The 288,358-nt window shown below is 32.8% G+C and overlaps 16 protein-coding genes across 55 annotated transcripts; 6 read left to right on the top strand and 10 right to left on the bottom strand.

Moving 5' to 3' along the window:
* Positions 1–10,199: 10,199 nt before the first annotated feature.
* On the top strand, positions 10,200–12,913 carry LOC143913653 (uncharacterized). The gene has a single exon (XM_077433556.1). It carries the CDS (start codon positions 10,254–10,256, stop codon positions 12,753–12,755), a length of 2,502 nt encoding a protein of 833 aa, XP_077289682.1. The 5' UTR covers positions 10,200–10,253; the 3' UTR covers positions 12,756–12,913.
* A 42,917-nt stretch (positions 12,914–55,830) lies between these two features.
* On the bottom strand, positions 55,831–60,084 carry LOC143913884 (uncharacterized). The gene has a single exon (XM_077433926.1). The coding sequence runs from the start codon at positions 59,936–59,938 to the stop codon at positions 59,321–59,323; it is 618 nt and encodes a 205-aa protein (XP_077290052.1). The 5' UTR covers positions 59,939–60,084; the 3' UTR covers positions 55,831–59,320.
* Positions 60,085–63,877: 3,793 nt separating this feature from the next.
* LOC143912813 (epidermal growth factor receptor kinase substrate 8-like) lies at positions 63,878–92,800 on the top strand. 18 transcript variants are annotated; one of them, XM_077432206.1, is made up of 20 exons: positions 76,484–76,598; positions 76,836–76,954; positions 81,474–81,756; positions 81,845–81,915; positions 83,770–83,963; positions 84,045–84,186; positions 85,476–85,603; positions 85,690–85,770; positions 85,853–86,046; positions 86,126–86,291; positions 86,364–86,459; positions 86,621–86,731; positions 86,868–87,004; positions 87,081–87,205; positions 88,373–88,513; positions 88,648–88,705; positions 90,385–90,480; positions 90,563–90,687; positions 91,363–91,554; positions 91,634–92,800. In XM_077432206.1, the coding sequence occupies exons 3-20, from the start codon at positions 81,558–81,560 to the stop codon at positions 91,700–91,702; spliced, it is 2,325 nt and encodes a 774-aa protein (XP_077288332.1). In that variant the 5' UTR covers positions 76,484–76,598; positions 76,836–76,954; positions 81,474–81,557; the 3' UTR covers positions 91,703–92,800. The 18 variants fall into 18 exon arrangements, with proteins under 18 accessions (XP_077288340.1, XP_077288331.1, XP_077288336.1 ...); XM_077432205.1 differs by lacking the exons at positions 76,484–76,598; positions 76,836–76,954 and adding an exon at positions 63,896–64,127; XM_077432210.1 differs by lacking the exons at positions 76,484–76,598; positions 76,836–76,954 and adding an exon at positions 63,901–63,977.
* Positions 92,801–96,329: 3,529 nt separating this feature from the next.
* LOC143912819 (solute carrier family 41 member 2-like) lies at positions 96,330–147,949 on the bottom strand. 3 transcript variants are annotated; one of them, XM_077432241.1, is made up of 12 exons: positions 147,851–147,949; positions 118,871–118,996; positions 104,780–104,898; positions 102,410–102,514; positions 102,141–102,207; positions 101,674–101,786; positions 100,574–100,718; positions 99,484–99,630; positions 98,765–98,912; positions 98,481–98,686; positions 98,253–98,401; positions 96,330–97,573 (listed from the first exon to the last, which is right to left on the bottom strand). In XM_077432241.1, exons 2-12 carry the CDS (start codon positions 118,992–118,994, stop codon positions 97,397–97,399), a joined length of 1,500 nt encoding a protein of 499 aa, XP_077288367.1. In that variant the 5' UTR covers positions 118,995–118,996; positions 147,851–147,949; the 3' UTR covers positions 96,330–97,396. The 3 variants fall into 3 exon arrangements, with proteins under 3 accessions (XP_077288367.1, XP_077288365.1, XP_077288366.1); XM_077432239.1 differs by lacking the exon at positions 147,851–147,949 and adding an exon at positions 126,714–127,294; XM_077432240.1 differs by lacking the exon at positions 147,851–147,949 and adding an exon at positions 126,718–127,051.
* LOC143912816 (uncharacterized) lies at positions 127,083–174,053 on the top strand. Of its 12 annotated transcripts, none has more exons than XM_077432227.1 (10): positions 164,195–164,279; positions 167,551–167,690; positions 169,984–170,166; positions 170,242–170,406; positions 170,939–171,112; positions 171,881–172,179; positions 172,254–172,395; positions 172,493–172,624; positions 172,714–173,406; positions 173,482–174,053. In XM_077432227.1, the coding sequence occupies exons 2-10, from the start codon at positions 167,612–167,614 to the stop codon at positions 173,742–173,744; spliced, it is 2,130 nt and encodes a 709-aa protein (XP_077288353.1). In that variant the 5' UTR covers positions 164,195–164,279; positions 167,551–167,611; the 3' UTR covers positions 173,745–174,053. The 12 variants fall into 12 exon arrangements, with proteins under 12 accessions (XP_077288360.1, XP_077288362.1, XP_077288359.1 ...); XM_077432229.1 differs by having other exon boundaries at positions 164,252–164,313; positions 167,587–167,690; XM_077432226.1 differs by having other exon boundaries at positions 164,252–164,313.
* On the bottom strand, positions 149,548–158,207 carry LOC143912818 (uncharacterized). Its single transcript, XM_077432237.1, has 17 exons — positions 158,141–158,207; positions 153,382–153,544; positions 152,977–153,155; positions 152,787–152,887; positions 152,641–152,712; positions 152,402–152,561; positions 152,211–152,299; positions 151,951–152,129; positions 151,807–151,864; positions 151,421–151,576; positions 151,218–151,327; positions 150,976–151,134; positions 150,736–150,898; positions 150,496–150,665; positions 150,265–150,413; positions 150,102–150,180; positions 149,548–150,018 (listed from the first exon to the last, which is right to left on the bottom strand). The coding sequence occupies exons 2-17, from the start codon at positions 153,529–153,531 to the stop codon at positions 150,016–150,018; spliced, it is 1,977 nt and encodes a 658-aa protein (XP_077288363.1). The 5' UTR covers positions 153,532–153,544; positions 158,141–158,207; the 3' UTR covers positions 149,548–150,015.
* Positions 174,054–175,098: 1,045 nt separating the features above from the next.
* Positions 175,099–178,440, bottom strand: P5cr-2 (Pyrroline-5-carboxylate reductase-like 2). 2 transcript variants are annotated; one of them, XM_077433867.1, is made up of 7 exons: positions 178,198–178,440; positions 177,682–177,771; positions 177,436–177,506; positions 177,178–177,360; positions 175,642–175,851; positions 175,354–175,558; positions 175,099–175,278 (listed from the first exon to the last, which is right to left on the bottom strand). In XM_077433867.1, the coding sequence occupies exons 2-7, from the start codon at positions 177,749–177,751 to the stop codon at positions 175,205–175,207; spliced, it is 813 nt and encodes a 270-aa protein (XP_077289993.1). In that variant the 5' UTR covers positions 177,752–177,771; positions 178,198–178,440; the 3' UTR covers positions 175,099–175,204. The 2 variants fall into 2 exon arrangements, with proteins under 2 accessions (XP_077289993.1, XP_077289994.1); XM_077433868.1 differs by lacking the exon at positions 178,198–178,440 and having other exon boundaries at positions 175,121–175,278; positions 177,682–177,791.
* A 2,063-nt stretch (positions 178,441–180,503) lies between these two features.
* Positions 180,504–185,788, bottom strand: Uch-L5 (ubiquitin carboxy-terminal hydrolase L5). Its single transcript, XM_077433866.1, has 2 exons — positions 184,900–185,788; positions 180,504–182,300 (listed from the first exon to the last, which is right to left on the bottom strand). The coding sequence occupies exons 1-2, from the start codon at positions 185,149–185,151 to the stop codon at positions 181,533–181,535; spliced, it is 1,020 nt and encodes a 339-aa protein (XP_077289992.1). The 5' UTR covers positions 185,152–185,788; the 3' UTR covers positions 180,504–181,532.
* Positions 185,789–188,535: 2,747 nt separating this feature from the next.
* LOC143913258 (fibroblast growth factor receptor-like 1) lies at positions 188,536–195,529 on the bottom strand. 4 transcript variants are annotated; one of them, XM_077432937.1, is made up of 9 exons: positions 195,418–195,529; positions 193,765–193,996; positions 193,368–193,517; positions 191,276–191,428; positions 191,086–191,201; positions 190,793–191,006; positions 190,113–190,180; positions 189,746–190,030; positions 188,536–189,675 (listed from the first exon to the last, which is right to left on the bottom strand). In XM_077432937.1, the coding sequence occupies exons 4-9, from the start codon at positions 191,343–191,345 to the stop codon at positions 189,472–189,474; spliced, it is 957 nt and encodes a 318-aa protein (XP_077289063.1). In that variant the 5' UTR covers positions 191,346–191,428; positions 193,368–193,517; positions 193,765–193,996; positions 195,418–195,529; the 3' UTR covers positions 188,536–189,471. The 4 variants fall into 4 exon arrangements, with proteins under 4 accessions (XP_077289063.1, XP_077289060.1, XP_077289062.1 ...); XM_077432934.1 differs by lacking the exons at positions 193,368–193,517; positions 193,765–193,996; positions 195,418–195,529 and adding an exon at positions 192,412–192,606; XM_077432936.1 differs by lacking the exons at positions 193,368–193,517; positions 193,765–193,996; positions 195,418–195,529 and adding an exon at positions 192,310–192,481.
* On the top strand, positions 195,527–200,184 carry Fancd2 (Fanconi anemia complementation group D2). The gene has a single exon (XM_077432933.1). The coding sequence runs from the start codon at positions 196,007–196,009 to the stop codon at positions 200,114–200,116; it is 4,110 nt and encodes a 1,369-aa protein (XP_077289059.1). The 5' UTR covers positions 195,527–196,006; the 3' UTR covers positions 200,117–200,184.
* Positions 200,185–201,274: 1,090 nt separating this feature from the next.
* RpL10Ab (ribosomal protein L10Ab) lies at positions 201,275–202,822 on the bottom strand. 2 transcript variants are annotated; one of them, XM_077432242.1, is made up of 5 exons: positions 202,702–202,822; positions 202,368–202,523; positions 201,945–202,100; positions 201,609–201,774; positions 201,275–201,517 (listed from the first exon to the last, which is right to left on the bottom strand). In XM_077432242.1, exons 1-5 carry the CDS (start codon positions 202,704–202,706, stop codon positions 201,347–201,349), a joined length of 654 nt encoding a protein of 217 aa, XP_077288368.1. In that variant the 5' UTR covers positions 202,707–202,822; the 3' UTR covers positions 201,275–201,346. The 2 variants fall into 2 exon arrangements, 1 of the variants encoding a protein (XP_077288368.1); XR_013260659.1 differs by having other exon boundaries at positions 201,281–201,517; positions 202,214–202,523.
* A 1,955-nt stretch (positions 202,823–204,777) lies between these two features.
* LOC143913693 (uncharacterized) lies at positions 204,778–208,618 on the top strand. Its single transcript, XM_077433657.1, has 2 exons — positions 204,778–205,061; positions 205,926–208,618. The coding sequence occupies exons 1-2, from the start codon at positions 204,887–204,889 to the stop codon at positions 206,615–206,617; spliced, it is 867 nt and encodes a 288-aa protein (XP_077289783.1). The 5' UTR covers positions 204,778–204,886; the 3' UTR covers positions 206,618–208,618.
* A 1,826-nt stretch (positions 208,619–210,444) lies between these two features.
* On the bottom strand, positions 210,445–223,974 carry Pak (serine/threonine-protein kinase PAK 3-like protein). The gene is made up of 13 exons (XM_077433656.1): positions 223,812–223,974; positions 221,032–221,165; positions 218,587–218,750; positions 215,371–215,545; positions 215,166–215,287; positions 214,979–215,083; positions 214,332–214,501; positions 214,137–214,256; positions 213,074–213,251; positions 212,795–212,996; positions 212,602–212,717; positions 212,256–212,474; positions 210,445–212,176 (listed from the first exon to the last, which is right to left on the bottom strand). The coding sequence occupies exons 2-13, from the start codon at positions 221,141–221,143 to the stop codon at positions 212,093–212,095; spliced, it is 1,767 nt and encodes a 588-aa protein (XP_077289782.1). The 5' UTR covers positions 221,144–221,165; positions 223,812–223,974; the 3' UTR covers positions 210,445–212,092.
* A 1,853-nt stretch (positions 223,975–225,827) lies between these two features.
* On the bottom strand, positions 225,828–232,325 carry LOC143913690 (kinesin-like protein subito). 2 transcript variants are annotated; one of them, XM_077433655.1, is made up of 12 exons: positions 232,225–232,325; positions 231,316–231,973; positions 230,825–230,968; positions 230,613–230,744; positions 230,389–230,542; positions 230,115–230,310; positions 227,979–228,121; positions 227,761–227,899; positions 227,416–227,671; positions 227,214–227,318; positions 226,258–227,084; positions 225,828–226,179 (listed from the first exon to the last, which is right to left on the bottom strand). In XM_077433655.1, the coding sequence occupies exons 2-12, from the start codon at positions 231,943–231,945 to the stop codon at positions 225,960–225,962; spliced, it is 2,946 nt and encodes a 981-aa protein (XP_077289781.1). In that variant the 5' UTR covers positions 231,946–231,973; positions 232,225–232,325; the 3' UTR covers positions 225,828–225,959. The 2 variants fall into 2 exon arrangements, with proteins under 2 accessions (XP_077289781.1, XP_077289780.1); XM_077433654.1 differs by lacking the exon at positions 232,225–232,325 and having other exon boundaries at positions 225,831–226,179; positions 231,316–232,074.
* An 826-nt stretch (positions 232,326–233,151) lies between these two features.
* msn (serine/threonine-protein kinase msn) lies at positions 233,152–251,671 on the top strand. Of its 4 annotated transcripts, none has more exons than XM_077433650.1 (22): positions 233,152–235,020; positions 237,120–237,185; positions 237,265–237,472; positions 237,727–237,903; positions 237,980–238,211; positions 238,295–238,423; positions 238,495–238,593; positions 238,666–238,904; positions 238,992–239,064; positions 239,131–239,287; positions 239,643–239,663; positions 239,767–239,947; positions 240,090–240,222; positions 240,955–241,117; positions 241,714–242,604; positions 245,106–245,228; positions 249,143–249,329; positions 249,411–249,631; positions 249,706–249,899; positions 250,012–250,138; positions 250,216–250,350; positions 250,431–251,671. In XM_077433650.1, exons 1-22 carry the CDS (start codon positions 234,955–234,957, stop codon positions 250,677–250,679), a joined length of 4,071 nt encoding a protein of 1,356 aa, XP_077289776.1. In that variant the 5' UTR covers positions 233,152–234,954; the 3' UTR covers positions 250,680–251,671. The 4 variants fall into 4 exon arrangements, with proteins under 4 accessions (XP_077289776.1, XP_077289779.1, XP_077289778.1 ...); XM_077433653.1 differs by having other exon boundaries at positions 238,986–239,064; positions 249,411–249,635; positions 249,713–249,899; positions 250,431–250,679; XM_077433652.1 differs by lacking the exon at positions 241,714–242,604 and having other exon boundaries at positions 248,990–249,329.
* A 17,374-nt stretch (positions 251,672–269,045) lies between these two features.
* LOC143913744 (uncharacterized) lies at positions 269,046–270,515 on the bottom strand. The gene has a single exon (XM_077433726.1). It carries the CDS (start codon positions 270,513–270,515, stop codon positions 269,046–269,048), a length of 1,470 nt encoding a protein of 489 aa, XP_077289852.1.
* Positions 270,516–288,358: the final 17,843 nt, after the last annotated feature.

Here is a 288,358-nt window from a genome sequence, read left to right as displayed (position 1 = left end):
TCCAATTCAATATATCGGAAAACAGTAAAAATTAAAAATCAAAACAATCTAACAGATAAAAATATACATAGTTGCGATTATACATAGTTACTTCAAGTAAAAATATCCAAATGAAGTATCCTGAGATTTGCCAAAACATGTCACCAGTCGCAGTGATTTTCAGCACAAAATCGAAAAGTACAATATACATACATACATACATGTATATATATATATTTAAACCCATAAAGTAAATATGGCACGTACACATGACTTTTTCGTTTGTTACGTACTGCCTGAACAACAGTATTTCATCTTTACCGAGGCGACTGAAAATGTGTTCCGCTACAGGCCCTTGAATTTTTAGTGCTTCCTTTATGATTCCAGAAAAATGCAGCCCGATAAAACGTGACAAAAGTCGCGCTTTTGATCTGCAGCTGCAAAATTTGTTTGGAGAGTTTATTTCGGAAATATATGTACATAATTATGCGTCGAATGAATTCTCCGAATTTCGATGATGAAAGCTTGTTTACAAGCTTTTTATTATTTTAAATATGTTATTGTTATGATTTTCTCCGGAATCGGTCAGTCGGATGTGTCGACATGAGGCCCCTCGAGTAGTCCGAGCCCTGGAACATTACCCTGGCTCCCCCCCCCCCCCCCCCCTCTCATCAGCCCTGACTATACCCCGATTTAATATGATTTATACAAAATAAAAAATAATGTTGATAAAATTAAAAAAAAAAAAAAAAGCGGCCGACTTAAGTTTGCACACAGGCGGCTGAACTCCTTGCAGAACTTGCGTAACCTTTTACTAATTATTACTAACCTCTTCTTAGTTCGGAAACGATTTTATCGTGTGACGAAGTTTGGGTTCTTATCCGATCGTTTTCAAACTTTGCAATTTTGCTCGGTTTGGTCAGCAATAAAAGTGGAAATGACGTCCGCCATTACGATGGTGATAAATAATCGTAAGAGACACGTTTGAAAATACTGCATCTTCGTTCACGGTGACGTCTATCGTCCACACTGTTCTGATAATTTTTTCCCTTTTCGTCCCCCTCTCTATGGCAGATTAAGCACTTTGCCATACTCATGATCAAAGTTTACGGAGAATATTGGTGATTTCTCAAATAGGTTTTTTTATATACATTTATTTTTTATATATTTTTATTTTTATTTTTATTTTATTTAAAAAGGCTCACCAACAATGTACATACATAACACAATATATTCTAATATATATTGTCTTATGTAAATCGGTGCATAGGATTGAGTTCTGCAAATTCTAGTGTCTTAATTAAATGTTTTAAAAATTAATTATCAAAAAAAAATTCATTATATGTATTTATGTATTTTTTTCGTTGTAAGTCGAGTAGCAAACTTGTAGACTCGCCCTTATAAAATATGAAAATTTGCTTTTTGTTAAATAATTATCTTAATATTTCTCGTGAAGCGGTCATTAATTGTTCCAAATAAATCGCGGCTCCACTCCACTCCACTCCACTTGCCAATTTAAACTTTTCCGTCTCAAGATGTAGTTTAATTGACGAGGTCTCGCTCTTGTAAATATTCCTAATTAAGCTAATGCTTCGCTTCCGGATTCTTGCTTTTTCAAAGACTTCGCACAGCGCGAATCGTATACACTCCCCGTTCTCATTCTATCCAATTTCGATCTACCAAATTACAAAATTTAAACGAATATCATTATATACATTGTAGGTACATATATACTCCATGGCTTTTATTTTCGTCGATGTTTATTACATTATCTGCTAGTAGGTGTAATCAGCGATATGTATGTATAAGCTCTTCACGTGTAAATAAATAAAAGCGCGTTGTACGAAGAATGATTGAGTCGTATAAATGTTCACGAAGGAGCGTGTAACAAGGCGTGATTGATATCATCTGGGAAATGGGACACATGTACTCACCAATGTACGTACATTCACATCTACGTGTCACTTTATTATTATTGTTGTTGTTCTCGATTGTCTCTCGATGCTAAGTTATATTGGTGTACGTTGAGTGTGATCAATTGTATTGAAATTTAACAGCGTTTACACAGTAGGAGTGGTACTAGGTAGTCCAAATTGACTTGCTATTCTGTCAGGGTGTATGTACATAGTGTGTACGTTGTGTATTATGTATAGGTGTAATAAATTCTTCAAAACTTACCTTTACCGGATATTTTTAAAGTTATTTATCTCAATTGAACAATGTTTTCGCTTTTGTGCCATAGAGGTATTTTCTTAGAAGTGCAACAGTTCGTTTACCTGACTCGTAACACAAAAGATCCTACTGCTAATTAAATTCAATAAATACCCTCACTTATTTTTTGCTGTCGTATATTTTGCTCTCAAACATTTTGTGTAATAAAATTTAATGTATTTTTATCTCTAACGTTGAAGGTCTTTGCAAATTCCATAAAGACGTTAAATATAAAACATATTTTAAATTATTTCGTATGCAATTGATCCAATTGGGTATATAGGTAAATAAATATACTTTCGCCCCTTCTATTTTTAACGTACAATTTATATTTAAGTGTCTGAAGCAATCTTATGTCACACTCAACTATTATTAACTTTTTATTTAGTCGTTTTCATCATGTTTCACGTAAGTTTTACAATTTGGAATATTCAATGTAGTATTTTGGGGTGGATGTTTATTTATTTAATGGTTTCCCATTGCCGTCGGGAGGGGATAGAATGAAAATACGGGAATATATGATAAAGAATAATTTATATTGCAATATGAATTATATTTTGATCCCACTCAGCCGTATTTGTTTTTTAACGAGAATATATGAAGATTTTTGATGACTGCCCTTGTTATGCAATCTATTGGGTTCTATTATTTCTAATAATACCTATTCCCACACAAGTATTAAACACTAGAAGATTCCGCACACAGAAAACTAATCGTAAAAAATAAATAAAAATAAAAACACAGGCAACAGTCGTATCGGCAATCCTCTTATGGGAAATAGTTCATTCACCAATCTATGAATACGTCAATTCTACACTTCAATCTTTGGACTAATAAAGTTTCGTGTACGTTTCTAAATCTAGCAAAATTTTGATTGATTTAATAATATTCAATATTTGCAAGAATTGTATTGAAAGTCCAAGCACGAAGCTGAAAACCAATGAGGCCTCAAAATTGAACTGATTTTTTTAATATACTGTACATATGTTACGGTCAAACTGTATTACCAGTTGTATTTTATTTTGACTAGTTTAAAACATATTTCATCAATCCTACGTACTTATTTCGTATGACAACAATGGATTCAAAATCTGACTCGTCAGAATCAGTCAATATGCATTCCGTTTCTATCATTCACTTTGTGAATATGATTCACATAACTTAGACTTTCAATGCGACCTGATTTTGATGTATTTTATTCACAGTGCTGCTTTTCGTTTGAATTTCATTTGACTAGTACATAATTTGAGTCGAAAAGTCACATTTTTGTTTGGACTCATTCTTGAGGTTATAAACATACCCACAAACATCCCGTCCATTTTTTATATATCATTAAATATAATATGTTTTATGTTATCTATATTATGATATAGTTAATTTTTCTCTTAAAAAAATAAAAACTATACAATAAGAAAAAATTGAATTCACTCTATAGATGTAAATTTTATTTTGCTAGTCATTTTGATTGCCTCGATCAAATAAAAAAAAAACCCTTTATAATTATAATATAGGGGCTTACGTGCTTTAACTGTTTTTTTCTCCCATTTCATTTTCACGTAAAACTTTTCCTCCATACATTGTATGTATGTATGTAATATGGTACAATAATATAATTTTACGGTTTCGCTCATGCCGTTATTATTATTTGGTGCGATTTTCCTGATAAAGAAAACCGGGTATTGGGTCAATTCTAAATTTGTGTACTGCTTAAAAAAGGGCGTTCGGTGTGTCAACAGTAAACACGTAGGGCGCGTGTTGTTTTCGCAGCCCCAATTCGAAGGGCTCAGTTGGCGCGTGGCGCTCGTACCACTTGCACGCGTTCCCCCTGTGCGGCTCTGCAAAAATCACTTCATCCCATTTTACATACACGGTGAAAAGTCGCGAATTTTTACGCCAATTCGAAAAAATAAACCAACCGTCGTAAATAAAAATACATATTTATATGTAAATATATTATACGCGCGCGCGTGTGTGTGTGTGTGTGCGCGTGTGACAGTATAAAGTGAAAATATATTATATTTTATATATATATACGTATGTCTTCGAAGTATATTATATATGTCGATGAAATTTGAATACGATTTGCATGAATTTCCGGGCATTGCAAAAATATCGACGGAATGCCTCGCGTTCGGCAGCGCCATGCCAAAATAAACAAACGTGTTATTGTTGCTGTAAATTCGCATTGAAAATATGAACGTTTGAATATTGTATATATTATATCTATAGGGTATTTATTATATGTACACGTAAGGGCGGAAAATGTTGACGCCCTTCGCCCAAGACATTTCCAAGAAGCGAAAATATAACTCTGCAACCAGCGTTAAGGTTCGTTACTATCGTGTTTGTTATATTAATTGATTTACATTGATGATTTTATGTTGATAAATGAAACTATTTTGTTTATTTTTCGATTTGATTTTCCTCGTTTTGTCTTCGAATCGAATTGTTTTTGATAATCGATTCGTTCCGTATACACTTTGAATGTTTGCTATATTGAAAACTTTTTTTTTGGTTTACCATATACACGTTGTATATGTTTACTTTACTTTTTTTTTAATAATTGAGCTTTAATTTTCCTTTATTCATAGTATATTTTTGGCGTCTATCATTCAACTTTTTTTTCCATAGATATTTAAAAAGTTTTGATTAATTTCGTTTGTTTCTAAAATTGTCGGTTGATACTTGTAGTGTTTAAACACGTGCATTTTCAAAAGGTAGAGAATTTGTTAACGATTTGCAGGAAATTCTCGGATTATTTTTCGTAAAGCCATTGAATTTTAAAATAAAATCATATTCTTTTGAGACGCTGAGGCCGACGCATTAAGATTAGGATTAGGTATGTCCCTCAATGCTCTTTTAGCTCTAGGGGCCATCAAGAAATAAAAGTTTTTAAAAGGTTTTTATTTTTTTGTTCACTTTCTATACATCACCTTTTCATTCTTGACCATTTCTTCTGCATAAAATATTTTTAAATTATTATCAACTGCTTATTTGAATCTCTTCTTATAATATTTTATTAATAACTAAAGCCCGGACCCCGAGGGGGCCGTTTATTGTTTAAATGTTGTAAATGCATTGTTAAAGGTTTGCCGAACCTTTTTTACAAAGCATTTACAACAATTGAACAATAAACGGCACGCTTCCGGTCCTACCTCTATTAATAACATGCATCTGTAACCAGTTTGACGTAACTTAACTTAAGTTGGTATAATTGTTATTATTATCAGGGCTGCGAAATCGTTTCAAAATTTACCGACTCCGACTTCGACTATATCTTATAAATATGACTCGACTCCAACTTGAACGATTTTAGTAACATGAACTTTTCTTGCCAACGTATAAAATGGTTAATAATAAAAACAATAGCGATTTTCGAAATATTTAAAATCAAAGTAATTAAAAAGAAGCCAAAGTCAATTTATTGAAATATTGGTAATTGAATAGTTAACGTTAACTATTTAATTGTAATTAAATAATTAAAGCTAAGAAAATCACTAAAAAATGCAACTCAATTTATTGAATTATTAATAATAGGTATAAATAACGTGTGTATGAATTTCATACGCACAAAAATCAAATTAATTTTAGAAAATGAGAATAAAAAAGTATGAGACGAAAGAAGCAATCTGTTTTGGTCACAAAACATCAAAAACGATTTTATTTATAATGTTATTTAAATTCATATTTTTTATAAATAAATTATTAATTTTAAATTTATTATTGGATTTACTTCAATACATCCCTTAATAAAGAACATAATAATAAAATAGGAGTCGGAGTCGGTTGGTTTTCTACGACTGCGTGACTCCGACACCGATTTATTATGGAAAACAATAAAAAGTTTTAGGCGGATGAAGAATTTTATATAATTTAATTTATTGGTTTTGATAAATTATAATGGTTTAAAATTAAAAATTTGCAAAGTAAAAAGTACGTAATTTAAATTTTAATACTACGCTATCTCATAATTTTCTTTTCTTGAAAGAAGATAAATTGGATATTTTTCAGACTTTAATCGTCTGCTCAAAAACCTTTTACCTTCCTTTCTTTTTATAATACGTTTATGTACTCGTACATGCCCGATTTACTTTGAAGCGGATTATCCGCTTCAATTCAAGTCATTCAAAGTGTAAACAGGTTCACAAAATCATCTAGTTTGAGTGCCCTAATTTTGGCTTTGTTGTGTATTTTTCATTGTACATATTTGGATTTATTGGAAATTTACTTTCGGTAATGGACAGGAGTCATAAGTTCAAATCCCGTGTGAAATCGAAAAATACAATCGATTTTCTTAATGGTTTTGACGGTTCCTATATCCAATCACGTGATTTGAATGATGTAATAATTACGGATCAGATCTACTATTTTCTGTGGCGGATATTGAAACGGTTCAATATAAAAATTAACACCAAACTTAAGCCGCAACGAGAAACCACCGGAGAAATACCTTCTATTATATAGCAAACAGTAAAAATGCATTTCAAAAGCAGTGACGTTTCTAGACGAAAATCTAAATGCCCCGTCTTAAATATTTTACAAATAGTTTTGTAGATAAAATTTTAAATTACACTTTATACTGCATGTGTTTTAATAAATGTACACAATTAGGATGCACTCACTCATGTATTATTTAATATGAAACACATAAATGGATTATAATGTAATAATAATTATTTTGGTTTGCCGCCCTAAAAATACGTCGCCTTACTTGCCTACACCCACGGGACGTCCCTGTTCAAAAGTTTATAAAAGTTGAACTCGTTCAACCTTTTGAAACAATCATGCATGTATGTATGTATGTATATGTAGATTGTACTAATTGTACATGAAATCTGAAAGCATTATCCAACTTGATAAACCGTATATTTTTTATCGCTGCACCTTTAAAGTTGAACATTTCTTTACATCGTCAATTGTAACGGTTTATCAGAAACCAGCAACTTGTCCATCAACAGGTGAGAACAATCAGTCGAATAATCGTAGTCGAATCTGTTACTTTTCAAAACTCAAAATATTATAATTACTAGTTCAAAGGTTGTAAATGCATTGTTAAAGGTTTGCCGAACAATGGATAGCACTGTGACTATCCTACCTCTAGTCAGTGGTGTCACCCCAATTTTGGAACAACGGGTTTCCAATTTTCTTTTCAATAAAATTATTTTGAAAATATTCATGTATATACATTTTTTTTTTTCGGCACTATTACATGAGATTTCATTAAATTTTCAAGATTTGTATAATATTTGACAAGAATTATATGAATTTTTAGATTAAATAACGGGTTTCTGGAAACTTTTGATTTTTAACAACGGGTTTCCGGAAACCCATGGAAACCATTAGGGTGACACCACTGATTACAGTGCATATTAAGCGTTACAATTTTCATGAGCTTTTTATTAGCTTCACTCTGTTAGTTCAGTGACATTCCTGCCCGTCAAAATATTGTGATCTGATTTTGAACCGCTTCCAATCTTCAGGTCGCTTCAATATTTTACCGATATATTAGCTAACATTGAAGTAAGCTAATGTCTCCGACATGAAGCTAGACTAGTTTAATTATTAACGAACTCAGTTTAATGAGTTCGTTTAATTTTAATTTTAATTTACATCGGAATTTTGGGTCAGATCGAAGCGATGAGAGCTATCCATACTCGCATTTCTACCAACCCTTTTCAAATCATTAAAACAGTACTTTATTTATTTTGTATAGTATGCAACGATTACGTTTAGTTTTTGACGGAACGATTTTCAAAAATCGTGAGATTTGTTTGTCCTAGAGTCTTTAGCTTCCGACAAATGTCCTACGAACACATCATCTACATATGTATGTATTTTTATTCAATCAATCATGTACGTACATATGTACACTCGTCTAACAGATCGCTCCAATACGAAGAGTGTGATACAGTGATTTATGTAATAAAAATGCTGCATTGTTTGTAATTAATTGTCCAGGAAGGCGCATTGGGGTCTTCCTGTCAAGCCTTCCCGGTATATACATATCTACATATAAGCCAACAGCATAGCTCGTTAAGTTTCTGCCTAACACACAGAGGCGCCGGGTTCGATCCCATGAGCTGACCTCGATTGAAAAGAATTTTTTTGAGTACATCTGTAGTGCCGCTGGTCAGCTGATTGAGCGTTTCCTATCAGAGTTTGCCAATTTCTCTGATTTCATTGTTGAAACGGTTCCCGATTAAAATTGACTAAAAACCTCCCTACCTACTATGTCACCACTATTTGAGTATGATTAATGTACAATAAAATGTATGCACAATTCATAGATGTCTCGCTAATTTGCGAGTTTTTCAGTGTCTCGTAATTCAGCGACTTGTGTAATTAAAATTGCTGCATTTTTTGTAATTGGTCAGAAAGGCGCATTGAGGTTTACCTGTAAGGCCTTCCTGGTATAAAATAAATAAATATATATATATATATATATATATATATATATATATATATATATATATATATATATATATATATATATATATATATATATATATATATATATATATATGTAAAAATAGCTTGTAGGCAAAAGCATTTTGTCCACCGATATCTGCCCCATGACCAATGAATGTATGTGGATGATGCGTTGCAGTAGCAGTAGCAGTAGGTATGCACAATAGTGGTATTAAAGTGTAAATGTGTTGACGTTTCAGATGCTGAGGTGACGTCGCCGTGACGCCACCATGTCCTCGGGGGCCAAGAGGCCGCCCGCGGAGGTGTCGGCCTTCGCCCCCGGCGGCCCCTCCCCCTGCAAGCCAAAGCGGCGCAAACAGTCCACCCCGGTGCGCATTTCTGGGGAGCCTACGGGGACGGAGACGGAGCCACCCTTGCCACCCAACCCCACCACTCCGACTGAGCACCAGATGCACACACCGACACAACACCACACCACACACCCACACCCTCACGACCACGACCACCTCGACAAGTTCCACATCGCCACTGAGGCCTACGTGGACGCGTTCGCACCCCATCACATCTCCGCCAGGTATCCGGTGCACGTGCACCCTGACCACGCCAGCACCAAGGCCTTCGCGGACGACAAGCCCCCCAACCACCACGACCTCGTTGCCTACTCTCAGGACGCCAACTATCACAAGTACGGGGAGCACCACTCGCTCGACGGCGAGATCAAGTGCGACGATACCGGACTGAGCATATCCAGGGTCGGCGAAGTGGGTGCCGGTAGTGTTTGTAGTAAAAGGGACGACGACGGCGCCTTCAGGAGCGATGATATCGACAAATTGAACGCGTACGTGATCAAAAACAATAACGTCAACCAGAGAAGCGACGACATTGAAAATATCAATTTCAGAAGCAAGCTCGAGGAGCGATCCTCGGAAGAATCGAACCGATACGGTAAGCAACACTTGAGCGACAACAAGAGCGGCGTCGACGACAATTTAGACAGATCTCTGCACTTGGGAGAGTCTCCTGATGCGGCCGACGGGTACAGCAGGCCGCAATCCAACGGCCGCCACTCTTGCGCCAAGTGTGGCATCATTTTCTCGACGCTGGAGCAGCTCAAGTTGCATTATGAGAGTGAACACTTTGAAAGAAACGGCCGGGGACCGCAAGGTATCGAATTCAAAACGGAACCTTTCGACCCGGAGGAGAATAGTCCTAGAGGAAGTTTGGGACCGACCCAGGGCCAGGTGCCCGATCCGCGTATGGAAGCATGGAGTGCTGAGTTTCAAGCTAAAATGGCCGATATTTACAAAAACGCTCTGTCTTTCCCTCACGACATGCCTAAAGAATCTGTTCCGCCTAACTTTAACCCACTCTGTCCCCCATTTCCGTTGTTTTCCTCCGCCGTGCCTCCTCAGAGGCCTCTAATGGAACCAATAAGAATATTTAACCCAGAAGCCTACTGTGAACTGTGTAGTAAAGAGTTTTGTAACAAATATTTTCTTAAAACACACAAAGCGAATAAACACGGTATTTACGAAAGCGCTCCGTCGAGCGCTAACCCTGAAGGATTGAATCTAGATTCGACGTTCATACCCGCAGCAGCATTCGCGTCTTCGGCGCTGAAGTTCAAAAACAACATGATGCTGGCGGACTATGCCAAATCGTACGAGGCGGCTTTGTTGGCCAGCCAGCGGCACAAGGCGAAGATTCAGAGAATGATGGAGGAGGCCAGAGACTTGGACAACAAGGCTAGTATTGAAAATCAATCGTCGAGCTTGAGTATGCCGTTAAGTACGAGGCAGATTAATTTAGATGACGTTAGAAGTAGTTCCGATGACAATACCATCCCTGAAAACTTTATATTTAAAAGCGACGCTAGACACGACCAAGAAGAGACATTCATGACACCTACTCCCAGAAAATTGTCGCCGGATTCTTCAAAAAGAGCTAGGGATTCCGGGTTCAATATAGACATGTTGAGAAGACTGGGAGTCATCAATCCCGAAGCATTCTGTAAAATCTGCTGTAAAGAATATTGCAACAAATATTTTCTAAAGACTCATAAAATTAAAAGACACGGTCTTCTACCATCGCCTACGGATAGATATAAAGAAACAAGCAAAGAAGCGACTGCTTTACCATCAGAAACTAGCGAAAGGAAAGGAGGTCAAACTAGTCCTTTGAATCTTATAATGGGAGAAGAAAATCAAGATAAGTTACAACAATCTCCGGAAGTGATCATATCTGCTAAGCAAATTAGCAAATTAACCAACTCAAATCAAACACCCAATTTGAGACCTCTATCGACTCCATCAATTGATTCAACTAACAATGACGAAAAGAAGGAAAATTCTAATGAGGAATCAATTAAAACTGAAAGCATAAAACAATCACCCACCACTATTTTCATCAGTGAGGATTTACAAAAATTGCAAACTATGATATCGCAGTTGAATGATTTGAGTGTTAACAAAATTGTAGAATGCTATGTATGTAAAAAGGAGTTTGAAAATAATTATATTCTTCAATTCCATATGATGTCCGACCATGGAATTTCTGTATCTGGAGCGGTGGATTCGTTTACTTTTCCATCTGTAAGCAATGATGAAACTAATTCAGAAGGATCTCAACATAAAACCATGTGTACAATATGCGAAAAAGAGTTTTCTTCCATTTCACTTCTGAAAAAACACATAGAAGAATTCCATACACCCAAAACTGTTTTCAGTGATTCAAAATCATCCGTAGAGTGTTTACAATCAGAAAAAGAAAGTACTATCCAACGAGAAAGACGAGCATCAATGTCTTTGACTCCAACAAATAGTTACTGTGAAATTTGTAATAAAGAACTATGCAACAAATACTTTATGAAAACTCATATGCAAAGAATGCATGGTATAGAAATTGAAAATGGTACACAAATAGGAGGTGTAATATGCGATATTTGTAACAAAGAACTGTGCAGTAAATATTTTTTGAGAGTGCACAAACACAATACGCATGGAATAGTAGAACCCGGGGCACCTCTTCCGCAGATGAGAAACATACCAACGGAACAAGAAAGTTTTAGTGCCCCACAAGCGTCGAGTCCTTTAAAGCCTCCATCAGAAGCTAGTATTTTGAGTAATAGGTTTATTGCTCATTTCGTAGAAGTGTGTCCGTTCTGTAGTAGACGATTTAGAACAAGCAAATGGTTAAAAGCACATTTATTGAGTGATCATGGTAAAGCAGGTATCGACAAATGGAAAGAGTTAGAAGTTCAATACAAAGCTCAAGCAAAGATGCAATCAAATAAAAATAATAAACCAATTAATAATACATTAACAATTCCTGAAAATAATAGTAACACACCTACTCCGAGTACACCATTAGATATGCAAGATAGGATTCCGTTCTATTCAAAAATCACCGAACCGAAGATTTTAAATTTATTTGGAATGAACAATCCTGAAATCAAAACTTACAATTGTTCCTATTGTCCTTTTTCCACTTCGATCCTTTCGTTTTTGTACGTTCACGAGAAGTCACATTCTCAAGGCTCCGAAATGGACATATTGTGTCCGATGTGCCCAGAGTCGTTTAGCAAGCCTGAAGCTCTTCAAATACATATAATAACGGCTCATTCGTTGCCTGAGTGGAGGGACAGATCGGGTCTAAACTCAAGTCCAACATCAAATCGAGAGTGCCAAAGTAGACAAATGAAGACGCCGCCATTGGAGATTGACGAAGGTAAAAATCAAATACAAACCAGCAATGGCAACAACAAGACAGAATTGTTCGAGTGTTACGAGTGTGATTTCAAGTCTTGTAACTTTGGAGAAATGGAGTTACATTTGAAGAATCGACACTGTGCCGTCAAAGGAGGCACATTCGACGCAATTCCTGACGCTGATGGAGAGAATTTCAACGACGAAATAGGAAGAAAAACGAAAATGCCGGCCATTTATGCAGTTCCTAAAGGCTTGGATGGTGAAAGCGATGGAACGGAGCAAACTTCCATCACCATGCAGCCATTTGTGATTGAAGAAAACACTCCAGAGGTTGGCGGAGGGAAATTTGTACCTTCTGTTGTGTTTTTACCTGTTAGAAGAAGAGCTACAGGAATGATCACTATTTCCTTTAATCTCACCCCTGCTTAGTTGAGATTAAACTCTTTTTTCACTTTTAATTCAAATCAGAGTATCTATACTTAAATTGTAACATTTACATTTATAACCGTTCCACTGAACCTGTATATTTTTTTCTACCAAATGATACATTTATAAAAGTTTCATTCTTAAATGCAACATTCAATCGATAGTACAAAATGAGAAAACAAAAAAATATATAATATTCAATATTAAAATTTATTGATTCAGAGAAATATGTAAAAAAAATAAACTATATTTTTTCTTATTTCGATGATGGCTCTTAATAATTAAAAGAGGGTTCTCTTAATGAAGATAAAAAGAGGGATGGAGATATTTTTAATGGGAGGTTTTCGAGAAAGCACACAAAAAATAGTTCCTATTAATAGTACGTAAGTTTTATATATTTATGAAATGATAAGAAAATTAAAAAGTGTTTTAGGTCGAAAATTAATATCTTAATAGAATATAATTTTACTGAGAGACTATATTCTCAGCCGGGAGGGTCAACAACTAATGCTTATAATTGTTGTGTATCTCTTATGGGGTTTAATGTGGCTCCATTTTTAATTTAACGAATGAATGTTTTTTGTAGCGTTTGTATAAACAACAATTAATTTTAAGTAAGACAATTTTTCGCGAGCGGTAAATTTCGCACGGCTTCTTACACACTCCATCTTTAAAAAAGCATATATGTATGTATGTATGTATATCGTTCAAAATAACGCACTGATCAGCATTTAACTCCATAAATACATGGTTACGGAGGACTCGCACTATCAGACGTGTTTATCGACGACCGATATGAATATATTTTACATTAAATAGTGAGTGTTTATCATTTTTAAGTCAAAATTTGCAAATTGGACGTGTGTAACACCTGCGAAATTTATCCTACTAAAAAATGGGTAAAAATTACAATTAAAATTTAGGAGAATATTACAGACGGGTCATGGTGCTAACCATTTTATTAGTACGTGGAAAAATTTCAATTAATGCATAAGAAGTAACAATGTTCCTTTTTTATATATATATTATATATATATAAATAAATATTAAATAATCAATGCTATTTATATAATAGTAGATTTAATACGTACTAGAGCGTATTTAAAATGTCTGTACTAGTTCACTATTATCATAAATAATAATAATAGTTAATAATATATATATTATATATAAAATAATTGTGTTTGAATATTTTTAAAAATGAGGCGTGTATAAAATATACAGTGGGATCTTTTATAAAATATATGTGAAAAATGGCGGGAGAAGGCTACACCTGTGATTATATTATACATTATTTAATTATTCAACTTGTCTATAATACTTGTACTTTGGTGTTAAGTAATTGAAAAATGTTTCTATGTTTTTTCTTGTGTAATTCTCTCTTCATGGCGGATCCTCTTTATTATAACTACTACATGTTCGCCTGAAAAATAAGCCCCATCATTTTAGTTTCGATTTTATTTTGCAATTATTCGACATCAAAAGTAATCACAATCAACACCTACCGTCAAAGCGTTTATAATATAATACATTCCATATAAATAAGAGATCTACATATGATATAAACTTCCTTGATGGTACTATGTAACCTCGTGTCGAGTAATAAATTTGTATATCTTTCGTTTTATTTTATCAGTTGACTCGTTGATCTCTCATTGTCTAGTCACCAAATATAAAATCTAGTCTTTGTATGTATTTTATTTTTAGTATTGGATATATTTGTGAGCCGTATCTTTATAATGACGTACATCATCGAGCTTAAAAAAAATTGATCATAATTTTTTACATTCCCGATCGCTTCTTACACATTCCTTATGTGAGAAATATAGAATTGTCTCAATTTTGGATGCGATTATGCGCGATTGAGATGTTCGACTTTCTTTGGCGTTTCGCATACAGGGCAAAGTGTCTTAGTCACGACCCAACATCATTTAACAAATGTTATATTTTAAAATGATTCCATTTTATAGTAGTGCTTCTCGATTATATTAAAAAAATAAAATAAATAAAATGAAGGGTATTGCAAAGTATCCTTCGTAGCCAGTTCCTAATAATCAGTTTACATAGTGATCATATTTTAACTGTGTTATTTAGTGACTTTTAATGGATGTATAAAGGTTAATCAATTTAGTTTAGATGGAAAACTTATGGTTTTTAATTCATTATTGAATGTCTCATTTTTCTGAATTCTATATACGTATGTGTGTATTAATATATTTTTTTAACAATGTTGAGTTCGCTAAAATGGCACCATGATTTTTGTACTTCAGTATTATGTTACGATTATTTCAAATGTGTACATATTATTTTGTGTAGCCATTAAATTGTATTTTTTTTAATTTAGAATTTACTTTTATAATCACGGTAATTATTTTTTACATATAATTATGTGTCTACCTATAAATCGTTTCCACACAATTTCTGATGCATGCCAATTTTGAAAATTTGTCATTTTTTCTCAATAAGATAACATAAATATATTTTTGTTTTCATATTTTCTCAAAGGAGTCCTTACTCTTGGAAGATTTGATAGAAAAATGTAGCGTTTCTGAATGGGAAACATAGGCGTTAACTACACACAGAAAGACTGAAAAATTGACATCTTTAAAAAACAACTGTACCAAATATTATGACTCCATTTATTAAGATGTAAAACATTTAAAGAAAATTAGGACTTAAGGGAAAATTTATGAGATTTGAATAGGAGAAAATTATTATACAAAAAAAGGTGAATTTTTGTAAAAAATTTAAGATGTACTCTTTGCACCTGTGACAACCATAATAGTTCCTATTATCTATCTTTCCAGTATAGTGTTCAATTTATTTATATATTTACAAAAATATATTTAAAATAGTGAGAAAAATGGCAGGCTATGCTTAGTATGAACGGTGTAATTTTTATGATTGTATGACGAGTGATTTGCTCAACTTTCCATTATTATAAATTTTGAACTTGATTTATTATACATATATGTATATATATGTATCAATTTACCACATATATATTATCCAAAATCATGTTGTTAACATGTCGGGACAGCGTTTTTTTTTAGTATTGTTGTTTGTGTTTCAGTTTCGTCATTATTTCATAATTTTAAATTTGTTAGAAAACAGCTACTTATAAATAAAATGCTTCAATTTTTGTCTTCTCAACATACATATAAGCATTTTAATGAAAAACAATAACAATTTTAACCTGGAAAAACTACAAATTATGATAGTTAAGTGTGCTACCATTTTTCTTTATATTTAAAATTAGTATTGAACTCGGCTATAAACGAAACGAATGCGAACAAATATAAATGTATTAACAAATTATAATGGATGTAATGTTTATATAATAGATTTGAATGGCATATGTACAATAAACATGTTTGTTTATATTTTATCGTGCACAACTAACTATCTAAATATGTGACAAAATGATACGCATATTATTTAAAAAACATTGAAATCGTGGCACAAATACAAGTTGTACAATGTTGCGAGTACAAAATAAACTAACGTAAAGGTTTCCACACAAAGATATGGTATATATATATATATATATTGTTTCTGTAATATATAGTACAAACAGGTATGTCTTATATTTGGTAATGAAATTGAACCGATAAATACCTCATAAGCTATAAGTCGTAATGTAAAATCAAATTGTATGAAAAAATCCTAAATCAGTACAAATTTACTAGTTCATATGTTTTTTGGATAAAAATACAAATTTGCTCTTTGTGATGTATGGTAGAATTTTTGTGGCATATTAAACAATTGCTGTTTCATTTTTTAATGTCTTATAACAAATATTATATGTATTTGGTTCATTTCACTTTGTTTCGTTACAATTAATTGAGCAGTTTATTTTTGTTTTAATATATATATATATTATACATCATACATATATATGTATATATATATATTAATAATGATGAATAATTAAGGTATGTATTTCTTAATTATATATTCACTGTATAAAATAATCAGTAATTAAATGGTACGGTGTGCTGGCAGGGTCAAAGGGTGTGATTTTACTATAAAGAAATTTTAAATTATTTTACATTTTCGACTTTATGTTGCATTGTTTGATGGATAACTATACTTCCATGTTCAATCAACTGTAAGGTCTGCTTGAATTTAATTAAAAAATTCTATAATAGTTTCGTGTCGTTATTCAAAAGGATTCGTGTAAACGATGGGATTAATGTAAGTGTCGCAAATTATGGTTAGCTGTGTATGTACGAGCCTTTTATGCAATCATAATTTTTCTTTTATCATTCTTTTTTCTAATCACAAAGTGATCTAGTTGAAGTCACATAGTGGCACAATACATAATTACACTTGGTGTATGTATTTTGTTTACGGTTGTTTAGATATTCGTTAAATTTCCTAATTGTGTTAATGAATTAAATGTTGAAAAATATATGACAATGGTGTAGTAAGCATTAAGTTCTTCATTTGAGCCTGAAATGTAAGTTTGTTTGACGGTTTGTTGGGTAATGTTTAAAACAATCACCTGAAAATTTGATGATTCTTAATTGTAGCTGTTCGTTACGACGTGCTTGTATGTACAAAATATTTTTTATATTAATAATAAATTTTCTTATTGAATTATCGTGGGCGCTTTCAAGGTGTATAAATTAGAATTATAAATGGGGGCGCATCACGATTTTTAATCTTTACTTTAGATGTATTGCTTATTGTTGAACTCTTTTAGTGCGGATAGTGGAAATTATTTAAAGCTTATTTTTTCAATTTAAATTTACACTATCGAAACTCAATTTGGCGAATTTTTTTGTAGTAATCACACCTTTTTACGTTGGTTTTTTGGCCAGTGTCGTGGCCTTCCTGCAACATCACACCGACCATAAAATTTATTCGAAATTTTGCTTCGACAAAATACATCAACATACATATGTATATATACATATATATATATATATATATATACATATATATATATATATATATATATATATATATATATATATATATAAATATATATACATATATATATAAATATATATATACATATATATATAAATATATATATACATATATATATAAATATATATACATATATATATAAATATATATACATATATATATAAATATATATACATATATATAAATATATATACATACATATATATGTATATACATATGTATATATACATATATATATATATATATATATATATATATATATATATATATATATATATATATATATACATACATACATATTTAAGTGTTTAATCGATGGTAACGTTGTGTTGTGAATTCCTCTAACCATGCATGTATTACACGTAAGGTCTGACGGACCTGCAGGTTTATGATTTCAAACACATTAGCTTTGCATGTCCATTACAAATACTTAATAAAAAAAATTGTCATTATTATTTTGATTTTGAATCGATGTCTATTTTAATGAATGTTTTTCGTTTGTTTCATTGTAATAGTGTTTAAATAATTAAATAAAATAAGTCAATTTTTGACTACATCGGTAATCGGGAAATTTACAACACGTCTGTTCGTGTTTACAATATTTTTCATCTGCATTCAATATGAAAAAAAATCAAAACCGTTACCGTTTTTGATAGTTGTGTTGTATTGAAATGTATAATACAAAAAAAAAACTATTTCAAAATTTTTCCTACAAAAACAATTGAATTGTTTAAATTCGAACCTAAGTTTATTTAATTCATGTTATTTGTTTGTATGATTTTCAATGACATCAGGATCAAAAAAGAAGTATTGACGTGTAATTTAGGTATGAGAGAATTGTATTCGTAATACACTTAGGAGGGTCTGTGAGCATGCTAAATTCGGTCGATGTAAGTAATTGCTGAATTTATAAAAAAAAATACTACATAATATGCTGTGTGCCTTTTTAGCAATTGCTAAATAAATGTGAAGATTGAAATATAAAAGTTTATTCGTAATTTATGATTTATACAGATGGTTAATATAATTTTACAAAAATTGATAAAAAAATTAAAATAAATAAATAATGAAATTGCATTGGTTATTTACCGTGTTCGTGCTATATTATAATAATAAACATACATATATTTCCTATATTATACAATATGTAATGCATTTAAAATTACTATTTGGAAATTTTGTTCGGCGATTAAAATGTAATGAACAAAATTAAAAAAAATAAAAATAAAAATAAAAAACTATTGACTATTTCATATGAAAAATTATTACGGGTGATATATGAAATGTTATTTGTCAATGTTGAATATTGTAAACATAAGAAAATTATTTGTAAAAAAAGTGAAAACAAATTATGAAAATGTTGGAGTCGATTTGTTTCATGTTTTCCCACACACTACCGACTACAACTTTTATCCTTTTCGTCGCGTTTGTTTCAAAATGTTTTTAATTTGTATATAAATTATACGTATTATAATATAATATACATATTTTTAATGAACTGTACGCTTTTATCGATAACAATTTCGATTATGGCAACACCGAATTAAACAAAAACGGAAATCAATGCGCATTCGTACACTCTAGTCATGTGTAATATCAGCGAGTATTATTATTAAAAATAGTAAAAATTTACTTTTAATCAATATTTTCAATTTTTTTGTACAATTTTATTTTTAACGACGTAAGTTTTTCTACTGTAATGTGTATTTTAATATTATTTCCTTGTATTATGTATTATTTTTAACTAATATTATGTAATTATGTTTTCATCTATCTATGTACGTTACATTTCTTTTATTATGTGAAATAAAGAGGGCATTCTGAAATAAAAAAAAAACTCTTTTCATTCAAATAATTCATCATGAGAACACATTAATTAGACTAATTACTGAAGGTGGCACCATTTTCTACATATCATGTAAGATTTGTAAGTATCCATGTATGCAAGTCATATAAGTCAAGAATCCTATTACTCATTTCCTCTCGATTCGACTCTACCTTTAGTCATAATTAGCACTTCGAAAAGAGTTTCGTAATCGTGTTTCGATAGTGGGCGATAAGGATGGTACGCATTAAATATAATAAATCTCCATGTTTGATGTTTCGTCAACGCTTTGTACTTGTGAAGCATTTAGGCACAAATTTGCGACGTTCGATAAAAGTAAAACTGACACGGCACACTCTAAACAACTTTGAGGTCACCTTTGGAATTGTGCTAATTCTTCGATAACACAAAAGCGAACATTCGAATTGCGTATTCTTTTGCATTTTGTATACGAAATGGAAAAAAAGATGCGAACAATAACCGAAAGTGGCGCAATGGTAAACTACCACTTCCGGTAGATTGAAATCGACAGTTTTTCCTATACATGTTACCATTATAATACAAAATCATAATTTGTAAACTTAATTGTTATGTTTCACACAAATATATGTGAGGTGTGATTGTTGTAAAACTTTTTGACTTCAAAATAGCATATTTTTAATACTAAATCCTCTAATGCGAGTACCATCTGCTTATAAAAATGCTTCTTACAATACTGAACTACATATGTATTGAAAAAAAGTTATTAAATTCGCTCAAATAACGCCTATAATTCAGCATTATATTCAAAGTATGTACGTCGAGGGGTAAACAATACAATGTGAACCCGTGGCAGAATGAATTAAGTCAAAAGCGTGTATAACAAAGTGGCTGCCGACAATTCTTGAATTTCTCATCCCCCAACCCTCGGTGGATGTGTATTTGGAAAAAAAAACGAAATTTTTCTCACCCTAAGCGATGCAAAAACGGCAATAAAAAAAATTTGCCTGCATAATAACGATCGCGATGCAAATTCGCATTCATTGTATTTGCAAGTCCCACCTACCCGTCCCCCCCCCCCCCCCGACGGCAAATAATTGTAACAAAAGTGTTTTAATGCACTTTGATGGCTTTTTTCCCCAAAAATGTAGCACGAGTCGCACACGTCGTTTCACAAAATTTTTGTACAAAACTGTGAGGGTTGGTGGGTCATCGCGATGCAAATTCGAAACGGACGATCAGTGATATTCAAAATGCAACTACTACATATAACATATGTACATTGAAATCAAATGAGTGGTCATTTCAGTCTATAGCACACTACACATGTTGAAAGATTAATGAGAAGAAGAGACGTAATCTAAGATGTGACTGACAGGGCCTCGCTTACCATATGTACAAATGTTTGCAACGCACACAGGCGGCCGAAATTGAATGGCGGCCGAAATAAATAAGAGTTGAAAAAATATATTCCTTAAAAAATACGAAACAAACCTCGTAATTTTTAAAATGCATTTGGTTGTCTTGTTTGTATACTTGTGGATTGCTGTTGCAAGTTACAACTTGTAACACACCCGAACTACACAATTCAGGGAAATAAAGGAATACCAGGTTTAGCTTCGGTCCGTATACATAGAGCTAAGTCTTTAATGTTCTATTATCTTTGCCACTGCCAGATGTATTTCTTCGAGGATGTTATGTAAGTATTGGTTGGTCATCAAACGAACAATTTCCTAGATGTGGAATGGAGGGTAAAATCACCATATTTTCATGAATGAACTTGAAAACCTTCAATCTATCTTGTCATCTGGTAGTGTTCAGAACACTTTCCGTCTGTTTTTCTGGTTAATTTTTATTGTGATTCAAATTTTCAACACTATACCCCGAATTAATATGGTTTATACAAATGCTGATAAAATTAAAGAGCGGCCTCTCTCTTCTCCTCTCTACATACCTAAAGAATAAAATAAAATAATAAATTAATAACTAATTTGAAGCAAGAAAAAAATTATATTTGTACAGTCAATACTTTTAGATAAAATGATCTTGAAATTTAAAGACAGCGGCTGTAGTTCATTCATGAACGTACTAGTTATTTCATAAACGAAACAATCTGGCCAGTTATAGTGTATACAAAAGAACAAATTGATAAAACGAACTAATTTGTCCATGCACAAACTGCATACATACATACTAGGCATAAGTATTCTCAATCCTCTACTTTGTATTATGTATACTTACCCTGGGTTGCAATTTCAAAAATTTTCGGACGAGAAATAACGCTGTAATGTGGTTTCCATAGGATTTCCCTTTTAAATACTTGGCGTTTTGACATCTCAAAGGTTTTGAGAGCTCAAAAGTTTTGACAGCTAAAAGCGACACCTGGTGAGCCTGTTTGAAGATAGCATTTGACATTTGACAGTTCGTGTGGGGTTAGTTGAACAAACCAGAATGTTCGAGAACGAGCGAAATGTACACTTGTACTGTAACATATTATACAAATACATACAAGAATTGTACTAATATTTGGCAGAAATTATTCAAAACGATTTTTCGAACATTCTAGAAAGCCAAATGAATCTACAGACCGTATTAGAAATCGAACAACGAATCTTCAATTTATTAATTCGATGCTCTCATCAGCTCCATTATAGATGATTATCACTAGAATTTCACATCGAAACAAACATTTAATCACACATTTAGAAAAATTATCATCAGTTTCTAGAGCAAAATGAAAGTAGATCTATAAAATTAAAAAAATAAATGGTCATACCAATTTCAATCGAACTGTCTAAAAAAGTTATGCCCTAATTGTCATAACTATGTATGTACATAAGATTCAATAGCATTACTCAAACCATCCAAAAATATAATAAAAATTCGTATTTGACAATCAAACCACAGACCTTCAGCATCAGAATTCAATGATTTACCGATTAAACAATACCGTAGCTGCATTGTTAAAATAAATTGCCGGTACTGCACTTTGCATCGTCTTTATAATTGATGGCCACCGTATATACGTATGTATAATATTACACCTCGAAGTCGCATATTCAGCATTCAATAAGCCTGACAATGATGATGGTGTTGTTAATAATAGCAGTTTAAATATGGCGAAAGGTGCACGAGACAAGCGTTTACGTATGCATAAATTACAATATCAAGAACTCGTTAAACGGCGCGACATTAATCAGTCATAAATTTTAGCGATCTGCGTGAATTCCATAAAAAAATTAAAAATATCAGAATTCAGAACTACATAAACCACATCTGGGATTATTTTGTATTAATAAATTAATAAGATTTGCCGTTTTGTAAAGATTCATTTATTCATTATCTTGTACATTTTTTTGTGAATATTCACACATTCTATATGATATTCATATATTTTTCCCAGAACTTTGATTGTTTATCATTAGGCAATACAATTTATATTGCTACAGTGCGTCATTCTTGTTTAATTCAATCCAATCCAATCCATCCAATCTTATATAAAATCGAAACGGCATCTATAATTCGTTTCTGATTGGTTGGATTGGTCAAAGACTTTTGTGATTGGTCGGTCGTTAAATAATATATTGTAACGTAGAGATTAGGTGAGTGGCGCTCGTGGACCGATGGTTTACTAGCGCAGATCACCTGATCTCTCCTTCCCGCCAAAATGGCATCTACGAATGAATGAGCCGTATGCAACGGCCAATGGGATCGCCTGACTCATCAACCAATAGTTGTGGAGCCCAAACGGGTATAAATATGGGGCACTCTCGGCTTGGAAACCCATTCCGACCTGGAGCGCCGATGAGAGCAGACCAATAAACCGCTACTACAATATTCCTGCGTCTTTCTCTCCGATTCTGGAAGCCCCCACTTTACGTTCACGTAACAATATATTTTTTTTTGGATTCAAATAAATTTAATAAAAAAACAAATGAAGATTTTTTCACGGTTCGACGATATTCTCACTACTAGAATGCATTTCCATTTCAAGTTAATTTTAATTTATCCGTGCTAAAATGGAAGAGATTGTCAAAAGTAGAACCGAGCGAAGCCGGGTAGCACCACTAGTGATATACAATATAATAAATATGCCATCACTAATCGAGAGATAATTTTGGATGTGCAGCAATTATTACTTTACCTTATATATCCTTTACTAATAATAAATGTAATTCTACCCAGGGATTAAAATATCGGTTTTTGGCCAAAATTTAACCTTCGGTCCTACTTGTAGTACAAAAAAAAGTCTATCGGTAGTACCGAAATATAATAAGTCAGTTGAATTGTTTTGCATTTAGAAGAAAACGTTGTATCAACTAGACTAATCTATACAATTAGTCGAAGAATGAGTCATTCATTCAACATTCAACATCCTTTTTGACCTGCTATCCAAAGGAGCCGCTAAGTGTACCATAAACTTAAAATCAAAGATAAAGTATGCTGAAAATTTGGTACTTGCCTATATACCTGACACTATTTCTGAATACATATATTGGTTGATTACTGTCTGTTGAAAATGAGAAGCTTCATCGCCTTCGAATTTTTTTAGAAAATTATTTTTTTCACTTGGCAATTATTTTAATACATTTACGATATTCAAAAGCTAAAACAATCCAATCAAAGTTTGATTTACTTTTTTTTTGACACTCACTGATCGGTAATTCATGTAGAAGGATTTGGCACATTATTTTGTATTTTAATTATGAAAATAATTTATTAAATAAATTGATTAAAATAATCTGAAAATGAATTAGAATTTTATTGATAATTAATTAAATCTTATTGCACTAATTGCTTAAATAAATCAATACTGGAACTACCGGTAGTGGGAAAATTTCGATAGTACCGGTAGTGACAATGTCGGTATTTTTCGAATACCTAGCTTCTACGGTTTTCTATTGAAAATTTTTAGAAGCTGTGGTTTGGCACGTGATCCGTTTATGAGTTGGCGATTGGCCCGATTAGAGACGCCAAGGGACGAGCTCTTTTATTCAAATAATGCCCAATTCAAATTTAGGGAAATTCACTCCACCGGTCATTCATCATGTATCGAATTTCTAAATCGATACGTGTGCTTCAGGGGTACTAAACCATGACTCTTACAGCGAATTTCTCCGAGTGTAAATAAAAAAAAATGTAAAATCAACATTCATTTTATTGTAATTATTGTAAATTCCAACATTTTTCTAAACAATTAAAGCCAAATAAATTCAATTACATGTACACCTTATTAGCAGATAACAGATGAAAGTGTGTAACACGGAATCTCGCTTTAAATATTCATGTATAATTTTAAATATTTTTCAATCAAACGAAGGTATAAGTTTACAGTCGACCGATTTTAACAAAAATTTTATATTAAATGGACGCTCACATTCCATTCAATTATATTCTCGCTTGAAAATAATTTGCGTACATTTTTATCCCTGAATCAGCAATCAATGATTTCTGATTCGAATTTACATATACACGAACGGCTATCCCTCGTTTTTAATGTCTTTTTTTTTCCACATTCAAATAAAGCGACTTTCCCCCAAAAACTGAAATGCATTAGGGATTGCGCCATTTAACTGAATATTTCCGAGTGCAGCGTTAAAATATATGCATTTTTTTTGCACCGGCTGCCGAAATCAGAATAGAGTGAATTTTATTTCACAGAAATAAATGAAAAAAAAATAAACATAAAAGAGGCGAGATTAAATCAACTTTGAAAACGAAACATCTGTCGTACGCGTGCCCGCCAGCGACATTTTCAAAAACGAACGGATTTATTGTCGTTTAGCGCATTTTTTCCCCAAAAACGCATTAAAAAAGCGTAAAAAAATTATGAAAATAATAATAAAAGGCTTAAACTTCATTGTCCGGACGTTCATCCCTTTCGGTACCTGAAATGATTCCCGAAATAAAAAAAAGTGTCACCCTTCTGGAAAGTGTGCCGAATTCGCAACGAAAATAAAGGGTACACGTGTTTAAACTGTACACGTAAAAAAAGTAGGTCAAAAACGTTACACTTGCCATTTCCCCTTTCCCCCTATCATCCATTCGATGTTATAAAAATAAAATAAATTAAAAGAAAATAAAGCAAAGGGTAGATAGTGTTCGATGCACGTTATAAAAAGGGGTTTCCAGCTTTTTATCCGGATTTTTTTTACAAATTTCGGGAAAAAAGTTCAATTGTGATCATTTACTGAAATGTAAAAGGATTATTTTATAGGGACGTTATTTATGGTGCGTTGAAATACTCATTTTAGAAAATGTAATTTAGTAGTTTCTATCTCTGATTTTACAGAACTTCAAATTTTTTTTATAATTGTTACATCTGCTTTTAAAGAAGGCAATGCTTACATACATATATGTATGTATATATACGTATTTACATCATCCAATAAATTAATAAATCCAAATATGTAAAAATTATTGACTAATAAAGAAAAACATGGTTTTTAAGTATGCAGTCAGGTTATTGTATTACTAAGTATAAAGACAGATACGTTTGTATAAAGTGACTAATTTCGTGATAAATGTTGTTAAAATCAATTTCATATATAAATATCCAAGTGTACATTTCGTTCGTTCATGAACATGCCAGTTTATTCGTACTCAAACCAATCTGACCAGTTATATTGTACACACAAGAACAAATTTTAAAACGAACTATTTTCTTCATGCACAAGCTATTGACATTAGTTTAAGTATTCTCAATCGTTTGTCCCGTTTTCTATTATGTATATTCTTACCCTGGGTTGCAATATTTTTAATATTAGCAAAAATGGGAAATAAAGAATGTTGTAATATAGTTTCCATGGATATTCATATTTAAGTAATTGTGTTTTGATATCTCAAAGGATTTGAAAGCTTAATGTTTCATACGAAACCTAGTGAACCTATGTACATATGTATTTGAAGATAGCTTTTGACTGTGTATCAATAAATCGTGTATTAACAAACTAGTATGTATAGTCATGAACGAACCGGAGTGAACACTCGGACTGAAATATATATTTATGTGTTTATGTAATATGTAATAATTTATATCAGCCGCTTTCTTTAGATTTTAAGATCATTTTATGTAACAGTGTTGAAATTAAAAAGTTCATGCGACACCTGGTGAATCTATTTGAAGACAACTATTGACTCTTAGCACTTAAGCTTAAACTAATAGATCGTGTATGAACTAACTAGTATGTTCATGAATGAATCGAAATGAACACTTGAATTGTAACATACAATACACTCGTATGTAGATTATATAGAAATTGTAACTATGTATAAGTTGAATTATTATTCTTGAAGATGTATTTTGATTCTTAAAAGCTTTTTGTTTGTTCAAAAATATGCTCATTGTTCAAAAAACGTCTCAAGTCTATTCTAATAGGTACTAATCCAGTGATCATTACCTTCTTGTTGTTCATATACATATGTATATTATATGTATACTCTTATTTTAATGGTAGTGTAATTTTATATAATATGTATTATATAATTGAAAGATACATACGTATATTAATATACATACTTATGTGCACATAATAATAATATGTTCTTGTTCAATGATTCCTTCTTTCTTATAAACACATTTCTTACAATTACAGAAGACTTACATACTCAATTTTGATAGATAATAAATATTATAGCATGTGTATGTATGTGTGAATTTTTACATTCCATAGTAGAGCATAAAGAAAGGGTGATTTAAAAATGACATCGATCATTTTTTATCAAAGTTTTGGGGAAAATTTATTAGAACGGCACACTTTTTTTCCATAAATCGCTGGGTTGGTGTCCGTGATTCCCGACACATTAAACCGAACACAATGCATCCAACACAATAAACAAACCCTGTAAAAGGGGAGATTACCTTGAAAATTTTACACATTTCACCCCTTTTCGGATAGTGGCGCAGAAGGGGTGGTGACGTTGACGTGTGACGTTCTCCTTTCACAAACAATCCACATTATTATTGTGCAAAAATGAAAATTTCCAATTTTACGCGAATTCTAAACCCACCCCTCCATTGTGACGAGCATAATGTGACCGACATATAATAATTCCATTCGGAAAATCAACAGAAAAAAATTCGAACTGAAATTTAATTTAAACAAACAAAGGAACGCAACCCAAAAATTGCGTTCATTTGATTTCACTCGTGATTACTTTAATTCAACATTTGAACACTTAATCTCCAATAATTACATTTATCAATAGAAAAGATTGCAGATTTATTACACTGTTTGTTAATAAACGAATACAGTCATATCGTAATTGCATCATACGGCTACGTATTTATGGGATACAATAGCGAAATTACAAATAATAATACCCATCTCTAATAGATACTCGTTGATATTTATCAATGGATGATAACTAGAGACGTATGCTAAGCTTTGGTTTTGATTATTTATGAAATTAATTTCCTGAAACAGCCGGTTAAAGGTCCGTTTATATTATCCAGCACTACAATCTCGGCACAACTACTTCTATTTATACTATACAGCACCGCCCCTTTCCGACACATTCATACTTGTTTTGGACAAGTGCAAATCAAAATCGGCTTACATTCACATTACAGAGCGCGACGATACGGCGCAATGTCATGTATCAATATTGTCAAAATATGACGTTTCCAAAAATATTCATATGCGATGTGAAAACACTTTCGTTAGTACGGGTGCACCCTCCACTATGACGTCGCGTCATGTGTGAATATTTCCACAATGGCCAAATAAAATCGGTTTTGCTTGATACGTTTCGGTGACATGTACTGCGGTATAAAATTAATAGATTGAATAAAGCATAAATGTAGAATGAACATTGATGTAGAATGTAAAATGTAAATAATATTTGCCGGATTGAAGTGTACTCGTATAAACAAACCTTTATATATATGTATGTATACATTCCTACCTTTTCGGACAATGTGCATATGTTACAGCCGAAGTGTATTTTCAGTTGTAATATATTCCAACTGACGTTTTAGGTCATTCATATTCGAATACAATACACTTTCAACAATGTGCGCCAGTTGTAATATATAACAGTTGAGTTTTAACAGGTTTGATGTTTTTTGAATGCTTTAAAATTGAATAATCCCTTAATATTTGCTAGATTTTACAAATAAAGGTAATGAGTACAGTATTACGATAACTCTAAGAATGTGTTCAAAACAAAAATGAGACTTTCTAACTGAATTTACTAACATCTCAATTTTACCTGGTACCTTTATTTTCAGTTGTAATATACATATGTTGACCAGTTGGAATGTATTTCGCCATAAGAATCAACTAAAGTGAGTTAGACGGAATATATTTTGCAACTAGTCAAAATACATTACAACTGAAAATACACTTCAGCTATAACGGCAGTCGGTACCAGGTTAGATGGAATATATTCCAATTAGTCAAAATATATTATATTACAATTGGAAGATATACTTCAACTGTAACATATACATTATATAGGTATTGTACATATGTACATAGAATAATGCATAATTATTAATTATAAGGGTATGTCGTGTATTCGAGAGGTTCCCATTCTCACGAGGAACACTTTCATAAATGACAAAAAATACATAATGAAAGAACAATAGATGCATTTTAAACTTTCACTGTATAAATGTGCAAAAAGTTGTGTGTTGGTGTCATAAAGTATTTTCTTTGAGCAAAGAGTGACGATACTGTCGCCGCGAGGACAATGGACGCCATCTATTTATTCCATTTGCGAAACGCTTCAGAAAAAATATAATAATGAAAAAGCGCGTTTTGTTGTAAAAACTCGCGCACGAAACATCTGCCGTTACGTTGTTTACCTAATTCCCCTATTTTTATTCAAACGCGTGCCAAATAAAGGGGAGTTTTAAAGTTAGCAAGTTTAGGTGTGCAGCTTGGTCGAGTGGTAAATTCGTCATTTTTATTTTGAATAAATAATCTAGCGTTGATAATTTTTATTCCAGAGTGGAGAATGCGAGCGGAGAATGAAGTTCACCAAAAAAAGGGGGCTCGATTATTATGATCGAAGATGACGTTGCACTCACGTTGTGTATAATTACGTAGTAGATGAATCCAATGGATGAAGAATGCACTCGGTCTCGACGACCTAGACCTGGTATTTTGAATCACTTCAATAGCTATTTAAATGATCAATAGATATCAAACAGGTATGCCTCACTCCTCTCGACCAGTTCGATTCGGGTACTTGAAGTTCATTCAGACGTAAAATGCATCATCGGAGTTGAATACAATTTCATATCAAGTTTATTTACAGTGATTAATTTTAGTTGTGATTCATTCAGTTGATATCAGATATGCTTCTAGTAATGTTAACATAAATGATTTATAATACATACATATATTGTTTTCAGTCTCAAGAATGACTGGTTTTTCCAGTTGTAGAGGAAAATTTGAGCACATTGAAATGGCAGTAAAAATAATTCACACAATAAGGATATCTTTTGTGAGTATTTGAATATATTATAAGTGATGCGTTTACTAAATAAAAATGTACTAAAAACTTTTAGATAAAAGGACTGGGAAATTTTTTGAAATCTTCAAGGATTAAAAATTAAAAAAAAAACTAATATACATACATATGTAGATGTTATCTTGGACAATACCTTAATATTCTTATAAAACTTTGGTGCGTTTTTATTATATTTACCTCGTTCTTGTTGAGTGTTTTGAAGAAATTTAGTATCGAAATTTAAGACACTGGGCTTTAAAACTCTTACCTTAAAGATATCTCGAGAATCACCAATATTCGTGTTATACATATGTATTTATATGTAGAACAAAAAGTGTGTTCTTTCAGTGTTTGCTTTTGTAATTTTATATAGGGTTGACACGATACGAGTAAGTCCAGAGCATGTGGTTTGGACGTGGTATTGTCCTAATAATATCCGAATAATGTCCGAGTGACCAAATTAACAGAAGTGAACTCGTATCATGTCAACTCGATATTATAAATCAATCAAAGCAATCAAAAAAGTGCTATAAAAATGTTAAAATAGTCATTTTGCAAAACTGTCTCAGTACAATTTGATAATTTGAAGACTATGAAATTGATATTGTATTATAATAACAGCTTTATGGTTAGCTGTGGCTTCCCCAGACTCGTTTACAAACTTTTTTGACCAGGTTTTGACACTATTGTTGCAATATGTATGATGGATCTGTAGACAAAAATAGAAAAATGCTTCACAAGAGAAAAAATATATAGCACAAAAAAAAGTTCCATTGCTCGTTTTGGTTTGAAATTTTACATATTATATTAGAATTTGTTTAGATAATACATGTACACATCATACAGAACACATGTGTTCAATGGACAATGAAATTAAACTAAATTGAATAAAAAGCATGCTCAAAATAAATAGCAATACATATTCCGTCAATGTAAATATTGTTCGACTTGAACGGTGTTCCGCGATAAAAATGATGGTTTATAACAGTATTTTAAACTAAATAACATTGAATACTGATATATATCTAAATTACACTGAGCAACCAAAAAATCCTTTTTTTTCTTACCGGAGCTTAGACTAATCAATCGTTACTAAGTTTGACCCACTAAATTCGAATTTGACAATGATTTTTGATGGCTTTATCTCGTTTATGAGATTTTTGGCTTTTGCAGTCTTTAACTCAAAATTTAATATTGCTGTTCCAAAAGTGAGTATTGGAATGAATAGTCAGATGTTTTTTCTATTGATTGTGATTTTTTATTGCGCTAAAATATGTATAATTACATATCTAGCGAATTTTAAAATTCAAAAATATTTTTTTTTCTAGCTATGATGAATTTATCAAACCAGTTCTATATTTCACCACATTTGCTTTAGTTTTCAGTCTACTATAAATATTTTATTCTTATTTTATCTGAACGTACTAATTTACGCGATAAATACTTTTAAAGGAAAATATGAAATATCCTAGGCAGGACGGGACTGTCGTCGTTCGAAGTTTTGGTATGCAAACTTGAGCGAGTGAGATGGAATGATGCGCTCTTCATTCTTAATCTTGCTCTTGACATACGCACAGTCTTTTAGCTCATTTTAAAACCATTTACCACTCGAATTAGTGCGTTTAGATAATTAAAAAAAATAAGATGAAAATCCTATCCTTATAAAACTGGTTATGTAACAAATAAGCGAAATAAGCTCATAATATTAGGGGAAAATGTGTAAGAAAAAAGAATATTTTTGACTTTAAAATTCGCTAGAAAAATTAATTATAAGTATTTTAAAGCGATAAAAAATCACAATTAATATAAAAAAAAATCTGACTATGGATTCCAATACTCACTTTTGGCACAGCTTTACTAGATTTTGAATTTATGATTGAAGAAGCCAAAAATATGTAAAAATTGCACATATCTATAAATGAGAAGAAACCAACAAAAATCAATGCCATATTCGAATTTAATAATCCAAATTTAATATGTGCAGATTGATTATTTTCCAGTCCGGTAATTTTTTTGTTGCTCAGTGTAATCATACATTATAAACTGTTGATATTATTGATTTTTGCAGGTAAAACTGTGTTTGCGACTCGTCCTGAAGGGAAATCTGAGTCAGTATGAGGTCATTTTCTCTTGGCAACCTCCCATACCCACAGACACATTTCGAAAGGAGTTAATCTAACGCTAGATCGATACACTTACCTGTATATCCGATACACTTCACACCGACCGACCTGATTTTAATCGGCGACATTAAAAAAGAAGAAAAACAGACAAAAAAGTGTGTTTTGACTCGAGCGATAGTTTCTCACAAGTGGTTCACGTGTGACACGTTTATTACGCACAGTTAAGAATTTGTTGCATTACCGGTTTCGTTCATATGATTACACACGGCATGTTAATGCAATTATGTACATACATACATACGATCGATATGAGTACGCAATTATTGCATTCGCCTTATTTTATAAGTGAATGAAGCATATACTTGATTACCTAACAATATGTACATAGTACCAGCTTCAATCTTGGTGGGTTTTTTTCCCATATTGAATACATTTTGAGATGGATTTAGCAGAGTACGGTTTGTTCGTGTTTACACAATGATCAAATGAAGCGTTTGTCTATTTCAATTTACAGTCATCATCATCATCATCGGCGTCACGGTGTTGTGATTCACGCGAATGTGACGTTCAAAACCGCATTTTAGTTGTTTTTTTTTTATTATTTCTATTTCGTGTTCTGTTCTAGGAAATTCCCACGCCGTTCAAAAGCTGACATCACGAGTTGACTATTGTTCGAACACTATTGGCCGCCGCACAATGATCGATGCTTGGGTTGGTCTCGTCTCCATCATCAGGCATACATCATTCATCAACGCTGTTAATTTGGATCGTTCGAAATTACTAATATGACGGATCTAATTCGAAAGAAACGCTGTTATTATTGTTCAAAAAGAGCCGATTTCGCTAATCACATTAAGGCGAAAGTTTTAAGGCGTAGATTTACATACATACATAAATAGCGAAAAATTATATAGGAGAACGAACATATGTAAAATTAAAGCCCTTGAATTCTATTGAAAATCTTTATCGAAGTTGAATTCTTATATTTTAATGTGCTGTGCAATCTTTAAAAGCCTCTATATGAGTCTTCATTGAGTGGATTCAAATTTAATAACAACGTATATAATTTGTTATTATTTTTAAAAATTTAGACCACTATGCATCGTCGGATTTACCTATATATGTATGTATGTACATTAATAAATCTTGAGCTTATGGCCTCAAAATCTAGGAGTCTGCAAACGAGATGTATCATCATTTTTGATTTAAAGTAAATAAATACTCAAAGAATCTTGAGATCTTCAGAAGTATAAACGTATTTGCAAATTCTTAAATTATCAGTTAGTGAAATTAGCTATTTTTAAATTGTAATCAACATTTTAAGTAACTTAAATTTAAAGATATTATTAATATTAAAACAAAATACACCTTCATTTGCGAATTGACCGATTAAACATAATTGGGATTTATGTGGGAATTTTTTAAAAGTATGTTTATTTAAAATAATCATTTGGACAATGATTATTGTAATAATATACATTTCAAACACTTTACAATTCAATTTTAACCATAAGAAAAACATTCTTTAAAATTTTTATGTTATGGCTTTATCTCAATGAAGTTTACGATGATTCCGAATATTATATATGACCTTTAGTATCAAAACACAACAAATCCATGTTCATAATTTTGAACTACTCACGAAAAACGATTGATCATTGAGTATAAAAAATAAAAAATGCAGCCATACTAAAAGTTATCGATTTGTTTGTTTTCCATTTAAAAAAAGTATGTGTGAACCAATTTTTCATTTTTATCTCAAGATATGTATCGTTTTGAGTTTGGGGGGTCTCACTACATTTTAATCCGGCCCTGCTATTATGGCATACAGGAAATTCCTTACAATGATCATTTATGAATATAATCATGTAAGAAAATCCATTTGATAATCCATCCATATATAACGATGACTAAGACACTATTTACTCACTTTGAATGATTATAATATATCTAATATATAATTTCGACTTTTTATGAAACCATGTAAGGTTTGGTTGGGAGCATCGAAAACAAATCAAAGTTACTATGACGATCGTTGAATATATATATTTTTTTGATTCAAATAAATTTAACAAAAAAAATGAATATCTACTATTAGATTAACCATGTTTAAGCGGTTTATATGACAAATACCGAGCAAAGCCGGGCTTTTGCCCTAGTAGTAATATATTTAAATTAATTTTATATATCTAGAGGGTATTTGAATCATGTCATTGTTCCTCTTTTCAATAACGCCGTTTTTATGGTGGCTATTCACGTCTCTTTACATAATCGGTATTGAAAAACTCAAAATTTCTGCAAAAGCAATTAATATTTTCAGTGAAATTTTAATGAAATATTTTTTTCTATACTTTTCTCAATAATATCCATTTAAAAATTGATTAATATCGTTTGCGAATAGACGATAGACGAGCTCCATTCTAAAAGTCACAAATGCGCCTAGTACAAATCTGTATATCGCGAGTCACAAGTTTTGTTCACGTGACCATCTTAAAACGCGACTAAATCAAAATTTATTAACAGTAGCTAAAATTTCGGAATATTTTCAAAATCGATAATGTGTAGGCAGATATAGAAACGGCCACTCTTTGACATTAGTTGATGATTTTATTTATTTTTTTATTTGGTTTGTTATTTTTTTTAAATATTCTTCTATATAAATATAGCATAAAACCTAAAAACCTTTATTTCATAATTTTATATTATATCTATGTATCTGTCGTTGTAACACATTGAAACACATTAACATTTACTTCTTTACTTTATTGTCCTGCAAATGAACATTGGAATTGGAAGCGCCGCCATTTTGATTTTGACATCTCATGTTTGTGTCAAAAGAAAAGCTCAACACTTCACACATGCATACATATTTATACTATAAGAAGTGCCAAAAGATGTTTCAACACTACTTCACGTACAAACCAACGACACTTTAGCCTAAACGCGAACGAATAAAGTCAAGAAAAGCAGTCTGCAGTACAAAGATATGTACACAGTGGCGGACTGGCCATACAAGCGTACATGCCCGATGGCATGTGGGCCCCACTATCCGTTAGAAAATATGGGCCCTCAGTAAAATTAAATAACTTTTTAATTTAACTATTTCACGTGTGTAAAAATTTATAGGATATTGCACTTTGGGACCTAGAGTTTGGGTATTTCAACAAAACAAATTTCTTACGATATACACAAACAACTAATGCCTGCTTTAACAGCCCAAGGATCGGTTAACTTTTTTTATTAGGCTTGAAATGTAAGTTTCAACATTTGCGTGGGCCCTTTTACCGGGCCCATTTCCAACCTCAATATTATGCATATACCAATACCTATGTAACAACTACCTACTGAAATAAAAATGGGAATAAACAAATTTCCCTGAATAATATAAACTGAATTGCTTAAAACAATTTTGATAGGACGATTCATCATCAACCAGCGATTTAAATTTACTTCATACATACTGTTGCGTAGGGGTGGGTGGAGGATCCAAGTAAAAAGCCAACAGTCGTTTCACAGCATTTATTGATGATTAAGGAGTTACACGTATTGCTAGTGTTCAATCCAGAATGTCATGATATCGCCTACGTACCGCCTTATAAGGGGTAGATCTCTCAGGACGTCTAATCTGTTTACCTACAGTATAGTCACGTATTCGGATATGTATTCCCACGGTATGAGAAGTGCAATCATTGTTTAGCTTTCATGCACTTAGCTCGTCGCTAATCCCTAAAACCACTTACACCGGTCTCACGGTCTCTCAGGACGTCTACCCGTCTTAATCCGCTCGCAGTTACTCGGCGGCTCTGTTTAGTATACGTTACATTGCCCCCCACTTAGGTCAAATCGTCCCGATTGACCAACAAATCATAACTGATAAATCTGCAGTAGTTACATTTATCTTCGATATCAGTCACAGTTACATTTACCATTACAGTCGTTATCTTTACAGTTACAATGGAAACAATGACATTTAAAATCTATTACCGTTACATTAACGTTACCTTTACAATTTAAATTCTGTTACAGTTAGATTAACGTCACCTTTACAATTTAAACAATTACATTAAACCTTCGTTAAACTTCAATTTACGACACCTTTACAATGTAAACAAAAACATTTAAAATTTCGTTACACTACGATTTACGTCACCTTTACAATGGAAACAATTACATGAAAACTTTCGTTAAACTTCAATTTACGACACCTTTACAATGGAAACAATTACATAAAACTTTCATTACACTTCACTTTACGTCACCTTTACAATGGAAACAATTACAGTTATATTTCTAATCCCCTAAAATTAGTCATCCGATGTTTTACATTTGGAAATCATTCTTTGTCAGCTCTTCGGTCCAAAATTTTCTCACGTGTTTGGTCCATGTTGCTCGTATCACCAAAGTCCAAATTTGCTATGGCAGCCCCGTATTCCTGTCATGTGGTCCAGCATCCTGCTGCAGACCAACGTTCAACCCAGAACGTGCTCCAAAGCCATGTCCCACAAGAATGGCTCCCATCCTCACAAAAGTGACTTGGTCCATGTCTCTCGTGTCACCATCGTCCAAATTCGCTACGGTGGCCCAGTGTTCCTCTGTCATGTGGCCCAGCATCTTGCTGCAGACCAACGTTCAACCCAGAACGTGCTCCAAAGCCATGTCCCACAAGAATCGCCACCATCCTCACAAAAGTGACGGTTGACCCTGGAAAATGTGCACCCCTCAGTCTGCCACTCTGCTGGTGGTGCTTCTTTTCCGTTCCCTTGACCCTGGAAAATGTGCACACCTCAGTCTGCCACTCTGCTGGTTGTGTTTCTTTTCCGTTCCATTGACCTTGGTAAATATGCACCCAACAGTCTGCCACTCTGTTGAATGTGCTTCTTTTCCGTTCCATTGACCCAACTGAAATCCATTTCTTTCTGATGTATTTTCCCGTTACATCTGCGAGATGATCTAAACACTGCTGCAACTGTCCATGTATTTTTTCAGGTACTCGTGTTTCCACTAGTTTCCAACTAGATTTTTTTCGATGTTGACGTATATCAATTGTTCCGCTCTCTCTCGTTGAAGTCGCGATCTGGCGTTTCTTCGGTTTCAAATGTCCTCACGTGGTTGATCCAAGTCGCTCGTTTCCCCAACGTCCAAATTTGTTGCGGTGGCCCCGTCTTCCTCTCATGTGGCCCAGCATCCTGCTGCAGACCAACGTTCCACCCAGAACGTGCTTCCGTTGCCATTCCCTCTGAAACGGTGCCTCTATCCTCCCAAAAGTGACTTGATTGACTCCGCCGACTGACCAACCAACATTTATCCAATTTGATAAATGTGCCTCTCTGCCGTTGCATGGTTCCGATTGAATTCCATTTCAATCCGTTTACTTTCCGACTCTTTGCGAGATGACACCTGTGACCTAACAGGTGGTTAACTAGTTTCCAATTAGACTCGACTAGTTTCCAATTAGATTTTTTTCCAGTTTGTTGACAACTGCCGTCAACAAACAGTTGAAGGGAATAGTGGCTTGTAATCGACATCTCTCAGTTGTAGTCGATCTCCGCTCCTCTTCTGACGACGATGCTTTCCCGTGGATCGTCGTCACCTACAGCCGCTAATTCTTGCTACCCGCGGTGAATTGGCGAACCGCCCTCGTTCCGGTCGCCCCCTGGACCACTCTGCAACTGCCGGATGCCGCTCTCCGATGCTGCCCTTGACAACGCCTCAAGTTGTCCTCTCCCGGCAGCACCTGCACGAAACCTCCCGTTTCGCAACCTCCCTCCGTCATCCCGATGAATTCTTGCTCCTCCCCATTCCTGATCTCCACTCCTCTTCTGACGACGATGCTTTCCCGTGGATCGTCGTCACCTACAGCCGCTAATTATTGCTACTTGCGGCGAATTGGCGAACTGCCCTCGTCTCGGTCGCCCTTTGGATGACTCTGCAATTGCCGGATGCTGCTCTCCGATGTTGCCCTTGACAACGCCTCAAGTTGTCCTCTCCCGGCAGCACTTGTACGAAACCTCCCGTTTCGTAACCTCCTTCCGTCATCCCGATGACTTCTTGGCGGCCACCGCCGATAATGTCAAAGTCGAGTTGCAGTGATAACTGCAATTCGACAACCGAAAATGTGATGACCGTTTCTGTGTGTTGCAGTGAAAACTGCATTTTTTTGTTTCGTGTCTCCATGGCTCGAACTCTCTCCTACAGCTCCCGAAGATGGCTTCGCTGTAGCTTCTCTTCCTTCGCTGGTGACTTTGTTCCACGGCCCATCTTGGATCCCACTTCTGACGACCAGTGTTGCGTAGGGGTGGGTGGAGGATCCAAGTAAAAAGCCAACAGTCGTTTCACAGCATTTATTGATGATTAAGGAGTTACACGTATTGCTAGTGTTCAATCCAGAATGTCATGATATCGCCTACGTACCGCCTTATAAGGGGTAGATCTCTCAGGACGTCTAATCTGTTTACCTACAGTATAGTCACGTATTCGGATATGTATTCCCACGGTATGAGAAGTGCAATCATTGTTTAGCTTTCATGCACTTAGCTCGTCGCTAATCCCTAAAACCACTTACACCGGTCTCACGGTCTCTCAGGACGTCTACCCGTCTTAATCCGCTCGCAGTTACTCGGCGGCTCTGTTTAGTATACGTTACAATACTTTCAAAATAACATTTGATTATACTTCGACGATATAGTAAGATTTAAATACACAATTTTAAACAGTTTCCGAATATTAAATCTATTCCTAATCTAGACAAATCCATGTATATAGAAACATAGGATAGGGGCCCCCTCCCCAAAATCCTGATTTTCGATTAACATTAATTGAAAATATTATGCATTTTTTGTTTTCAGGGATAATTTGGGGGGGCACTCGCCCCCCTAAATTAAGGAATAGTGTGAATTTAGAAAATATTATGGATTTAATGATTAATGGGATACTATGGATCTATGAATGCTGCGTTTATTTCTTATGTACATATGTTACTTTTGGGTAACTAATAAAATAATCGCTGCTATGTGCTTTGAAAAAAAAAAGATTTTATTATTTTGAAGCAAGTATATTTTGGTTTTTAAGTGGTATGCCATTAGTAACATTCTTAGAAATTGTTCATCCCATGGAGCGAATCGTTAGAAAGGTCCCCTTTACTTTATTTTGTCTCAAAAACAGATGTGTATCGTTTATTTTTCCGAATGTTCGTATATTTTTTGATATAGTGATACATTTTGATGGTCGATGTTTGTTAACCATGTGAAGATTTTTGGAAAAAAATTTTCGCCTGCGGCGCTTTTTTGCCTTTTTACATAATATTTTTTTCTAATTATTTTTTCAAAAATAAGCTTAATTTTTTCATATTTTATATTTTCCATTTTTATTCCGATATAAAAAAGATTTTTTGAAAAAAAACTCAATTTGACCAATCTTTGCCTGCCCCCCCAAGAAAAAGCTGAAATGACGTCCCTGATTGTTTTCTACCGAAAGTAAAAGCCGCTTTTATGCCGCATTCTTTTATGATGCATTATATGATAAGGATTAAAACGAAATATACAATGTAATTTATGGATCTATTTTGCTTTTGCCATTTTTCTTGTACCTAAATTTGTTTATTCCCATTTTTGAAAATTTTATTTATTTTTTGCCCTTGATTTTTAGCGTGATCGAAAGAAGAAAATTTTGTCATATGGGGGGGGGGGGGACAAATTTTTTTAACCCTGGGTGGGGGCCCCCTTTGACTCCTGGCATGCACTGATTTCAGTCCCAGTCCGCCACTGTATGTACATATGTGCTAAAATGCACGTGACCATATTTCGCACACGGCTATGTGAAATATGCATGTTTTAAGAGCACGTTCCGTATTCCGCGTTCTTTTATGCTGTGACCAATCGATTTTGAAACTGAATCGAAACGTCACACGCGCGCCATTTTCCACTTTTTCGCTGTCGATAGAAATGACACACGAGAAGGTAGGTAAAATCGTGACGAACGCACGCGTGGCCATTGTTTTCCCTTCTATGCCGATCTTCATTATCTTATCTACGCCATTGTGAAGCGCTAAAATATGAACATATATATGTAAATATATAGTATGTATGTAACGTCGCGGTGCATTCTATGTATACCATCCGGTAACGGTTGAATGCACCTGCACAAACACACGTGTCACTGTCACAATCGACTCCATATCACACCTGACTCAAATGAGTTGCCCGATTTTCGGAAAACGCTCAAAATTTACAATCAATAATGTGAAAAGTGGACTCACCAATCCAGAAATTGCAAACTTTCGTTACAAACGATATAAAACGATTTTAGGAATATATTAATATTTATTAATAGCAAATTGCTAATGAATCATTTCACAATTTATTAATTAACAATTTTAAACTAGTACTAACAACTATAATATAACATAGTTAACAAAATTAACAAAACTATAATTAGTAATCCTAAAATAATATAATATAATTCCAAACATATTATTTTATTAAACTTACATATGAAGGGCTCGGGGCAAGATAGTGTCAACCATCATTTTGGTCCAAATTTTTCCGAATATGCCATCTATGTAAATTAATCATTTTACATGGGATGGCATATTCAGGAAAATTTGGACCAAATTGATGGTTGACGCTATCTTGCCCTGAGCCCTTCATATATAATTACGTCATCTTCCACATAGGTATCCATTAACACCCCTCAAGAAAGCACCAATGTTACTAGCACCTCTAATGCTCTCAGGAAGGGCATTGTATATTTGAACACCTCTGTGGAAAGCACCTCCTGCAGTTTTTTGCTTTTTTAACTCTTCCTATAATTAATTTATTCCTATTTCCAGTTTTATAATTATGTATATCTCTATTCCTAACTATATGATTATTAAAATATTTGGGTAATAGATTCTTATCTAGCTTATATACAAGTTTTAAAATGCTAATTTAGATTATAACTAGCTTAACAATTTCATCCGCGGCGCATTCTTTTTCGAAAAATAAACATGTGATTCAATTTTGATTAAATAATTTAAACTTGTGTATGTATATGTATAATGAATTTTATTTAGGTACATACGTTTCAACACATTAAAATAAAAATAAAATATTTTTAATATAATCTGGGTTCACATTAATCGAGATTTGAATACATACATAAAATAAAAAATTGTGATTGATTAATATTAACAATAAATATTTTTTTCGTATGAAAAATATAAAAAATTGTATTGATTATTTAATTATAATATAGTTTTTGTTGCACTGACTTATTCTAGGCTTATCTAAATATATGTATTTATGTGTGTAATAAAAATTATATGCTTTTTTAATACATACATATGAATATGTTACCTTTAAACAGTTGTAATTTTTTTTATTACTTATTTATGTACACACATATAATACATCATATATGTATGCCATGACAGGAATCATCCCAACAGTTTTTAAATACACAACAGGACATATAATACAATAGAGACATCTTATGGACAACCAATAAACTTTTTGATACACAGCCATTTTGTGATAAATACATTATGTAGGTACCATTTTATGAGATTCAACAAATTCGAGATCCTAATAGATCGTATTTGAGAGAAACTGAGGGGGAGGATGCTGATTTATTGGATCCGTCACAACAATTAAGCTAAGAAAATTGGAAAATTCTAGCAAGAGACGGCCGATCTGTGATTTCTAACAACCGCAAGATCTCGTCAGCAACGTATTTCGCCGGGACTTGAACCCACGACCTCTCTACTAGTATGCAATAGCTCTACCATTGCACTATGCTGTGGCTAGTGTTTTATATATTAACTTTAACTGTTGAGCTTCGACAGTTTAGGTTTTTTACAGAATCCTTTAGGATTCAACAAAGCGTTAACATTATTTACTATTATGAACTATGGAAAACAGTTTCATATTACGATAACCCTGTGTATTAAAAACAAAAATTTTACTTTCCGAACCAAATTACTAGTCAAATGACGTTTTTACGAAACTTAGTAGCGTAGCTATCTCATAGCAAAGTCATGAAAAGCATGTGGGCCTAGCTTGACAAATTTATATACATATAGATACACTCAATATAATTTAAGAAAAAAAATATCGAAAGTAATAAAAATCACTTGAGTCATATTCAAAATATTATTTTGATTCTCCTTAATTTTACGACGCAGAGATGTGTAGAGGTCAAAAGCAACTATTTGGACTTACAACCTAATGTATGTATGTATTTATATTGTTGCAGACCATAAAAAATATTTGAATTCAAGTGGGATAATTAATCGCGTAACGCCATTATTAAAAAAATACTTTATTGGAAAATATATGAATAAGACTCATCACGAAATTTTGCAAGCCTTCAATCGAAAAGACGAATTTTTAATGCAAAATGCAAAAATATCCGATTTGCATGAGTAATATTTTGAATTCAACATATTATACAAAATGTAGGTTAGATCCATCTTGCATAGCTACATATTTAAATCCGTTTTTATTATTAATTACGGAACAAGCGTAGACTCATCAACGGCATCTAATTTACATAAATTTGAATTTAAAAAAATCTACATATTCCTGGATAGAGCCGTGCACTTTCAGTTAATAAATCATAATCAAAGGTCATATCTATAATACAATGCATATCTCATCGTGCTGAAAACTATTAAAAGTACAGACAAACTATTGAATTTTTATAATCACCATCAATAAAAACTGTTTTGAACTGATTATATGTAACTGACAAACAGAGCCGTGCCGTGCTATGATACAGTGATGCGGCCGCATTAGGCAGCACCTTAAGGGGGGCGGCATTAGCAGCGAAATCAAAATAAATTTTCAACCATTCAGTAATTAAAATGTTATTCCGATATTGATGTATATGTTATGTTATAGTGAAACTGTTATTGTCAGTGAAATTATAATTTATTCACTTCTCAATGTCAGTGAATTTGTAATTAGAATTACAACGTACTTCCAGCCCTAACAACCTAATCTAAAATAAATAGAACCAATCCTAACTTAACATAATTATGACGTGTTTGTTAGGCGCGATTCGTATCAGTGACGCATTATCATCCAAACTGTCAAAAATTATAATTTCACTAATAGGGGCCAGTGAAAATGTAATTGGATATGATTTCACTGAAATATATCCAGTTAAAATGTAACTGATTATGATTTCACTAAAACTTAAGCGAAATTATAATTTCGCTGTATATAGATACAAAATATCTTCAAGAAGAATTACGTGATGTATCCCAAATGCTTTTTTTTTAACCTTTGGATGTTTTAAATTATTTTTGCCAAACTGACTTAATTTAAATTATTTATGTCAAAATGATAAAATAGTGTTGTAGCTCTGAGAATTTTATTAACACTCTCTGTCTCTAGCTAGTGGGAAAAGAAGTTTTTCCAAATTAAAATGAATCAAGCATTACATCAATAAACCAATAATTCAAGAAATACAATAAGTCAAACAAAACTTGTCTGAAATATGTCATCGATTTCTATTCAATCTGTGATCTGGAAATCCATTGGATATATGTATGTAGATTAGGTGCCACAATAGACTCGTTAGGATGTGTAATCGTAACGAATTTGTTAAAGTTAGAAGGGTAAAACTGTAGCAAATTGTTGTAGTTGCTATCATTATTTTAAAGTAGTTTATATTTTCAAAATAAAAATAGTATTCATACATTGTTTTAAATCACAATTGACGGTTAGAAAAAAACATTTTGTGGGCGGCATTTCGAAGACTTTACAGCACGGCCCTGCTGACAAAGAATCTAACCGTTCGATGTGACTGAAAGCATTGTCAAAGTTCACAATATGCTATGTGCACATGCTCTGCAACTGTCGTCAATTATTATATATATCGTGTATGTTAAAGACAAGACGTACAGTTTTTCAAGATTCTCGTTCAAATAAATTATTGCTAATTAAATAGGTACAGTATGTATGTACATATGTCTACAGCAGATAACAATTGTTCACATATGTATATATGCACTTAGCATTATAATTGACGTACAAGTATAATATATGTATATGTATATTATATGTATGTATACCGACGTTCTCACGATCACGTTTATTTACGTTGTCGTTGATTATTTGAAATTTTATTATTCCCCGTATTTTATAATGCGAATTATAATTTTCTTTTGTTTGCTTTATTACTTACGATTATGCAGTAGTTAATCGTAATGTTGAAGTTAAGTGAATACATATATGTACATATGTATCTAGATTGATACGTTTTTAATCAGTATTATATGTAGAATATTTTAAAAACACTTTTCAAATAAGCTTAGACTTTATATCAAACAACCAAGATAGCGAGAATAAAACCCATAAATATTCAAAAAATTAAAAGGAAAAAAAAACAAATGAATATTGCTTTTATTATAAAATCCATAATTCATTTTAAATATATGAATATTTTATTTTATTTTATTTATTTGGAAAATTTACAGTTTACAGTGTATTAGATTGATAGTAAAAAAAATATAATTATGTTAAGTAAACCATTAATAATTTTCACATATAGGTAAAAAAAGAAAAGCTCAAACATTTAAAATAAGAAACAAAAATGATAATAGAGTAAGATAGTTAAAGAAAACAAAAAAAGAAAAAAAATAGAAATAACAGTATAATAAAAATATCAGAATAATAAGAATAATAATATGATAAAAATTATGAAATAATATAAAAAATATAATATATAACAAAAAACAAAAAGACAAAATAAATACATCAAAATAAAAATTCATAATCATAATGATAAACTTTCATTAAAATTAATCATCGAAAAACAAATTTGCAATAATTACTCTAGCTTGTATAGCATTAATATTAAATAAGTCAAACATAGAAATTGTTAAGATTAGTGTGTTGACGGTGGAGCTTGCACGCCAGATGAATGAGCTTCTTCCATAATTAGAAAAAGTATTAGGTATGTAAAGGAGCTCATTACATCTAGTCATTCTATTTGGTACACGCAATGATAGTCTGCTCAATAATTGAGGACAGTCAATCGAGCCGTTAAGGATGTTCAAAATTGTTGAGATGTCAGCTATCTCCCTTCTTTTGACAAGAGGAAGTAGATGCTGACACCTACAAGCATCTTCATAGGAAGTATAGGTTAATCCAAAACGGCTACTGACGTACCTCAGGAATCTCTTCTGAATGCGCTCCAATCTGTCTCTTGCACCAGAGTAATCTGGGTTCCAAACTTGGGATGCAAACTCAACAATACTTCTTACGTATGCACAATATAGTATTTTGTATGATTTTATAGAAGTAAAGCATTTGGAGGACCGGATGACGAACCCGAGGGCCTTCGACGCTCGAGCTACAACATTGTCAATATGTTTACTAAAGGATAGATCAGAGTTTAAAAAGACTCCCAAATCCCTAATTTCCGATACCCTTGTGAGTCTATGTCCGTTAATTGAATGAGGAAAGTCAACTGGACATAGTTTTCTGGTGAAGGTTATGCAGGAGCATTTTGCTACATTAATTTCCAACTTATTTATGCTGCAATAAGCCTCTAGTCTGAACAAATCATCTTGTAGGGCCAAAGCATCATTTCGGTTGTCTATTCTCTTGAAAATCTTCATATCATCAGCAAATAATAGTACATTTGAATTCTGAAAACATTTTTCAATATCGAAGATGAAAATATTGAATAATAGAGGTCCCAAGAGGGAGCCTTGTGGAACACCAGAAGGAATATTCATCCATTTCGATATAAATCCATTTAATGAGACAGCCTGTGATCGACGCGTAATGTATGAGGTGAACCATCTATAGAGATCACCATGAATACCGATCTGTAAGAGTTTTTCAAGGAGAATATCGTGATCAATCTTGTCAAATGCCTTACTATAATCTGTATATATAGTATCAACCTGAGACCGATCGTTCATGGCATTAGTAACGAAATCATTAAATAGTAGTAAATTTGTTGTAACTGAGCGTCCTTTCTGAAAACCATGTTGTTGCATACTAAGAGATTGCGAGATAGCTGGAAAAAGTTGGTCGTACACTAATTTTTCTAATATCTTAGCAAATATACATAGCTTTGATATAGGCCTGTAATTGGAAATTTCGTTTTTTTTTCCTTTCTTATGTACAGGAGATATGAATGCTGATTTCCAGATACAAGGTACAAGGCCCTCACTAATAGATCTTTTATAGATAATGGTTAGTGGTAAAGTTAGGCTTTCAGCACATTTTGAGATAAAAATTGGAGAAATTAAATCTGGGCCTGCTGTTTTATGAATATCAGTTGATTTCAAAATATTTAATACTTTTTCACTTCGAATTTCAATTGATCCAATTTCAGAGGAAGATGTGACAGAACAGACGTTGGTTGGTAAGGGATAAGAGGAAGTCGATTGATTAGAGACCGGTTTAAGGAACGTCGAGTAAAAGAAGGAAGAAAACAAATTACAAATGTCCACCCCCGTATCAGCAGTAATGTCACCATGATACAGAATATGAGGTAGGACGTTGTTTTTGTTCCTTGATTTAATGTAGGACCAGAATGCTTTGGGATTCAAGGAAATGTCGTTTTCTACTAAAGTCATATAATTTTTGAAACATTCTTTCTCTAAAGTTTTTGCCCGATTGCGTAATAGTACAAAGGTATGATGGTCAGCCAGGTTGTTATAATTTTTGAATTTCTTAAAAAATTTGTACTTTTCCTTCAGGACTTTTTTTAGGGGTGCAGTATACCAAGCGGGAAATTTTCTACTTTGAACATGTTTCTGTGGGATATATTTATCCCTTAAATTATATATAAGATTATAAAATGAATTTACAGCATCATCAAGAGAAACAGTATGTAAATAAGACCAAGAAACAGAGTTTAATTCATTTTGAATCTCGTTATAGTTACCAAGATCAAAAAGGAATCTAGTATAAGGTTTAGATTTAAGTGATCGATAAAAAGTTAGATCAGCAGTAATTAACAGAGATTTATGATAAGGATCCTCAGGAACGAGAGGATCTAAACAGGCATCTACTACCAAATGTTCATTTGATAAAACTAGATCAAGAATACGGCCGAATAAGTTAAGTACTCCATTATATTGTTTAAAATTACAAAAATGTAATGCATCAATAAGAGTCATTTCGGTGCTTCTTAACGAATTGATAGGTATAAGTCCTCCTCTGGAGATATCCTGGGACCATTGGATGTTACTTAGATTGAAATCTCCAACAATTAAAAATCTATCATCCGGGTAGTTAGTTGAAATAGTAGACATGTTTTCAAGAAAATTAGTAAGTTGAGTATTAAAAGAATTACCTATGTTCTCAGAACATAAATACAATACACATATATGAAATTTGAGAAGGTTGCGATGATTAGTGGTGCTGCGTAAAGTGAGAGATATCCAGATATCCTCCGCAGAAGAGTGCCACTCTGGACGTGAAACAACTCCAAGTTCACGCTTAGTTGCCACAAGGCAACCACCACCACGTATTTGGTTTAAGCTAACATAATTACGATCTCTTCGCCACACTATATATCTTTCATCAAAGAGTTCCTGATCACTTATAGTGTCCATCAACCAAGTTTCAGTAATCAAAATAATATCATAATTGGACATGTTTATATTTCGTAAAAAAATATCAGTTTTTGTACGGAGACCACGTACATTTTGATAATATAAATTAATAGAATCCATTAAGCGGTCTCAGAAAAATAATAAAAAGGTACTCACACACATATATATATGTGCATATACAAATGCATATAAACACATACACACATATGTACATACAATTATACACGAAAATACACATGTCAATATGTATGCAAACATAAAAATGAAACGTATTAATAGAGTAGGAAAATAAAGCACATGGAAATAAGGAACATGGAAAGTACACAGAATAAAATATAGCAATGTAATAAAAATAAGATAAATTGTAAAACGTAAATAGAATTGGCAATTGATGAGTACGTAGTGATAGACGTGTAGATATCTAGAAGCATAAATATCAGCAGTTATGTGTATATGAATATAAATATACACATACATACTTGCATCCATAGAAGCGATACGGAATTACCGAGCAAACCATCACTCGTGATACCAATTGAGTTAAAATAAAATTAATAAAGCGAATTATATAGTTTTTTGGCAAGTATTTGTTCATAATATAATAATAAACAATGATTTAGATGACAATTGATGATAGAATTGAAAATAAAGTGCGTTCAGAAATATAAGAAAGAACCAATAATTAATAAAGAAAACAAAAACCATAATATATGGGTAGAATTGATAGAGTGCATAAAGATAGACGTATAAGCCTACATGCGTAGGTAAGCATAGACATATGTATACAAATGAGCATGCATCAATAATTATAAACAAAGATATAGAACTATTGTTCAAATAATAATCATTGATGGTAGTAAATGAATCTGAACATATATTAACAAAGTGAAAAATGGAATTAACCAGTTTATATTCTTTAACAATAATATTAATATTAAGACAATAATCAATAATAGAAGTGAAACTATAGTTATAAATAGAGCAAAAAGTATGGAAGAAATTACAGTAAAAAATGTAATTGCATGTACAAGTATATGTAATTATAAATGAAGATATAGAATCAATTATCAAACAACAATTATTGATGATAGCAATTGAATTGAAATAAGTATAAGCAAAATAAAATATGGAATTAGTTAGTGTATATTCTTTGATAATAATATTTATATTCAAATAATTATTATTAATAAAAGTGAAAATATAGTAAAAAATATGGTGGAAAATACAGTAAAAAATAAAGTAAGAAATGTAGATATAAAATATAGAGAAGAGAATAACAGGATCGGTAAATATAATTGTCACATAAAAGAGAAGGTAAGAAAAATATAAATAAAAAATTAGAATTGATTGCTTATTCATTGAAAAAATATTTATATAATCTTTTTTAGGTCGTCCAAAGTCTTTATGTGTAGAATCTTTGAAGTGGAGTTTTTTCTTAAAAGTATGTTTGAATTTCTTACCCAGACGTATTGAAACCCCTTATCTTTAGCATAGGATTTTGTTTTGGTCAAAAGTTGCTTATTGGCAATGGTTAATTGATCATTTATGTAGATTTTGGTATTATCAACACCAACACCTATATCATTAACTGTGAGATTCTTGTGTTTACGGGTAGTCGCAACAAAGTCTTCTTTAATATATCTATTGATGAAGCTCACTACAAGTAGTTTATCCGAAGTGCGGGTGGGAACTCTAGTGATATAATTAATTTCTATATTGAATTATTGAATTGAATTGAATATTGAATTATTGTCTGAAGGATTATTGATAGTACGTTCATACTTCCGGTTTGGAAATTCGTCTACATTCCGCAAATAACGAATAAATTATAATCATAATAATAATTGTAATTGACCTGGTCTATAGCTATTTGAAATTTCTACATAAAGAAAGTACTAAAATCAAATTCTGCAGTACATATATTAATAGTGAACCAAATCAACAGTGTGTACATGTATGTTACAGCCCAAGTGTTCACTTTAGTTCGTTCATGAACACACTAGTTTGTTCATACATATACTATCTATTGGTTTTAGTTTATGAGCTAACAGTCAAAAGCGATCTCAAAATAGACTCACCAGGTGTCGCATGAAACTTTTAGCTGTTATAACATTTGAGCAGTCAAAACCTTTTAGATGTCAAAATGTCAGTATTTATGTACATAAAAGAGAAACCGCATTACAATGTCGCTATAAATCCCGTTTCCGCTTATATTAAAAATATTGCAACCCAGGGTATGCATACATGTATAGAGGATGGGACAAACGATTGAGAATATTTAAACTTATGCCTAATAGTTTATGCATGAACAAACCAGAATACCAGATAGTTCGTTAGTCAATTTATTCTTTTGTGTACTATAACTGGCCAGATTGTTTCGTGTTTGAACAGACTAGAATGTTCATAAGCGTACGAAATGTAAACTTGGACTGTAAAATATGTACATATGTATAACATCCACAGCACAGTGCACTGATAGAACTTTTGTATACCAATAGAGAGGTCATGGATTCAAATCTCGGCCAAATACGCTGTTAGCAAAATCTTGTGATTATTAAAACACGACTTGACCATACATATCTTTTTAGAATTTTCTGATTTTTATAGCTTAACTGTTGTGACGGATTCAATAAATCGGTATTCTCCCCTTTAGTTTCTAGCAAATTCGAGTTCTTAGCATCTCGAATTTGTTGAATAATATAAAAATGCTACCTATGAATGCATTTCTCGCAAATTTTCTGTGTAACAAAAAATGTACTAATCTTCCATTGATATCTCTATTGTATTGTGTGTCGTATTATTTTGAAAAATTAGTACCTACATATGTACAAAAATAATCTAATCATACATATGTGTCATATGGCACATATGATAAATGTATGTAATTACAACTACGATTTCAATTTTTTTTTTTTTTTTTTTTACATATATACCAGGAAGGCCTTACAGGTAAAATCCCAATGCGCCTTCCTGGCCAATTACAAATACAAATACAGCATTTTTATTATAAGTCGTTGAATTGCGAGACACTGAAAAAACTCGCAAATTAACGAGACATCTATGAATTGTACATAAATTTTTATTGTACATCAATCAAATTTTTCAAATAGTGGTGACATAGTAGGTAGGAAGGATTTTTAGCCAATTTTTTTTTCCGGGAACCGTTTCAACAATGAAATCAGAGAAAATTGGCAAACTCTGATAGGAAACGATCAACCTGGAGTCACAAATCCAGGTCTGACCAACAGCATACTCTGAAAAATTCATTTTCATTCAGGGATAGAACCCGGCACCTTCTTGACGGTAAGCAGAAGCTTAACGTCCGAGCTATGCTGCTGCTAATTGTATATTGTATAATATTATTCTTTTAACTAAAATGATTAGTAATAAGGCCCACAAACGAAGCGATCTGTCTGTCGTAGAGATCAATTTTGGTATATCTGTTTCCAATAGGTTGCCAACAGGACTCTTTTTAAGAGAACATGCTCTCTTTTTTAACACAATTCCTATATTTTTTATATTATATCCATAATGTCCTCTTTTTCAATTTCACGCAGTCCGTACTGTATTTTGTCTCACAAGATATGACGTGAGTTTTGCTATACCTGGCCAAAATGTCAATGTAGAACGATATTTTCCATGATCAGCGGAGGACAGTGGACTAAAGAAAGAAATGTGTTGAAAATTTTCACTGTCCGGGGTATTTTAAGCGTAGTATAAAATTACATTTATAAAATTTAGGTATTTTAAGCGTAGTATAAAATTTAGGCTCCTAAACCACTGAACCGATTACGACGGAACTTTCAGGATTTGTTGTATGCATGTCCGGGAAGATTACTGTGAAAAAACGGAAACGGGACAAACGAGAATTTGTGTCAATGACAAATGGGAACGGGAACAGTAACGGGAACGGGAACGGGAATTGCATTGTGGCGTTTCCACGCATGCCGGGTTCAGCTAGTACTTAATAAATTAATGGTATTTTTGGTACCTTAAATGACTTATTTCACTTCAATAACCCGCGCAATTACAAATAAAATTGTAAAATATAAACATTTTTTTGCTAAATGTTCTCTTTTTTGTCCATGACACTTGGCAACCCTAGGTATATCCTACTAGTATACCACCAGGGTAAATTACCCAACTCATTGTCCAAAATAATACAGTCACTTTAATTCATAGTAAATACTTATAAATATGTAAAAATATGATTATCACAAGTTTATGAGTAATGTTATCTTGATTCCCATAGACTAATCTATTAAATTCAATGATTGATTTCGAAATTAGCACAAAATCATTATCGTTAATCAATAAACAGAAACGCAAACTTCACATTAATATCAACACCAATGAATTGTATTGAGAAACACGTATTTAATAACAATAAATATCCATCCCACTTGCATATTTTGTCAACGATTCACCCGTACAATGAACACCATCATACATAAAACCTTATCTTACATTTACACGTTTACTTTCACATCATGTGTACAATTGTAAAATATGTACAGACATCTAAAAAGAAATATAAAAACGAACACCACGTTCGTTATATTTGTCCATCATTGTGATGGAATAATGGACAATTGTTCAATTACAGCGAAATAATTGCAGTCGCTCGTCGTCAACCTTGGCCGTACCAATTGCAATCTCGAAATTAATTAAAATCTCATCGTCGAATTAGCTTTTGTATCCGTATTTCGAAACACAAAAGCTTCTCAAATAGTATAGCACGATCAAAATACACATACCATACATAAAAGTCCACTTTCTAGTGTCGCACTCCTTTTGGAAATTGTTCGTGATGTCAATTGCGTATGCAATTGGTACATCTGTTTTGAATTCGTATCATACGCAACCTACATACTCTCATTATTCACTGCAAAACGTTTCCTTTTCTTCGTTCTGAACATTACGACTGCTCTTTTTACTTTTTTTCCATGTCTTCCATCATTATTCATTCATTCGCTCATAAAGATGATGCAACGCGAAGAATCTCCAAATTCCAAGAACGATAGCTCAAATCTTATACGGAAGTCAGAAATAGATATTGGACTTTCATTTCAATGATTTCATACAAGATACAAACTTGCAATCAGGCTAATTCCGTTTTTATTGTAGGCAATACTAAAATTTATTGTATAAAATTGACGTGTTTTCCGAGCAAAGTCCAACGTTTACGTACTTGGATTTACAATCAGCGTATTATTTTCACGCTTATATTGAAAAAGGAATACAAAGTGTCATTGTATGTATAGTTAAATTCCTTAACGGTAGTTTAAAATTTAAACCGTTCAAGCGGTTAATTGAAAATGTTCTTCCACTGATCTTTATGTGTGTGTGTGTGTGTTATGGATACAATGATACAAAGCAGGTAATCTTATTTTTAAATGGTGAACCACATTGTCTTGATTGCTGTGGGAATTTAAGGTAATAAAAACGTACATTTTTATAAATGTTTAATTGAGTAAAAAGTGAAAGAGATATTGTTATCTATATTGAATATCTCATTGTAAATTGTCGAAAAATAGCGGGAGAGTGTTTTGAAAGTGAACGTAAATGATGCACGTAGTTTCGATTAATTGAAAATGTTTAAATGGACATTCAATTGTGTATATGTAGATTGGTTTTATAATTTCCTTCATCAAAAGTCTGATTGAATGTATAGTTCAGTTTGATTAAGTAAATTGTAATTTCAGACCAAGATTGTATGGGCATAGCAAAAGTTTTCAATTTGTGTATTTAGATACACAGTTACATACCTTTACCTTGAAATAAATCTAATTTTTACATAGCAAAAGGTGTGAAAATTGTTTTCATACGCTAATTTGTAAAAATCAAAAGTGATTTTTTTGTAATTCTGAATGCTTCTGCTTTTCCAAGGTCTAAAACTCAAGTGAGGGATCAAAACAGGGGCTCCCAACTAGTAGGAAATTCCACTCAGAAGGGGGAGGTGGGATTAAAGTAGCTAAAAATATTTAAATGGACAAAGCCGCGCATGACAATGTTGCGCCGACATTGCTGCGCGGACAAACATAGAACAGCCCTGTCAATTCTGTACTGAAAAAAGCCACCATTAAGGGTGAACTGTTAAGTTTCTTGGATTCTTTTTCTTAGAAAATTTCTCATATCACTTCACTAATAGATTAAATTGAGTAAAATAATGGTGACTATTGATATTTTTGGGCCAAAAATCACAACACATAAAAAATGGAGAAGAAATGCCTCAATGTGTTATTTGTAGACTTCGGTGATGGCTTGGTGCTCTTTAAATAACAATAGACCTCTCCATTAATTAACAAAGCAAGGGAACAAAAAAGCATGGTTGAAGATAGTGAATCATTTTTTGCAAAAAGCCGATGTTTGGTTATTTGTATCAAAGTTTTGTCAAATGATTCTGTGAAATCAGCAAAGTTGAAGCAAATTTTCTGAATGTTCATCCACATCACCAGGATAAGAAAAAAACGTTTTGAACGTCATAGGTAGTCACCGGACCCAGAAGGTGCCGCGTATTGTTCAAAGGTTGTAAATGCATTGTTAAAGGTTTGCCGAACCTTTTTTACAAAGGATTTACAACAATGGAACAATGGATAGCACTGTGACTATCCTACCTCTAGTCATAGGAATACTCTCAAAATGACGCTGAATTCAACAGATTTTCAACAAAAAACAAAGATATTATTGAAGTTTCTTATGTAGTAGCACTAGATATAGGGAAACAGAAAAAAATTACATCAAATTGGGTAAACATTGATCAAACCCTGTGCTCTCAAAGTCGTATTGGGAAATGGATTGGAGTAAAAAAAATGGGGGTGAAGTTTATTTTAAACAATGGCGAAGAGGGAATGGGGAAAAAAGGTCGGGAACCCTTGGATTAAGAAATACTTTCAGATTTTAACATGGTTTTTTAATGTATATATGTATGTACATACAAAGTTGCTCCTGCTTTCAATGAGTGAAATTTGGTATACAATGTAGTCTGTGACAAATATTTTATAACCAATAGGATTAATAAACATCTTTATATTGTAATTTATAAACTGAGCACTTACCTTTATTCTTAAATAATGAGAACTTATAATGCAAATTTTATAAGATATAGTGTAAAAAAGAAAAAGTTTTAGGCGTTTAAACAATTAAAATCAGACAAAACGAAAGTCAAACATATAAGGTTACTGACCACTAAACGTCAATATGACCAAAATTTTTGCATTTTTAAACGTGTCTATTAAGATTATTTTTCACCATAATATTGGCAGAATTGATTGAATTGACCAAACCACGCAAAATGGCAAAGTTTTAAAGTGCTCAGAAGAATGTAGGATATAGTATGGTGTCAGACCAATGAGCGAAGTGAAATATAGAAGAGCCTTGTAAAAAAGCCAAATATTTCATTCATCTATATTTTTCTTCAAAAGAATAACATATTAAAACTTTATTTAATAATTTTCCAAACATACTTAATCTATCTCATTTAGAATAAGTATACATTTTTTCAAAAATATCACAAATGATTCAAACTCCTGTTTGAAAGCCAAGACTTTGCAGTTCATAAACCTTTATAATTTATATTAAGCGGAAAATTCAATTTGATTTAATCTTAATTGTTTATTCAAATGGTTTGTAATTATTTACTATGCGATAGTTCAATAAGCTGTACCTACCTCGTATGTATGTATTAAGCTGCTGGTTTTATATTATTTCTTTGAAAACCCACAACTTTATTTAGTGATGTCGAAAACGTCAGTAAATTGCGTGTATCGACGTGTGGAATTTTACCGTAAAAAGGTCATTTGTCAATTTGGACACGAGCTGATGATGACGCTGATTGGTTTTCATCACAGAGCATCGACGTCCTTGGTCGCTTCACAGCACAAGCCAGCGATTCACACGCTCGAAAATTCAACCACCCATAATTTTAAAATTCCACTAAAAAATTAAATTCCAATCCAAAGGATTTGTCGCATCTGATCTTATTGGTATTACTGCCGTCAAAATACCATGCCGATGCAATCATACACTATCTGATGGATAAACTCGTTAATTACTTTTGTTACCATTATGAGCATTTTAATGTTATCATTCGTTATCGTTTCCTTTCGATTGTTTGTTATCGTGGAATAAAAAAACATGTAAAAAAGTGCAGTAAAAAAAAGGATATTTTTTTTTTATTTTAAAAATCGTTTATTTATAACTCTTAAAAATGACAATATTTTATATTTATATATATATTTTTACATAAAATACAACTAACAAATAATCGAATAAAGGCGTGCCTCCAAGTCCAACTTCAGTTTTGAATTTGGAAGCACTTGTTATATACTGGCAAAGACATGTCAAATATTTACAGAGAGATGTCAGTCGTGGCATGAAAGAGGAAAACGATACATACTAAAATTGCACTAATACATTTTTTTATACATAAATACATACTGTTATATATATTTCTACTGATTTTATGGCCAATCACTAACCTAATTATGTATTACATAATGAAAGTATATAATTTTCAGACATTATATATGTATAATATGACTTCATTCACAACTTTTACACATGCAGTAATCGAAAAATATCTATTACGAAACACACGAGCAATGATTTCAGGTCAATTGGACATAATTATGATTTATGACATTTTTTTTTGTATTATTTCCAAACACTCGAGAGACAATCACGATTGAAGAGTGCGCAATGTACACAATTAAATTTGTCTTTTTTTTGTTTTATTTAAAGAAAATTCATTAGATCAAATAAAATACTGATAAAGGTCTATTTATATTATCCAGCACGACACGCAAAAGACTACTTCTATTTATACTATACAACAGTGCACGTTCCGGCACGTTTAGACTTGGTTTTGCCCAGTGCAAGGCAAAATCAGCTTACATGACATTATAAAGCGCGACGATACGGCGTAATATTGCTTGCGTCTTATCATTGAGTCAATATTGTCAGAATATGACGTTTCCGAAAATGGATCCACTCGCAACTATTACATTACGGTGACATGTACTTCTGTATAATATGAATTGATCGTGTTGGCTACTGCTGCTACGTCTACGCCACGTACATATTACGGAACATATGAATGTATATCCATATATAAAGAATATTTTTCGCGTTATCAGTCGGTCTGTGCTGTGCAAGTATAAACAGACTTTGATGCAGTGAAAAAAAACAGACACCCGATTCATCTTCGCATTTAAAAGAGTCAATTATAGACATCAGTTGAAGACATGGTTTTTTTTGCCACTTGCGAGTCTCGTTATTTTTACCGTTTTCGTGTACACATACATGACTACGGCAAGGTCACATGCACAAAAACCATTCCGTGTCATCTTCACTTTCACAGACGCCATCCGTCTTCGTAATCATCATCATCATCGCCGTATTACGTGTCAGATTTGAGATTCTTGGCAAAGCTCGACATAAGAACTATGACACAATCATGACTTTGCCGACGCTTAGGGTCATCGATGAAGAATTCAGTTCCTTTAGGCGTCGAAAAAAATTATGACTCGTTTTTATTATTTTTTATGCACTCAGGTGTTGTGCGGCCGACAAACAGGTGACCTTCGAACGAACTTGTATAGGGTATACAATTATAATAAATATGATTCAAATCTGCATGAATACCTACTGTGTATAATAAACAAGGTCTCGGAACTATTGAATGATCTGAAGAGCTTTTCGATGCTCATCGAATGATTTTGAGACCTCTAGTTTAACCCCTTCAAGTCCGACACACACTCAAACACGCGACTATTCAACTTGCAACTTTTCTCACAGGACTTGACGCGGTTGAATAATGACGACCCATACACGTTATGAACGTCGGAATTAATTAATTCCCCTCGCCTTTCCAGGAAATGCAAACATTTTTTGTTGTCACTGACTGCGAGCGTTTGAATACACACCACATTTTACAAACAAGATAAAAGTGACATGTGTGCATGCCCACACATATGCGTTTTCGTCTTATTTGTAGAATACACTCGACATGATAAATATTGAATTTCGGACTTGAAAGAGTTGAACTGAATACATATTAAATGAATATTCATCAAAACCGCAACCAATTCGGCGAAACGATAAAATGAAATTGCGCTGAAGACAAAATTTTACTATGGAAAAACTTCAAACAAATTGTGACTGTTTTTAAATATTGAAATATTGAATTGATATTAAAAAAAAGCATGTTTTTTTTCATTTTTTTTTTAATTTCATGTACTGTTTAACATACCAAATTTTATATTTAAACAGTAGGCAAACTATTAGTTGACGTTTTTTGTTGTTGTTTAAATAAAAAGGCATCTTCTTGCCGCCAAGTTGACTCAAATTTAGTATAGGCTGGTTGAATTTATCAATTTCACGCCTCTCGTTATCGATTATGCGATCAATGATCTAACTTTTACATAAAGACTTGACCTACAACCTGCACGGCGTTGCCCAGGAATGTGAAAGCGACTGAAACGATAAAACGCATCTGCAATAAAGCAAAACGGGCAATACTTGTTGGGTTGCGTCACCGTTTGAACATCCTTGAGGGTCACAAAACGAAGAAGATATCTAATCGACTGCGTTTCGGGCGCAAAAATAAATATTTGACCAGTTTTGGCAGCGTACGTGTCAATTTGATCAGTTTCGCCGAGGTTGGGCCGCGCACGACCAACGACATTACAAAACTAACACAAATTAAATTAAAAAAAAAAAAAAAAAACATATCGGCTAAAATCAAACGTTTATAATGATAAAAACAAAATAAAATTAGGCAATAATTAAATAAAATTACAACAAACAACACACCTGACCATCCTTTTCCGTTGTGCTTGAATAACAATGAATTGAGAAGACGTTCACACATTTAGGCACACAAATTTCGGGACCCCGTGACCGATTACAATTATGACTATTTGAGATTTATTAAAAAAAAAAAATTAATTACAAACACAAAAAAAGGCGACGAGGTCCCAAAAATTTAACCCTTTTTTTAAAACCCTTAGACAAAATCACTTATTCTCACCAACGAACACTAACTAACATAAACTGAATAGATTGCGGGTAGTTTTCAGTAGATAATTTCAGCTGTAAACTCCTTTGGTCGGAATTGAATCATAGTAAAATTACGCACGACATAAAATTAGTTCCTCTTTTAGATATCAATGACCTTGATTATATGTAACATTACATAGGTAAAGTGTGTGAGCTATTTACGTGACATCTTATCTATAGAAATTTTTTTTAAATTTCATATTTGCACTATCATTATCGATATCGGATTATTATTTGTTACTTTTTTCAAATTAAATTGAATTGCGTCGATGACGTATTGTGAAATATCTACAGATCGTTCAACTAATAAATACATAGAATTGTTCTTCTGCGACTATAATCTTATCTTTATCCGTGAGTTGTCGTCCTAATCTGGCAAGTCAAATGCCACAATAACAAATTATTCGTGGAATTATTGTAATTTATGATTAATAATAAATTTTTAGCTCGCGGTACCCAAGAGTTGGTTTTGTTTCCATGCGGCATTCCATCTGTTTCAGTTATGATGTGGCGTCATAGGGGTTTAAAAAAAGAAGTGCGTTGCGGCAGATCCACCGAAGGAAGAACCGGTCTGGGCGAGCACGTGCGCGACGACACAGCATCTTAAAATCCAGGACTACAACTTTTTGACGATGTCGAACTTGGACTTGAAGTCTATCTGTGCCTTCTTCGGATCAACCTTCTTCTTAGCCGCCAGTTGAGCTCTCATCTCGGCCACGCTGAACCCTAGATTGAGCTTGGTAACCTCGGGACCTTTGGGCATGAACATCGTGTGGTTGTTCTCTTCCTTTTTGTTATTCTCTTCTTTTTTATTGTTCTCCTCTTTTTTGTTGTTCTCCGCCGCCTTCTTGTTGTTTTCCTCCGCCTTCTTGTTGGTTTCCTCCTTCGTGTTGTTCTCCTCTTTCTTGCCGTTGGCGTTGTCCTGCTTGGGCTGGGGTATCTTCTCCGACGGTGGTGGTGTGACTACTAATAGTTTCGTCTCTCCTGTTACTGCCTTGATCTTCTGGACTACCTGCTTGTGGTTGTCGGTGGCTATCGAGACGCCGTTGACTTCTAGGATCTTGTCGCCTTGTTTGAGCCCGGCCGCCTCTGCCGGCGAGCCTGGGTCCACCTTGCCGATGTATTGTCCTGGTTTTCCTTGCTCAGCCAGGAGGTTGAAGCCATAGCCGTCGAAGGTGTCCACCTTGACGACATGGCAGAGCCGCGGCGACGACTCGGCCGTGCCGTTCTCCATGTCGCTCGCCACTGGCTGCTGCTGCTTCTGTTGCTATCGTCCAACACCGGCACACAACACCGGCAACTGGTGACTGCTCAGATACTCAACACACACACACACCTACCACCCACCCACCAAACACCTGTGCCGATCACTTGCTCAGGTGCAACGGGGTTGCCATATCGTAAATTAACTCACTTCACACGCGCGATTCCTACCTAAGGTAAACACTGCGATCGCTGCCCACTTAGCGCCAATTCATGGCAAATCAATATTTCGATATCAATTAGTAGTAAACACGAACACCATCACAAAGTAACATCACCAATTTTTTAAAGCATAAAATCCAACTGGACACCTTTTTTCACAAATGCGGACAACTGACAACAAATGCGACCCGGGGGCGGCAGACTTGAAGGGTGGCAAAAATTGTTTGCCGCCCCTCAAATCTTGATGTCAAAATAAACTCGCTCGAATTAAAATTTTACCAAATCAGTCATCACAATAAATATTTTGAATTTATTTATAATTAATGTTTTTACCGGTATTTGTATGATGTATAAGCCTAAACATGGCCAATCTTATTTTTAAAAAATTTTATTAAATTTATTTGAATAGTTTTATTTTATTTGAATATTCATTTGTTTTTTTTTTAATTGAACGTCGTGGATTTTGCGACCCAAACAAACATACAAATATACACACACAGTCTCTTTCGAAATTATACATTAAGATATACATAACTTTAGAGAAATGGCTAATGGTGCTTACGGACTAAACCAACGACGATTTTGGGCCAACTTTTTAACCAGCAGTAGCGTACAAAATATCGAAATAAAAATTAAATTTTAAAATTGAAATTAAATATCAAAATCAAGCTAAAGAGCGAGATTGAGCTAAAATTAGATCATCGTTGATGTTTTGAATTACAACAATGTTTTGAATTACGACGATACCGCATTTAAAACCAGAGAAATATTATAATTTCTCTGCGTACGAGCGAAAAAAAAATTGTTAAAGTCGTCACGAGATGTTACTGTATTTCCACTTGGATGATCGATAAAAAAAAAACAATTCATAAAAAAACGCGGTGTCGGATGTCGGTGATTTGTCAAAGGGTTTTTTTTCTTTCGTCGAAATAAAATTAATAATCACACATTATCCGATAAATTTTACCTCTGAAATGATTTAATTACTTGATTTATTTCGACGAGAGAAACAATTGAAGAATAAAAAAATCCGTTTGATGTGACCGACAACACCCCGGGTTAGCAAAAATCGTTGGATCACCCATACTAATACATGATATATTCTCAGTAACTGCGCATTACGGGGAAGTAAAAATAATAATTCTTTGATTTTTTTTCGATCTTAGTGCGTATCTTCGTAAGTCAAAACATCTTCGACAAACAAAAGTCGAGGATTACCTGTATGTGATTGTTGATGATCTAATTTTAGGTCAATCTCGAAAATTTATTTAAATTGTGCATGTTCTGTTTTAACTTTCAATATTTAATTTTAATTTTAATATAATGATTATAATTTTATTTTGATACTTGAATTTAATTTTAATATAATAATAATAGTTTTAATTTTGATATTTAATAAAATATTATTGTATTTTTCATATTTGTGAAAGTTCAAATGATGTTTTTACATACCTCTTCTTATTTTTTCATTTTAATATTCATATTGTTGTATTATATAAATAGACTGTACGTACGTGTGTCGAATACGACATTTTAACGTAAATAGACGGTTCACTCTATATTTTCGATTGATAATTTCAAATCAACAAATGAAATATGAAAAAATTGAAATAAATAAATTCAAGTTCAAACTCTTTTCACTCTGAATAAAAAATGAGCAATCTTATATAGCATGTAATTTGCAGAATGGTGTAGGTATTTAATAATTGCGTATACCGAAAGATATAATAGGTACTAAATCTGATCGTTTTAATTGTAAGCTTGTTTCTGTAGAATGTGACATTTGTGAACAATATGAATTTTAATATTGATATATTCCATCAAATAAATACGAATATTTCCAAATAGTTTTCAGCAATATGAAAATCTGTATAATATGTACATATGTACATATATGGGAAGATGTTTTCTATATGGAAGTCGTGTTCTGTGTACGATGTAATATTGTAAAAATAATTTTGTGCGGAATTCAGCAGCGTCCCCTCGGGTCATGAATTTTTTCATAAAACTAAAACACTACTTCAAGAAATAATAACGCACATACGACGAACGACATGGCGAATTTTATTATTCAACGCGTGAGTGAATCCAAAAGTCCGAAAAGGGACCGAATAAAATCAACAAAACATCCTAAAAATATTTAATCCAATTTTTATATTAAAAAGATAATACCTTTGCTGCCTCCATCAACTGTCATATTTTGATATGTACCTACTACATATTATATAACATTCACATTGGAAAGCAAAACATTATTTAAACGTGATACATTTTTCAATTCTTAAACATGATGTTCTTATCGAAATATGTATCACGCTTGTTTGATATATTTGATCCAATTTATAATTTGTTTTTCTTAATTGAAAGCTTATTTAGATACATATATAAATTATTTATGTATTATATAATATAATACATAAATGCTTTCGCTTTCGTTAGATAAATCTCAATTTGAACTTTTGTAACAGTTACTGGCAGACAAAATATTAATCAACATTATAATTTCAATCGTATTTGAATTATTCCAAAATTTTAAATATATATAAAATTAATTAATTTTGCCAGATATACGAGTGTTTATATTTGAAAGTGGCGAAAGTCCAATTTTCAGTTTCAAAAATACAATTTCTGTTTGATTTAATACACAAATTGTTACCACTTCTTTTAATTTGTATGTCTAGAATCTCGGAAAAGCAGAGTAAACGTATTACAGGCCACCATTTTTTTTAAATATTTTTAAGCGCAAAACATTATATTTAATATTTTGCGAGATATTTCTCGAAATGAAGAAATATGGACTTATGCCACTTTCAACTATGACGACTCATATACCAACATATATGTATGTCCAGAATTAACGAAATAAACGTATTACAGGCCACGATTATTTTTGAATATTTGTTACACGTAAAACATTATATATAATGCTTTGAGAAATATTTCTCGAAATGAAGAAAAGTGAACTTTTGCCACTTTCAAATATAGCGGCTCATATATTGATCAAAGTATGTACATATATATATATATATATATGTATGTATGTACTTAGATGTAGTATACAGGCGTTGAACCATAGTGTATGATAGGGTTTCTTTAAACTTTTTCTTCAATTATAATGACTCATATATATGTACATATGTTTTCAAGCGGTCTCCGTGACGAGCCAGAATGTTAAATTACAGAAACGCAAATATCGGAAGGCAAAGATCGAAAATCGAAAGATCTTAAGTCGAAAGATCAAAAAAAAGAGTGCATGGTAAACGGTACACACTCACGTACATACTCACTTAATTTACGCGAGCAGGATACAACAGGAACAAGAGGAACAGGCTTTTCCTCCCGTATTAATGTGCGCGCGCAGAATACGGGAGGAAAAGCCTGTTCCTCTTGTTCCTGTTGTACCCTGCTCGCGCAAATTAAGTGAGTATGTACGTGAGTATGTACCGTTTACCATGCACCCTTTTTTTATCTTTCGATTTTCGATCTTTGCCTTCCGATATTTGTGTTTTCTGTAATTTAACATTCTGGCTCGTCACGTAGACCCGTTTTCAAGCTCATCAAAAAGTCGAAGCATTATTTCATGCGAGGAACGAGCATCGTCGTATATATGATTAAAAGTGATGCCATTAAAAAAAAAGATAAAGTTTTAAAACGTCTTCGTAAAAAGTTCAACTACGACACGGTTGCATTTTATTCGAATGGTAACACTGCAGGCTCACACGTCACGAAGCCGCGGCAGCCTATAAACAGTGCTGCGTCCCTTTCTAACGCGGAGATTCCGCGCGAGAGCGAGAGAGAGGGGGCGAGCACACGTATGCGCGTTGGCATTAGCAGGTGTGCGCCAACAGGTAAGTTTGAAACTCGCACAGAAAATGGCCGCAGAGGCCGGCGGGTGTCGTGTTGTCTCCGCATCTCCGTCTCGGACCGGTTGACGCGTCCGCAGAGCCTTCGCCCCCAGAGCCTTCGCCCCCGGCGCCTCCGCCCCGGCCCCACCAACAGTGAGTACCCCAGAAATACGTGACCGCAGTGGGTGCGTTCGGCGGGCGACCGAAACGTACATTTTTTAGATGCCGCTCAGAAATTTGCATTCCTCGCCAGATACGGCGGCCTCACTTTCTAACTCACATTTTATTATTACACACATAGTATAAAGTATATGGAGCCCTGCAGCCACGCACTCTTTATTTACTGCGTACGTATCCATATTATAGTTTTCGCATCGCGTATATAAACTATTATGCTTTCCGGATGACCTAAAACGAATATCCATACGTGTGTAATGTGTACGTTTCCGTTATTCGATCGCTTCGTGTGTGACGATCCGATCGAACCATCGGATTTAATTAATGCTAATTCGGCTGTTAAGTTTTTGCGTGGATACACCTGGTCACACCTGTTGCACGCCGACAGAGGGGTGGGGATGTGGGGTGGAAAATGCATAATAACATTCACGTGGGTAAAACAGATCGCTGCTTTATCTCTTTATTATTTTATGTATCAATTAAAATTCAAAACAATTGAATTTTAATACAATATATTTTTCGTTATGGCAATTTTTCATCGATGTTGTAGGAAAATATCTTACTGTGGGGATATTTTTTTGTACGCGTGTGATGTTTTCGTTTTGAATCGGAAGGTTTTGTTAGAAATTGTATTATTGATAATGCGTCGTTTGTTGTAATGGTAGGTTTTCTCGTGTGGAATAGTCCAGTTGTGCCCATTATCAAATCGTAACCGGTTAAATGTGTCGAAAAACGCTGGTCACTCAACATTCTAGCCATTCTGGTCGAATTACTCAAATTCTATTGACGCAGCAGTAACACCGAACGCCGAGCGAATTTGTTTCTATTGTGTACTATTGGTTGTACCAGGCTTCACTCGGTATTTAACATGGCTAGGCTAACAAACATAGAAGTCGAATGCATATACTTGAATGCTAACAAAACATTTTATTAAATTTATTTGAATAGTTTTATTTTATTTCAATTTATTCGAATATATTCATTTGTTTTTTTATTAAATTTAACGTCACGAATTCTACCACCCAAACCTTACATAGTTACATACATTAAACCATACAAAGTCTATTTCGAAATTATATATTAGACTATTAATCGGTGAAAATGAAATTTTTGGTAGGCTTTTCTTATTTTTACTGCGCTAATCGGTCAGACAATACTTCCTACAACATTCCGATCGCTTCGAAACTTTGCCATTTTACAAGGTTTGGCCCCTGATAGAGATTTCATCCATTTCCGCTTACTCGATAATGAAATATAATCACAATAAACGTCTTTAAAAATTGAAAAAATCGCATGACGATGACAGCTCTCGCCTTATTGATATTTTCACACTTTGATTCAAGAAAATTGGAGTAAAAATACTGTTGAAAAACAGTACAGTTTGAATTTCCCAATTGAAAATTCTTGCCCTATCAAATGTGTCGACGAAAAGTAAACCTTCATAAAAGCTTTTTGCGATGTGTGCATTCCAAAGACACATTTTCGTAAACAAATCTTTATACAACCCAAAAACTTAATTAGTTTTCAAATCCAATTCAAGAACCGCACCTACATACATACGTACTGGTGAAAAACTTTGTTTTTCTTTTAAATACCATTTTTTAATACTTTAAATTGCATTTTTTTCGAATCATTTCAAATTTTTTTCTCATAACACACATCAACCTCCCATAGAGACGTCCAACTCGTAATTTTTTTGTTGAAATCTTACATTCCAGAGGTTTTGGTTTGGTTTGGTTTTTGACCTCGAGCTTTGGGTGTACGAGAGACTGAAAAAATTCACTCCAGAACTGTTTCTGCCAATTCTGACTAGAACCAATAAGTTCATGAACTCGCCCCTTTCAAAGACCATTCGATTTGAGCATCTTTATAGCCTCACTGCATCATACAGTTCTGTTAGGCAACATCTTTCGAATGGCTCTTAGTTGCATGTATCTTTAGAATTTTTTTTATTGCAATCTTATTACATATTGTGATGTATTTTTGTAAAATAGCCAGGAAGGCGTATTGGATAAATGGGGGGGGGGGAGCGGGAATATTAATGGGTTAGTGCACAGTTATTGTATGTAGTATACATAAATTACCTAGAAAGGAAAAAACTGAATTATCCAAGCATTTACGAACTTAAAATTCGATTATCTCAAAACATGGACATGCAATATATGTACATACATACATACGATCGATTTACTAGTTTAAATTTTTCAATCAAATATGTTTGTATATTGTATGTAAGCAATGAGTATTTATATACGGTGACGAATTTAATAATTTGATAAAAAAAGGAATATTTAAAAGATAAACAGTAGTTTCAATCAAATGTGTTGTTGTATTGTTATTTTTATATGTTGTTATATTGTTTTTTTAATATCAGTTGTTGGTATTGAGCGTTTTAATTTATCGCATCATGCGATATCAAATGTACATACGTTGAAATTATGTGTTTTTAAATGAATTGTTATAATGCTATCGATAAGTATGTATTCTTGATTAGTCTAGTATAAATCTATTGATTTTTGTATTAATTATGTATAATAACCGGCACACAAGGAATACTAATACAAAAAAATCTCACTGTGAAATCTGGTGGAAAACGTTGTTTTTCTTTTATATCGTCTATTTGTTCGAACTATTTTACCAAATTTTATTATAGTAGACACACTTCATTCGGAAAATAAACGGTATCCGCATATGTAATATATAATAGAAAATCGATTTTACACACTAAACTTTAGAGCAGTTTAGAATGGCGACATTTTTTTTTTTCGATGAACTACTCGGCGAAATTCATCGAAAGATACAAAAATTCCGGCCCAGTTTTATGCCTTGGGCCTATATTCGTTTCGGTAATCGATCATTATGCACTTGTGAAAATTACTGCTATACTTTCTACATATCCAAATGAGAAACTCTGATTTCGATTGTGGTTCAATTCAATGTCGCAAGTTTGACACGCTTGCTCAAAAGAATGTCCGACGCGAATAAAAGGTCAAACTAACTACGATTTAGCTTCAATGTCTGCTTAACTGACAATTTAATATGAGTGCTTTTTTTTAATAAGATTAAAAAATTAAAACTTTTACACACCCATAAAAGTCGTATCTAATCCCCATTTATAAGTTCGTAATAATAACTTTATGACAACCGTGAGAAGTGATTCATTGTTATCTTGCATATGTTGTAAATTTTTCAAATAGTTTATCCTACATATTTTCTACATTATGATACAGATAATCGATAGCATTATTCAGCTTTATTTTGCAGAGTGCGTTCGTGAAACAATAAACATTCGTCAACAATGATTGTTTTTACATGGAAGACGCAATGATTTGATCGATTGTAATGTAATCCTTTGATAAAATTTAATTTTCCTTTCGAATTTGTTTGTTGAACTTTTCAGAGGCACTTGCAAAAAGCAAAGTTTTCTTTCTGCTTTACAAAGATTCGTTTATTTGTTATTCGATTATCGTTTTCACCGTTGTGTTGTATATTTGCTTCGTGAACATCATGGACAGACACGCAAAATCGTACGCGGCGTGTGCTTTTTTTTTTAATAGTCTGGCACATGCAAAAAAATGGTATGCTTAGTCTGTGCCGTCGCGATCTTCCCAAAACTCACCCCCTGGAGTGTTTTCGGTGTTATTTTATCCTTGTATTGACATTTATTTCATAGAACATGAACACTCGCCTTTACAGATCGCTCCAAAACGACGAATTCACGTAAATAGATAGAATACAAACAATATATGTATGTATTACATATACATAAGCATTTTATACAATGCGAATTCATACAAAAATCCACAGTGACATCTATGAAGAAATGTTTGCAGCATTTTATAATCAAATTGGCGAACCTCAAGACGCTGAATAGCTTGTGATTAGCCGGATAGGAAAGGAGATGCCAATTTTAGAGAAACCGTTTCAATGAAAGTCTGATAAGAAACGATCGACCTGGAGTCACAAACCAAGGTCAGGTCAGCAGCAGAACTCTAGTGAGACTCGACCCCGTGAGTACTCTATGCTCGAAAGCATAATATGCTAACCACTAGTCCACGCCGCTGGTTTGATGTTTGACAGTGTCGATAACGGTGATTATCATGTTTGAAGAAACATAGGAGAAACTTTTCGAAATAAGATCATACAAATTAACAATGACATGAAGACACGCCCATTACAGTTGGAAACCACAAGCACGTGCATGCCGTACGATTCAGTGTGATATTAGTTAGCGCCTTACATAATAGCATGTTATAAAACTTCATACAGTTTTCGTATAACTTTGATACAATGTAATGGACCAGAAACGGCTCGTTCCAAGGAGCACTGGTGCTGTGGTCAAAATTAACAAATTTATATCAATATACTAGCAGTAAAATAAACGAAAGTAACAAAAAATAAGTGAGTTTTTTCAAGAAGTTGTGTGTATTCTACACAGATGAAACATGATAGGACATACAATTGTTTGTGCCGAGTCTGGTGCGTCAATAACGTATTTCAAGTTTGCGTTTTTCTTTGCTCTCCTATTGAAAAATTCTCCATACAAAACGTAAAAACCGATGAAACAGAAAGAGAACACTCAAATACATATTCTCGACACATGAAACAGATGCATATGTATATTTCCATACGAAAAAAGACCGTATAAATACTGGTCAGTCCATAAGATTGTTCACTTATGGAATGACCAGTATTTATGTATTGCAAACTGTCATCTTTGATCTTTGATAACTTCGATGATAATCATTACCGCCATGCGGGAGATAATCGAGGGTGTATAGCCATTTAAAATCTATGGTTTTTCATGTCTTCTTATATGATACATACATATATAAATATGTATGTATGCATACTCATAAGTAGACGCAGCTCTGCATCACTCATATGGGTACAACTTTTCGGACTAAATTATTTTATTATATAAAAATCAACCTTCCCTTTTCGCATTATACATAGTTTTGAAATATCTATGTATATACATATGTACATAAATACATATAACTATATATGTATGATACTATTGATATTCAAATCAACTTTATTGCGTATCCTTGCCGGGAGCATCCGGTGTGGCAAATTTTTGCGCAAAATTGAAAGATCCTTTTATAGAGAGGCACCTCATTGCATGCATGACGGATGCATCGCATTGATGGGCGGTTTTTTGCGTAATGCATATAAACATGCATCTGTGTATGTATCTATAGTATTGACTACGGTTACACTCGGCGGATGTGGAAGTTTATCCTCATTGTTTTCCCCACGATTGCCGCATTTATCCGCCAAGGTTTATTCGGATCCAATTATTCATCCGAAACGAAGGTCACCCCCAGAATTATTGTATAGTTATCGCCAGTGTCGCCAAAGTCTCGGTTAAATCGAACGCAAATATTGACTAATGACTAAATCGCTCCGTTGAGGCTGTGAGAATATCCTTGGGAATATTTTGTCGTTTTTTTTGTTGTTGTTTTTGTTGTTGTCTTTCAGCTATCCACACCTACACTGAACGTTCCCTAATGAAATGTTGATTAGCAAACTTGCTCGTTCGTGGGTAGCTCGCTCGATGGAGCAATCTTCGCATTGAGACAACCCGCGGGTAGACTCCCGTGTGTTGTTTTAATGCTCATTGTGTTAATTTGCATTGACGTGTTGCAATTGCTTATTGAGACGAGAATGGGCGTCTTTAAATTATTATTATATTATGGTTACCGTTGAGAATCGTGCACGGTACATATATGAATGTCTTCTTCGTATGTGAATATGAATACATTTATTTTTCCCCATCTATGAATATCATAGAGATAGCTTTTTTATAACACGTAGCTCGATTTTAAATTGAAAAGCATTTAATAAAATGTTTGATCTTCTCCTATTTGTTCGTTCTTACTTGTTTTATTTTAGATTGTTCGAAACTGTAAAAGGATGTGAGTGGTTAGTCAAACCATTGTTTCTAAAGTTGTAAAATATATACAATTTCTACAATAAGTAATTATTTTTACGAACTAGCCCAACTATATTGCAAATGCATTTTATATTATTTTTATTATACATACATTGCTACCATATTTGCCATGATGGTTGCTCCAAGGTACACCTATGGTCAAACTTTTGTACATACATATGTAAGTACTAAATATTACAATACAATAGCGCAGGCCTGGGCAAGCTTTCTTACTGAAGGGCCAAATTCGATATTTTATTTGAGTCGGCGGGCCGCATATATGTATATATATATATATATATATATATATATATATATATATATATACATACATTTTTTATTTTTTTTATTATTTATTTATTCATATACTTACAGGATATAATGTTTATTACAAAGTTGGACATGTATTCCTTATCAGATAAGAGTAGCTCTTGTGCCTGATAAGGGAGCTACGATTCTATTATAAATTCTTAAAATCTATTATAATATTTTTTATATAAAAATTACATTAAAATTTTTCAGTGCAAGTTTTTTTTGAAAAAGTGTTTAATTTTTTTTACTTGTTCTGTTTGGTTAACAATACAGCGCAATTCAGAAGGGAGATTATTATAGTTATTTATGGCTTGGAAAATATAATGGTTTTGCATTTGTGATGTTTTAAAATTTGGTGTGATAAATTGGTTTCCATTTCTCATTAGTTTATAAAATTCTTGATATTCTTTGTTATTTTTTTCTTTACACATTTTTATAATGGAAGCTTGCTTAAATATGTCATCGATATTTGGTACTGGAAATAGTTTAAAAAGCGATTTTGTCGAGAAAGTAGAGTTTTTTTTAAGTATTACTTTTATAATAATTTTTTGCGAAACTTTTACTGAATTTAGATTGCTTTTGTAGGATCCTCCCCAACCTATAATTCCATAGATAAGCAGAGAGTGGACAAGGGCATAGTACACATTTTTTATTATTTTCACATTTAAAATATTTCTTAACCTAACAAATATATATATATATATATACATTTCCTTATTCTCTTTACTAGCTCTGTAATATGGCTTAACATGTATGTGTGTGTTGTGTATGTATGTGTGCATAACATGTATGTGTGCGTTAAATAACTACAATAAAACAAATTAATAAGGTTAAAATTTTAATGACAATGATTAAGTTGTTTAATTTCTTTCGACATTTTCTGTATATCAGGTTTAAATTTGGTAGTAGAAATTTTTAAAACTGCCTGTAAGTGTTGATCTGTAATGCTTGATCTTAAGGAGCTTTTATTTAAATTAATTACGGAAAATGTCTGCTCACATACATATATGTATGTACATATATGTCGATCCGAAAATGAACAACATTTTTCTCGCAGTCTTTAATTTTTCCGAATCTTTCAGAATTCAGGGAATTATAAAATTTGCAGATTTCTTCACGGCGGTATAAATCTTTCAGATCTGTATCGCACTGTAAATCTAAAATTTCCAGTTGTAGTTCACTTGGAATGTTGTCAACATTTGCTAAAAACGGATCACGGGTTATTGCTAGGCTGTTTTCAATTACTCGGAAGTCACTTAAAGCTTTGATGGTGTCTCCGTATTTTTTAATTTTACTTTCATCAATATTTAATGATTTCAGTGTTGGGAAGTGATCCAGTTTCTTAATTAATATTTGACGTTAAAACAGTTGGAGTTTTAAATTAAATGCATTCAAGCTTTTTATCGAATCGTGAGCATATACATTTTTACCCTGTAAAATTCAGTTGAAAGTGTTCAGGTGTGTTATGATGTCCAAAGTAAAAGCAAAATCACAAAGCCAGACATTGTTAGTGAATTCAGGAAAATCAGTTATATGTTTCATTTCTAAAAATAAAATGATATCATCCTTTAATTTCCACACTCTTTGAAGTACTTTCCCTAAACTTAACCATCGAATATGGCTGTGAAAAGGAATATCTGTGTACTCTGCATCAAGATCTTCAAGAAAGCTGATATATTGTGTGCTTCACTACCCGTCACTACCTACCCGTGTTGGCCAGTCGAAACATACTCACAAAATGGTCAAAAAAGGCTTAGGGATTATTTTTATGATTTAATACCTGACGAATGGATGGTTCACAATGGAATTACCATGAATTTAGGTAAAAAAAAGCCCACTTCGTAGGACTTCCCGCGCTAATTCGAATCGCACGAATTGCAGATAAGACTATCCGCACACAACCCAACCCCGTGACAAGTCACAAGTCGATAAATGTGATTGCATTATAATAAATTATACTCACGGATACATTATAATACATGGGATTGTATTATAATCACTTCACGGATATATTAAAAAAAATTAATAAACACTATTTTAAAAAAATTGAAGGAAAATAAGTTATTTGGAAATAATCACGCGGGCCGCATGGAATTGCGTGGCGGGCCGCAGTTTGCCCAGGCCTGCAATAGCGTCATATATGGAACAACTGGTACAATCAACAATCAACAAATTCGATTTACGATGAATTTGCGAAGAACACATTCTGCATAATATGATATGTACATTAGTATAATACTTACAATTTTTCAAACATAACAGGACATAGAATGGTAAACGGACTATTTCGCAAATTGCGATCGCGCAGACGACAATCGTGAATACGGAATATTTGGTACTCGAGTTCTCGTTAGTATGATAGTTCGCATTTAACTCTCGATGGATGGAATTTTCGGGTGCCAGATGTCCATGATCGAGGTTTTAATGACGTTCACGAAATCGCTTTGTGCGGAATAACCACCCAACCCATAGATCAATAGAGATATCTATGAACAATCAACAAAAAAAATTATAAACAGCAAATTTGCGACAAATACATTCGAAATGCTAATAACTCTTGCGAGAAACTGAAGGGTGAGGATGCCGATTTTACTGCCATCAAAACAATAGATAAATCGCCAAATTCTAGCAGGAGATGGTCGATTTAGGTTTTAATAACTACCCAAGTCTCGCCAGCAGCGTATATATATAACCAAATGATAACTCTAATTTTGGATTTGACCCCACGATCTCTTATATGGTGATTTAACCAGTGAGCTAAGATGTGGCTTATAAAAGCACAATACTGGAATTTTGTTTAATTACAAGTATTAGAACGTCGCAAGTCTGTTTTTCTCGAGAGCAGCACATGACAAAAGTATAATATATCAAATTAATATTTTTAGTTGAATCAGTGTTTGCTTCAGATGTGAAATCATTTTTTTTCAAAAACACGCGTATTAAAACGCATTTTCTGATAGTAAAACGTTATAAATTGTTTTCTAATTGTACACTAAATTGATTCTAAATCGATGGATAAATTCTTGTATGATTCTTATCTTCACAAAGTGGACATTCCAAATTACAGATCATTACACATTAGTAACCTTGACTTTACATTGTTTTGTTTGTTGACCATCATAATTTTTGTTGAGTAAATTACTTTTAAATTCTTCTATGAGACGTCTCTCTTTCTAATGACCTTGGGCGCTTTTTTTTATAAATCAATCACGAAATTAATATGTATATTATAATATTATTTTCGCTCTCTTGTTGCATTATGCCAAATGGTATATACATACATACATATTTGAGAGGCTTTGCTTTATCATTACTTTGGCTATGTTCTTTGACTACCCCAATGTTTGCGCAAAAGTCTTGAGAATTCCTTTTCGGTGAATGTACACATGCAACAGTGTTGTTGTCTGTATACCTCAAGGAAGGTCAACCATTTGTTGCTAGTGTTTACCAAAGTTGTCCCAATTAACACAAATGCCTGATAAATTCCGATGTTCATACTAATCAAAATCATACATTGATCTAAGGTTCGTTCCAATGTATGCACACTATCTTGCACAATCAGTCGGCTGGAGAATCACTTACATATGCCATAGGCAATACTCAAAAGAATTTCATCATATAAGTCATCATAGGCTTAAAATCAGCATTCTTCTGAATTGCGTATACTTACGCTCTAGGCTTAGTATAGCATTTTCTGTGAATCTTCTTCTTTCAAAGAAGCGTATTCGATTTCAATCGTAACTGCTCCTTGGAGTCATGTGAAAGGTCAGTGGTTTATCGTTAAGAAGAAATAATAATTAAGATTTATATATGCCAATTTTGTGTGGAACCATCTCAACATCAATGTTTATACATAATATGGGAGATCATTATAAACATTGATGATTGAAATTTAAAAAATAACTTTTTTAGAACCTTATTACTAATAATTGTACATAATAATTGTTAAAATTGTAATAAGTTATTAAAATTTTAACGCTTATGATGTACAATTTTTTATTTATATTTATCGTGGTCTTATTACTTGTCACCGGACCCAGAAGGTGCCGCGTATCGTTCAAAGGTTGTAAATGCATTGTTAAAGGTTTGCCGAACTTTTTTTCAAACGATTTACAACAATGGAACAATGAATAGCACTGTGACTATCCTACCTCTACTTATTACGAATGAGCACCTTTGGCCAAATTTGTACATAAATATGTACTATACATATTTAAATTTATAGTAACTAATATATAATTTTGAAAGAGACTTTTTATATGTATGTAAGTTTTGGGTGGAAGCATCCGTGACGCTATCGAAAAAATCGTATTTTCTATGACGACGATTTCGATTCCGTTTTCAATTTGGGTTCCGTTCCCTGAATACTTTTTGTTATTATATATGTATAAATAAAATAATGGTGACAAATGAGGGTAGGTGGCCAATTTAGTGGGAACCGTTTCAACAGTGAAATCAGATAAATTGACAATGTCTGATCCATTCAAAGTTTGTCCAGCAGCACCAGGTCAGGGCTCAAACCCGTGACCCCTCAGTTATTAGCATTATACTTATTATAGGTAATAATTTGTTCAATTGAAGTTTTCTTTGGTTGAAAAACATTCAGTAAAACTACACTATGCCTCATTTCAGAAAATTTGTCAGTAGAAAGATAAATTTGCAATGCATATTGGTCAGATTTTCAAACTTATAGAAATTAGAAGTACATTTGCTTATGTTCAAGATTTATAACTAAACTCGTCGAAAAGTTAACTGAAATAAAGCATAGATATTCACGAATCCAATTCAATCATCAAGTGCTAAATAGAACATTCGTATCCATACAGTGGATAATCAAGTAAATTTGCGGGCCCCACTTCAGTAAAAAAAATGCTATCATCGTTTTTTACCATGTTTTTTAGTATATGGTTTTTCATTAGGATTTTACAAAACCATCTTTTTTGTATTTATGTACTTGAAACACTAACAGTTTTTGGTATAATTTAAAATAGGTACTATTTTAAAATACTATGTTAAATAAGTATTAATTTCAATTATTCTTGGCTTACGAACGTATTGTGAGCAATGATAATAATTTTTAGGTTGTAAATTTTGGTAGCAAAAGCCCATTTCGGGGGCCCCAAGCGCACGCTTATTTTCAATGTATGATAAACCGCCGCTGAATCCATAAACGAAACGATGAAATATATAATAAAATAAGCACCGGCATCTGCATCCAAACACAATATTAACTTCAATTCATGAAAAGTTTTGGGTCACTTTCACTTACGAAAACGAAACCCTGCTTTACTTTTCTCAAATTGGCTGGACCGCCCCAAAAAATAAACATCTGTTTATAGGCCCACGCTTTCATACTATCAATACATACTCGAAATGACAACGTGCAACCACCCAGGAGTGCTACAATGCCTCGAATAGGCATTGTACACCCTTCCTACAATACAAGCATACCTATACCTTTTGGCCACACCCCAACACCCACATTAGCATTGATTCACTCCTAGACATATTATATTCAGATACTTAGTTCCGAATCGGTTCCGTTCGGTCTGGCAGAGCAGCACCCAACACATACATATTCCAAGTTCACGTGGAGTCGATCGTTGCAAATCTATTGGGTATGCCGTTGGCGTATCGCTAGTTTGGTACGCGTCACCACACACCACACCTGTTGGTTAAAATGCCACACCGACGCTAATTTTCATTCACCGCAAACTACATTCCTCGGCCGGTCGCCGTTGCGGCCTCACCTCACCGCAACATCCAAAATACACGAGTATCAAGATCCCAAGATCCAAGTGCTCGGTAGAAAGTTGCCCGGTCGGGAGGTAAACGTCCGAGATTAGGGGGACAAAATCAACGCTGGGTGGGTTTTGCGGTCTCGATATAACAAGAAATCCGGTCGTACATAAATGTGTATGTATGTATGTATACATATGTATGTAGATACGTGATGCGTTTCGTCGGGTAATCGTTTGTTCGTTGGGCAATCGTTCATTGTTTCGTGCTCCAAGAATGCCGCTTATCGAATTGACGCAAACGATCGCCACTTTAGATTAGGCGATCGCTCATCGTTCTGATCACTTTTTGTGCCGTTTCAGCTCGCGTGTTTGTATGTAGTTGTGGGTACCACTTGTGTACGAAGCAATCAAGTAGAAGAAGCAAGTGTGTGTGTGTGTGTGTGTGTGTTTCGAAAGGTTTGTGTCCACTGAAGTGTGTAATTGTGCTGCTGGATGGTTTGTATTGATTTATTTGTGATGGCTATCTTCCGTTGGCGCAGTAGGAGTTTGCTTATCTGATGAGAAAATTTCGTGGAAATTTTTGATTTTTCCGTACAAATGACTCTTTTTGTGTTTGATGAAATTTCGTTGGACTTTGTGTTTAGTGTGTATTTTTTTGCTATCGAGATTGTAATTGTATGAAGTTTGTTTCAGTTTGATTTCGTCAGTGTAGTGTTGTGTTTGTTTCTGGGGAGGCAGTTGTTTAGTCGAGTGGTGTTGAATTGTTGAGCTCGATCCACATGTAAACAGTTGTGCAGTTCTTTGGAAGATTCGTAAGTGAGAATACTTTGGTATAGTTTATTTAAAAAAAAATGTGTTAAGATTAGTTGCTAATGAAATAATCATTACTTTTTGGTTTCGGCAACCAAAATCATTCGATTGCGTGCAGAGGGATAGTGATGCCCGGGGCCAACTCTTCGACTTTATGTCCCATACAAAAAAAACCTATCTTTTTCGAAATTGCTTTAAAATCAATATCAAAAAATTTATATATAGGTATACATATTTATTTATTTACATATTAGCTACAGTGACATTACAGAATACTCTAACGCGTCACTGTGACCAGACATACAAGCATAATACAAATACTATACATATGTATGTAAGAAAATTAACGAGACATCTATGTTATAGATAATAATTTTTTGAAATCATATTCCAATAGTGGTGGCATAGTGGGTAGGGTGGTTTTTGCTAATTTGATGGAGGAACTGTTTCAACAACTAAATCAGATAAATTGGCAAACTCTGATGGGAATCGATTGACTTGGTGTTACAAATGTCAAATTACAAAAAAAAGTGTTACAAAAAATCAAAAAATAACCAGCAGCGTGGTCTAGTGGTGAATGTTGAATTATTTCGTACTTGATGTTACGAGTTCGATTCCCCGCTAAGTCTCGCTGTTGGCCAGACCTTGATATGTCTAAGTCGATCGTTTCTTATCAGAATTTGCCAATTTTCCTGATTTTCATTGAAACCATTCCTGTAAAATTGGCGTTTCCTTCCCAATTTTCTGTTGCGAACCTTTAGTTATTGTTATATCTTAGGTTTCGCCATATTGCTCACCATAGAAGTCTCTGTGGTTGTTTATCGAATATAAAATTCGTATTGTTACATGAAAGTTATTCATCGTTATTTATCGTATTAATACGATGTTTCTAATATATGTAATACTGACCATAGATGTCAGATATTATTTAGATTTACATGTATCTATGTAATAATTATGTGGACCAGGAAGGCGCATTTGGGGGTTTACCTGTTAAGCCTTCCTGGTATATTTGTAAAATAAAATAAAATAAATAAATAAAATGTCCATACTGACCAGCAGCATTAAAGATTATATTCATTCGCGGTCAGCTCACGGGATTGAACCCAGCGACCTCTCGATGCTTAGTATCAACGCAACCACCGAGCCATGCTACCGGCTCAAATTAAATAAAAGTGCAAATTTTAATCAATTCTTTACGATTACGATACGATTTTTTTTTCATTTGCTGAAATGTCTTCTTATTTAGATCTGTAGACATAAATCGGAAAATCCACTTTTATTTCATTCTTTAATTTAAGCCCCCCTCTTAATTTAATTTAATGCCCCCAATAATGAATTGGATGCCCGGGGTCGTCGCACCATTGCCCTCCCCCTCCCTCTCTGAACGCCACTAGGATTAGATTAAGCTTGGGTTTTAAATTTCAAGTTTAGTCATAAATACTGATATCGTAAATATTTAGATTATTTAGAAGTGTTTTATTGCACTAATTCCATAAACATATAGAAAACAAATATTTTTTTTATTTTAAATTCAAAAAATTATATTGGCCAAATTTGTACATAAGTATGTATATACGTAATATAAATTTGAAACATTATTATTATAAACTTTGAATTATATTCAAATAAGTTGACAAATTCTTGGAACCGTTTCAACGCTGAAGTCAGATAAATTAACAAACTCTGATAGGAAACGATCGACCTGGAGTCACATATTTACATACATACATACATATAAACAAGGTCTGGCCAGCAACATTTTTTGAATCCACGATCCTTCAATTGCATCATACGCTAATCACTGAGCTATGTTGCTGGTATTAGTCCATACGTAGTAGCTCATATTTGTATAAATATTATATACTAGTTGTTTTACCCGGCTTCGCTCAGTATTTGTAATATAAACAGCTTTAACATGGCGAATCTAATAGTAAATATTCATTTGTTTTTTTTATTAAATTTATTTGAATCGAAAAAAATATAATGTTCAACCAATTGAATTGTCGTCATAGAAACTTCGTTTTGTTTTCGAAGCTCCCAACAAACCTTAAATAAATACAAAGTCTCTTTCGAAATTATATGTTAGATTTATTTTTTAATGAAATACTTTAGATGGACCCAGAGAGTTTGGTATTGATTGAAAAAATACGCCTCTTTTATCAGTGTGAGTTGTGAGATAAAATACGCAGTCGTATGATAAAAACAATACAGGTGATTAAAAACTATAATATATGTATTATATATATATATAAGATCTAAATATAAAATAAAACTAACGTATATGCTTGAGTTTGAGCTTTTTTCTTAGTAGAATCATATGGTTTGTAGGCTGCGTTCACGATACTGTCAAACAAAAATACAAAACATTTTATTTTACATCAATACTTAACTTGGGGGGGATTGCTTAGTTTACGATGGCCTACCCCCACTCTTCGAGAAAGATGAGCAACCGCTACACAATTTTAGCGTGCACATATTTTGCCGTGCACATGTATGCTGAATATGATTATTAGTCTCTTTTGGATTGTTTGGCTACTTTTAAATGAACATACATATATGTAGGTATGTTCATTCATAAGCAATTATATTTGAAATTTGCATAAGTCCACATTTCTTCATTTCAAGAAATATCTCGCAAAATATCAAATATAATGTTTTGCGTTTAACAATATTTAAAAACACTGGTGGCCTGTTATATTTTTATTCTGCTTTTCCGAGATTTTAAACATATCGAATTAGTAGAAATGATAACCATTTGTGAATTAAGTAAAACAGAAATAGTGTTTTTGGAACTGAAAATTGGACTTCCGCCCCTTTCAAATATAACGGCTCGTATACATACATATAGAATCCCATGTATATTCCCATATTTGAATAAATGCAGGAGAAACTTTTCGAAATAATAAGATCGTACGAATCAACAATGACATAAGTCAGCAGCATGGCTCGGTGGTTGCGTTTATACTAAGCACCGAGAGCTCGCTGGGTTCGATCCCCATTGAAAAGAATTTATTCCGAGTATAATCGTTAATGCTGCTGGTCAGACTTGGATATTTATGATCCAAGTCGATCGTTTCTTATCAGAGTTTGCCAATTTATCTGATTTCATTGTTGAAACGGTTCCTCCATCAAATCGGCAAAAACCATCCTACCCACTATGTCACCACTATTTGAACATGATCTATGTACAAGTTGAAATCCATAGATGTCTCGTTAATTAATTAAGATCAAAATCTAGCGATTTATTTAATTAAAAAAAATGCTGCATTTGTAATTGGCGAGGAAAGCGGTATATATATATATATATATATATATATATATATATATATATATATATATATATATATATATATATATTTATGAGCCTGCTAGGCATGCCGTGCCGTACGTTTCTGTGTGTACACATATGTACTCTTATAATTTTTGCTAGTTTACTGCAATAATGTCATGAAAGTATCCTATTATATACATATATTTTTCTAATTTAATGTATAATACAAATCTTCATTGTGCACAGGAGTTTCTGAATACAAATTGAACAGCAAATTGACGCTAATTGACGTGAAAATTTTAAAATTGTTCGATTTGTAAGTGTTTGCCAAGCCATTATATCCATACGGATGGCTGTACAATTGTTCAATGGTTACGGTTAAAATATTTTTAACAGCGTAATGACTGTTCGCAGTGAAAACAAAAAATAATAAAGAAAAGTAAGCTTGCAATTATTATTTATGCACATAAACCGATCCGGATAATGCAAATGCTTCTGGGTAAGTGCTGCAAATGTATTATATTTCACAGCTAAGGTCAATTCGGATTTGTTTCAGTTCTCACCGTTTGCATTGTATCTTTGTATCTACATAATTATATATGGCATTAAAGCGAAAATTACACGAATTAATTATTACGTTTACATCTTATCAAAGTTCTCATCCTGCATTCTGCACAAATGTGGCACATCGTTTAACATTAACATCAGACGATGCTCATTGATTCGACACCTATGTACATATGTATGTACATACGCTTAGGAATGCGCGGATTCTTTATCGTCTAATTCCATTTCTGATAATGACGATACACAATATACGACGCATATTAATTTAGATACGTCCGAAATGTTGATTTTTCGCCGTCATATCACATCACTCGGTTTCGACAATGTTGGCGTTTTAAATCATCGCATCGGCGAGTGTTGTTGAATGCTGTGCGACCGTATGAAGTGCGTTCGTTTTTTTGCTCTCGAGCTGATATCAGATGAATAATATAAATTATTAAGAGGTGATTGTTTCGAGGATGAATCCAAAAATGTAATCTTATCTTCTGAAGCATGGTTAATTTATAGATTATATGGTATGAGGTCACGCCGGTATTGTTGCTGAAGTGGTCTCCGACTACGGTCCTTTGTGTGATTTTTATTTCATCCTAATTTTTATTTTTATTTTTTTATAGTGTTGATGTATCGTGTTTTGTTTTGATTGATAAATTTTTATATGATTTCGTTTTTGTTTGTTGCAGGAAGTTGAAAATTATAGTGCTTTTTTTTTTTTTTAATCGACTGATGTGTGATTAGCAACCGTGGCGCAAAGCTCGAGAAACAAGATGGCTCTCAAGAACAGCACGGCTTATAACTCCTCGCAGGAGCAGTTCCATGACTCTCTCACGGGTCCTACGGAAGGAAGGGGCTCTCGTCCCGCTTATCTTGTGGAACATTTGGCTACGTTTACCGTCACTAGAGAAACAGGAATTGTATATCCTGCTGATGGCATGAGAAGGCTTCTTCAATTAGAAAAAACAAATGGTATGAATGTTTTATATGAATGCATACAAAAAGTTTGAATATTTTATTTAAAAAAAATAATAATTCGTTTGTTCTTTTTTTTTTTTAGGAATATGGTCTCAGAAAATGCAACTTTGCTTAGATGGATCGTGGGTTCTAATTATGGATTATGAAAGTGGAGTAAGTGTTTATTTACAGATAAGATTTGTCAGATAATTGACGTCAATAAATCGTGGCCTCTATCTATATAACTCGGCTAACAATAAATCAATTACAATTTTTATTTACTTGTCATTCAACGTGTTTCACAATGGAATGCATGTACAGAGAAATGTTATAATTAGAGGTCGGAATCCGAAGGGGCCAGAAACGTGCCGCCTATTGTTCCATTGTTGTAAATCCTTTGTAAAAAAGGTTCGGCAAACCTTTAACAATGCATTTACAATCTTTGAACAATAAACAGCCCCTTCAGATTCCGGTCTCTAGTTATAATAATAGAAGTGCCCTTTTGAATACATTTCTTGTTTCAATAACACGCGTACCGTTTCTATAACTACGCAATATTGTACGCGTATGCGTATGCTATTGCCGAATGCCGACGCTTTCATATACGATGTTAATTGAATAATATGTTGCTTAAATGATCAATTTACTTATAAAAATGTATCCCATGTTGTTTATTGTGTGTTTTTGAATGCATCGTGCAATTTTTAACGATGCACTTGCTCATTTCCCTTGCCCAGAGAAGTTTTTATCGGACATACGTCGACCACCAAGCATCAAATACGACTGATGCTAAAATTATTTAGGATTGTCTGTGGATAATCGTCACTTGACAACAATATAACGCCTAAAGCTACTTCTATTATTATAACATTTATCTGTGCATGTATCAATTGCAGTAATATAGCTCTGTGGTTGCGTTAATTCTAACCACCGAGAGGATCCCGGGTTCAAGCCCTGGGTTGATCTCAATTGAAGGGAATTTATTTGGAGTATTTTTGCAGTGCTGCTGCTCAGACTTGGATATATTTGACTCCAAGTCGATCGTTTCCTATCAGAGTTAGATAATTTATCTGATTTCATTGTTGAAACGGTTCCATACCAAGTTGACAACCAACCTATCTACTATTTTTCACCACTGTTTGAATATAATTTCAATTTATATACCATAAAGAACCATAGGTGTCACTTTAGGGCAATCTGTAATGGCACCATGATAAAAATATAAATTTAAAAAAAAATTGTTCTAATAAGTCGATCGTTTTCTATCAGAGTTTAACAAATTTTCTAATTTCATTGTTGAAACGGTTCCATGATCAAATTGACAAAGCCGTCCTAAATACTATTAGCTTGACTCTGTTAGTTCAGTGACGTTCCTGCCCATCAAAAAACTGTGATCTGATTTTGAAGCACTTCCATTCTTTATTTATGTATACTTTGGGAAAGTCGGCATAGCCAATTTTATATTTTCCCATGATGACATTATCGGATTGCCTCTGAGTGATAAATTATATGGATTCAAAATTTTTAAATCATATTCAAATAGTGGTGACATAGTGAATGGGATGGTTTTTGCAAACTTGATGAGGAATCGTTTCAACAATGAAATCAGATAGCAAAATTGGCATACTTTGATAGGAAAAGATCTGAAAATATGTATTGACCAGCAACACTCGGAATAAGTTATTTCAATTGAGGTCAACCCATGGAATCGAACCAAAAAACCTCTCGGTAGTTAGCATTAACGTAACCACCAAGTCATGCTGCTGGCAAAATCTGAATGTATAAATTTAAATACCATAGGTATTGCTCAGGGGTAAAACCCGTAATGACACCATGATAAAATATAAATTTATCTTAAAATGAAACAAAATTAACTAGGCTAGCTTAAGCTTGCACTCTATTCATATATTCCTGATAACGAATACAAATATTATCAACATGTCGCAGAATGATGAATTCATAAACACAAATTATTTTTTTATGTACAAATGGAAAAAAATTTATAGAATATATATTTATACTTTTCAGTCAATTATGGAGCGTTTTTCTTGTTCGTCCATCCAAGAACCGACTGCATTCACCTCCAATGATCCGATGGAGATGTACAATAATATATTAGCGTTTGTGGTGAGCGGAAGAGGCGGTGCTCGCTCGGAGATGCACATCTTTCAGTGCCATGACGTAGGCGCGCAAGACTTGGTAGAGGACCTCAATCACATCAGGTGCGTATTTATTACATTTGCACTGTGTGCTAGTAATAAACGTTGTTAAAATTATTAAATCGTCAATTTTCAATATTTTAGAGGCGGTAATAAGGGACCTGACCGTCGAGTAAGTCAATCGGGACGGTATGAAGACAGCGACAATCACAACGGCAGAGATTTCGTCATGGAACGTGAACGAGATAAAGAGAGGGAAATAGGCGAAAGGGCACGACGAAATCAAGCAAGTCTCATTATTAAAAAAAAAAAAAAAAAATAATATATATATATATATATATATATATATATATATATATATATATATATATATATATATATATATATATATATATATATATATATGTATATGTAGGGTCTAACTCACAGCACCGAAAGTGAAAAGGTTGAAAAAGCAAATATCGGAAAATCGAAAGATCTTAAGTCGAAAGTTCAAAAAAAAGGGTACATGGGAAACGGTACTATGTATATATAATATATGTATATATTAGTGGCATGCGGTGAAATTATCTCTCTTTTTGTCATACAGCCTTGTTTAATGTGCGCGCGCAGAATACGGGAGGAAAAGCCTGTTCCTCTTATTCCTGTTGTATCCTGCTCGTGCAAATTAAGTGAGGATGTACGATGGGGGGGAGAGAGAGTTTTACCGCACGCCACTGATATATTTATATACTAGCCGTTTTTCATATGTATGCATGATAAACGAATATTTTCGACTTTTTCACGGTCACCCGTATATGTGCTATGAAGCAAAGTGCAAAACCATAAAGGGTTGATAACTCATATTATTTAGAAAATTTTGAGTCACACATACCTCAGTACGAAGTCTTATGGTTTTGTTTAATTCCATTTTTAAAGATTTTTAGTAAAAACACAAAAATCTCTCAGTACTAATAATACAGTAATACTGCCCAAATTAAAGGTGATATGTTAGTCAATTATTATTATTTTGTTTTTCTTGTGTTTATTCAATCAAATAGAAACAAATACAACCATCTGTGTTAACAGAAAAAAATATTATAGGTTCAATAAGTCTTCAAAAATTTGTCAATAAGTTTTCAAATATTTTTTTTGTATTTAAAAAAATAATACTTATTTTTTTAAGTGGTAAAACCTTTTTAAAAATATGCCTGCTTATTGTCCCTTCTTCTAAAATATCACTCATGCAGATGTCTTCGCAATTATCAGATATAAGGTGTAAAAACCAAATTAAGGGAGCTGGCTGAACAAAGGTCGCCATTCAATTTTAACTTCTAATGTCAAATAAAACAAATATTTTGTTAAAAATATTTATTGTTTGTCGATTTCTAATGCATGCTAGAGGTCTTAGTCTAACTTCCGTGTTGGTAATTTTGAATTTCATCTCTTATCTCATGGTTTGAAAAGATTTCTATATTTTTCTGATCAGCTGTTATTTTGTAATTATTTTTTTTTGTTATCATATGTCAGCCTGTATACATATTTGTTTTTAAATTACGTATTGTATAATATGTAATCGATTATTTTATTTTATAGATACCGCACTTTCAAAACTACGGTCGTGAAACGGAATTGGAAATAGCTCCTCGTGGACACAACGAAGATGACGCTTCGAGCACTTCTTCCGACAAGCTCTACGAACAAGACATTGCAATTTTGAATAGGTATAATAAAATATTACAATATATGTACGTATGTGCAATGATGCATGATTTGTTATCAGTTAGTGATAATGTGTTTTCATTTGTAGGTGTTTCGACGACATTGAAAAATTTATCGCAAGGCTTCAACACGCCGCGGCAGCTAGCCGAGAGTTGGAACGTAGAAGACGGTGAAATTTACTTTTAAATGTGTGATTATAATGTGTTGCGATAAGTTTCAAATGTAACACGATCGCTGTCGATGTGTTTCAGATCGCGAAAATCAAAAAAACAAACGGACCCTGGCGAAGGAATGCTCTCACTACGTACAAGACCACCGCCGGAACCCGAATTTTATGACATTTTCCAGAAATTCAAATTGTCTTTCAACTTATTGGCCAAATTAAAATCTCACATACACGATCCCAATGCACCAGAACTCGTCCATTTCCTCTTCACTCCATTAGGTGGACTTGTTATACATACATATATAAATTCTAATAGGTATTTTATTGTATTTTTACATTTTTTTTATTAATATTTCAGCGCTGATCGTGGATGCGTCTCACGATGGCTGCGCTGAGCCGAGATTAGCTACACACGTCGTACAACCCTTGTTAACCAGAGAAACTATTAACCTGTTGGTTAATTGTGTCACATCCAAAGAAACCGAACTGTGGCATTCACTCGGAGATGCGTGGTTGATTCCGAGGTATTTCCAACTCATTATAAATTTTCAATGTGAATTATTCAAATGCTACAGTGAATCCTTTCCGCCATTCAGGGATCAATGGAAAACACCGGTACAACCTTATCAGCCCGTGTTCATGGATGGTTGGGCGCCCGATTTTCCAGTCATCGATGAAACACCACAACAGAGGTATTCATCCAAAACAAAATTTCTCATCTTGTAAATACTTATTTAATTTCTGCACTAATATGTTCGTTGCATTTGTAAATTACTGCTTTGATTTCATCTTGTGAATTATCGTTAGATGTCGGTGTGAAGTGGGGTTGTGTATGTTTATGCTTATTTTTCAGATCAAATCAGCGTCGTTCAGATGCCTCATCATCAACATTTCATCAACATCATCATTCATTGGATGATTCTCGAGACGATCCGTACGGAGAACAATATACTACGTCTGCCAGGTACGCACATATAATATGTACATATGTAGATGTCGTCTCATCGCTTTTTATGTAGCTTTTGTCTGTTTGTCACTTTGATTTTTCATTAGATTTATATTTTAACATTTTGAAAATTTCATTGTATTGTGCTATATAGGAGTTCTCATTTGACTGAAATTCCGCTGAGGTCTGCCCCACATGGAATAGATTCAGGCTCTGCTGGATCGTCGTCACCCACGAGAGATTTACCTCTGCCTCCGTTGGATGCAAGACGTGGTGGTACACCTGATGCTGGTAAATTTGTTTAAATATACATGTTAGTCTTTTATCAACATGTACAACGAATAAAACATGAATGTTCATATTTTAGATGATTTGGGACAAGCTTGGGCCGAAGATGTTGTTGCAAGAGGTGGGAAAATAGTTCGTGTCACGTATCCTCGTACCGCTAATAATGATAAAGAACTGACTGTCGTCAGAGGAGAGTATCTAGAGGTGCATTTTTATTATTCATTTGTTATAGAAATTAATAAATTTTAAGCCTATGTATTTTTGCAACGCAAAGGAAGAAATAAGGTTCATAAGATCATTTCTAGTATTTTAATATTATATATGTATGTAATTGAGTTCACATCATTTATTTTAAGGGCTGTATTTATTTGGTAAGTGTCGTTGTTTGATTTGGTCAGGTCAGTAAGTTATATTATCCGCCAGTGACTACTTCATTATTTACCGTTTGTCAAAAGTACCTAAAATAATAAGTTTACTGACCATTCATTTTATTTATTATAGTACACTAATATCACTAAATTTTCGTCAAAGTTACTGACCATTTATTGTAATAAACTGTCCATTTGATTTTTTGCCTCATTTCAATAAATTCAATGAAAGCAATCTTCATTTCAACATTATTTCTAAAGTTTTGATTTTTTTAACAAAATACATACATATTGTTTCAACACTTTTTTTTCAATTAATGAAACAAAAATTCAATTTGACTTAATATAATGCTAAATAAAATAGGTTTTAGTTCTCTATAAATAATTATATATTTATATATATATTTATAGCTTGGTGGTTACGTTAATGCTAACCACCAAAAGGTTGCTGGGTTCGATCCCGTGGGTTGACCTCGATTGAAAAGGATTTCTTCCGAGTATTACTGTAGTGTTGCTGGTCAGATTTGGATATTTGTGACTCCAAGTCGATCGTTTCCTATCAGAGTTTGTCAGTTTATCTGATTTCATTGTTGAAACGGTTCCTCATCAAATTGGCAAAAAATCATCCTACCCATTATGTTAACACTATTTGAATATGATTTCACAATTTATAATCTATAAAATGTATATAAGTACAAGCTTAATACCATAGATGTCGCTTAGGGGCAACCCGTAATGGCATCATGGAAAAATTAAATTAGGTCCATCGGCTATGCCGTATTAAAAAAGTAAAATAAAATCAGAGACCGCAGACTCTATGTAGAACTTGAGTTCGAAAAACTTGCATTTTTTTCATAGAATAGTAAATCAAAATATACTATGAATATGTAAGAGACAAAAACAGGCTACCTGAAAGAAAAATATTAACGAAGTTAAATGAAACGAAATATTGAATACCCAAAATCCTCTTCCATACTCTTGATGATTTTTATTTTTATTACAGATTTTGGATGACTCCAGAAAATGGTGGAAAGCACGTAACCAACAGGGTATGACAGCTCATGTGCCACATACAATAGTCGCTCCGCACGCACCTCAAGATGTATTCAGCAATCCTTTGTATTCGACACACTACCCTCCACAAGTACGTTTTTTTATTGCTACTACATATGTTATATGTATACGTGTATAAAGCTGATTTTATGCTGTAAATACTTATTTAAAAGTTTTATCGAGTGATTTATCTACACATATAACTGCAATTCTTATGCTTTTCAGGATGCCCGTGGTGGTAGTGCCAGTCCTCGTGAAGCACCCGGCAGCAGTAATAATTCAGGTAACGCTTCCCGTTCAGTGGATTGGGTGCGTCGTGAACGTCTTGGGAAGAAGGGAGAATTTAGATACTTTTAACAGTGTTGTTTTGTAACAGCTTATTGTTTTGTTGCAATGATGAATTGTTGAAGTGCGCTTGTTGTGCTCGTTCATTGTTTACGTTTGCATCTGTTTTATACTACATATATATATATATATATATAATTATGTATTTAAAGTAAAGTTCTATGTATGTATGTACTTATCGATTGAGTTCATATGCTCTCTTAAGTCAACAACATTTCCTTTGGTAAATTTTTACTCTATTGAGCTCAAATAAGTTATGCATTTGCATATGTATTATATTATATTTGTGTAGTGTCGGAATTGAATTGTTTATATATTTCATAATTAATTTCACCAATCAACGATACACATATTTATTTCATATTTTAATTGCAATCGTATTTGTCGTGAACTTAAAAATATACACGTATTAGTTTGTTTAAAAGTATATTTTTGTTTTATGCCGTAATTTATTATAATATTTGTTCGTGTGTTTTTTTTCAAATTCAGACTAAAATCAGATTAAAAAATAATGTTTTGTCATGCTTTGATATATTATATAAAATAAAAATTGCATAATTCTTCTAGTCTCATTGTAACAATATTCTATCATAGTTCTCCAATATTGATTGTTTATGTTTAAAGGTTTAAGGAACATTGCGAATTTTGTGTATGCAAAATTGTCCGTCCAAGCATTTTATACATTTTATCATCATTGTCGTGTTTTTTTTTTTTTTTTTTTTTTTGATATTAGACATATTTTTGTGAATGAAGTGTTTGCTGAGTTTAAACACATACATATATTAAAGATCAACGTATGGATACTGATAGTGTTAAATGAAAAGTTAATTTTATTCATTGTTATTGAGAAAATAGTTTTTTTTAGACTGTTATATTATATTAGTTGAAAGTATAAGGCGAATATTTTCATACTTTTTTATTATATATATGTATGTATGTATGTATGTCATGTACATATTGGTTATAACTTCCACGTAGAACATGCTATAGACATGATCGTATATTTTGATAATGCTATAATTGATATTTTGATAATTTCCAAACGGGGATCGGTGAAAGATGCATATTAAAATATTTTATAGTTTTTAATTTAAAAAAAAAAAACAATATTTTAAATCTAGTTGCTAACTTTCAGAGTCCATGAGTACCTATATAATTCATAAATATTTAATCAATACGTTAATTCAACGTACCGATCCCTTATTTTCAATATACTCTTTAAAATGACAGTTTATTCTGAGTATGTATGTATGTATGTATGCATAGTTTCACATACATACATACATGAATGATATTTAAAAAAAAAATGTATTTTTATATTTATTATATTATATACATATAGTATATATTACGTGTACATGTTTTGGTACTTAAGAGTAAATTTACATGTTTTGTCAAGTGCCGTCGAAATATATTTTGTCAATTTTATTATTTAAGAAAATAAATTTTATAAAATCTGCATCGTTTTCGTATCTATGTTTGCTTTCTTTCTGTCCAAAAACCGTCACTTATACTTGAATATGTGGTGAGTTGCTTTTAATTTTATTTTATGATTCATTCGATTTTTTTTGCTATTTTAATGTACATACATAGTATATTAAACAGTACTTTATAAAGTTACAGAAAAAGTTACACCACCACCTCCTCCGCCACCACCTCCTATCGAAGATGACGAACCCAAAAGTTTACCTTCGTCTAAATATAACACTCTGTGTAAATATTTACATACTTATATAAAATATAATTCATACGTTTATATTGTAATTTTTAAATACGATTTTTTCTTAAAATATAGCTTCGAAGAGTATCAAAAGCTTAGCAACTGAAGATATGCAAGATGAATTGAAAATGGTGTTGCTACTCCGTGACAAAAGACACAGTCTTGACTTCCTGAAAACGCCTGATCTTTACATCAACAATGTGTGTATATGTTCTGGTCGAAATTTATTTTCAGTTGTAATATATTCCAACTGGTGTTTTAGATCATTCATATTTGAATACGATTCAACTAGTTATTCATTATATCTCTCTAAGCGCTTGTAATATAACAGTTTGACAGCTCTGATGTTTTTACAAGTGCATTAGAATTCAATAATGCGTTAATATTTGCTAGGTATTATGAATTATGGTAATGTGTTCAAAACAAAAATGTGACTTTCTGACTGAATTTACTAGTCGAGTGACGTTTTCACGAAAACCTAACCTCTCCATCTAACCTGGTATCAACTTATAGTTGAACTATATTTTCAGTTATAATATATTTTGATTAATTGCAATATAATTTGCCATATAAATCAACTTATATATCCAACTTGCAATATATATAAATTAGACAATATATTCCAACTAGTCAAAATATATTTCAACTGAAAATACACTTCAACAATAACGGTAGTTGATACCAGGTTAGATGGAATATATTCCAAATAATCAAAATATATTACAACTGGAAGATACACTTCAACTGTAACACAATATATATATATATATATATATATATATATATATATATATATATATATATATATATATATATATTGCATTTGAAAAATTATTTTTTCATATTTTTCAATGTCAAATTTGTTCAACGCTTAGGCCTCCTCGGCGTCTGAAGTTCAAGCGTGGTTAGAAGCTAAAGGTTTCCACGAAGATGTGCGGAAAAAACTTCGAGGGGTGGCTGGAACAGATTTGTTCCGACTGCCGAGGTCGACACTAGAAGAGCACGCTGGAGATAAAGAGGGCCGAAGACTTTACAGCCAGTTACTTGTTCAAAAGAATGTTTCCGGGGTACAAATTTTAATATTATTGATTTCATACAATAATTATCATACATATACATATTAAATATATCTATATATTTTTTTAGTACAAAACAACTTCTACCAAAGAATTAGCAGCTAAATTGCAAAAAATGAAAGAAAAAGCTGATGTTTAAACACTTATACATTATAATATATTTTATGTGACATATTGCATTGAATCGAAGCTGTCGAGATATAATTCACCTACCGGGCCCAATTCTAGATTTGTGAGATGGTAATTTCAGTCCAATAGACTTCTCAAATGGTTATTGAAGGCGTACAAAACAGCCTCAATTCCAAATGTGTACTTTCAATAATCGTATGATTGAACCATTTGACTTTGAGTCGTACCTGTTAGAATTGATCTTGTTATGAATTATATCACGACGGCTTCAAATTAATGTTTGTTAAATTTTATCCGTCTGTATTTATGAATATTATTTATTTTATAGGTAACTAATATATATATGCATATATTATAATTTGTGTTAAAACGGGTTTTAAAGTTTATTAAATTGCATTTCAAATTAAAATTTGATAGTGTATAATCCATTTTATAATTATATCATATTAATTAATTGTTTAGTGATTTAGTTTTCATAAAATTGCTTAAATAATAAAAGTGCAATATAAAATCTTTAATTTAATAAATAATAACATATTTAAAAGGAATCTAAAACAAACGGGAGTGGATAATAGAGAAAAGGAAACAAGTTGTTGTTACTTCAAATTTATTTAAAAATATATCTATTTACATTCAGGATTGACTACGACTGATTTTTATTTAAATTCAACTATGTATTTAATAATAATCTTTTCATATTGTATCACAATATTGTTTTCATTTAACCAACGTTCATTAATAATAATACATGCACGACTCTGTTTGTTCGTTGCACTTTTACACCAGTGCATATAATAATTATTATATGATAGTAATATCTCATGTTCAAAAATCCATCTATCACACTTTTAGTATCGTTACCGTAATCTGTAAACCACAGAATTTCGTTTTGGGTTTTTTTTTCAGTTATAATCAACGGCCATGGTTAAAAAATTTAAAAGATAAAACAAAAACGTTTTACCAAATTCGATTTACAAGGTTTCCAAGTTACGATAACGATATAAAATATATATTGATTGTTATTATATATAAATACACAATATTATGTGTTACATTGTGATCTTTCCATGCCAATTAAATTCTTAAATAAATATGTATTTCTCTCACTACCTCACCGTCGTCGTATTATATTTTCACTAATGTAGTAGATTTGATAATAGCTGATTTATTTTCTTTTTTTTTTTAATACCTAAATAGACTTCCAAAACAGTACCCAGGTACATCTAAAACATCTCTAGAGCACCCATCTTCCAAGTCGGTACATCATGCGCATCACATCCAGATGAGAAGAGTGACACAATTCGAAAAATGAAAAAAATACTTTAAAAAACACAATTTTTCAACTTATTGATCTATCAAACAAAAAGACTTAAAAATATAACCTTATACGAATTTTATTTGAATTGTGTAACTTTTCTCGCCTGGGTGCGAATTATTGCGACATCTCTAATCATAAAGTACAAATTTCACACAGTTTTAACAATTAACATTATCGCTCTGCTATAAAAAAATACCTAATTTTCATGCGAAAGCTTTTCAAGTGATTATGTTGATAACGCAATCAAATTACACAGATTTAAACGATACTATTTGTACAACAGATAGAAATCTCAATGTATTGCTTCATTTTATCAGGAGAATCGCTATATTGGTGATTGGCACACATATTTGGTGTTCTTAATGTATCGATAGATACAATGCTTTCATCTCATCTATTTTATAATATAAATTTTATTGGGCAAGTCTTATAAATATGGGAAACAAATACAGTGAAACTTCCTTAATTCGAAATTTCGAATTAGCATACATAGTCATTACAGATTGCAATACAGGTAAATTTTAGCATTTATCGGTATAACTATTTTATCGCGAATTAAGTACATATTGTATTACATTAAAAATCGATGCAAATGGCGTATTGTGAATGAGGTTTGTATGGAATTTGTTAATTTTTATAGTATTACATGTGGCAATTTCAAATTGATAAATTCAGTGGCAACGCAGACTAACCAAATCGTAATAAATGCGATCAGACAGTTGGTTCAATTATGATCGAAACTTTCAAATGGTCAAAACTTTTTATAAATAAATATGATTGGTTGGTTGGTAAAAATGATGATAAAATTTATTATTACGAATTCACTTCAATGCATTTATGACATTATTCACCTGACATTTATTTTTAATTATTTACAATTCAATCTGGGTTAACATTTTTAGAAAAAACAGCCACAAACAGTTATCTAATTGACGAAAATAATTTTTTCATTTACCAGTAAATACCGTTTTTTAAAAACATACCTCTTCTATAATTTGCATATAAAATTATTATTTTGAATAAAAATACCATTATTTTATTTTACTACCGCCATCTATGTTTAAAACTAATAAACAAACGGTGGATAGACGTCAACGACTATCTCGCCGGGCAGATTTATAACGCGTCTTACACGATATTTTTGCACCATCGTAATGGCGGCGGATCCATTTACTTATATTGATGTCCAAAATGAGCAATATGGCAAAGTATGAAAACGATCGGATAAGAGGCAAACTTTTTCCTGAATTGTAATCGTAAGTGAAACGTAAAGGAGGTATGTAAAAATCATTTAACGTTTACCGTTTTATGAAAGTTGACCGTAAAATGCAATCCCTAATAGTCATAGGGGCAATTGCAAATAAGGATAGACCGTCCATCAGTATTCAAAGCAAAGGAGCAGCAAATCGTGTAAGAACAGGTTTTTCTAAGAAATTAACAATATTGCCCCGATCCCTATCCCAAGTGTAGTCATAACACAATTTTTTCATGAAAAAAATGTTATTTCCTAAAAATTTCTGAAAATATAATTTTTCCATAGTAGAAATCATTGATCAAAAATGAAAAACAATCATAATTACAAAATAAATCGGAATTTCAGTATATTAGGCTTTCATTTACCAGGTTTTACTACATACATACGTACATTAAAAATGTATTAGTGACCAATAATTATAAAAATTTTACACACATATTGGGAATTTATATATGTAAGTATTAAAAACGCCATTGCGAGATGAAAGCACTGTACATATGCACCACACGAGATGAGATGAGATTTTTAAGCACAATACAATATCAAAAGCGTCTCTTCGTAATGATTACACAATGAAATGCATAAAACACACATATTAAAATTATCACAAAAAAACAACATTTTCACAATCGATTCCAATAGTTGAGCATCTTTTAAAAACGTGCTAAAATTCAAATAAAATGATCGTCGATTCAAATACACAGACAATGATTTTACATATGTATAGAAAAGATTTAACAAATTCATAAATTTTCATATCTCAATTACATAATAATAATAATATATAAATTAAGCCTTACTTTCATAGCTACAATAATAATTTAAAATAAATATTTGTCATTGGCTTTTGTTTATTTAATTTAGGCACAAGAGAGGTAAATATATTCAAAGCTATTGTTGTTGCAAAGCTCATAGATAAATTTCACAGGGAACGTCTAACAGCGGAAGGTGTGTAACAACAAATAAAAAATAAAAATTAACTAATAAAATATATTTATTGCTATTGCAGAGGAATGTTGTCATATATAATACATACATATGCATATATATATATTAAGTACAGTATACGTCAAACGTGTCGCACTTCTCGACGCTACGCAACAAATGCAAACATCCTGCGTCTATAGAATTGGTATGACATTGCTATAAATAACTTAAATTACTTATATTTCTCAAATGATATGCTTATAATCTTAAGCTTAGGTATATAATATCTTACATGCTTGTTTTTCACTACGGTACTATCGACACTACGAGGAACATGGTTGATCAATCGGATTTATCGACATTTTCAGTATTACACAAACAGGAAACGTGGTAAGGAATCAATCAATATATTACCGGAATAAATGTACATATGTAGTACATTTTTAAGGTAACGGAAAATATCTTATATATTTTAAAGCAAAATATATTTTTAATATAATATAATTAATCACTCGTATTAATTTAAATAATACATTTTTCAATTCAGTATGTACAAATGTTTTTGTTAATTATTAATTTGGCTAATTTATTTTAATTGTATTTATAAATATATACGTATATAGTTATAAACGCATACTAAGCATTGGGCTTTTTAATTATTTGATTTTGACAGACAACAATTTTTGATTTAAAAATAATACATAGTACATAAATAACATTTTATTTATACATAGCCAATTAAGATATAATACATTGATTTCGTTGAAATGTATGTTAAAATATTATAACACGCAAAACAATTTATCTATAAAAATTTTACTATAAAGTATAGTCAAATCTTAGCGAGTATTAAAGATAAAATTAACATCCAAAACGGATTGTTCCGGATTGGATTCTTTAACTTTTCTTCACTCAAGACTGTATCTTTGCATGGAAAAAATCCAAAACAAAAACACCTTTACAATTGTGAATGGTGAGATTCAACTAAATATAAAGAATTCTCCAAAAAAAATAATAAATTCATAAATATAGTGCATTTTGATCTTACATTAAATTAAACTCTTACGATACATAACATTAGGCGACTTATTAAAATAATTATTTACAAAATATACAAGTATAAAATGTTTTTTTTTTCTCTAGGCAAATTTTCAATACACACATATTTATTGTAATTCAATTATTGTCTAAATTGATTTTATTTACATTTTATTGTGTGATTGCATAACTATGGTAGTGACTATTCAGAGTAATAAAATACAATATTTCGTTACCCTCTCCCCCCTCCTATGGTTGTTAATTTTCCTACCTAAGATTACATTTTTATATAAAAAAAATATATATGTTGAAATTAAAGATCACGATTCAACAGAATTAAATAAAAACATTGTTTAGTAGTGTTTCTATAGACTACATGGCAGAATTTGGCAAATTTTGTGCTTAAAAAAAATCAATAAACTCTGTTATAAGGGACAGTATAACGTGTGTATAAAAATATAACATACCAATATATAAACTGTAGACATTCCGCTTATTAAACATCACATCTAATACGATGAGTTAATTTGATTTGATTAATTATCACTTACATATTCAATCCAAAAATTGCACCATCAATTTCATCACATATCATTTTTATCTATCACAATATGCAATATTTTCATCATAAATGCCAGAATTCCAGCCTTTATTTTTCTTATTGACGAAAAAATATTGTTATTTTGTTTTTTTGTTTTTTTTTTTAAGAATATACATATATCTTATTAAATAAGGCCTACTTTTTAATATCGAGAAAACAAATGCTGCATGAGCAAAAAAAGTACATCATCAGAATATTGTTATCTAATTAAAAAAATATTAATTAATTAATTAAAAAGAAAACAATTCCTAGAAAAGATCAATATTTAAATTGACATTAAATTACTGGCGACGAAATAAGTTTAATATTTCAAAATGAACTAGATGATTTTCTAAGTAGACTATTACATTTAAACAAGATTAAGTCTCATAATATAATACTGTCAATATTTCATAGTAATTAATATTATATTTTAAAATGAAATATTTAATGTTGTTCGATGACTTTTCGAACCTTCATAATATTTGCTTACTGAGCGTAAGAAAAAAACGTGTCATTGCTTCTCATGCGATGATTGCGTAAAACATCATCAAACAACATTGCCTTCATTCAAATAATAAATAATTTATTTTTCGTATTCCTGACCGACCAGAGCCAGAATAAAGAAGGCCAACCCGAGGAATATAGATCCTAGCAAATCTCCCAAGGACGTGAGATAAGGTATCGCTGAATTATCTGGATCCATTTGACATTTCCACATTTGATGAACGATGATATGCGCGATGTACAGCAACACCATAACCTGAAATTCGCATTAAAATAATTAATCAATATAAAACATTATACCTTTAAACACTTATCATTCTTATTAAACGGCTTTATTTAGTTTGATTTTTCTTGTAATCAATTTCTGAACCAATTATAATCAGCCGGTTTTCTTGAAATTTTGCACACATGCAGATTTCCAACAGTGAAATATTCTTTAAAATTTTGAGTCAACCCCTCCTTTCAAAACATGTTATGTATAAAGTCTTAGAACTATGAGCAACTAGAGTAAAATTTATTCGGAGTATTTCTGCAGTGCTGCTGATCAGACTGAATATGTTTGACTATAAGTTAACTGTTTCCTATCAGAGTTAGTTAATTTATCTGATTTTATTGTTGAAACGGTTCCTTACCAAATTGACAACCACCCTATCTACTATTTTTCACCACTGTTTGAATATAATTTCAATTTACCATCTATAAATTTATATACACTACCAGTTTAAAACCATAGTTGTCACTTTAGGGCAACATGTAATAGCACCATGGTAAAAATAAATTTAAAAAAAAATTGTTCTAATTAAAAAAATTAAACTGTACAACATTTGTGTAAATTGAAACACGGCTTTTGACTATGTACACATGTATATCAAATATACTCGGATTCGCCCAAATACGCAATAACAAGTTTCTAAATCATCAAGACTGTGATTTACCTGAACTGTAGAACATATAACGTAAGCAAAACCAAACGCCACTCCGATTGTAATCGTCTTTTGGTACATATAATCAGCTGCAAACATAAACACGATTTGTCCCGTGAAAGCCAGAGCCAATAACATCCTCGCTATTTTGGACGTCTGAGCTACAATTTGAAAAAAAAAAAAATGTAAAACACACAACGCTAAAGGTCTCATCACAAAAAACTAACGAGCGGCACTTACTTCCATAGAAGAGTACTCTCCATGGCCAATCCCAAACGCGGGTACCTTCCGGTAAAATTCCCGGTAGTGAACCGCGATGTAGCATCGTAGATATCCTAGACGCTTGCACTGATACCAAATTACCACCGATGCCGTTAACGATTGGTTGAAACACTACAAAACCACTGAAATTATCTACGGCTTGATCCAGAATCATACCCCCAAGCCTATAATAATAAAACAACAACATAAATTACATATTCAATCACAAATGTTTTTTTTTTTTAATTTATAAAACTACCAACCCACTGATGAAGAGTGCACTGATAACCGGCGTCCACCCCGTCGTCAACACTGGTTTAGTATATATATTATGAAGAACCACATAAATCCATACTGGTAAAATCAACAAATATAAACCTATAATGACACATGGTAACCAAATATTATCATCTGAAACAAAAATATGACATTTAATATCTAACCGAAGAATAGATTAGGTATTATAGTAAAGAAGAGAAAATAAAGTATGAATTAGGATGGAGTGCATTTGAGCGAATGAACACCGTTTATAAACCAAAAGATCCAATTTGTCCGAAGAAACAGATCTTCGATCAATGAGTTATGTCGGTGATGATGTATGGATGTGAAACTTGGACTCGGAGGAGTATGTATACTCGGCATAAGGAGGAGAGGTAGGAAATGGAATACGTAGGTGAGAAGTATGACAAGGGTAGTGGATATAGTGGATAGAGTATTGAATTGAAATTGGGTGGATCAGGTAGCTAGACAGGTAGTGAAGAAAAGAAGTGCTAGAATGGTACCCGAGAGAATGTAAAAGAGTGAAAGAAAGGCTGTAAGGAAGATGGGTAGATGAAATTTAAAAAAAAAGTGTGGGGTTATATGGATGAGAGTTGTGCAAAACAGAGACGAACGGAAGCGTGTAGGAGATTTTGGATTGCGAATGTTTGTAAATGATGATGATGATAATGAAGAGTGATTAATAAAAAAATACTATATTTACCTAACACTTTATACAAATATGACGCAGTAATTGATAGGACAGTTATCGAAACCACATCTCCGATCGAAGCTGCCAAAGGGGTAGCTACGTTGTCCGGATTCATCTTGAAGTTGTGCGATATTAATATCACACTTACAAGAACAAAATCTAAAATGAGAGATATATGTATCTATATTATACTAAATACTAAGTAGAAAATACCATGATAACTGACACATCTCTATCTCTATATACCGCAATGTGTATTTATAGAAAGCACAAATCGTAGTTATAAAACCAACTGAATCGATTTCAATGATGTTTTCTTAATAGGTTTTTCTGAGCTCTTTTTCCTATTACGCTATACATATTAACATTATAATAATGTAATACTGTGATTACTAACAAAATTAAATTAAAATTGTAAAATAGAAAATGATCAGTAGATCAATAGCTATTAATATATATATATATATATATATATATATATATATATATATATATATATATATATATATATATATATATATATATATATATATAAGATGTATTGTGAACACAATTTAGTAATAATAAAAAGCATTTAAAAATCAAATCAAAATAATGTTTTCTTCAGCATTTTGGAAATTTTCATGTGAAGATTTGTTGTTACATATGTATCTACATATATAAAAGATTTCAGATAACATAAAGGAATCAATTTATTTTATTGATTTTTCTCAATCAAAATGAAGAAATCTCAATGATATCACAAAATTATGTGTCTAAGTTTGTGTTAGATTGTATAATATTTAAAATCCTATCCTTACAAAATACGTAATAAAGATCTTACTACACTAATATAATCAAGATGAAAATAGTGTGTCTCATTGAGTATCAAATTTAAAACCCCGATTCACCTTACTATATTTGGCTATCCAAACCCTCCCCCTCTGTAATGTGTTTCAAAACATCCAACTTTTACTAAGCCAAAGCAAAGTAGTTATACATGTCAATATATATTTTATACAAAGAAACCACTCGAATTTATAACTTCACGGTGTCAGTTGTCTAAACGGTCATACTATCCTAAAGGTATTATATCATAAAGATTAAAATTTATTAATTTTACCCAAGACAAAACAGGTCGTGGTCGCTGTAAATACAGCTGCTGATGTGAGCAACAATGCATTATTTATACTGAATTCTTGATCAATTATTGCATTAACTGCGATAGCGAAAACCGCTACGATAATTGCAGCAACAATTGCTTGGACCTATGAAAAAACCACACATAACCTTTAATATAAGTAATACTAAAAATTTCATGCATGATTATATTTTATATGTACATATATAAATGTAGATCAATTTTCATCACAGGCCGATTTTGCTATAGATACTTACTTTTAATGATCCTAAAGAATATGTAGCTCATGTTTGCATACATCCAGTGGCGTAGCGAGGGGAAATGCCGCCCGGGGCACACTATTTTTTTGTCATAAATGACACTTGCACATTCACGGTTGGGCCCAAATTTGTCGCAACATTATTGATTTCAAATACAAAGCCTAAAAAGACTGCACGTTTGACAGACGGATTACGAAGAGCCAGCAACGTAGCTCAGTGGTAAGTGTATAATGCTAACTACTGAGGAGTCACGGGTTCGATCCCTGACCGGGTGTTGCTGGCCAGACCTTGGATATATGTCGATCATTTCCTATCAGAGTTTGCTATTTTATCCGATTTTGTTGTTGAAACGCCTCTTACCAAATTGGCCACCATCATTATTCGAATATAATTTCAAATGTATGATAGTAATATTATAAATTTATACATAGTTCATATGTACAAATTTTGTCATTTGCCTTGGATGACCCGTAATGGCACCATAGTAAATATAAATTTAAAAAATAAATAAACCTACATGTTTTTGGCGAATTTCGTCGACTAATTCGTCACCCACTCACATTATACTTTTCGAAGTGAACCAAATTTACTACAAAATATGACAAAAAATGATATTTTGTAGCAAATATTTTTCCTTCACGGCGCCCCTAAAATTAGTGCGCCCGGGGTATCGATACCTCCGTCGCCCCCTCCCCCTTTGTTACGCCACTGCATACATCACAAACTTTTACATGCTTACACTTGCATTAATATAGTCAGGCTATTGATGACGAAAAATGATCAATATTTGTTAGAAAATATATAAAAAAAAAAGAAACAAACCTGGACAAGAGAGATATTTCCAACGACCATAGTTGTGATTTCTTTAACCGATGTCATCTTACCGAGGTTAGCCTGGGTTGACAGTCTTGAAGCTAAGCACATATCTAAATTACCTGAAAATAATTTTATAAAAATTTAATAATCATAATAACACAATTGCAGAAAACTTTTAAATTGAATAATTAGTCAAATTAAACACAATCTAGCATGTGAAAAAATAACAATAAAATTAATAAGAAAATGATGAGATAAGGCAAATAGTGGATTTAATCAAAAATTTTATAGTACAATAAACCAATTATTCAGAGGCAAATATTGACACACCGAAAGTCACAAGCAATTGAAAATGATTAGTCTGACCCAGTTAAATCGGAAAAAATCTTATCGGTGAGAGGAATACTTGAGAAAAATGGGATGATCATATAATCACAGATGTATGATGCAATCCATTATTATTTTTCACATACCTTTTAGGCCTGATAAAGATGGTACTAGCACAAAAATGGCGGACACATTTTTGAAGACGTCCCATTCCTGAAAAAACAATATATATGTAGTGTAATATATATGTAGATAGAGACTATGTGACAATCGTAAGGAATTTTTATATTATAAATCATATGATGGAGCGTTGCAAAGATAAGATATATAATTTTTGCATTATTAATATTTAAAATTACAATGACGATGAGTCATAATGCATCGGAATCCAATTAAGTACTTGAAGAATTAATACCTGAACGTGTCCTAGTACGAGGCCAGCCCCGATCGTTCCAATTCCGGCTATAAAAAATGGTACTGCCACTTGAATCAATGTGCTCCACCATTTTTCTTCTTTTTTCTGCAAATAAATTCAATCGTAATGTACACATTGTTAACTTTTGATTACATCGAGTATTAAAAGATTACATAGCAATGTAATGTCTGCAAATTAGACTGCGTATTAGAACGATAACGGTAAAAAATCTCTGAATTAGGCTAGAGCTAACATTCATTGTTTATCAAGTGTTTCGAGATTAAAATATTAACAAATAAACGTCTGCGTTATTCGAATTGATTGTTTTATCAATTTGACGAAAATTTTTCTTCGCCTGTTAATGAATAGTTAATGACTTAACTGCCTCCATTTTCATAATTCATCGATTACTATGAAAAAATGTGTAATGCGTGTAGGCACAAAGCAAAAAGTAAACACAAAACAAATGTCAATCGTCGAATGATGTTTCTCGGGAAATTTTCGAACATTGGCTGGCAACAATACAGAGAAAACAAATTTACAGATGATTTTAACAGTCGTTCGCTTAAGACGATTTACATGACAAAAGCGGCTTATTCACACACAACTCGGGCACAAACTGTCGTTGTTTAAAAATTAAAAAGTTTCCACAAGCTATTGAATATATACATATGTACATATTGTAGGAGTGATTCATCTATGCTCCGATATACATCGGCAAATACGTATATATTTTGAAAAAATTAGAAACTTTACACCGTTGAAAGAAAAAGCCAACTCGTTAAAAATTCTACTCGAGCAAACTATTATAAAATAAATTGGACAGCGGCCATACAAGACGTGTTTAATATCCTCTACTTTTCCTGCCAAGCTTATGTATAATATGTAATTACACATGTGTATAACCTATACATCATTTAAAAATACAAAGTTAATGTACATACGTATATGATGCTATAATGATACAAAAAAAAATTAAGGCATAAACGCAGAGTTGAATTGCAGACAAACATCATTTGACATCAGAGCTAGGCATTCATCGCCAGGATGTCGAATATTTTCATAATTGTAAAAACCATTAAAAAAATTATCTTACACAAATGTAAACAATGATGGAACATTAGCAAACACGTTATAAAATTAAGCATCCACTAGATTCAAATACCAAATTTGTGTGCAATTTCCTTTTGCATTGTACAAAAATGATTCACGGAGCTGTGATGACAATCATATGGGTTAGTTATAACCATAAGGCAAAGCTGCTTTATGGATTTCAATAAAGATTAATCTCAATATTGTCATTTGCATAAAAATCTAGGCCATTTTTCTATTCATAGTAAAATATCGTATAAATAAAAACAATTGAATGACATTTTTATTTTACATTAAAAAATAAAATAAACAAAAGATAACTTATTTCCAAACAAAAGAAACCGATTTCAAATGAATGCAAAAAAATGTTAATAATTTAACTTCCTCTAATTAGATTATTGCAAAAATGAGCCAACCCATATGTATAACATTGAATTGGACAATCGCAATCTCATGCAATTTTGCCCACAATATACAATTCAATATTTGCTTTCATGATCGTTTCCTATCAGAGTTTGTCAATCTATCTGATTTTTCATTGAGACGGTTCCAACAAATTGGCAACCTTATCCATTTTCTCACAAATCTAGAGTTTTCAGCATTCTCGGATTTCGCTGAATTGTATTTACTGAATTTCACTGAATTGTTTAAAAAATGCGGCAAATTTACATATTAGACCATAGATGTCTCTATGGATGTAATTGATATGTATTTACTTTGTATAATAATACTCGTATCAAATGTACAATGTTTCTGGCCAGGGAGGCGTATTGGGGTTACCTGTTTGGTTTTCCTGGTATAAATAAATAAATATTGCACCAAGTACAAACATTATTCCATATGAGTTGGATCTTTTTGCAGAATTACGTTAATTTAAGGCGAGTGACCTGATTTTCAAGGCTAGATCCATATATTATATATCTGAGAGAATATTTACAAAGACTCTTTACTATGTAAAGTCGGCCTCCGAGTCGTATACAAATGCAAAGCCCAAATATGAACACAGCCCTGTGCAAACATCGACGGACAAAACAGCAATGTATACACATGCTGCATGTGCAGCTGAAAGACAAAGAATTTCCGTCGAAAAGTCTTCGAATCGTTTGATCTTTACAGCTTTGGCCTAGCCGACGGAGCCGTGAACCTCGCACTGAAGGTTGATAGGAAGTAGTGCGGGCAATTATTGTTCGTTTGGAATGATTTCAGATGCTGGACGCGTCGCATCTCCGACGTTTATTGCCGTATTTGTGAATTGGGCACGTTTGTGGTGTTGCTTACCGGTCTTTGGATGTCATCGTCGGGTACTTTATTGTTTTCCAAGTCGCCGTTGACAGTCGCGCTGGTCGTCGCGGAGTTTAGCGACACCATGTCCAAAGTGGAACTGCTACCTTTATCATCTGAAACCATCAAAAGAGACACGTTTGAAATTGACAATAATCTCGCTCGATTAAGTTACACCGGCCGACTTTCAGTCGACGGGTAACTTTAGCTGAAGCAATGCCAGCTAACGAGTGTAATGCAGAAGTGTGCAATGTACGGAAACGTCAAGGTTGAAGATCTATTAGCTTCAATTGCCAGAACCGTTCAAGACTATGCCACAAATGTGCGGAAAAGTATGGAGTTCTTAAAAATTGGTAATTGGATTATTAGTCACATTACGATCGCCCAAAAGACAATTTTTGCCATGAAAATCGCGAATATGGAATATTTGGCACTTGAGTTCTCGTTAGTATGATAGTTATCGTTAGTATGCTGGACTTTTCGGCTGCCAGATGTTCCGTTATAGAGATTTTAGTGACTTTTGGGCGAGCGCTTTGTGACCAATAATCACCGAACCCTAAAAATTTATGAAATATTTGACTCATTCGAAATTAACCTGTCACTATCATTTTGACCGGATTTAAATATTATCAAGTACACATGAACGAAGAAATGCACAGTGGGCGTTTTAGCTGAAGTATAACATAATATGAATTACAGTCTGTTCAGGTTTTTTTGACTCATCAACATTTTAACAATGTGTGTAATACAATACTATAAGTCGGTTTACATGGCATTTATTGAAGTTAGCGGTGTGTTTCTATACACAGGTTCTTTATAGGTTGAGATAAACTACTACTACTACTATTGTTTATTAAGATTTTCATTTTGGAATAAAATAATTAAAGCATAACATATTTTATATTCTTTTTACATAGATATACATACCAGGAAGGCCTACCAGGTAAACCCTAATGCGCCTTCCTAGACAATTAATTACATTACAGCATTTTTTTTTATATAAACTGCTGTATTTCGAGGGGCTGAAGAACAAATTATCAATTAATTAATCCGTAGAGAGATGGATTTAGACTTGTACATAATTTTTTAGATAATTGTACCTATACATAAATCAAATTCAGATATTTATGACATAGCGTGTTGGATGGTTTTTGCCAATTTGATGGAGGAACCGTTTCAACAATGAAATCAGATAAATTGGCAAACTCTGATAGGAAACGATCGACTTGGAGTCACAAATATCTAAGTCGATATACATATGTATGTGTACTTTATTTTTTATTGGCTTTTTGAAGGTAATGGAAAAGAAAAAAGGCTCTTGAAAACATTTATCAGCAATTTCCAATATGTAATTGTAGATCGATACAACGAATACGTGGATGAAAAAAATCCGTAATTTTTTTTACGGAACTAGAGTATCAATCGAGGCAGAAAAAAACCAACAAACTCCGATAGGAAGAACTGAAAATGCCATAATTATTATGCAATCGAATACAATTACGCACGTGAACGAACTTTCGATTCGTCAATGGGGGAAATCTATGTATCTGAGGAAGCGAGCAATGAATTTTGATGGTGTTGACGATGGGTGTTAAATTCAAATCGTGTAAAACGAAATAAGATCTTGAAAAACCCCGTTGTGTTTGGGCCTTCACGTGTGCGTCTACGCTTGGGTGTAATTTATCCACAAAGTTACCGAGGCATTGATATTCAGACGGTGCACGTACCATAATGAGGAGCACCAGACGAACGTCATTGACGTCATTGGAAATTCAGGAGATTTAAAAACATTCGCGAAAAACCCAGTCGAAGTACTCGGAAACTTATGTATGTATAATTTTGCAAATGTATTCCAAAATGATGAAAACCAGTACATACATATGTATGTATGTGTTGCGTACGGGTGGGTTCAGGATCTAAATGACAGGCCAAAGTCACTTCACAGCATTTATTCAACGATTCGCCACTCACTTCGGAATATTTGATCTACCGTGTGTACCTCCTATTAAAGGACAAGTTGCACAGCACAGCCTCCGCGATCAGTTAGCGTGTCCATTGTCTGGACACATACGGGTACCCATTGTTAGGCACGAGCTCAAACAGGTCTGTCAGAACTCCTGCGTGTCCATAGTCTGGGCACTTACGGGTCCCGTTAGCCTAATCCGAGGTGTCTATTGTCTATGCCAGCGGTTTCCAAACTTTATGCGACTACGCCTCCCTTTTTTTTCCGCGCCTCCCTTCATTTTATTTTTTAATAGATATAATAATATAAACACGTTTTAAATAATAAAATTTTATTTAAAAATAATGAACAGAATAATAAAAAGGTTTTGCTATAACATACATTTATACGAACACGTATATTTATTTTTATATTAAATTACTAATGAAACTACATCTACCACATCAAAATTTAATGCGAAGGGTGTTTTTGTTTATTGGCACAAAGTTTATCAAATCTTGGGGGCAATATGGAGAGTGCCACTCGTAATTCCTTTTCGACTATTAACCTGGCTCGATATTTGGTTTTCATTGCAGCTAGTGCCGAAAAGCCCGTTTCAACGTTACAAACGATAGAAGCATTTGCATTGCTTTGCAATAAAAAGATTCATACTCTCCACTAAGATTCATCCAAAATTTAATTATGGTTTCATTTTGAAACTTTCGTTGTAGTGAGCTATCGCTTTTTCTTTTTCGATGGTTGTCAGCTCGAATTCGTCTTCTTCATTGTACATAGTTAAATGGAATGGATGTCTTTGAAATAATTGGAAAAATGCGGCACTAAAACATCTAAGTGGTCAATAAAAACATTTTTACTTGCTTCGATATTGGCTGTGGCCCAGAAATCTTTGGAAAGTGAAAACATATCCAACTCATTATTTTGTAAATTTGATTTCCATAACTTTTTAATGAAAGCTTTTACTTTGTCTTTTTGAAAAAGTAGATGTATTTGTGATCCCCGCATTGATTTATTTAAACCGCTCAATTTTCCAAAAATTTTAACCAAATTGGCAAATTTAACAATAAAATTATCGTTCGACCACAAATGTGCTTCTTCATGTTGGTTTTCTTCGAGAAAGGTTGCTAATTAAATGTGTATATAAAAATGAAAGAAAAATAAACATTCATGCATTGAATTTTTACTGTTAAGCTACGATATGAAGTTTTATTTATTTGTTGATATTATGGTATGAAAATTATTTTTTTATTAAAAAGTTTTGGCGCCTACCCTGGCAATAGTCCGCGCCTCCCCAGGGAGGCGCGCCTCCCAGTTTGGAAACCGCTGGTCTATGCACAAATTCCATCTCTATCTCATGTTCCCACATTATATATGTACATGTTACAATCACAGTATTCACTCTGGTTTGTACTAGTTTGTTCATATATATAAACTATAGTTTTAGTTTAAGTGTTAAAATTCAACAGCCGTCTTCAAATAGATTCCCACGAGATGTCGTATGAAACTTTTAAATGTCAAAAATTGTCAAGAGTTTTTAAAATGGGAAATCCTGAAGAAACCGCATTACAACGTTGCTATAATTACCATATACACTGATCTTTGAAACATTTTAACCCAGATACATACACGAGACAGAGAATGGTGCAAACGAAACTTTTACCAAATGAAACTCTTAACTTTTTTTTTTAGTCAAAACTTTTGAACTGTCAAAAAGTCATGCATTTGAAATGGGAAATCCCATTACAACGTCGCAATAGTTCCTGTTTCCGCTAATATTAAAAATATTGCAACCCACGATAAGCATACACATACATAGAGGATTGGACGATTGAGAATACTTATTATGCCTAATAATTTTTGCATGAACAAACCAGTTCGTTTGTCAATTTGTTCTTTTGTGTACACTAAAACTGACTAGATTGGTTCGTGAATAAACAAATTAGTATGTGCATGAACGAACGAGATGTACACTTAGACTACAACATATAAAATAGCTAACTCGAAACTCGATCGTTTTTTTATAAATAGTATTACGACATTTTAATATATTTTTAGTTACTTGTAAATTTGTTTTGTTATCTTTTAGAAAAATCAATGCTTTTCAGGTTATCTTTTAGATTGCTAGTTGAACACCTTTGTGTAAAACTTTTCAAACCACTATTGTGAAAATAAAAATAACAATTTGTCCTACAAAGAAACAGAGCAAGAGAAAAGGTTGAAAATAGTGAACCATTTTTTGTGGGTTAAATTTAATTTAATTAAGCCAGCAGCATAGCGCGATCGTTAAGCTTCTGCCTAACACCAAGAGGCACCGGGTTCGATCCCATGAACTGACCTCGATAGAAAATAATTTTTCTGTATATCTGTTGTGCTGCTGGTCAGACTCCAGGTCGATCGATTCCTATAAGAGTTTGCCAATTTTTCTCTGATTTCATTGTTGAAACGGTTCCCGATTAAAAATTGACTAAAATACTTCGTACCTACTATGTCACCACTATTCGAGTATGATTAATAAACAATAAAATGTATGTACAATTCATAGATGTCTCGTTAATTTGCGAGTTTTCAGTGTCTCGTATTGTATGCTGTAGGTATTGTTTGTAATTGGCCAGGAAGACGCATTGGGGTTTACCTGTAAGGCCTTCCTGGTATACAATGTAATAAATAAATAAATCATCCTGGCCCCCTATATCAGGTAATGACCAGAGTCGGCGCTCAGCGTGCAAAATGGGTTCACTATCGTCAATTTCAATTGTTAACCTTTTTTTTACTATCTAGCTTTCGATAATAAGCAAACCCTCTTTCCTGGTAAATAGCACTGTCGCGCCGAAGCTTATACAAATAAATTCTTAAAAAAATTGTTCGCAAGCAATTTCCGAGTAAAGATCCGCAAAGAGATGACGAACAATCTTTCAGGAAATGTTTACCAACAAGTGAGCGACGGAACGAGCAGCTTTGTTATCGCGCTCGAGCTTTTGATAAGACATCTTATCTCTTATCTCTCTCTGGCACGAGCCGTAAGCCAGAGCTAGAGCGAGACGGGTTTAATAAGCGTGCGTGCATTTCCTGTGAGTGAAAATCAGTCACTTTATGACAGACTGCGTCGCGGATCAAATCAGTTTACGACTTTTAATTGGGCATTAAAACAATTAAGCGACATGTGTACTGTATGTATTTTGATAAGCCGAGAAAACACAAATGCCGACACAACAGAGTTAATGCCCTCTTCGGATTGAGTCGCAATCTGAAGGAATTCTGATGCATCGTGATAGAAACGTGCAATGAATCGACTCCATCGTATGCACATACATAGTTGCAGTACTTTACTAGCATAGACATGCAACATATGTACACATGTGTACATTAGATAATTTGTTTGTTTCATCAACCGGACTGCAAACATTTTCTTAATTTCGTCAGAGCGTTTTTGACCTTCCCTGTTTCCTTGTACATTCTCTCAGGTGCCGTTTGAGCAATTCTTCCGCACATCTTTCATCCACTTGGTTATGTAATTCAATGTTCGCCGTAATTTCCAGCTAGAAGGTTGCATTAAGCATATGTAAACTCGTCTTTTCCTGAAGTTTTGAAATGCTGCTCAGTTAATTTCCACGAAATTACAGCTTCAGATAAAATTTTACCATGAAGTATAACAAGATGAAAAATCAAAAGCTAATATAATAAACTACATTTTATACAAAACTTAGCACAGATAAAGCATGTCACGTGTACTGAACACTAGTCTGACTATTCTTAAGCACATTTTATACATAAAAAAATTGCATATAAAATCTGACAATATATGTAAAAATGGGTACCATTTATCGGCCCGGCAAAATAGCCCAAATTTCCAGACAAATTAGATATTTATCACGACATAATATGCAAATGACCATATATATAAAATAGCTCGCACGACCGACTCGGGGTCCGCCCGGTAAATCAAACGTCAAATGGGTTGCCAGTAACGAAAATAAAATTTTACAAAAATAAATACCGACTTATTACCGATCTTAAATTAATAAAACCAACCCTAACTTAACCTAACTATAAATAAATAAGTGTTGACTGCTAAGATACTACGGTGTGTTTGGATGGATATTACGATGTGTGAGAGTGGGAATGGACAGGAGCAGGGCGATGCGCTATCATCCAACTGTCAAAAAATATAATTTCACTGATAGGGGCCAATGAAATTGTAATTGGATATGATTTCACTGAACTATACCCCGTGAAAATTTAACCGGTTATGATTTCACTGAAACGTCAAATTTGATTTTTGTTACTGTCAAACCATTTGACGTTTGATTTATCGAGCGGACCCCGAGTGGGTCGTGCGAGCTATTTTATATATATGGTCATTTGCATATTATGTCGTGATAAATATCTAATTTGTCGTGCGAACTATTTTAGAATTAGTTAATTTGACATTAAATGTCGTTTTGACATATGTCTTGTAATTTATATATATATAAAAATTGATCTATACTAATAAAGCTTGAACTATACTAGCACACTATCAATGGCGTAAAACGGGGGGGGGGGGGAAGTATTGATGCCCCGGGTGCACCAGATTTGGGGGCAATATATGTATATAAATATTTCGAATTCAGTAACATTTCCAATATTGCAAAAGCTAACAAATTATAAAATGAAATACGCTAATCTTTATTTTACACTTTCGCCATTTCCTCGCTTTGAGGCCCAGATAAACTGAGAGATACAGACAGGGAACAAACAAATGTGTTTTATTACAAACATTAGGATCAAGCGCACCCAAGAAACGCCGTGTCGAACATTTCCATTTATATGTACTTTTTACTTACAAATATTAGTACATATTATGTACGTAGCAAAACGGAGAAAATACCATAGATACAAAAGAGCCAATACAGGGTTATTACGTCCACGACGATTTGCATAAATATAGATATAGCGTAGTGAATAAAATTAACCTTGCGCGAAAAAAATCGATCAGACAAGACTCCGCAGTATCACCAATGTCGCGGTTATCGTTAAACTATTCAGTTATTTAACATTGTAGCTAAAATTACAATATGCATAACTGCACATGAAAAGAATTTCATTGTCGCGAATTAGCATGCGTATGTGTGTAATGCGATTCCTTATTTTTTTAAAGAAGTGCATATGAAAGATAGGTTTCAAGAACTCAACCAACCACTTAAATAATCGCGAATATGTTTCAAAAATTATCTCTGGATAGCTCATAAGTCTCATGGTCATTAGGGCAATGGCAAATTGCAATACACGTTCCAACAGTTTTTAATGCGAGAGCAATAAAAAAAATCTACTAAGTTAACAATAGCCATATAACGCCTCAAAAGCAAATTGCTCTAATGACTGAGCATCTTATCCACCGGTCCTTATTCATAACCAGAGATCACCTCACAAGTTGCTTTTGCCCACAAAAAATGGTCCACTATTGCCAATAACTATTGCCCTACAAAACAAGAGAGCAAAATAAACAAGGTTGACAATAGTGAACCATTTTTGACAAAAGGAATATTATATTTGGAACATAATTAACAATAGTGACAAAAGGAACTTGTCCACCGATCTCGACCATAAAAACTTTACCTGCCTATAAAATCTATACCTGACACTTTCTACATTTACTGTTTCTTACTTAAAATTTTTTTTTTTGATCGGTTATACAAATAATTTATTTTTTGTTTCCATGCCGATGGATTTGAATTTTTCAAATGCTAGTCAGTGTTTACTTGATATTTTTATATGCTTTGTATTTACCTGCTTGTATAAAATATGAATATCGGTATTTTTCAAAAAAATAAAATATATGATAAATTTTAAATCAAAGTGTCAAGAGTCCTGACTTGCCTGGATAGCTCGAGATTTGCCATGTCATTTGCGCATCTACTGGCAAATGACATGGCAAATCCGCAAATCTGAACTTAGGCTATTATTTTATGCGTAATCTGCATGTGTACATAGAACTGGCTTAAAGAATCAAATTTCAATAAAATCAAATTGTAAAGCGGCCACATTAATGAGCAACGCGTTGAAAAAATATATATGTTTTTGCTAAAATATGTTTTATAGTATAGTATTATTGCATCATATTTACTGTAATATAAAATAGAGGAAGTAAAAAATATGTCGTTCCGACTATAGCTTCAAGACAGTGTAAATAAGTATTTTCAGTTGTGTTGGCACTAGCGACGGAAATGAAAGCAACTGAGTACATATTTACTATACAACTATATTGGATATATCTCATCTTGATTTGACTGATCAAGGTTTAAATTGGCAAACTATGTACATAAATATATGAAGCTTCATAATTAAAATTTATGATGGAGAGCACAATAATATAATATTTCTGATTGGCAGAATATTAGAAAGACATGACGTGACGTTTATTATGAGAGAATACATACATAAATCACAAAATGGTTTCATATTATTAATTCTAAAATGTATCTTCTTCTTTCATCAAATTGTTTGATCAATAGATGAATTTTAAGAATTAAAAAAAAAATTTCATTGAAATGACTCATTCCATTGTCATAATAATTGGTACAAATGCAAAAAAAATCGATGTAAAAAATTATAATATATGTATATAAAATATATTCATCAAAAAAAATAGATTTATGTAATGAAACATTTTGCTAAAAATTTCAAGGTTGAATATTTGCATGGCAAAGCAGGTAAAAAAAAAGGTTCGAATGCTATTTCTCAATAATTGCACTTAGCCCTACAACAAAAAAAAAATAGAAAGCGGGCGTAACGCGATTTGGAAATCCCAAAGCCGGCCCACGGCAAGCCATATCGATTTTTGTGCATCATTCGCCTCTCGTCCGGCCCTGTTAAAAGGTGTGCGCGCAATGCAGTACTCAGCAGCCTCAAACATCATGGATATCATCAGCAAATTGCCGGTAGAAGTCGCCACCATCGTTCTCAGGCAAGTGGCGCACTCTAGCGACACCAAACATAAAATAAAACAAAATTCACATCCGAATTAACCGGTATTTTTGTTTCACTTACAGAAATTTAGACGAGCTTTCTCTGTACGCAGCTTACAGAGTCAATCCCACTTGGCGATATCTGATAAGCGGTGACCCTGCTTTGAGGAAGGCGTTGGTTCAGTATGCGTGGCTCGTCAGATTTGATGAGCCCAGAAAGCGTCCTACGAAGATGATATTGCCTAAAGTTTCAGAATCCAAAGGCAAGAAATCTTCGCACAAATCCAAAGTTGTCATTAGCGACGATATGAAGATGGATTGGGAGACTTCCTACCAAACGCCGCACGCAGTTGAATATTATTGGCCAGCTGACGAAATCAAGGATGAGCACCCGAATAAAAAATCAAAGCTGAATCCAAGCGTCATTTTGCGTTTGTGTGAAAAAATGGCGGCTGTTGCCATCTATTAAACAAGAAGACTGATCGAATTTAATATACCAAAGTAACATTAACATTCCTTCTTCTAATAGAGCATCTATTTGGTAATTTGCACCATAGAGCCCTCATCTGGAATCGCGTGATCTTCTAAAACTACTTTCGCATATAAATTATCTGCAGTAATCTATATTTTTTCGATGCGCATTGTATAATCAAAAAATATTCCGTTTTTCTAATTTTTATTGAATTTAGAAGTAAAACATGCGCTCTATTAATTTTAGTATTTTTTTACACCATCAACTCAATTTTAATATTTTTATATTAAACATAAGTAAATTGTGATATTAATATTGTTCCTAGTATATTAAGCCTTAATTTTAAGATTATGACATTTTAAATTTATTACGTTATTCAATATTTTGACAATTCTCTTTACAAGAATGCATTTATTTTTATTATATTGAATAAAATTTAAAAACATTTTTAAATTAGTATATGTACAAATTAGGTATTTTTCTTAGCAAATAAATTTTTCGGTTAAAATATAAATCAATTATTTAAGTTACAACCCGTATTCATTCCTACATACTTTCATAACACGATATATTTATACACAAATTAATATACGTGTAATATATTACACTATAAATAAAAAAGCGAAATATTTCAACAGCAGCATAATGATGATGCGAGATGGCTATCTTTGAACGCAGATTAAATTTTGACAGCAAGGGGAAAGCGTGAAGACAAGTGCAATTTTTGCAACCATTAACTTCCATAATTAAACTAAATCAAACTAACAATATTTTCCCAATATAAATTAAATAAACACTGAATCACATCACAATTTAAAATGGAATTTCATTTCACACAATATTAGTCCATTTGGTCCGACTATTCATATGATGAACTGTCAAAGCGGAATAATAGCACCATAAGCGACAATTCAAATAAAAGTAAATAAAAATCATAAAATGTAACGACAGTATAAAATTATACTAAGCAGCCATTTTGAAAAAATAGCATAACATAATGTTTTAAGGTTATGTCATTCAAAATGGAATCTCACAAACATCAAATTAGCATGCATATTTGCGTTATCAACGCAGCGTGAAAGCATAAACGCAATTGTAAAGAACATTAACTTCAACGAATCAGTCTGCCCTTTCAAAATGACAACATAAAATAATCCAATAGAGCTATTTTTCGCACAGAATTCATGCTAATCTAATATTCTACAATCTAATATTCCACAATGAATACGTCAAAATAAAATATGTATTAATATTAAAACGTGCTGTCATTTTATTGTTATAGTCATGGTATAATATCACTTGTTTAATTGTTGCACATTTCATAACAAATCTAATCTACTAATCGCCATATAGGCAGTTGAAACATAAATATAATTTGTATGTGCATATGTACATATGTACGTAGGAAACAATTAAGAAATTTTAAGTCAATCTAATCGCATAAAATGTAATTACATTTTTTTACTATCGGTAAGGAAACAATAGATTTTGAAATTCTTAGCTGATATGTAGAAAAAAACAACGTCGTCTTGACAGTTATACAGGTCTGTCAGCCTGTTGAATTGTCAAAACATCAAGTTATTTCATGTATGGCTACATAAATCTAATATATAATTTCAAAAGAGACTTTGTATGTAAGTATCTTTGGTTGGGAACTTCGTAAACAAAACAAAGTTTCTATGACGACAATTCAATTGGTTGAACATTATATTTTTTTCCAAGTCTGACCAGCAGCATTGACGATTATACTCAGAATAAATTCTTTTCAATCGGGATCGAACCCAGCGAGCTCTCGGTCCTTGGCATAAACGCAACTACCGAGGCATACTGCTGGCTTATGTCATTGTTGATTCGTACGATCTTATTATTTCGACAAGTTTCTCCTGCATTTATTCAAACATGGGATTCTATAATATACGTATGTATACGAGCCTTTATATTTGAAAGGGGCGGAAGTCCAATTTTCAGTTCCAAAAACACTATTTCTGTTTTACTTAATTCACAAATGGTTATCATTTATTCTAATTCGATATGTTTAGAATCTCGGAAAAGCAGAATAAAAATATTACAGGCCACCAGTGTTTTTAAATATTGTTAAACGCAAAACATTATATTTGATATTTTGCGAGATGTTTCTCGAAATGAAGAAATGTGGACTTATGCAAATTTCAAATATAATTGCTTTATGAATGTATGTACATTCAAAAGAAGCCAAACAATCCAAAAGTGACTAATAATCATATTCAGCATACATGTGCACGGCCCACCCCCAATCTACGCAAAATATGTGCACGTTAAAATTGTGTAGCGGTTGTTCATCTTTCTCGAAGAGTAGGGGTAGGCCATCGTAAGCTAAGCAACCCCCCCCCCCCCCCCCAAGTTAAGTATTGATATAAAATAAAATGTTTTGTATTTTTGTTTGACAGTATCGTGAACGCAGCCTACAAACCATATAATTCTACTAAGAAAAAAGCTCAAATTCAACCATACTGATAAAAGAGGTGTATTTTTTCAATCAATACCAAACTCTCTGGGTCCATCTCAAATATTTTATTAAAAAATAAATCTAATATATAATTTCGAAAGAGACTTTGTATGTATGTAAGGTTTGTTGGGAGCTTCGAAAACAAAACAAAGTTTCTATGACGAAAATTCAATTGGTTGAACATTATATTTTTTTCGATTCAAATAAATTTAATAAAAAAACAAATGAATATTTATTATTAGATTCGCAATGTTTAAGCTATTTATATTACAAATACTGAGCGAAGTTGGGTAACATATAATTAAAAATCGGATTTTGACCAGGGCAATATCATTTAAGGGCGAGGCAAGTTGTCAATGTGCCGAATTGGTAGCACAGTACATATATGTTACAGTTGAAGTGTATCTTTCAGTTGTAATATATATTGACTATTTGGAATATATTCCATCTAAACTGGTACCAACTACCATTATAGTTGAAGTGTATTTTCAATTGTAATATAATTTCACGAGACGGAATATATTCCATCTAGCCTAAGTTGATTCATATGGCGATTCATATTCCATATGGTTGATTCATATTCCAACTGGTCAAAATATATTACAACTGAAAATACAGTTCAACTTTATATTGATATCAGGTAAGATGGAGAGGCTAGGTTTTCGTAAAATAGACACTCGACTAGTAAATTAAGTTGGAAAGTCACATTTTTTATTTTGCACACGTTCTTAGAGTTATCGTAATACGGTACTTGTTACCTTTATTTGTAATATCTAGCAAATATTAACGCATTATTGAATTCTAATTTCTAAGCCATTCGTAAAAACATCAGAGCTGTCAAAACTCATCTGTTACATTACAACTGGTGCACATTGTTTAAAGTGTATTTGCGGTTGGATACGTAATTCACTAGTTGAATTGTATTCGAATATGAATGATCTAAAACGCCAGTTGGAATATATTACAACAGAAAATACACTTCGACTGTAACATATACATATGTACATTAAATAATATCTAAAAGCTAGTGGAAGTATAGCAAATATTATTCTCTATTTCCACTATAAAGCTAAACATGTCCATGGCATATGAACTGTTTTTTTGTTTTAATTAGTCAGAGGAAAAATTTTAACCCTCGCAGTTTCTAGAAAATATTCAACGCTAAAACTAGATGTTGAAAAATATAAAGCAATTGCCCAGTTCGGCATCTGAAGTAACCATTTTTTCATCAGATTTTTAGCTTTAGATTTTGATAGTTGTTGTCGTAACGACCTCAATCGGTGGTTTTAAAAAAGTTTAAATGAGACATATTTGTACTTAGTGTGTGATACGTAGAAATTGATTAGACAAAAGTTGAACAAATTTGTTTAGAACTATCATTATTATAACGAGCTCTTAATTGAGTTTTTAACTTGTTAACGTCAACACTTAAAACGATAAGAAACCATATTTCTAGATGCTAAAAATCAAATATTCCAACAATCGCACTTAAAAGATAAAGTTTCCGACACGATATGCATTAATCTAAAAGGATATATAAATACATACATAAATATACAATGCACTTCAAGTGAAAAGGTCGACACTTGATAATGCGAAACGACGTAAAATTTGAGAACCAGTTTAATTTGAAAGGATGATTTCAACCCATTTACTTATCACACAGTGTATGTATGTATGTACATCCATACATATGTACATAAATATATTTTAATAGTTTGGTGAAATCCCTACGTATAATTCATTCCGAATTTCTATGTAATATGTGGGTTTACCTCACGGCACCGAAAGTGAAAAGGTCGAAAAAGCAAATATCGGAAAGCAAAGATCGAAAATCGAAAGATCTTAAGTCGAAAGATCAAAAAAAAAAAGGGTGCATGGTAAATGGTACTATGTATATATATGTATATATCAGTGGCATGCGGTGAAATTATCTCTCTTTTTGTCATACAGCCTTGTTTAATGTGCGCGCGCAGGATACGGGAGGAAAAACCTGTTCCTCTTGTATCCTGCTCGCGCAAATTAAGTGAGGATGTACGACGGGGGGAGAGACTTTTACCGCACGCCACTGATATATGTACTAACCGTTTGTCAGATGTATGCATGATAAATGAATATTTTCGACTTTTTCACGGTCACCCGTAATATGTATGAACATACAAACATACATATATGTAGATACTAAGCAAAAATGCATAGTAAGCGATTTTACAATCATTACACTTACCGCTGATGGTGTAAATAGGTAGCCTATTTTCAGGTTCCGGTTCCTCTTTGGTATCTCCCCCGAGTGTAAGAGATGATCGTTTCTCCAAACTATCTGCTGTTGGGTTGTCCAAAGCTTCAACCATTCCTGGAAAGAAATCAAATCGGATATCATTAAAAAAATGTTCTAATTGTCAGACATTCGAAATTCGACAACGAGCTCGTCGCATTTCCTGTATCATTTTCGAAATTGCAAATTCCAAAAGGTTGTAAATGTTATTTTTAAATTTGATGACTTCCGATGCGAAAAATTTGGATTGTTATTCCAACAGATAACTCGACGGTAACTGGATTTTGATTACATTGACACAAATTCAATTGTTCTCCGGTCATTGTTCAATAAAAAAATTCGATAATGACATATCAATATGACGTAAAATAAAAATCACACGCTTCTAAATTGGACTAATCGTATAACCACCACCGGAACCGAACTCATTAGCTCGTGTCCAAGATTATTAAAAAGTTAGATACCAATCATGGAATTAATCTCAAATGAAGGAGATATGACGCAACTAATGTTAAATCAACCAAATCAAATATAATCTTATTTATCAATTTCTTGGATTACGGACAATGACTACGTCAATAAATAAGTACATAGATTTTAAAAATTATTTTAGACATTTGAGAAAATAACGTTATTTTTATAATATTTCATTTTTCTATTATTTTCATATATGTAAAACATGTGTTTTTATCGTCTTATTATAATATATTATATAATAATATGAAGTGGAGAGGTCATATAATAACAATAACCAACTTTATTTTTGAAAAAAAATCAAATTGTAACATTCAAAGTCATATTTTGTATTATATAAAAAAGCTAAAAAGGCGCCGCAGACGAAAATCTTTTCCCAAAAATCCTCACATCGTCAATCAAACTGTATCACTAAAAAACTATCAATTATCTTAATTTCTACCGACTGCCTTTTTATTTTATCTACATATATACATATACGTAGTAACAATATATGAAGTTCTGTGATCAAGCGAAAATTCGAACTCGAGATATGGACTCATTGACAATAGTTTTTTCGACCTTTAAATATGTGTGCTCTTCAGGAAAAAATTCAAATGTAATCCTTGTATCAATGTGATGAAAATACAAAAAATCATTAAATTTAATTAACTGTAAGTGGGATTTTTTCCTCTTAGAAAAGTCAAAAATGTTTTGACCACACCTCTGAACGTATCAAGCTAAAAATTTATATTTGTATTAATTATGTATGTACATATTATACTAACTAGGTTTTGTTCAGAACGCAATTTTATTAAATAACTATAATTTATTTTGGACTAAACCGTCACACCTGAATCATCTCAATTCATACTATTTTTTAAATTCACACTATTCCCAAATTTAGAGGGGCGAATGCCCCCCATGCCTCCCCCCCAAATGACGTCCCTGAGAAATCGGCAGTCGACTTACCGCCATAAAATAACAATAGACTTCTCCATTGTCCGATCATTTTTTGTGGGCAAAAGAGACTTGATCGAGACCGCCGATCTCTGCTTATTACGTTACGACATAATTTTTTCCATCTTTCGACTTTCCATCGTCACTTTCATTGCAGTTACCCAGACCCATTTTTCAAACAAGGGAACGATTTATTGATTATAATTATTAGTGCCAAATCAAGGGACATCTAATATTAGCGTTGAATATTTTCTATGAACCACGAGGACCAAAATCCTGCTTCTGACTAATAAAAAAATTGTGAATTAAGAACGTAATATGTTGATATGAAATGAGAGTAAACGAGAGTGAAAAAATTAACTTTTATCACTGTTGAATTGAGTTGTGAAGAGCGGTAGAAAGTCGCGTTTGTATAGCTAACTGTCATCGCTTCGATCTGATACAAGAATCCAATGTCATTTTTAATGAGTTGGTTAATGATTAAACTAATCTTCATGTCGGAGAAATTAGCTTACTTCAGTAAAATATATAAGCGATAAAATATATAAAAAAATCAGCTCATAAATTTTTGACGTACAGGAATTTCATGGAACTAATAGAGTGAAGCTAATTAAAATATTATTTAAGTTATATATGTAATGTGTTACTAAGTGGCAACTTACACCACCCCACAATGTTACTGTTCTGGTCAAAATCCAACCTTTACTTGTAAGCCAGAACAAATACATATGTATGTACATGTATGATTATACATATATTTACATAAATAGGTCTCCAGTAAATTCCCATTGTTTTCTACATATGTAGATTAATTCTAGTGTTTGGGTTGGTAAATAGTAGCTCCAGAACTAATGTTTTACGATATAACTATTTAAATGTTCAAATACATATGCAATAAAAAGCTATTGTATTCCTAAATAAAAAAAAACCATGATTAATTTCTATGCATTTTTATATAATATGAATGTCATTTACCGGAGATCGGCGTTCGATGGATTCTTTTCAAATAACAATAGACCGTTTCATGAGTGTTGAGAGCAAAAGAGCAAAAAACCATGTTTTTTCTAAGAAATTGACAATAGTGAACAATTTCTGTGCGAAACGCATCCATCTACCGTCGAGCTTTGGTCTAAACTTCAATTTAAAATAAATGTCAGGCAGATCTTCGTGGGAGAATTTTCAAACGTGTCAAATACGATATTTTTTCACCATCGTAATGGCGGATGATACCTTTACTTATATTGATGACCAAAATGAGCAATATGGCAAAGTATGAAAACGATCGGATAAGAGGCAAATTGTTTTCAGAATTGTAATCGTAAGTGAAACGCATAAGAGGTATGTAAAAAAAATCACAAGGTCGAATTTTCTCACCATCACACAGCTTCGTATATAAAGTAAAAATATACTGTGTAAAAGTAAATTATATTTATGCAAAATCTAAATACACACAATAATTGTAAGAAACTGTTTAGGTTTGTGAGGTAATTCTTAAAGACGAGAGGAGGGAGTTTTCCTAATCGTTTCACATTACATAGTTTCGTGCAATATTCAGCGTTGCAAATCTGACCAAAAAGCGGTTTGTGGATTCAATAGAAAAATGCTGAATTTTTATTTTTCTCCCAAACACCACATAATTTTATCGAATGATAATACAAATAGATAGATTTGTGTAATTTTCAAAGAAATGAAAAATTAATGAATCTCTCACACGTGATGAATCTGCATAGTGACAAATTTCAGGCATAACGCATTGCAATTTTCCAGGCGATCGTTAATATTTTGAACAGCGTCGTGGAAATATGGAGACATACAATATAATAAGACACTGAAAATGTGTGTATCGAATCTGCAAAGAGTGAAGACGGAAAATTGGCGTAATAAATATATGTAAACCGATGAAAACACAGTTCACAGTCAATTCTCATTTGATTCGGTGGTAGCGAAAAAAATTATCGACCTGTCATTGGTCTATAAATTTCGCCATTTCGTCTTTGAACAGAATGGCAGAACTGTAATCGATTGTGGTGCGTTAACGTGACTGACGGCACTTTAAACTGTTTTGCTTATTCAAATTTTTTTTCATGGTAGATTTAGTCTATTTTTTTATAAATGGAAAACAGTTGTGAAAGTCGTTCAGTACGCAAATTTTGTTATAGACAGCGGTCAAAGTCTACGCAATCCCATGAGTGTATGTGTGTATGTATGTATATACATATATACATACATGCGTACGATTGGAGAAAGACGAAAAATTTCAATCAGATTGGAAACAAACACAATAAAATCAACAAAAAAAATTGCATAAGTTTACCTTGCGGAATGTTGCAAGGTGTTACATGTCCATAACTATTGTCGAAGCTTTCGGGCAATACAATTACAAAAATATTAATTGGATATTTGTAGAGATATTTGCACAGATAGAAAATTGACCAGATAATGACTGCTTTCGAAATCTGAAACTGTGAAATTGTTACAATGAAGTGTAACGGAAATTGGGGAAATTAAAATGATCTTGAAAGGTACGAAAGAAGAATTACATACATATATCGATTGTCCGTAACCTTCTACATACATAGATCAGTTTTTCGGGGAGGGGCAATTTTAATGTTTCGGGGTAGCAATGAGCAAACCATTAATATTATATATCTCTTTTCATAGCTAAATTCGGAAAAAAAACCATACTATATGAAAATATTTATGCGCTTAAACCAGTTACATCAGTTATTCTCAAAAAAGTTTTGGAAATAAATGTCAAACATTTCAAAGAAATGCCAATGAGCAATCATAGTGTTAGTAAAAAGTGATCACTTTTTAGAACGACAGTGTAACATGCATAGATATTATATTATATATACGTATATTTTATTGGTTTGTATTTTTCTGGTAAGTATTCTAGTTTATTTTTGTCAGTATTTAAATATGAAAAAGGTCAGTATTTATGTAAATTAAATGGCCAGTATCCATCGTTCAGTATACAAGTGGTCAGCATAAATAATAAAAGGTCAGTATTTATATTAAATGGTGAATATTTAAACATAAATGGTCAGTGTTAATGTTAAATGGTAAGTTTTATTTTGATAATTGCAAGTTTTACTTTTTGATCGGTATCAACACAAGATTGATACGATTTTGATAGACAATTCTATCCAACGTCAGAATTTTATACTGTCTATCTGTTATTTATACTGATTTAATAATATAATACTGACCATTTTGTTATAAAAATACTGGACGAAAACTGATTTACATATATACATACTTAATGAAATTGATTAAAATACTGCAAATTTATTTTTAGAATTTTGTGAGCTACATATATAAATACGATAGGATGGGGGGGGGGGGGCATGGTGATTTTTGAGACATTGATATGGGGTGGGGTACAAAAAAGTTGGTAAAACTGTTATAAATATACCACTTTTAGTGTTGTTAAGTGACCATAAATCGCAATTAAATAATAAACTAGAAAAAAAATGGTATGAAGAATTAAAATTAACTTGTTTGGTGACCTGCAGGCCATCAACCGTTCAACTATTGGGAAAATGAATTTTTTTTTTAATTTGTAAGAAATAATAACTACTTTAAAAAAAACAAGACATTGTTAGCATTAACGTAATCTAATTTAAATTCTATACTTTATATAGCAAATTGCCCAGCGTTGCTCGCGCGGAACTTTTTTGTAATCTTTGGTCTAAATTTGGTGGTTCTTTGTTGAAAATTGTAGTTTTGCATTGTGAACAAACAGACAATTCGTCTTTATATAGTAGATACAAATTTATAATAAAAATTCATTTAAAACATACTAAACAATGAATCCGATATAAATACATATTATATTGACCGAATAAATAAACATTTATGTATGTATGTATTCAAACTACTAACAATAAGGGAAAACGTCTATGAGGAAAATCGATTGAAAGCTCAACGTCCGTGAAGCAATCCCAAAAGATAATCTAAATAGAAAAGAAATTCAATCTCTCTACTAGTTATGGATAAATATTATAAAGTGAAATTCTCTACTTAGAAAATGCTATTGAATTGCAATATTGAAAATGCTATTACAATGAAAAATCTATTGTATACATAGCAAACACACAGAAGTACATACATATAATACGTAACACGATAGTTAATTTTCAGTTAGCTTGGCAATAAGAAGATAAATACTAGGAGTCAATTAAGATTATCTGACAACAGGAATCGCTTATTTAAAGGCTTATTTTATTTATTGAATCAAACAGTATCAAGAGTTTGCCATCCGACTAGAAAATCATTTAACGAGGCTTGTTTTATGATTCTGACAATTATATAATATAATATTTAGGTAAATTATCAGTGATTCGGAAGGGTTGACCCTGAATCGAGAATTTAATTATCCCCTTGTTGCGATAATACATCTATAATCTGCGTAATTGCAAGCAATCATTAATCACACTCTTTGCACATAAACCTAAGATTCAACCTCAATTTTAACGAACATATTTGTACATAGATTATTGTAAAATTTTCAAGTAATTTTACCTAAATTGTAATTTAAATGTAAAAAAGTACAGAAAAAATTGACATCACGGATGACGAGTCGAAAGAATGATTTGTGCGAAGGAAATCTTCGAATAATTGCAAACTTAAATTCGTACATCGTACGTACGAAAATGATGTAACAATGAGGTTTCAATTGCTAAAATATCATAATTGGGATGGTGTAACACGCTCTCGGGCGAATAATAAAATAATTGAAAGTGAAAATTTTATTACGAATACAATAATACTTCACGTGTTTTTTCCAAGTTGATTACATGCATTAAACAAAAAAAATATCAAGCCGATTTTTCAAAATATGATATATTATTTTATAACAATGATGATTTTGAGATTATTATTGCACATTATCTATAAAGCATTTGATAAATAAACATACTTATTGATGACGTCCAGGTATTTACAAAATTATACGTATTATGGTTTCTATGATCAAACTATAATTATCTAGATTGGTAGATATACATATGTATATACATATTTAAAATGATAATAATAAGTATTTAATAAAACGGAAACAAATTACTTATATATTAAGTATAATGATGGATCTACCTAAAGAATTATCAATTCTTTTTTCAATTTTTTTTAATCAAAAAATGGACAAGGAGAGGCACACGGTGTGTTTTTTTTAGATACATAGTTTTGCACATGTAAAAAAAATGTTAGCGAGCATAATCTATGCTTGCTATGGCATCCATACCTAAATTATTCCTGTATTAGCACGGGTTTGACAGTGATCGATAACGGTGATTCCCATATTCGAAGAAATGTACATAGGTAAATGAAAGGAAAAGAAAAGCAAATGTCAAAAAAAATAAAACCTCTGCGGATTTTTCACCACAGGACGCCAAGAACGTGCCTGTGCCGTTCGATTCAATGTGTTTTAACCTTAAAGGTATTACATTTTAATAACGAATCCTTATTCGATTCTCGAAATTGTAGAAAATGTATTCAATGGCCTGATTTTGAGATTTTAATATTACATAAAATTTTGGTACCATGACAAATGAACGCATAACAAGAGAACACACGAATATTGAAGGCACTACAACTGAACATGACATGACTGTTGAACACAGCGACAAGTTCACACAGTGACATTTGATCTTATAGACCACTGAACACAACCCGCAAAAAGTTTGAAACAGTATTAATACAAATAAAATATATTATAAAATACTTGTTATTTTGTCTTGCGTTTAGTTGGCTAGTCACCAATTTCTTTACTAATCCAAAATTAAAACTCAATTTAATAGTATATATATATTTCACGAAACTGTATATGATGATTATATTTACTTATTACACAAAGGCTCGTATTTATTTGGTAAGTAGCTTCGTTTGATTTGGTCAGTAAATAATATTATCGATGGCTTACTGCCTGTCAAAACACTAATTTAACACATCACTAATTTTTCGTAAAATTTACTGACCATTTAAATTGTTGTAAAAACACGTTTAATGCAATTTAATGAAACAAATTTTGAATCAAAGATTTATTAATATCAATAAATATATTTGAAATTGGCGCAAGTCCACTTTTCTTCATTTCGAGAAATATCTCGCAAAATATTAAATATAATGTTTTGCGTTTAACTATATTTAAAAGAATACTGGTGTCATGCAATACGTTTATTCTCCTTTTTTGAGATTCTGGACAGTCGAATTAAAATAAGTGATAACAATTTGTGAATCAAGTCAAACAGAAATAGTGTATTTGGAACTGAAAATTGGACTTTCGAATATAACGGCTCACGTGTTAAAATCAAAAAAATATATAGTTAAAATCAAAACATTACATATGTACGTAGTTAAAATCATAACAATCACTTACTTGCTTTTTTATATTAATTTCAGCACTGGTGAAAATCAATAAGAACTAATAATATCGTGCTTCACAACTATGTTTAACTCTATTATCACAGCCACTTTATATTACATATAATAAATATTTACGAGAATATATGATAAGACTTTTATTTCTAGTAGCACTTGTACGGGGGAAAAATAACAATAAAAAAATCACGAATAATTCACATTATAACGCGACGATTGACAATTTTGCACTGAATATTTTTTTTTAACGACACCTCGAAGTGTTTGAATTTTGCGAGGAACGTCTTCAGCAGACGCTTCAGCAGTGCAACTGGCGATCGGAAAACGAACGCAGAAAAGATATAAGGTGAGGACGATGAGTTATCGGGGCGATACGGAGAAGAAGCCAGGTGGGCTCAACGCGAGGCTCGCAAAACACCTGTGGGCCGCGAGGTCAATGGCAATAGTTGCGCAATTTGGCATCTCCGGTGTGACTTTGCTGAAAAGCGGATCTAGTTTCAGCAGCATCAGCATCAGCAAACGGAGACGACCGACCGAGCAAGCAATCTGACGGCAACTAATCACCGGTCACTCGCTCTCTATTTTGCTTCAATATTGCATGTAATAAGCGTTTGCTGCAAGTATAGTACGTTCGGTGCGTGTAACGTGTGTTGCTAACCGATATATACAGTGATTAAGATTGTTAATTACGTGTGTGTGTGTGTGTGTGTGTGTGTGGATCTATACTAATTAGATTTTGATTTTTATTCTTCATATATGTATAATATTTTATTTACTTGTGGTCACGCTAGCAACACAAAAACCAAAAAAAAAATTCACCCCAAGTGGGTCTCGAACTCGTGAGCCTCCTACTTATAACTCGAACACATTAAACTGATTTGAAATTCAACTTTAAATTAATAATATACTCTTTTCGAACATGTGACTATATTATTATTAAAAAGAATTCCATTAAAATTTTAAGAATTTTGTTCATATGAATATAAATATTTTTTTATAATAATGCACCCGATGATATTTCATCACTAGTTGTATTCATAATACATTTTAAATTTTAATAGCCACTTATCCAGAAATCTTTTATAGAGAAGATTTTATTTATAGAATTTTTTTATTAGAATTTGTAGAATATATTTATAGTGGAATTTTGATCTCCTCTCTTCCATCCGGGCCTCACGGGGATGTTTTGTATTTACTTATATAATATGTTCTTATATAATATATTGGTGCTGGCTGTGGATGCAAAACATTCCTTACTATGATGTTTATTTGATAATTTTATGTGTATTCTTTTTTTTTAATGTATTATTTTGCTATTGTTTTTTATCATATTTTTCTGCTTTTGCCTTTTCTTATTGTTGTTTTATTCTTTTTTTCTTATTTTGATGTTAGTATTTAACATTTAATAGTAACAAAGTAAAAACTATGAAGAATGTTTATATGTTTGTTTGTCCGCTATAACAACGCCAGAGCAACGCCAAGCAGTCTTCAATAAACATATGTAGAATAATCAAATTTGGTATACTATGTACATACAAATGAGCCGTTATATTTGAATGTGGCGGAAGTCCAATTTTCAGTTCCAAAAACACTATTTCTGTTTGATTTAATTCCGAAATTGTTATCACTTATTTGAATTCAATATGTCCAGAATCTCAGAATAGCAGAATACACTGTTACAGGCCACCAGTATTTTTTTTAATATAGTTAAAAAAAACATTAATATGTTTTGAAAACATTATTATGTTTTTAAACAACATTATGTTTTGCGAGATGATGAAAAGTGGACTTAGCCACTTTCAATTATAAAGGCTCAAATATCAAGGTACTTTAGCTTGGACCGTAAACGAATTTTGAAATTACTCAATGGGCTTTTATCCCATCATTAATCTGTTCACGTAACGCCGGGCGAAGTTCCAAAATGCCTACTTTTGCCAAGCAACGCCGGCAAAAGATAGATATCTCTTATGTAGAACTATGAGCGCTTTAGCTTAAGAATTTTTGAGGAAATGAAAATTCAGTTGATGTTTTAAAAAGATTTCACCATTGCTTTGTGAACACATCATTGAAAGTAATCAGGCCCGACAAGAGGGGGGGGGGGGAGTCGGAGTAAAGTTCCAGGGCCCAGACTAATCGAGGGGATAGATTTTTCGCATATTAAAAATATATCTAAACGATATTTTTTTAAAGATTTCTCTCGGCGGCCCTGAAAGTAACATTTTTGACTAGCAAACCGCTAAAATTGTCAATATTCGAGATATAATCCGTACTTCTATGTCAAAAACATATCGAAAGCATTAAAAACGAATTTACTTGTTGGGTACCGAATTTAATGCCAAATCGTAACTTTCTATATCTGTTCATTGTAGTGTTACGTTTGACCAGTACTACATAACTCGAGTTTGACCAACAAATAAACGACGCGTGAGAAGCATTGCACTGTTCCGAAAGTACAATCGCCTAATAGATCATCATCATCAGCCGGGATTAGCGTATCAATCGTTGAAATATTGCTTTGTAAGTGAAGTATAAATCGTCCCATTTATAAAGGCCCACCCCCACTCCTAAGAAAAGGTGCGCAAAAGCAACGATCAGAACCCTGTGAAGATGTGCGCACCTTTTTCGTGGAGTGGGGATAGGCCTTTATAAACATAAAGATCTCTACCTAGCCCTGCTTGGATTAAAATTCGTCTACATACTTGACAAACTGTAGACTGTAACCTTGTCAAATATTTGAATGAGTTGACATATTATTGGTCATAATTACGTCCGAATAAATTTACAATAATAAGTAATATTTAAAACATATGGTTGATGAGGACTGTATCTCCAGTTCAATTAAACTCGTATGATCTCGGTATATTTATTTAAATACATAAATAAACCATTCTAAACACTAACAATAACAGTTCACTTCCAGACTACGAATTACTTTTTTTTATTTTATGCGACACGGCCGAAATACGCAATCGTACTTTGCTCATAAATATGTATATAAATGATTTTTTATTCGATTTTTATGTTAGAACAGATAAGTGTCAAGACATAAATATTAATCTTTGTACAAATCGGTACATTTAGGTATGTATTTGAATGCAACAGTAACGTGTCACGTGACACTTGGCATTATGGGCAACACGTTACAGACACGCTCCAGTCAATATATAAATAGACCTTTGCAGTCGTTTTACAAAAAAAAAAAAAAACAACAAAATTAAATTATAAAGATAAAAGTATAAGTAATTGATAAATTTTATTATTTTCTATACGTAATAAAGGGGGCTTTTAACTGACTAAATACCAAACTTTTGGCCAAAATGTATAATCTACATATGAGCCGTTATATTTGAAAGTGAATTAAGTCAAACAGAAAGTGTTTTTGGAACTGAAAATTGGACTCTCACCACTATCAAATATAACGGCTCATATATTTAACTATATACTATTAGGAACCCTCATTTTAAAAAGGATATTAGACATACATATGTACATGTGTATATGTTCATAAAATATGTAAATAAAATGCCTTCCGAACTTAAATCACTTTCATACGATGCGAGACTAAAAATAATGAATCTTTCCACATGGAAAACGAGAAGAATGACAGGCAATCTAATCGAAGTTCACAAAATCGTGAATAATCACTAAAATTGTCCTATGATTAACCTCGTAACGTTTAAAAAACACTCGTCTGAAAGGGCAGACTCGCAAAGACTCCAAAAAAATAAAGAATCTTTCGTTCCAAATAAGAGTGATTAAAACTCTACCAAATTAATTCGTAATTTCAGGTTATCTAATCTTCTTAAATTAAATTGACGATTTCCAAAAAATAACAAGGTTTTTATAATTCATTATTTTGGTTTATTCTTATTGTACTTTTTTTATTTCCTCCATTTTTAGTTTTATTTACCACGGAGCCATTACAGACTGACCAGGCGACTCCTATGGCCAAATTTTTATATATCGCACCTTTATGTGTCACTATGCTAAATGCACTATTTCTTTTAAATAATTATTTTATTGAATGAAAACGTTGGCCAATTACTAATTATAAACTAAATAAAAAACATTTTTGACATCGGAAAAGTAAAGAAAAATGTAATTTGTATCCAAAACTTTGATCCCGTATATTTAAACGAAATCATATAAATAAGCAAAATCAACTTTGATAGGAAACGATCGACCTGGAGTCATACCCACATACATACATATACATATATCCAAGCTCTGGCCAGCAACACCGCTGAGCCGGGGCTCGAAACCGTGAACCCTCAGTTGTTAGCATTATACGCCAACTACTGTGTTGCTGGCTATTTTGATTATTGATTTTTTTTTGTAATTATATGTACCTAATTGGGTCCATCGGCTATGCCGCCTCTCTCAAATATTCTTCAATAAATAAATATTATTGAATAAGTTAATATGTCTCGACATGTGTATAAGTATATAATAATAAAATAAATAAAAATAGTGGTTAAATGCCACTGGTTGTATGTACTTAGATATAGATATTTGATACAAAGATACTCGACGAATAACTACATATGATTGATAACGATATGGAATGAATAAAAAAAAATCTCTAGTCAAAACGCAATCTGACTTGGTACGTAATATACGTATAAGAACGTGCATGGCTGCTTCTCAAAGTATAATAATAAATACAAAAAAAAGTATAGAAATAGAAAATTGCACGACAGAGCAAATAAAAAAAAAGAAAACATTCGATTCTTGATCATTGTGAAAAACGACCATTTCAATATTGCAACGGTACCTACGAGAATTGCAAGCGGCAATGTAATCGAATACTTTATTGGTTTTTCTCGTTTGTAAATTGACAAAACGTTTTGAAAATACCGCTTTTTTCCCTCCCGACATTTCACCGCCAGATTAGTTTAAATCCCTCAATCAATGACACACACAAAATGCGATTCCAGACCGATAAATCAGTCAAACTATGTAAACATACATACATACAAACCGAGTCTGGTGGCTATGATTAATTAATTAAAAAATAACTTCAAAACCTTGATATCCGTCACAACAAACTTCAACGCGTCAAAAAACAGATCACTTCAACTGTATTGGAAGTGTATTGACATTTTCTTAGAACGGCGCTGTTTTCGAAAAACTAATTTTTAAGAAAAAAACGTGCGCACTTTAAAATGCGACTTTCTCACCAGCTGTATACACATTCGCTTTAGTTTGACGTCCATTTTGCATGCTGTAAAACAGATGTGTAGTGCAAATATTTCTCTTTTTTTCTGTCGACGCTCATGACCCTAAAACCCTTACTGTTCACATACAAACACACATATATGTATTTTTCTCCAATATTTTATTAAATATTGGATTCTTCTCAAAGCAGGTTAAACAGCGGAAGTGGGCCTGTTACCCGATAATAAACCCAAATGCAATATGCCTGAAATTTTCAACAGATTTTATATACAATATTTAAGTATGTGTTACAATCCAAGTATTCACTCCAGTTCGTTCATGAACATACTAGTTTGTTCAAACACAAACTATTGGTTTTAGTTTAAGTGCTCACAGTCAAAAGCTATCTTCAAATAGACTCACCAGGTGTCGCATGAAAGTTTTAGCTGTCAAAACTTTTCAGATGTCAAAACATTTTTGAGATGTCAAAACGCCTAGTGAAATCCTATGGAAACCACACTACAACGTTGCTATAGTTACCGCTTCTGCTAAATATCGCAACCCAGTGTAAATGGGACAAACAATTGAGAATGCTTAAACTTATGTTGAATAGTTTGAGCATGAACCATAGATGTATAATACATAGATCCGCCCTCACGGTTTATACTGGTCTCCCTTTTGGCGCATGCAAAATACATGGCGCATGCACACTTTTCTCTCAGTAGCTTAGTAGCTTCTAAGTAGGAAAGGTCGATTGCGGAGATCTTGTAGATAGATATGCGGAGATCTTTTCTTCTTTTCGTCACTAACTGAGGGGTGCGGGGGGTTTAACTAGCGGGGAAGTGAAAAAAAACGACGACTGCTGCGTCGTAGGGAAAAAACCTTTTTTTTCCCAACTTCCCCCCGCTAGTTAAACCCCCCGCACCCCTCAGTTAGTTGCGACAAGATCTCCAACGAAATTTGTATGTAATGCCATATCTAGATTATTCTAGATCTATGGCATGAACAAACTACACAGTCCGTTTGTTAGTTTCTTTTGTGTACGTGATAACTGGCCAGATCGTTCATGAACGAACGAAATGTATACTTGTACTACTGTAGTGTAACATATGTATATATGTACTTAATAAAGTAAAGTAATATTGTAAATGAAAAAGGCATTGATGAATAATAATAGATCAGATAGAAATTCACAGGGCCATTGAAAGTTGACTAGTTGTATACATATTGTCGATAAGGGTTAAATATCAAATAGCTATATATAATATATGTATTTACAAATGTACATACAATGTATCAGAAGTCTACAAAGTTTTCTCGTATATATGTACGTGGAACATGCTAATCTATGTTATGAGAAAATTGCCTGTAAGAAATGTCTAGACTAATAATAAATGTGCAGTAAAATAGTTTGAATATATTTGAATTGTAGATATACAACTAGAATCTGTTCAGATCTAAGAAATTCTGAATATATGTACATAAATGTATTGTTTTGTAATAACTTTTACTATTTGTATTTACATTATAAGCGCCCAACAACAGATACATGTGTACATAAAAAATATGTGGATATAAAGTTAAGAACGGATGAGTTCTGAAAGTCCAACGGTAGCCACGACATGTCCGTCACTAGTGACGTAATATACATATGTAGATATCATTTAAAATTTGTTCAGCTGATTATAAAAGGCTCAAAAACCCGCCAATCACAATGAAATCTAATTTATGTACATACGTAAATATAGAACAAAACCTACACACATACGTAAATAACAGAATGAAAGACTTTCAACGGAATATTCTTCATTCAAATGAATAATTATGAAAAGGATGAGTAAACGATTCATAGACTTTGAAACACATTCAAAGAGGACAAAAAGAATATGTACATTTGTATTGTTTTATTCCACTAATCGCTAATGAAAAACGATGTATTGTAAATATATATTTGTAATTGCGAATCTATCGCACAATTTACACTTACTTACACGTGCCAATAATTCGTTATACGTGTCCGATTTTAATTTATGCTTATTATTGTATAATAAAATCATACTTTGTCATTTCTAGGACATAGCCGAGTTGAAACGGTAATGAAAATACGTGTTGGAAAACACTAATCCCCTACTTATTACAATATCGTCGCGGTCAAACGTAGTACAGGTTCGAATGAATTTATCGATCGAGGAAAATCTTAAATATTTTTAGATGAAATAAGATTTTCCTAGAATTCGTGGTGTATATTCTCATAGATAGGAACAATGTACATGCATATAGAGAACATAGTTTAGAGACCTATTTTGGTACCCAATAGAAATGAAACATATAAAGATGATAGTGGGAATTGCAAGATCATATTAAATGCGTAACATAAGTAATATTAGAAATGGTCAGTAATTACACTGAGCAACAAAAAATCACGTTTCTGAGTTACCAGAGCAGAGACTAACCAATATTTACTAAGTTTGACCCACTGAATTCGAATATGATTATGATTTGTATTGGTTAGTGATCGTTTACGAGATATGAGCGTTTAAAAAAATGCGCGATTTTTACAGTTTTTTGGCTTTTGCGGTCTTTAACTCAAAATCTAGTATTGTTGTGCTCAAATTGAGTATTGGAATCAATAATAAGATGTTTTTTCTATTGATTGTGATTTTTTATTGTTTTAAAATACTTATAATTAATTGTCTAGCGAATTTTAAGTCAAAAATATATATTTTTTTTTTACCGATTTTTTCTCCGAGTTATGTTGCATTTATTCGGCTAGTTTTTTATTTCACCACATTCATAAGGAATGGTTTTCTATCTCAATATTTTTTTTTTATCTAAACGTACTAACTCGGTAATTAATAAAATCGGTAAAAACAATAAAGTGTGACTAAAAACCAATTAACGATCAGTAAACAATAATAAAGGCTCAGAAAAAACAATAAACGGTCAGTAAAAAACAATATTTTACCTTTTGAGATACCAAAAATGCTAAATTCTGATTCTGAAGTCTCAACATGGTCCAATTTTATTTTGGTATTTCCGTTTAATTATTTTTTTTGGTATTTCCATATAAAAAACCACCCATTGGAGTATTTTCAGCGATATTTTATCCTTGTATCGACTTAGGCTTGACAATTATTGATAACTAGTTAATTATTGATACTAAGGTCTAGTTTTAAATATACTTATTGTTTGTAATATTAAAAAGCTTACTTTTGACTTCGCCATATTTTATATAATAATGAATAGAAGAAAAATATTCCAATGGCGGTTTGTAGGTCGACCTTATACTATAGCAAAATTAGAATAATATGCGTCGGTAAAACGATATACCTATTTTAAAAATAATTGCAAAGCGCGGAAACGCGATTTCTTTTACGGTAATTATATGAGGGTACGTGCAATTTTATTTTTACATATTTAAATAAGGCATTTTTACACTAGAACGCACCAAGGCTTGACTTTATGTACATGAAAACTGACATATTTGTGAACACGCCTCTAAGTTCATCCGTCTGGAAACGAGATTGTTTTTCTTTTTCGATATAAACGAAACCCTTATTTATGCACATATATTATAATACAACTCATCTACATACATGATGTTACATCTTTATTGAATAAATTTCCACCGAACAAATGACCGAAGTATTGGCTCTTTCATACATAAGAAGAATCGATACGTAGAATTTTAATAACATTTCAAACGCTAAAGCAAAAGGCAGAACACCACTGAAGTAAACAAAGCAAGCGTTCGTTGTAAATATAAAAAGCTGGTTTTTCTTCTAATTTATGTATACAATGCTTTTTTGACAAATGGTCTGTCAGTTTGTGGACAATACGATCAAAAATGGACGTGTTTAAATATGGTTAAACGTTTCGTTGATATAGTTATATTTTTTTATTACATACATATATAGTCGTTATATTTGAAAGTGACAGAAGTCTAATTTTTAGTTCCAAAAACGCAGTTTCAGTTTGAATTAATACACTATTTTTAATTTGATATGTCCAAAATCTCGGGAAGGCGGAATAAACTTATTACAGGCCACCGGTATTTTTAACCTCTTTTCGAATCCGAATTTTTAATAGAGTTAAAAAAAATTTCTTTGTTGAATTTTTGTTATTTAGAGGATAAGTATTTATGGGCAATTTTTTTTTTGTATCTATGTACATACATGGTGATGTACAAAAGGTACCAAGTTGTATGAACTGATATTACTGATGTTTTATATAAATGTACAAAAGTACAGATGTTCCCGGTTAGAAATTTTTAATAATAAACTCAGAAATCAACATCAAATTTTATGTACATTTTAATGTACCCTGGATCTGTAGGAGTTAAATATTGTATAACGCAAAACATTACATATATTTAATGTTTTGCAAGATATTTCTCGAAATGAAGAAAAGTGAACTTATGCCACTTTCATCTATCCAGGTACTTTAACTTGGACCATAACGAATCTTGAAATTACTCAATTTACTTTTATCCTATCTTTAATGTGTTCACGTAACGCCGGGCGAAGTCCCAAAATGCCTACTTTTGCCAAGCAACGCCGGCTAACGTACATATGTATGTATGTATGTAAGTATATACCTCTTACATATGTATGTAGAACTACGAGCGCTTAAGAAGAAAATTATGTTTTAAAAATATTTCACCATTGCTCTGTGAACATCATTGAAAGTAATACATATATGTATGTACATTTTTGAAGAAATACATATTTAAAAAAACTACATTAGTTCTCAAAATGAAGAAAAGTGGACTTACGCCAATTTCAAATAAAACGGCTCATATGTATAGTGTATTCCCGATTATCCGGGCTAATGCTGGGGAGTACGGGACCGGATAAACGAAAACTCTACTCCTCGATGTTTTCCCGATCAACATTTTCAAAGCATTTTAAATTTTCCATTAATCTGCATACATACATATATCACTTGCCTCAATCTCTCCACAAACCGATATCCGTATCTATGTATTACCACGATAGGAAGAATCTTTCTCCATAATCGAACCAATGTAATTGGTTGTACAGATGTAATTGGTTGTAATCAAGATTTTGCTATTTCGTGCATAGTATCCAAAACACACATTGATCCAAGTCATTATCTTCCCCAGCAAAAGTATTGAGAAGACCAGCACGGTAAAATTGTTTCATTGATGATATAACGATTGAATTAGTCTTATATTATTAGGCGGTAAAAAATTTGCTATCGTAAGACACGTATTTTTAGCATCTATTTTTGTCAATTTTGGCATTTTCATTTTGCATTTTAGCGTTTTAGAGCATTGCAAATGTTTAATTTTAGCACATTTTTATTAGATTTTACTTTCCAATAAAAACAATTTCGATGAATTTCAACAAAATTTATATATTCATACACACAATTTAAAGATAATACAACAATTAAAAAATAATAGAAAAATACAAAAATGCTTTTTAATTAAAATATAAAATGATAAATAACAATACAAAAATGTTTTGTAATTAAAATATAAGACAATAAAAACAAATACAAAAAAAACATGAATATAAAAATACAATATCAAATTAAAATTTATAAAAACTAAGCAATGAGCATGAAGATGCTTGTTTAAGATTTTTGCGACGATTAGTTAAAATTGAATTATATTTACTGAAATATATATCTTACAGTATCCATACTATTTACTGAACACCAAATTGATCCTAAACAGCACAAACAAACTCATTCATATTGAATTTTTATTGCGATCAATAATCACTGCTTTCTGTGGCAAACCCTTTGCTTTTTAAAAAATCTCGGATTTCCGGAACCCATTTAGTTTTGAACCAAACTTCGAAGATCTGTCTATCCATCCATGCTCCTTTTTGATTAGAAAAATAAAAAAGATTTTTTAATTCAGTCCCTTTTAACGATCTAGGTATTTTTGCTTTTCTAAATCTGAATTGAATCTTCGTTTGATGACATTTTATACTCTTTCGTTTGGAGGACATGCAGTACTATCACGATCTCTTGTGAAAGCCTCCAAATTATTTTTTTTTGTTTAATTATATTTCGAGCTTGAATGTAGATTTCCCATTTTTGAATAATCCGCACCCGGATAATCGAGATTACACTGTATCTATACAACGAACAGCATTTTTATAAAAACTCGCACGCCTAACAATACGTCGATTACAACACCTTTTAAAAAAGTTGTGTCTCATCAATTATGTAGAATTACACACGACGCTTATCTCGCGAACAATTAGCTGGTTAATTCTGTGTCTTTGTACTGTGACATGAGTTAACTATCATTTAAGATGCAATAAAACGCATACGCAATAAACACAAGTGCATTCGGCGAGATGCACTCGTCCATACACAATGGAATCGGGACTTTCCATCGGATTTATCGTCGAAATTTTCCGGGTTCAACGAAAGGAAAACGCACGAACAACAACAATGGCGAGTGGATGCTGAAATCGTTTAGGTGAAGGCCGCGTGCATAATGGAGAGACGCGACGCGAATGGTCCCGAACGAAGGCATTGTCGTGTCGCGTCGCGCCACTCTGTACGCGGACTAAAGGTCTGACCGCACTATGCGACAACCGAACGATCCGACACTTCACAACAGTCCGCGACCAAATATTTTTCGTATGAAATTGAATGAGACATAACGCACTGCGCGACAGTCGCATGACGTAGAACGACACAATGCGTCAAAGTTGACTTTCCGACCAACTTTGACGTAAGGTGTCGTTCGTTGTTGTCGTTGAGTGGGGGTTGCCTTGCGACAATTATTCTCCTTCTTCATATCGTGAGTTTGAAATAGCATGTAGCCATAATCTTTTGTTTTTTCTCAACTGTTCTTCTTCCTCGCATATCAAAGATACTATAATAGCGTCCATCGCGTCCATCTTGCTCCAAGGTACCGAACGAATGATTGACATAATTTACTGCGTAGTGTCGCATCGCTGTCGTTCAAGTGCGGTTTACCTAATATTGTCGCACACTGTTGTGAAGTGTCGGATCGTTCGTTTGACGCATAGTGCAGTCAGACCATAAAATGCGTTTTCAGATTCGCCCAAAGGCGACATAGCAAAACGTCGAAAAATCTAGAAAGCGGCTTAAGTTTAAGTTTATTTGATAAAGCTGTACGATTCGATAAACACAGTATATATACATATGGTAATCGAAATAGCATTGCGGATAAGACAAGAAACGTCAATTGAATTTAGTTGTAAATGTATTAATTACATAGAAGATAGTGATCTCATTAGCGATAACCCTCAATCAAGTTCGACAGTGTCACGATTCGCCGATTGCGTCAATGGGGTGTAAAAAGTTAAGATGACTTAAAAGTGCGAATTCTCACGTATTTAGCGCAAGATTATCTCACATCGCTAGACACAAAGCGGTGAGAAAAATCCGTAGAAAGTTAAAATGGAAGTGTATAAAAAAAAAAGTCATCGATAAACACATTGTTGAATATATCGAATGAGATCGTCGCTTCACAAAGGTCATTCACAGTCGTAGTCTATCAAATGCTATATCGACACGTACAGATGAAATCTACAATTATCCGTACATAAATCGAGTAATACATATATGCAAGCGAAATCGCAGATCTATTGTGATTGTTAAATTGAATAGGTTCCGTAAGATTAGCGTAAAAGGAATTTATTTCGGTATACATAATAAAATAAAACTGGCCAATATCGTCAATTATTATAGATTGGTCTGTAGTTTTATTAGATTACATAGTTTGATCATTGTCGATTGATATGATGAGACGTGAGTTTGAGCATCCAGGACTGGGTATGATATTTTTTCTAAACAATTCCCACGATTAATACATTAAAATTTTAATTAATAAACATGGTTTTTGATGTTGTATCAGATGGAACGTGTCAACCCATTTTTTTAAATTATAAAATTGAAAAAAAAACTCTTTGATCCTCTTGAATCTTATTAAACATTTGATATTAAAGTTAACTTTTCTACTTGAAGTAGCAACACTGACAGTAAAATATTACAATTTACGGGGAACGCAGGAAGTCAACTGTCCAATATCAACTACTCACGAATAAAACAAATCGCTCCATACATATAATATATACTTTAATCATACTGGAGAATTATTTGTAATGGAACTGAATTGATAACAAGTCATTCATTTTATTAAATAATAATATGTAGGATCAGGATGCGAGGGATTCTAAATGAGGCACGCGAATCAAAATAAACTTTTTTTTTTAATAAATTTCGCGACGCGAAAACATTTGAAATTATAGCGAATGACACTCATTCCCGTTTTTCCCGTTTTTTCCCGTTTTTTTTTTCACAGTAATCTACCCGGATATGCACACAACAAATCCTGAAAGTTTCATCGTAATCGGTTCAGTGGTTTACCAGCCTATTCGAGACACACACACACACACAGACATTCATTTATATATATATATATATATATATATATATATATATATATATATATATATATATATATATATATATATATATATATATATATATAGATAGATGTAAAAAAAATTCAGTCCGATTCAGTTAGCGGTTTGGGAGATAATTGAATTCAAAAACTTAAAAAAAAGGGGACACCTATAAGGGGAGGTACCATTTCAAGTCAACTTAAAAATTTACGTCGTGTCGATAAGAATTTCAGTAACCAATACTAAGTTTCAGTTCGATAGGACTAACGTTGTTCAAAAAATCTCGAAAAATCCACAGACACACACACACACACACACATTTCTAGATCATGAAAACTCACGTTTTCAATCGATCACTGATCACTCAGTGATCGATTCTGAGTTCGAATCAGTCAAAATCTCCAGTTCGAATTTTCGCATGATCACAATACTTCATCTATTGTTACTACGTACATATGTAGATAAAGTAAAAAGTTAATTATATGCAAGTCCTTACGTCAGGCCTAACAAAGGCCAAGTACCTCGTACACAAACACTTCAACCAAACACGCTCTGTACCTGCACGCTCGTTAACCATACACTCTGCACGTTCAAAACCAAAGCCTACATACATATGTACATATATTACTTATTTATGTATTCAATACAATTAATTAATTTGTTGTTAGTGTATCACTCCCCAGCTTGTATAAAATAAGAATAACAAGACGGTCAAAATTGTAGCATTTTTAAACGTGTCTATCACAATTATTTTTCGCCATCGAACTATCAGAATCGATTTAAATTTCCATCGTTGACCAAACCGCGCAAAATGGCAAAGTTTCAAAACAATCAATATATACTGAATCGTTTGCGAAGTAAAGCTAGGAAAGAGCCTTGTAAAAATGACTTAACTAGCTTAACTAATTTATAACATTACGGTAATACTACTGGCCGATTCTAGCGTGTTTGTCAGTCGCTTGCGTTGCTCGCACGTTACCAATATTTCGCACAGCGATCGTTTGATCATTCTAATGACATCATAAACTGGACGTTATACCTTCAGTCACTTTTTAAATTATCTCATGGGCTTTAATTTTATCTTATACGTCAAATTTGTAGAATTAAGGGCTTAAATTTATTTTATGATAAACAAAAATTATTGTGAAATATGTGTTTCAAAACTGATACGCCAAAAATATTCCACTTTTAAGTAATTTAATGCATATATTGTATGTACATATGTTTGTGTACATTAAGCCGGAGCGAAAAATAAAAGTTAAGGATTTTCCAAGATTTTAAACAATGTCGTGTGCCTCCTAACCGATTTATCACCACTAATTTTATTTTATTTTATTTTTTCATAGATATGTTATATACCAGGAACATTTGACAGGAAGACCCCAATGCGTTTTCCTAGACAATTAATTATTATACAAACAATGCAATATTTTTATTACATAAATTACTGTAATAAAAATTCGAGAAGCTGATGAATACGAAATTAAAAATTAATTAATTGATTAATCTATTGAGACATACATATATGGATTAGATTTATACATCATTTTTACAAATTGCACATACATTAAATACAGAAGATTTGTGACGGCACATAGGATGATTTTTTTGCCAATTTTGAGGAACCGTTTCAACAATGATCAGATAAAATTGGCAAACTCTGATAAGAAACGACCGACTTGGAGTCACAAATATCCAAGTGTAACCAGGAGTATAGCGGGATCGAACCCAATAATCACATGGTGCTAAACATACACACTACCACTGAACCATACTGCTGGCTAATTAATATAAATATCACAACAAAGTGGATTTATTTTAGAAGAGTTTAAATATGCGCAATACACGTACACGTTTGTTTTATCTCGATGGTGCAAACGTCATTGAACGCATTTCTAAATCAAATTATTAATAAATACACATATAATAGATAAAACGTTTATCAAGTCATCACAATCCTGATTTGAAATCGCCCAACAATGAAATTATACGCGTGACAAAAAAGGCAATTTCGCATATCGTTCAATCGAATTTGGAACTACATACATATATATTTAATAACATTGAATTATCGAATACCCTATTTATACTACATAATTTTAAATTTTCGAACTAAATAAGAAAGTGTTCGAACCAATTATGATTATTTTTCATCCCATTCGTTTCTAGAACTTATTTTGTACAACTACATACATATGTAGGTACATATATACATATGTATGTATGTACGCAGTTGTACGTTTATTATTTCCGATTTCACGATAGTGATGATATTATTCCGACGGGTGACCGTCACCGCACCGAATGTTAAAAAGTTGAAAATGTTCGTTTACCATGCATACATATGCAAAACGGTTAGTATATATATCAGTGGCGTGCGGTAAAAGTCTCTCTCCCCCCGTCGTACATCATCACTTAATTTGCGAGAGCAGGATACAATAGGAACAGGCTTTTCCTCCCGAATCCTGCGCGCGCACATTAAACAATGCTGTATGACAAAAAGATATAATTTCACCGCATGCCACTCATATATATATATATATATATATATATATATATATATATATATATATATATATATATATATATATATATATATATATATTATATATACATAGTACCGTTTACCATGCACTCTTTTTTTTATCTTTCAATTCTCGATCTTTGCCTTCCGATATTTGCTTATACGGACTTTTCACTTTCGGTCCCGTGAGTTAGACCCAAAAAGACATTCTGCGAAACTTAAAATGCGAATACCAATGACTTTAAGACGGACATTGAGTGATTATTCTGAAGACAGTTGAAACGAATAATTAAAGAAAGAAAACATTTTAAATTACGACACTCTGTACAGAGTACAGAAGATTTTCAGATAACAACTAAAGATTTATTAACAAGAATACACTCTCAATACCCATAATAGATACACCAATACAGATATTCATCGAATTCGCCAATACAGATATAAATCGAAACGGAACGATGTATGTTTTTGTTTTTTGGACAATGGACAAGTAAGGAGATTTCAAAAAATAAGTATTATAATTATCTGAAATTCGTAAGAATGCAGGAGATCGCGCCGTGAACACGAACACGCATAAATAACATGCTCATTCGGCCGGGCGAACTTGCGGGGATGAAATGAGGGGACTACATGGGGGTGGGGGGTTGGAGTGAAGACGAGAGCAGCAATAAATAACACACTAAACAATGAACAGATTATTATATAGTGTATGTATATACATACATACATAAAAATATGCGAATTGATCGTACGAGTTCTGAATGCTGAAACCGTAGCAACAATAGCCTCGAGTGTGGTTCATGTATCAATTCCTTTTCAAAACCACACGTTGATATATCAACGGGCACAACACTAGTATTTTATATTGTATTTTATATAGATATCGCAATTAAAAACATTTCATTGAAAAGTGTCAATTCGGTGAAAATGTGAATTTTCAAATAGACCACTAGTACATAAACATGTTAGTTTGTATTCGAGAAAAGAAAATCTCATAGATTGATAATCGGAAAGCAGAGCGAGATGGACTTTTGGGTATTAGACAGCTAGAAACTTTGGAAAACCAATAGAATTAAAGAGATGAAGAAATTTATTAAAATTGTGTCCATGTTTTAATTTTCCATACATTGCTAATGATGTGAATATATGATATATGTATATTCAAGAAAAGTGTACAAATACCTGAATTACTGAAATTACATTTTTAGTGTTTTTGTTTATTTTAAAAATTCTATTGGGCGTATTTAAAATGAATAGGAAATACTTGTATATGTAAATCGGGATTGTATTAGTGACCAAATTGAAAAACCTTACATATTGAGTAAATTTATGAAGAAGAAAATTATTGAAGGGGGTTAACCCTTAATGTACCTTAAAAATTAGTTAATTTTTGTTGAGATGAATGAGTGAAAAAAGTAACCATTGTTGCGTAGGGGTAGGTTCAGGATCAGTGATTCGTTCAATGATTCAGGAGGTCCACACGAAACTACCGTTCACTCCAGAATACTTAGTATACCGTGTGTACCTCTTTATGAAGGACAGAAGTTGCCCTGCATAGCATCCCCGATCCGTTGGCGTGTCTATTATCTAAGCACGTAGGTCTACCCGCACTCACTCCGTTCTGTGAGAACCCCAGCGAATCCTTTGTTCGGGCAATTACTGAGTCCCGTTAGCCTAATCCGGGTCTCTACTGTTCACCCATGAATTCACTTAGCCAGAGGATACCCTCTCCCATGTTCCCACGTTACACTACTATAACTTTCAACTAGGCAATATTTGAAGTTTAACGGGAGTTGCGAAAACTTCAACCGAAACGCCAGCTATCATGTCGTTTTGACGGAAGATTCCGATGTAATTTTAAATTATATCGTTAATGATTAAATTCCTCTAGCGTCTTGTCGGAGACGCTTTCCTATTTTATCGACACATGACCCGTATGTCAATAAAGTTTCAAAGCAATCGGAAGAGTGGTAGTAATTCAAAATCAGCTCACAAATTTCGACCGGTTATCACTTGGTTAGTTAGGAATGTCGCCTAACTAACCAAATGAAACTAATAAAAAAGCCATGTGAAACGTAAAGGAGGTAAGTAAAAAAAAACAATGTATTTAGCATGTTAATCATTTGCTGATGATGTTATAAATACATAACGAAATCCAAGTATTAGAATACGCGTTGCCTCAGTGTGATAATAAAGATAGCCCATCTCAAATTTTTGTTTGTTGATTGTTCAAAAACTAATTAACTTCGCATTAATGACGCATCGATCAATTTCAATTGCGAATACAAAAGACGATAGGCATCTTTAATATATTTATAATTAAACGACACATATGTACATATTTACGTATTCGATACGCAATACAAGTTCAAAAAATTAGTAAAAACATGTGGCAACGAATTAGCATTGGAAATTGGCGCGTATTTTCCAGACGTTTCGTGCGAAAATTATAATAGCGCAATCGTTCATTCAAAAGAGCAAATACGTAAGTATTGTGTTGGAGTAAACTTTTGCGGTGAAAATGTTCGAGTTGACGTTTATATTATAATATTCATGAAGAAATATAAAATGGCATACGACTTCATTAGAATGGAAAATTCATTCTTTACACAGCTTTCCGGCGGTGTTTTACATCTCATCTCGTGGAAAATTTAGAAGCTATTATTCCAAGAGTAATTAGTCATCGAAATGTGCGTGGAAAAGCGTCCTATTGATATCGAATGAAAAATTCACGTACATTCAATTACGTACATACATACGGTTGTATGATGCGCTAAGCGTTACGTAAAATAATATATCAATAATACAATGTCGAAATTTAAGCCATCTATTTTCATCTTACGACAAAGGTTACGAATGTATGTACATACATATTGATGTCTGACTGCCAAATTTGCGGGAAAACTCTATTTTAAATCGTATTAAATTACCCGAAAGTCGTCCAAATACGCTTCAAATTTTCGTTTCTGAAAAATTTCACCAAGGCTACGAATTTGAATACGTAATGAATTATTGCGAAGTTTCCAGATTAATCGAGGTCTCCGTTGCGACAATTTACGACGAAATTTAAAGGGCGTAGGGTTAGATTAAAACGAGGTAATCCACTACAGTTAGTTCGTATGTGCGCAAGTTGCGCAAATAAGGATGGTAAAATTGTCGTCAGAACTCGAATGACTATCGCATTTTAGAAACAAAGTCGGTTAAATCCGACCAACATTATGAATAAATAAAAATATAATATAGTCGAAGCTATTATACTATTTATGAAAATTGATTAAAAATAAACTGGAAACTGCTATAGCGAAATTTTGCTTGGGACCGCGAAAATGTTCTCTATCTTGGAATTTGTTTGTTTTAATTTAATTTGTTTGGTCATATTATCATCGTCATCATTCACAGCCATTCGCCATCTACTGTTGGATGAAGATCTGCAGAACACGCTTCCATTCGCGACTTTCGATTTTCGACTTTCATCTACATAAATCATCCCACACATTTTTAAGATTTCACCCACCCTTCTCGTCTGTAGCCTTCCATGATTCCTTTTACATCATCTCGGGTACCATTCGAACACTTCCTTCGTCCATCTATCGTCCGTTTATGTATGAACAAATAGATATGTAACGAAATTTTCGCTTTAACGAACTTCTAAGATCTATTAAATTATTTCGTTATACTAAAAATTGGTTATGATCTCTGGATAGCGGAGGGTGATTACGGCAATCTGCTCTGTTGGAACGTGTATTGTTATTTAACATTGCCCTAATGAGTATTCGTCCTTTAATTATGAAAGTGAAAATATCGAAAATGCTGTTATTTGTTCAGAAGCTTAGTAATGAACAAGGGATTAATTGGAATTTTTTCCTAGATTTTGATGAGCCATATTTTTATGTTCTAATATAGCTGCTCCACCTTATTTAAATTTATTGGGAGAAGTTAGTTTGATGATTAGAATCTCTTCGTATTTACGAAAATAATTCGTTCGTGGAAATTTCGTTTCTTCAATATTCGTTATAGAAGAGTTGTTTTGTTTTTTGTTTTCCATTTACCGTGTAATTTTAAAATTATGTAGTAATTAGGAATTGAAGCCTATTTAAAAAAATTTGTGTGGTGAAGTTTTCATTTAGAAAAAAGTATGAAATATTTATGTGTTTGCATTGTTTTTGAAAAAAATTGTAACTGAAATTTCGTTTTTTCAATATTCGTTATAGAGGAGTTTGACTTGTTTGTTTTGTTTTTTGTTTTTCATATACTGTGTAATTTTCAAATTATGTAGTAATTAGGGCTTGAAGTCAATTTAAAAAAATAGTGTGGTTAAGTTTTCATTTAGAAAAAAGTATGAAATATGTATTTGCATTATTTTTGAAAAATACTTTGATACATATTAAATATATTTATTAAATTCTGCATAAATTTAAGAGGAGTTCGCCTACATAAAAATTTTGAATTTGAATTAAAAAAATATTGATAAATGTTCCATAGCTTTGTACTACTTTTTAAAAGGGTCTACTAAAAGTTTAAGAATCAATGAGCCAAAGGTGCGTTTTGAATAATAATAAGACACATTTATGTATGTAAGGTACCCAGGTACCAAAATACAAAAAGTTACAATAGACAGAGATAAAAGTCGAAATCAGTAGAAAGGAATTAAAGACTTATAAAGAAAGGAAGAAACCAGTCGACGAAATAAAATCCATATTGCATGCTCACACGAATTTAATTAAAATAAGGGGAAATATTATATTATTTATATTTAAATATTTTTAAACTATGGGAAGGGTTAACGTGTCTGCCCTAATCTTGCAACATATTAAAAAAAAATTAGGAGTGTTATAAATTGAAATTGGAATAGGTGGGTGAAGAGTATTGAAGTTTAGGTCGTAGGTTCCGGTCCTGACCTTTGACATTTGAGGTCTGTGCAAATCAGATGGGAACCTAACCTCAAAAGAACGACGGTTACGAAATCAAATTCTGGAGAATCGTTGTGCAGGCAGGTTTCTGATGATGAACGAGGGGGAAAGGAAGACTCACCACATGGCTGGGGGCTGCGGGGCGAGGGGGCGACCGCAGGGGCGAAGGCGCTCTTCACATGCCGGCGCCACACTGCCACACTTCGCGCGTGCGCCCTTTCCTCTCCCTTTCCCTTTCCCTTCCCTTCCCTTCCCTTCTCTTCCCTTGCCCCACTCCCACGGCTCTTTACTCAGGGTTGCACCACCCGTCAGGGTGCAAAATAAACGATTTATCGGCCTATACCCCGCTTAACTGTCAATGCTTACCTTTATTATTTTTTAACGGCTTTAATATATCGTTATTAAAATTGGAAAAAATAATTCATTTTTTAACGTTATTTAAATATTACATATTAATTTATATATATATATATATATATATATACATTTTTTTTTTTAATTTCTATAATTCCCTTTTCAAATATTATACGTTTAGACTTTAATTAAAATCTGTTGACCATTAGTATATGTACATATTACACTGTTATGAGGTAATATTTTTGGTACTTTAATTAATAATGTTTCCTGGATAATTTATGATATTTTAATATTTTTCGGTTCAATATTATTAAAATGCTTGAAAAATTAGAACTTTTAATTTAAAATTACCTTCAAGGTTGTTTTATAAATTAAATATAAATAAATACCCATTTTCATTGTAATACTACTATAAATATTAAAAAAAAAACAATTCAAAATTTAATATGAATATTAAATTTTGAATTTTTTTATCTTTTCCCGAAATGGTGTAAATATTGGTCAATATATACATATGTACTTTTTTCAAACAAACTAAAGTTGGAATAACCTATGTGAAATAAATGAACATTTAATTTCAACATTTCACGAAAAATATTGAAATAAAATGTTCAGTAATGTATTCGAAGATTTTTGGCAGGTCAAAATACTACGATCTATTTTTAAAGATATGTATGGGGGGGGTCTACGTGACGAGACAGAATTTTAAATTACGGAAAACACAAAGATCGAAAATTGAAAGATCTTAAGTCGAAAGATCAAAAAAAAATGGTGCATGGTAAACGGTACATACTCAATTAATTTGCGCGAGCAGGATACAACAGGAATAAGAGAAACATGCTTTTCCTCCCGTATTCTGCACGCGCACATTAATACGGGAGGAAAAGCCTGTTCCTCTTGTTCCTGTTGTATCCTGCTCGCGCAAATTAAGTGAGTATGTACCGTTTACCATGCACCATTTTTTTTTGATCTTTCGACTTAAGATCTTTCGATTTTCGATCTTTGCCTTCCGATATTTGCGTTTTCTGTAATTTAACATTCTGTCTCGTCACGGAGACCGGTATGGGGGAGCTAGCAATGATTCTTAGGTAAGGCAAAAAACCAACCAGTGTTGTTGATCTATGTTTTTGTCGGTAGTGAATTAATTACTTTTATTTAAAAATCTATTTTTTTACTCAATTTTATTGGGTAAAATATAATATACTTTTATAATATAATATACATATGTATGTGGAGGATAATTGTGTAACTTTTTAAATTATCACTTATATTTTATATATGTACATATATATATATATTTGTAATACATGGTTACATTAATATATATCTATAAAAACATTAGTATGTAGGTCCATGAAACAATTACATGAAAATAAAATCTCTAAGAGCCTAAGAGTTTTAAAAAATTCCACTGCTGTGCAAAAGTAAATAAAAAACAAAAAATTCTATTATTTTTTTATTATTGAACTCACAACGAATAGGTATAATGATTTTAAAAAATGTATACAAAAATCATTTTTAATTCTATGGTTAAAAAATGTGAAATAATTCTTAATCTAGTTACAAATGCAAAAGAAAACGTTTATTAAAATTTAAGATAAAACTCATACCAAACTTAAAAACATCAATAAATATAAAATGTAATTCAAAAGTATTTCAATTTAATAAAGAATGTAGACTAGATATATCAAAAATTTATATTTCATACTGTTTCTGCTTAAAAATTTTCATGTATGACATAGTTTTTATTATTAATTTTTTAATGCAATCAAATTTCATCATTCATTATAATTATTAATTTTTTAATATAAGTAGGTATGGAACCTTAGTAAAAAAGCATTCATCAATAATATTATTAAATTATTATCCATAAATTTTAAATATTCAGACTTCATTTTAAAACGAGGTTGATTTCAATGTCGTAGAATATTACTGTAATAATAAAAGAGATGAATAAACCAAATATATTTTAATACCGATACGTATTAAAATTTTGAAGTAAGTTATCAACGTACCACAAATCTATTAACTTTCGTTTGAGACTGAGTTTTTGAAATGTTATTTGTTCTCATCGACTCAAATTTCTGCCGTAAGCTAAAAAATTCAAAACAAATAACATTAATTATATATTCAATAAATATTTGCTAATTCTTAGAAAATGCAACTAAATCGAAATACCTTTTAGCCGACTCAATTTGAGAATCATCTTTTCCATCCATATTTTGAAATTCAAGGATTACGGAAGGTGATTGATTAAGTTTTGGTTCGTGTTCAGACCAATTTTCAAAACGGTTTTTCATATTCTTTGCTTTTGCTAAAGCTTGAGCCTAAAATTCAAATCCATATTTGTTTAAGATAATCGATTTTTATTATATGAAAAAATACATATTTGTGTTTTAAGTATCCCACCTGCTTTAATGCTTCATCATCAGCACTATATCTCTTGACATTATCTTCTTCTTCTTCTTCACTGTATTCTTCCGAATACTCTTCATCAGAATATTCTTCTTCCGATGATGAAGGAGCATGATAATCTGCTCCGGGGGGTGGTGGTGTAAATCGCTTCAACGGTTTTGGTCCTAAAATCACACACAAATGTAATCACAAAATACATTTATTGAACGTTATTATGATATTATTTTTTTTTACCTTGAGGTGCATCTTTTTTGAGATCTTCTTCCATTTTTTTGAAAACATTAATCATTCTAGAAGCAGTGTGGCGTTGTTGAGCAATATTTGAATCAACAAAAGTGGTGTCCTCTTCTCTAACTATTGTTGGATCCCGATAAACTTCCTGTTCTGGTGAATCACGCTGAAATCATCATTTAAATATTATATTATTTCAGTAATAGTGTTGAGTTGGACATAGTCTTATGACAATGTACTTACTTTGTTTGTTTCTCGTGGAGGAGTCATTCGGAATTGTTTACGTTCAGCCGTTGGTTGGTAAGTTTCGAAAAATTTAAATTTATTTGAAATATCACTAGTTTCAATTTTAACATCGTCAACTCGGTCAGCAGCTCGAACAACATCTTTAGGTATAAATATCTGAAAAGAATTTATTATTTTAATAATAAATTATTAAATATTAGGTAAACACATTTTTTACATTATTTCATATTATAAAGCACCTTTTCTTTGCGACGAGGTTCTACATTTTTAGGTGGAGGTGACAAAGGTCCAGAATGTTTATTAGTAGCATCCAATTCTTGGAAGAGGGAGCGAGAATTTTTACTTATAGCTAAATGAGTTGAATGAAAAAAATGTATTAAACTTTTTGAATATACAATATTTTATAATAAATATCTAAACTTAATCATTTTTCCCAACTAACCTGAATTGAATAATGTCTTATCGTCGATTTCTTTTGATTTTTGTTGTCCGTCATCTTCTTTGTATATTTCTCCATTTTCAAACCTCTCTTTTAAGCTGCTTGCCTTCTCAGAATCTAATTGAAACTCTTTAGCTATTTTTTCAGCAGAAGTAACAGCTGAAATCAAATCATTGGTCAATTAAGACATCACTATTCTACATTTTTAACATTAATAAAAATATTACTACAAATCAGATCCAACTCATGTGAGTGATATATATGTACCCATATTAAGAAGTGCAGCTTTATTAATCTTTTTTGTTTAAAGCAATATTGAAAATGTTACTCAAATAAGTTGTTCCTTTATCCAGAACTATGTATATATTATTTATGATTAAATTACTTACTTTGTTCACTCTGCATTACAGATTGTTGATACATTTCCTTAATTTTTGCTTGTTTTCCCTATTAAAAAACAAAATCAACATTATGTTTTACATATTTATCACCATATTGATGATGAATTAATTTCACATAGCATTAAAACTTACCATAAACATTCTGTTTCGAATGTTTCTTATTTCTTCTTTACGTTCATCACGTCTCTCTTTTCCATTTACATCACCCGTTTCAAATTTTCCCAAAATTTCTGACATATTACAGAATGACACTGGCTGCTCACGTTGTGCCGTTTGTTTGTATGATTTGCGTAGAGTAGCATCACCATCATCTATAAAATATTCGAATGAGCGTTAGCAAAATAAATTCAGTGCCAAAAGTGCATAATTTAAAATGAATATCACTAATTTACCATCATCTTCTTCGCTAGAGCTCGGCTCTATTGGAATTCCATTGAGATAATCGTCGGATACACCGATATCCATTCCTTTAGACTTAAATCTATTAAGTAAAACAAAAGTGAGAATGATTTGTGTATGTGTAATGAATTTTATGTGTGCAAATAATAATTTTAGCGAATGAATTATTTGCAACAATTCTTACTTTGCAAGTTTTGACAGCAAAGTAGAACTTTTATCCCTCGATAGATGATGTTCGACCGGCTTAAGTTCAGGCTCTTTGGGACCTTGCTCAAACATTTGAAAACGTGATTTTACATCTAACGAAGCCAACTCTTCGAGACCAAGGTCAGGTTTGTCAGAAGCTGGAAAAAAAAACAAAGTTTGATATTCATTTCAACTGTCAATTATCTCTACTAAAATAACAACAGTATTAAATGTTACCCCTAATAACATCAGGAGGCAATTCTTGTGGATTACTTTCGCAGATAATCATCTGGTGCTTCTTCGGTCGTTCTAAAATCAAAATATCGAAAACATTAACATTGAATTTAGTGGAATTTTATTTAAAAACACATTTGAAAACATACTCTTTTCTTGTTCATCATCTTCGACTACCTTTGGAGCGAACAACAGTTTGAAATGCGGCTTACAGTATACATTGCTCAAATGACTTTGGAAAGTTTCAACACTAAAAATCCATATAAAAATATTAGATTGTAACAATTAATTATTTATTGCAAAAAATGGCATTTAATAGTACTTGACAATAAATATTACCTGAGAAGTTTATTACATTCTTTACAGCGGAAGCATTCTTTGTGCCAAGATAGCTTCTCTGCTTTTATTCGCTCCATTGCATAGACGGCTTTGCCACAACTTTGACAATTTGAATTAACTTCTATCGCTTTTGTTCCCTCATTTTTCAATTTCTTTTGCACTTTTTCTGAACTGTTTTTCTATAATACAATACATAATTCAAAAACATTCATTTTACTATAGCACAAATTTAAAACATTGTTAAAAAAATATTATATAATGTTGAGAATTAACATATTTTTGTAGTAAATGTATCGATAAAGAAGAAATAATGAACTTATTTACATTAAAATGCCTTTCCTTTAAAAACATTTCAATGTTTTTTTTTTTTTTCACTTAAAACAACATGAATATAAATAAACTTACCACAGATACGTTCTTTTCCTCTCTTTTGGATTTCTTTCTGTGCAGTGAGTGAGATTTCTTCACGGATACAGTTGACATTGTTTTGACTTCTGAAAAAGTCTCCGTGTGCATTGCTGTGCTGTGTGTTTCGATCATTTGTGACGACTGCATTTTTGGAATATAACTGAAAACATCAAAACAAATTCATATTATAATGCCTTTTCATCTACGTACTATGAATGAAATTCGAACGGTTTAATGACACACTTTGGGAAAAATACACACACACGAAAAAAACAAATCCCCGTAGGCATATTGACACACATTCCTCCCATGTGTAAGATGTTTTGGGTGTATTCCAATGACGAAGAGCAGAAGTGATTCACTTCTACCGGGTGAAATTCTGTACATGTAATGTCCCAATATATCCGACTAGTTCTAAATGCACCACCGTCATCATTCCCTTTCTTTTGAGTGCTGACTCTGTATACGTATTGCCAAAAGTTTCACCGTAATTAGCTGGTGAATGTCAGTGCAACGTCAACAGGGCGATATAGTCGAGTGCTGAAAGATGACGCAACTCGACAAATTCCACTTGCCGTGGACATCCATCGGAATTTCAACAAAAATAAACGGATAGAGCAGGCGGCACATCCCAACGGTTCAGATGACTATTTTGGAATTGGTCTAATATGTACAGAAAACGCTTTTCATAAAGTCAACTGCCGTTTCAGCGAACGGATTCCCTTCCTGAAGTCACCGATACGGCAGTCTGAAAGCGAATCCAAACGCAATCTACATACATACATAAGTTCTATTTTTAATTTTCGCACGCGATGAACAGCCGGTTCAGATAATGATGCCAAGATGCGGATCGTCAAAGACCTAGATACCAATTAACTATACTTTTAATGGCGACTGGCTGGCTGAAAACTATTGAAAAACTGTTTCTCAATACCAACTTTCTAAAAGTTAATTACATACAAAAAATCTTTCTTTACCTCCGAATGAACTATTTTTATCATACTCAATATTCTTCTTTTGAAAATTTCCTTCAGAATAGCATTCGTCATGAGTGTCAAGGTCGTGTTAACAATACTGTAGCTGTATAAGTTAAAACGGAAACGTTGCTAGGCAAATTTAATTCACAGTTTAATCTAAAATGTCTTCCATACTTACATTTCCTAAAATACAATGCATAGATCTCGCATAAAATGCGCCGTGTGCAAAAATTTTCCTCAATAAAAAAGTTTTGTTTGTAAATCATTAAATTTTCATTAAACTGAGGATCATTTTTATCCTCATTTGTCTCCATCGTTGGGACACGTTTAGGTTATATATTCCTTGTCTACCCTCACGCGACATTATCGAGTTAAATTGACTAAGCTACAGACTAAAGTTAAGTAGTAACATAGCTACTTTATAATCCAGATAGATAAAACAGACAGATAATAGGTTGACATCCAATGAAAATGAAAGTGATGCTATAATATAATAAAAATGATTCCTCGACAAAAACTTTCAAGTACCACGATTGACGTCGTCGATTTGGTCAATCATTAAATCATTTAATATTTGTCATCAATTTGAAATTTTGTTTACAACTCTTATAAATAGTTTTATAAGCTAACATCGGCGTTGGGACGATGCTTTTCGCAAAAAACAACTAACAAAGATAACTATGCATTTTTGCTCTATTGCTTTGTACTGACCAGCAGTATGACTCGGTGGTTGCGTTTATGTTTAGCACCGAGAGGTTACCGGGTTTGATCCCGTGCTAATCTTTAATACTGCTGGTCAGACTTGGATATTTGTGACTCCAAGTTGATCGCTTATTATCAGAGTTTACCAATTTATCTGATTTCATCGAATGTTCCTTCATCAAATAGGAAAAAATCATCCCACCCGCTATATCACAAATATCTGAATTTGATTTATGTACAATATGTAAAAACTTATGTACAAGTCTAAATCCATAGATGTCACTATGGAATAATTAATTAATTAATTAATTCTTAATTTCGTGTTCTTCAGCCTCTCAAAATACAGCGATTTATGTAATAAAAATGCTGCAATGTTTGTAATTAATTGTCTAGGAAGGCGCACTGGGGTCTAACTGTAAGGAATTCCTGGTATATATCTATGTAAAATAAATAAATAATAATTAATGGAGCGGTCTATTGTTATTTAAAAAGCACCAAGCCAACGCCTAAGTCTACTTATAAGTATGCTTCTTAACCAACCCGAAAACTTTTTTGCATCAGCAAACACTACATATTTCGTACTTAACTAAGGAAAAAATCTCAAAGATCGAGCTCCATGATTAAAACAATGAATAATGTTTATTGTCTACGTCTATTTATTTATTTAATTTGATGTATTTTATACGTTTCACCTCCAAGCGTACAATTTTATAGACGATTAAACTGCTACACGTTCGTACTCGAAGTTATTTAGAGGTTTAGAGTATACAATAACAGAAACAAACAGAGCTGCAGTTTAAGTATACAGTTGATACAATGGCGAAAAGGGAGCCTAAACATCGAATAAGTAGCTTGAATTACAATTTGATATGAGCATTACACCCATTCGCACTTTCCACAGCAGCTGGCGATTTTTTTGTTGATTCTATAGGTATATTTTGGCAGAGCTTCTTCGCCAAAAGACGAGAAATTTCTATTGCTAACAAGTGATTCACCGCAAACGATGCTTCCGACGCCTCCTGAAACCGCGCTGAAAATGACTTTTACATAAATATAGAAAAAAAATCAGAATAAGTAGTTTGCTAAAAATATTGTTGTATGCGTTATGATGTGCCGTTCGTTAACAATCCCTACATAGCGTTGCAAATAATGTGCATAATGCAGCACATGTGCTCAGTGGAACGACCGACTGTTAAAGAATCATGTCTCAACTGTATTATTATGTATAAAACGGTTTATCAGATGCAAACTGTTATATGTAATATATTGCCGTATGCCAATTTGCAGATGATGTTTACTTTAAATGAATCAAACTCACTGAGTTCGATTATTTATAGAAATTTGTTTATTATACAAATACACTTAAAATCCTCTTTTCATACGCTCTAGAATTCTAAAATCAAGTAAAATTTTCGATATATCACGTTTGATAAGCAATATACACTCTTAAATCTTGAGAATTACCTCACCTCTTACATATGTACATATATGTACGTAACATCACCTGTAATGCTTTAATACATTTCTACTGTATTTTTCAATGGTGTGTTTATGCTTATGCTTATACTTTGTATTTCAATGTATAGTCTTAAATGGTTGCACTATACATACACATATGACAAATTAAATATGTACATATGTAGATATCTTTATTGAGATTGATATAAATGTACTTCCAATATGAAATTTTTAGTGACTAGAATTAATTGGGTCATATATCTTTTAGTGTAACATATTAACCACCGATGAACATTTCGTTAAAATCATCTTCGCGCTTTAGTCACTGTAGACAGAAACGATTCTTTATACTTTTAAGCCCTTGTCCTTTTTTGGGACAAAGAAAGTGTTGTGTATCTTTGACAGCCCATTCATAGCAGAGAAGAGTACTTTCATTTTAATGTATCTGGTATCAAAGGGTTATTGACAAATTAATGCAATTTATTCGTCTGCCTTTAATCGGTGGTTGAACATCTTCACACGAGCTTCCATAAATATAAAAGCGTTCACTTGTCGCACTAACTTCCCGTATCTATATTCGTTCTGGTGGCGGTTGTAACATAGGATTGAATTTATCAAGATCGCTCTCAGCGTGTAGAGTGTACGCGTTTTGTTTCTCTTTTTGTTATTTCTTTCAGCGCTAAAACTACAACGTCTAAATGCGTCATGCAATATGTTAAAAGACAGCCGAGATGTTCCGTAGTGAAGAGGAAAAAAAAAGAGTGATGAAGCGCACAGGGCAAGAAGGGAAACGTACAAACGTCGAGCAAATTCCTCGGGTTAGTTTTTTTCGTTGTATAAATAACGCAAACATGCTCATTCACCATTCAGTAATTTTATTAGGTATGTATGTATTATAGGTACATTAGTTTTTAGAAATTACTTTGACAATTAATACACGAAATGTGAACATTAAATTACTTTACATATATAATACTATAAATATTTGTTAGTACAAATCAAATATTCATTCAAAATTTTGACGAATTATCGGACAATATAGACAATAGCTCAAAACCACAATCTATGTATATCAGAGTTGATAAATGAACTATGTATATATGTAAATGTTATAAAAGAAAATTTTCACATTCAATCAAATTAATTATTGTCTTTTATATTGTCATTCAATACTACTCATTTATAAATAAGCTTGATCAAAATATATTCAAATATTTAAATTGTTTATTTCTGTATGTGCTCACTATTTATAAGCGCATCTGTTCATACTAATAATTCATTGAGGCTGAGCATTGTATTTCGAAATGAATCAATTATTTTTAAATTTTTTAATAACATAAAAATTGATTAGATTAATATGTAATTAATATGTAATTGATTAGATTAATATGACTACGTCAAAACAGAAAGAGACAGCAGAAGAAGTAGTGTGTAATTTAAAGTAACAAGAAGAGGGAAAAAACAAAGGAAATATTATTCAAATATTCACTATTATGCAGGAAATAAATTCACTTGTTTCCGCCTTCGATGAATGTTGGGATTATATTCGGGAACTTGCACTAGCACGGGCACAAGCACGAGCACGAGCGCGAGCACGAGCACGAGCAATAGCAACTTACGCGGCCACCAGCCACCGAGATGATGGTCCGCGCGGGAGTGATCTTTCTAACACAGATTCTGCTCCAAAACTACGCGAATAGCCACTCGGTAGGTGCGTTTCAAAGTTCAGCTTGTAAATTTACATCCAAATTGATGAATCCAATTTAATAAAAAAAACTATAAATCACATCACTAAAATAAATTTCATTCAGTTATTTAATCATACACATGTATAATTATTTTCTTTTAATTTTTTAATCATTTGTTTATGAATGTAACACGATAATATACACCCATCGACAACTTTCAAGAAAATTATTAATATGTTTGTTTGTATATAGATAGCAACTGACTAATAAATTTCACTAGTGGAACATTGTATGTATGTATGTATGTATGTATGTATGTTCATAATGGTGAGATATGTGCTAAACTATACAAATAAAAAATAATATCCCTTTTCCAAATTCGAATATGTATGTGGCTATCAGTCAGGCTCAAAATTTGTTGGTTCAACTTTTGTTTCCCCCATTCAGAGAAATTCAAAATTTTACATCCATATATTTTTGTTTAATAGGTTGCAAAAAAATCTATACATCCTCCGACAGATGAAATCTATGATAGAAAAAAAGGTTAAAATATTTCAATAATTGATATAAAATACAAATGTTTTTTTAAGAAATTATGATAATCATCCTGATAAGTTTCAATTACGATAAGTTTCAATTCAATTCCGTTGTATTCGTACGCCCATAATGGAGTGATGTATGTAGCGCACTACTAATTGAAAGTGTTGTAACCTAGAGATTAGGTGATTGGCGCTCGTCGACCACTGGATTACTAGCGCTGATCACCTGATCTCGCATTCGCGCCGAAAAGACCTCAACCTATGAACAAGCTGCATACATCAACCAATCAAGTCTCGCGACCCATCGACCAATGATCTCTCTCTCATTTGAAGCTGGCAAGTTGACGGATCAACAACGATAAACTACCTCTTCCACTACAGCTGCGTCTATAGTTTTCCACTACTAACTACAAAGTCGGAAACCCCTCTAGACGTCCACGCTACAGTATATATTGTTTTATCTGTGTATATTCCCCACAAGTGCAATGAATATCCACCCGGTTTCATAAATTTGAAAAGAAAATTTAAGTTACTCACAACTTTTGACTTGGTAACTTCAATCGATGTTTATTGTGGGTAAGCATATGTACGTACACATGCATATTATCCCTAGCGGAGCTGAGTACTTCTGCTGGTATATATTTGTATATGTATGCAGGGCCGACCTCCAGACGGGGTGAAAAATATTTTGGGCCCAAAAAAATCTAAATATTACATGACATATGTATATAAAATATTTAAAAAAAAAATGCTTTTGAGGAGAATCTTCCTCCAATAGAATTTGTACAATATTTTGTTAGAGTCGTCATTAAATTAGAGGACATTAAATAAAAAAACAAAATATATTTTGAAAAAAGAAACAAACAGGATGACTCGTCTTTATACCTCGGGTACCTGAAACGTAATGCAAATGTCTGTGCTTTCATAACAGGAATTTCTTTCCTTCTTTTTTATTTTTCGGGAGCCCTTTCATCCATCCCCAAATTGACCAGCCCTGTTCATATGTATATACACTTAGATTAAACTTTTAACTTTAAAACCAAAGCGGCCAACTATGTATGTAGTATATGGTTGGCCGGAGGGAGAAATACTCTTATGCTCCCTTGGGGGGTAGTGACGTGCCGTGTAATTCTCCCTGTTTTTATCACACAGCCTTACTTACGTGTGCGCGAGCAGGATACAAGCGGAACTGGTGACGACATACCGAGTCCCCTTGTATCCTGCACGCGCACACGTAAGTAAGGCTGTGTGACAAAAACAGAGAGAATTTCACCGCACGCCACTGTTGGGGAGGGGGGGATATTCGTCAGTGTTGCCAGAGCAGTGTACCGTTTATTATTGGTTGAGTGTTGGAACGGCGCGCATTCCCGCGGCATTCCTGTCCAGTGGCGGTTCACGTTACCTTTCCAATTATTAATAGGTGGCGCTCTAAATATAGCGGCTGGTCAGCCGGACGCGCGCATTTTTACTGCCGCCACGTTGACCAACACCGAACACACCTGAACGCGCACGTCTGCCAACCGACGGCTCCGCTAGAACGACCACTCTCCCCCCCCCCCCCCCCCTCCGCATCCGACTTTTGCTCGGTTTCGTTTCCCATCTCCGAGCACAAATAAGAGCGATAAAAATACGAGAAATGTCTAATGACGCTTTTCGACATAAAATTTTATAGGCTGTTTCTCTGGCGGGTCTTAATACACCTTCGCAATATTGTTCCGCATTTTCCCGCCTATAAATATCTCATCTCTTCTATAAGCGTCCCAACATCGATGCTTCTGCGAATGCAGGTGCTTAACCCTCTTATGACATTGTGGCGCCTTTACACCCAATATTTGATTCGACGGTGATTCACTATCGTTTCATGATTCACTCACAAAATTTACAGTAGCACGGTATATGACTATTTATTTTAAATCTTGAATTTCAAGTAATAATTCTCGCTTTTTCCTATTAGGATTAAAATAAAACTATAAGTATGAGAAGCACTACTTCAATATATTTGTCATTTTTATTTTATTTTTATTTTTATTTTTTACATATACAAATATACCAAGAAGGCCTAACAGGAAAACCCCAATGCGCCTTCCTGGTCAATTACAAACAATGCAGCATTTTTATTACACGAGTCACTGAATTACGAGACACTGAAAACTCGAAATTAACGAGACACCTATGAATTTGTAAATATGTTTTTATTGTACATTAATCACAGTGTATATAATTACATAGTGGTGACTTAGTAGGTATGAAGGTTTTTAGCCAATTTAATTAGGAACCGTTTCAACAATGAAATCAAAAAAAATTGTCAAATTCTGATAGGAAACGATCGACCTGGAGTCACAAATATCCCAGTCTGACTAGCAGCATTACAGAAAATACTCTTATTATTATTAATTAATTATTTTCAATCGAGGTCGATCGGGATCGAACCCAACGTCCTCTCGGCGCTAAGCAAAAGCCCAACTACCGAGCCATACTACTGGCTTATTATTTACATACTATTTAATGAAGTTTTCTACGGTGGTTTTCAGTTGCCTTGTGGAGTCGACTGAATGGAAAATGGGATTTCGGTAGATAGAATGAATTTTTGGTGGTGCCAGTTTTACATGGAACAGCATCGACAATAATAAAGCCAGGTGACAAATTCTGATGATGTGGATTTTATATACTTATCATCAATGTGAAAATACTATTTTTTTTTTAGTAACCACATACATACATATGTACAAATGTGACCAGTAACGTAGCTCAATGTTTAGCGTATAATGCTAACAGCTGAGGGGTCACAGGTTCAAGCGCTGATCGAGTATTGCTGGCCAGACCTTAGATATATGTGACTCCAGGTCGATCGTTGTGGAAAGGGTTATCCTCATTTGTCATCATTATTTGAATTTAATTCCAAATTTATAATATAAATTTATATATAGTACATAAATACAAAGTTGACCATAGGTTTCGCCTTGGGGCAATCCCGTAATGACATTATGCTAAAAATAAATTAAAATAAAATACATAAGCCAGCAAGTTACGTACATTTTGGTTCATAACTTTTTATTGACCTGAAACTGAGGTTATTATTTTTTTTAAGAAATATAAGTGTGGGTAAAATTAAATTGTATTATATTATTACTTCTTTTGTTACTAACAAATTTGATTATACAAAAAAAAAACACATGAATTCTTTTATCTATTTTCTTTATTTTATTATTATATATATATATATATATATATATATATATATATATATATATATATATATATATGTACATATGTACCAAGAAGGCCTAACAGGTAAACCCTAATGTGCCTTCCTAGCCAATTACAAACATCGATAAGCAATTATATTTGTACAGTATCATAGAGACATCTATAGTCAAATTTAATAATACTAATATTTCGAGAAATACAAACATTTTTACAGCATATTATATATCAGTAAATTCGAGATGCTATAAATCAGAGAAATTGGCAAACTCTGGTAGTAAACGACCAATGTGGAGTCAAATATCCAAAGTATAGTCAGCAACACCGAGCCAGGGAATTAATCCATGACCACTCAGTTGAAAGCATTACACACTGACCACTGAGCTATGTTTCTGTACATACATATGTATGCATAATTTGAGTTTTAATTGTTTTCCTATATGTATTTTGAAATAGTATATTACATACATTAATGCAATATACATGTATGTATGTATGTATACATGCATATATAATATGTATGTATTGTATGTATTATATAAAAAAAAGTAACGGTAAAGTGAGAAAAGTGCACTATTATCGGAAGTATTATATTTACAGAAAGAAAAACTATTTTGGCAAGTCACACCTTGTCCCACTTTTGTCTAGTTTGATCTATTTTCTATTTTATTTTCCTATTATCTACGTTTGTATGCAACGATGAAAATGGGTCAATGCGTCAAATCTTCAAGGTGTATTTCGTCAAATACATATATACTTCACCCATATGTATTTCACTTCAGATCATCCGTCCTCTTCCTGCTTTCTCCAAGATAATCTTCAAGTTTTTCGTGCAATTCAATTTCTACACATTTTGCAGCCATAACATTCAACTGAAAAGCTATAACCATTTGGCGCGAGGTATATTTTTAACTTTTACAGAACTTGAGTGAGGCAATAAATTTTCCCCGTATCATTCGGCCGAAAGATTCGAGATGAGATACGCTCACGAAAAGCAAGACTCTTTTTCAAATTTAAAATTCGTACAATGTGATTTTAAATACAATTTAAAGTGTTTGTACAACTGCTTAAACTGTATACGTAACGATAAAATAAATATATTATTTTTACTATTCAAAATGCATTATCGACCACTTCCTTTTCAAATATGTGATAACGATTCCTAGATCGGATAATTAAATACGTACGTATATCTCTAGTTAACAATCTTTTTCACATCCTGTAAAAATAATCTAAGTGAACGAATTATATTTTTATTTTATGCATAAATACGTATGTATAATCAGAGTTGTGTGTAAATTCGAAATCACTATACTTACTTTTAATCTTCAAATTGAATTGGATGACGAAAGATACATAGATTAACTATTTTTAAATTCCTAGCGGTTCTAAATTTAATCTGAATAGTAAATAGATGTGCAATCAAAAGTAATGCAAAATAAATAAACATAAAACCGAAGTTGAAATCATAGTTTTGAATGACTGCAGTCCTGTGATATAGCGTTATTAATTATAATTTGCAGCGTTTTTGCGATATCAAATATTTTAGCTTAATTATTTCCAGATACTATACCCACATACATACAAACATATCTACATGTGCATGCTTATATTAATTAATATTGTGATTCCTATATGTATGTATATATATTATACTAGTGGTTTTTAGTTGATTTCTATATAGTATATATTATACTAGTGGTATTTGTAATATAAACCGCTTAAACATGACTAATCTTATAGTAAACATTTTATTAAATTTATTTGAATAGTTTTATTTCATATAAATTTATTTGAATACTCATTTTTTTTTTATTAAATTGACTGTCACGAACAAAATAACATATCTATATATTATACTAAGTCTCTTTTGAAATTATATGTATACCAGAATCCGGTGCCTGCGCCCCCGGCGCCTTCACCCCCCGAGCGAAATTTTTCGATTCAAATCCTTTGAATCGAAAAAAATCGAATCGGTGCCTATGAATCTAAAAAAAAATAAATCGAATGTGTTGTCTACGAACCAACCAACCAAGGTTACATATATGCATATACACATATATACATACATATATGCAAAGTCTCTTTCGAAATTATATATTAGATTAAAAGTCAAAGCATATTGTTTTTACATTTAAACATGTTTTGATAGTGACATCGAAATTGAGAAACAAAGGTAAGTGAACGCCTACTGAAAATACATAAAATTTTACAACTGGCTTCAGTTTAATTTGAGAATTTCAGTTCAACCAGTCTTTCTAAAACATCGAGACATTTTTGCTGCAATGCTAATTGTATCAGTGTAAATAATTCGGCGAATTAAAATGGTCGTGTAGAACAGAGTTTTAAACCAAATTAATTGTGTGTCCTACCGTCGTGGTCGCTGCAACTTTACCAATTGCGTTTATTTGTTGTGAATCGATCACATGTAAAATATATATATATATATATATATATATATATATATATATATATATATATATATATGTATATATTATACATATGTATATGTATATAAAAAACAAATAAAATGGTGTTAAAATTGACCGAGAGTGTGCCGGTAGATTGGCAGAGAGCCATCCCAAAAGTATTTTCACGCCCGATGCAAGTATTTCGTCCATATTTTATCCCGTTACGGGACGGGCGGGAATGACCGGGAAATAATTACATACAACGACTTTGTCTTAAACTAAAATATTTATATCGCAGCTTACTTTTCAAGACTATACAAGTGTTAAATCACAATACAACTCACAAGTAGTAAATATTTGTATTATGTATCTGATGAGGACTACGCAATGTTTTAATTAAATTTCTAAATATCATAATTTATTTTTAAATAATTTTTTTTTTATTAATTAATCTAATTTTATATTCAAATATTCTTCAAATATCAATATTTGTGTACATATCTACGCAATGTTTTAATTAAATTTCTAAATATCATAATTTAAATGCGCATTTATCGTAAGCATTTCATAAAATTTGTGTGAATTAAAAAAATATATTATATTGTTTAAAAATATAAATTTGCAATTTAAAAATAATTTCTAATATATAAAAAAACAGCAATAGAAAAAACAAAAAAAAATAGATTATAAAAAAAAATAATACAAAAAGTCTTATGTTCTTTTAATATAATATTTTTTGAGTCTTAAAAATAAAATAAGCAAAAAGACAAAAATCTATAATAAATAAATATAAAAATACTTTTTTTTCCATTTAAAAAATTACAACATTTCTTGTTGTAATCATTAAACTGCAAATTTTTTTTAATTAAAATCATGGCAGTTTTTTTAATTCTACCTTTAACTACGCACACACTATACTTGTGAAATGATCGAATTTTTTTTTTATTTGATTCTGTTCAAATAAAATATTGCTCGATGAAACATTTTTTATTTAACAGAAATATATTTATTTAATGTTCAATTTCTTTCATTCTAACGCGCAAATGATTTGTTCTAAGGAGCAAAGTTATTTTTATAATACACCCTTAATTCGTACTTTTAACTAATTAAAAAATATATATAAAGTTTATATCGACTGACCAAGAGGGTAAATTATTATTGTGTATAATTAAACTGAGCAAAAAAAACTTCATCTATTGCTATTACGTACATACATATATAAAGTAATTAACAAAGCGGAGACTATTCAATATTTACTAAATTTGACCTATTAAATTTGAACATGACAATGATTTTTGTTGTTATCTTCTCATTTATGAGATATGGACGCTTAAAAAAATGCGCAATTAATTATAGATTTTTGCTGTGTAAAATGTAATATTGAAATCAATAGTCGGATGTTTTTTCTATTCATTATGATGTTTTATTGTTTATAATTATGATTAAAATCTAGCGAATTTCAATAGTCAAAAATATACTTTTTTCTTACACATTTATAATTGTTGCTCAGTATTATTAATAAATATAAATAAATTTTATATCGAACATTCATTGAGTCATCATCATTATCATCATTTACCATCCGCGACTGGATGAGGGCCCCTCCAATACGTTTGCATTCGTATCTGTTTTGCGCAATTTTTTTAATCTCTTCACACTCTCCATTATATACATATGTATTTCCCTTGTTATACTTCTCACCTATGTACATGCGTATTCCGTTTCTTATACATATATCCTCGTTATGCCAAGCATGCATAGCTCCAAACTTCTTTGAGTGATTCATCAAGGAAATAAATAATACTGGACACAAATATGTTGAAGATCTTATTTATTTATACGGTCAAAAAAAATTACCATTTTACACAAAGAAAAGAAAAAAGAAAAATAATACAATACAATACAAATGGGTAGTAATTAAAATAAAGTTAGTAATAAAATTTTGGAAAAAAATAATTGAAAGACAAAAAAAAGAAACTGCAGTATGTTAAAAAAATATTTACGAGAAAATGTTTTAAGCAGTGAAGATATTATAAATAATATTTGAAGGATGTGAGATCGATAGAGTATAAAGTAAATATACATTCCTATAGGTCGACGAGTAGAGTTCGGCAGTGGCGTTTCCATTTCCCAGGAAAGAGGGTTAACTATTATCAATTACTATTGTCCTACAAAGTTAGAGAACAAATAAAAAAGGTTGATAATAGAAATTGACAATAGTGAACCCATTTTTTGTCCAAACAGAAACCGACCGCCGTTCCTTATCGACGAGTTTTCATGCGTAGCACACTTTTAAAGGTCTATTCATACTAGCACACTACGTATCGGTAACTGCATGTAGCCGTGAACAGCTGGAAAATTGTTTTTTTTTCTTTCTACTGCTAAATTAATTAAAATGGGACATTGAGACGATACATTGATTTGTGAAACATTTCAAATACAAAACTTTTGTGTTCGAATCAAATTCTGACCAATAGATTAGCTCATGAAATATGTATACATACATACATACATACATATATTTATGCATCTAATCTTAATGCAAAAGATTAAAAAATAGTTGGGTCGTAATTTTTCCACTCAAAACTTTCAACATATCACATTACAAACGAACAAATTATCACAAGGGTACACAAATATACATTTCAATGTCACGTGGAAGCTGTTTCTGTAAATCCCCACAGTTGCAACGATAACTTATCGCAACAGCAATTATTATTTGTTCTCGCACAATAATAACGTACACATTTTTACATCTGAAATATCCACACACTCCAGAGCTTTTGGCAGGAAATACCACACACTGATATTCCCGATTGACTTCCGTCGGTCGACGTTTATCGCAACTGAGTACCCCCCCCCCCCCCATTTATGACAATAGTGATATGTTATATGTATGAATGTACGAGTCCTTCTAGTCCAACAGTTGACCATCGCAGTCGTGACGAAACATGTAACTGGTCTGAAACTGTTTAGGCCTACCTCTCGTCTTTTCGGTCGTTTTCAATAAGGGTGTATTTTGTATGTGTAATAAATACGTCGCGTTGATTGGTGATGATGATGATGATGTTCCAATGCGGTGTCTTGAGGGCAGTTTGTTCTCGGTGGGCTTGAAACTTTTCCTCGGTGAAAAGTTGCCGCAGTTATATGTAGATGTGTGAAGTGAAGCTTTTTTTGTATGTGATAGATTTATGTTTTTTTTATATTAATAAAAACCAATAAGTTTTATCGAAAGTGAATCTAAAAAAATGAAGTTTCCATGTGTGCTGCAAAAATTTTTTTGTGTTGTTTTGTATATTTTGTTAGTCGGTGATGTTGCGGTCGTTGGTAATTATTTATTTATATATTATTTTTTTATATGTATGTATGTGTTTTGATTCCTTATTCCAGTTAATAAACCTTCATGAGAGATTGAGTAAATCTTTACTTTTAATAATTTTTCAGTGAGTAAGTAATCCTATGCAGGGCCACCGAGAGGAATCCCGGGCCCGGGAAAAATAATTCCATTCCCCATAACAAACCAAAAATAAAATCTTATAGATATATTTTTAATATGCGAAATATCTATCAGAAATATTAGAAAAATACCTACTCCGTTTCTCGATTATTTTTGAGGAAACGTGCTACTCACTCGAAATTCGCACAAGAACTTAATAGAATACCTCAAAATGATCGAAATATTACCGCTTTGAATAATAAAAAAAATAGTATTTTAGAAACTAGGGGACCTTCTACCGAGAAATTTCGAGAATTCAAAATATTTAGAGCTGATGCGATTTCCATGTACGGTACTGTATATGTTAAATGGTATTTTTTTAAATAATCGTATAAGAAACAGGTACGATTTCACATGGACACAAATAATAAAAATGGACGAAACATAATAAAAATTTAGCATTAAAGAAATATATGTATTTTTATGTAGAATAACATAAAATATCAATATCGATCAGTCGAACGTCCCAACACGGGACCCCTCAAATAGTCCGGGCCCTGGAACTTTAACCCCAGCTTCCACCCCCCCCCCCCCCCTCTCGTCGGCCTTGATACTACATATGTATGTAATCCTCGGGTTTTAACTTTGATATATAATATCTATATTACCTTTTTTATTGTATTATTAAAATTTGAATTTGTGAAAATCTTCACTCTCATATTTAAAAATATATAAATTTTGTATATAAAATTAGGTTTTTTGCAATATTTTTGAAATTGGCAAAAGCTATTAAACTTCTACACGCAATTCTTTTTTAATTATAAATCTTTTATAAGAACTGATTGTGCATTTTCAAAAAGTCGTTGAAATTTTATACTCTGTATGTTTGAAATGAAAATGTTTGAAAATGGCTACTTTAGTTCATACAACGACCTAACCAGGGAAGGCTATGGGGGGGTACTACCCCCCGCCCCCTAAATTAATAATAAAGTAATATTTGTGTTTCAACTTAGAGTTGATAAAGTTTTGGATAGAATTCGTAAGCCAGAAGTAGTAATTTTTTTTAAAACAATGTTTCATTATTTTATTTTGATCTTTTAAATTAACTTTATCTTCTTGATATTTTATGTTTATAACATTTATGGTGATATTAAATAGTGAAAAAAAATTGAACATAATCCGACAGCCGGAAGTAGAACTTTTCTTGTGTGAGTTTCCCCAAATTAGCACTCCAAACTTGTATCGAAAATCTTCTAATAACCATGTTATTTGTGTATTTATTTATTTATTTTTAATTATTAATTTTATTTATAATTATTTTATTTTTAATTAGTATTTTAATTATTATTCCACATATACCACAGTGTCTTCACACGTTACCCCAATATGACACTACGACCAGATGTGATTTGTGCGTCATTGTCACATTTTGTTTTTTATACTTATTATATTCCTCAAACACATAAATAAGGTAATGGGTTGGTCAGTAATTAGACACTTGAAGAGTACGAAAACAAATACTTGATAATTCGCAATATTTCATAAAATTTTTGTATTATATAAAACCGTATTAAAACGCCGAAGTAGTAGTTTTTTGTTTCGAAAAAATAGCATGATTAATTAATTCGATTATTATATTCAACACGATATTCTAGTCGAATGAATTCACTGGATAAATATTTATACATAGACTAACCCTAATTTTCCGCAAATTCTGGGAACCAAAAAACGCTTTTGAAAAGTTTCATTTTTTCTTTTGAAAAAACGGTTGGTCAAAATTTTCTGTAGTAGAATAAATTTAAGAAACCCTATCCAACACCATGGTTCAATGTATGTATACTACATACATACATACATGTGTATGTACGTAGTTTACTTTGATCAATACATACATATATGAGGCGCTATATTTGAAAGTGGCACAAGTCCACTTTTCTTCATTTTGAGAAATATTTCGCAAGACATTAAATATAATGTTTTGCCTTTAACAATATTTAAAAATAATGGTGCCCTATAATACGTTTATTTTTCTATTCCGAGATAATGGACATATCGAATAAAAAAAAGTATCGAATAACAAATAGTGTTTTTGGGACTGAAAATTGGACTTCTGCCACTTTCAAATGTAAAGGCTCGAACGTACATATCTTTCAATTTTAAATGATTATAATTTTATAATTTCAGCATCGTTCGAAGATTACTCCACTTGCCCCAAGCTCAGCCTCGTCAATGGCGTCGTCAGACATGGCAATCGCAAATACAACAAATTGGCTCGTTTAACGTGCAAAAAAGGATTCACGCTGATTGGCGAGAAGTTTGCAATGTGCAAAAATGGAGTTTGGAACCCTAGTTCGGCCTACTGCTCTAGTAATCTTTTTTTTTTAATTAAACATGTATATCATGTGAATTACGTTTTAACTTTACGATTGTTTGTTTTGGCAGAGCCCGGATGCGTGTTGTTTCCAAATCTTGAGAACGGTATGCAGTTTTATATGAACTACAATGCCGTCGTCATGTTCTTCTGTAATCCAGGATATGATTTGATAGGATCGATGAAAACTTACTGTAATGGAACTAGCTGGAACACTACCCAACCAACATGTACATGTACGTATGTACCTACATGTGTACATAGCTATTTCTACTTTGTGATTTAAAGATCTTCCAACACTGTATTCCTATTGCATACTCTGTGGCAGATATATGTATACATATTTCGGTAGACTTGTCTTCGTATGTTCTCTGAGAGCTACGATATTTTTTCGTAAATAGAGACTCTACGAAAGACAAATCTTTCGTCTTTGTTCTGATTATCTTTTGCCTATTGAAAAAATGCTTAAACATATTCTGATATGCTAAGCGGATGGTGTCGAACTGGCGTAATAGGCGTTTATATTATGTCACGTTACGCGTACGTACATACATACTTTGCTTTACCGAAACTATCTAATTTATACTTAAAAATACTCTGGCGAGTGCAATTTTGGAATAATATTTTACGCCCAAGCAATTAATATTGCTGGTAGACAAGTATAGAAACCAATTGCTGGTCTCTGAAAATCTGCTATGTCAAATAAATTTGTATAGACTTCTTTGCCGAAGAATTGCCTAATAATCTTGTTTCTTTTGTATTCCATAGCCACTAAACGTGATGCGATATCGCTGACTTGTGATTTTGAAAATCCTGATCTTTGTGGATGGGCTCAAGATCCTAAACACGATTTTGACTGGATAAGAAAAAATTTGAAAACTCCAAGTGGTCATATCGGCACTGGTCCTTCTTATGACCACACTCTCGGCGAAGGGAAATTAGGTGTGTATTTACCGTTTAAATTTGAGGTTGATTTAAAGTGGTACAAACAGGGCTCAAATTGAACGTGAGCGCGTGAATATACATACATACATACATATACATATTTTATTTTATTAGTTACATATTTATTTTTATTTGCCACCAATGCGCCGTCCTAGCCAGAATCATTTTACATTTAATACAAATATTATACAAAGTAAAAACATATCAATTAACACCCACAAAGATATTTATGGTCAAATTTATGAATATGCATCATTTTTAAGCAATTCAGTGATATTCAGTAAATACATATCAATTTTGGTCAAATTTGTAAATTTGCAGCATTTTATACAATTCAGTGAAATTCAAGATTTGTGAGAAAATGGGTAAGGTTGCCAATTTTTTGGAACCGTTTCAATGACAATTAGATATATTGGCAAACTCTGGTAGTTTTCTGTACGGCAATTTTCCTGTGCGATGAGTTTTCGTGCGACAGGAGAACCGCACGAGCGATTTTCGTAGCGGTGGCTATGCAGTTAGCGATTCACATTTGGGATATAATCACCGAAACGTTTTGAAAATCGAGCGCTCCCATTCGTGAAAATTTTCATTTTGAGCCCTGGGTACAAATCAATTTTTGACTTGTTGATTGATTGCTTGTCAAACGAGTGGATTACTCTCAGTTTGATTACCCAATATACGAAATGTCATATTGAAGAGTTGATCGCACAATATGTATATTGTTTTGTTAAGCATTTTAATATGGATGCTGTCCACTATTTTCAGGTTATTACATGTACATAGAAAGTTCCGTGAAAAATGAGAACGACACTGCACGTCTTCTATCTCCAATATTTCCATCAAACTTAACCCGAAATGGATGTTTTGTGTTTTATTATCATATGTATGGCAGAACGACTGGTGCCTTGAAAGTATACGTACATCCCGAAAACTTAGATTTTAACGCTATAATGAATGATTCTTTACAAAAGCAAAAATATACCATGTTTGAGAAAAGAGGCAATCAAGGCAACATGTGGTACAGAGGATTTTTCGATTTGGACGAAATGAATACTAATTTCCAAGTATAATATTCAAAACTCAATTTAAATATTATTTTTAAATATATGTGTATGCTAATTTGTAAACTGTTTTACAGATCATAATCGAAGGTATTCGAGGTCCGGGATATGTGAGCGATATAGCTATTGATGATGTGAAAATTCTGCAATCGGAACAGTGTGTTGAAATAAGAGCGGAACAACAGACAGCAGTAGTACCTTTGACTGTACCTTTAACCGGTAAGCAAGAAAGCTCCTGTCTTTCTGGTGACTCAAACCGTTGTATTTATGTTAAAAGGTTGAACTAAGAACTATTCTCTTTTATACATTTTATTAGATTCATGTTTGAATCGATGTGGAGTTGCTACAAACGATACTGACGATAAAGACAATGGAGTTTGTCAATGTACTGTGGGATGCATAATACTTAACACTTGTTGCGTGGACTACAAAGCTTTATGCTTATTCAGTAAGTAATATAAAACATCTTTATTGGAGACAACATAAACGCAATAATGAGTTGTGTGAAATTTGTTTTTGTTTTTATTAATAACACAGACGATTGGAGCACTAACTCTTACGACAGCACTGACACAATGGAAGAAGCTTCAAGTCTACCACCGATATTGCCAACGCCGCTGAAAAAAACAGCAACTGAAGTTCCAACAGTAGACGACATCACCACGGAATTAGCTACAGTAAAAGATACTATAATCCAGAACAATGTCAGTACCCAAAAAATGATTTTGACTCTGTTGACGAAGCCAACCACTATGATGCAAAAGAAAATTATATCGACAACGACGGCGATCCCAACTACAACGACTCGAATCGTTAAAAATCTCCCTGTTGTCACAAAACCTGTAATAATAACAAAAACTGTAGCAGTTACAAAATCGGCTACTGTCAAAAATCTGCCAAAAACAACAGTCCCTATTAAATTGTATCCAATTTTAAACAATCAATCAACCAAAACTGCTCCAAGGGTGGCCGTGCCCATTTACTTCACCAATGATACCATGTACGATGTGGTTAGATTAAACGTAACTAAAACGAGCGATGAATTAGCTACTTCGCAGAATAAAACGGCAATACAAACCACAACCACTAATGCGGCGAATAGTTTTTCGAAACATTATGGTCACTATGGAAGAGACGATAACGGAAAAATTCAAAATGACGTCGAAATCATTACAACAACAAAAAGCGTCATTTCAACTAAAATGCTCCAGAAGATTACATATCATCAAGGTATCTATCAGATCCCTTAGTATTTTAAATTCTAACACAGATTTCTATTTTGGATTGAATATATACATGTTTCAGATGCTCATGTAGGAGATAAAGAAGAGGGTGCATCGCAAGCTTTATCAGTAACAACGATTATTTTAATTCTTCTGCTGATAGTTTTCGTAATTAGTGCTGGTACGATTATAAAATTAGGAGTCGCCGGAAATTATTATGCGAGGGTTTCGAACGGATTCGTTTCGTTGAGACAGAGGTGGACTAGGACGAACAGTTTGAGCTCTAGCCAACCAGATATGAGGTTTTTGGTGCAGGACGAAGAATTGGAAAACTACATCGATTGATTGTCGATGTTTCCATGAGCTATTTTATAATATAAGACTGTTTTATAAACATGACCAAAATGTATGATATGACCTTAGACGTAACATTAAAGTAATAATAAATGAATCTGAAATTAAATGTTTTTAATAAAATATTGCTTATTTGTATATCAATTTCATGGTTCCCGGAAAGATGCACGAAATTGCACTGAATAGTAGCACAGTTTCGACAAGTCATTATTTTCAAAGGCGCTCAAAAAGAACTTACGCAATATAATTCGGTTATTTTATTTTAAAGTTATTTTATTTTAAATTAAATTTTCGATAACGTGATTCACTATAGTTTTATTTTTCAAATTTATAAATTATTTTCAAGATTATAAAAGAAATTCGATGAGTCAACTCAGGCTCAGTGAATTAGCAATATAATAGATGAAACAATGAATAAACTTCCAAAATGTCTTTGTAAGATGTAATTGCAAAATTTGTGACGTTGAAGGCGAGCAAATAGAACATTTAAATTATGTGAGTTAATTATCAAATCAATTTAAAAATAAAAAAAAACTAAAGGGAGGCCTTTTGCTAACATTTGCATGCGGGTCCATTTTTCTAGTTACGCCACTGACCCTCGGATAACATACAAATACCCCTTGACAGTTTTTTGTGGAATTCTATTGAGCATCTCCTTGAGCGTCTTTGAAAGTTTGGATGTCTCGAGAGTGTAGCACTATCTCGAGTGCATTTTTCCGGTCACCCAATTTCATAATTGGTATCTGGCCCTTAGACAATGCAAGCAAGCAACGAATCCTTTTAATATTGAATTAGTATTGCTTTAGTGAATTTGTCTCACTCATTCGTATTATGTGTAAAGTAATTGAGATTTAACATGATAGACAAACCCCACTGGCATTTCAAATAATAGTCCTTGTCGACGAGGTCTGCACACATACATATTATAACATGCTTCTATTACTGGCTCATCGGTAGTGAGTCAAATATTGATTATTTATTTATTATCTATTATATATTAACGCCAACCATAGGTGCCACTACAGGTTACCCAAGGCGACACCTATGATCAAACTTATGTACATAAGTACCAAATATCATCATTACACATAATGATTTTACACAAAATATGAGTTGAAAACACTGTGCGACATCCCCTGCCACTCAAATCTTCAACTGCGGAAGCCACCATAGCAGCTAGGCCATATGTATGTAGATGTTCCTCCTCCCAATTCATCGAGCAAAACTAAAGAGTTGATTGCAGTGCGCCTAAATATTGCTGCTGCTTCACTCAAACTATACATATGTATATCAGCCAAATTGATAAGACTGTAAACTATTTAACTCTAGGTAAAATACAAATCATCACATTTGAAATCTCATATTTTGCAGGACAGGTTTGAATGGGTTTTTAATAAAAATTCAAAATGTTGAAAACATTAAAAAAAATTTATAATATAAAGCATAACATTTTATTCTTTGGCTGCTACTTGTCTACATTTTTCTGTGGCAGCTTCCACGGCACCTACGACAGCACCCCGGAATGCTAAAACACACATAATATTGAATAAATCATAATAAAAAAGCACTTGTATATGCAGCAATTGTTCACTTTACTAACCACACTTCTCCAAGTGATGCAGTGCAGCTGCTGTAGAACCACCTGGACTTGTTACGTTGTCTCTCAGTTGTGCGGGGTGAACTTTTTGGTCTATCACCATCTTTCCGGCTCCAGCTACGGTCTGTGCGGCCAGTCTTTGAGCAAGGTCCCTGGGAAGACCCATCTTCACGCCACCATCAGCCATGGCTTCAATTAACATGTAAGCCTAGAAAATTAAACACGACAAAGCTCATACACAATCCTAAAAAATATATAAAAAAATTAGTACATGTGAAATGGTAGTGTTACATATGCTGGTCCTGAGCCGCTGAGGGCCGTTACTGCGTCCAACATGGATTCTGGAGCTTGGTCACAAGTTCCAACCGCTGAGAAGAGGTCTTGAACCAATTTCAAATCCTGAGGATTGGCTTTGGTACCGGGTGATAGTACGGCTGCTCCTGTGCGTACCATCACACCTGTGTTGGGCATGACTCGTACGACTCTGCATCCTGGCAGTTTCTATACAAAAGATGGATCACTAGATTAGCTAAGTAATTTAGATTCCGTTATAACAAATACTGAAATAATAAAAAGTCTAGTACGACGAATTATTTTTAGTCCCAAACAAAATTATTTCATACTTTCCCGTTCTTTATTTTAGTTTAACAAATATTCAGCATAAAAATGAAGTCTTTCAAGGTCAATATAACGAGATTTTACTATATTGTGATATTCTATTGTTTAATTTATATTAATTAAATTTCATACTTATAAATTGTGCAGAAAAGATTGATGAAGTTTTGGGATGGTTAATATTTGTATGGATTGGTTCTATTAGGTAGAATTAAGTCTAAATATAAAATAATTGAATTATAAAATATTAATATAAAACAATATTTGACAGAATGTTCCATATATATATTTTTTTTCATATTATATTTAAATGAATAAAACAGATCCAGCCACGTCAGTAATATATTGACAATATTTCTAACTAGTGTTGTACCCGATGAAATATCATCGCATAGGTGTTGGCATATTAAGTTATTAAACAAAAAAAAATTAAAATAAATGTGTCGACGGTCATGTGTTTGATCCCCACGCGGTTGAATTTTTTTCGAATACCTTTTAAATATATTTAATTTAATATTTATATTTAATTGTTTAATATTAAAAAAATGGTAAAAACTACCTACATATAAACAATATAAAACACCGATAGAAAACATAATTAAATTCAAAAAATTAATTAATTCGTATATTCGTTTTAGCAGTGGTTTAGCTGTGACGTACAAACATATGTATTTCGAATCGAAACGACTATTAAATTACGGCGAGCGTTATCTCAGACAGACTGACAGACATAATAGCGATATTATATACATACAAATGGTCATTGCTAACAAAAGTATCGTCTAAAAGCGAGCCATCGAAGAGAGAGACGGAAATTCAGAAGAGAGACAAAAGAGTGAGAAAAAAAACTGAGAATAACTGAGCAAACAAAAGCAAACAGCTGACAAACTCTGCAGCGCAGAGTTTTTGTATCAACATTTTTAGAGGCTGAGAGCGATTCTATGCATATATGATGATATACGTTATACATACATATGTTAGTAAGTTTGATTTTAAATCACAATAAAAAAAATTATTAAGTTAACTACGGTGGTCAAAATGCATAGTAAGTTTGTGGACTAAATATTCTTTGCAGAAAACTATATTAAAACCCAATTTAGTCAAAAAAAAACTTGTTAAGTTGCAATGATGAAAATATTACTCTGGTGGATTAGATATGTTTTGAAGAACTACGAGTACGTTCATTTATGCTTATATTATATTATACTTTACCTCCTCCAATGATCTGAGAGTCACACCCATGGCTATAGAGATGAATAGCTTCTCCTTTATATTATTAACGCAGTACACTTCCTTCAGCACAGTAGGAACTATGTGCGGTTTCACCGATATAACAACAACGTTAGATTTATCAACAACGGGAATATTTTCGAAAATAGCCTCAGCACCCAATGCCTAAAACCAAATATCAAGTCAAATTTCTTCCTCAGATTACGGATATAAATAAATAAGCAGTCACATTCAGAAGACCTTAAAGTCAGTCGCGCTCTTCAAATCAGAAGGATGAACACTTGCTATGATATTTTCAGCCTTAGCTAAACCTGGAAAGAATATTTATTTTTAAAAATTGTATTAGAAGTTCATCATATGATAATATTTGATATCTGCTTGTTTTGTTTGACTGATAAGATATCAATTTTATATGTAGTATTCTTTTAATTGGAATTTTAGTTTATTGACCGATTTTACTAAAGAAAAAACTATTCAATTACTCACCAGCAGCCATGAAACCTTTAGCTAGAGCGTTCGCCATACATCCACCACCAAGAAATCCTATTTTCAGCATTTTTCTCTAAACAACAATACCTAAAATAATCATATTTAAATCATTTAAGTACCTTGCTCATGATCCGATGGTAAAATAGACCTAAAATCCATCAAGATTGTAAAAACATATACAAAACAAACTCTAAAATATTACAAAACATTTGAAACAGTTCATATTATCACCAGTCATGTTGACTAAAACGTAATCTTGTAACCTAAAGGTCAATATAAAATTTTACAATCGATTGAAGTACACAAATAAATACCATAAGATAACTTTACCAATATTGTGAAATATATACATTTAGCCAACGAATGAATAGTTTTAAAATATTCACACTCTGTTTACATAATGTTATTTAATTACAATACTTCTACAGGCATTATCTTCGATAAATACAATCTAACTTTGAAGTTTAGCACTCTTCAAATTCAAAACGACGCTCTCGACGTTCAATATCTTACCCGTGTTTCTGAAGTATGAAGAATTTCAACGAGCAGAAATCACCCTATTGTAAACAACAACAAGAATATTTATTCTACGTGCGAATATTTATTCGCAATGAACTAGTTGTTCGAAGATGTGCGTATCTTCACAACTGATAGTACTTGTACGCTTCAACCCGTCTACGCAGACTAACGCTTGGATACTGCCGATCGACAAACATCCATGATTGATAATATTTCATAAACACACGTTACACAATTACAATAGACGATTATTTTTCCTGAATATGTGTAACGTTCGTACATTTACAATACTTTCTATAAATTTATCTATTGTTTATTCTTATTGTAATATTTACATTTTTACCATAAATATAAACAGTAGTGTGGCAGTCCTTTTGAATCACTAGTATATGATTATTTGTTGAATTTCTAATAAGAATTATGTTTGTGAAAGGGGCAGTTACCTTTTTATCAAATATAGTATAATATATTTCATATGCAACAAAAGTACTGTAACACATTCGTTCAATTTAATTTCATATTTACCTGTAAATCTTATAGCACTTTTATAGAACATCTGCCATGAACTACTGAAGAATATTTTTATAAAACGTAGCATAAGCAGGGCTGCCGACAGGAATCCCGGACCCTGGAAAAATAATTCTGAGGCCCTATGACAAACTAAAAAAATTATCTTTCTATCAGAACTATTAGAAAAATACCTATATGTTGGTTCTTATTTTTCAAAATAATTGAATAAGAAATTGTGATAAAACAGGTACAATTTTATGGATGACCGTGAAAAAGTCGAAAATATTCGTTTATTTTACATATTAAAAACGGTTAGTATATATATCAGTGGCGTACAGTAAAAGTCTCTCTCCCCCCGTTGTACATCCTCATTTAATTTGCGCGAGCAGGATACAACAGGAAGAAGAGGAACAGGCTTTTCCTCCCATATCCTGCGCGCGCACATTAAACAAGGCTGTATAACAAAAAGAGAGATAATTTCACCGCATGCCACTGATATATATACGTAGTACCGTTTACCATGCACCCTTTTTTTTTGATCTTTCGACTTAAGAGGGCTTTACACCCGAAACCTTAATTTTGTTACCGTTCCTTTCTTCAATATATATATTGAGTGTATGTAATTATTGAGTGAATGCGACAATATATATCAATATATATATTGAGTGAATGCGACAGTTGCGCTTCGACCAGATAAAACGTATTTTAAATTGACAAAATCGAGGTTTCGTATTCTCCTATTTTCTCCTCCGAAACTGGACCAATTTTTAAAAAAAATTCATCATCGGTATGAGAAAGATACTTTCTGTGCATATATCGGCGTATTTTATTTAAAATCGACCGTTAAATAAGCACGCTGGACTCGTTTCGTGGGTGTAAAAAAGAGGCGATTTTATAGATGTTTGGCGGCTCCTAGTTCCTATAAAAAATAATTAATCAAAAAAATAAAACGATAGATGCACCCCAATGGTGGATATCCATAGCATATTAAAAAATAATTTCTCTAGTGCCATAATTGAGGAAGGGAGAAGTATAGTACGTTTGTATGGACAAGGCGCTGCTGTCCAGCCCTCTTAAGATCTTTGCCTTCCGATATTTGCTTTTTCGACCTTTTCACTTTCGGTCCCGTGAGGTAGACCCCAATTTTAAGTGGTCACAAAGAATGCATGGATCATTAAATAGCATTAAATTAAAATGTATATGTATGTTTATGTAGAATCATATAAAATATCAATATCAGTCAGTCGAACGCCCCGACACGAGGCCCTTCGAGTAGTCCGGGCCCTGGAACTTTAACCCAACTTTCCCCCCTTCTCGTCAGCCGCGAGCATGAGTAATCTCAAAGCAAGTTTTATATAATGGGTAATTCATCATCTCAGTGATTATTGTGTTTATACATATATTGTAATTCTTATTATATGTGAATATAATGTTAATTTAATTATTACTATACTAATTAGGGCCGCCAAGAGAAAATCCAGGCTCTGGTGTAGTATCGTAACCACAGACTCGCTCCGTTTTTATATCATTACACATAAATACATATGTAAGATAAATTATTTTATGTTTTCAATTGGTGCAAGTTTTTTTTTTCCTGGTTTATTAATTTTTAGTTTTGGCATAAAAATTAACCATAATTAAAGTTTTACATAATGTGACCTAGACTCTGGTTATTAGCACTGGTTGATACCCCCCGATGCTTAGTACGGATTTTTTGGTCCACTAAAAATGGTCCATACATGTATTTTTAATTTCAAAAAATTAGATATTTGCATTTTATTTTTTATTTTGAAGCTCTTTTCTAAAAATATTTCATTTTTTTTTTTACAGGAATGTTCAATCGTGGTTTGTTTGTTTTTATGTTATCCGATTATCTAAAAGACACATCATCGAACTGTTGACGTGAGTGTACTCCTTTTGAATTACTATTTTATTTAAATGCTAACGCTGAAACCTTTTATATAAATAACAGACCATTAAATAATTTACTAAAAATATACTGACCAATGAATACAGACTATTTAACTTATTAACTCACATACAGAAACTGATGAATATAGAACATTTATAATACCAACTGACCATTTTGACATATTATTGACAGCTTATTTAATTTACTGACCAAAAAGGGGAATTAAGAAATGACCATTTAAATATAGGTCTTAAATCAATCAATTATAATTTAATCTTGTTGACTGAAAATGGTCAAACGAACTGAAAAATTCTAATTCTCTTTATTATGCTACATATTTAATGAAATTTTTGTAAATTTAATTACTTATGTTCTTCACTGTCATTGTTCATATGCATGTATAAATGATAGAAAAAATACATGATCAGTATGCATCACTCCGACTATCCATTTTTACACAAATTGTTTAATAAAATTTTATTCCATGAATCTGCAACCTACATTCTTGCTGTCCGAAGGATTTTAAATATAGAAATAATGATAATTTTGTACAAGGCTGTGGATTTGGAGCTAGAAATGTTTTAATGATTTGTCATTCTAAACGTATGAGAGTCATCACGATATGAGAATGTGCTAAAATAGAACAGAAAAAAAACATTAGCACAATATTATTCAATTTTATTGTTGTATACATACATAGCAAAATCGATTTATACACATAATAGTAGCCAATTCGATCAAAATTCCACTGGATATAAATGGGATATAGTGAGACATTTGAGATTGATAATTTACATAAATATTAAGTATATAAATGCTGAAATCTTATCATAGGATTATAAAACTATATGTACTTTAAATTGTCACAAGTTTTTAAAAATGAGTTCAATACTTTTCCGTTATCATTTCATATGTCGAGTTTTCTGACGACCTTTTGAATTGCTTTGTCATCGGACTTGTCAAACGTCGACACTTTTTGGCTGGCCTTTTCCTTGGCCTTTTCGTAGAGCGGCATCAGTTTACCTTCCTTTGCGAGAATTTTCAAAAGTTCAACAATGAACGCTAGATAATTATGTTTCCGTCGAGCAATCTCGGCCTGATTCTGTCTGTCTTTACTAACTTCGGCATCTATTAACACTTGCAAACGCGTTATTTCATCCTTTTGTTCGTCGGTCTCCATTCCACTCTCTTCCATCTGCTTAACGATATCGGCCATTTGGCGCTCGTATATCATTTTACGATCGGAGACTAGAGCCATTAGACTGAAGTGAATCTCACCCTCGCTATACTTTTCAATTCTATTCTTAATTACCTCCCTGAATACATCGATCCAGGTTTTCTCGGATGGGATTGCACCGAGATCTATGGGACCTGCCTTGAGGCCGTCCAATTCGTAGAGTCGGCCGTCTATTGGTATGTAGCCGACAAAGTGAAACGCTTCGTCGTCTTTAGCTGTAGCCTTGGAATCGCACTCGAAGAGAGTCTGACGGGCGAAAGAGTTGTGAACGGTGCGGATCAGAGGTGAGTTGGTGAGCGTCAGTCCTTTCATCTGAGGATCGAACGTCGAACAGAAATCTTTGAGGTCTGTGAGTGGTGCTCCGAGCTGAAGATCGGGATGTTCGCAGTTCATCAGCAGGTTGACCACGGCCTGGGTAGCGCACGCATTGTCGGTTACCTATGGATACAAAAATATTTATCAAATATAATTAAATTCACTCAAAATTATTAACATCAATAGGTACTTGTATAGTAGTGAGGCTTGTGCTTCACGATCAAAAACCAATTATTACGCTTTACTGCGACAACACCTTTTGACTATATGTCACAAGCCACATTACCACAAGTACCGTGAAAAATTGCAATCGATTGTATTTAGTCAATAGTTAGACAACCTATAAAATACATGACAATTTCAACAGTTTTATTATTTCATATATCATACCACAAGATGTCCATATCATTCAGGTATAAACACAGATTACCAAAATACAATTTGCATTTACTTTTAAGTCTTTAGTTAAAATAGTATATATGTATATATAAATTGTATTATAAACATTTATAAGAATTGTAAATGGGTTGTTGTGCTTTTATTCCTGTTATTCTTATATTACTGGCTGTCGTCAAAGTCGTTTCTGATTGGTTAGATTGGTCAAAGACGTTTGTGATTGGTCGCTCGTTAAATGATATTATTTTTTTTTCGATTCAAATATATATAAATTTAATAGAAAAATAAATGAAGATTTTTTAACGGTTTTCATTTCATTATACAGTACCATTAGTACTGCATTAACTAACACTAAAATAAGACAATACTATAAATACTAACAAGAAATCTAATATATACATGTGTAACTTCGAAAGAGACTTTGTAAGTATGTTTGTTTGGTTCGTAAAATCCGTGACATTCAATTTAATAAAAAAACAAATGAATATTCAAATAAATTAAATAAAATGTTTACTCTTAGATTGGCCATGTTTAAGCGGTTTATATTACAAATACTGAGTGAAGCCGGGTAAAAACACTAGTATCTTATATTTAAAACAAAAAACATTAATTGGGTGTAATTCGTTTTTGATAGGCTGTCGTCAAATTCGTTTCTGATTGGCTGACGTTAAATATTCAAATTAATTGGATTCAAATAAATTTAATAAAAAAACAAATGAAGGTTCACAGTTGGATCAGCCATTTAATCGTTTGCCCGCGGCCGTCTTCTATGGAAACTTTGGGCGACAAGTCTGTAGCGTGGCTGTCTTCCATAGAATTTCTGAACTTTGCACGGGATTTTGAGGCTTATATGCGCCTATTTCAACTGTTTTAAGGTTCAAAATTGGTTACATGTATTACTGAGTTGAATGCCATCTATTCAATTTGCTTAAAATGAATATATAACAGTCAAAAATTAGTTTTTTGTGGAACCATACTGAAACTTCATTTACGTGACGTCACGTCTTCATACAATTATGAAGAATGAATATTTGACAGTTAATAATCCAAAACTACGAGATATATTATGTATTTTATTGTTTAAAATAATACTTTAAGTGTTAATTAACATATTTGGTTACTTGAGTAAATATTAAAATCTGTATTTATGGTCGAAAACTCGATTGCCCAATTCGCGAAAAAGGTGCTATATTTATTGCCGCGTGCAAAGGGTTAAAATCAGTTTATATTAAAAATAACGAGCCAAGTCAGTGGAACCACTAGTAATGCATAAAATAAAAAATAATCATATTATTATTTGCTTATTTGTAAATTTAAAAATCAAATCGAAATTAAAATAACTTGCAATTGAAAAAATAAATCAAACATATTTTTGACATATGTATACCAATTGTACAAAAACTATGATACAAATATAAAAATATACACATACATTCATAATGGGTCTCCGTGACGAGCCAGAATGTTAAATTACAGAAAACACAAATATCGGAAGGCAAAGATCGAAAATCGAAAGATCCTAAATCTGCGCGCGCACATTAAGAGGGCTGGACAGCAGCACCTTGTCCATACAAACGTACTATACTTCTCCCTTCCTCAATTATGGCACTAGAGAAATTATTTTTTAATATGCTAAGGATATCCACCATTGGGGTGCATCTATCGTTTTATTTTTTTGATTAATTATTTTTTATAGGACATAGGAGCCTCCAAACATCTATAAAATCGCCTCTTTTTTACACCCAAGAAACGGGTCCAGCGTGCTTATTTAACGGTCGATTTAAAAAAAAATACGCCGATAGATGCACAGAAAGTATCTTTCTCATACCGATGATGATTTTTTTTTTAAAAATTGGTCCAGTTTTGGAGGTGAAAATAGGAGAATACGAAACCTCGATTTTGTCTATTTAAAATACGTCTTATCTGGTCGAAACGCAACTGTCGCATTCACTCAATATATATATCGAAGAAAGGAACAGTAACAAAATTTAGGTTTCGGGTGTACAGCCCTCTTAATACGGAAGGAAAAGCCTGTTCCTCTTGTTCCTGTTGTACCCTGCTCGCGCAAATTAAGTGAGTATGTACCGTTTACCCCTTTTTTTTTGATCTTTCGACTTAAGATCTTTCGATTTTCGATCTTTGCCTTCCGACATTTGTGTTTTCTGTAATTTAACATTCTGGCTCGTCACGGCGACCGATTCATAATATACGTATTTATATAAATATACATATTGTGGTATATTTTGAATTTTGAAATTTGATATATGGTACATTTGTTCTTCTTCGTGGTGTAATATATTGTTGCAGAGGTAAGTAATATAATGACTTGTCTGGCGAAGAAGATCTTTTCGAGCCTGGAGTCTTGGACGACGGAGCCGACGGTGGTGTCCTGCTCGGCGCCCCACCGGAACAGGAAGATGAGGCCGTGGATGGGCTGAAGGTGTTCGAACGCGTCCGCCGACAGACTCCACAACTCCTCGACTTCGAGGCCGCGCACTCCGAACTGCCGGATCAGCTCCGTGAACACGGCCGGGTCGCTCTCGATCAGGCTCCACTGCCCGGCGCTGCCGCCCGACATCTTCAAACTCGACAGCTTCGCACCGACCACTGACAGCCGACACCCGGCACCGACACCGCACCGCACCACACTACACCGACACCGACACCGCACCGGCACTCGACTCTCGTCTGGTGCACTCGGCGCGATCAAACTGCGGCCATGGCCGACCGCTCTTTTCCCGCTCGTCACGATTGTCCAACCGTCCGACGAAACGCTTTGTTTCTAATTTACGCTTCGACTAATTGCATAAATACTTTATAAATTTATTTTGGAATTTTTTACTTCTTAAAAATCACTTTTACGCTTTGATTTTGCCGACTGTATATATTATTGCACAAAGGTCATTGGGCGCAATCCGACCCGGTCGCGGACATGAATGAAAATGATATAAAATGAAAGAGTATAATTTCACTTAACATTATATATGGTTATTTTATTTAGAATCCATGGGAGAACAAAGTTTGAACCAAAGATATATTTATTCAAAAAATCGAATACTACTGTAGGCATATAGTACAACTGAAATGATCTCATCAGGTCACTGCTACACATATCTAGGAAAGTCATTAACGCATGGCACACGCTCGCCTCGTCAAAAGGTCGACACGTGTTTCTATACACGTGTCTGGGAAACAAAGGAAGAACACACTGAACCAGTGGCGGCTCGTGATAATTTTTAGTGGCGGGGCTGCACTGAAAAGATGTCTAAAAAATGTCACCATAATTATTCTATCATGTCATAACAGGACAAAATAAGCACAATTTTTGGCGTACGACCACTTACATGTGGATTTAAGTATTATTGAAAAAAAACTAGCAAAATTCACCACCCATTAAAGGGGTGCGTCCAAACGCGATGAAGATTTCGAAAAATACGCTGGTACTCCAGTAAGATTGCTAAAAAAAATTCGTTCTTGCTGGTTTCGCGACGCGGATTAAAAAAAAACCCAAAACCTTTCAAAAACTTAACCCCCTAATTCGTAACGAAAAACATTAACCTGTTGACAATGCATCGATACATCGGTTGTTTCATCTGCCATAACAGCTAGATAAGTTGCTTTTTTTTATTTCAGCACTTATTTGTTCCCTACACACGTTCAAAATACAATCTAAAAGTTCATTTTGAATAGTTTTTGATGTCCCTTTAAAAACCGAAGAAGTTTGAAAATGTTTTTTAAAGAATCGTCGAAATTTTGTGAATATTCTAGAAGCCCCCGAAAAACTCCTGGATTTTTTGAATTATCTGTTTCATCGTGTCCCCTCATTGGCATTTCAAATTTACCGCAAAATTTAACACAATCAATAATTTTAAATAAAACATCCCGATTTTTTTTTACGTTTTCGTTATGCTTATCTATTTCCCGCCGACAAGCGTCCCAAAATCGTGAGATTACACACATTTTTTAAGTGTTCGACACTTCCCTCGTGTTTTTAAATTTATCGTTTAAATGTTTTAAGTCAATAACTCCTGTTTTCGTCCAAGATGCTTCGCCTAGCGACTCGCCTCCAAACAAAAGACACGGATAACAAAATAACGCGTTTTTTTCTGTACATCTCGTTAACCAATTGTATTTTTTATAAATGTCTGGATTAAATTTTCGCGAGTAACTAAAAGATCTACTAGTTGCAGGCTGTGAAATAATTAAATTGGGCGTGAGGCAGCCTAATGCTTTTATAGCGAAGTTCTAGTCGCGAAAAGTGCAAATTTTGTAAATATTTTACTGAATTCTTTTGTTCTTCCATTTTTAAAAGAAAAAAAATCTTAATATATTTAAATAAAAATTACGAGAAAAATTTAAACAGATTTGAAAAAAGTTTGCTGTTATCAAAATGAAAACGACTCACCGAAGATTTGATGAGGGCTCGTACGCAACCAATTAAGAGTAACGAAAACGAATAAAGCTGTGATCGTGCGATTCAACTAATCAAATGTAAGATCAAGCGCGCGAAATCTTAAACAAACTGACAGATGAATGTCGTTTAACAGGCGAAGGCTGCCGACTGTCCAGCCCAAAACGGAAGAGTGAGTGAAAGAGAAAGAGCTATCTGCAGTTGCAAATAGCTCTTTCTCTTTCTCGTTCCGAAACTCCGGGCTGGGCGGCGTTCAGCTCGGCGCTGTAACACTTTACAGCCAGTACAGCAACATTTTAATTCATCTGTCACCATACAAGTTAGTGGGGTCTTTGAAACGGTCAACATTACTTAAAATATCACCCTTTTGGATATGGGTGATATTGTAAGTAATATTAACTCTGTCGAAGGCCCCAATAGTTCGTCCATCCAACTAATAAAAAATATCATTAATAAATAAAATATTAAATGTATTATTAAACATATATTTTAGAATTTTATAGGAGGGGCTGCAGCCCGGCAGCCCATTAGGACGAGCCGCCACTGGCAGCCATACTCAGATTTTTTTTCTTCCGGGTTTGTTTTGGTTTCTTCTCCACGGGTAGCTACCCTTCGACGCTTACAAACTAGTTGAGTAAGTAAAGGGTTTTGGCGAGTTGATGTACGTCCCGCGTGATCAAATCGGTTCGGTGATTACTGATCACAAATTACTCGTCACAAAGTCACTAAAATCTCTATAGCGGAACATCTGGCAGCCGAAAAGTCCATCATATTAACGATAACTATCATAGTAACGAGAACTTGAGTGCTAAATATTGTGTATTCGCGATTTTCATGGCAAAAATTGTCTTTGTGACCACCCCAATGTGACGAATAGTCCAATTACCGATCAAATCAGCAGGTATACATACGTTCGCTCCCTCTCTCTCACACGCAGGTATACGGTCGCGTCTCGCTCGTTGCGCTGGCGCATTGTTTCGTTCGTGTCACCGCATATTATTTATCATATTTATGTATTTAATTTATTAATTTTATTTACAAAATATTCAATTGTAAAAATTAAAAATACATACATATTAAATACAAATAATATAACTAAACTGCATGATACTACACATGTCAAATGATTTCAGGAAAATAAACCATCAAATATTTAATGTAATATATTCGAAAGAGACATTGTATGTAAGAAACATTGGTTGGGAACTTCGTAAATAACACAAGGTTTCTATGACGACATGGGACGAGGGACGGGGGGCGAAGGCCCCGGGGCTTTTGGTTATTCTGGTTATATATACGGGGATTCTGGTTATATATAATTTCGAAAGAGACTTTGTATGTAAGAAATATTGGTAGGGAACTTCGTAAACAAGTCAAAATTTCTATGACGAGTCTATTTTTATTTCGATTCAAATAAATTTAATAAAAAAACAAATGAATATTTACTATTAGATTCGCCATGTTTAAGCTGTTTATATTATAAATATTGAGCGAAGCCGGGTAAAACAACTAGTTTATCATAAATTGAAAACCAAATTAAAAAAACGCATTCATTTCATTTCTATATTTTGAATGAATATCGGAACAGTGGAGCACTACAATTTTCCGTGCTCCAGCTCCACTCCTGCTCCACGATCCGCTCCTGCTAAATGCTCCGCTACAGATCTCTGCTCTAACTGCCCCCCATTGTGCAATATCGTCATTTATTTGAATTAACTAAAAGCTTGAGAAAGGTTTCGAATCACCATGATATTCGATAGCGCACCTGATCTTAAATTAGGCTAAATCCCAATGGACGCAATTGTGCTGTACAATTCTAGAACCAGGGGGCTTTCTACCAAAACATTAGCATGGTCGGATTCGTAATCATATATTTTAATTTATGAAATATATAACTTTTAGTAAATATGAGAATGTTAAATTATTACCTATTAAACCGAAGAGCTGTCAGTGAGATTGCCCTAGCATTTGATGTTTCTCTAAAAAACTGAGCAATGAAATAATTAATCACACTTATTGGTTGTGGTTTGAAATTTAAGGTCATCATCAAATTTTAGACATCAAAAATTTTATAAACCACATGAATTTAACCTCTGTTATCTTTTTAACCATTTATTACATCAGTATTGTGTAGGATTGCACCTCCACTAGCTTTTTTTTACCTAACATATTTTTTATAGCAATCGAAAGTCTTATTATACATAAATACAACAATTCTAATAAAATATAAATATAATAATTCAATGCATTACAGTTTTAGTTATATCGTTTACTCCATTAAACACAGATTACATAATATTACTTTCAAATTCGTATGAAAGTTTTTCCATCACAAATTCATATAGATAAAATCTTAAAAAAACGTCTATAATTAGCATAAATTATCTTATTTTAAATATAATAGTTAGAACCTATAAATTTGCTATATTGCGTATGTACATACGTACATATGTATGTATATATAAAACGAAATCATATTCACTTTCATTAACTGAGAATAATGTTTTCCCTTTCCAAACTTCTTACACTAATATCTACACTGTCAAATTCGTTGCACGAAGCGGAACAATGTCGTCGTTTTCGAATCAGTGTAAAACAAAATAACAAAGAGAGTGGAATCAGAGCTAATCCAACTGGGAGAAGAAATAAAACATACAGGCACCATTTATTGGGACTTTCATCGTCAATCACCTGTAAAAAAGAAAAACATTATAAAATTGAATTGAAACCAACTAATTGTAAAAAGCGACAATTCTCATACCTGGAGGTAGGCACTAGCATTAGCAAAACCCCTGGTATTGAGGGCAATGCAGAAATAACGTCCTGCATGAGGACGTCGTACACGAGGCACCACCAATCGAGAACTATGAAGGCCTCCCACACCAATTTCCCCTGCTTCTCCAGCAGCTCCTCGAGGTACATACCATTTACCGACCTGACTCAAGTGACGCTGATCACTGATCCCAGTTAAAGTTTCACCTTCTCCTTGCCATACCCACCTTATTTCAGGTGCAGTTTTACTGCGAACCTTGCATTGAAATACTGCCTAATGACATTCAATTAAGTATTCATCACAATCACTATAAATGTAGCATGTTAAGTAATCTATAGATATACATATTAAGTACCTGGGAATTTTTTGGTACAGTTACATCCTGCGGTAGGTCGTCTAAAAATTGAGGCAGTTCGTAGTCAGCTGAAATGTATGCACTGTAAATATAATGAAACTATTGGGGCCCTACAACATGATCGAGTCTGGGTTGCCATCCTGTGAGTTGGGACCAATTTGATCATGCCAGTGGATCCACTTTACTTCCTTCCCGCTTGTCACAATAAACAGCGTGTGTAGCAGCGGTTCAATTCATACAATAAATATTTTGACGATTGTAACTTCATGAACGTTTTTCGTGTAAACTCATAATTTAATAATAGCGGGCAAGAAAATGTTGTTATTGCCTACCAATAATTATTTCACTTTTATGCACATTACACGAAACAGATTCATAGAATTACGATTTTCAAAGTATTAAAAGAAGCGCCACAGTCTTTGGCCATGCGATAGTTGTTGGCCACTCGAATTAAAATAACATATTAACTCTTATTGACGATAAATTAATATATTGCCACCAGTTAAATTGATGATACTCAGTAACGTTACAGTATTTTATTTTTCAACTTTAAAATCCAAGTAGTCAAAAACTTTAACTTGAGCAACGACTGTAGGCTTTCCCTATTAACGTGATTTTCATCATTTTTATTATGCAACTACTTTCAATTCACGTGTAATTTTACAAGAGTTTTAGCTTACCGGGAGAATAAGTTACAACCTCCAGTTGAATAGTTGTGTATATAGAGATCAATGGAGTGGCTGCTTGTTTACAGCAATACAAGCCACCTTCAGAAAGCATTACTTTTTTCAGCATCAGACGAGAAGTGTTGTAAAACAATGTTCGCCAAGTTCCGCTGAGATCTTCAGCATTCAATTCAGAACAGAGTGGCCTGTTGAATCCAATGCCACATGCCTAAAATAAAAGAGAAAATACATTAAATGTATTTTATGTACATTTGATATACAAATTTAAATCATACTAATATGTGTACTTTATAATTCCAAAAAGCCGGAGCGTCTTTCACTCTTCCAGCGCATGTGAGCGTTACATCTTGTCCTTGCATTACACTTTTGAAATGAGTTTCTTTCATATTTGGTGATGGCCAATCTATGTATAATGTAACACTTAAATTTAGTATACTTTCATTATTATATAAAGAAATTAATCTTTTAAAGCATTACTTTCTATGCAGAAGATGGAGATTATTAGTGGACACATAAGAATGGTCTTGAAAAATTGATATCGCATCATCTTTCATCTCTTCCGTTTGATGATACTCGACATAAATGGCAAAATATGTTCACATTTATTCTTCGGAACTCCAAACTCGGGAGCTATAAATATTAATAGTCATAATTATCAAATCAGCCGGAAATGTGACATGAAAAGTAGGGCGATAAAATTTCTGTCAACAAACTAACCGATCTGATTAAAATGGTGGAAACAATTTCGACTCGTAATATTTCGCGAAGCCCGCTTGCGTATTTTTAAAACACTTGACGTGTTTACGAGATTTATATTAATTCTGATTGATTTAATTGGTTCACGAGAGAATTATTCTTGTAAATAAAGAATCCATAATATATTCTGTTCACATAAACAGAGGTGCTACTCACGTGTTTATGAAAAGATGCTCAAAATTTACGAAATCGTACAATCGAGATAGTTTTATAAAGTTATTTTAAAATACTACCGAAAAATAACTAGAATAAAAATCATTCAAGCGTTATTTACATGTAGTTAGTTATACGTAATCATTTCATAATTTGAGTAATAATGAAAACCATTTAATAATTCTTATTATACAAAAATAATCATGAAGTTGTTCTTCGCCAATATTTGTATTTCAATTGGATATTTTAAGCAGATATTGCGTTTTAAATAAATAATAGCTATGTATACATATGTATGTACATACTAATCCGAATATAATTTTTCCGACATTAAGTATACACAGTTCATACATACATATATGCAGTAATTACATATATTAGATTCAAAACCTCTCTTATCGAATAGTTGACCTCTTTGTTAATTGCATATCCTACCAAATACCACTTAAGCACCTCCAATCTGGACTAAAATTTCACAATGAACACATCTTAATAATAATTAAGAATTATATCAAATTATATATGTATATAGCTTGTAGTTTAATTTTACGACGAACAGGTATAATATTAACGATTTTTGTTTTGAGTTGTAAAAATCTCACCGGAGCACTAGTAGATAAAATTTTCGACACATTCGTCAATCGACGCACAAATAACTGGCCAACAACGGACAAAAGGGGGATGGACTGCAAACGGATGATTACCATTAAAATCCAAAATAAGACGGGATCGAAGAATAGGTCCGTCGATGGCCAGTGTTCAATAACTACTACCAGTAGGACCCAATCAATGTTAACAAAATCTGATCGTCTTATCAGTACATGTACAAATAGCTGATACAAAGCAAACATCCATATCAGACAAATCAATGGCCCCCGAAATAGATACTATTCACTACTGTTTTCGTGTAGAGATAATTTTGAATTCGTCCCTTACTGAAGAGGGGGGAGGAAAGAATGAAAAAATCAATTGTGCAATTAATGAAACGAATTGATACGTTTTTTTTTTAATGAAATGAAATTGTGCGTTACATAATTTCATATCAAAACAACACACGACGATTAAAAAAAATGTATAAATTACAGTTTGCAGCAAGTCTAACTTCGGTATTTCAGGCATATTTGCTTAAAATGATCTCACCATACATACGTAAAACAACGTAAATTATAAAATTTATATTTTTGAATTGATAGCTTCAGCCCAGTAAAATATACATCGCTACTCATATGTATGTATGTTTATATATTAATAACATACATATATTGCACCATGTAATATTCATATATTACACAGGGCTGCAGAACCATAAAATAACTGATTTTCATAGTCACAACAAACTCTGGGCTTAAAACCAGAATCAAAACCTTATTTTCTAATTTTAAAAACTTTAAATTTCGATTTTAAGAATCAAATGAATTCAAATATATGTATGTATAATTAAAACTTAAAATAAAATAATTATATGTACATATTATGTTGTTTCAATATTTTTTTCAAATATAAAGAAAATAAGAAGTGAAGAAGGCCAATTTATTCATAAGCGCCAATAGCTTAAGAAATATTTTATTAGTAAAATATTAGTAAAAAAATAAATCAATGCACAGTATTTTCTTCAAGTATTTTTTTTAATGATTGTGAAAAGCTTTCTTTTTTTACAAACCTCCTTTACGTTTTTAGAGGTGTTTAATATAGATTTAAACTCGTTGATTGGTTTCATTTTGTTTTGTATTTGCTTTAACCATTGAGTGACGTATTTTGTAGTTTTGGACCATTATTGTATTACAGGAAGAACCTAATGTGCCACAGTGGCCTACATAAGAAAAGAAGAAAAAATAAAATTAAAAATCAAAAGCAAAAAAATATTATAAAAAATACAAAAGAAAAATAATATATAAAAATTATCATAAGGAAAAAAATAAAATACACAGTAAAAAAAATATCAAATAAACAGAAAACACAATGATGTATCCTTTTTCAACCAGGTGATATATACCCATTTAAAGAATAAATGTTCGAATTGGACCAAAAACATTAGCTTATTGTCAAATTTCACTAACCATATGCTGCTGTGAATATATTGACACTGTAGTCGTTAAGCACACAATTATCATCGTTGATATAACGCGTGATATCCAATCAACAGGAGGAATCAGTCCCCTTAACAAGTCTTTTGAACACCGACGAGATTATGAATGCAAGTTTGGTCTTTAATAGTATACATACTAAGGCTTCCAATCCCGGTGCCCGGGATCCCGGTGTTTTCTGGTACCGTGAATCCCAGTGCTGAAACTAATCAGAATACCGGGATTACAGTGCTGGCCTAAATTTATTTAAAAATATTATTTTTACAAAAATAATAAGGAAAAAACATAAAACAATATTATATAATGAACAATGATGGGATGAGCAATGACAGTCATAGTCCACTTATTTGCTCTGACCCGTTTCGACGCCGACTCGCCGTTTCCACGAAATGGTATGAACGGCCTGTATTGTTTCGCAGATTTTGTGGTTAACTGCAATGATATTTGAACCATATTTTGACTGATTCGAACTCAGAACCGAGCGATGACCACGTTTTTATGATCTAGAAAAAACGTGGGTGTGTGTTTGTGTCTGTGTGTCAATGTATTTTGGTGATTTTTTGAACACCGTTCGTCCTCTCGAACTGAAACTTAGTATCGGTTATTGAAATTCCAAGTTGACCGGAAATGGTACCTCCCCTTTTAGGTGTCCGCTTTTTTTAAAGATTTGGAATTCGAATATCTCCCAAGCCGCTTATCGAATCGGACTGAAAATTTTTTACGTGCAATAGAAATTATTAATTTTACACACCAATATTTTTTAAATGTTTTTTATGAACCGAAAGTAGTATTTTTACTCTAGAGAATTAAGATTTTTTATGTTTCTCAGCAACCCTTTATTTATTTAACTGAAATTTCATATCTAGAATTTTAAGTTTGATACCAAGTTATGTATATTAAAATTCAAGTATAATTTTTGTATCAATGTGATGAAAATACAAAAAAAATCACTACATATAATAAACCGGAAGTGGGATTTTTTCCTCTTAGAAAAGTCAAAAATGTTGTGACCACTATTCTTTATACGCCCCTGAACATATTAAGCTAAAAATTTATATTTGTATTCTTTATGTACTAACATAGAGTTGATAAGGTTTTGGTCAGAATTCGTAAACCGGAAGTAGAACTTTTGCGTAAGTTTCCCTACATTTGTGTTCAATTTGTATCGAAAATACTCATAGCAGGTATGTGTGAACGTGTATATATTTTTGATTATCGAATTGTTTTTTATCCTTCTTATATTCCCCAAATACATAGATAAAGTCATAGGTTGGTCACACCCGATTTTTGTACATAAAGTCAATGTAATTGCGGTTTTATATTAGGTTATATATTTCAATAAATAATTAATAGACGGTACAAACCATTTGTAAAAAACGAATCAATGAATCAAAGTTTTTTTTTACTTAATTTAATTACATTATAGGATATGTTTTATTTAATCTTAGAAATCTAGAAATCTAGCTATGGGTGTGGACCGAAAATTGAAAGAATGTATGTTTTGATGTGCATCCCATGTTAAAAAATAGAAAAACCGAAGGATGATGGACAAAATTTTTTTAAATATTTCCGTATGAACCGATACCAATTTGAAACAATACTGGATAAAATAAAAACACAAATCACCAATAAATCTACAAAATTTAAGGAAGCATTGTCAAAAAGTCATTGTCAGCGCCAAAACCATGTCGAAAGATTGAACAGCTGTCAACTGTCACTATCGATAATTGGTCCAAAACAGCAAAGCGGCAGACTCATGGCACGTAATTCGCGTGTATATCGATGGCCAAAAAGACGGATAAGATACATTGACGGATGTTGCTGTAAGGTATGAACAGGAAATGTCGGGTACTGCTGTAAGCCTGCCGTGACGTAAACGTGACGGTTGATATGAACATACCCATACAAAATGTACCAAAGAATACTTTTCGTACGGCCGGATACCTGCTGAAGTTGGTACGTGCCGACTAGGTATGAACAGACCTCTATGTGTTTCATACTAATTGTACATAAAATACATATAAGACTTAACTGTCATATCTAAAACTCAACGGATCAATAATATTAAATACTAAGCAAATTATTTTAGTCTCACTAGTTGAAATTAATTAAATTTAGAGATTTGACAATTGGTGTATAAGGACGCGCCAATCGAGAGTTGTGGCCAAGTGTTGAATTGTTTTGGCGCGCGGCTTGACGGCTGACAATTGATAAGATGAAGCGACGCGGAAAACGCTCTGAAGAAGTAGAAAAGGACGGGGCTTCGGGGACGCAGGCTCCCTCAAAGCGACACAAAGCTGACACCACTGCGCCCCCTCTTAAGCCGTTTGCTTTAACTTATTTCGAAAATCAGATACAGCAATCTGGTCTCCTTCTCAGTGATGAGTCTTCATGGCACATTCTCACCTGCCAGCCTCTTAGCTTCGTATCAAAACTGAAAACCGTATTGGAAAAAAACGTTGACTTCCCCAGAAATGTAATAGACTTCGTTAAAGGTTTCGATATATGGACCGAAGACGAGGATCATTTAGACTCCATTTTAATACCTAAGATAAAACTTCAGTTAGTAGAAGACGAGGTGGATCCTGTTTCTGAAAGTGTCCTTCGACTACTCGTCAAGCTTGAATGTTTACAAGAGCCTCTCACAACATCCATCCTGAAACGGGCAAACATATTCGCCATTGAAGACAAACCGGACAAAGTTAAACTATTGTTGAAGCCGTTCATTCTCCTAGACAACATGATGGCTGAATCCATCCTAGTGACTGGCCTAATCGAATTATTGCAAATATCTGAAAGAACGGTTCGTCAAGAAATCATAACTTGTTTACCTGAATTAATCTCTCACCAGCTACATGAATCTGTTGCCTTGGAGCTATTCAAACTGATGACCTGTGATTACGAATTAACTCCTGTTATTCTTGATTGTCTCACATACTTCAATTTGTCGTCGGATGTAAAATCTCAAGTTCAGAGACAAATGTTGACCGCTCTTCAGACTTCGGCCCCGATTCATTTTTTTCCAAATCTTATAAAGTTTTTCTTCATTGGGTGCTCTGGAGAAGATGACTCTGAAATGATACAGGGTCTCCGAGAAGGACTCGATTGGACGTCCCCAACTGGTACTACGCTGGATATAGAGAGCAGTCAGGTTATGACGGTTATGTCCTTAAAGTCAGCTTTATTGAGATCGAAAAATTTAAACGTAGAATGGTTAAAAGTAATCAACAAAATAAAATTAGCCAGCGAACACAAACCGCTCGATATTGTCATACTACTCATCATGCACTCAATAGGAAGTGGAAAGGAGAAACTTGTTGAAAATGTATTTAGAAAAAAGATCAAATCATCGACGTTCACATGCTCTCTTTTAAGTCTGATGTTGAAGAAAATGAAGCCTATCATTAAAGACTACCTTGGAGATTGTTTAAAACTAGCTAAATCTTTGTTAAAGTCTAAAAACGATCCATCTGTTAAGGAATTTAGCATTCACTGGTTTGTTATCTTGTTCAAAGAGTTGAAGGAATCTCAAAAGACGGTGGTATATTCATTGATGAATCAAGATTTGGATGAGGCCGAGCCGTTGAGCAATTCATTGACCGTTTTGATGAAAATTTCAGAGAACAACATGGACAGTCTTAAGCCGTTCTCTCTTCAAATATTGACATTAATAGACAAAGCAGATGTTTTGAACACGGTTGAAATGTCCCGATTGATGGATTTGCTTTGTGGTCTTGCGTTCAGAGTTGAGAATTCAGTCATCAAAGATGATATTCATATGCTCATACAAAAGCAACTTACGAGCTCAGATTTGACTGTAAATACCCGAGGTATAGCAAGTGGCATAATGGCTGTTAAGCACATAGCATGTTCGGTGGCACAAAAGGAACCTATAATAGAGGATGAACTTATGAATATAACTGATCTTCCAAACGGCAACGGTAAAGATGCTGCTTTAATCACAAAACTCATTCTGAAGAGTACAAATAAATGTCCTGAAATGGTTTGTTGTTTTTATGATCAATTTGCCGATATGCTAAGCACCTGTCAGAACGTCGATGGAAAGTATTTAACATGGCTTTTGAATAATTTTACAAACGATTTTCAAAACAGTTTCATTGCTGATATCCCGTCCATTGACTTACAGCCAATTGATGGAATAGAATTGTCCCAACAATTTTGTTTAGATGAAATCAAAGATTTAACCGAACCGATAGGGCTTAATATAGGGACTATAGTATTCGGAGAGAATACTGAAAATGTCAACCTACAACTATTACCATCTTGGTTTCGGGTCATTCAAGTAATTCACAAGAAAGCTTATGATGGAGATTTGTCAACAATTGATGCATTACTTGGTTGTGCTATTATTATGCCTGTTTTAGATGATGATGTCGGCTTAGAAGAGTTCAATTCCTCTCACTATGATAAATTATTAAACTGTTTTGTCCATTGTATTAATTGGTTCAGGGAATTAATATGTGCCTTTAGTTCCCAGACGGATGTTACTATGAGAAAGAAAACATTGGGTCGGCTCAATGACTTACTGTTATTAGAAAGTAAATTAACAACGTATCTCGGCAAAACTCTACATCCATACAAACCACCAGTCTCTACATACAACCCTGCTAATGCCAAATTTTCATCGTTTGTTGTAAAAGAAAACAAAACCAAAAAAGGAACTAAAAAACCTGGTGGTTCCAAGAAAAAAGATACTGAAAATATTGCACCCAATGAAACATTGCGCAGTCAAATCAATGCCTCAATTGTCAATTCGCAAGCGGTGACTTCTAATGTGAAATGTAAGCTCAACACAGATTTCTTCCGCAGCATACACTTTGAAGTTATCTGCTTACTGAGCGAATCCTTGTGTATAGAAGATTTAGATGAAGACCCTCAAAGCAATGTGGCTAAGATTGATTTGAGCTCACTTCTCTTCCTATTGGATGAAATAAATCCAAAACTATCCAACATTTTTCCATCTAGGATAAAGAAGCAAAGTCATTTCAAATCTGCTAAACTGATAACCATTGAAGCCGATCCTGCAGAAGCTTTGAATAAATGTATAACGCTACTTCCGAAACTATGTCAAAATATGGAACTCATAGCTGAATATGCCCAAAAGTTATTAGATTCTTACGATGGTGTTAGAGATGCTTTGGGTTTGTTCACCGAACAAAACGCCAAGGCACAGATGTGTTTGGCTGGAATTTTCCAAATGTTGACTCACATATTCTCTTGGGTTGGGTTCCGTTCCAATGATAACATTGGTAAACTCAAAGAAGGCCTTAAAATTTTGGCTTGCAGGAAAGATGCAAATAACTCTAAACTTTCCTCATTAAAAGAGCATATTTTAGAAACTACTGCGTATGTTTTACAATACAAAGACTATTGTCTTGTCATTTCTACAGCCGCAAGTCTTGTGAAGTTCTTTCAAGTCCTAGCTAAGATAATCGACGATAGTAGTGTGTCTGAAGTGCTCGCAAACATATCAATTCATATGTTGAGTCAAATTTGGAGAGATGTCTTCGGTGATCTGGAGAAGGGACTCGTTTACAATCAACATGTTGATGCACTTCTTGCCGGTTACTTCTCTAAACCTAGCATGGAAGTGATAAAGTCTTTAGCCTTAGAGCTGCATGAGGAATCCCCCGATCTTGTGAGAAAGAATCACGTACTGAATAAATTTCAGTGTATTAACAAAACTAATTTTCCACTGCTATTCCGCTCCATGTGCCGGGCTCTGTACGAAGCTACAACCACTGAGATCGATAAAGGTCTCACTGATAGGCGTCATCTAGAATTGTGGAAGGATGTCACGATCGTAATGAAGTATTCTACGGACATTCTGAAAATCGTAGACAATCGGACCAATTTATCGGCGTTTTTAAAACAATCAATTCCATTACTGAGGCTATTCCTATCGCAGGGAATGCCGATGATGGACTTGAAGCTGAAGAATGATCCAGACTCTGTGGTGGAAATTTTAAAAACATTACAGCACACTACTAGGTTTCTACATTCTCTGTATTGCCATTCCAGGCTGAAGAAAGACACTGCGCTGATAGCGTATCTTCCACAGCTGAAACTGATTTTAGAAACGCTGGTTTACAAAGTGAAAGCGTCACTGACTATGAATAACTGTAGTGAAGCCTTCTGGATGGGAAATTTAAAGAATAAGAATCTGCAAGGTGAACTGATTTCGTCTCAGGTTTCTACTGCAGAGCAATCTGACGAAGAGGATCAACTACCGGAGGACGATGACAGCCCACTTGATTCCGATTTAGATGATTCTGACATGAAAAGTGTCAGCAGTATCTGCTAAAGCTCTGTTAAGTAATTGAGAATTTTATGTTATATTTATGTAAATGTCTAATAAATATTGTCAGCTGTGAAACTATTTATTTTTTGTCCATTTAAAACATCACACATTTTTTATGGATGCGGTGCATCCGCTCTAAAATCTCCAGACAAATTGAACGACAGATTAACGGACGGCTGCTTTAAATGCAATTCTCGTCTTCTCGAATGATAGATTACACATCAGATGACGGTTAACCTTTCGATGGGCACAGATGCAATTATTAAAATAGTAGTGCAATCCATCATTCGAGAAAACGAGAAATACGTTTAAAGCTGCCGTTCTGTTAATCTGTCGTTCGTTTGTCTGGCGATTTTAGAGCAGATGCACCAAACCCATTTTTTATAGTAATTCATTTATACTACATTGTTCAAATACCCCATTACTATTCAGGATTCAACTCATAATTCCATTCAGTAATACTAATATTCCACATTTGCCCAATCTTTGTAAGTCAAACCAGGTTCTAATAGTTCTTTATCGTTTGCTCAACGCCGAGCATTCATGGTCATTTCTATCATCTGGAATCAGGTGGATGATCTGCATTCACTCCCGGCCTTGTGCTGAGTTAAGTGTTTAAGGACAGTCCCACCAGTTCTTTAATTTGATCTGAACACCTTACGAGACCATTCTCGCTTGCCTTCCCTCGTTTCGTTTCGGTGACTATCAGACTTCCTACATTCTTCCTGGCAATAGGGCCAAAGTATGATAGAATTCTTTACCCACATATAGTCACTCTGAAACTGCCAGTTCTTTGAAAATGGAGATGTCCATGGAATGCCCAGTGCACTTCGAAGGCACATGTCTCATTCTCTTTTAGCATTCGTTTACAACTGCATACATTACCATAAAATCTAACAATTTCAGAATTTATGGACTATTCATGCATATATTGACTAGTTTCTCAGTATCTTTAGAGTTGAATTCAGTCACATCTGTGGACATGATCGAACCAAAAAGATCCAACTCACAAATTCAGCGGCTTTAAACAAATAAACCTTGTCGAAGATTCATTAAGATTAAACTATCCAAACGTTTAAGTGGGTCAGATCATATCTATATTATCAGACCTGTCTATATTATCTTGCAGGAAATTCGTGTAATTCAAAAGGAATCGTAATAAAAAATCTAAATTTGAGTTTAAAATTTATTGGCTTATTGTACAAAGTGTAAAATCAACATGATTAAAATCACTTAGTAGAGTCGCTGAGGTGGTCCCATGGTGGATTTCATGTGGAGGGATCTGACATTTTGCCAATGCTTCTTCAACAGCGACACGAGGAAATTGATGGCCAAGTGCACGTTCTGGGCGAGCTCATCAGGAGTCATAGCTACATTTCCGCAAGCTACTGACAAGCACAATACCTAAGACAGAACAGAACAAATGTTAAATATGATAATAATACATATAATATTATACGAAATGCAACATAGGCATATGCTAGAGTGCACTAACTTTCTTCATCTGGAATTTGATGGTTGCTTTAACTTCATCAACTTTCATGTTCATGGATTCCTGGTGGGACAAAAGACCAGGGAATTTACCGGCTTTGTTGAGACCGGGACCGAGCAGACGTGGGATTTGTTTGATGAGTGATTCCGAAGCTAAGAAAGCATCGTATCTGAAAAAAAAAACATTGTTAACAATGCCACAATGGAATAAATATTGATAAAATAATGAAAATATCATCAGTGAAGTGTATCATCAATATAAGTACAGTTAATACATGCAAAATTTTTCGCATCATTTGAAATTAACAATTTTAACAGGGATGAGTAGTATAAGAATTACTTTTTGGCTAGTTTTTTAACTAGCTTCTTGTTCTTGTTGAGTTTCTTCAAACCTTCAGCGTCCATCCAAGGAACCTTGTTGACCTTGGCTTCGTCGCAATGCTGTTGATCTCCCAACACGCACACTTGCATCTTTGGACGAGGAATGTACTTCAATCTGAAATTGACAAGCTGTTCCTAAGTCTTACATTCATTTAAGATTTGAATACACATACAGAATTACGTCCAGATATAAGAAATTGGTCATGAATACAGTGTACGTTTACTTACTGCGATAATACGCATTTACTCAATAAATCGAGTCGACACGTTCGGTAAGTGAAACACAAACCTCTCCAATTGTTTAGAGACCCTGGATAAAGGTCTGGTAAGTAATTTAAATGTGATGTTTTACATAATTCGCCCTAGTTCGGGTTAAACATACTTGACGGTGCCTGAGAAACGCTTGTCCTTTTGGGGATCATAATTTTTAAGGCCAATTTGCAATTCGACCGTTTCCAAGAAGTTCTTCTTGTGCTCCGCAGAGTATTGCAGAACAGCGTTCACACACTCATAGAGCGTGTCACGGGACACTTTGGACCTGAAACAAGCGAGGATATCATTGAAGTGTCAAACAAGGGGCCGAAACGTGGCGACATAACCTATTAAATATTCGTCAAAAGAAGTTGGAGAGCGTTTGAATGTGATGGGAGAAGTGTGTGGCAGGGTAGCGAGGGGGCGGAGGCCCTGGGGGCGCAGGATGTTTGCGGATTACTTACGACATGGCGAGAGTGACAGCGCACGACCGGCCGCGCACGGAACACCACGACGAGAGACAGAACCTAATTCAATGGCCAAATACCAGAACGGCGATCGCCGGCTCTCGTACTATCACTTTCCAGCCACCTACTATTTACTGGTATTTATATAATTTTATTATTTTATTATCGCTCACAAAGATCGTATTTTGGCTTATTTTCGTTACTTAATTTAATTTCTCATCTTATTTTAATTCACATCACATCGTTTTTTGAATTAAGTTAATTATTGTCAATTTCTATAGAAATTGACAATAGGAACCCATTTTAGTGCGCTCATCCGCCGAAGTCTAGTTATCACATATTCACTACAGAAATAAAAGTTATATTTTGATATAAATTTAATTACAATTTTTGCGGTGTTCGGCGTTGGTAGCCAATCCGTTCTTTTCTCAATGGCTACGTCCACACTACCGATATCTACACCCGATATTTTCAAATTTTCCATATCCAGTTCCCATATTGCAACCTGTGGTTGCTATTTAGGAACTGGTTATGGAAAAATTCGCAAATATCGGGTGTAGATATCGGTAGTGTGGACGTAGCCATTGGCGCCGTCCACAAACACGATATTTCCATATCCAGTTCCCATATTGTAACCTGTGGTTGCTATTTAGGAACTGGATATAGAAATATCGTATGTAGATATCGTGTGTGTGGACGGCGCCAATTGATGGATTATTTTTACCCACTTTTTTTTGCATTTTTCTGTCTTTGGGAACTCTTAAATTAACGTGTAATGTATAGTTTTAACAAAAATATGTATAATATAAAATGAACGATGTTTATATTAATTAAACTTAAATAATTGGTTATTAATATAATTGAGTATTCGGTGCCACCAAGACAAATGTTTTTACATTTATTTAAAAATAATATTTACATTTCTATGGTATCACCCCTGAAATTGTATGTAGAATACAAGCAGTCACCATGAAACTTCTAAAAACTGTCAAACTACGATGTTAATTGAATAATATGTTACTTAAATGATTAATTTACTTATAAAAGTGTATCCCATGTTGTTTATTGTGTTTTTGAATGCATTGTGCAATTTATAACGATGCACTTGCCCATCTTGCGAGCAAAATTAACTAACAATCGGACATAAGTCCGATTGTTATCCGATCATTCATCTGGCGTGCAAGCTCCACCGTCAACACACTAATTTTAACAATTTCTATGTTTGACTTATTTAATATTAATGCTATACAAGCTAGAGTAATTATTGCAAATTTGTTTTTCGATGATTAATTTTATTGAAAATTTACGATTGTGATTATGAATTTTTATTTTGATGTATTTATTTTGTCTTTTTGTTTTTTGTTATATATTATATTTTTTTTATTATTTCATAATTTTTATCATATTATTATTCTTATTATTTTGATATTTTTATTATACTGTTATTTCTATTTTTTTTTTCTTTTTGTTTTCTTTAACTATCTTACTCTATTATCATTTTTGTTTCTTATTTTAAATGTTTGAGCTTTTCTTTTTTTTACCTATATGTGAAAATTATTAATGGTTTACTTAACATAATTATATTTTTTTACTATCAATCTATGTAACTTAATAAACTGTAAATTTTCCAAATAAATAAGTCGAGCACCAAGCATCAAATACGACTGCCGGGCAAATTATTATGAAATGTCCACAGACCTTTGCCACTTGACAACAATATGAAGCCTAAAGCCACTTCTATTATTATAAAATTTCTCTGCATATAGTTATCAAATTCACTTTTTTTTTTCATTTGGTATAACGGTAATGGGTAAAAATTTATTTACCGTTCACCGGTAAATGAAATTCGACAGTAAATTGCAATCCCTACTTGTTGGAACGTTCTTACCGCAGCTAGTGTTTTGCTTCTCTTTCTATTCATATTGAGTGCGAAAGTTAAAGCGAGAGATATAGCTGGGAGCGATTTCACCGCAAGCCTGTTTGTAAGAGCGTTTGTATTACCGACTTTTATCTCGCTCAAACTATAGGCATTGAATGCAGTTAAAGAGAGAAAAAAGACAGCGTCGTGGCAACGCTGCTGAATTGACGCGAGCGTTTTTAGGCTTGTGTCATCGCGTTACAACCGCTTTAATCCATTTCTGAAGACAAATTTTCTACAAAACGTTTTACATCATTCGTCATTATGTTTGACGCTGAAAAATTTATCACCGAAGTTCAAAAAAGACCGTCTACTTGGGATTCTCGTTCACGTGACTACAATTCTAATAGGGAGAAAAAGTCCAAGGATTGGAAAGACATCGCTGAAATCATGTATCCCCAGTGGGCCACCATGTCTTCTGAAGATAAACAAATTAAAGGTATATACGTATATATGTATGTACGTTAAAGTGACCATTTTTTCCAAATTCAAAACCAGAACATTTTTTTTCAAAAACATTTCTATAAACTTTAATTATTTAAAACGAAGATTAAAGAACCATGGATGCACATTTATGAAAAAATGAATTAATTTTCTTGACTTCTCTTATAAAATTCTACACAAGGGTGGTTAATATTATGCTAAGTGATAAGCAAACATTTTAAGGTTTCAACATTCAATTTCGTTTAATCACTGGACTGTGTATTGTTCATCAAAGTAAAAAATCCTTCGATTGGTGCATTTGTTCCCGATAAATGGAAACAACATTTGACTAATTTTCCAATATTTTTGTAGAAGACATAATTTTCACTGAAGAATTTGTGTATTTATCCATCTATTAGATAAAAAAATTCTATTACATAAAAAAGTGTACTGATTTTATCTCACGACTTACCAGGACAGATACCCAAAAAATCAGTACGAATGGTCACCTTAATATACGTTATGTTTACAAATTCACTATTTGTAAATTTGTACAGGCAACAAATCTTCGAATTGATTTCTTGTTTCAATCAAGAACCCTTGAACAGCATGAAACACTATTTACTTAAAAATTATTTCTCTTACAGACAAACAATTGATGAACAAATGTATAATTTTAATAGACGAAAAAATAATGTCAGAAAACCTTATATTTATTCTGAGCTTTTAAGTTTTCCCAATATATGTATGTAATCTGCTAGAGTAGCATATTACATACATACCAAATTATAAGAACGATTTGTATTATTTTTATTCTTAGTATTCGTATGGGAATATTAAAGACTAATAATGTTTTAAATATATGTAATTTTGTTTGAAGGAAAGGAACTGATGGCCAAATGGAAAAATATAAAAGACAATTTTAGAAGACAACTCAAGGAAAATAACACGGGCATTACAGTGAAGAGAAAGAGGCCGTATATATATTACGAACTTCTACAATTTCTTCGTCCCGTTATCGAGGAAGGTAATTCATCTAACGGTCAACCTTGGGACAACGAGGATATAGACACCGATGCCCGAGAAGAAAATGTAACCAACGATTTGATCTCCGGAACGTCGGCAGACGTAACAACAGTGGTAAACCGACCAACGAAACAGAGACGAAAAAGAAAATTTAACAACACAGGAAAAGCAGTAAAATCCACAGACAATCAAGAAAAGCCACCAGAAGACGAAGACAAAATGTTCTTCCTATCGCTTGTCTCGCTGACGAAACACATGCCGATTCACGCAAAGTTAAAAACCAGAATTGAGATAATGACTGTGATTCAAAAGAACTTGTATCAAGATTTGTCAACGTCGCTATTTGCAGCCAACAATTGTCCAACGGGTCCTTTGGATTTGTTATCTTACAGCCAACGGATAGAGGAAGCTCTGAGACATCAGCATCCGTCAACGTCGTATGAGACGGATATATCCAAGAGAAAATTACCCAACCAGCCTGTAGAACCACAATCCCCATCCAGCGATTCGAATAATACTGACGAGAGTGAAATCGTCTTTGAATGACACCAATGGCTAATTAAAAAAATGGATTTTGTATGAATAATACAGTTTCACCTACCATTAGACATCAGTGTGCTTTGGATCACACTTATAGTGTTGGTGTACTGGAATTATAAATGGGTCAATTGACCATCTTGGAACGACTCGAAGATACAACTAGATACAGTCTTCAGGACTGGATATTGCACATCTTTGATACACAGTTTCATGCATGATAATTGTAGAGATATTTCAGTATCAGAAGGGGTTAACTGCAGATTTTATTTACCGGAGTATAAGCTCAGAGTCTAATTTCTGTTGTATGATCATCTTTAAAACTGAAACCAAACTGATTTATGAAGACTTGGATAACTCAACTGAATCTTTGCCTCACAGCAAGTTATACAAAACTTTTGTAATACACAAAAAGTCGCGACTTCTGATTCTTCTAAACCCAAGTTTTTCATTCTTTATAAAGACCTTTTAAAGATGGCTTCTCATAGAGACCGTTGAAAAGAATGATTTAAAAAATGATTAATGAAAAAATGATTGCGGTAACCAATGGTAGAATTTTTGCCTTTTCTACGACATAGTCGTCTTCAGCCAAGATTCAGATAACTGAAAATCTTAATATCAACTGGTATAAGACGACGAATACTTACTGCACGTGTCAGCACAGCAGTTGGGAAGTTATGTGCTATATATGTAACCGCTGAGAGGTCCTGGTTTGAAAAGATTTTATTTGGTGTAAATCTGACGTGCTGCTTGTTAGACTTGGATGTTTTTGACTCCAAGTCCATAGTTTCCTGTCAGAGTTTGCCCATTTATCTGATTTCATTGTTGAAACGGTTCCTCAACAATATTGGCAACCAACTTACCTATTTAAATATAATTTCTAATTTATTATCTATAAATTTATATACGTTGAAAATCATAGGTGTCGCTTTGAGGCAACCTGTGATGGCAAATTATAATATTTTTAAAAAAAAATACTAACCAACGCCGATCGGCGTTTCCCCAACAAGTACATGGGCCTTAAATACGCAGATAGACGTTGTATTTTGAGTGTAAAAAATAAACAAGAATCCTACCCGCTAAGCCTTTCCAGGTAGCATTGAACATGGGTCGTGTAATCCGTGTCAATGTTTATAAAGACTGGTTTATGCCGGAATTTCTGAATTTATAACCATAGCAGAATTTCTCGGTGGAAATCCCTAACTGCCAAGTATTTTAGATTGTTACTTGGCATTTAGATTGTAAGCATTACATTTTAAGCACAACAAAGAAGATGGAACTAGTTTTGGAAAAATACATTCATTAATAGACTTCATTTGATTGATTTATATTGTTGCAAGATATATTAGAGAGTCTAAACACACCTTTACAAAACTCGAAATCCTCGGCGGCAGTTATCTAGGGTTTGTTTGGATTAACTACAATTTTTATACCTGCTTTCTATTGGATTTCTAAATAATTCTAGTTGAAAATGTTGGCGAAATTTTCAGCGTGGCGGGCTTTCAACAGAAAAGACATCAGCGCTCAAAGGGGTAAACGTTCACCAAGAAATGCATTCATCGGGAGCATGAAAAGAAATAAAAAACAGAACAGATGTATATTTAAAAAGAAATTTATTGTTATTTTTTCATGTTGAGTTTTAAAATCGTATTTTGCATTACGAAACGTTACACCAATTTGACACTATGTTAGAAAATGTACTTTTAGTATTTTCATTATTGTATTTTTTATTCTTCTTTTGACACAATGTGCTGGTACAAAATAAACGTTCTACATTTTCAGTTATTATTATTATTGTTGTAGATTCACCTATTACAAAGATTTTTCTTTTTTTTTTTTAATTAATTTGTCAATAAATCTAAATATGATTCTACTTTCATTTAGGCCACTTTATTACTTTGTTTGTTAAAAAATAGAAATGGTATAGGTAGTTTATAAAAAACAAACCTAATTACTATACATCTAAATTCTATCCATTGTCATTTGATTGCAAAATATAACTGTTTCGATAATAATAATATTTGTTATATTTTTTTTATACAAGAAAACGAATCAATTGAATATACACAATATAATAATAAAATAATGCAATTGTACGATATACATAATTCATAATTCAACATACGAAACATATTAGACGATTTTTCATTTGACCACGTTTTTATTTCGGAGCGGGGCTGGAGACGTGTAGACGTTTGATCATTGCGAAAATACAAAATATGACCTATTTCTACGTTCGGTCGAGTTTAACAGACAGTACGCTGCGTCTAAATTGCACAAATGATATTTTATATCAACAATGTTTCGACAAGCCCGAAGCTACATACATTGACAGATAACAAACAGCATACCGAATGTTAAAAAAAAAAGCTTGTAAAAATACATTCGACCGCTACTATATATTTTCTCGATATTCATAATAGGTATTTGATATAAATTTTTTTTCGTTTTTAATTTGTGGAATATTTGTATGAATTGATTTTGAAAACAAAACAAAAAAAAACTAATTACATTATAAATAACGTATATTACAAATTCATACGTACGAATGTAAATATTCGCATATCTACACGTGTTTGGTACGTAAATAATATATGACACAATTCTGATATATATTTTTTCTCTTTTTCATTCGCAAATTAAGATTCCAAAGTCGAGAAGACATCGAAAATAAATTGTCTAATAGAACGCTATTTTTTTATTATTTTTTTTTTAGCATTTAGTAAAATCTTAAATAAATTATTATGCAATGTTGAAATTCATGCAAATGTGAAAAATGTACGTTTGATTGTTTACATGGAAATGTCGGCGAATCTATGTATATTATGTATTATCATTCTTATAAAATGTGCATACTGGAAGTATTATGATGTTGAAATGAAATTATTACATTACGTTAAAAATACAGTCGTAAACAGCCTTACAACAATGGAGTTTCATAATAGATTGAATGTGTACAGTTAAAATATATTACGAATGTGAAATTTATTGTACGATTTATATAAATACATTTATATTATAAATGCAATGGATGATTTTGATGATTATGAATATAAATACAAAAATAAAAACAAATGTGAGGATCGCTCGAGCGGCGGAAGAAACTTATGTACATAAATTCAAACCATTCATAACGGAATACATTTATATATCTCGCACTAAGGAAATTTCTATTAGAAATTAAGATTTACTAAATAGACTAGTATATGTTCGTAATTATAGATGACTTCAACTAATTGGTCTCTCATTTCCATCATACTTCTTACCTATCATTTTTTTTTATTTATTTATTTTCAGCCTTCGAACGAACGATTCAGTTTTGATGTCGAACGTCGATTCGTCGGCAGTGAATTTGGTTAATTTCAGTCGCGTTTGTACATCACATTTTTAAAAAATTTTGTTCGTCGACGACGCAAAACACCGTACGAAGTTTCACCCACATAAATACTAATTCACATTCGCATACAGTTCATCAGACAAATTGGAATGTGTCACGTAGTTCCAATTCAATTAATCTCAAACATCAAGTCCAAAAAACAACAAAATAGCAGTGAGAATATACAATACGAGAACATTCACTATGAATGTTGCAATATGGAAAAAGCTGCGATCAATGTTTAAACATCTATGTAACGTAATTATAACTTTCAAAATGAATGTTAGTACAAAATAATAATAGTAAAAAAAAAAAATTAGGACAAAATATTAATACTGTATTAACATTAGTATTAACTAAATATGCACCTCAATAAAAGATTTTAAAAAAATGTAGGAGGGGGGGACATCACTAAAAAATATGATTTTGGAATTGCCATTTTGTTAGATAGATATTTTTTATAAAAACTATTATTGTTTATTAATTAAAAAGAACATTATATAAAAATATAAAAGCACCAGGCGACCGCTTATCAAATTAGTTAAATAATATTAATATAAAAAAAACATAACTTAATAATACCTAACATACATTACAATTCGTAAAAATGCGAATAAAATAAAATGAATATTTATGTAATATAATTATCATTAGGAACATCGCGAATAAGTAATTGAAAATATTATATATAATATATAAGAAAAATATAGCTATCGTTACAATATATAATGGATTATTATGATCGTGATGTTATATAAATACTATAACAATAGAATCAATATTAAAAAAAGCAATAAATACATATTAATCTAATTGTATTTAAAAAATATGATGTATGAAAATAAAGCGATGAGATACGATGTTAAATGTTACAATAGTAAAAACGAAATGAAAATAGATTAAATTTCATTCAAAGCGAATATAAAATGTAATAGTTACACTTAAAATTTGTTTAAAAATATTTAAAAACTCTAAATATCGAAATGTACCTTCGTAGAAAATAAAAACAGTACAAATATGTTTATTATTAATTCTAACAAACTATATGAGTTAGATATTGTTGCCACATAGTAAACGTGAAAAATGTTTTAAAATAGTCTTAAAAAATTAACTATTTAATAATACGAAAAAAATCACTTTTTTTGTTCTAAGCATGAATTCATCTCTATTCTTTAATAGTGTCTTTATATTGTGAGCTAAATTACATACATATATTCAATATATCACATTATGAATCTATTAGCAGCCCGAACATAACACAAATACTTCATAAAATGGCACCTTGTCTCGAAGAAACGACTACAATAATAAAATATCTGATATTTATTAGAAGAAAAAAAAAACGACAACAAAGGTGATGTCCCCAAACCATATAGGCGCGCAGAAAGACGTTACGAACCAAAACAATACTGGTAACACATTACAGTTTCGAATAATAAAAACTATATAAAAAAAGCGATTACACACAAAAAAAATAAAAATTAATAGCACGTAAGTGAATTTGCACACATATATAAACGTCGATAGCCACTTTTTTTTTCTAAAATTATAAAAAAAAAATACGAATACATATAGTCTAATTTGTTAAATAAATATCGAAATATTTTACATGCCGCAGATCGTGATCGCACACACAATGTCAAAAATTTTTTACGCCAAAGTCATTTTTCCTACACGATATTAAATGACCGACTAAAGTCTACAATAGTGACTAATTATTTAGTACAAAAGTTAACAATGCTCCACTATTCAATTAGTTTAAACCATTAACAAACTTTGGTTACGATTTATAAAACGAATTGAAGGCTTATTTATTGACATGTCGAAGCTTTGCACACGCTTCCATATCAATGCAAATCAAAAACAAACAAAGAATTTAAAAACTAACATATGCGATAAATTTATTTATATATAATATTATTTATATTGTAACGAGACTGCAAACCGACAATGCTAATTATAGACCTAACCAATATTTATTAATGGAATTTATTTATATATATATATATATATTTTTTTTGATTACATGATTATTCACATGTTTTTGCATTAAAGGTTTGGACATCAGTGATATGTACACACTGGAATCGGAGCAAAATAACACAGTGCTAGTGTCCTTTGGCAGCCTCCTTGGCTGCTATGATGAGAGGTGTCAAACTAGCGAGCGGTCTCGCTAACTTTAGGAACGGATGCTGTAACGAATCAACACAAATTAGTTTAAGAAAAATCAACACACACGTATACAAAGCAATAACACAAGACGGAGTATACCTTAAGTAAGTCGTGTGCGGGAGCTCTCTGTTCTACATCGACTTCTAAGCATCTGTCGAGAAAATCTCTAAAAACTGGACTGAGACGATCTCGTTCCCTGACCTCGGGTTTGCCATTAGTTGCTATTAAATATAACGCCCGAAGCGGATTCTCATTCAAATACGGTGGTTCACCTTCTATCATTTCAATTGCCATAATTCCTAAAGACCAAACGTCCACCTGAAACATACAACCAAAATAATGAGAACGGCTCATAATCGTACCAATGTTATAAACTTACTAAGACTAATTAATGATATATGTATAAGTTAAAGAAACAAGCTAGGATGATTTTATTATACATTACCTTGGGACCGTACTGTTTCCTCGTCACAACTTCAGGTGCCATCCAATATGGTGTACCGACCATTGTTGTTCGTTTCGATTGTTCGGGCGATATCTGGGCGCAAAACCCAAAATCGGCTGCAAATAAAAATATTAAATTAATTATTTAAACGAACAAAAACACTCAAATCATTCGAGAAAGTACAATCCATTACTTAATTTAACGCTTCCATCCAATCCTAGTAGTATATTATCGCTCTTAATATCACGATGTATGACGTGATTGGCGTGAAGAAACCGCAAAGCTTGTAAAACTTCACGACATACTGCAGCTATCTGACCTTCGTCCATGCAAGTTTCTGTGACGACATCCGTTAAGGAACCGCCGGCCAAATATTCCATGACGACCCATAATTCCTACAATAACATGATCGTATAAACCTAACGGTGCAAACGTACAATCCGTACATATATTAGAAATATTATATACGCACCTCGGCGACGAGGTAACTGTCGAGGTAGTTGACAACATTGTTATGTTTGTTCTCCCGCATTACTAGAATTTCATTTATGATGAGTTCTTTCTTTGGTTGCTGCCCAAGATTCATTTGTTTTATAGCTACTTCCATTCCGGTGGATGTTTCTATTGCTGTATAAACAGTGCCTGACGCTCTGAAATCAAACACACATATGGTTAGATTATTTTTGTACATAAATACATAAGTAGTAACAGTTTTTCAAACATAACAGGAAATATAATATAATAATAGAGACATCTGTGGATAATCAACAAATTTTTTGATACACGGAAAATTTTAGAGAAATGCATTGTGTAAGTAGCATTTTATAAGATTTAAGAAATTCGAGATGCTAATAACTCGAATTTGCGAGAAACTGAGGGGGGGGATATTGATTTGTTGGATCCGTCACAACAATTAAGCTTGAAAAACCGGAAAATTCTAACAGGAGAGGGTCGATCTGTATTTTTTTAATAGCCACAAGATCTCAACGTATTTGGCTGGGACTAGAACCCACGACCTATCTGCTGGTATGCATTAGCTCTGGTGACATGGCATCTTGTTCATGGATGTTTCGTTCACCGACAACTAGCTCACAGCATTTCGTTCACTGACACTTTGTTCGAGCTCCGAGAACGAGTTATTTTATATCTGTGAACGAAATATCTGTGGACATTTCAGTGAACCAAAGGTCGTGAACGAACTGTCGTGAGCGGGTTGCATGAACGAACCGTCCATGAACAAAGCATCAGTGAGCGAGATGGCGAGGTGTCAGTGAATGGGCTGGCGGTGAACGAAATGCTGTGAGCGAATTTTCGGTGAACGAAACATCCATGAACGAGATGTCGTTAGCTCATTAGAATCAGTATCATGTCGTTAGAATCATTAGCTCTACCATTGCACTATGATGTTGCTTCGAGACAAATTTATTTTACCAAATAATAATTGATAACTAAAATTTAAAACAAAATTTAATTTGACTTGAGAGAGTTTTCAACGAAAACTTAAATATCAATACTCAATAGAATCAAACACTCACCCTTGTCCAATTTTTTCCATTTTAGTATATTTTCTATTGGGATCACCTACGCTTACAATTGTTCTCAATTTTTCTAGTATTTCTTCATCAGTCATTTTCTTTTTTCTTTGTGCAGCAACTCTATAAATTACACATACACATTAGACCGAAAAACAATCAATCGAAACGAAAAAAAAAATGAGACAAACGACGAACCTAGAGTCTTGATGTGGCGTGGTGGTAGTTGGGGCACCGTTGGTTGGGACGGGTGAAGGCAGAGGTGACGGCGCAGATGGAGTTACAGTTCCCACGACAGCATTTTTATTTTTATCTAAAATAGGTTGCTGTACGCTAGGCGGTGGAGATAAACTGACACTGTTTGTCACCTGAAATAAAACAAAGCAAAAAATTGAAATATTTTCCTATGGTTCCGCGACAAATCACTCTCGGACTTTACACTCAATGGGATTACACGCACGAAATTCAGCGACAAATCACTCACGCGACAACTGGCTCACGAAATTATTAAAATAGCGTGCAAAAACGTTATTTTTTTACACAATAATTATTCCAAAACTCAATTAAACGTTTGTACATATTTTATTTATTTATCCGTGATAGGATAGTGTGTTAATTAGTCACGATACGATTAATCGAGTTTTGGGATAATTATTGTGTAAAAAATAGCTATTTTAATACTTCCGTGAGTGATTTATCTGTGATTGTAATGTCCGTGAGTAATTTGTCACGTGAGTGAAATTTCGTGAGCGTAACGCCGTTGAGTGTAAGGTCAGTGTGTGATTTGTCATAACACCCTTTCCTACACACAAGCAAAAGGAAAAAACAACATATCGGAAATGTACCTGTGGTATCGGTGAGGCACAAGGCGGTGGAGGAGGAGCGGGAGCATGACGAGGACTTTGTCCTCCGCTGCTCGGTAACGATTCCTCTTCAATAGGCTTTGTATACTAACAAACAAAATTAATAATTAAAATATATAAATTTTTAGTATGCATAATAAAAAAAATAAAACAATCATATTATACTTACTATACTCTTTGTACGGTCTGGTCTAGAAGGTGGCGGTGGTGGTGGAGGTTCTGGATGTTGTTCAGAATCAGTCGGCGTACTACTGGAGGGACTACTTGAAGATACTCGCGATAAAGAGGAACCTAATAGTACATTTCAATAACAGTATTTTTTTTATTGATAACATTGCATTGAATTTTGAGCTGAAACCGTTTCAATTTTATACCTGAGTGGGTAGTGTGATGCACATGAGCGTGGGTCATGTATTTGGAGAGCGGCGGTTGGTTGTTGCTGGCATCGTACCATTTTAGTACGTCTAGCACAGCTTGAGGATTGCTCTTTTGTTCTTGTTTGCTTATATTAGAAGACATTAAAAGTCTCGCCCATGCTTCCGGCATACCCTGAAAACGAAAGAAAAGTTTTTCCTCTAATTGAAACGTGAAAACTCAATAATAATAATGCACTGGGAAATTATGGAATGTAGCCAATATGTATGTAACAAACACGCGCACACACACACACACACCATACGGTAAACTACAAAAGCATGAACTACTAATCAATCAACTATAAATAAAATTTTCTAAGAAAACATAACACAGATCAATTTATGTATGGTACAGGAGTGCCAGGTTTGAACTAATTCATTTCACTATCAAATAATGATAAAGTTGAGCTTAAATTACAAGAGCAACTGTATTATGGGGTAAATTTAACCCTATGTATACAGCAAAAACCTATGTATAATACAAAAAAATTAATAAATAAATAAACGAGCTACATATAATATTACATTTTTAATGAAAATACGCGTTGATATGACTATGCAAACACTGTATGTAAATAGCATCTACAAATACTCGTATGTAAATATGTAAACATGGGAAATTTGAACTTTTAAATATTGATGTGTATGTAAATTGGCAAAGATGTAATATATAAAACAGACACCATAAATACGTACATATACATGTACACTGGTTTACCGGGTTGGATTGTGTGAAAAGAAATGTTGCGGAAAATCAATCCATAGGTAAAAGAGTATAAAATTTTTCCAGTAATAGTATTTTTAATGGGAAAATGTACACCGACAATCATTTAGTTACGAAAATTTGAAATTTACAACGTCTTCCATTTGCTGGAATGTACAAGTAGATCTATTTTGATGTTAAACGACCAACGGCAATTTAGTTGCTTGAGCGTTTATAAACTTTTACAATTGAGCAACATTTAAATAACTGGTTCTGGTTATCAAGATTGTGCTGTACCATTTATACAACAAAATTACGAAAATGGAACATGTCTTTTCGTTCAAATCCCTGATAAATACAAACGAAAAAATTTTTAATATTATTTTACACTACAAAAATCTAATTAATCAATAGAAAAGGTACTTGTTCACTAGTTAGGCTCATACCTCGCGCTTTAATTTTTTCGACTATATATATCAACAGAAGTCTTAAGTGTTAAAACCAGTATTCGCGCGCGTTTCTAATACGTTTCATAGCGGAAACGAAGATATGTTTTGAAGAATAGTGTTAAAGGGGTCGCATCGAGATAAGAGTTCAAAAAGTCCCAAATCGTTCTTGACTTACAGAACCACACATTCGTTATATCTGTTGAATTTTTTCGAGATTCACGGATGACATTATAATTAAATTACTGACGTTTTAAGTTGTATGTATTAATACTATGGCGGCCTCTGACTCATATTTGTATCATGTTGGGTGCACAACGCTTACTGGTCGCTGATACATATATGATTCATGACTGTGCGAATATATTTTTCAGTCTGCTGATATATATTTGTATCACTTTTTCGTCATAAATGAAAACGTGATACAAACTTGTATCATCGGCCACAAACGTTTGACGCAAACGTGATAGAAAAATATATCAGCGGACTGAAACAGTTCGCGCAGTCGTAAATCATATACCAGCGGCCACTAAGCGTTGTGCACCCAACATGATACAAATATGAGTCAGCGGCCACCATCGTGTTAACGCCATGAACGCGCGCGAATACTGATTTTAGCACTCGAGACATCTAATGACATATAGCTGAAACGTGATGTCGCAGCGATGCGAAATAAATGTTCTAAGGAAGAAGCGTGAGCCTAACTAATGAACAAGTAGCAAAAAACATTTTGACAATATTATGTATGTATTCAGTGGCAGCTCGTGAAAATTCAAAGTGGGGTGGGGGGATGAGTGGCTCGTTAACCATACCGGTAACCAAATGTAAACAAAAATAGCATGCATATGTACTATACTGGGAGGTCTGCAGCTCCGCGGCGCATATGGATGACAAAAATAGCATGAACATGTATTATACTGGGAGGGCTGCAGCCCGCCGCCCATATGGACGAGTCGCCACTGTATGTGTTGTTTTTCTCAAAATCGATACAAAACGCTTCTATCAAACATACTTTATGAGCATATTTTACATACATACATATAATTATACAAAAACTATTCAAATCTAATAATTTCGAATAGATCAAGCCGTACGAAACTTTCATGCATTTCACAAACGAATACAAGACAGTAAAAAAATAAAGACGTCAACTAATTGAAGCGATTAAGCTGTAATGCACTTAATATGGCCGGACAAGCCTTACTTACTGTGAGAGGCAGCTTGAAACAAAAAAGAAAGAACACAGGAAGCTCAATATAAGTCGTAAATACTCCATTTGGAAATATAAAAAAAAAAGAAATCAAAACCACAACAATAACAATTCTAGAACTTTTTCAAACACATCGTTAAATTTTGCACCGAGGTGACGTACGTATCATTTATATCACACCAATCCAGATCAATAAAACGCTAGAAAATAAAAAGCAAAAAATACTTGGAGCACTTTCAAGCCAAGAGCGCGAAAGATCATGTGCGAAAAAACGTGACATACGTTTAATATTCGTTACAAACAAAATTATTTATTCAACACCGATTCGCATTAGATAAAATTTAATCACAAATGTGCTTTGCCTTTGACGCTGCTAATTAAAAGACGAACATATTGCCGTGCTCCATACAACGGCACACTTCAGCGGAGGTGCCTCATCCGCACACGCAACTCTAAAGGCATGCATTAAATAGCTATACACTACAAACTCGCACGTGTGGAAAGTTTCAAACTCGCATCAGAAAAAAATTGCATTGCAAGTGAACCAAACAAACTTTAACTACATTACGAATGCAACTGTGATATTTCACACAAACAAATGCTGCCTTCATCATATACATTATATATATATAATAACAAACACGGTGCAATAAATATATAAATATGTATTGGCATTCGAAAGCTATACAACATACTCAAAACCCAAGCCTCGCACTCATTAGTAGCGCATATCTTTTAAATAATAAATAAAAAAATATTTTTTATATTTATTAAAAGCCAAATGGTCATTGTTTTCAGTCGACGGTCCAACTTACAGTGAACTCTCCGGTGACGGCGTCGAATCCGACGTGAACGGTGTGTTCGAAGTTGGTCGGATAGCTTATGTTCGGTTTGCTGTCGTTGTGGGACGACGCGCTCTTAGAACCTTTCATTTTCGCTTTTAATGTTTTCTTTTTTCTATCGCCGCCGTCGTCGGGCTCTGAAACGAAAATTGAAAAGGTTTATATACGTGGTAAAAGTGTCACGTTGCGCGAGCTCAATAAGAATGGAGCTCGACTTCCGAAAGCTTATATGGAAGTGACGGAACGGAAAGAGGACTCGCACTGCCTTAGCAATGCTTATTGTAATAGCACAATGATACGATCCAGGCGTAACAAACCATAGCATACATACATCGAATGTTCGAATGAGCATATTGTATATGTAGTTTTGCACGATGGAACTAGCCCACTTGAATTATTTTGTGACGCAATTGTGTTTTTTGTAGTCTAAAGTAAAATTTAATCAAAGTATAAACAACGGTATATAGTAGTTGCCGTTGACTACTGTTATTACACTTTGCAAATACGTTTTTGTATTGTATAAAAAACATTCGTCAAACGGTGAACATTAATTGTCATATGAGTTATGTACTTCTAACAGGAAAGACTACGTCTAGCTTAACGATTCCAATACCAGTACTACTAGTTTTTGGTTAAAAATTCGACTGGTATTATTTTTATGTTATAGTTGAATTGGTAAGAGTTTAAAAGAAAACGTTGTACCGGCTAGTTTAGTCGAAGAATGAGTCAACGCTCAACATCCCCTTTGACTTGCTATTGTATACTTGATAGTGTATCATAAATTTAAAATCAAAGATAAAATGTGCCGAAATTATTTAACTGATAGCAGAGACTATTTCCGAATACATGCATACAAATATGTATAACTGACTGTAAAACCTATTTTTTTCACTCGACAAATATTTAAATATATATGTATATAACATTCAAAAGCCAAAACAACCCCCTCCACACAAAAATTATGAAAAAATTACAAAGAGCATGCAAAAATTTATTTACTTTTTTACATCCAGTAAAATCAACAAATTATTTTGTAATTAAGAAAGTCATCAATTAAAAAATTCGATAAAATAATAGAAAATGTACTGCAAATAAGGTGGTAACTAACAAAAGTTGTATTTTATAATGATCAAGAAAAACGCTTTTTATCAGAGTCGATATTTTAAGTTTTTTTTGTAAATCAAGCCATATTTTCGTACACACTTAATTTAAAAATCAAAAATTACCAAACTATAATCAAAAAAAATGTGGACAGGTGGAATAACATGATCCACAAATGCATTTACAACGTTATTTCACAACTTTTACGTAAAACAAACAAGCACTATCAGAGAGAACGACGGGCGCTTCTCCAGACATGTTAACACTTTAAACCACGTTATTCCACTGAGCGCGCGTAAAAATCCAACGGCAACGTTGGTTTACTAATAGAAACAAAAGAGCTAAAGAATTTTTTTATAGAGGAGACAAATGACGTTATTATTATTCCAAAAAAAAAACCTAAAAATTTTAAAAAATGTTAGTTACCACCTTATTCGCGATTAACGATTAACCGACTAATAATTAAATATTACTGCACAAATTGCTAAAATAAATCAAGAGCAGTACTGCGATTTTTTTTTCGGCAGAGCGTTAGTGACAAATATCGGTATTTTTAAAATCCCTAATCCAGCTAGAAAATATAAATAGTAGATGAGAAATTAAAACAAAATTTCCATCAAAGTTAATTGAAATTATGAAAATACTTGAGCCGTACGCCATATACAAGAGCGTTACTTCAGGTCATTGTTAATTCGTACGATTCTATGGACAAGTTTCTTCAAATGTGGAAATCACCATTATCGGTATTACATATATAGCAATACACGGAAAAAATAATCCAGGGGTGATTTTAGTCCTGGGTGCCATAGCATAGATCAGGCGTGCTAGCGTTTTTACATGTGCAAAATCATCCAAAAAAAACTGTGTGACATCGTCTTACGTAGAATTGAATTTTATACCTGAAGCAATGCCACCGTTCACTACAAATCGATAACAGTACAGATAATGTCTTCGCTTATAACGTAGAAATCCGAATGCCAAATATTAAAGTTTGGGTTACTCACTGTGGTCTTGTGCCATCTCAGAAACGTCATATTACACTAGAAAAATAATATCATACGTGTCGCATGACCACATTGACCGATAAAAAGGTTGCACACGACTGAGGATGTGTTGTCAATGAACGATAGCATTTAATATTCTATAAGCAGACATCCGTAGTCCCGTATACGCATAAATTATTTTTAGTCCCAGACGTTCGCACACTTCTAAATAAGTCATCGGACTCAATAAAATAAAAATAAAAAAAAACTACCTCGACATAATTAGGTGCGATAAAGTAGGACAGTGTATATAAAAATTAATAAATATATATACCTTTTGGCAACGGTTTCATATCTACTGGAGGGGCAGAGTCCACTCTGTCGGTCCCCCTGTTGCTGGTGAGCCGCACAGGGGGTGCCGGAGGTTTTTCTTCGTCGCTGGACATTCTTCAGTTTTCCCAGAAGTAGCTGAAAGCACATAAATGGTTGCGATAGTTTACAACTGACGATAATACTGTTGACATATACATATTGTTTGTACTTTGATGCAATGAAATTTATTTACTTCTTTCTTACTTATACTTTTATCGAATTCTTATCTAAAAAAAAAATCATATACGTATGTGTGTAAATAAAGGTATACCAGTCAGACGAAATTATCAATGTTTGAGTCATAAATGCAAGGAACGTGTATATATTCGAAGAATTGTAGACGTACAATTTAGAAAATTGAATGGGCGATAAATACCCAGATAGATTGCTGATATAAATCAATCGTCGGAATTCTGAAAATCAAATCATAGCCTATTGAACTGAAATAATTCAACGGCATAGTTTTTTCTTACGGAACCAACTCGCATGAGGGTTTTTTGTTTTGATACCAACAAAGTCATTCTTATTCATAGTTGAATTCGATGAGTAATTGAATCAAATTGACAAGATTTTCCGAACTGATTCAAACGCAATCAATTTTAGTGCAACTTTCATTCATTATATTCCAAGTATTTGCTTGAAGCTCATTTGACTTTCCATATAAGTAAATCTTGCCGATTGAATACATTATATCTTGTACTAAAATACATATACACCGGCTATTAATCATTTTCATTTGACATACTATAAAAAAATCTTAAAATTGAATGCATCACGAGACTGCTTTAGATACACTATCACGGCAACGGCGATTAAATATAAGGACCAATGAGGATTAAAGCACCGTTAAATCCAGACGACCTGAAGTTATATAAAACAAATTACAATCCAACAAGATTTATCAGTATTTTTAATTCTAAAACTTCCAACGGAAACTATAAACTCATACATATAATAGATTATTATATTTAATACACATACATAAACCGATTAGAAGCGAATAATTAATTAAACATTCACATATATTATGTCAAGTTTATTTTTCCGATATGCAAATGCTACAAATTTCTATATATTATTTTGTCATTTTCTTCATGCTTGAGGGTTGACTTTTCCGCCTTCTGACTTTAGCCCTCTCGTTACCCCAGTGACTAGACTAGTTTTCCCAGTGAAAGCCTTGACCTGGTCACACTATCTTGTTAGGATCTTCCCCTTCCTTTACTACTAAAAAATACCAGTTTTTTCAAGTCTTGCAGATGTGCTTGAAGAACTGAAGGATACATCCAAGACAAAATGGAAAACAGTTAGTCGTCAACATTCAGCTCTTGCATTGTTCACGTTTCCACTCCATATAAAACACAGGAAAGACCAAAGCCTGTACCACATGCATTTTCGTAGACACGGTGATGCCTCAATCCTTCCAAATTTTGCTCAGTTTCAACAGTGAGTTTTTCACATACTAATCTGCCTTTTTATTTCAGTATACTTTCAATATAATATGCCTTCGAAATATGATGCAGGAGGGAGATTCCATAGACTGCAAGACGTACAAAACATCTTCATCTTCAAGGAATTTCAGAGAAACTTTCAAATCATTTATAAAAGGGATTTTTTCCTACTATATATATTGCTAGGAAGAATGTGGAATTGTTTATAAAATATTTTTTTATTCCAAGTAGTTTTAATTATATGATATATTTAATATCTCATATTCTTAGTTTATTTACTAATTTATTAATTTGATTATCTCTGCCTTATTTGATAGGTAATATTTTTATTATTATTTAAGGTTTATGTTTATTTTATGTTATTTGAGAGTCTAGAGAAGTTGGTAGTCACCGGAACACTAGAGAGAAGGCCAGTGAAAGGACAATCTTTCATAAAATGGTCAGATTAAGTTAAAGAACTGACGGAATCGTCTATAGACACTGCTTCCGACCGGACACAAGACCCGGAGGAGCGAAGGTGGATCGTCCACCAGATTTCAGACGATAGAAATGACCATGACGCTCAGTATTGAACAAATGGGAAAGAAGACGAAGATATTTTCAAAATAGTACCGACAAATTTGGCATAGAAATGATTTGTTTTTAACTTCCATCTGTCCAAATAATTTGACTACTTTCTTACACTATATAGTTCAATAGTTCAATAGTTGTGGTTTTTTTATCAACTTTTATACGGAATTCGCTCAAAATTCGATGAAACCGTATTATATTTTTAGACAAATACAAATACACTTATATTTTACAAAAAATTGTGCAAATGTCACTACCGAACTTGAACTTGACTTATTTTTTTCAATGCAATACAAAACCAGCTCGAGTCAATTTGTAATTGACATTATGTGTATGTATGTGTATTTCTTCGAACCAATTAAAGCATACCATACAATTGCGAAATGAGTCATAGCGAAAAACACCATTAACTCACCGTCGAACGTAACGAACCAAACGGAACGCGAATTGCGAGCGAAGTGAAAAGATTCATCGGAACGGCACTGATTGGAGAATCCGTACGAAATGACAAATTCACAGTTTGACGTGATCAGAGTGACATGTCAGTGGAATGAAGTGTGTAGCAGTCGTGAATGAAAATGGTGGACATGTGTGAAGAGCGGCGAAGGGAGTGTGCGGGGTGCGGGGTGCGGGGTGCGGGTGGGGGCGGAGTGCGGCGGCTGGGTCTGCGGGTGTGTGAGTGAGTTAGTGAATGGGGCCGAACTGCTCCCGAGTGGGGTCTCACCTTGACGGCATGCGGGGTGGAGGGGTGTGGGGCAGAGTGGGGGCGGAGCACCTCGTGGTGAGGCTCTTGTGGCGCGGGGCGCCCGACTCGCTCCGCGCACCACCACGACCAACACACGCCCCGACTATGAGTAAACGCTCCTAACATCAACATTTATACTGCCATGAACTTGCCAGTATGCAAACATACTTACATATGGTTCGGTGATTACTCGTCACAAAGTCACTAAAATCTCTACAACGGAACATCTGGCAGCCGAAAAGTTCATCATACTAACGATAACTATCATAGTAACGAGAACTTGAGTGCCAAATATTGTGTATTCGCGATTTTCATGGCAAAAATTGTCTTTGTGACCACCCCAATGTGACGAATAATCCAATTACCCTTACTACATATATTGTTTAATTTTTATTATAATTTTTGCTTTAGACACTTTAGACCAGTGGCCTGCCGTGAAATTCTCGCTGTTTTTGGCGCTACAGGCGCTCTGGAATATCGGAGCGTTATGTCTTGCGACGACCGATGTTGACGCAGACCGTAGTGTGTGTAGAAACATTCACCGTTAGGTAGAACCGCATTCAGTACGCCGCACGTCGAACCAAATTCTGTTCGTTCGCCGCACGATCTACCAAAAGACATACCGCTCTGCGGTCTCCGTGACGAGCCGGAATGTTAAATTACAGAAAACGCAAATATCGGAAGGCAATGATCGAAAATCGAAATATCTTAAGTGGAAAGATAAAAAAAGGGTGCATGGTAAACGGTACATACTCACGTACATCCTCACTTAATTTGCGCGAGCAGGATACAACAGGAACAGACTTTTCCTCCCGTATTAATGTGCGCGTGCAGAATACGGGAGGAAAAGCCTGTTCCTGTTGTACCCTGCTCGCGCAAATTAAGTGAGTATGTACCGTTTAACATGCACCCTTTTTTTTGATCTTTCGATTTTCAATCTTTGCTTTCCGATATTTGTGTTTTCTGTAATTTAACATTCTGGCTCGTCACGTAGACCCACCGCTCTGATAATCCAGAGCGTCTGTAGCGTCCTTTAGGGCCGGGCCGTACCGTGCAACTTTGTCGGCCGACTAGTTGCGCGACACGAAAAAATGTATAGAAATGTGTGCGACAATTAAGTTGACGGGTGTAGCATGTCTCATCTACCTGCATGCATTGGTCTGGTCGCCCTCAACCAAGTCGCTTGCAAGTCGCACGGTGCGGCCCGGCCCTTACGTGTGTGCGAGCAAGATACAAGAGGAACAGGTAACGTCATACCGAGTCCCCTTGTATCTTACTTGCGCACACGTAAGCAGGCCCAGATCTAGGGAGTGGCAAACTGGGCATTTTCCCAAGGGCGGCAGATTTGAAGGGCGGCAGAAATTGGCGTAAAAAAAAAAAAATGAATGTAAACAAATAAAAAATTATAAAACACAAACGTGTTGTGTCGCACATGTTCAACGCTCCGCAGGTACTTAAGATGTTGAGCGACCCTTCAATATATATTTTTGCCGCTCCTTATTTATTATTATTTTAAAACATAATTTTCTAACATCAAATTTGGTAGGTTTTTTTGAAAAATAAAAATCGTATTTAAAATATTAGCAGAGGAATAGAATTGAGGATACATGAATGCAAAAGGGTAAAAGGAAAACCGCAGGGAAGATGAGTATATGAAACTAGGAAAATGTGCGGGGTGAGATAGATGAGAGTTGCGCAAAACAGAGACGAGTGGAAGCGTGTTGGATAGGCCTTCATCCAGCAGTGGATGGTGAATGGCTATAAATGATTTTAAATATTTTTATTTTTTTAAAATACCTACAAGATTTGATGTTAGAAAATTTTGTTTTGAAATAATAAATAAGGGACGGCAAAAAAAAAAAGTTGAAATAAAAAATTTAAAACTATTCTTTATAAGCAGCCAGGTTAATTCAAAACTTAAATACTATGGAAATGTACAAGTTATAGTAAAAAGATAAACACTGAAAATGTCAATTAAATAGAAAATACTGATTTGTTGAAAATATAAAATTTTTATTAAATGTACACAAAAATTAAATAAATGATTTCATTCATAATTACAAAATTTAAAATATTAACAATTTATTAAGTCTGCAATGAAATTCTCTAAAGAAAAATATTATTACATTATAATATTTTCTTGGTAGTTTTTTTGCGGCTAGATCTTCGAACTGTTTGTTCTACAATATAAGGCTTATTAATTTTAGGTGGTTGAAGAGTTCCAGGTGAATCATCGTTGAAATCCAAATGTCTGGTAGATTTAAGATGTTGCACATTTTCTGCAGCATTTTCATCAAATTCACGTCGACAGAATAATTTACGTTTTGATTTAGTTATACTAGAAATCCTGTAAAATAAAGTGAAGCATAAAGTTAAGCATGAACTTAAATTAGAAGTTAAGTTTTGATAAAATAAAAATGAATACCCATTCAAAGACAGCAAATCGATTTCAGGTTTTCCCTTCTTAACAGTGCAAAAGTTTTCAATATTAAATGGTATATTTTCTCTATTACTCTTCGGACTAACAGTAAAAGTTATGTTTTCTTGCTTATTATTAGAATTACTGTTCAACGGCAAGATTTCTAGACTATTTTTAAAACAAACATTGAGAGGCATATTTTCATCACCGTCATTTGGTTTATCATTTTCTTTATCAGTAGAATCTGTACTGGAGTCAAGCTCATCGCTAATAATAGATTTATTTGCATCAAATTCTGATTCAATCTCAATTCTTTCCAAAATATTTTTGATTTCAGTCACAGCTTCAAAGACTTCATGAGAAGATACAGTACGTACTAAAGAAGTATTTTGTGCATCACTTTTAGGACTTGTAGATTTTATTGGAGACGATTGTTTATCCTTACATGGAGAGTTTGTAAGATCACGTTTTGGATTCTCAGCTTCATTGTTATCACTGAGAGATTCAGCAAACAATACGCTAGTTGAATTTGATCGTCTATCATTACAATGAGAATTCGTAATATCACATTTTGGATTATCAACTTCAATTTTAATATTATTGAAATTTTCGGTGAAAGATTTGTCAAGTGAATTTGAATCATTAAATGCTGAATCTGTAAGATTACATTTTGGACTCTCGATTTCATTTTTAACATTATTGAGAGAAGTAATGAAAGATTTGTTGAGTGAATCTGATTCATTTATAATATTTGTATCGGAATGAGTTGATTTGATATTTTCTTCAAGATCACTATTGTGAATAGAATGGAAACTATTAGTTCTTACGCTATCCTGAAATATAACCAAACAGTTTAATATCATATATACCCATAATAAAGAATGTAAATGTTTTATAGACTAAAAGCAATACATACATACATATGTATGTATATAAAAATGAATATATGTACAAATATATACCTGTTTCTCAGAATTCATACTTTCTGTTAATGTACACTTTTCAGAATAAAAAGATTCAACTTCTTGTTTAAATGAAGCCTTAAAATGATCATTTTTCTCTTGTAACTGGAAAATTAAAAGAAATAAAATGATTAGGTAAAATATTTTTTATATTTTTGTTAAATTCAAGGGATGTACATTTTTAGCAATATAAAATTTGTACCTCTTTTTCTAACTTTAAAACTTGATTCTTCAGCATATTATTTTCAGTATTGAGAACTTCAAGTTGTTTTTTATGCTTATTCTGCATATAATCTATTTCATCTTCGTGAAACTTTGCATGCCTTTCTCGATCCTTTTTCAAACGTTCTTCATAATCCATGTCTTTTTGATGGTTCATTTGAATGAATTTGTCAACTAATTCTTTACGCAAATCTCTTTCTTTCTGTTGCAACTTAATTTCAAATTCCTTTTTATTTCTAAAAATAAAAAAAGGAGAATAAACATTATATTTTATGTAATTCAATATGTAAACATTGTATAAAATCATAATATAAATATGTAAAACCTTTCAATTTCATCACGAAGGAATTGTAGTTCATTTTCATCGAATGACGTTTCCATAGTTTCACTGAAGGAATTATATGATACGTCTGAAAAGCTCCTTGACCGCCGGAAAGACTCCAATTTAGGTTCCACATATCGTACTAAAATAAGAATATTAGTTATAAAAAAAATTTCTTTTTGAAATAACCATCTACAACATGATTACAGTGCAGTCAGTACCTATTTCTTTGGCGATTGCAGAAAATTGTAAGACATGGTGGGTTTCATCAAAGAAGAGTGGATCAGGATTAATGTTCACCATCATAGAAATAGCCTCGTTTCCAGAAAGAGCATTTTGAAGTAGTGACGTCAATTTAGACTCTCTGTTAAAACATGTTTGTAAAAATGAAGCATATTATATAAATAAATTATAAGAACCAGCAACATAGCTCAGTGGTTAGTGTATAATGCTACCAACTGAGAGGTCACGGGTAGAGGTTGTGATCGAGAAATTTTGATTCTCGTTTCTCGAGAATATTTTATTGTGAAATTTCGAGATATTTATTTTTCGAGAATATTTTATTATGAAAATTCGAGATTCTCGTTTCTCGAGAAATCGTTTATCAGAATCTCGAGAAATTGTTTATCAGAATCTCGGAAATATTATATATATACTCGTTTTTGTTCAATAAACTCACTGATTTGTATACTTGTTAATTCGTAAGTAATTTTGTGAAGTATTGTAATATGTATAGATGGTCAGTAGTTTTATTTTTTGTCCGGTAAGTTATTATTCGGTCATCATATAAGTAAATATGCACATGGTACAACGAAATCGCACCATATTTAAGTTACATACATACATATATGTGCATGTAGGTACTAGTCACTAGTGGGAAAGTATTTGGTTTGATTTACTAAAACGCCAGTGAAAATATATTTTCACTGACAATATGACCCCACTGTAATACACATAAAACAAAGATGTTTGATTTATTATTTATGTATTTGTTCCTTAGATATTAATCAATTTATAGTCAGTATTTTAACATGCATAGATGGTCAGTATTTTTATTATTTTTCCGGTATGTCCAATATTTTTATATTTTGATCAGTACGTCATCTTTTAGTCACAAAAACACGGGCAAAGCCGGGTAGTGACACTAGGAATTTTATAAAATTATTTGTTACATATTGTTATTTTTACTATTTTAAATTATTATTGTATATTTTTATTTTCTTTTCATGCCTTCTTTTATAATATTTTTTTTATATAATTTTACTTTTTTTTCTATTCAATGTTCAATTGTATCTCTCTATGTATATCTTTCTTTCATCATGTCTTTTATAAACCCCTGATATAATATACATACATATATAATCAGTGTTTGTGTCCTTTTGATTTTTGAATGTTGTTGATTTTACATATATGCTAAAAAAAATCGATTCACTATATGACAAAAAATTATACTGGAGAAACAAAAAAGAAAATCTCGAGATTCAAATATTTCGAGAAAATGAGATTCTCAAATCTCGAGAATCAAAAAAAAGTCGAGAAATCACAACCTCTAGTCACGGGATCTATCCCTGCCCGGTGCTGCTGGCCAGACCCTGGATATGTGGCTCTAGTTCGATTGTTTCTTATCATGGTTTGCCAATTTAATTTTGCCAACTGGTTCCAAAAAATTGGCAACCTTGATCCATTTCTTGCAAATCAGTTTTTCAGCATCTTGAAATTAGCCGATTTATAAAAATGCAAATTTATCCATAGATGTCTCTATGACGCTCTGTAAATTGTTTATCGATGTTTGTAACAGGCCAAAAAGACACAATGGGGTTTACCTGTCAGACCTTCCTGGTATATAAATATATCATCATCATCATCATCATTTACAGCCGTTCGCCATCCACTGCTGGACGAAGGCCTCTCCAACACGATTCCACTCGTCTCTGTTTTGCGCAACACTCATCCATCTCACCCCGCACATTTTCCTAATTTCGTTCACCCATCTTCCTTGCGGTCTTCCTTTTACCCTTTTGCATTCTCTCGGGTACCATTCAAGCACTTCTTTTGTCCACCTTTCGTCCATCCTCCTAGCTACGTGACCCGTTTCAATCTCTTCACTCTATCCACTATGTCCACTACCCTTGTCATACTTCTCACCCACGTGTTCCGCTTTCTGTCTTTCCTCGTTATGCCAAGCATACAGCGTTCCATACTTCTTTGAGTGCATTGGATTTTATGTAGCAGCTTGGCGATATAAATATATGTATATAAAAAATAAAATATGTAAAAAGTAGGCCATAGGTGTCGCCTTGGAGTAATCCCGTAATGACACTTTGGTAAAAAAAACAAAAAATGTATCTAAAACAAACCTGTATGGTGGCAGTGATTGCTGCCCATCTTGTTGAATACGAAGAGAAGCTAAACATCTTTCTAAGACACTTAAAGAACTGTTAATCATGCGCGATTCGGTGAGTCTCATTCCTTCGTTTCCCGTCTTTTTTGCTCGTTCAGAACCGGCTAAATCGCACAGACGGAAAGTACTCAGGTATGTATCTTCACTGAAATCTACAACAAACAACGCACGCTTAGCATAAATTTGTAGCAATCAATCCTTTTATAGAAAATGTACAACAATATACAAACCGGAATTGTAGTGCACGATTCTCAAAAAGAAAATAGAATGAGATCGGGAACTTTGCTTATTGATATTGGTATGAGCGTAATGCAAGCGACATTTCCCACGTTGCAAGGCTGCGTAAGCTTCAGCACCGTCTCTCACATACACCCAACGAATGCCCTGAAAATGTAATCGTGTTACTAAGCGATGGTAAAACGTAATCGAATTCATTCAAAACGAAGAACAATACTTTGATGTATTGTTGATTGTTGGCTGCGCGTATCAGCCGAAGACGCGGCGGCGGTTGATTAGGCACTGCGGGATCTTCTCGCAACAAATCGAATATGGCGTCGTTGTATATTTCGGCAAAAGATACCCAAACCTAGAATAAGATGAGATTACTCGAGAATTTTAAAAAGGAAGCATTATTTGTATTGAAAAAATGAATGCCGATAAGTTTACATCATATTTTTTGGTAACTTTTCGCTGCTGCGAAGGCCAATTTCCGTTTTGTTCAATTAAAACAGTGCTCATCCGTCGATAAGTTTCAAGGCAATCCTTTATCTCCGAATTGTTCACATTATTTTTATTCATCGATTGAGTATTCTAAAAAAATAAACAGAAATAGACATCAAAATCAAACCTTTTCTAATTGTACTACTTTTATCAAAGTAATCGAAAAACAAAACAATTCATCAACTTATGAAGATTATCACGATAAAAATATATCATTGATATGCATAAATACATCACATTTTACAAACAGAAATTATAGACATTGCAATTATTATCCATTTTTAATTGAATAATACTGAATTTGAATTGATGAAATTAATTTTAAATAAATTACCAAAATATTGCAGTTTGTTTTTCGATTGTCTAAAAAAAAAAAAGTTAAAAGTTGAAAATATTACATAATGCCCTGTATATAAAAATAACCTTTATATACTTACTCGTATTTCTTTTTCTTTTTGTGAAACACTGAGTTTTATGATTGTGTTTCCATCGGAAGGTTTAAAATTCGGATGTTTGTCGATGTCAATTCGTGAGAACAAATCCTCCAAAAATCTAGGAATAATCCCCGGCTCAGAGTCAGTTCCCATCAGCGAGTAAGTTTTCCCAGAACCGGAAGCTCCGTACGTCAAAATGGTGAAATCCTGACCGTCTATAAATTTGGTCAAATTGTTTTTAACTAATCGTTCGTACACTTCGATCTGCGTGTTGTTCAACTCATCGAATATGTGAGTGAAATTAAATATTTGTTTCACTCGATTGGCCTTCTTGTTAGATTTGTTTTGGTACATCACAAATGAATTCTTAGACTGCACGCAATAACATTGCTCTCTCAAGTTCTTGGTCGGTTTGACTCTTAAATATACTCTCAAGTGTTGATCGTTGATTTCTGAATTGTCCAGAGAACATTCGTCTTCGAACAGATCGCAGAGATTTTTGCCTTCGGTGGGATGGGGACGCATCCATGGTTTGGTGATGCTTGGATCACGGGGCTCAAGGAATGAACAGATTTCATTCGTAGTCGAGGTGGTGGACCGGTCAGTGCTGCCGGTCGTATCCGTGTAACTCATCTTCGGGTTTAGATTATGCTTTGATTGACTGAAGAGAAAAATATAAAACATTTAACACTTCCAATGGAATTTTATATTGGTATATGAAAACACACGTAAAAATCAAACAAATGTGATCTTTAAATACATTGAATGTAAAGCTGAATATCGCAAAGCACCCTTTGGACTCAAACATTTCTGTAGGTACGTTAATCTTTCGGATTATGCAATTTTGAAGGATTGCACGGTAATATATTATTTGTGTGAGTGTATAATAAATCGAAAATTATAAAAACAAACCGAAAATATACAAGTTATGCCGGTAACAAAACTTAAGAGCCGCAGACAGTTCAATACAAACAAGTAGACAGCCGCCATCAACGGCCACAACGACAATACGCGTTTGAATGTTTGGTCCAAAGCGGCAGTTTTAAAGCCGTGTCTTTTAAAAGAAACTACCTACATTTTTTAAATAATTTATTCACCCAGACATGTAGATATCTACTGATTCGATATATTATGCTTGAATTTATTATTCATAAAATAATTAAAAACCAATTTCATTAAATAAGTTTATTGCTTAAAAAATTATATTATTGTTTGGTAATGACATTGTACCATTTCTTTTCTCTACCAGGTAGTATCAAAATTAGAGATCTTATATCAAATTCGATTTAGATCATCAGCTGGTTGTACCTAACTGGGCATTGTATACTATTTCGCTGTAGAGTGTTAGCTAGTGAATCACAAATCGTAAGAGTAACATATGACTAAAAATTAAATGATTGTTCAAATTGAATTTACAACACGTTTGTGATAGTTGTAAATGATAAAATAATTACTAACTATGTAAAATTTTCAAAACTAAAACAATTTATTCAGTCACCCAAAAGTATGCTGGCTACCGATTTGAATTCGGATATAATTTTTTTTCAATATCGGCACACTCATTCATATCTTGACTTTGGCCTAGTGTCTTGTTTGTAATAAAACAGGATATTAACGTGTGGAAAGAACGATAAGATTTAATCGAGTTTTGGTCAGTGTCAAAACAACTCACGAAATATAATTTTTTTGTGTGCGGTAAAATGGTAAAAAGTTCCATTTGAGCCATTATATTTGAAAGTGGCATAAGTCCATCTTTCTTCATTTTGAGAAATATTTCGCAAACATTAAAAGTAATATTTTGCATTTAATAATATTTAAAAACAGTGGTGTTTTGTATTACGTTTATTCTGCTTTTCTGAGATTTTGGACGAATCGAATTAAAAGAAATGATAACAATTTGTGAATTCAAATAGAAATAGTATTTTTGGAACTGAAAATTGGAATTTTGGCTACTTTGTAGAACTTATTGTATGGGAATATGTATATTTTAAAATATAAGCTTATAAAACGGAATGTACTGATAATAGCCAAACAAAAGAATTGCTTATAATGTGTCGACAAAACGTCATACTGTTCCAAAGTTTAAAATATATATTGCTTAATTTTTTAGGTTTGGTACAAATATATAACAAGTAAAAATATACATTTGGCTAAGAAGCTTAGCGTAAATGAGATGCTCGACTTCTGTTACGTAGTCAGATTGACTGATTGCCCGATGGTTGTTTTAAAAACTGTCTGAGGAACACATCTGGTGTGAGTATATTTAAATGTTCAGGTCATTCGTGTTCTGATGTAGAGGGGTGTAGTGTAATTTGCAGAGGTCGTCATTTTTTCTTGATTTTGTTGGTCGTGCAAACTGTCAAGGCGAGGGTGCTTTGGGGACAGTGTCTCTGGATATGCATGAATTGTGCACGCGTGTGATGATTCCCTACAATTCTTCTTCTTCTTGTTAATGCTTTGTCCGCATCCGGACGTTGGCGACCACCTCGTTGATTATTTGAAGATATCCGCATCGGTCTTCAGCGGCTCGGAACAACTCTTCAGCGCTCATATCGGTCCACATGCGCATATTTCGAAGCCAAGATAACTTCTTCCTGCCAATCCATTTTTATCCATTTAACCAATGGTTATCAAACGGAGAAATTCGTATTTTGGACCCCGTATCATGTGTCCGAGGTACTCCATCTTTCTCCGATTGATGACAGAAACAAGTTCCCTGCCTCTCCCCATCATGCCGAGGACAGCTTCGTTTGATATCTTTTTGGTCCACGGAATCTTCAGCATACGCTTATAGACCCACATCTCAAAAGCTTCGATGCGGCTGATCATATTGGTCTTCAGAGTCCACGTCTCACATCCGTGTAGTAATATTGTCCAGACGTAGCTCTTCGCGAATCTCAACCGCGTATGAAGATTGAGATGCTTGTTTGTAATTACAATTACAATTACGACAATGGAAAACATTTATAATTTGTCCCTCCCAGAGCTGTAGGCCGTAGAATACGCCATTTTATTCAACCAGATAAGAATGAGTAATAAATTTCGAATTATGCGGGTTCATAAAACGAAGAGCAGAGTAGTGAAAGTGGTGCGAGTGGTAGCAGTGTGGGCAGGGGTGGTGCGGTGTGGTGTTGTGTAGGTGTGGTTGTGGTCGTGGTCGTGGGCGCTGCGACAGGGGTGTGAGGACGGAGACGGAGACGGAGACGGAGACGAAGACGACTGCCTCTGCGTCTGCGTCTGCTTCTGCTTCCGCTTCCGCTCCTGCTCCTACTCCTACTCTTGCTTCGGCCGCTCGCCGTTGAGCGCCTGTCGTCCGACACCCACCAGCCGACATCTGGTCGTTCGCGTCGGGCATGTGACGGATCTCGGAGCTCGTATCTCATATCTGTCGGCCTCTCCTCTCGCCTCCATTTGACAGCCGGCTTCGAGCCAACGCCATCACTATTGCCATCGTCGCTGTGCCGCAGAGAGCTGCAGTGGCGAGTACCGAGCACCGAGACATGCGTCCGTTCTAGGCCGGGGGAAACTCTACGGGAGAAGACGGGTCGGGTCGGGTCGGGTCGGGTCGACGTGGTGATTCGCGTTGTACGTGGTGAGTCGTAGTGCGGAGACGCCTTCGCAGCCTCCACGCAGTCCGCAGCCATGGCGCACCAGCTGGCGCCGTCCGTCAACTGCTCGCTCGACGACATCGACCTCAGCGCCCTCAAGGTACGCCTTTCCGTCACTCTACATTCCTCATTCACATTCCTCGCTCCTCACCCCTCACCCCTTACCGCTCATCCCGCACCCGCCCCCTCCCCCTGCCCCCCACTGACACTGACTTGCGACTTGCCTTTGTCCTGACGCCCCTTTTGTCCACTCGCGCTGTCACTTTTGACAACTGTTTCAATTGCTCATATTAAAACAAAAGAAAATCAAATCGACACGATTACGCCCCCTCCTTCCTTTTCCCATTTTTATTAAGTGTTATTTTTAAATTTATTTACTGTTGTTAAGCGTTCGCTTAATTGTGATTTATTTCTGCAATTTTTATTCCAATTTTAATTTACACGTTTTAAGGTCTTATTGAATGAAACAAGACCAGACTTGTCACTCGACAGTCAAACAAATGAATACTAGAAAAAAAAAACAACAAATGTATACTAATAAAACAAATGAATACTATTTATATTTTGATATTATATTATCGTTTAAAATTTTACAAATATTATTATTTTTTATTTTTTACTATATGTACGTATGTATTATATGTAGAAGAAACGATACTCATTGTCTATTTGAATTAAAATAATACGTTAACACCAATTGAGCGTAAATTAATATATTGCTGTGTTAGCAGTGAACAGGACTACTTTTGAGAGCACAAAAGATGCTCCGCAATATCTCTGGGTTTTTGCTTTTTCATTTAAGTTAAAACAGTGAACAAATAAGTAAACATGATTCACGACTAGTGCTTAACTTAGTACTGCTTTTAAAATTTGCATCGGTTTATGTTTATATAAAAAGTTATTCATTTGTTTTTAATTTGAAAATTAATATGCATTACTTAATTTGATCGATTGAAAAGAAAAATTATCAGATATCTGATTTTAGAATGCATCACATAAAAATAATATTAAATCCTATGTGTTTTAACACAAAAAATTCCACATATTTTCTTGATTGTCATATATATTATTATATTAGTGTGAACAAAAATTATATGTGATTTTGAAACATTTTGTGAAAACTTCATATGAATAGATATTCTGAATCATAAAATTATACACATAATGGTAAAGAACCTGTTTAAAAGCGTTCAAAGAATTCTTCTTCGTAACTGCTTCTAATTGAATACTGAGAAATGTCTTATCATGTTCGTGATAAATCTGCTCCTTTTCTTTCTCATTCATTGTACGTAAAAAAACATTGCATGTTGCAAAACTACCATTTATTATTACATCATCGATGAAGGTCGCATTACAAATATTGTAGGATGAAAAAATCGAAATTGTGTATGTAAATGCGTATCATTTTCCGGGATTTATTATTATATTGAATTTCTCATGTTAGTTTTAGATAAAACTTTTTTTAAGTGAGTCATATTTATGTGTAATAAATCTCATCGCGTTTATAAACCAAACACATTTTTATTGTCGTTTTGTGTCATTTAGGTCTTATCGTCTTTACAATCGAGTGTTTAATACGTTCTTGAGATTTTTTTCGTTTCAATGTAATCGAATGGCATTTTTGATGTTATATTTTCACATTCCATATGACTCAGTAGTGAAGTGCTACTTTCTTTTGCATCATACTATTTTATCTACGTTACGCATCTGGAGTATAGTGTTTCGAACGCAAAATATTTCCTGCCTTTACCTGTCATTGTTCCCGAATAGAGTATTACTCATATACAAATACAAAGAATAAAATGTCAGTTTGGTAGGCTTATAAATAAATGCAAGGTCATTTTTGTATGCAAACATGTTTGTCCTTTATTGAACGATGTGAAAAATGGAAGAAATGTTTTATTTTAGTACAAGTTTAAACACCGTTTACTTCAAAACATGTTTAAATTTTTAATATTTCACAACATACTGTGATTCTTGACACTAAATCAATGGCAGTTGTGTCAATCGATCAATGCCGGCTAATTTATTGAACCGGTACGAACCCATAGGGAGATATCATTTTTTTTTTTAAATAATGACACTATTTATCGCAATATACGAGGAAGATTTCTTAGTAATTAATATCATACAATGCAACGTAAAATTACGAGAATTCGATAAGAAAATAAAAATTTGTATTTAATTATAATTTTTCAGGACCCTGCAGGTATATTCGAGCTGATAGAAGTCGTCGGAAATGGAACCTACGGTCAAGTTTACAAGGTAAGAATTTCGATCGAAAACGATGAATGTTTGCATATTTGAGAGTATTTTTATGAATTTTTCCTCTTGTTAAATATAGGGTCGCCATACCAAAACTGGCCAGTTGGCTGCCATCAAAGTCATGGACGTCACCGAAGAAGAAGAGGAGGAGATTAAATTGGAAATAAACGTTTTGAAAAAGTATTCCAATCATCGGAACATTGCTACTTATTATGGTGCTTTTATTAAAAAGAGTCCTGCTGGCAAAGATGACCAGCTATGGCTCGTCATGGAATATTGTGGTGCAGGTAAATATACCCAATATGATCACATAGCCTCGAGTGGATTTCGCCGAGTCGAATGTTCTTCGAAAATAATGATGAATCATACTAAGGATATTCGCTCCGTATGTAATGCGATGATTTTAGTTTTTGTTATCTTAATGACTCTACGACAATATTATCTTTAATTTTATCTAGCTGTTTCGTTTCATTGTTATTTTAGTTTAAACTTATTATATATGACCATAGAATGTTATGTGATATTTTTATTTCGTTGATAGGTTCCGTAACAGACCTCGTTAAATCCACCAAAGGTCAATCTCTCAAGCAGGAATGGATCGCTTACATATGCAGGGAGATACTGCGAGGTCTCAGCTATCTCCATTCTAATAAAGTTATACACAGAGATATTAAGGGACAGAATGTTTTGCTCACTGATAATGCCGAAGTTAAATTAGGTGCAGTATATTTAGTTAACTTTAATCCAGAGCAATCGTGAATGTTTTCATTTTCATATGTAAATTTTTTGTATAGTTGATTTCGGAGTATCGGCACAGTTGGACAGAACTATCGGCAGGCGTAATACTTTCATCGGAACTCCGTATTGGATGGCTCCGGAGGTTATTGCATGCGATGAGAATGCCGATGCTACTTATGACAATCGTAGCGATTTGTGGTCCCTCGGTATCACTGCGTTGGAGATGGCTGAAAGTCAACCGCCACTTTGCGATCTACATCCCATGAGAGCTCTCTTCTTAATTCCCAGGTTTAGTACTGATCACATTACTGATGCCTGATAGTATATCTTGCATCGGCACGTTATTATATATTCTTGAAATTGCTTTATAGAAATCCTCCTCCACGCTTAAAGTCAAAGAAGTGGGACAAAAAGTTTCATGGATTTATTGAGACAGTTTTAGTGAAAGATTATCACCAGAGGCCTTATACTGAATCTTTACTAAAACATCCATTCATAAGGTATAGTAGTTGTTTAAGCATTTATTGATACCTTTGTGGAATACATGTTACTGTTATGTTTATTATTGTAGGGACCAGCCAACCGAAAGGCAAGTGAGAATCCAACTGAAAGATCACATTGACAGATGTAAAAAGCGAAAGCAGGAGAGTTCAGTACGAGAAGAATATAGGTAAATACAATTGGCTACATCAATATATATTGTTTATATTGGAGTGACTGATTCAATTGATTGTAATTATAGGTATTCCGGTTCCGAGGGAGAGGAAGAAGAAACTGCTGTTGCCGGTGAACCGTCTTCCATTATTCATCAAGGAGCGCAAGGTGGTGATACGCTCCGTCGTAACTTCCAGCAGATTCAAGAAGGACGTGCCGCAGAGCAAGCTGCAGCGGCAGCGGCTGCTGCAGCTGCCGCTTCTGCTCTATCAGCACCAAATCCACCTCCGAAACATCACCGCAAATACGAGCGAGACGAAATTCCAGGTCTGTATTTGATTCGAGATGATCCATTTCGGTATTGGATTGTGTATGATGTAATTGAAATGATATCATTATTCTCTTAAGAACCAGGTCCCCCAGCTCGTCCTGCTGTACCTCAGAGATTAATCGTCGTTCCTGATCCACCGCAACCCAATCGTTACAGGTATGATTTATAATTCGTGTAATTGTTTTAGGTTTGCGATTTTTGACTAATTGTTTTGGTGTTTAGGCCTTTGCCTCCCACTCCAAAGTCTTCTGGATCGTCGAATAGCTCAGGAAACGGTCCATCTAGTAATGGAGGTGGTGGTAGTCCTCTCAGTTCAAACGGGTCTAATATACCTCCACCGCAACCTCAAAGAAATTCACAACACATATTCAAACCAATGGTAAGTACTATAAAACAATTTTCACATAAAATAAATATTTATTTTATAATCAAATTCATAGTTGAAGATTGATTATGCTTTATTTAAAATATATTGATAAATCAATTTTCATTATATTATATTGTATAACAGTCCTATTATATCCGCTTTGATTATTCACTGCCTACAAAAATTAAAAAAAAAAAATTATAAAATTTTGGCAAAGTTCTTTAGTTTCATGCTTCATTTATTTTTGCTCAATGCTTCTTATTATTTTTTCCATGCTATGATCCACTGTCATGCTGATTTTTCATGTGTTGCATATTTATAAACACATTACAATGAACACGCGGATAATCATATAAAACAATATCAGCTTCCAGCTAGGCGACCTGAGGTATGTTCGAGTGTGATTTTCAAAAACTGTCATACTTGTATACAATCTGCATATAAATCTAGTGTGTGTCCCCTTTGTAATGTTAACACGTGTTGTGTACTAGGACTTGGATATGCTAGCGGCCCAGCTAAACGAATTGGGCGTTGTATCTGGTCCGGAAGCGCCTCCGCGAGGAGTCGCAAGGAGTGGAGGAACCCGATTGACGGCTCCAGCTCCTACTTCAGCTCCACCGCCACTTCCACCACCTTCTCATCATTCACAGCAAACTTCAAATGGACATTCAGGTATGTTTTATAATTTACTACACATTCAACTTGCGCCTGCTAGAATGAACTGTTAATATGTTGAATACAAAAGTATCTGAATGATTTATTCTGTATTAATTTTGTTGTTTCGTGTTAAATGTTATTATTTTTGTATGTTCAGTGGTACCGCCTCCTGTAGAGCGCAACATCTTAGATCCGCTCGACGATTCCGACACTGATTCTGAGCCTGAGGAGAATAATGGACGTGTACGTAATGATGGAACACTCTTGGCCAGCGATCCTCCAAAACCACTGTAAGATTTTATATATTGCGGTAAATTATTAAACTAAGGCAATTTGTGTGTAAAAATAATACTCAATGTTGAAGAGTGCTTTCAAGATCATGTATTAGACGAGTCTACAAGTACTGCCCCAATTTGAATGTTACAGATGAGCAGTTTAAATCTCGTTTCCGGTTTTCAATTATTTCAATGATTTGTTATCGGTTTTTTGAACTCAGAAGGGGTCATATAGTCTCATGTTTGTGTAATATGGAGGAGTGTTTACTATCCAAAGTATGTTCAAGGCTTTCTAGCCAATTCAGTTCACAAGTAACTCATTGAGCAATTGGAAACGTTCATTTTATAGATCATTCTTTTTAGGGATCGTTTTTCTTAGGGATCCTTCTTGGATATCATTCTTCTTGAGGGTTGTAGACCAACATAAGAAGACTAAGCCGAAATATACATAAACTTTACTTTGATTTAATCAAATTTGCCTTTATTTATTACTTTACCCTCATACATTATACATATACCAATTGGTTATTTCGTATATAATTTATCCAAATTGTATTGATCATAAAATGTTTATATTCCTCAATTCCTTCCTTTTATACTTTGTTTGAATATTTTTTTAATTGTTTATTTAATTTTTTTACATATCAAATTTTATCAATCTTTTTTTGAACTATTTTTTTTTATTAATTTCATTTTATTTGTTTTGGATTTTCGTTTTTTTCCTATCAGTCCTGAGTTTTGTTACAGACCTGGCTTGGGATCGTTAGCTGAAGATGGTGCTGGAGTCTCCGGTACTACTGTGAGTAGTACCAGTGGAACAGGTGGAGCTCCGAATCGTCCCCTTCCACCGACGCCTGATGACGATGACAGTCACGCCGCTCACGGTGACCGAACGCTCGCCATTAAGAGGGTACGTATGTCTTGAGCTGCGGTGATCTGTTCATTTCATTTGTATGAATTCACACTTAAATATATATATCCACATGCACTCATCATATAACATTATTTGTTCACACTTACCTTTTAAATTAAGCTTTTTTTTTGTTTACGTTAAATTTTGTATATTTTTAATGTATAATTTATTTCAACAATGCAGATAATGTGTACTTTTTGTAGATAAAATGGGTCTTATTTTGCTCTGAATATTTGTTCGTGAACACATTTAAGTTGTCTTTGTAAATATTGTGGCATGTCAGATCTCTGTTTTGCTTTCACAGAATACAATTCCTTGGATCAATGTTTTCGTTCATAATTGGCAAATGTGAATAGATTTATCTGCTTCACAGTAGATGTGTTGTAAACTTGAACAAAATATATTTTATACATAATTTGCAAATTAATTCATACATCGATTTTATAAAATTCATTTTTTTCACGCACATTGCATGTGTGCTTGTTTGTATGTTTATTTTTTATTTGTTCTTTTTTTTGTTCACAAATTGCTTCCAACTGTATACCTTCAAACTGGCATCATATCTCATTGTACATACATCTACGTCGGAATAGAATGGTCAAAAGAATGCGCCGGGAACAGAAAATAGACACTCGGAACTCGAAGAAGCCATTTTATTGAAAGACTGGGACTTTGCGAAATTTTTCCCTTCCAAGTTCAACGATAAAAATAAACCAAGCGATGCGAATGCCGATGTTAAGAAAATGCATAGGCAGTCAAGAGGCGATCTTGAAGAGGTCAAAAACAAATACAAAGATGATATCAATCAATCAAGATCTAAGGCAGCTCCAAAAGAAGAAACGAAAACTCAGATTGATAAAATTTCTGCTGTATTTAACTTGCACCGAAGACAAGAGTCTGATTCTAGATTACACAATCCATTCTTTAGAGGATTTCGTCGTGAGAACTCCGATTGGTTTCCTCTGTCGAGTACTCGACATTCAGCTATTTACATACCTAAAAATGACTCACCGGCAGTTCAAGCAAATCCTTTACGATCCAGTGGAATATTCAACAACAATCGTCGTCCGGCTAAAGGTGAACCTGTTCTGACCGAATTCATAAAAATGAACGATAGCTTGAAAATGTCCTGCCAGGGAGAAGTGAAAAAAATCGCAAAGAAAGATAAAGCTCTAGTGAAAAATAGTAAATCTGACAGCCCTTCCAAAGATACTGCAAAGACGGAAGAAGAAAAACCGAAAGAAAAGAATGCCAGCAACGAAAAAAAAAATTATTCTAATGATTCTCCTACAGCTAGTATTTCCAGTAGTATTGCATATACGGGACATATAAACTCGCCTAGTGTCACTGATAAAGACAAGGAAGGACAACGTGTGACGAGCGATTTTATTGCCGATTACCTAAGAAGACCTCGTCGCGAGAAAACCGAGTCTGATATTGTTTATCGCAACTCTCTGCTAGCAACCCGTGATCTGCCTTTACAGGTAACCCATCGACAAGGAACCTGGCTATTATAAATCAGAATAAAATTTAACTCAACTTCAGATCATTTGCTTTTTGCTTAGCTTCTTTAATATCTTCTAATTCCTGCTCATAAGCTCATAAAGTGCGACTGCCAATTTAATATATTTAAAAAATTTTGTTTGTTTTCTATCATGCTTGATATCTTCCTCTTTTCTTCTTCTCTTGTATGTGGAGCATTTAAATAATAAAAGTATGTTTATCATATTTCAGATCATTCATGCCAAATATAATACATATATAAATAAATTATCAGTTGTTGCTTTCAGTGAGATTGGCTTCAATTAGTACACGTATTGTTTGTGTAACTTTTTATTTAATACTAATTATATTAAAAAGAAGTCTTTCAATTCAATGAAAACATTTTTTTTTTGTATTCGGTTACTATGGAATTGTTTTTATATTGAAAAAAAATTACTAACTGCTATTATTATACTAATTTTTGCTTTATTAACTGTTTTATTATTTAAATCCACAAATTATGTCGTTTTTATAATCGGTACATAGAATGCTTATTTTGTTTAAACGAATGTGTCTTTTTGGCCACAGTCGATTATTTTTTTGTAGTTTGTTTAGTTTTTGTAGTAATTAACAAAGCTTATTCATACATTCTTGCTTTTTTATATAGATTAACCAAAAAAAAAAGATAGTAGTACTTTATAGTTTGTGTAATATTACGTGTTTTGTGTTGAAAAGCCGGAGTTGCGAGTTAAAACATGTTCAGTCTTGTTAATATAGTAACATCTTTTACCAACAAAACGAATGCTGTTGATGAAGCAAAATAAGCAGAAAACTTTGGAAGACGGAAATATATATATTATATATAAAAAAAATGCATGCATCGGTATTGAAAACTATGGCATGAAGTTTACAGACGACTATTAGCATGCGCCGCATGAAACTATAGCCCAGATTTGAAAGAGAGTTGAAATTTGGGAAGCGTATTTAAAATGAGTGCCCAGGATTTTGTTTGTTCTCTGCAAGTTTGTGAGCATTTATTTGATGATTTTATTATTACGTTGGAGTAATATACGAATACAGTGTGCTTAAATTGTGTTTTAACAAACTAACACGTGTTATCAATATTTCTCTTCGACTCTTTAACTATGTAAGTTAAGATATGATATCAGTAAGTTTGTTTAAAGTTCAAGATTACATAAATATCTTTTACATACATAGTTAAAGGGGAATTCTCTTGTTTATTAAATACTATATACTTTTGTTCACTTTTGAATATGTTTTTAATACAATTTTCTATTTTTGCAATGTTTCAATTTAAGCATTCAGAAGTTACACTTTCACATACCTTTTTGCATTTGTCTTATTCCGCCAATCATTTAATATTTATTTTATTTTTATACATGTGCACATGCTCACTCTCACCCTCACACACGTACACATGTTTACTGTGGATGATTAAATTAACCTGTTTTCATTTATAGTTATATTTATATACACGTTACAGTCTGAGTGTTCACTTTGGTTCGTTCCAAATCATTCTAGTTTGTTCATACATGAAACAAACTGTGCACGAAAGAAACTAGTTAGTTCATGCATAAACTACTAGGCATAAGTATTCTCAATCGTTTGTCCCATCCTCTATGTACATATGTATACGTATTGGATTACAATATTTTAAATATTATTGGAAATGGGAATTATATCAACGTTGCAATGTGGTTTCCATAGGATTTCCCTTTTAAATACTTGGCGTTTTGACATCTCAATAGGTTTAACAGCTAAAAGTTTCACATTTGCCACATTTGGTGAGTCTATTTGAAGATAGTTTTTCATTATGTAGTTCGTGTATGAACAAACTAGTATGTTCATGAACGAACCGAAGTGAACACTTGGACTGTAACATATACATTATGTTTAATTGATAGAGTAGAACAATTTGTGTGCTATTTTATTTTATTATATAATTATATATGACTTTGAATAAATTTCAATATTAACGTAACTTAGTTTAAATTTAAGTACAGTAAGAGTTTTTGTTGTGCTGTTGTGGATGCGTGGTTATATAATAATATGAATAGTTCTTTGAAATAAGTATAATTAAATATCGAAATAAAATATTGATTATAGTAAATTTTCTGTAATATGATTTATATGATTTATATTTTATATACATACATCGCTGCAATTTATTTTGTTTAATTTGATATGCACTTTTTTAATTGTATTATAATTTGTTCAAGTTTATTTATGTTTTGAAGTTGAATTAAATTTTCATTGCATTAATTTTTATTTTTAAAAGTGACGTTTAATCGAATAAAAAAAATTACATACTCGATTTCAATTGGCTATAAATGAAACGTTTTGAAATTTATTTTTAATAACAAAATTTAGATGTATGTGTGTGTGTGTGTGTTTGCGAATATGAGCCTGTGTATAATGAACAGTTTAATATGTATGATGACGATGCTAATGTGTGTTTAAATTTTTTTAATTAATGTTATAGGGCGGCCGAAGTGGCACTAGCGGAGAAGGGGCTCGCACTAGTTCCGTTCTGCCGGATCTTCTCAGTCAAGCCGGCAGACCAGCCACACCACCACCTAGACACGACAAACCGGTGACAGAAGAGGTATGCACAATCCCTATTATCAATAATTATAAAATATTACTGTATTTTTACGAGGTTTATTACATTGTTCAATGCACAGAGATGTATAGATTGGCGTTGTAACATTCTATGCTTTCTATTCTTCATTCAAGTTAATTTGGCAGTAAGCAAACTTTGGACTTGGATTCCTTTTGTTCGATGAGCTTTCTAAATATACCGGAACAATAGGAATCGTGTTTTTTTTTATATACTGTCTAGCTAACTGAAATGAGCTGTGAAATAAAGATATACGGTAAATTGGACTCGTAGCTTCTAGCTGTTTTATGAACAAATGATGTTTGATATATATTAGGGTGCAGACATACAGATTGGAATGCAGCACGTGTTTTTTTTAGGTAGTTTTGCATATGTTAAAAATAATTGCTAGCACGCTTGATATATGCTATGGCGATTCAGGCCAAAACTCACCCCCTGGAGAGTTTTCAGTGATATTTTACTCTTGTATTGACATAGGTTTGACATTGATCGATAATGCTGATTCCCATATTTGAAGAAATGTAGGAGAAACTTGTCGAAATAATCGTACGACATGAAGATACACAGTTGGGGTCTTCCTATGCATGCCGTGCTGTACGTTTCAGTGTGTCTGCGCCTTTAGTGTTATGATTGAATCAGAGGCATACTACGGTTGTAATTATAGCAGTAATACTCTAGCGAGATATTTAATCTTTACCTGTACGCCAGCAATTTTTGAATTAGTTGAATATTATGAATTCGAGGCGCTCAGAGGTTTGGTGTGACATTGGATGCCATTAAAAAAATAAGTAAAGCCATTTTTAAACGTTAAATATTCTACGTTTTGGAAATTAAATCGACGCGACTCACCCGTGAGACGCTGGCGTACAAGGCGAGTCAATATGTGACTCATGGGTGAGTCGATTGCATACACTTGAATACATTACGCTGATGGTTTGAGTCTGATTTACCATGTATTTTGTACCAAGATCAGGCCTGTCTTGGTTAATATAATGATTACTTAAAAAATATGGGATTTTTCAATGATTCAGTTTAAGATGTCCATTTTATACATTTATGTGATTCTATGTATGTATGTATATGTATTCGAGAAGGAGTCTTACAATTTTTGTACGTATTTGAAAATTTTAATAATTTGATTGATTGTTAGAGGTTTCAATTCTAGTAGACGTGGAAATTATTACGAAAAATAAAATGTTTCTGTTGAATTTTCATTAAATATATGGTCTTTTCGGTAATGTTTAGTTGCAACTTACCCTCCTATCTGATTGTTGTGTCGTAAATAAAAGATCAATCCCGTTAAAATGTTTAGTTTTAATACACTTTTGTCGTAGAATACATATGTATGTAAGTTGTGTTAGTAGCGTGCGGTGACATTTAAAATGGGAACGCAATAATTATTCATCATTGCTTTTTTTTATTTTCAATAATAATAATTCACTACACTGAATCTTACACGTCTATCAATAATGCAATATTGAAATTCATATTTTCATTACATTGTTTTTTGGGTCGACATGCTTATATATCGCTTCGATGGACCGCACGCTGCTGATTTATCATTATATTATAATATTGATATAAATATTTGAATATATAACATGGTGGAATGTGCAATATATATGTATATGTATATATATATATATATATATATACAATATAAAATATAATTGCTTACTTTTGGGAAATGTATTGGTTTCTATGTATGTATGTATACAAGTTCACATTCCACAATGTTGATGATTTGAATGAGGGTATTTTGGTGTATATTCCTCATGTGTAAGTTCCTCATTTCACAATGTACGTCTTTCTCTCTGGCACTCCACCCTCCTGTCAATAAATCCATGAGCGGCCAACTCGTCCGAAGAGATTGAACTTAGCAATATACCAGTTGTTCACGTGAGTATGATTCCTAAATGCAAGTGCAAGTCATCTTGTTGGTGTTAGCATACGATTCTTGCCTCTTATCTATCTTCCTACACACTAATTTGATACTCAACCACCACACTTGTACTTCTTCAATGATATTTGGCTACTAAAATATGCATATTATATTTTAAAAAATTAAAAAATAGCTGACTTATAATCAAACACTATTTTATAATGGAAAAATCAAGACTTTTTCCACACTGTCAGGGCGAATTCTTTGATGTTAACACATAATAAGTGGTTGGGTGTCATCTCTCAAAATGGAATGTTGTAGATTTGTTTGCTTTCATAAATGATATATTTTTATTTGCAAATTTTATCTTTTTAAGAGAATTTAGGTGTGGCAGTAACATATCTATGTATATCATCACGATATCGTTTATTTTCCTCGTATACTCGGCTTACTCATTAGAAAGTTTATATTATAACGTCTGATGTTGTCGCATGATTGTTTATTGTTTATAGAAATACTTATGATGTCCGTGTCCATTTACACAATGTGACTTGTTGTAGCGATACAATACTTACGTTTACTATTATTTTTCATCGGACTTTTATTTCTAAATAAAATAAAAATATGCATGCACATTTACGGCTGTTTTCATTTTTCAGTTTTCAGCAATAGGTACATACATTTTTTATCATAACAAAATAATGTCATTTGTGAATGTGTACGTTTTCATTTTTTATTTTTATTATTTTTATAAATTATACTGTAACATAAATATTTTTTGTAAGTTTATATCTTTTGTTTTGTATTAGATGTTTTTGTTCATTCATGTAAATTAAGTTTTCCTCCTCAGACCTGTTGCATATTACATTGTGCGTTAACTTTATGGCTCGATATTGAAGCTATTTTCGATTTATTTTCACTGGGACCTTTTTTGCACCATGACTATTGTCAGTGTTGTCATTTAACGTATGATAATTGTGTTATATGGCAATTTGTCGATAATTATATTATATGGCAATCGGTCACGCCGCTCCAGGTATGCCATGCATATTTTCGTTATTCTGTATGAAGAAGTCAATTACATAAGTTGTATTTTTTATAAATAAATTCAGAAAATATTTTTCATGCCCCTTTCTATAATGTACTAAATATAAGAATTCCACAATTTTTTTTTTTATTTCAAAAATAAAAAATCAGGATAGAGGAGGTTAATGTGACTTAAATGATTATGATCAATTTTTATTCATCAAAAGCTTTACAAGAGATGTATGTGTGTATGTCAATGAGACTATTAATTTATTATCCTTTTAATTTATTTTTTATTATTTTTTTATTTTTCTTTTGGTGAAGGCTGTGGTGGCTAGAGGGAAAGACCAATATTTTTTAATTCAATTTATTTTATTTTCTCATAACATTTTATTTATTAATATTTACACATATTAATTTCAATTGCTTTTATTTTATTATGATATATTTTAATTAATTTCTTTTTTTGTATTCGAAATATTTTCGTGTAAATCAGGGTTTATATTATTTACCAATTCAATTTTAATTTTTAATTATTATTTTTTTGTATGAATGCATCTATCCATTTATTTCTTTGAATTCAATCAACCATCATCACATTTATCATCATCGCTTAAATGCAAAAAAAATTAAGCACCAAAAGGCATAGTCGCTTAAACGCGCACGCAACTATAATACAAATCAATTTATTTTATTGCTTTTGATGTGATGTGTTTATTATTATCTTTTAAATATTAGTCAATGTAAAATTGTACAGTAAATTTATATAATATTACATAATTAATCTTGTGCGCTATTTTGAGATTTTAATTAATTCTGTGTTTTATGTTTATAACAGTATCGCCAACCTAGACAATCTCCTCGTCCGACTCCTCCCTCATCAGTCGGTTCCACTCCTTCCAAATCCTTCATCACTCCTTCACCGGGAGCATCGCCACAGCAACATCTTCAGCAAATACTACCTCAAAACCAGTTCCTTCCTTTACAACAGAAGCAGCGCAGTTTCTTGACGTTTGGATTCGGTGCTGGAGGTGCTGGATCAGGTGGACCATCTCGCAGGGAAAGTCACGTTAACGTCAACGTGACACCAACTAGTCATGATATTGGCTCAGACACACCCGAAATACGCAAATATAAGAAGAGATTTAATTCTGAAATATTGTGTGCAGCTCTTTGGGGTCAGATAAATCTATCATCTATTGTTATTATTATCTTTTCTTTTTGGTTATTTTAATAATCTGTGTTTTATTTTATTGCAGGTGTTAATTTATTGATTGGAACCGAAAACGGTTTGATGCTTCTTGACAGATCTGGTCAAGGAAAAGTTTACCATTTGATTTATAGGCGACGTTTCCAACAAATGGAAGTGTTGGAAGGTCAAAATATTCTGGTCACCGTGTCTGGAAAGAAAAACCGTGTCCGTGTTTACTATTTGAGTTGGTTGAAGTCTAAGATCCTCCGAACGGACGGTCTCAGTGATGTAAGTTTTGTACTGTTGATTCGCTCTATGATGTGGTTCAGATGAATCGAAAATAACCAGGTTGATTATTTTAGCAACAAGTCGAGCGACGCAACGGATGGATCAATGTCGGCGATCTTCAGGGTGCTGTGCACTTTAAGATTGTCAAATACGAACGGATAAAGTTCTTAGTAATTGCATTGAAGGATAGTATTGAAATTTATGCGTGGGCACCTAAGCCCTACCACAAGTTCATGGCATTCAAAAGTTTCTCCGAATTGAATCACAGGTATGTTTAATCATATTTATATTTAAACTATTATTATTATATATGTATATGTTTAACTATTATTATTATATATATATGTATTGCTAATGATTATTGTGTGTTTTGATTACAGACCTTTGTTGGTTGATTTAACAATAGAAGAAGGCACCCGTCTCAAAGTCATATACGGTTCCGCTGATGGTTTCCATGCTGTCGATCTAGACTCGGCTGCTGTTTACGATATATATTTACCTAAACATGTACGCATGTCGTCGAAAACTTGATCGTACTTTGGGTGGGTGCAATTTTATAAACAGTTTTGTGTTTGTTGCAGCAGCCAGCTGGTGCGATTTCACCTCATTGTATCGTACCACTTCCCAACTCTGCCGGAATGCAATTGCTATTGTGCTACGACAACGAAGGCGTGTACGTCAACACTTACGGCAGGGGCAGTAAGAATATCGTTCTTCAGGTGGGTTTCGTTAATTTTTTGTTTATGTTTATGCAGATATTATGGTTTAGTATTTGACGGCGTGTGTTGAAATGTTTCAGTGGGGAGAGATGCCCACATCCGTGGCGTACATCGGCACAGGTCAAATCATGGGATGGGGTAACAAAGCCATCGAGATTCGTTCCGTCGAGTCTGGTCATCTCGATGGAGTGTTTATGCACAAAAAAGCGCAGAGACTGAAGTTCCTTTGTGAGCGCAACGATAAAGTATTCTTCTCGTCGGCCAAGAGCGGCTCTTCGTGCCAGATTTACTTCATGACACTGAACAAACCGGGAATGGCTAATTGGTAGTTTAAGTTATAATTTGATTTGGGATAAGCAAATGAAGAGTATCGCATTAGTGAAAAATTTTTTGATCGAACGAAATAAAAAATGACTTGATTGTTTTTTATAAAGAGCATTTTTTTTCTGTTGGAAGGTGTATTATCAATAGTTATAAAATATTGGTAATGTAACATCCGAAACCTTAAATAAATATTTTTGGGTTCTACTTAGTGAACAGAACAAAGTATATTTTATTAAATTAAAATACTATATTGTTGTTTTTAGAAATCAAAATATTATCATTATAGTTTTTTATTTATAAAGGAATGTAGCTAAATAATCATATATTTTTATTTTTTTTTTGTTTTTTTTTTCGTTTCGTAATATTCGTGCTGTATTTATCTTCTAGGCATCTATGATTTCTGCATTCTTTAATATGTAAGATTCATATAAAAGTAATATTTTCACCGTTTTAAATGCTACATTGCTTAAAGTTTACATTTTATATTATTATATTTATATATTATATATCGTGATATTGACTCAATAATATTACGCTTAATTAAGCATATATGCCAAAAGTACTGCCGTTGAACAGTCGAGTGGGAGTATACAAATTTGTCTTGTGTGTAAATATATACAATATTTTGAACACAAATTTTCTTATTGAATTTGATTTTTTGCACTAGTTGTATGTAAAATTTATTTTCATCCGATTTATCAGATTTTTTTATATTTAAATTTCCGATAGATTTTTCGGTTGTTTTTTTTATTTTTATTATATAATGAATGTGATTTTCTTTCATGAAAAAAAAATATATAACGTGCGACTACATTGAACCTTGTTTCGTTAACTGTGTTTGTTGTAAATGCTCTATCGGAAATATTTTTGTAACTTTACTTATATCGGAATTGCCACGTAATCTAATCAACTCCTCATCACAAATAATCCAAGTATAAATTGAGTGCCCATACTTTTTACAATTTTTTATCGATATTGTGAACTAAATTATGCGTATAAAAAAAAAAAAAATAAGCAATTAGATATTTAGATGTGTAGAATCTTTTTTACCTCACGTAGGGTGACAACACTTTAGTAGTCGGTGCATGTAGAATTTTAGCTTCTGGATGTAATTAAATAAAGTAATGAATGGTTCTCAAATAGCTCGAGAGAGCCGATGGAACTTTTACGATTAAGCTTTAGACATGTACGGTACATATTATCTTTTTATATATATATATATATATATATATATATATATATATATATATATATATATATATATATATATATATATATATATATATATATATATATATATATATATATATATATATATATATATATATATATTATTATTATTATATATGTATGTGACAGTTCGTGTAATTATGTATGTATTATTATTATTGAAATATTGTGAAAATTCATAAATGACTGAAATCTTTTTGATGAAAGCTCATTTTATATTTCCGGACCTATTTTTATGATTTTCAATCGAAAGAGATGTTTTTTTATTGTTTTGTGTATGTAAAATTAAATATAATAAATGCTAATTCGATTTCAAATAATAAATTTTTAAAATTACAATTAATCTTAAATTATGTAAGAGTAATTAAATATATATTTGAGTATGACTTCCGCGTTTTGGATACTTTGGATGCACCTTTTCTGCTGACTTTTTTCCCTTTATATGCGTTTGTGGTGACGCTGAAAGTATCCAAAGATATGTTTTAATTAGTTGTTGCTTATATGTGCATTTTTTTTTATAAATATTTTAAGCGTGTGTAATCGATTATATACCCATGCTGTAATCGTTTGAGATTTGCAAAGTCGTTTCGATGGGATATTTTTGATCATGATTGCTTTTGTCATTTATGTATTGTGTTTTGCATAGCAAGTCCATTCCTTTTGGAACGATTCAATCGACCACACATGTGCATATATGTATACGATCCTGTCATACAATATTGACTACTTAAAGATGCATTTTTGATTTATTTTTGACGACGTTGTAAAGTGTGGTTGTTTATGTTTCTAATTGTGACCAAACCCCCTTTTTATAGTTTGTAATTTTACTACAGGCTTGAAATTTTTCAACGAAGGCCTTTGATCTATCTTAAATTGTGTTTTTTTTTTAAGTATACTTTACAATAATCAGCATTTATTTTAACTTTTTTACTATAGGTTTCTCTTTGTATGTATTTAATTGTTTCAAAAAAATTTTGAATTGTGTATAGGAAACTTTTTGCCATTTGATTTTCTAATTGAATAATTTTTACTATCACAAATTAGTTCTTTTGTTTTCGAATTTTATAATATCGATTAGTTATGTATGATTCGAGAGACTGAGAATTTGTTTTTTTTTCGATCGATTTTCCCCAATGTATGGGGTTTTTATGTTGAATGGTGATTTCACAGCAATAACTATAAAATTAGAAATTATTTTATTTACTAATCATCGACATTTTTAAACACACGCGCAATACATACACACACATACATACATCATATATACATGCATAAAATCATTATTATTAGTGTTTTAGAATATATACATATACATATGTATTCCTTTAAATTCCAATTATTTTATCGTATTTAGTATGTGTGATTTTTGATCAAGTTTTTATTCGCATGTGAGAGATTAAAATTGCATTTATGAATTTTAACACATTATTTTTTAATTAAGTTAATTTAATTTTTATTTTTCGATCAAACTGTATATACGAAGCACTTCTTAGACATTTTGATTTACTTTTTCATGTACTATGGACAACTTGACGGCATACTGCTTTTTTAATTTTAATTTGTGCAATTTTTAACGTGCTGAAGGTTTTCATTTGTTTCATTGGAGCGAAATTAATTTCATTTCTTTTGTTTACCAAAAAAAAAATAAAAAATGAAAATGTTGTATGTATATGTAATCTGCTACGGAACAATTTTGTATATAAATTTATTGTAAAAGATGCTATATTATTACTTATACATATATATTATAATACAAATAATAGATATATGGAGATGGCTTTATTGTAATTGTTTATTGAAAGCTGGGGTGAATTTACCCTAATCTAACTGCCAGTCTTTCTTATCTAGTCTGAAACTAAAATAACGGAAGTTTGCTTACTTGTCGATTGTGCTCAACAAATATATTGATTTTAATTTTTCACACAAAGTTTTCTTGGTTTGATTAAACTTTGTACATTTGTTGAGGATCTTTAGTGAACGAATTTCCTTTTTGTTTTTTTTTGAATAATTTTCTAATTATGAAAATGTTTCATTTATTTTTTTTTACATAAAAGTTGAATGTTTTGATTAAAGCTATGGATCTGTTTTGGACATGAAGATTTTTCATTTTATATATATTATTAATTTAATTCAATTCTAATGATTAATATTATAGTTGTGGATTTTTATAATAGAGAAAATTATCTCAAAAAGACTTAATTGGATATATGTTCATTTAGAATATAATTTAAATGAATCACTTTAGACATCTATCTAATAAAATTATGTATTTGTAAGTAAAATTTATTATGGTAAATTATTTTCAACTTTGATAATTATGCTAATGTGGTCGTTTTTAGCACAACCCTCGTGCCGTGCGACTGTGTATGTATTATGTGAATTATCAATTGAAACATTTCACTCTAACCTTAATTATAAGATTTTTGCTACAAGCTATTTATATACATACATATTATATATATATCGGTTTTATATATTTTTTTCATACTCACGTATTATTATTGTGTCATTTATTATATTTCTAGAATCTTCATATTGTATACTTCGTATAGCCTTTATTTTTACAATGGCTATATATACATATATATTTAATATTATTATGTATGTTTGAAGTACATATATATATCGCATAATGTGTCCAATACGGGAATGCTTATATATTTTTTTCGTTTTGTTTCATATTTGTATGTACTCTTATCGTATATTCAGTAATATCTTATTAGTTAATTAATTTGAGAGTTTAAGAATGTTTATATGAAAAAAAATTGTATAATTCATTGACTGGTTTCTTTTACTATGTATAGCAAAATGTATCGATCATTCTATTCATTCGCTCGTCTTTAATAGTTTTTATTTCAAAGAAAAAAAAAAGAAACAGTGGCCTTTAAATTGAGTACACGTGCCCTTATGGATATAAATTTTGGTTTTTTTTTGCGTTTTCGACATCGGTATCGTTTGGAATTGTACTTCGTAATTATAAATAACATTTCTGGTAAGAAGCACTCGCGCTGAATAAATGATAACTTATATTTGCTATGCATATGGATCTCTATTTGGTGAATTTGAATTTGTTGAAAGATGACTACTGTGCTATAGTTGTAATAGACGTTAAATTTGTATGTAATATTTAACCGAATGTCACAAGTCAGTATTCCTCTCCGAAGCTCCTGGTCTATTCCGAATTTTCTTTTAATTATACAGGTGCTAAATTATTTTTACTACGTTCGTTTTTGTACTTTTCAAACAAAATTGTCACAATTTTGTCACAAAAATAAATAATAAATAAATACAAATTGTAATATATACGTATATATAATAAATACTGTCACACATTCAAACAATACACAAAGACACACACACACACACACACACACATACACGAACACATTCATTCAATTATGTAATTGTTAATATTATTGTGTGTTAATTTTTTATATATAATACCAATATTTGATTGAATATCCTCAATTTTGCAGTAAAAGATTTTATACTAAATTGAGTTTTTTTTTATTTTGTTGTCAATGTTTTTTTTGTCCTCTTGTGAGAATAAGTGAAACTGAAAGCGACACAAGTTTACAGTTCATTTTTGCCAAAGTTGAAGGTGTCGGGTGTTTGGACCACACCCTCGTCGAGTTAAATAACCAAGAGTCACGATTTAGCCGTGACCTTTTGCTCCGCACGTTCGTACTGTGCTAAGTTTGATAATTGCAAGCGGAAAAATACCAATGACACGCGTTTTTCGCAATCGGAGACAATGGGTGGCCGCAATGGTGTTTTGTATAATATATAGGTTTCGGGACTTATAGTGGTAATAATAAAATAGTGGTTTATATTTCAATTCTTCTTTAATGGTGTCAATAAAGTAAAAAAAAATGTCACAGCATATAAAAACACTTGTTAAAATATATTTATTACAAAACATTAAACTATATACGTATGTGTATACGTCGTACAAGATAAAAAAGTGTATTTTATATAGTATATATTTAAAACAATGGCAGTGTGAACGTGGTATGAAAATGACAAAATACGTTTACCAGATTAAAATATAAATAACAACAATTAAAAACCAAACATTTTGCCTCGTTTTGTACGTCGAATATATATACAAAAAAATGTGCGAGCCGATCATATCTAATGAAGTGGAATCGTACCAGCATCTTTCGGAAGTCATTTTAATAATACACGGTTCGTATGTGTCAGCAAGTGGATACACGGATGTATTGAGATTTTGATATAATAATTATACTGTTGCGAAACAAAACACAATTTGACCAATTGTCGAATCAAAACCAGTTGTTGCAACATGTGTGTATATGTAAGCTTTTCATTCTTTGATCTTAATCTTGCAGATCCGTATCCAGATGTTGCAATGCCGAGACGCACTGTGCAAACAAGACTAAAACGCAATACGTTAAAATGTATGTACGTCCAATGAAATTTCGCATACTTGATTGATCGTTCACAGAGACTTCCGACATTATAAAGGTTATTGGACTTATCTTGATTGTGAACTGGTTCTTTTTATTTGTTTTTTTTTTTTGTCTCATTTTTAGTTCATTAGTATGATCGACCTTCACCTAAAAAAGGATACATAAATATACATACAATGCAATAATAACAATCGAGATTTGGGTATTACAATTAATTTACAAAAAACAAAACACATTTTTTTTTACATAAATTCATTTTTAACATCAACAAGAAAAAAAATTACAAAATGAGTATTCAATTCAGTAATGTCATGATGTATAACGAGTATATTTTAAATAAACATATTGTTTTAATTCGTATTTATATTTATACTAAGTCGTTTAAATATTTTGTTTATATATTATTTATTTAAAAAAAATCAAAAAGTGTACTTTATGAATTTGGAACTCGTTGGTTGGAGGGTCGGTAACTAATTGTTTTTATTTATTATAAAACTATTACATTGCAAACGAGAATGGACAAGTGTTTGCGATGTTGTAAAGCTGAATTTAATTCTAAATAAACGTGTATATACAGCACGACGCATAGTTCTGTACGAAAAGAAAAGTAAAATCCACATCGGGAAACTCTCGGCTAATTTTGTTTACACTACAAATAGTTTCAAACTATAATAATAAGGCTATGTAAATATTATTCTATCTACGATTTCTAATCTATAAGGATCTACATATGCTATCGTAGATACATGTAGCTAAATATCACGGTATGAAATGGGTTTTCTATATATTTTTCTTTTCGTTGTAGTTTGATTTTATAGTATTGACACAATTTTCGAAAAATAATAAAAGCATAACAAATAAAACAATTTTATAATAAGACGATAATCATTTTATAATATAAAAAAAAAAAAAATACCTTACAATTCCTATTTTAAATGGTAAAAAAGTGAGTATTTCATATGAAAGATCAATTTGAAGGAAAAATAAATAATTTACATACACAATTAGTACACATTTATATATAATATATATAGACTATAAATACAAAACATATTAATGATTAATGATAATATAAGTACATTGTAAATAAACAAAAAAAATATATAATTATCTAAAATAATTACAAATTCACATCTATAATAATATATTCATAATAAAAATCATGATATTGTCATGTTCAGTTGGATTGAGACTTACGATACATTTTTCACATAAGACTAAGAGGAATACGAGCCATTTGTAACAAATAATACGATTAATTAAATAAAAATATCTAAAATATATTCTAATATCTATGCTCTTTACTTGTGCACGTAAAAATTATACATATTCACATGCATTGAATACATTCATGTATGCTTAAATGTAAGCTTATACAAAGATGGCAAGTATGGGCAGATAACGATGCAGAATCAAAATAATAATAAGAGACAATTAAAATTAATAAATTAAAAATATAAAATAAAATTAAGGAATAAATAAATGTACCATTTTTTTTTCGTTGAAGTGAGTATGATATATTTTAATTGGATCAAAATATAATACTTCAAATGTGCAAATATTCAACCGACTCGTCTTCAAGACGGCTGTCGTGAATTATTTCTAAATAAATTCGTAAAAACACTTGGATTTGAGGATGAGTATTTTCCTTGCATTGTTAACGGTACTTATTAGATATGAGAAGGTTGCTTAAAATATCTATACAATACAAATTTATTTGAAAAACCAACACTTGACTTTAAAATAAACCAAATACAAATATAATAATAATATAATTAAAGAGAAATACATCAATAGAAACACCGAAAATTAAATATAAATTTTAATTTGTATTTAATCGCAAGCGAAAATCACAGCTCGTATTTATAATAAAATACTTTTTTCAATCTAACGAGTACAAAATACATCATACTCGGGCCCCCCTACGTGTATGCGAATATTTTTTGAGTTTTCTTAGGAACAAATGCATTTTCTTAAACGTATCGACAAATTTTTACAAGTTTTTAATTTCACTACAGTAATACAAATACATAATATAATTATAATAAAAATCAACTAAAAAATATATTTTCATATAAAAATACATATTCAAAAATTTTCCATTTATTTACAAATACGCTGTCGAGGATGCATAGCAATGATTTTTATTATTTAATGAGAAGAATAAATTCGAGCATTAATTTAACCTAAACACTTTTATTATACACATCACTTTCGTTTATGGACGGACTCGTTAAAGCTAAACGTTTCGTTTATATCATTGTATCATATATATGTATATACATACATACGTTTCTCTAACGACTTTATTCGTGAGAAATGCAATTAGGACGGAAAATTGCGCACGGAATTGTGCAACGGACTTATTGAAAAATATATAAGGCCAAGTTTGCCCCGTCGGTTCGGACGCGTCGGCCATTGAGTTTCCCACAAGTATGTAACGAACGTTAATAGGAGCTCGTGTTGCCGAATGCCTTATCAAGAAAATGTAGGTTGCTCAGTCTACCGCAGCTGCGTTTCTCAAACACTTATATATATATATATATATATATATATATGTGTATATATATTCGCTTATAAATTATAACGTTTTTTTTTTACTATGACGCATTACGCAACACCCTGCGTTCGATACTATCGTTTTAAAATTTGATTAATTCACGTACGCACTGTTTTTTTAATTAAAATTTATATTTTATAAGCGTGCATAATCTTCAAGATTATTACTGCACGTTTAATATTTGATTCAAAGATTGAATAGACTTTTTCAAGTGAAAAACTAATGACAGTATGAAGAAATGTTAGGTTATGTTTCGATGAAAATTGTTGTTCTACATATAATACTGCTTGAATATTGTTTTAGATCATTGTTTGAATTAGAATACGTTTGAGAATCGCAGTCTTTAAGGTTAGCAGCCTCTGTGGCCGCTTGCAATTTAATCGGTTTTCCTGCAGCGGCTTATAAAGACTCGGTTTAAAGTGCATAAAAGCGAAAATGCAATCTCGGAAAACGGATTTTGATTTTACATTGACATCAATAGAGCGAATTAAAATTGAAGAACAACAAATTGGATTTTTAACTAAAATTAAATAACTAAAATTCGCGTTCAAATGAATAAAGTTGTTTTTGTTGTATATTGTATATGTATATATGAACATGAAAAGTTGTATTATTTAGCTTCAGTAATTTACAATCTGTAAATATTTAGTATGTTCAATCTTGTTAGGTTCTAATTGAGGAAAATTGAAGTGAGTATTTAGGCAAAACTTTGTTTTAATGACTTTAAAATTCTTGGAAAATCATATAAAAGCAAATCAAAATAAGACGAGTTACAAGTGTGATTGTTAAAATTAGCAAAATTAAGCAGAAAATACTACAAAGAGTATATATAATACTGTCAATCAAGATAATAATGTAAAATTCTTAGTTTTTTTTAACTCAATCGCTCTACTGCAATATAGGGAGTATTATTGTAGATAAATTCATGATTGTATCATCATCAGCTCGGATATATTTACTTATTATTGTATTACTTGCAGCAAAATCTAATCATACAGAGGGCCGACGGCTGGGTCAAGCGAAGGTTGGCTCGTTTAAATTCAGTTATTTGAATTGTAATTCAAAAGTCAGTAGCCTTTATATTGTAAGGCACACCTTTCCGTGCTTTTGCAAATGCTTGACCTTAATTCAGAGCCACGCCGCACGTCTTCTGGGTTCGAGCGCGTAATTATACCCTAATCTGCACCACTACCGTTCCAGCTACCTACTATTTTATGTTGCTATTTTTTTCCGTTCCGTTCACGGATGGGTCCCCGCCTTCCGTGTCGACTCTACATTGTATCGGGTATCGGATTAAACTCTCGTCGGATCGAATCAGCTCAGATTGATAAATAATGCCAGTTGCAAGTTGCGCAAATCTTAGGGTAGATCGGATGGTAGGTATGAATGTACTATGTGTAACATGTTGTGGGGGAATTTTTGCCGACTCTCCGCGCAAAACAACCGTATCGAATGATAAATGATAATTCCGCTTGGGAATAAATGATTCATCATGAGTTGAAATGTCACGGTTCACCCGACCGCACAATGGCTGACAATGAACGAAGCTTTAAATGTCAGCAAATATCGTTGTTATTTATATATATTCGTTTCTGACAAAACAACCTGACACGAGAATGCCACATATTTAACGGACTGTATTATTGAAGATCGTTGTTAATTCGGTTTGACGTGCGTCGATGTTTTCTCTGGGAAGTTTTGGAAAAGGAAAATTCTTAACAATATACTTTTTACTCTTCATTTGGATAGTCTAACTTGAATAGATGTAATACAATTGTTATAAAATGATGTTTTATATGGAAATTTCTGCTCAATTTTGACTATCAAAAAGGTATTCATAGAAAATATATACATACATACGATGAAATATATAAGAATTAAATCAAGATTAGTACTGAATAAAAGCACTATTGTGGTTCCACAAAATTCCAAAATTTTATATGCTATTTTTAAACTGCAAAACACGAAACAACTATTGTATATATAGTAAGGCTAAGGGAGCAGACACACAGAGAGGCACGTGGCACGAGTTAATTTTTAAATAGTTTTCCATATGTAAAAAAAAAACGCTAGCACGCATATCTTATGTTATGGAATATAGGCCTGAAATCCTTGTTTTGACATTTTGAGAAGCTTCTCCTACATATTTGAAGGCCAAGAACGCGCCCGTGTCTTTCAATTTAGTGTATTTGCGTTATCGCTATGGTCTAGGTTTTATAGGTATGTTTATGTCAAATTTGAATGTTAGATTTGGAAAGTTTCAAAATGAATTGTATACTTGATGTCTCGGTAAGACGTTTGATGTATGTATGTATGTATGTATAATAGTAAATATATGTGTGTATATATAAATTTTAGTACGCATTTGAAAAGCTGTTAAATGCGAAAATTTTATGGTGCGAAATAAAATTATTAGCCATTATTTGCATTGTTAAGACTTCGATGTTCCAAACGATTGAAACAAAATGGCCGTTAAACTTTGACAGCTATCTCTCAGGTCACGGCATAAATCTAAATGCAAATGTATTTCGAATGAAATTGAATTTTACATCCAATCGATATTGAATTATTACCATATAAAAGATCATCAATCGAAAAGGCCAGAATTCATCGAAAAGGTCAAACGCCACTATCGACTCGACCATCTCGAAAATCGAACCGGGCGACGCCCGGCGCTCAGATTTTAAACACGTAATGATTAGAAACTTTGCCATACTCGAGTGTATTGTATGAAGTGATTATGAATTTTTACATTGCGAAAATTGCGGAACGGGGAAGAACCGAACGGCGAGCTAAATATCCATTACGGAGCGCAAGGGTACGCGAAATTAGTCGCTTCGTACTTACGAACTGTGCAGACAAGCAGCCGTATATAATCAATTGGACTTTTTCAAGACTCTGAAATTACTATATAGAAAAGTTAAATAGTTTGCAACGTCCGACATTACACGGTCGTGGCCGGGAAAGTTTTAACGCGGGGGGGCAATTTAGCTCGTTCGGTGGCCGGCTAACGACCGATTGTTGTTGAATTAAACGAAATATAACAAAACGAACGGGTAGAAAATAAAATAAGTACGAATAAAAGAAGCAGCAATAATAACAATAACAATAAAAAAAGATAAATGTTGAGAGTCGCCGTTACGATCGCGGAACCTCAACTGATCGCCGCGAAACAACACAATTAAACCCATCGAGGAGCTTAATGCGAGCGAATCAATTTATTAAAGTAAAAGTTTACAAGAACGGCGTATCATAATCGGATAGATTATATACGTGGTCTCGAAGATTTACAATATCCACATTAAAATAGTAATAAAATGTGAAAATTCGCATCGCAGCACCGGGTCGATTTATGGACTCGGTCCACTTTGCACGCGTATGTATATATACATACATGCATATATATATATATATATGAAAGTAAATAAAACAAGGATTAATATCTGCGGAAGAATAATTGCTCGTGTGCAGAACGAGGACGTCTATAATAATAATGGCGTACGTCACGATACGTTTTCGTTACAAATGAAAGCTCGATTTTCGAACGGGGATAAGATCGCGGTTCTCCTTTTGTGTCCTTTTTGTATGCATACAGGATGTGGCAAATGTGAGCCGAATCGTTTCAATTTATTAAGCTGTATAGTCAGATTTATCTGCACGACCGGAATATTTTTGGATAAAGACAAATTACTTATGAATTTTATTAGCTATGGCTTTTTAACATGAATTATGTGAGATGTGTCCAGTGAGTTGATGCGTTCATTGATTTAGTGTTTATAAGGAGTGACATCATTGAAAAATGAATGGAATACGTGTTTATAAATTGATGGATATAGAAAGTGAGTGCTTGATTGTATCGAAGAGGATTAAGAAGGAAAGAAAACTTAGGAAAATGTGTAGAACACAGTAGATAGTAGATTGCTCAAGATTGAAAGATGATTAGAAAGGCTTTCAATTAAATAATTGGCTCAAAATGATGATAATGAAACTATCCGTTATTAAAAATAGACTTGTAAGTTTATTTTTGTATAATTTATAATTAAATCGATTTTAATTTATATTTATATATTACATATGTATATATAAAATTTTTATCGAAGTTTTCTTGAATATTTCTTTATAAATTGAATCGAATTGATTTAATTGCAATATTATATTTCTGATTAAAGAAACTAGAATACACGATGAATCTTTGAATAGAGTTTCGATAGAAAAAAAACATTAGGACAAATCCATCCAATATTATTGAAGATCTCAGGGACTAATATTTCAGAAGAAATACAAATCGGATGGGTATTGAATATATGAAGCGAGTAAGATAACGGGATTTAAAAGTTTATTAAGTGAATTTTTTTTTTGAAATTTATTAAGCATAATAATATCAGTAAAACGCATCAATTACTTATAAAGTGCAGTATATAAAAAGTATACGGATATGTAATTTTAAATGGCTTTTCAATCAATCAAAATTGATTTGATGTTGCAATAAATCAGATATTATCAATTGAATGAGGCAAATGAAATCATTACACCTCTCATTAGGTCAAAACATTCACGAATTTTCAAAGACGAACGTCCGAAAAATGCATCGTATGCGGAATCGAGGCCAATTTGATAAGTATCAATGTTCGATTTGAAAAACTCATCGCCATGAAATGAAATGGTACATTATATGCCTTCAATTTCTGATGGAATAGTCTTTACGCGTTCGATGCTTTTGCGAAATTGCTATCATTTGGAATTCGCCCGTTTTTTTGCCGCACCACGTAACGGATTACGCTGTCGTTCGAACCCGAGTGAGAAGATGGTATCCGAACTTGAAAAGCTGGCGAGGCGATATTTCGTGGGCTCTCAAACGGCAAATCTCAATACAGATGGGTGTGTGGGTGGGTGGGTGTGTGCAGATCTGTTGTTGTGTATCGGCGATCATCTAGAAACGGTCGAATTAAAAGAAATTGTACAAAAATGGAGCAAGTCGTGACCGACGAACACAATTACGGACCTCGGCTATAGGAGAAATGTTCGTCAAGTGGGCGAGAGATTATGAGCTGATCTGCAGCTGCAGCACACTCTTCCTCTGGCTGTCGTGAGAGAGTATCTTTTGTGTGCGACCATTTGTAAAATGTATCATCGAAGAGCAAAAGCCACACTAGATACAGATACATACATACATACATACATAAGCGTTGAGATCGATTTCTAGCTGTGTAGTCTTGTAAACGTGCAGGTTTATTGTATGATCAGGTTTGGGTTCCAAGACCCGATATTAAAACGTTATTATATTGTCGAATCGTGTACGGGGGCGTTTGTAACGAAACACCCTGTACGTAAATCGATGCAAATGCGAAGTAAGCATTGAAGTTGCAGAAACACATAAAATAACAATGAAAGTATTCAATACATTTAGTTGACCTTTATTAGTCGACAGTGATGATTTTAAAAGTTTAATAATAAAATACTCAATGAGAACCTTGCATGCCCTCATTGGTGTTCTCGTTAATTAATTATCGATAATCTTGATTTTAGCTTTCAAAATCTGAATGGGCAACTGCTTATATATCAGCCAATTGCTGTAAACTTTACTTTAAGTTTGCATGCAATTAAAAAAATAGTATATTGGTTTTTTATACACATTTCAGAATAAATTTTCATGTGATAATGATCAGTTTCAAGGTCTGTTCATTGAAATTCCTTGCCAAATGCCCTACTTTATGATATTTATTGAAATTTGTCTTGGGTTGAATTAATTCATGAATTTGTTTTAAGTTAATATTTATATGTTTTTAAAAGTTAATAAGGAAATAAATATGTATCAATATTCTAAAAAATATATTGTACATACATATGTTCAAATCCCACTCATTGAACAAGAAAGTTGATTGAAAAACAGTTTTTCTATTTAAAACGTGGAATGAATATACATAGTTCCAATTAATGTAAAACTCTATCATAGGGATAGAGTTTTCATATGATTGATATAAATATGAAATAATAAAAAATAAATCGATCAAATGACATGAAAAAGGAATGCTGTTAAAAAGGAAGCATCTTTAAATATTCTAAAAAATATACTATATGTTTAAATCTCACTCATTGAAGATTGATTTAAAAAAAGTTTTTCCATTTAAAATACGTTTTAATGAATGAGTATAGTTTCAATCTATATAAAACTCTATCGTAGGAATGACTAACTACGATTGATATAAATATGAGATGGTAAAAAAGAAATGAATTAAACGAGATGAAAAAGGAAACGTCTTCTAAAAATTATACTGTATGTTTTTATCTCGCTTATTCAACAAGAAAGTTGATGGAAAAACAGTTTTTACACTGAAAATGTAGAATGTTTTAAATGTTTAATCTATGTAAGACTCTATCAAAAGGATGACTAACTATGATTGATATAAATATGAGATGATACAAGTGAAAATTATTGTGTTTTCATTTAAAATTGATTGAAACTATTCAAACTCTCGCTTACATATACGAATTCTCACTGTCTATTATATCATTACATAAAAAATATAAATACTGAAAATAAAATGCGGAAAAATCCAAGTTTTCCACGGAGTTTTCTCATCGGATAAGCGAGCACTGACTCTGTACAGGAAATACACATGTTGCCACCCAAGTCTAGTACGTATACGAATGAGTAATTTTGAAATGCAATCCGTACCATGAATCGCGAATCATGCCATAAATTCGCAGTATTTCCCCAACTGTTAATGAAACGACGTGCGCAATGGCGATATCGCGTCTACTTCTCCTCGCAAGTGTCGAGCAATAATTACAGTAAGTGATTTTTTCGAGCGCGCTATTGCAAGTGAATAAAATAAGACGAAAACGAACAGGAGATAGACGGTGAGGGAGATAGAAATAAAGAGAGAGAAAAAAAACCGACGTAACGCACGTTTAAGTAATGATGTGGTGTACCCTAATGGCGTCTGACAGTAAAATTACAGGTCGGGGCGTGACTGCGTTATTCGCTTTTCTCCCATACGGTAATTCGAGGTCAAGATGTGTTGACTGGGACTGCACAATTGTTATTAGCGATCGTCGCCATGTTCGGGGTAGATAATCAATCGATAAAAATTAGTGAAAGTCATATCAAATTAATTATATCTAAACGATAATCCGGTTTTGCTCGTTTTTTATGGCCGAAGACCGGAGCGGTTTTCCCGAATGAGCTGTCTTTACGTTCGTACTCGTGCTTGTACTTGTGGGACACTTAACATCGATGGAAATGTTTAGAATTTTATGTACTGTCAAAGTTCTGATTGATTTGGGGTAGGTATTTCAAAGGTCAAATTTCGGATTGATCAATTTTTTTAGCATTGCTTTTGAATCGTTCTTCATGTCTAAAGGTCGTGATCTTTCATGATTGAAACCGTGATGGGGGTGCTTCTGTCGATTAGTCTCTAGCCTATCTGCTTACGTATAAATAAACATGGATGAATGCTCTATTTATTTTTTTATTTTTTTTTTATTATATTATATAACGTGATCGTTAGGTTAAGAGAAGCACAGAGAGTACATACAAGAGCCGATATATTTGAAAGTAACATAAGTCCACTTTTCTTCATTTGGAGAAGTATTTCGTAAAAAATTAAATATAATGTTTTCGAGATTCTGGACATATTGAATTAAAATAAATGATAACAATTTGTGAATTAAGTCAAACATAAAATAGTTTGGAACTGAAAATTGGCCACGTTTTAAATATAACGGTTTATATGTACATAGATATGAATTTGACAGAAATATGGTGGTGGTATATACATATGTGCATTCATATGTAAGTGCTTTGAAGATATATAAATATTTCATAAACTTTGTAGTGATAAGGTTGGTTCATAGTTGATGATTTGATACTTGAAAATACGGTTGATCGATTTTAGAATATTGGTCATCTCATGGATAGATATTTCAAATTATTCCTACGAAGAGTTTATACATATATTAAGATAAGATATGAGTAATGATTACGTACCTATCGATTATGATCGTAAACATTCGGAGCTTTATACCTACATATACTCTCTTAATTAGTATAAACTGAAGTACATTTGTTATGTTGATGAATCTAAGAACAACCTATTACAATTTTATAAGACGGGTTATTCTGGAATGCTGCATCACTATATATACTGATCCATGTTAGGATAAATTCCCATAGAGGAACAAAGACTTGTCAACGTTGATTTGATAAATGTAATGAAGCTTTTTTATCTCGCAACAAATTGTATGCATATTATGTCTTCTAAAGAATACACGAGGTATAAGAATATCAGTTATATTATAATCACACATCGAAATTCGGAAGAAACGATTGAATCACATTTATCCATATTTAATTTGATTCATAGTGCGCGGCAGCCATTTTTAAAACGCACCGAAGCGCATCACTTCAACCGCCTTTTAAAACACCTTAATTGACTTGTAGAGTCTTATCTGTTGGGAAGTGCGATCCATAAACATATCTAGAGCAATCTTCGGGAAGTAATAAATAGCATATTGCGGAGTCGCAGAAGATGGTTCGTGGCCGAATGCGGTCACCGTGATTTATGAGACAAAATTTGACGAAGAAATCGTGCACGTCCGTAATTGAACCGAATTTGCACCGGCTACAGTTGAAAAAAGCACCCATTTCACACGGAATAGCACTTTGTTGTTTTAGAATTAGAGATGTAGAAGTCGAAACGAAAAACAAATCAGTGAACCAAGGCAATAAATGCATTTCGAACGGCTCGAACCCGTTCCCGTAGCTATAAAAATTTCTATTCGATTTCTTATATATACATATATATTTTATATCTTTGCCCCGATTGCATCCATCAATGTTTTATACTGCGATCATTTTTTATAAATATATTAATTTGAGTCTCGGAATATACACATATATGTACAATATAATTCACTTCAATTTAAAATCCGATCGTTTCAATCTCCAGTGTCTTCGACAGACATTTCTTAAACTAATATATAAATCACTTTGTGTTCTATATAGATATCTAACACTCGAGTCTAACGTAGTATATAAAATACATATTAAAATTGATAGTTTTTTTTGTCACTGGAATGCACTGGATCGTTGCTATGCATCTCGTTAAATATATTAGAAAAAATAAATATTACATTTTATATATTATTATAAAAAAGTATTCATTTCACATTGTGTACATTTGAGCAAGTTTTTGTGCGTTTAATTTCTAAATTGGCAGTAGTTAAAAAGTTTCACGAAATTACTACACATTGTATCATAATTTCAGCCTTTGATTTCGTTCGTTTACAATTGTACTAGAGAATAATTTCAAATTTGGAATTTTTCTGTATATATCTACCATTATGTCTAGAAGAATGGCGAACGGTGTAAGTATACATTATTATTATATAAAAAAATAGAAACTATATTCCAAAATATTCAAGGTATTGTGATAAATCTCTATTGGAAAGAATTGAAGTTTAAATTAAAATTTAGGATATTTTTGTAAAACAACGGATTGTAAAAAATATTAAAGGTAATCTCAATCATGCTAGAGAGATCGTGTGTAAAGTTTTTCATACTGTGAGGAGAAATTGAGGAAAAAACTGATTAGTAAAGCATGTATAATGGTAGTTATGTATAGGTGGATAAGTCATAGATGACTCATCGTAGTAATTCTTCTAGAAATAATGGTAGATTTATTCTAATTAATACTTGCTATCGTTGAAAAATCGATCACAGTATCAAATTGTGATACGTTTGAGCATAATTTAAATTTAAAAAACGTGGTGAAATGCTATCCTGGTCGTCTTTATGAGCAAGATCCTTCTAGGTTTCCGATCAAGACTAGTTAAGACTACGGTCTAAAACGATCAACCCGAAGAAAAATGCTCTTCCGTATCATATACGTCTAGTCTGGCAGTGTTTTAAAAAAACCTAGAATATTATAATTATTATACATTATTACTTAAACACAACGCTGTACACTTTGAGTGCAACAATCTACATATACATATATGTACTTACGAGTATAATACTTTACGTAAAACATTGTCTCGAAACTTTTTTTGTCGATAAAATTTACATTCTACCGTTAGTAAGTACTACGCGATCTGATCGAACCTATCTATAATTGGATTATGTCATCTTCGTTTCGCAAAGGTGGCTATCTTTGTTTACCTGCTTTGACGGCGCCGGCAGCTGCCGCGTTCTTCTGGGCTATGTGGGTCTGATAGTGCTTCGCCAGATGAGCTTTCTGCCTGAAGCTTTTCCCGCAAAGCGAACAGGCAAACGGTTTTTCACCCGTGTGCGTCCTGATGTGAACATTCACAGAGTACTTGTCTTTGAATCCTTTCGTGCAGATGGAACAGTAGTGTAAGGATCGCTCCTTGCGGATTCCGTTCGACGTTGACGTGGCAGCGTGCGAACCTTGGTTTTGGGTCGCTAAAGTTTGACTTTTGTTCTGAGATCGCTTGTACTTTTTAGCTACCGTCTTGGTGCTCGACACTGCTGGAGATGTTACCATTTGCAAGTGTTGGGATTCTTGATTGGGCAGCATTGTCACGATTCCCGTGCTGCTTAATTGTTGAATACTATACACGGCTCTGCCGTTGACGTCGTTGTTGCAGAACTGCTGGACGGATTCTACCACTTCGTCTGCGATTCTATTGAATTTTTCGTAATCTTCTGGGTAAGACGTGTCTAGCTGGGATAAGAGGATATCGTCTACTATTTGATTCGACGGAGGGTTTTCATTATCAGGTATTATAGAAGGAGGATTCTCAAATAAGACGATGTTGACTCCACTGTCGCCATCTAAGGCCATTACTAAGCGATCCTGAGCTTGGTTGGTAGGAGGGGGTGGAGCTGGAGGGGACGATCTAGGGATGTATCTGGTGCCTCGGCCTTGAAGGGCGCTCCTCAACAAAGATTCACCACCACCACCGTTCTGATCGGCCAACTTCCAATCATTGTTATTGTCCAGAACGTCTTTGTGGTCCGCGAATCCACTGTCTTCAAAGTTAAACGGCTCCTCTTTGATCAGAGCGTTGGGTAGGAAGTTATCACTGAATCCGTTAATCTGTCCGGGCATTATGTTAAGTATTGATTCTAAGTCTAAGGAGGAGTGTTGGAGATCAGTCGTGTCGTTTGCAACACCAGGACTCGGTAAGGTTGGAGGTTGCTTATTGCGCTCCCATGAAGCAGCTGCAGTTTCACCATCTAAAACGGTCAAAGTGTAAATTTGACCATCTGTATTATCGCCTTCTGTTTTTACTACAACCTCAGCATTGGGCGATCCTTCAAGTTCCTGCTCTTGCTCCTGACTCCAATAGAACTTGTTGAGATCTTCTAGGATGGCCGTTTCTAGCCTATCCCTCTCCCTGTCGGCGTTCCATATGGAGTCAAAGCTCTGCAGAGGAGGATTGCTCGTTTGGGGTGTCGTAGTTGGGGTTTGAGGCACGTTTCTCGGTTCTCCTGACAATAGTGGATTGCCACCTCCAGCCGACTCCAAGAAGACGTTCACGGATCTCATCTGCTGTTTGAACTGGGCGTCGGTGAGCTCCGGCGAGGTCACCAGCTCGAAGAAGTCCGTCTTGGACACGTCGGTGTGCCTGAACGATTCTGCCATGTCCATGGTGACGGTCTCTTTGAAATGCATCTGAAGTATAGTAAAAAAAATTAAAACTGAACAAACCGCTTCTTCAGATCAGCGGCGAGCCGTTCGAGTGCGCGTTTGACGAATCTGCAACAAGTAAAAATAAGATGATTAATAAATCGCCAAGATTTTTTAACAATTGATCTTTTTATGTGTGCGGACGTTTCTAAAATACTTATTGGGTCATCTCGACTATCATACGAATTTCTATCTTGACCCTCATTCAAATTGTCGACATTCTTTGATGCAAGCATCAGATGTACTAATCATTCAAACACACATCCATACTTGAGAGGCGTGCATGGTAAATATTATTATGTGTTGGCATAAATTCAATGTGCGATGATTTATCTGTAGTATAAAGAATGTGCGATAAAAAAGCATGAACTCCCCTATATGAATGATGTTAATATTTGCACTTAAAGGCAGTCGGCAGTTGATTTTGTACGTGATGTATTTTAAAAAATTTGACCCATTAGAAAAAATAAGAAAGGGAAATTCAACAGCATACATAAATTCATACATACATATATTACATGTATTAAATAATTCAATCACTATATGTATTTGCTCAATGATGGAGAACGCTCTTTAAGCTTGAATAATTCAAACACTGAACAAGATTTTCTCTTATGATTTTCTGATGAGTTCTATTTAGCAATGAAATTAAAAAAAACATCACAAGAAATACTACATATGTATATATTGATTAATACCTTTATGTGTCATCAAAATACAAATGTAGATTTATATGTGTTCAGGAAAATATTAAATAATAATATAATCTCAACTTTGACTGTGTACATATAAATGAACCTTCAAAAGATATTGTAAGAGCTTGTCATAATTGGTGGCTTAACAAAATGATAACAATTTTTTTTTTTATTTCATACCAGGAAGGCATTACAGGTAAACCCCAATGCGCCTTCCTGGCCAAATTACAAACAATACAGCATTTTTTATTATATAAGTCGCTAAATTACGAGACACTGACTTAAACTCGACAATTAACGAGACATCTATGAATTGTACATACATTTTTATTGTAATATTTACATTAATCATACTCAAATAGTGGTGACACATAGTGGGTAGGAAGGATTTTTAGCCAATTTTTAATCGGGAATCGTTTCAACAATGAAATCAGAGAAAATTGGCAAACTCTGATAGGAAACGATCAACCAGGAGTCACAAATCCTGGTCTGACCAGCAGCATTACAGATATACTCAGAAAAATTCTTTTCAATCGAGGTCAGCTCAAGGGATCGAACTCGGCGCCTCTCAGTGTTAAGCAGAAGCTTAACGACCGAGCCACGCTGCTGGCTGATATGATGCTTCATCTTAAAGCGAATAAGATGAAGCATCATATCTATTGACAAATTCTGTCAATAAGTCATTTCATGACTGATTATAGAGAAAAATACGTGACGACTCCTTTGGTCGGCAAAATTGCTTTGACCAATATGAATTGTGTATTTTTCAGCTCACGAATGTTTCAACTTCTTAACTAAGCTTTTTGACCAATATAAATTGAGTATTAGAGTTTGCCTGCTGCAAAGACTACTGACATGAAATATAAGATGCACGTTGAAAAGTATAGTAAAGTTTGGACTCACAATTTTACGACTTAGAATAAGAAAAATGATTTTTTTTGTATAAAATTTCATTAGAAATAGTAAATATTGCCAACAAATTAAATGGCCAGTATTTTAATCAATTTCGGTAAGTATATAAATCAACTATTGGCCAGTATTTTATTACAAAATAGTCAGCATTATAATATGAAATGTCAGTATAAATAACAAATGGACAGTATACAAATCTGACGTACATTCGCCAGAACATATGTCTGTTGAATGGAATTGTTTATCAAGATCGTAACAATCTTGTGTTGATACAAATCAAAAAGTAATACTGTCCATTCGTCAAAATAATACTTACCATTTAACATTTAATACTGACCATTGATGTCTAAATACTGACCTTTTTTATTATTTACACTGACCACTTGCATACTGAACGATGGATACTGGCCGTTTAAAATAAATACTAGCCATTTAATATAAATACTGACCTTTCATATGTAAATATTGACAAAAATAGACTAAAATACTTAGAAGTAAAAGACAAGACCGAAATATTTTAGGTATATCATATAAAAAGATTGAAAGTAATGCTCTGTATGCTATAAAAGCGGTCTACAAATGTCTTTCAAATATTATATGAAGAGAAAAAAACCTATAAAAAAGTAAAATGAATCCAAAGACAACCCTGTCAGTTGAAAAGTGGCCATGACAGGTAAACATGACAATTAGTATGTAACAAATATTTAATAACACTTTCAACATATGTATATACATATGCATAGCCCGCATACTCCAAAACCGTAAATAACTACGAATCAAAATGAATAATTGCTTTTCACCATGCGAAAATATCAAGTTTCTAATTTCAACACAAGCTCAGTCCACAACCCCGCTGTCAGTTGACCCGAAAAAGAAAAAAAAAGTTAACAAAATTCAAATTTTGACCTCTGACAGGAACACGAACATCTCATTCGATACGGGTGCCATGTGCTTCATCACTGAAAATCATCACAAAAACAGAAAGAAACACGAGCGATGAAGTGCGGAAAATCGACCCAAAGCATCGCACCAACATATCAATCAAAAGCTAAACACAACACGCACCAAATACATACACATAATATGATAATAACTGGTTACACTTAACTGTCCGTCACCGTACAATTAACCCATTGTACGAATCAACAAAATCAGTATACGCTCCCAAAAAATAAATAATTGATGATTCCCGCATCGAAATACATTTTTCACGTATTTCGCGGATCAATCTTTGTCCCAATGATTGAACTTAGGCCGAAAAGTATCAGTATATTCGAAACCACTCGAATCGATCAATCATCAAACGTTCACTGGTTAATTCATCACGCCGTTTTCACAACACGCGTTGCGCACTCATTATATTATGGATGGAAATAAACGTATGGACAAAAAAAAGTGGACATGTATCTATCAATGACCCGAGTGTGCGATACCCACACGGCCGATGTGAATTGATGATTTTATGCCGTAAAAGTACGTATGGTCATTGGAGCATTTTTAAATAGGTGATTTACTGTGTGGCCAATTTGGGTTAGAAGAACGCGTGCGAGTTTGTATGGGATGCGTGTGAAGAATTTTCCGTAGTAAAAAAATATATAATCAACGTTAACACAACTCCAACCGGACGCAATTTAATATTAATTGCAATACGTTTCTCGTATGGCCGTATACGTAAGATTCGCTGTATGACTGTTGATGTTGTGCTGAAAAAGTGAGCTTATTATTTTATGTGATTTATTACGAGATGTTGCGGAAAACTCTACTTCCATAGAAATATTAGCACTTTCTCGATCCTAAGATGGTTCATCAATTTATAGTACAATTACTGTGGAAAAATATGAAAATAAGAAAGAAAAATTAATCGGTTCTTTATATAATACTTTTCCACGATACTTGGATATTAAATATATCAAAAATGAATCTTCTAAGCAGGGTCGCGCCTAGGAGTTAAACTTAAATCGGCCGCTCTTTAATTTTATCAGCATTTGTATAAATCATATTAATAAAAAAAATTAAGTGAATGTCAGTAGTACAAAAATCTTACCTTGTGATAAATATTTGTGAGAACATTATATACATATATAGTGTTGAAAATTTTATTCACAATAAAAATTAACCAGAAAAACCAAAACTTTTAGTTCTGAACAGGACCAGACGATAAGAGAGACTGGATGTTTTCAAGTTCATTGATGAAAATATAATGTTTTTACCCACAATCCCACATCTAGGATATTGTTATTTCGATGACCAACCAATACTCAACATCCTTGAAGAAATGCATCTGGCAGTCGAAAAGATAATAGAATATAAATAACCCAGCTTTATGCGGATCGAAGCTATACCTGCTATCCCGTTATTTCCCCGAATTATAGTTCGGGTGTGTTATAACTTATAAGCTTTACTTATAACTTATAAGTAAAGCCCGGACCCAGAGCGTGCCGCGTATTGTTCAAATGTTGTAAATGCATTGTTAAAGGTTTGCCGAACCTTTTTTACAAAGGATTTACAACAATGGAACAATGAGCGGCCCCTTGGCTATCCTACCTCTAGTTATAAGTAAAGAACGGACCCAGAGCGCGCCGTTCATTGTCCAATTGTTGTAAATGCATTGTTAAAGGTTGACCGAACCTTTTTTTTGGACTCTAGCTTTGTAAATAGAGCCAAACCACCCCGATTACTGGAAAAAGCACGGTCTCTAACCGCCCTCTAGTTATAAGTTATAACTTGCAACAGTAATCCACAAGTATACAACAACACAACCTAAATGAATTTTAAAACTACGATGTCTTGTTTCGTATTTTTTAAGGAATATAATTTTTCGACTCTCATTTATTTCAGCCGCCTGTGTGCGTTGCACACATTTTTACATATGGTAGGTGAAAAGGGAATGAAATTTAAAACTTTCTTCGCAAGCCGTAAGAAGACGTCTCATGGAAGCTGATTTGCGTAAACTGGTCAATTTTTTATATTTTTTTAAATAATAAGCAATCCAAAGAAGAGAAAGTAGAGTTAAACAATAGAGGAATTCCTAGTAAGATGCGATGCAGGTATTGTCTGTTTCAAATACCCGAGTCAAAACCATTTTTAGTAGTCTAATACATTTGACCGCGGCTGTATGTATGTAAGTAGATAATTTTGAAGAGTTCAGAAGACATATTAAATAAATAATATTTTATCACACATTTACATATATTATATATGCAAGTAATTCAGTCCAACTATCTACATGTAATTTAAAATTTAAAAAAATACCAATATAATTTTATTCACATACGATTATAGACGATTCAATTAAACTTTGCATACTAGTCTGTAACAACACACAAGCATTTCTTTCGTCGACATTGATCGCGATTTCGTCAAAGGCGTGTCGCGCACAAGATCAGATAGTTTTCACGAAACTGTGCTCAATTGTGTGTCCGTCCTAAAATGTTCGGATAAAATTTGGATTCCCATAATAGAGACACGACCCGCGGTCACGCAAATCTAATAAAAAAAAAACCCAAAACTTTTTCCAACATCCGACTCTTTAATGCCGGGTTAAAGATAATCGTCGAGGTCACACGAGATATGCACATAGTCGCTTTTCCAGCTTTGCGAGAATCACAATAGCAATAAAAAAACGAATACAAAAAAGTCATCGCCATTGTAAACAAGTCGCCAGAAATGCAGAATCATAATTATTATGATAGCGATCATGATGATACACCGTTTTTGAATATTGATTAGAACTGTTTTTATGTGTGCATTTCAATAGCGGAACCATTGACCAATATATTGTATGGGGGCAAAATTAGGTTCATCATCAATACGCAATTAGCATTATTAATAAGCAGTTTCTATTGAATGTGAAAAAAAAATTAAGCATACACTCGTTGGATTAATGTGGATTAGCACCATTCGGAAAAAAAGCACATCACGAAAGTTAACCGTGCAAAAATACCAAATGATGATACCTCATTGTGCGTATAAACCGATGAATGCTTCGAAAGAAGCGCATTCATAAACCGCTATTTTCTCCGATTGAAATAAATAAAATAAAAAAAAATACCCACTACGAATTAATTTCTTCGAGTATGTACGCACATACATACATATGTACGTTTATTTTCTTTTTTTTGGTATTTTGTATTTTTTGGCTCCGCTGACCGAATGACCAACCGGAGTGACCCTGGGATTTGAACCGTAAACCGTTACGTGTGCAAGTGCTTGCTCTCTGTGCTCTCAACAACGCGCAGAAACGTTCGATCAAACGTCTAGAAATTAAGATGATTAATAATAATAAAAAGGCAGTTCTCAAGTGTATCGAACGAAGCGTTCAATCAAACTCTCAATGAAACGATTAACCGTACAGGAACAACAACAACAAAAAAAAAAGAGACCGCATATCAATAAGCGCAAATCGATACAACAACGTTGAATTGCAAATTCTCGCTTTATGGAATGGCGTGTTTTTGCAACATTGTTGTACATAATATGTACCTATGATGACTGTATATCGGTTGAGCACGACAAAATTTCAATGTGTAATCTGCATGCAGACGCGCATAAGATTTATCGATTCGGTTTCTAGTTGTGATGGACGTTTTTCGTTTGATTTAATCAGTGTTTGCATTTATAATGAAAGTATCTGTCCGGCTGTCCGTGCGTTTGCGGATGGATGACATTCGAATGTGTGTTTTGTTTCAATGCGATAAAATATATGGGTCAACTTTCAAAATATTTTCGAAAATTTTGTGTCAGATTTGCGGAATGCGATGTTTTAGTATCTGCGGATTGTTTTTATTAAGTACTCGGCGAAGAAAATCAATTGAAAATTTTATCGATGTAAATCTTGTGCAACTATGTATTTATAAAATTCCTAAGTGTATAATGTAATAATAGCAGTTCTCAACTTAAATGTGTCGATTGGATACATGTTGTATTATGTATATATTCACATAATATGAATAAAATGCGTCGGCGTCTATTAAACTAGATTTAGATTTATCGATTTTGAGATAAATTGCAGGTATATCCTGTTGTCATAATAGTAAGGATATTTTTTATGTTTGAACTATACATACATACATATGTATGAAATACGCAACGCAGTGTTTCATAAACCCATTTATATAAGAAGGGCAACAATTTAAATGGTCAGTTTTTTAAATAAATATTTTATTATATTTATCTGAGTATTTTTAGATATTAAGTTTTTATAGCATATATTTAGAATAGACCACATTCAAGCAGTCAGTGCCCGATAATCTAACATGCTGATGATCTATGTATTTGTCGACTAATACAAACGGAGTACAGACCAAATAAATACATGCCTTCAAGAAGCGGTAAAAAGCGGAAAAATTAAAAAAAAATGTTCGTTACAAAGTCAGACATATGAGCCACTATATTTGAAAGTGGCGGAAGTCCAATTTCAATTCCAAAAACATTATTTCTGTTTGACTTAATTTACAAATTGTTCTTCTTCAAATCACTTCTTTAAATCCAAAAATTTTTAATTCGATATGTCCAGAATCTCAGAAAAGCAGAACAAACGTATTACACGCCATCATCATTTTTAAATATTGTTAAACGCGAAGCATTATGTTTAATGTTTTGCAAAATATTTCTCGAAATGAAGAAAAGTGGACTTATTCACTTATGCCACATTAAAATACATATAATGGCTAATATGTACATATTTATTTAGACTCAATTAATTGTTAGGTTTAAAATATAATATATGAGATGCAAAATAATAATAATGTATGTAATGTATTGTGTTTATATACATGTATACATAATATGGCACAAGATACATATATGTATGTACATTTTTTTTTTATAAATGTTTTTTTACTTTATTATAAACATATAAAATTCATTAAAACCACTAAAAATTGTACGGACCACACACTAAGAACTGTGGTGGGGGGGGGGGGGGGGGGTGTAAGATTATGAATATTTATTAGGGAAATCCCGAATAACAATAAAAGTTCCAACAATGCTGAAAGTAAAAGAACAATGAACAAAGTAAACAATAGCCATAACTCCCCCAAAAAGTATTTTGCCCTAATGAGTATCCGCCCTTCAGTAATGTACAATGTAGATACATACATATATGAGAATTGACCGCAAGGGCTGTGCATGTTGAAACCGCTAGCGACAATAGCTTCGGGCGCGGTTCTCTTATCAATTCCTTTACAAAACCACCCGTTGAAATATCAACGGGCACAACGCTAGTGTCTAAATGAAATGATTCAAAATAAGACTAAATCGATTTCGTTACACACATACATACATATATACATACTTAAAATATTGCAAGTCCTACATAATTAGCGAAAAAGTTACAGCGAATAAAAAAAAATCACATTTAAAACGAGCACAGTTCAATCAGTCTATATAATATTATCTAATTAAAATCAAAAACATGTACATACATAGGTACTTGAGACAGAACTCTCAAGCACGTGTAATATTTTTTCCAATACAAACTTATCACACGAACTGAGCACTAAACACTGTACAGATATTGTAGACAGGTTGATTTGACTGACATCGACAATTAATTCCGAGCAAACTCAAATCGCCATTTCACAACATTGTGAAATTAGCATCGAAGAGCACATACATACATACATATAATACAAAGTACCTACCAAATGGTACAGAGATGCTATTCTTACGTACCTATGGCAGATTCGATACGACAACGTAAATTACGACATTACAAAGTTCAATAGCACGTGCACATGTTGTCTCGGTCGTTCGGTTGTCAACGTTCGTCTGTAGTCGGGGGTGGTTGATGGTTTTCGGTGTGCGAATGGTCCAGTGCCAGTGGCTTGCTCCAGTTTCGTGCCGGGCGAGTCGTGACTGGTCTTGGCCACTATCACATCTCGATATCGGCCATCCTACGCGCACCTCCACCAGCGATCGACAACCATCGACCATTTGTCACGTACCGAGACGCTAATTGGTCGTAAACATACATACATCTCTGGCCTCCGGGTTGCGTTTTGAAAAAATGTCAACCAGTATGTCTACTATCTTACATCGAAGTGTGAGAATTTATATATGATACATTTGTATGCATCATCGTTCGGACAACATTCACTATTTGATGAAGGCTTCTTTTGACCCCACTCATTTGCCATAATTCGTTGGCTCACTGCACTTCAGGCTTTCATTGCTTCTTTCTAAACTCTCTTGGGTATCATTCAAATATCTTTCTTGTTCGCGTCTTCTATTATGACAGGCCGTTATAAGCATCCGCTTCACTTCATCGGTTAATTTTTCAAAATATTCATCGGTATATTTTATTTAAATTGACACATTTAGGTTAAGTTACTTGGTTACTATGATTAGGCTAAGTTACTATTTGAATATTTTCTTATTTTTATTATATTATTATCTAATATACATATAATTTCGAAAGAGACTTTGTATGTAAGTATATAAATATGTAATGTTGGTTGATAACATCGAAAACAAATCGAAGTTTCTATGACGATTCGATATACACACATACATATATTTTTTTCGATTAAAATAAATTTAATAAAAAAACAAATGAATATTTACTATTAGATTCGCCATGTTTAAGCTGTTTATATCACAAATACTGAGCGAAGCCGGGTAAAACAACTAGTGTATCATACAATTAGAACCGTCGAGAGCGGTTTTTCGGTTCGATTTTTCGGTTCGATTTTTCTTACGACGACTTATTTTAGAATTTCGTGAATAAAACATTCCCCCTTTTCGACGTGATAAATAATAACGAAAGAAAAAGCATGCCCTGCAGGGTTTGCAAATTTTCATTTTTTAATAAAATATTTTTTATAAAATGAAATAGATGTACATATATTCGTTGTTTGCAGTCATTTTTTAATTAGAATTTTTAAAAATATATTCTTGTTATGGTATTTTCTAGAATCAGGGCCCTTCAAATAGCACAGGCCTCGAAAATTTCACCCCTCTCATCATCTCTGTATACAAAAGATATCTTTCATATCCCACTAAAAACATTTTTGTGCTTTTCTTCTGTTCTAATTTAAACATTAGAATTATAAATAGATTATACCAACAAAGCATAGACCGAGCATTAAAATAGTGAAACATCCTTATATAAAATCTACATACCTACATCCAGGACTGATGAGAGGGGGGGGGGGATAAAGTTCCAGGGCCCGGACTACTCGAAGGGTCCTACTGTTATATCATACTTATTATTATTTATTTTATTAGTTTATCATTTTTTTTCCCAGGGCTCGGTATCTTCTCCGCAGCCCTGCCTATACTCCAGATAAGAAATAAATTAGGTTTGTGAGATAATTTTCAAAGAGTAGGGAGGTGAGACGGCGCGGTGTAGAAGTAGTCTCATCGTTCCATGTTAGTTTCATGCAATGTTTCAGCGTTGTAAATTTTCGTGACGCGTTCAGCCGCATAAAGGCAATTCACTATATCGTCCGTAAATATATATTTAAAAAAAAATGTGTGAAAGACATGCCAGTAACTGAGCAAGATAACGATATTAAAATGTTGGATCATTTTGTTAGAAGACATGGACGGGGGGTGTTAAATGAGACTAAATGAGAAAAATGATGCGCGGTGTAAAACGTTGATTACATGGCGGAGAGCCGCAGCGAACTGATCGCTCGTTAAGCGTCACCTAACAAGATGACCAACTCAACCATTCTTCAACTCATGCATGCCAACCTTATCATTCATACACGCATTATTCTAGTCTATAAAACTAAATTCCACACTAAAAGCATTGTTCTTTCACACTTTTCAGAAGATGTGAGAAATAAAAATCTTTTTAAAAAAAATTCCACTATTTGACTTTTTGGTTTTTTCATAGCTATGTCCAATTATAAATACTAGAGATTTTTTTTCATCGATAATTACTATGACATATATTAAAAAAAATGATTGATAAGTGTGTATGGTGGACCAACTACTCTACATAGAAATCGAATACTCGGAAAAAATAGATCCTTTTCACAGACCTGCATTTGTCCCCAATTATAATCACCAAGACGACAAGTATATACATATGTATATCTATATTTATATATATAAAGAGGCGACGTTTTAATCAGATGCTCCACTTACCGAAGAAACGAAACCATGCAAAAATTCGTCATAGAGATTTTTTACCACACGCGGCCGATGGTTTTTCACCCCTGGATTGTAAAACTGCATTCGCAATCTGTTCCGCGAGATTTTGACACGACATTTTAAACAAGCGCTTTATATTAGCGACGTGTTCTCAACGGCGAACGAGCGCTTTAAACAACATTGAATTTATACACGTAAAGTTTAGGTATACACATCGTTATTATAATATAAATCTACATACAATATATAATATAAAATAATTTCCGTTCAAAATTGATTTCGTACACGCCGCCCGATTCACAATATAATTAAATACACGCCGATAAATATGATAATTCATGCAAATCAACGCAGGTAATGTTTATTAACAGATATATCACATAAAAAATAATAGCATAAACAACCGTACGAGACATTAAACGGTAGCGTTTTCGCACATTCGGCAAGTCATCTATTTTGAATGTTATTATACGAGCCATTTTGTATAATTATATGCACATACCTATGTATGGATAATCAGTCGTGGACAAATGTATTAGGCCACTTTATATTTACCTCAGAAAGCAGTGGCTAGTTTGGAGATCATTGGATTAAATTTTAAAGACAATTAAGGCATAGACACGCGGACAGTTTTGCACTTCTGATTTATGTATGTAAGGCCAAAACTCACCCCTGGAGTGTTTTCAGTGATATATTATCCTTGTATTGCAAGGCTTGACAGTGATCGATAACGATATTTCCCATTTTTAAAGAAAGAAAAATGTCAAAATAATAAAATCGAACGAATTAACAATGACATAAGACACGCTCGTTCATAGCTGGAGTCTATCTAGACATGCCGTGCCGTACGATTATGTGTGTCTGCGCTTTAATTCAACCGTCAGACGTCTTATTACGGTTCACGAAGAAAATTTTATATTACATTTCCTTTTTACTTTTCTAGCTATCTCAGAAGGCCCGTTTTTGGGATTTTAAAGACTTGATCACTAAAATGAGATTTTGAGGCAATGTTCTCTTTTTTATTCTTCCCATTTTTGATCGATTTTTTTTATAGAAACACTCATTGTATCCTCTTAATGACGCTTGTATTAATATAAAAAAACAGGTAATAGGTAAACCCAAATGCGCCTTCCGGGCCAATTATAAACTGATTTTTTATAAATCGACAGAAAGCATTACATAAATCAGCAATTTCAGATGCTGAAAACTTTAATTTTGCAAGAAATAAGACAAGGCTGCCAATTTGCTCGAACCATTTCAATGAAATCAGATAAATTGGCAAACTCTGATTGGAAACGAACGACCTGTAGTCACATCCAAGGCCTGTCCACCAGCAATGGGCCAAGGATAGAACCCTTAACCACTAACATTGAAAGCATAAGACGTTAATCACTGATTTATGTTGCTGGTTAATAATATATTTGTTATTTTTCCTCTAACACCAGAATAATGATGACTTTTTTCAAATTTTCCCTAGCCTAATTCTGACCAAACATTTCATTTAAATGGATATCAAATTTGGGAAAACTCATTTAGGGGGTAAAATTACCATATTCGACCTCCATATAAATCCACAAATTATTACTAATTACATATATTATATGAAACATATCTTACAATTAGAAGAGATTCGATTTACGATGCATTTACATACATGTAAATTTAATAAATTAATCAAATGAAGTACGTACTTACTTGAGCTGTTATCCATACAGTATTTTTCTAAATAAATGAATCGATATAACATTTGAAAATAAATGAATTAATATGAATTTAAATTACTTAATACTAGCAGATAATTCGGTAAAATAGTTACGAGGTTTTAATTGTTTCATTTTTCTTCTATTGAATTATTAGATAACACGATATATTCACACACTTTTAGTGTTAGAACTAGATGTTGATTGATATGGTAACCAAGTAAACATTTATCCAACGTACATACATATGTATATAGCTTCTGTCACTCTTAAAATTCTATATATTATACATACATATATTGGGAGAGATCAATTTAAAATACCAAAGTGTCATTCATATATTTGAAAATTTTCGAGAAATTCACTTCGATTTATGTAAGTGGGTTAAAAATGTATTCAGAGAGTCCTTGTTCACATATAATATTGTCAAGTTGAATAAAATCACATATATGTAAGTGGATTTACGAGGCGAAAGTGTTGCGTTTCTTATTACGAAGTGTATCATTGTTGAAAAACGAATAAGTGCAATGAAATGCGGGGCAGGTGCATTCTGTGATACATTTTCGCGTTGACTTTGCTATTTATATTATTGGGTGGTGCAACGATCGTGTTGTCGATGGCCCACATTTTGTCGAAAAGTACCCGATTGTTATTATTATTTTCGACATTTTTATCTCTCGGCTCGGTCTCTTTGGCCGGTCGTGTCTTTTCAATCGATAAATTCGAATGATAGCGAGTACCTACTGACAATGAACGAAGCGAAAAAAAAAAACAATTCAAAAGTGTAACGGACGCCCACTTGATGTTAAATTCTGCAAAAAATATAAATATTACATTGAAATTTATAAACCTTGAAGTTTGGATGCATCGTTCGAAAGTCGAAGAATTTCATTGCAATATTCCGTTGTGAGTCTTATTGTTCTTGACGCGTCCTACATATTTTCAATTATCGTGATCATATAGATGTTTAAATTGGTGAATTGTATTTGCGAAATGTTTCGTTTATGATTCAATAAAGTGAAAATATAATTAAGATATTGATAGAATAATTATATACATAGGTCGTTGTGATACAAAATGAAAATCGTGATGAATGAAATTTTAATGGTGTTTTTAGTGACCGTTTAGGTACAGGCAAATATAGAGCTTTCGAATTTATTTATATACATTACCGTTCGTGAACATACTAGTTTGTTCATAGACGACCTATTGGTTTTAGTTTAGGTGCTAACAGTCAAAATAATTCATGTTTTTATTAAAGATATTGCTACCCAGGGTAAGTATACATATACGGAGGATGGGAATAGAATACTTAAACTTATGCCTAATAGTTTGTGCATGAACAAGTTTGTCAATTTGTCCTTTTGGGTACACTATAACTGGTCAGATTAGTTCGTGTATGAATAAACTAGTATGTTTATGAACGAACGAAATGAGAATAGTAATGTAGACATAAATACATATAAATATGTGTTATGTTTTCATATTAGGTAAGAAATTTCAAACAATGTGAGCACTGTCTTAAAACAAATATGAGCACTGTCTTAAAATGTACATATGTAAATATGTAAAATGTACATATGTACATATATAAAATGTACATATGTACATATGTATATAAAGAAAAAAGTTTGTATATGATACTTATTTATAAACGAATTTTATCTTTAAGAAATCTGGGAATTTTTCTTAGTTTGTAATAAATTTTTAAATGTATTGAATATCATCTTTATTGACATACAAGTACCTAATAAAGCTCATTCACCCCAAATTTTCTTCAATAAGAAATAGTTTTCATACAAATGATTTATGGACAACCAAAAAAATGGTTCAAAGATTATAAAAAAAGAAGAGAGCTTTAAAGCTCTTAGATTGTTGAATAAAATTTGGAATTGGTGCTATTTATGTTTGAATTATTAGCATAGAGTAAAACTTCGGTGAAATATAATAATTTAGTCTTGTTTTACGAATGAGGTATTTGATTGATATTCACCAATTTAAATTCTCGCTATGAATTCGTTTTTGAACGGTTTGAATACTTAGTTATCATAAAGAAATAAGCAAAGATAGTCGATACGTACGTATAATAATTCGATATATTTCCGGTAAAAAATGTTCGTAGCAAACAAACGTCTAGTTATCTATACGAATTTAACGGGAAAAAATAACCCATAAATCAACGATATTATTGGTCCGATTTTGTACGTCAGTTTTTCTGAATCGAATCCGTTGATCCGATTCGTATTATATACATATATATTTATAGGTATACGAAATTACTTTCGCCGGTGGGCTTCAAATATCCCCCAGTATATTTGCTTTGCTAATTTTCTACTGCACGTATACGTATCTATCTGGTCGTCGAAAAAAATCATTTCCATATATAATTATATAAAACAAGCATACGCGGCAAACATCGTACTTAGATTTTGAACACCGTCGTCGTCGTGGTATTATCAGTGTAATTTTTTTTTTTGGTTCAAAAACGGAACACTGATATATCTGATCGTGATTTTGATTTTTTATACCGCCGTAGAAAATTCTACATTTTTTTGCGCAAACTTATTTGTTTTATTCGGATACAATTTTTCAATGTGATAAATACGATAGTGTTATAATATATGTATGTATGTGTCGTGGATTTTAGTCACATTTGTACGAGTCGTAAGATGGAGTTTATTAACGCTTAACACGTGTGACCAACATACTACTTTGCTATCGCCAATCGCTAAAAAATTGTATGCTAATTTTGTTATGATGGAAAATGTGTACATATTTGACGTATTTGATCAAAATTGTGCCAAGAAAGATTTTCACGAGCGGGTTTCGCTACACTCATGCATCGATGTCTTTAATGCATATTAGGTTTTATTTTTCAATACAAAAATATAAATGCAATTTATTTTTGAATCAACAATAAAATATTATCATATAATTAAACGAAATGAAGAACAAATATTAATAAAGCTAAAATTTCTCATTGAATTCAATTCTCATTTAAAGAGATATTTTAAAGAGAGATTATACCTACATATATTATGAATGACGTACTTTTCGTTCAAAAAAATTCAGTTGAATGTATGTATATAAGTATTGATTAACTATAAACTGTCAAATAAATAAAGAAACTTTCTTCTGTTTATATATATAATATATATGCATAAGTCTTTCAACTTTCCTTATACATTCTTTATTGATACGATTCAGGTGAACATTCGCCTAATCCAATTAATTTTTATTCGTTGATTAATTGTGCTCGATTATTATTATTATAGACAATTTCGTTATACGCGGTTGCAAAACTGTGTAGGATCTCTTAAACGATATTAAAAATTTTCTGCAAAACAAAAAAAAAAGACCAGTTATAAAATACATCTCTAAAAAGAGATTAATTTGATGTGTCTCTCCCCCACCCGCGAAAGTCGTGAAACCAAAAAATCGTGATTTCGCGTCGCTCCTTCGTATTCTATTTTGATTTATTCATTCTGTTTCAGTTGTACTTATTATTCTTATTTTTTAAGCTGTTATTGTTGTGAATTTTTTCGTCCGCTGTCGAACTGAATTACGAGCTCGAGAAGCTCGTCAAATATGTATCACTGCAAGATGGCTTAAGCGAGAAAAAAAAAATTCGAAACAATGGTTTCGAAAGCGGATAAAGTCGTGATTCCAGCTTCTGACAGGTGCACAACTTTCGGCCAGCCTTCATATCCGCAGCGCTGTTAAATCCATCATATCGAGCTTTTCAATTAAATTAATTCTTAACATCGACGTCACAATGTTGAGAGATGCTTTTACACGTAAAATTTCATCCGCCGCGAAACGAACTGGTTTTTAATGTGTGCATAATTGCTTTGTAACGGAATAGTGCAATTAAAATTAAACCTTTGACATGAAAGTTTTGATCAAATACAGTTAAATCAACGATGTAATGCAAATCCGAAATTTTGCCGAAGTTATTTTACTCGATTCATCATATTTGAAATTTAGCGCGCAATCGTTAGTGAAATTTTTTTTATATTAATTAAGTCAATTTACATTATTTATTCTGATTATTTTTCGTACATGAATTTCAGCAGTGCCGCTTTCACTGAAATCGAAATTTACCAACGGAAAATTTTCACTCTCTAGCAACGGCTGAAATAATCACGTAAATCGACGAAAAATAATTAGCAATGATTGTTTCAATTGTTGTGAATAATTTTTACATTTTTTGGTCCAAATCATACTTCTGTAAAGCAATTTGTTTTTAATCGTAAAATATTTATATTAGCAATTATTCATGAAAGCATGAACAGTCAATAAAGATGTGCCACAGTCAACCTATGTACATATACATAAATTTAAACACATCGTTAATAATATTTCAATTTACTTGTTATACATTGTATGAGACGATACATCCTTTCTATTATTTATATATATGTATATATATATATATATATATATATATATATATATATATATATATATATATATATATATATATATATATATATATATATATATATATATATGTATATGTACATGTATGAACATAAAAATGTTTATTGATAATTTCCACTTTGTGTATTGTTAGCTAAAGAAAGCTATGACATTTATGAATATAGTAAAATTATAATTCAATACTCGATAAAATGCTCCTAAGCCAGAGCTACATATATGTAAATACATAAAAAAAAGCTTAGTAGTTGCGTTAATGCTAACCGCAGAGAAGTCCCCAAGTGTTAGCCTGGGTTTTCCTCGATTGAAAAGAATTTATTTGTGATATTTCTGCAGTACACTTGGTCAGGCTTGAATATTTGTGATTCCAAGTCAATCCTTTCCCATCAGAGTTTGCCAATTTATCTGATTTCGTTGTTGAAACGGTTCTACATAAAAATGGGCAAAACCCTACTTACTATTTGTCACCACTGTTTGAATATGATTTCAAATTTAAAATCTATAAATTTATATATATACAAGTTTGATACCAAAGGTTTCACTCAGGGACAACCCGCCATGGCATCATGAAAAAATATTAATTTAATTTAATTCAATATGCAAATGTAATTACTATGTTCGCAAAATTTTGCGATGATTTTATCAATAGAATGTTTGGTCAATTGAAAACTTCTAACGTTTTTTTCTAAATATATATGTATTTATTTGGTGAGTAAATTAAAAAAATAAGCAGTTTACCGACCATTCATTTTTATCTATATAGTATTCTATTATCATAAAAATTTTGTAAAAGTTACTGGCCATATCAAAACCTGACCATTTAATTTGTTGCCATATAATTTTCAAATTCGTAGAATATTCAACTAATATTCTACAACTAATACAAGTATAAATCAGGATTTGAATTATAGACAGAACGTTCTACATATCGTTCTACATACATACATCAGTA

Source organism: Arctopsyche grandis, chromosome 6, assembly GCF_051622035.1.
Source record: "Arctopsyche grandis isolate Sample6627 chromosome 6, ASM5162203v2, whole genome shotgun sequence".
Classification (NCBI taxonomy): Eukaryota; Metazoa; Arthropoda; class Insecta; order Trichoptera; family Hydropsychidae; genus Arctopsyche; species Arctopsyche grandis.
Note: the sequence above shows the minus strand (reverse complement) of the source record. Positions and strands in the feature narration are given on the sequence as shown.

Bases quoted from the DNA above. Each gene is read 5' to 3' on its own strand.
- RpL10Ab (XM_077432242.1), bottom strand. The intron at 202,101-202,367 runs GTATGTTTAACC...TGTCAATTTCAG, and splicing joins CGTTTCTCAGGCACCGTCAA to ATTGAAGTACATTCCTCGTC. The intron at 201,775-201,944 runs GTAATTCTTATA...TTTTTTTTTCAG, and splicing joins GTTAAAAAACTAGCCAAAAA to ATACGATGCTTTCTTAGCTT.
- LOC143912816 (XM_077432227.1), top strand. From the start codon at position 167,612: ATGAAGTTTCCATGTGTGCTGCAAAAATTTTTTTGTGTTGTTTTGTAT. The intron at 167,691-169,983 runs GTAATTATTTAT...TTATAATTTCAG, and splicing joins CGGTGATGTTGCGGTCGTTG to CATCGTTCGAAGATTACTCC. The intron at 172,180-172,253 runs GTATAATATTCA...ACTGTTTTACAG, and splicing joins AAATGAATACTAATTTCCAA to ATCATAATCGAAGGTATTCG.
- LOC143913693 (XM_077433657.1), top strand. From the start codon at position 204,887: ATGTTTGACGCTGAAAAATTTATCACCGAAGTTCAAAAAAGACCGTCT. The intron at 205,062-205,925 runs GTATATACGTAT...TTTTGTTTGAAG, and splicing joins TGAAGATAAACAAATTAAAG to GAAAGGAACTGATGGCCAAA.
- LOC143913653 (XM_077433556.1), top strand. From the start codon at position 10,254: ATGATGCTGGCGGACTATGCCAAATCGTACGAGGCGGCTTTGTTGGCC.
- Uch-L5 (XM_077433866.1), bottom strand. From the start codon at position 185,151: ATGTCGGGCGGCAGCGCCGGGCAGTGGAGCCTGATCGAGAGCGACCCG. The intron at 182,301-184,899 runs GTCATTATATTA...TTGTATCCATAG, and splicing joins AGATCTTCTTCGCCAGACAA to GTAACCGACAATGCGTGCGC.
- P5cr-2 (XM_077433867.1), bottom strand. From the start codon at position 177,751: ATGCTGAAAATAGGATTTCTTGGTGGTGGATGTATGGCGAACGCTCTA. The intron at 175,852-177,177 runs GTAAAGTATAAT...TCTTTTGTATAG, and splicing joins CTCTCAGATCATTGGAGGAG to AAACTGCCAGGATGCAGAGT. The intron at 175,559-175,641 runs GTAACACTACCA...TTAATTTTCTAG, and splicing joins GCGGCTCAGGACCAGCATAT to GCTTACATGTTAATTGAAGC.
- msn (XM_077433653.1), top strand. From the start codon at position 234,955: ATGGCGCACCAGCTGGCGCCGTCCGTCAACTGCTCGCTCGACGACATC. The intron at 237,904-237,979 runs GTGCAGTATATT...TTTTTTGTATAG, and splicing joins TAATGCCGAAGTTAAATTAG to TTGATTTCGGAGTATCGGCA. The intron at 240,223-240,954 runs GTAAGATTTTAT...GTTTTGTTACAG, and splicing joins AGCGATCCTCCAAAACCACT to ACCTGGCTTGGGATCGTTAG.
- LOC143913258 (XM_077432937.1), bottom strand. From the start codon at position 191,345: ATGATGCGATATCAATTTTTCAAGACCATTCTTATGTGTCCACTAATA. The intron at 191,007-191,085 runs GTACACATATTA...CTTTTATTTTAG, and splicing joins CGGCTTTTTGGAATTATAAA to GCATGTGGCATTGGATTCAA. The intron at 190,181-190,792 runs GTAAGCTAAAAC...CATACATTTCAG, and splicing joins GGTTGTAACTTATTCTCCCG to CTGACTACGAACTGCCTCAA.
- LOC143913884 (XM_077433926.1), bottom strand. From the start codon at position 59,938: ATGGAGAACGGCACGGCCGAGTCGTCGCCGCGGCTCTGCCATGTCGTC.
- Pak (XM_077433656.1), bottom strand. From the start codon at position 221,143: ATGTCCAGCGACGAAGAAAAACCTCCGGCACCCCCTGTGCGGCTCACC. The intron at 215,546-218,586 runs GTAAGTTGGACC...TTTCGTTTTCAG, and splicing joins CCGTCACCGGAGAGTTCACT to GGTATGCCGGAAGCATGGGC. The intron at 212,997-213,073 runs GTGCGTATATAA...ATGTTATTGTAG, and splicing joins ACAGTTACCTCGTCGCCGAG to GAATTATGGGTCGTCATGGA.
- LOC143912813 (XM_077432205.1), top strand. From the start codon at position 81,558: ATGGCTCTCAAGAACAGCACGGCTTATAACTCCTCGCAGGAGCAGTTC. The intron at 84,187-85,475 runs GCAAGTCTCATT...TTTATTTTATAG, and splicing joins AAAGGGCACGACGAAATCAA to ATACCGCACTTTCAAAACTA. The intron at 85,771-85,852 runs GTGAAATTTACT...GATGTGTTTCAG, and splicing joins GAGTTGGAACGTAGAAGACG to ATCGCGAAAATCAAAAAAAC.
- Fancd2 (XM_077432933.1), top strand. From the start codon at position 196,007: ATGAAGCGACGCGGAAAACGCTCTGAAGAAGTAGAAAAGGACGGGGCT.
- LOC143913690 (XM_077433654.1), bottom strand. From the start codon at position 231,996: ATGTTTTATATTTTTCTCTTCAGTCAATCAAAGCATAATCTAAACCCG. The intron at 230,969-231,315 runs GTAAGTATATAA...TTATTTTTTTAG, and splicing joins AAAAAGAAAAAGAAATACGA to AATACTCAATCGATGAATAA. The intron at 230,543-230,612 runs GTATTGTTCTTC...TTACATTTTCAG, and splicing joins ACAATCAACAATACATCAAA to GGCATTCGTTGGGTGTATGT.
- LOC143912819 (XM_077432241.1), bottom strand. From the start codon at position 118,994: ATGGTTGAAGCTTTGGACAACCCAACAGCAGATAGTTTGGAGAAACGA. The intron at 102,515-104,779 runs GTAAGCAACACC...ATTTATTTGCAG, and splicing joins ACGATGACATCCAAAGACCG to AAAAAAGAAGAAAAATGGTG. The intron at 99,631-100,573 runs GTAAAATTAATA...CTCTCATTTTAG, and splicing joins CACGACCTGTTTTGTCTTGG to ATTTTGTTCTTGTAAGTGTG.
- LOC143913744 (XM_077433726.1), bottom strand. From the start codon at position 270,515: ATGGACATGGCAGAATCGTTCAGGCACACCGACGTGTCCAAGACGGAC.
- LOC143912818 (XM_077432237.1), bottom strand. From the start codon at position 153,531: ATGCAGTCGTCACAAATGATCGAAACACACAGCACAGCAATGCACACG. The intron at 151,865-151,950 runs GTAAGTTTTAAT...GTTTTTTAATAG, and splicing joins TTCGAAACAGAATGTTTATG to GGAAAACAAGCAAAAATTAA. The intron at 150,666-150,735 runs GTAAAAAAAAAT...GTGTGATTTTAG, and splicing joins CAAAAAAGATGCACCTCAAG to GACCAAAACCGTTGAAGCGA.